The sequence below is a fragment of the Dasypus novemcinctus genome, chromosome 2, assembly GCF_030445035.2.
Source record: "Dasypus novemcinctus isolate mDasNov1 chromosome 2, mDasNov1.1.hap2, whole genome shotgun sequence".
In the NCBI taxonomy this organism is placed as follows: domain Eukaryota; kingdom Metazoa; phylum Chordata; class Mammalia; order Cingulata; family Dasypodidae; genus Dasypus; species Dasypus novemcinctus.
In genome coordinates, this window is record NC_080674.1 from 45,148,697 (window position 1) to 45,420,591 (window position 271,895).

Sequence of the window (271,895 nt, forward strand, 5' to 3'; positions counted from 1 at the left end):
TAAACAGTGGAAAAGTCTAGCTGAAATCTTTTGTTATGGTGCTAATTTGTGAATGAATTTGCTTTATACCAAATGTTAAGTGTTCTGAGGTTTGTGATGGCTGTGGGGGCAGCCGTGGTGAAAATAAATATATAAACTTGTGAGTCAGATTAGTAACCTTTGTGCTTCTGTCTGTGTCAGCTCAATGTTAGTGTTAGAGTTGTGTCCTTACATGAAGTAGAATTACAGCTGAGCTAGAGCCCTCCCTTGCCATTGGCAAGGGGGTGAAATGATTCTGGAGCAAAAGCTGAAGAGTCTAAATGTTTGTGCATGTTCTAGTGTCTTGTCTCTGGTCTGGCCCTTTGCCCCGGCTTAGAGGCCATCTGTGTCCGCGCCAAGCACCCAAGTCTGTTGGGAATGTCCCAGTCAGGGCGGCTGAGTTTCTGGGAGAGTTGCCAAATTTGAGTAAGTTCTGTCTGCCCATTTTAGCTGAAAGCTGGAAAGGGGAGAGCGGCTTGCCCCTTTCCAGTGAGTCCACCCTTCTATTCATAAGCCGCATTCCTGTTTCTTGTGCACCCAACTGCCTAGAAGGGAGGGAAGTAAAGGAGGTGAAAAGCAGAATCAGAATAAATGCAGTAAATTTCCCTCCTTAGAGTGTCAAAGCCAAAATACGTTTGCATTCTGCTCAGGTTCTTAGAAAGTATTGTAGTAACCTTAAGTGAGAAAATGTGTTCTGTGAAAGTAAAATCTGTCTTAAGGGTATAAATATAAAAGTTTTACAAAGCATTGTTTAAGGTATTTAAGTAGCTAATTGCAAAAAGTCATTATTTAACAAAACTGAATTGATAATAATAATAATAAAAGGCAATTTTATAACAAACTTATTCGGCAGCCAATATCCCCTGCCAACTTGCTTCCAAAAAAACTGTTTCTGGTATTACATGCTACTAAGTATTTAAAGTAAAAAAAAGTTCATTATTTTAACAAACTTGTTTAGTATTAATAGCAATTATATGTTGTAAGAAGTTTGCCTGGTAACTCAGTATGTGGGATATATGGAATGTGTTTTTATTGTTAAAGAAACAGAAGATGATTTTGTCCTAAGATAAAATGATTGATTATTAGAAAGAGTAGAGTGTGAGACAGAACCTGAATGAATACTGAAAGTGTAGAAAGTTTGTGGAAGAGAAATTTTTATGATTAAATTGAGTAAGATCAATATATAAAGAAAATCATTTATCAATAGCTTCTTGTGCTTTAACCTCATCATATCCTCAATGTTTGAAGAAGAGTCTTACCTCTTTTAAAAGAACATTTTATGTTCTAGAAATCAAATCCTGAAAAGTAGCCTTTTATTTCAAACTAACTGCAAGAGATTTATTCTTTCACTTTAAAAGAAAAATTAAAGTAATAGTTAAGTTCATTTAATATGTTATAAGTTGAATAAAAGGTATTTAAAGGTGTTATAAAATTAATAAGTTTTAAAAAAATTAATAAAAACTGTAACTAAGAGTTAAAATCATTTATAAATGCATTTATATTGTAAAACAGTAGAAAGACAATAACTGAGATTATAGCTGAGTAAATTTAGCCTGAAACTATTATTTAAGTGTAAATTCTACACTAACCTTTCCTTTGTTTATGGTTGCTTCAGGCCTAACCTCGCCCTTTGCCTTTGCCTGTGGTTATTTCATAATTGAGAAGAGCTGGGACATCACTGTCTCCTCTTCTGGTATTAGTAACCCTTTCTCTCATGAATTCAAGTGTAAACTAAATAAATTGCTGCCTGATAAAATAAGGTTAAATGGCCACTGGAGTTTTATTATCTCCAAAATCAAAAAGGGGGGTGGAGGGGGAGAAGTCTCCTGCCTTGACAGTCAGTGTTCCTAAGAGTGGCAATTCATGAGAGAAAGCAGTCTGTCTCCCTGAGGCTTCAAATAGCCTCAGTAAATATATATAAAACTAATCTTGTTGCTTATCCAAAATTCTGCTAATTTCAAAGTAAAATATAAAGTTCTAAAACAAAATAGTGCTAAGGCATTGAAAACATTTTAGTTATTACAATCCATTAAGTAAAAAAAAAAATTCTTGTGGTAAACTGCATAGTCATAGTGCAAATTAAGAAGAGTTTCAAAAGTCTTTGAAAAGTTTAAAAGTAACTAAAGTCATGTTGTTGTGTCAAACTATTCATGTCTGCCTATTTGCTCAAATTGTTAAAAATTAAATATGCAGTTATATTTATAAATATTCTTAAAGCCCAAATTGAACTAAGCAAGATGAAAAAGTCATAAAAATCTGATTATGGAAACAATTGAGAAAGGGCCTCCTCTTTGCAAGAGCTTTTAAGGCAAGACTAAGTGTGGCAGATTAAACCTATCTAATAGGCAAGAGAATTAAAAATCAGTTTGCCTGGTAATTTCCCAGTTTAAACCTTTGTCAGCCATAAATTAAAAAAAAAAAAAAAAAAAACAAAGATTAAGTTAATTTTCACAGAAGAAAAATGTTGATGTAACCCGGCGGCCTGCTGCCTCAGTCTCCCACTCCCGGGTTAGACAGCAGTGGAGGAGACCAGTTTAAGCCAGTCCTATGGGCAGTGGAAAGATGCCCAAGAAGGAGCTAACTAAGTCAGTGCCATTTCAGCACTAAATTCTATTCCTTATTTGACAAAGGGGGGGAGCAGGTAAAAACTAAAATAGTTAAAATGTGATAAAAAAAGCAGTTAAATCAAACTTTTGCGTAGGAAAGTTAAATCTCAGCTGTAACTTCTGAAGTATCCAATCTATAAAAAAACAAGAAGAGCTTGCATGCTAGGCTTAGGGGTATAAATTGTGTCATTTTTCTTTGTTCGGGGCACCAGCCATATCTAGCTCTGCGCCCCTTCTTGCAAGATTAAAAATAAAGTATTTTCTTCTCCACAATCTGGTGAGCCTTATTTTCTTCCAGAAGATTTCTTTCCAACAAAATAAAGTAATTAGTGGCTCTATTAACAAATTTCAGTAAGTAAAAAAAAGTCCATAAAAACTATAGAGAAATCTTTCCTAAGTTATGATTTTAAAAAATTAAGTAATTGTGTAATGTGTTTTGAAATCTAGAAGTCAGTATGCATGTGTTTTAAAACCTAGTAGTCAGTTATGCTTTTAATTTAATAATTTTAATAACTTAAAGAAAAGAAGTTTTTAGCTTCCTGTAAGGGAAAAAGAGAACATTCCTTGCATAAACTATTATGGTTTCAATTTTATTTAACTTGAGTGTAATCTCCCATAGTTAATTTATAAACTAAATTAACATATGTACAAAATCTTTACAGTAATGAAAATTGTAAGTGAAAATTGTAAGTTCACATTGGTGAAATTAAGCTAAAGGGAAAAGATTGTAGATATGCTCTCTTAAATAGAGAGTAAATTTCTTTCATTGGTAATTGTAATTTAGTAAGTTTATTTAAACATGAAGTGTCTAGTCAATGCGGTTATAGTCAATTATAAAGAGTTTGTAAAACATCTTCCAAACTGAAAATGTTTAAATAGTTCTAGTTGTAGAAGTCATTGTTAACTAAAGAAACTTAGATTGGTATTGGTAGCAGAAATAACTTCATGATAATAAACCTGTCTGAAGGCCACTGCAAAATACACATTTAAGTAAATGGTAATAAAAAGTTGTCTTGATTCTATTGGAAATATTCTGTTTTCATTCTAACAATGAAAAGTATTTTTCCTCTATTACTAAAGTAAAATACCTACTGTTATCTTCATAGTAAAATTGTGTAAGTAAATAGTCATTTGATATATGTATTGCGTTAAGTTGTTTAAAATATATATAAAACAAGGAATAAACTTTAACATTGTCAAACTCTTGTGCATTCGAACCAGGCCTTGTATACATTACAGGTGGCCTCTCCATGTGAGTTATTGGCTAGGCTGGTCACTGACCCCTCAATTAAAAATATGTGCTATATCAGTCTCTGGTTCTGCTCCTGAAGTCGATAGAAACTATATTGCAGTTTCAAGCTCCTGCAGCCAATAATGACTCGGTACAGCCAAGTGTACAATGGATATCGCCTCCAGACTGGCACTGTTCCATGGTGCCAGAGAGCGCTATGCACCGGGCTAGTAAAATACTGGAAAATCTCTCTAAGATAAAAGATGCTGCAACTTGCTCACTGCATTGAAGAACATGCTAAGTGGAGCCATGATACCAAGAGACTGTAAGTAAAACTTGAGCACAATTAGCATTATGGCCTGCTCTCATGGAGAGATAACATGTAAAGTATTACAAACCTGAAACTCAAAACTAATAATGGCAACTCTGAATCCTTATGCATTAAGTAATACATTAGTTAATATTAAGTGCTGTACTTTTATCCTGTACTAAATATATGCCTAATAATTGTAATGTTATCTTTTCTATTTTAGATCAAGTGCAAAAGTATATTAGACATGTTAAATTCCTGGTAAAATCATTTTCTAAACAGTTAATAACATGTCTATAGAATAAGGTGGCAGTCTCAGCCAGTCTCAGTTAGCAAAAGTGAGGCTTGCTTGCTGATGGTGAGTCACCTATTGAACAAGTCAAAATTGCTAGAAATTGTACAATGAAAACCAAGGTGTAAAAATCTTTATTCTGTAGTTCTGATCACTCCCACAGGTGAAAACTAAAAATATTTCCAAATTAGTGTTCTAATCCTGAGTGAAGCCAGTTGCCCAGGGAGTGCCAGTTCACCAAGAGCATCTGACAAAGCAAATGAGTGTCGATCATTGAACAGCTTGGAATGTGTCTTCAGACAAAGCTAAGTGTCTGTTGCAATTTCTCTCTAAAGATAGATAACTTAAAAAAGAGCGTATATGCTGTTCCCACCAGCTTTTGGGGAATGCCATCTTTATAGGCATCTAATCTTGTCTATCTCTGTAATCCAATGTGTCCTCTTTTAAAAACGGGTATTCCAAATTTTTAATTAAGTTTGTTTCTTTCAGAGTGAACATCTTATTAACCATATGAAAACTTCATCCAACTTCGTACAGAATGCCAGATCCATCTTCCTCCAGTTAGAATAAATTAAAGAGTTTTACACCTTATTAGGCAATGACTACAGCCCATGGCCAGCAAGAAGCAGTTACAGAAAAGAGATCGTCTCCCTTCAGCACCCCTTTTAAATTAAAGGTGTAAACTCTTTAAGAGTAAAATAAAAGTAATAGATGGATCTAGAACCTGACTAAAAATCCACGTGAGTGCCAGTGGCAACAGAATAACTGCAGGAGGCCCCTGCCCAAGATTCTGCTGTCCAGAATAAAAAGCTCTAAACTTCTAAAAACAGTCCTGATGCTGTACTAAAGACTGATAAATAATCAATCGAAACAACAAACAGCCATCCACCTCATAGCTCCAACAATAATTATGCCAAAGCTTAGCAAGTTAATCTTTGGCAGAAAGGGGAGAATGATGTGGGCTATGGGTGGAAGGCTCTTTGTCTCTTCAAAAATAACTAAGCTGTTTGACTTGTGTCTCTTCAGAAATAACTAAGTTGTTTGACTTGTGGGTGTGAAACGGTAAGAGGCTGCAGTCCTGCTCTTAGGGACCAGCAGGCTCCAGTCCCAGGAAATGTTTAACAAAGCAAAGGCTATAAACTTTAAGTATTTAAAAGAAATGCAAAAACCAAGGCTTATCTAAAATGTCTGGAGTCCTTGCTAAAAGCTTACCTAAGATGTGAAAGAAATATATGCTAATTGAAGCCTATTGAGAACTGAAACAAAAGGACCATTTGGCCTTTCCTCTCTGTATAAAAGACGTTTGAAAATCTTGTTCCGGGCTCGGGATTCAAACTGAAAGCTCCCGAGTCCGGCCGGCCGTCAATAAACCATTTTTTTCCTTCTCAAAATCATTCCTGAGTCCTGGCCTCTCTATACTCAATTAATTAAACTTCTCTTAAATTCCACAACAGTGTAGCATTGTTTATGAATTCCAAAAATAGTCACTGAATTATGTTTGTAAACTGGCCTGTCAGTATCATTTTTAATTGATTAAATTATGATTAGGACTTTGATTGGCCCATATCAGTAGGCCATTGAGTCCCTACCCCTTGGTGGGCTGGAAGCCAAAGAGAAAAGAAAGAGGAAAGGACAGAGTTGGGAGTTTTGAGCTGGAGCAGCTGAGCCTGGAGAAAATTGAGCCCTGGGGAGAGAGACAGAGCCGGTTGCCTGAGAGTCTACAGCTGACCCTGTGGAGAGAGCAGATAAGCTACGCCCAGAGAGAAACAAGCCCCAGGGAGAGAAGGACCCAGGAAGCCTGAATTCTTGGTGGTCGTCAGCAACCATCTTACTCCAACATGTGGCAATAGACTTTGGTGAGGGAAATAACTTATTCTTTATGGCCTGGTAACTGAAAGCTGCTATCCCAAATAAGTACCCTTTACAAAAGCCACAGATTTCTGGTATTTTGCATCAGTAACCTCTTTGGCTGACTAATTCAGGTGGGAATATATAATACAGAATACAGGACTGAATGACTTGCAAGGAGGTGACCTAGCATCTAAATCTAAAAATCAACCAAATATAATGTAAAAATAAAAATATTTTAAAAATGTATAAAAGATAAAATATTAAGTAAAAATAGCCAAAATCTGACATAGCCACTATTTGTTCATCTTGTGTAATGAAGGTTTTACCTATTAATACACATTGAGTTCCATTCTAGTCTACACACACCCACACATACACATACAGGTTTGATTTACCCTGATAGTCTTTGTTCTTTATTTTAACTTCTTATTGTAGTAACATATATACAACTCAAAATATCCAATTTTAACCATTTTCACTCTTAAATTCCTACATAGCATCTTGTACTTTCTGTAGACTGGATAATGATGAAGTAGAACTTTGCCCATTTCAAGAAAACTAGCCACAGATTTGCAGAAGCATTTAGGGGCAAATTTCCTTATTTGGCTTATTTTTAAAGACCTATTTATGTTTATCAGTACTGATGAACTGAGAAAGGAGAAAAAGCAAATATTGTATTTTTAAAGAGGATAATGGTGAGATAAAATAGTAAGTGGATAGCTCTCTATTTTCTTCCTTCTTTCCTTTCTCTTCCCTATTCCCTTATATTGCTATTTAACCATAAATATTGCAGTTGCTTCTTTTACCCTTAGGGGATGGGATAGCTTTTTGTTGGGGCATGAAGCTTGATCAGCCATTTTGAGAATGAAACATAAAGTCTCCAAATCATGGATTGAAAGGAGACAAGTACAGAGGGAATCAAACCACTCTACAAACACAAAATGAAAAGAAATTTGGACATAGAGCAGAAAAATAGAGTTGGGAGGAGAATGAAGGAAAGAATGAGTTGATTATCATAATGATGGAAGGGACCTCCAAAGAAACACCAGCCAGAGAGAAATTTCTGAGAGCAGGGATTGCCAGAGGACCTTTAAATATTACTAAGTAGCAATAAATTGGGAGCAAGACATGATCATGAGTTGAAAACTCCCTGAAATTTGAAGAAATCTTGGAGAGTACAATAGAATTTTCACTGGAGGTGGATAGGAGTTTAAAACAAATCTAATATAATTCCCAAGATAAAATAATATCATTATTCATGTGGGCAATATCTACAGTTTATCTACATGTACACATCTTTGTCTGTATCCAAATATATATATAAACTATGTGTGTGTTTCTTGCTTTATCGATTTAGATCATGGTTTTACAAACTTTTCAAAAAATTTGTTATTACTATATTAATCAGCTCTCAGCCATATACCTTGCAACTTGGTATAGTTCTATGCTTCTAAATGCCTACAGTTAACTCTACAGCAAATATAATTTTCCACTGTCCCACCCCATCCATATAAGCTCCTCCTCTTCCTCCCTTCCTCCCTTCCATACTTCTGTCTCTGTTATTTCCTTTTTCTAGTCTCCTAATCAACAGATCGAAGTTGTTCTTCATCTCCTCCCTTCTTCATTACATGTCTCAAACAAGCCGTTGAGTATTTCCTTTATATTATATTCTGTATATTTGTCCCAGCTTTCTGATTCTTATAACTGATAATCATAAGTTCTCATATTTTTATTCTGGGCAATTAATATATTAACTAGTCTTACTGCCTTGAGTCTCTCTTCTTCAACAGTCATCTCTGCTCTAAACCATCTATGTTGATTTTGTACTTAATTAAGTACATACCATTTCCTGCATGGTTCTGAGTTAGAGTTGGCCACTGGAGAAGTTTGTATAAGATTTGGAAAGTGGAAGTGAAGCAGCTGCCACTATATTCTAAACACTGATCTATGATGTGAAGTCCTTTGCAACTCATGAACTTTGTCATTGATCTGTTGGTTCCCCTGTTCTTGTGAGGAAGTAGCAAGTCTTGCAGGTCGTCCAGGAGCTGTTTGATTTCCTCCTTCAGTTTCTTTGGGTCCTGGGATGGGTGCATGTGTAGTTCCATGGTGATAGGTGTAAGCATCTAGAACAAGTCATGCACATCTCTGAGACTGGAGATGGTGAGAGAAAGGTGCAGATTCCAATTTGACCTTATGGGTTCCAGTTTGTTCTTGCTCTCCTGTTTCACATGCAATTTTTCTTCTTGACTGCTAGTCCTGCTGACTTACAGCTCATTAACAGATGCAGAGGTAACAGAATTCCTCAGACTTTTTCACCAGCTCCCATAATTATGTCAGTTGTTTATGTGTTTTTTTGCCAATAATATAGGACGTTTAATTGTCTCTCATGTGTCTCTCATGAGGATGGTGTGGCCTTGGACAGAGCCCTGGATGATAGAACCAATAAAGGTGCCCATCAGACAGTGCTGAGCAAGGAAGCAGCTCCAAGGTCTGGCTGGGGATAGCCAACATTGGGGCTGCTACTTAAGACAATTTCTGAGTCTACTGGATAAGGAATGTTGCCTTTGAATGGAGGGAGATTGGAAGAAAAAGGACTTGGGGGTGGTAGGGAGGCTTCAAGGTCAGAAGGTTGAGAATGAGAAGGAGTTGGTCACAACATCCTTTGTGGTGGGAGGAGAGCTGGGGGAATGTTGTGATGCAGTCCAGTGGGGAACATTGGGCCAGCTTGGCTCCAGCCAGTTTCAGGAACTCCTGCAGTGTGTTTTGTTCCACAGCCTCCACAAAGACCTCAGAGTCTCAGAGTCGTGATCCCCATTGACAATCTGGGGTGAGGTGCCCTTGGAGGCCCACCAAGGTGTACATCTCATCCTGCAGGACATTGTCCTGGGAGATATCCACTACCTGGCACTGGATGTGCTTCCTGTCTAGGATGCTGTCACTTCACTCTGCTGGAACTTGATTTCATGGGAACCAGTGACTGACCTGCTGTTGATGCACAAGCCATTCATGCTGTTGGTGGACTGACTGGCCGACGGATGGATCAGCCATAATAGCAGCTGCATGACTGGGAGATGACACTGCTGTTCTTGGGAACAGTTTCCTTCTCTACCAGTTTTAATTCATATAATAAATCCCTTATTCCTAATGCTCAGTATGGTTGTACTTTCCTAATTGATACAGAAATTGGTGCTGGAAGTGGTTCTAGGACAAAAGAGTAGGATTCTCTAATTTGGTTCTGGCTTATCTGGAATTGGTTCTCTGATTTGATTAGACAAAGATATTCATGATTGTGTTGTCCAGTGGTTAAGAGGACACTGTAGGAAGAAGTCACTCAAATTATCTGTACCTGTAAATTACCTGTACTGTATAGATATCTGTAATAAACTGCCTACAGAAAGCAAAGTTTTAGGTGACCAAGTAAGGTGCTACTCTAGAATATTTCACTGAAAATAAAGAAAAAAATAGGACTGATTGGCTGCTTTTATTTATGCTGGAGAACTTGAAGAAGGAAAATGATAGCTTTAGACTTTAAATTCGCAGATTAAAGTCCAAGTAAGGGACCAGAAAGCTCTATAACAGCCCTGAAATAAACCTTTGTTCAACAGCTGTCGGAGTCCCCACACTGGTTCCTTTAGTCCTTATAACGAGTCTTATTGTGTTAGGAAAGGCAAAGTGGAAGCCACTAGAACTGCCTCTACTTATTAAAACTAAAGAAATTCTGCATTGCTGGAGGGATTTAGATTAGGGACACTACCACAGGCTTGAATGACACAGTGATGGTAATTTGTACAATAGACCCGTTCCATTTACATTTTTGGCCTCAAAGAAAGATAGGGAATTATCATAAGCCTAATTGCAGCTGTTTTTGCAGATGTGATTTCATTGCTGGAATAAATTAATACAACCCATGGCACCTGGTACGCAGTTGTTGACCTGGCAAATGTGTTTCCACTATATCTCTTGGTAACCATCAGAAGCAGTTTTGTTTCAATTGGTAGAGCCAGCAATATAACTTTACTGTCTTACCTCAGAAGTATATCAACTCTATGTCATAATCTAGTTGGAAAGGACTTTGATCAACTCACCATCACCCAAAATATTACATTGGTCAATTACACAGATGAAAATGAGCTGATTAGACCTGTTGTAAAGGAGGTAGCAACGATTTTAGACACCGTGGTGGACACATGCTATCCCATCTTCTGCAGAGAACTTTTCTTTTGAGAAACATCTTCTGGCTAACCACTTGAGCATAGACCATCAAGTTGCAATGGTCCCTGAGCTATGTTTACCAGACTTGGCTCTGAGATAGGGTTAGCAATAAAAAAAAAATTTGCATGAGATTTAGAAGGAGAGGTTATGCACATTGTTGTTGATGTGCTGGCTCACATGTTGGTAGGATCAACAACCAGGCCTGTAGCTCCTGCACCTTCTGTCATATGTCCTCCTTTAGCTTCCCCAAGTCCTGAATCAGGTGTGCATATGAATCCAAGGTGAAGGGCACCAGCTTCTTCTACAGGTCACAAATGTGTTCAAGGTTGGAGGTGGTATGAGAGAGAGGCAGGGCTCTAATTTATCAGTATGGCTTCCAATTTATCCTCATTCTCCCCAGTTTCACATTCAGTTTTTTTCTTCACAACTGCCCACCCTGCTGGCCTAAGATACCACCAGATGTAGAGGTAATAGCATTCCATAAAATTCTTCCCCAACTTCCATAACTGTATAAGGTCTGATTCCTACAAAAATCCTTTATCTCTCATAATAGTGCCACGTCTCTGAACAAACCCAACCTTCCTGTATCCTTATATTTAGGGTGGGTATCTTGCAAGCCACATATATTGGATTCTGTACATTCAGAATCAATCTGCATCTCTAATATATTCAAGTTTAATATGAGAAATATATTCACATTTACTGTTTTACTGATGTATTTGTGTTTTTTTAATGATTTATTTATTTATTTCTCTACTCCCCTCCCCACAGTCCATTGTCTGCTCTCTGTGTCTATTTACTGTGTGTTCTTCTTTGTCCACTTCTGTTGTTGTCAGCATCACAGGAATCTGTGTTTCTTTTTGTTGCATCATCTTGTTGTGTCAGCTCTCCGTGTGTGCCATGCCATTCCTAGGCAGGCTGAACTTTCTTTCGCACTGGGTGGCTCTCCTTATGGAGGCACTCCTTGCGCATGGGGCTCCCCCACGCGGGGACAACCCTGCATGGCATGGCTCTCCTTGCGCACATCAGCACTGCGCATGGGCCAGCTCCACACGGATCAAGGAGGCCCGGGGTTTGAACCACGGACCTCCCATGTGGTAGATGGATGCCCTAACTACTGGGCCAAGTCCACTTGCCGTATTTGGGTTTAAATATGCCAGTTCCTGATTTAATTTCCATTTGTCCTGATGTTATGTAACTTTTATTCTGTAGTAATTTCTTTTAGATTGAGCTTTTTAAATTATTTCCTTTTTCTACTCCCTTAGTTTTTTATTCATTATTTTACCTGTTAGTGTGCCATAGAGATTACAACATGCATCCTTGGCTTATTAGTAGATCATATAAATTGTAACTTTTACTGTTTCCCAGACAACATAATTCTACAACTCATTAATTCCACTTATCATCCTCCCACCATTTGTGCAATTGTAGTATATTTCTATGTACATTTTAAATTTTAAATTTCACAAAACATCAATATGTTGCTGCATACACTTATCCTGTCCATTGCTCTTCATTTCTATCTGCATTTCTGTATATCTTTCTGTGATCCTTTTCCTTCTGCCTCAAAAATTCTGATATTCTTCTAATACGAGTCTGTTGGTGAATGACAAATTCTCTAATATTTTGTCTGCCTAAAGATATCTTTATTATCATTTGGTGTCTAAAGGTATTTTTAGCCATGGAAGAACTCTGAGTTGGCACGTATTTTCTTTTGGCACTTAGAGATGTCATTCCATTCTCTCCTGGCTTCCATTTTTCTGTTAAAGAGGTAGCTCTCCATTTTATTCTTTTTCTTTTAAAGATAATGTGTCATTTATTCTCTGACTGCTTCTAAGATTTCTCTGTCTTTCATTTTTAGTAATTAGCTACTGACATGCTTAGGTTTTTGTTTTTGTTTATGTTTTTAATTTTGTTTAGGTTTGCCAGAACTTCTTGAATCTGTGCTTAAGTTCTTTTGACAATCTTTAGAAATTGTTGGCCAGTATTTTACCAACTAAAGCTTTAGGCCCATTCTCTCTCTCCTCTTTTCTAACATTTTAACACAGATATTTACATTTTTTGCCATGTTCAGTATGTCTCTTATACTCTTGTCTGTGTTTTTAATCCATTTATTCTTTCTGTCCTTCAGTCAGGATATTTTATATTGACCCATCTTCTCTGTGTCATCTGCTCTTAAATTCATCTATTGAGTTCTTAATTTCAGTTTATTTTATGTTAGAATTTCCATTTGTTTTTTTTTTTTTTTCCTCCATGAATACAGTTTTTATTTAGGTCTCTTGAAATTTGTTACAGCAGCATTTTATTGTTTTTGGTGTCGTGGTCCTGCACAATCTTTTCTCAGAGTTATTCCAAAGTATTTTATACATGGTATCACAAATGATATTCTTTTCAATTTGTGAACTTTATGTTAGTATATAGAAACACAATTTGTTTTTCCCCTTAATTAGAGCAGTTGTGGGTTTACAAACAAATCGTGCATAAAATACACGATTTCCATACACCACCCCGACACCAACACCTTGCACTGGAGAACATTTATTACAATTGATAGCATATTTTTATAATTGTACTATTAATTAAAATAAATGGTTTAAGCCAGGGTTCATTGTTTGTGCAGTTCCAAGAATTTTTAAAGGATTTTTTATTTTTTTATCATACATACAATATAACAACTTCCTTTTTAATCATATTAAGATATATATTTCAATGCTGCTAATTGTGTTCAGAGTGTTGTGCTACTATCACCACCATCTGTTAGAAAAATTTTTTCCACCCTTCCAAATTGGGACCCTGTACATTTTAAGCCTTAACTTCCCATTCCCTAGCCCCATTCTCATACCTGGTACACTATATTCTAGATTCTTACTCTATGAGTTTGTTTATTCTAATTGCTTCAAATCAGTGAGATCATACAATATTTGTCCTGTTGTGCCTGGCTTATTTCACTCAACATGATGTCTTTGAGATGTGTCCACGTTGTCACATGTATCACCACTTCATTCCTTCTTATTGGTTGAATAATATTCCATTGTGTGTGTATACCACATTTTACATATCCATTTGTTGGTTGACAGCACTTCAGCTACTTCCATCCTTTGGCAATTGTGTCTAATGCTGCTATGAACATCAGTGTGTAAATATCTGTTGGAGCTTTCAATTCTTTTGGGTATAGACCTAGTAATGGGACTGCCAGTTCATAAGGGATTCTATACTTACGTTTCTGAAGAAACACCAAACTGTCTTCTACAGTGGCTGTACCATTTTACATTCTCACCAGCAATGAGTGAGTCTTCCTCTTTCTCTGCATACTCCCCATACTTGTTAGTTTTTGTTTATTTTTTTCACTTTTTTATTTTTTAAAAGATACTTCAATTACATAAATGTTACAGAGAATATATAGGGGATTCCCAAATGCTCCATTTCCCACACTTCCCACATTTTTCCACATTAGTATCATCTTTCATCAGTGTGGTGCATTCATTGCAATTGATAAACACATTTGGAGCATTGCCACTAAGCATGGAATATAGTTTACACTGTAGTTTACACTCTCTCCCTTTCAACTCATTAGGTTATGGCCAGGTATATAAGGGCCTGTATCTGGCATTGTAATGTCATTCAGGATGATTCCCAAGTCCCAAAAATGCCCCACTTTTACCCTTGTTTTTCCCTCTCCCTAACCCCAGAACATCCATGGGTCACTGCCTCCACAACAATGGTATTTCTTCCACTGCTAGAATCACAATAAGCCTATAGTAGAATACTAGTAAGTTTATTTTCGTCCACAGTTCATTTCTCAATCCTGAGGACTCTGGGATGGTGAGGCCCACCATTAATACAGGAGGGCTTCGATCCCATACATCTGGTGGATGGGGCTTTCTTGCTTGCAGTTGTAGGCACTCTTGATTCCTTGTTATGTTGTTTGTCCATCATCTCCTCCCCATTAGTTGTCCTGGGTGGGTCCATTGAACTGGAGAGTAGGTGTTGCAACTCTGTTAAGATTCAGGGCTCAGCTGCACATGGACAGCCCAAAGATTTTAGTTTCTTGGATGTACACCTACCAACTCTAGTACTAATTATAGGTTCAAATAGAAGGACAGAAGATTCATGCATAGGGAAACCACTGGTGAGTCTAACTCTGTCATAATGGAGAACATAAATACTGGATTAGGGCCCACTGGAAAGGAGCCAAATTCCTGAGCTATCTGCCCTGACTGTAGTGTCTGAATGTCTCCATATCCCTGAGAAGCATCACTATTTGGGGTAGTATCTACTTTGGCTGTCAATGTGATCCTGTTGAGATGTGCATAAGCACTATCGCTAGGATGACCTCCTGACTCACTTTGAAGTCTCTTAGTCATACAGACTCATTTCTCTTTAGCTTTTCCCCCTTTTGGTCAAGGTCTTTTTTTCCCCATTTGCATTGCTTGTTGGTACTTGGTAGCAATCCCTGGTGCTAGGGAGGGTCATCTGGGGGAGTCATGTCCCACGCTGGGGGAAGTTTATTGCTTTTATATGCGGAGTTCAGCTTAGAGAGAGGCCACATTTGAGCAACAAGGAGGCTCCCAGTAGGTAACTCATAGGCACCCTACATCACTAGGCTAAGTTTCAATTTCAAGAGGAAGGCTCATAAGTATAGTCATCCATATCAAGCATCCTTCAATGGGCCATCCTCCTTCATAAGTCATTGTCCCTATACTTGGGGCATTCTTGTTGTAACATTAGAGAATGTGGCAGAGCTCCCCCAGATGGAATGTGATATTCTTTTGGTTATTGTGTGAATCTCTACCTACCGTGACAATGTCCCATGAATATCGGAAAACTTTTATATGCCTTATATGTATACCCAGGGGAACTTCCTCCCATGTATGCCCCCTCACTGAAACCCCACATCAATGATCCTTCCTGCCACAATTGTAACCCTTCTGTGATCTAAAACCTCTTCAAAAATGAAACCAATATAATAGCCACATACAATCAATAAGAAAATGAAATAATATAGTTTTATACATAAGAAGTTAAATACAGAAAAATTACTAAAAACTAAAAATGAAATATTTTTAAAAATTTGAATTTCAAAAAATAATTTTGAAATATTTAAAGAAAACTTTTTTTTTAACATTTTGCCTTTCATCACTGTAAGACTGTTGTCCTGTATGTACAGTGATATTTTCTTCTATTTATTCCCCCAGTGTCTTACTTTTATTTTTCAGGTTTTCGTCAAAGACGTTTTAGGTCACAGTAGAGTCATATACAGAATACAGGGGATCCCCATATCCAACATCCTTCCCCTTGTCCCCTTTTCCCCATTAATAACATTTTATGTGTGGATGGTACTTTTGTTATAATTGATGCACAAATATTGAATCATAGCTACTAACCATCATCAATGGTTCACATTATGGTTTACTCCATTTGATTTTTAACATATAAATTACAGTTATTGGTGAAATGTTTCACCTCATCATCTGTTTTCTTGACTGTATAATTTTTTTTTTTAAAGTCTGTGTCTGATTATTCCAAGGTCTGGATCATCTGTGTATGAAAAAAGGGTAACAATCTGAGGTTCTTTCTGTGGTCCTTTTTAAGGAGGAGTTGTCTTTTCCTTTTTGCTGTTTAGTCGGGTTACAGGTAGATCACCTTATTTCACTTGGTGCTGGGATATTTTGAAGATGGCTTTTTGTCTTTAGGAATATTTGTCTCTTTCTGACTTGGCCTTATTTCTGAGGTGCAGCCCTTCTGTGCAACTAAATGAAAATTTGAAGTGTTTACGAGGAACTCTTCTCCTTGACTAGCCCTGATTTCTAATTTTTGTCTCCCCAATAGCTTAAGACAATTTGAGTGCTTCTAAAATCCTCTGACTTTTAGCTGGCAGTTTATATTATTTTTTCAGTCTCTTGTCCCCTATATCTTATAAACTAGCACATACGTCAAGGTGGAAAGTGCCATGGAATGTCAGGTGAAGAATATCAGACTAGCCTCAATGTGCTTTATTTTTCTTGACAAAGTTTCAGCTGTTTCATGCATGCTTTAGTGTCCATAAACAGCTATTTTTAGAAGCATTGGCTTTTTTTTCCATTTTACAAGTTTGCCATCTATGGACAATTTAATCTATGTCAGTCTATATTACTGTAAGCAGAAAATTCCCTGATAGTTTTTCATTTTGTTTTGTTTTGCTTTTTTTTTGAGGTACTGGGGCCAGGGATTGAACCTGGAACCTCATAAATGGGAAGCTAGCACTCAACCACTAAGCCACGTTGGTTCCCCTGAGTTGGTTTTTTTTGTTTGTTTGTTTGTTGCTGTTTGGTTTTATTTCGTTGTTGTTTTTTTTTAGGAGGCAATGGGAACCAAACCTGGAACCTCTCGTGTGGGAAGCAATTGCTCAACCACTTGAGCCACACCTGCTCCCCCTATTTGCTTTTTAAAGTCTAATTTTTTTCAAAGAATTATCATTTTTGCTTCATAGAAGTAGATGAACCTGAATATGTGCATAATTAGCAGTGGTACAATGCTGGTTTTCATGATTTCTCATTACAAGACCATTAACGAGCTATCACTGAGTTCTTCTACATTTTGAAATCAACAGGTATCCTTGGTGATAAATGATAACTGAAGAGACCACCATGAGAATTTATAATCATCTTTAATGGGCTCATTGTTCAGCATTTTAAATTGCCATTAATGTCACTGACAGTAATTCTTGATTTCATATGCTACACATGGCCAGGAAGAGAAGAGATAATTGAAAACCACAGATAATCTAAAACCTCTTTTTGGTCATTAATTTTAAGCTTTTTCTCCAAACTTTCTTTTTCTTAACCAGAGATTTTATTATACATCAATATCACTCATGTCCACAAAAACATAAGAAAATTTTCAAAGAAAAAAGCGGAAGCAAAAGTGGAAAAACAGAGATCTTAGAAAATCTACAAATGGAAAAATTCTTTCCAAAGTGACAGGGAAATTTTTAAGTGGCTGCTATGTACCAGACTCTTGGGATATAACTTTTGAGCTTTACAACAGCCCTATTGGAAAGGTATTACATCACTTTACATATGAGAAAATGGTGCACAAACTTGTTCAAAGTCATCCCGCTAGTGGGTGGCATTCCTATCGAAAACAAAGTAAACAGCTACTTCCTATCATTGGATAGGCTTACATCCTTTCGTTTTTAATTCCAAGAGAAAAAAGTCTGGAAGAACATTCAGTGAGATTTTTGTAACCATGTAACCACTGTTGTAGCCAGGTAGCCCATTTCCCTTGGGAAAAGTCTCTGTTTCCCTGTAAATAAAAACTGCAGATACAAGGTTTTGATTGTTAATGTTATTATGTTTTACTTCCATTCCTTTACTTGTTTTATGTTATGTCTCAACTCTGCTGCAACCTATAACTATGTTTGCCCCAGCTGGTCTTTGTCAGATCTTATAGCCCATTGGTTTATTGGTTTACATGTTACCTTATGTGGATTGACTCTTTCCTTACTTGCTGTCTTTTGTTGTACCAACAGTATGTTTCTTTTTTCCATGGTTTGGATGTACCGCAGTTTGTTTAACCATTCACCCATTGAAGGACATATGGCTTGCTTCCATTTGTTGTCTTTTATGAATAAAGCTGCCATTAACATCCATGTATAGGTTTTTTAAATGAACATTAAATGAACATTTCTCTGAGATAAATGCCCAAGAGTGCATTTGCTGGCCCATTTGGTAATTGAATGTTTAGTTTTATAAGAAACTGCCAAATACCAGAGTAGCTATAACATTTACATCCCATCAGGATTGTGTAAGTAATTTAGTCTCTTCACATCCTCATCACCCTTTGGTGTTTTGTTTTGTTTTGTTTTGTTTTGTTTGATTTTAGCCATCTGGATAGGTATTTAGTGATATCTCACTGTGGTTCTAATTTGCATTTCCCTGATAGCTAATGATGTTATATATCTGTTTTTGCTTTTTGCATTTATTTTACTCTCCTGCACATAAATTAAGATTATTAGTGGTTGGAAGAATAAAAGAAGGGTTATTTTTGAAAATCAATCTTGTATACTAACATCGAGACCATAGTTCCTCTTGACCCAATTTCTTATCCAAAATTCAAGAGACCTTCACACATTTCCTTGTTCAGAATTATAGTTATCAGAATTCCTTAGTAGATCTTGCTTTTACTCCCTTCCTTTGAAAACCCTTTTAATATGAAAAATTTCATATATACACTAAAGTGAATAATGAACTCATGCACTTATCATTTTGTTTACATAATTGTCAAAACTTTTCCATTATTTAATTTATCATTCCCCATTATTTGCCAGAATATTTTTTAAGCAAATCCTCATGTCATGTCATTTCACCCATGAATTAATTAATATCTTTCCAAAGGAGGTCAAGAGATTTTTTTTTAGCTGGAGGACCTAAGTTGGTTGTGGTGCAGAGGTTCAAAATGCTTTCTTTTCGTATCACTAAAAATAAAATCAGTGCTTGAAAACCATGATCTTTTAGGCAAGTATGCTTCCTGGAATTTTTTTTTGAACAATTTTTAACCTTCTGACCCACTTTGTGGATTAGACACCACTGTTCAATACATATGGATAGACTGATCATTTTGTGCTGTGTCTTGATAAAATGAAAAAAAGATATTTCCTTATTAAATGGAAAGTCATATGATATTAACATACATATTTCCTCTACATATAGAACAGTTATTTTCTGTCTTTAAACACATTTTTCGTCTCTACCATAATGAAGTGACTTTTAAGGTTATGCCTGAGTTAACTTGTAAGGATGTGTAGTTCTAGTACAAGTACAAATGTCCTTGGAAAATTTCAGCTTTTCTATGAGCCTATAGATGACAATGAGGTCATTTAACAACTGCTTCTTTTCTGAAAGACACAGCTGGCTCAGTTTGAGTAGCAAAATCCTCATTGCTGCATTTTCTGAGTCACCAGATTAGTTCAATTGGCTTCTTCAGAACAGATTGTATTTATGTTATATCCTTCCAAAATAAAACATCTATAAGCAAATAATTACGATAGACTTTAGGTGGTATTCCCCTTACTCTGGGCTCAGATCATTCTGTTTTATATCCTTTTAATAACTATTACAGCACTGAAATTTTTTAGGTAATTGTTTTTTCTTTATTAGAGAAATTGTGGGTTTATAGATCATGCATAAAACACAGGACTCCCATATACCACCCTATTATTAACATCTTGCATTGGTGTAGAACATTTGCTACAACTGATGAAAACACATGTTTATAATGTGCTATTAACTATATTCTGTGGTTTAATTTAGGGTTCACTGTGTAGTTCCGTGGATTAAAAAAAGTATTTAGTTACCCTATATACAACCTAATATTTCCCCTTTTAATCACATTCAAATATTTATTTTAGTGCTGCTACTTACATTCACAATGTTGTGCTACAAACACCACCATTCATTACCAAAACATTTCCATCCATCATTCCAGATATGAACCCTGTACATTTTAAGCCTTAACTTCACCTTCCCTATCCCCATCTCATATACATGGTAATCTATATTCTAAATTCTGACTCCATGAGTTTGCTTATATTAATTATTTTACATCATTGAGATCATACAATATTTTCCTTTTGAGTCTAGGTTATTTCACTCAGCATGATATCTTCAAGGTTCATCCATGCTCTCACATGTATCAGGACTTCATCCTTTATATGGCTGAATAATATTCCACTGTATGTATATGTCACATTTTATTTATCCATCCATTGGCTGATGGACACTTGTGTTGCTGCCATCATTTGGCAACTGAAACTTTTAAGTTCATATTTTCTTGTCCCAAGTACTCCTTACCAGAAGCATGGTATCGACAGTGGCAGTATTAATTTGTGATTCAGAACTAGAGTTTTATAAATTATTTGATATCCTTTTTGTTTTGTTGATTGGCAAAAGCCAGTTTATATTTTTCTTTCTATACATGCTCACCTATTTTATTGAACATTTAAGGATGTGCTGAACAGAAGCAGAATCTAATTTCAAGACCCCTCTAAGTAATCTTTCATGGTACACGTAATTTTCCTTTATAGAAAAAGAAGATGCAGCAAACAGAGTTATAAGTTTAATTGTAAGTATGATTACTTGATTAACAGCTGCTCTTCTCCACTAGACTGGCAGCTCCCTGAGGAGAGGACCATGTATGTTTTCTTACTGCTAACATCCCTAGCACCTAGCCAGTTATCCATTTATTGCTTTTAAGCTTCAAATCCATCCCTCATTGCCCATCTCTGAAATGGAGATGGGCCCTGGAAATAAAACTCTTTTTTCTATTTGGCAAGAAATTAAGCTTTGCCAATAGAAGGTGCTGAAGAGACAATGGAGAAAGAAGTTTCTCATTCTTGATTCTGGTGTGCTTCTCTTACCAGGCTTCTGCAGTTCAGTTTCTCCACTCCCCAGTTCTGCGGGACACACAGCTTCTCCAGGACCCAGCTCCTGCAGTGCAGTGGCTACTCTAGTTCCTGACTCCTATAATCATGGTGGCCAATGGAGACGAGTAGCCAGGAGCTTCTCCCAGCACTTTCTCTGGCACCTTCACTGTGGAATGCCTCTGGTGAGGCACCTCCCTATCAACAGCTTCCCTGGCATTCCACGCAGGTGTCTGTGTGGCAAGCTCTGAAGTGTGACACCTTCCTTTAGGCTATTTCCTCTTGCCCCGCAGAGGTGGGTTTCCAGCATGTTCTGCAGACATAGCACCATAGTGACCTCTCTGCCATCCAGTGAGTGTGTGCCCTCTTCATCAAGGTCTGCATTTCAGGCCTGAGGCCACTTCTTGGCTGCTCTACCGTAGCCCTAGGAGTAACAACTGCAACTCCTATGTTATTTAGTGTTCTCTTTACCTCTTATCAGCCAGTCCCTCATTACCCCAACCCCCTATTTAGCACCTATCCTCTGTTATAGTTAATAATTCTTTATATTAAACTTTCCCCATTACAATTTACCCTGTAGTTTCTGTCTCTTGATTGGACACTGACTAATAAAGTGGTTAATTAATATCTGTTGAAGGAAAATAAGAAAGGAACTAAGACTCAAAGGAGTGTATTAGTTAGGGTTCTCTAGGGAAACAGAACCTACTACATATATAAAATGAGATTTTTAAAAAAGAATTGGTTCAGGTGACTGTGGAGATGGCCAAGTCCAAATTCTGCAGGGCAGGCCACAAGCTGAGAATTCCAATGAAGGTTTTTGATGAATTCCCCGGGAGAAGCTGGCTGGCTGAATTAGAGATGGAAATTCTCTGACTGCTGAAATCATCACTTCTTCTAAGGCCTTTGACTGATTGGAAGAGTCTTCTCTCATTGTTGAAGGCAACCTCCTTAGTTGATTGTAGATGTAATCAGCTATAGGTGCAATCAACGTACTGATTATTTCAATCCATGAAATATCCCCACAGTAACAATCAGGCTAGGGCTTGCTTGACCAAACACCATAATCTGGCCAAGGTGACACATGAGGAGGGAGGGTAGGAGGGTGGAAGGGAGAGAGGGAGAGAATTCAACTCTTACTGGAGTATCCTCAATCTACTATGTGCTTCTTTGCTATTATTTTTTGGAATTAGAAATTTAAAAAGAAAAACTGATTTTTTTCTCTTGAATATGATCCTGTGCCATTGAATTATTTTTTACTAAGTCAACCACACTTTAATTCACTCACTAAAAATATATTGTGCATCTATTTTTTCCAAATACATGCTAATAGTTTCCAGGGATAGTAAGGGCATTAATGAATCTCCTAAGAGAATCCAGAGTATAAATCCAGTAGAAATTTCCTTGAACACTAGATTTCAGGAATGTAAAATTCCAGGACTGTATTTTTTTTTAAAGATTTATTTATTTATCCCCCCCCCCCCATTGTCTGTTCTCTATTTGCTGTGTCGTCTTCTTTGTCCACTTCTGTTGTTGTTGTCAGTGGCATGGGAATCTGTGTTTCTTTTTGTTGTGTCATCTTATGTCAGCTCTCCGTGTGTGCAGCGCCATTCTTGGGCAGGCTGCACTTTCTTTTGCAGTGGGCGGCTCTCCTTACGGGGCGCACTCCTTGCGCGTGGGGCTCCCCTACGCGGGGGACACCCCTGCGTGGCAGGGCACTCCTTGCACGCATCAGCACTGCGCATGGGCCAGCTGCACACAGGTCAGGGAGGCCCGGGGTTTGAACCATGGACCTCCCATGTGGTAGACAGATGCCCTAACCACTGGGCCAAGTCCGCCGCCCCCAGGACTGCGTTTAAATCACACTACACAAACTTCTCCTGTCCCTCTCCTTCCCTTAACTCCTACCAATGAATGAATGAATGAATGAATGAATGAATGAATGAATAGGTAGATAATTTAAAATTCTTGGTCTTTAAAATCTCACTGTCAGCTGTGGTGGTGGTGGGGATGTTGATGTGGGAGGAGGGGGGTGAAAGGGAATGAGGGATATATGGGAACCTCTTATATTTTTTGAGTGTAACATTAAAAAAAAAGAAAAAAAACTGTCAGGAAATGCTGCATAGTATCTATATTAAATTCCTAATCCCCTTTATATTCTTTCCTCTTCCACCGAGGGCATTCCTCACTAGTTATCTATCACAGTTCTTTAAATTCTTATTAAATCACCCCTTTAAAGTCTCTTTTGCAAGTTGAATAGCCCATTGTATTTTGTGCTTTCCCCATAGTGTTATTCTTTTTCATTCTTTCATTGTTTCCCTGGCCTTTCTCCAAGTTGAAGACATTCATTCTGAACGGCATTGTAAACCCTTGGACTATCTCATATAGAGTTGGATAACCACTGACTTAGTGGGAATACTTGCTTGAATTCTCTTGCCTTCTATGTGTTTGTTTATGTACCTGGGTATCTGTGCTATGTTTAACTTGCATATTTTAAATGTTTGCACAGATAGTGAGAATAAACTTGTGTGCACCTAAAATAAAAACAGCATGTATGGAGATGAGAGCAGTGGGGGAGGGGTGGAGATTAGGAAGGCATGGAGACCATCTGCAAGGCAAATCAGGATGGAAAGATTAGGTAATAAACACTTGGATTGCTTGGGAGAATTGCTTTTAAGCACTTCCTTACAAACACACTAATTGATTATCAACCTTTTCCTATCCATAATTTAGATCCCTAAGGGTCTTTCCTATGCAATCAGTAATGTATGTGCTTGAAAGTCATGGCAATATATTTCTTAAAAATACTCTTAAGTCAGATACTTTGTTAATTCAAAAAGACCTTAGAGGACCCCCTTCTAATTCACTGATTCTAAGACAGAAAATTTGTTTCATTTTAACATCTCTGAAAAGGGATGCTTCTCACAAATGATGGCATCCTACAAGGATGGCTACGGCAGCTTCTGTAAGCCCCACTGATCTGGGAAGAACTGAGGCAGGTACATTCTCTCCATCCCTTCTTCCCTTTTACTGTACCTTTGACCACTTGACTCCTTTTGTCTGTGAGGAGCCGCTGGATTGCAAATTCACAAATTTCAAGACAGGTGGATTTCTTTGCACCATTAAGTATTTGTGATGCCTATCAGAGGCATAACACATTCGTTAATGGCCATTTTTTGTTTTAAATGGGCAGGAAATACTTGGTGAGCTCATCTGAGACTGAGGGGAAGTCTTAAAAAAAAAAACCTTAATTTCGTATGCAATAAAATTTCTAAGTGTTAAGAAATTTTAAAAATTATAATGCCCTTTACAATTGATGGTGTCATATATTCAAAGAAATATGATCACAATACTTCAATGTTCTCATGCAATATTTGTCTTAATAAGCGCAGACTACCTACTCCCTGCATCACCACCCCCCAATAGCTCCAGAAGCTCCAATATTGTGACCAGTTTTCTTCTTTCCCTGGATTCTGCCTTTCCCAGTGGAGGGAATGTCATCAGATCTAACCAAGCCATGTTCTTTCCATGTCATCAGTAACATTTATCATCAGCATGCCACTAAAAGCCTGGAGTTCAACTTAATGAGTGTGATCCACAACTCTGACTTTGAATGTGGGTTAAGGTGTGCCATTTCAGAAAGAAGTTCAGGCACAAAGGTGAAGCAATGCTCTGCCAGCCTCTTCTGCTGGTGTCAGGCAGGCATTCTTACCTGCAGTTGTCCACAGGGTCTTTCACATGAGCAAATACGTGAGTCTTCCACAGGGACATTTTGCCTGATGGGAGGGAGGTATTATCCATTTTATTTCCACAACTACACATTTCCTATAAACTGGGTTGTGGACAAGAACTGGATGCACATGAGGAAAAAATAATGAATACTTGTTCTATTAGGTTTAAAGATTTGGACTCTGTTTTATGGCCCGCCTGAGAGCAACAAATCAAGTTCCAGCCTGGGGATTTAATGTACATCTAATGTGAATTAACAAGGATAATGTCTCCCTGGCAGGTTACCTTGAGAATCAAATAAGCTAGTTAGCATATTATACATATTCTGTAAATAATAAAGTGTTAAATGTCTCTTTATTCCTTTGTTATAGCTTCTAGAATCTACTCTTGCTTCCCTCCCTTCTTTTTTTCCCAACCTCTTCCTAATAGGTCTTACTTAAGTATTTAGCTGAAGGAATCCTCTAAGTCCAGCCTACTTTCAGTTCATGCTTTTAACTAGTAAATCAGTACAATAAATATTATTGGAAACCTACCACGGGCAAAACATAGAGTTGTTACACAAATATATGATGCTTAAAAAATGTATGCTAAATTCTGTATTGGTCTGCCAAAGGGGTTCTAATGCATAGTACCAGAAATCTATTGGCTTTTATAAAGGTTATTTATTTGGGGGTAAAAGTTTACAAGTTACAGCTGTAAGGCCCTAAGAGTCCATGTCAAGGCTGCTTTCTCACCAAAGTCAGTTACCACATGTTGAAGCAAGATGGTTGCTGATCTCTCCCCTCTGGGCTTCATCTTGCTCAGCTGCAGGCTGGCATAGGGCTTGTCTCTCCAGGCTTCCTATATCAGTCTTGGTGCTCTTCCCAAGGTCAGCTGTAAGCTATCAGACAGATAGCTCATCTCTCCCCATGGCCCAAGGATCAAAAACAACAGAGCTCTCTTTCTCTTCCTGTGTGTCTTCTTGAGTGAGTGTCCATTTACCAAGGGGCAACCTGAGTTATACGTTACAGGCTGGTTGAATCAAAGCCCTTATCTTAATAGGTAATTTAATCTGGCTGCAGGTGACTAGGTCCAGCTGAGGCAAACAGGAAAACTGGTAGGCTCATGTAGAGGCATGCTGGAGGGATATATGACCTTAGGCACATCCAGAACCAGCACCCCAGGATGCTCCCAGCTTTTACTTCCCTGTGTATTTGTATGTCTGTGTCTTTCTCTCCAACTGGAACTCGCTGGTAGGGTGTGTGTGTGTGTTATGTGTGAGGGGGAAATGGGGTGTTGGTGCCAACTCCCATTATTCTGGCTTAGTGACCAAAACGAATAAGCAAATTGCCTCCTCTTTCTTATCTACAGTTTTTAAATGGGGGAGAAATAAACTAATTGGCAAATCTTGGGCACACTCCCACCTCTTTGGCCAAGGGGAGAGACTCTCTTACTAGAGGGACAACATGGATGCTGGGCAGACTAGCACTAGAGCACTTCAAAATGCACACAAACTTCACACACCCACTGGGAAAGTACTTAATGTATATGTATCCTACAGAAAAATGTTAGACAAAACCAAAAAAAAAAAAAAATTAACTCATGAAGACTTGGATAACCAATTTTATAGACAAATATTGGCTCCAGAAAAAAGGCAAGGTTCAGAATTCATTTAGGTAAGCATTTCATTTGTTCTTTCTAGAAGGACAATACCTTTTCTTTGGTAAGCTCTAAGGAAAAGCAACAATTTGATTAGAAGTGATAAAGTGTGTTAAGCTTATTGTTGTCCATTCTAACAATCTGTTTCATTCATGCTTCACCATGCCATTCCCAAATGAGAAAAAGGACAAGCACACTGATCTATCAATTCGGAATATTTATTATATCTCTTAACACATTTCTTAACATTTATAGCACTCTTTAATCAAGAAAATAAAAGTCATCTACTTAACTTAGGTTTTTCCAGGCAAGGTTTGGAACAATCTTAAAATCGTATTATCTTAAAGAAACAGACAAGAATGATACGCAAGTGTGTATGCAGATGTAACAGCCATTAACAACATGAATTTTGTCCAAATCATAATTCTAACAAAGGGACATATTACTCTCATAGACCTGGCACCTTAAAAGAAAGGTCTTTTTCACCAGTACTGGAGAGCCAGCTTTCAACCATGCAGTCACCCAGAAAGCCTATTTGATAAATGGAGTGGGCTAATCACAAAGAAGCTTCTCTCCCCTTCCTCCAATGCCTGTACATTACTTAATTGTAACTGTCCCTGAAGATAAAGTTTCAATGACAACCATCACCTAAAAACATGCATAAATTCCTATAACTAGTGCCAGAGGAATGATGTATTACATTCTACTATGCAGACCAGCTCTCTGGCCTGCAGACTTCTCTCCCATCCAATACCAAGGATTGGTATACCCAGGATTGGATGCTTCTGTGGCCATCATTTTTGGGCAACTGTCTTGTACTGAAGATATCTCTGGGGAAAGTTCCTTATAAAACCTAATTTACCATATTTATTCCCTAGCACCAGAAGTTCACTTCAAATCCTAAATTTGCTCATCATTATTTCCTGTATTTGGATAAGGCTGAATTAAAAGTCCTTTGTTAAAGGAAGTAGCCTTGGCAGCAGAAAAATTGTTCTGTAGGAAAAAAAAATCAGCATTTAGAATCTTTTCCTTTTCTGTGTAGAAATAAGAAAGCCTGAAAAAAAATCTTTTTTTTTTTTTTTTTTTTTTTTTTGGTGACTACAAGTGTGATAAATTACCCCACAACTCACTTTGGCTTAAGAAGAGGTATTATACAATTAGCCAAAACACCTCAATAACATAGAGGAAGAATCTTAAGGATGCTTCTGGACACACAAGACTACTGTAATGTTTTACAATGAGAAAACCACCTGAGTAGATCAGCTAGGTTTCTAGTCTTCTTCTATAATAAGCCTTAGTCTTTGGCAAAGCACAATGGTTGGTTTGTTTATAGAGGCAACTTCTTGGTAGAATGTCAGCACCAACAGACCATATACCTTTCAGTCTTGCCACTAAACAGTTACTGTCCCATCCATAGATGTTCCTCAGGACATCTAGTAAGCTACAAGAACAGTACAAGGATGGGATGCTTTAGGAAAACAAGATTTAATCACAAAATCAGAGGCCTTGGTGTTGAATGCACAAATTGTAAGTGTAACTAATACCACAGAATTGTACCCTTAAAAAATGGTTAAGATGACAAATTTTATAGTACATATGGCTTCCATAATAAAATAATATTAACTTAAATTAAATCAGAGGTCACAAAAGAAACTATCAGAGGAAGTTGAAGGAAAAAAAAAAAAACCTTTAAGACAGCATTTTTTCCATCACAAATTCATGCATAGATTTGTAGCTTTCTCACAGTTCAAGTGAAATGCTGCCTCCAGGCACACTCATACTCTGGCTCATAATGTTTTTACAGGTTATGAGAAGGAAAAACTCATCAATGAAACTCTTCCTAAGGGACCATATTGCTAAAACTACATATATTTTAATAGACATACCACTGATGGTGAAGATAAATCCAAAGTGATCATCAATTGTGAAGATAGTCTTCTTAGTACTTATACTTAGTACTTAGTACTTCTTAGTACTTACAAATAAATTGTTTTCCTTTTGTTTTTCATTACAGTGTCATAGCATGCTTAAGAGAATAAAGCATATATAACTGTAAAATGCCTGATATACTAGAAGAAAAGTAGTCAAAAACTTCTATTAAAAATATAATATGACTACTGACTTCCTTCCAATGAAATCCTATGTAGTAAAATGGAAAAACGCAACCCAAGACAATGCCTATTCCACATTTCATGGTGCAATCTGCTTCAGTGGCATGAGTTTTGGTGAAACCTGGTAAAAGAAAGGAGGAAAAAAATAATCAACTTATGAAAAAGTACATGGTATAAACATCACTCTTTTAACTTTCCAAACTCAAATGATGTGGGCAACAAGCAGTCTTGCCATGGGCATCACTTGGTACTTCCTTATTATTTTTCACTCTGAATCACTGAGACAGAGAAATCCTTTTCTGTGAACATTTTGAGTATTTAGTGGTTCTCAGCCTTCTTGAGTCATACATCCCAAATTAAGGTTCACTAATAGGGCTGGAGGGGGTTGAAAGGAGTAGGAGGAGAAAAATAAAGGGTCTGTTAACCAAGTCCTGTACTAGATGGATCACTGAGCTCAGAGACACATGCCTGTGAGATTTCAACTCAAGGCAGAAACAAGCTGATACAAGGCACAGGTTTAAAAATACTGAGAATAGGTTCAGTCTATTCTCAGTTTTGTCTCTGGATTACCTGGACACACATTAATGAAGAGATATATGATCAATGACAAATTTTGTTAGAAATTTCATAATCAGAATGGAAATAATGCAAAGACAAGAAAAGGATTCCAAAGTATTATAGAAAGGAGGTAACAGTGCTTAAACATTAAATGTTGATTATAATTATATTCTATGTACAGAACAGCAGGTGTGTTCCTGGGAGTCTTGAAGTAGAGATAAACGAGAACAGATCTGCATTTAATGGTAAAGCTAGTACAAAGAGGAATCTAAATATAAGTGATCTGGCCTAATGAAACGGATATTTTGAAATGTGGTGCCCAAATCAGATTTCTTAGTTCAATTTGGCAAATATCCACTAAGTCCTAGCAAATAACAACACTGATGGAAAACACAGCAGGGAATATTAAAATGTAGGTGATTTTTTGAGTCTCTCAAGGATTCCAAGATTAAAGTGGGGGGATAAAATTAATCAACAAATCATGAGGGAATCTACTTAGAGAGTTACAGAATCTTTCTGGGGGTAGGAAAGGAAAAGATCATGCCTGCTTGAGCATTTAAGGTAGATCTTGAAGACTGAAGGATAAAGGAAAAGATCTTCAAGAAATGAGAATATCAAACATAAGCTGGAAAGGTCAGAGCGAATAGGTATTCATAAGGAAGCTGAAAGGGATCACTTAGAAGCAGGTAAAACTTTTTGGAGAGTTCCGAGTGCTGGAATGAAGAGTTAGAATCTCATGTTACAGGCCACAGAAAGTCCTTGGGAGATATTTGCGTAGAAGAATGTACTTTGGAAGATTCAGGTAGCAGTAAGATGGAATGGAAAGGAAAAAAGCAGCAAAGGAGCCTAAGTGGGAAATCACTGCACAGGTCCAGGTGGGCAGTAATGAGTGCCTGAAGAGCGCAATGGCAGAGGAAGCAAAAGGGAGAGCTTATCACGCCAGATCTACAGTATGGGGATAGTTGCCGGCAATTGGCAAGCAGGGAGGGAGGAGAGCAGAGACCCACTGGATGGATCAGACCGTAAAACATCTCTTCTGACCTCCGCATTCTCCTGGTATAGAATAACTCAGTTTACTTGTAAAGTCAGAAGGGTTGCCTAAGTGGATTTATTGGAGTTTCCTTCATCCTTCTTGCACCCTCCTTCTCACATCATATCTCAACCTTTGTCTACTTATTCATGCATGAAATCCTTTCAACGGGGGTGGGACTTGAAGGGAGGGGTGTGAAATACAATATGCAGGGGCTTACATATTGCTATAAATGAATTTCAATCTATCAACAGTAGTTCACAAGTAAATGGGGGAAAATGAAAGAGTCGCCCTAGGGGCAGGGTAAGGCTACCTCAGGAGGAGGCTTGAGATGACAGAAGAGACTTTCTCCTCATTTTACAGGTTTTCCTGTTGACTCACAGGTTTTCCTGTTGACCCGTTTAATGAGGTAGGGACCTACAGATGCTTTGCATGAAGTATTTTTGTCATGCAGCTGCAAACCCAAATGGCCCTGCTTTGCATGGCTTATTAAAACTGGTGAGCGAGGGATCGCGTGTGTATGTATATGTGTTTCTTCAACACAGCTGTTTTGAAAACTGAGTATTTGTTCATTAAGGTAGCACTGAATAGACATTCTCCCAGAGTGCCAGCTTTTCTGCCACTTCACATTTTGATAACACATTTCATAGAAGCTGACAGAAACAAAGTGACCGGGAACTCAAACATCAGCCCTCAGAATCATGAAATCCTAGAGCTTGAGGGTATTTCTAAAGCAGGGGTTCTTAACCTTTTTTTGTTCCATGGTCCCCTTTGCCAGTCAGGTGAAAACCCCTGACCCCTCACTAAGTCCACACTATACTGTGTATTATTTAATAAATATATCACACCCACGCCAACATGTCCGCACAAGAATAATGTTTTTCTGAATTTCAGTTCAAGGTCATGGACCTCTTTTAAGAACCCCTGTTCTAGATCAAACTGCCCCAAACTGAGTACTGACAAATGTTTTTGCTGAGCTCCCAAAGCAGTTTAGCAGAAGGGCAGGGACCACATTCCAGGTCTTCTGACTTCCAGTTTCAAGCTCTTTTCACTGGTTCAGATAAAATGTCTGAGGCCATGCTCCAGGAAGTAGTGACTGAGTATTTATTATGATGAAAAGGTAGAAAAAGATTAAAAGCCCAGGAGCAGGAGAATTGATAAGTGTATACAAGATAATTGTAATTGTGAAAATTATATAGCCACTTTTAAAATGCTTATGATAAAGAGATAAAAACAGATAAAGCTTTGTGACAACTCTGATTGTAATTGTGCAAGCATTATTAAACATATGAACAAAATGGAAAGGACCATTGAAAAATAAAAAAAGGCTGATTTGGAGAGATATGGGTTATAAATTAATTTACTTTCTTTTAAGTTCGCCTTTAATATAGGTATACAGAAAGATGTTGAAAACCTGTGGCTTTTGAGTCACCTAAGATCCCAGTCTCCAATTAACTCAGAAAGTTGAGAATTGCTAATATGATGAAATCATAACACCATCATGGTAAATTCAGTACAGACCATGAATAGATTGGCAGGGATGTGGTACTGTTTTGAAATTTAAAGAAGCCATAGTAGTAGTAAAAATAGTAATAATAAAATAACTCTAAAACATAAAACAATAAGCAAGCTGTTGTTTATGACTTTAAATCATTCCTTGGTTAGGAACTAAAAGATGGACATAAATCTCTTCAGGTGAAGACAACAGTATGATTAATGACTTGATAAGAATTGAAACATTTTAGAAAACCTCTTCAGGTGAAGACAACAGTATGATTAATGACTTGATAAGAATTGAAACATTTTAGCAATTGATTACATTTCCTGAAAATCAACTGTATGCAAAGGACTTTGCCATGAGTGAGTTTCAGTTTCTACTCAATGAGTGAATTTCAACAAGCCAGCAAGCATGATCATCCAATGGTTTTTTATTTTGTTCAGAAAAAAGCTTGAAGGCCTTAAAGTGGCCCATAAGTGCTACTCCATTTGGCCTCTGGTCACCCTAGAGCTCCTCCTCATTCCCATTTGCCCTCCCTCACTCTGGCCCAATCATACCAGCCATTTGCTGCTCCTCTAACACATCCATCACCTTCCTCCTCAAGGCCTGGGCATGAGCTGGCTCATCTGCCTGGAATGTTCTTCTCATGACTGGCTGCCCACCAACCCCCGCCAACCTCTGCTTGAATCTCAGCTCTTTGCTGAAATGTCACTTTTTCAATGAAGCTTCTTAACACTTCTTACCCTCTTTCCTCTTTCTTTTTATTCCCCACAGCACTTATCACTCTCTAACATACTATATTTTACTTAGTGTTTTATTGTTAATCTCTTTCTACCAGAATAAAAACTCCATGAGTGGAAGGACTTTTTTCAGTGCAAACCCACACTATCTAGAACATTCCTTAGCACATGTTGGGATCTAAGTAAATATGTCTAAGAAATATATGATTGGGAATAAACATAGGTTTCAAACCCATCTGAATTAGTTTCTTAGGGCTGCTGTAATAAATTACCACAAACTGGGTGGCTTAAAACAACAGAAAGTTTGTTTCTCACAGTTCAGAAGGCTCTCTGAAGAAGGGTACTGATAGTTGCTAGCAAACCTTGGCATTTCTTGGCTTTTAGATGCATCACTTTAATTTCTGTCTCGATCTTCATATGGTTCTTCTGTGTGACTCCGTCTTCACATGGCCTTCTTATAAGGATACCAGTTGTTGGATTTAGGCCCATACTAAGCCAGAATGATCTCATCTTAGCTTAACTAATTACATCTGAAAAGATCCTATTTCCAAATACTGTCATATTAATAGGTACTGGGTGGACATGAGTTTTCAGGGGACATGAGCTTTGAGAACACCATCCAAAGGAATTTAGTTTCTCAATTATCAAAAGGCCTATACAGGAAAATGGATGTGGCTCAACCAATTGGGCTCCTGTCTACTGTATAGGAGGTCCAGGGTTCGATGCCCAGGGCCTCCTGGTGAGGGCAAGCTGGCCCACATGGCAAGCCAGTCTACGTGGAGTGCCGGCCCATGCAGGAGTGCCCCCCTGCGTGGGAATGCCACCCAGTGTGGGAAAGCTGCCCTGCACAGGAGTGCCGGCTGATGCTGACAGCTGTTCAGCAAGATGACACAACAAGAGACACAGAGAAGAGAAAATAAGAAGATGTAGCAGAACAGGGAGTTGAGGTAGAGCAAGAGAGTAATCGCCTCTCTCCCACTCCGGAAGGTCCCAGGATTGGTTCCCGGAGTCGCCTAATAAGAATACAAGCAGACACAGAAGATACAGTGGATGGACACAGAGAGCAGACAATGGGGGGAATAGGGGGAGGGGGAATAAATAAAATAAATCTTAAAAAAAAAAAAGGCCTCTACAAATGAGGTCTTAAGGACTACATTCTATTGAGGCCTGTTTTTCTCTACGATCAATTTGCTGTTCTGAATTTCCAAAAGTCCAAGAAGTTTCAGTAACTGGGGAATTATTAGGAGCATGCTCCCTTCTAAGATTGTAAATAACCAAATCCTCAAAACAGCAAATCCTCCAGGGTCTGTTTCTTGAAATGCTGATTGATAATAGCATCGGTTAAGAAGGCTTTCTCTGAGAACCAAGAATTGTTCAAATTCATGGTCTGCAATGAAATCAGTAAAGTCTTATCATCAGCTCTCAGAATTCAATGGAAAGAGTTTATTTAGTATCCATTAGCAAAAATTTGCCCAATATTGAAAAAAAAAAGTTCTACTTCAAGACTGATGTAGTGTTACAACTGATTAAAATTCTACTCTTTGAGGGAAATCCAAGTCTTTATGTGCTAATGAGTGGACTCTGGATTGATTTGGTGTCCTCTTTAAGATACATTTGGAAAAAGTTTTTAAAGATTCTAAAAGAAGTTGAATAAATGGCTAAAGAAACAGAAATTGTAAAAAACCTGAGAGGGGCAAAAGGAAGCTGGAACATTGAATCTGATGAATAAAAATTTGATGGTATCTACCTTAAAATATTTAAAAATTCATTTTATAGGTCTGTGATGTACTGTTCTCTAAAAATGTCAATATTTAAGAACAAAAATTTTGGTATATTAATGAATGTACAAATGAATGAGTGATTAGATAAGCTCTGAAAAACTATAAGAAAGGCTCCTAATAAAGGTAAAAATAGACAGGCAATTATTATCTTTAATGAGGTTTAATATTTTTTAGTGCATTTATAAATTGTTTCTGTACTGACAGATCACAGTGAACAAAGTTGATGCTCCTTCTTCCATTTTACTACTAACGGAATAACATGAAAAGAATATAAAAGATCTACACGATTTGGTATATGGCTTAGGATAAATGAAAGCTCATTTTGTTTTGCCATTTTCAAAAGTAGAAATATACTCACTAGACAGAAGTCATAGCTCACATTTGCATAGATCTTCAGCTCTACTGAGAAGAATAAAAATCATGTAGGCTCTTAGTATTTAGACAAGAGTGTCTTAAACTGTTTTCCTTTTTTTTTTTTTAAACAACAGAACATCTATGAAATTAATTTAATGAAATAAAACTCTTCTTTTTTATAACAGATAATTTCCAATAAATGCTTTATAGCGTTTCCTTTGAAAGAAAACTAAGCACCTTAATTTTTGAAACTAAACCTCTGATTCTTTTCCTTGTCATGTCAGCTCTATTTTGAGCTCTTAATATCGTTTCTATTCTCAACATGGAAAACAAATTTTATTTCTTTTATTGAAAGGAAGAAGATGAAGTTTTATGTAGACTGGCTTGGCCTGTCTATATTAGTAATGAAAAACATCTACTAAACCACCACATCTCATTCTATTCGCTCACAGTCTCATCAACATTGTAAGCCCATACAAGCCAAGCAGATTATCCTGCCAGGGTGATCTACAGGCCAAGCACAAGACGATTTGATTTATACATGGATGATAAGCCAATGATGTGTCTCCCCAGCCCATTGACATCCCAAGAGTATACTGTTTAATTCTGGTATAATGCCAGTCCATAATAGATATTGAGAGTAAAAATTTATTCAACTTGGCAAGGAATGTCTGCAGCTAGCTTCTTTCAGATTCCTTTGCAAACATAAAAATAAACATCATCTTGTTTAATTTTTTAACACAGGTGGTTTAGATGTATTCCTCCCAGGAAAAGAAGACAACAGCCCTTGGGAACAGGAATGATACTGCTTAGTTCTATTTTGTTTACATTTCATTGCAAACTTGGGGCATACACTGCATGTTTAATAAACAATCATGAAATCATGGAAATTTATTCTACCATATGATATTTAAGTATGGTTTACATTTTTTAAATTAAAAATTAAAATCAGAAAGAACTATTCTGTTTCAAAAGCCGATTCACAGACATTTATGGCAAAAAAATACTACTTGAGATTAAGCATTCATCAGAAAAGAAGAAATGAATAATCAATTGAATTCACTACTCATTGGAAAGACATTTTGGGGATAATGGAATTTAAGCAGTGGGAATGTCATCTTTCCTTTTCCTTTCTTTCTACTTAGGAACATCAAGTAATTGGTAGCAACACACTGAGTGAAAAAGACTAGTGAAAATAATATGATGTTTTCACTTGCTTGTTAAAGCTATAAAATGAGGAAATATGTAATATCCCTTTGACTTTTTGAAAATGAATTATTACTTGATAGATGCTCAGAAGGCAGATTTAAAAACATGTGACAGCTGAAGGAGAAATACAAACTAAAGGAAGTCTTAGTCATGGAAATGCTGGGAGCTAGTAGCATAAAGGAATGACAGAAAATCATTACTGAACAGCATCACAATCAAGCATGTGTAGAGTGTGAACGTGTGTACATGGCTTTACCAATCAACAGTACTGGGGTGGAGCATTTATTCCCTACTTCTCATATTCCCTTCCATGTGGAAGGACACCTATTAGTGTAGTGTCTTGTTCTTTCTGTGTCCTCTAGTAACTGAATCATAATTCAGTCCGACTCTTTTGCTCATTGGGATAGGCCTTCAGGTACGGAGCACTGGCAGCTGTGAAAGCTCAGCCCTGTGCAGTGGGCCTGGGGTCTTCCAGTGCTGGCTATAACTGAGCGCTGAAGTCTCACAAATTCTGATATCATAAATGGACACCTAACCACATCATCTGTCCTAGCTTTATATATGTTTGCTTTATTATAAAGGTGACATTTTTACCTCTACCTGCCTTTTTCTCTCATAATAGATTCAGAACTCAGTCCTCAAGAATCATAAAAGAGAAAATCCCTTTCTTCACTACAATTTCATTTTAAAGGAGAGAGATCATATGGAACAGGATCTCTGGCCATAATGAGTTGGCTTCTCTAACTCCAGACCAGAACCTTATTTTAGGAGTACAAGTGAAGGCTCTAAAATTAGTTAATATTTGCATTTTTGTGGCAAAATTTCCACAAATATAGATGACCTTTTAGATGGTCTCCTACCAATTGAAAAGCAAGTTTTTCTTCTCTAATGAATTATGAATACAACTGTAATGGTCATTAAAAATTTTTAAATAAGATGTTTCAGATGATATTATAGGACATTTTCCTACCACATTTTATGTTGTTCTTAATAATTACATTGTTGTATATAAGGAAGAGTCAGCAATTCATTTTTTAAAAGTCCCTAAATATTTCATTATAATCATTTTTAATACCCTGAAATCATAATTTTGTCATCCTGTTGTCTGATGCTGTCATATTTTGTCTTTTTCTTTGAAGTTCTCAATATCTTCTCAATCAGCCTATAACCATATTTTGTACCTTTTGCCAATTTACTTTACTTACATGCCTATCCTTTGGTATATAGAAATTTTACCAACCCATTCTCACAGTTGTTTTTACCTAGGTTTTTACCTCTTTTTTTTCTTTATTATGCAACAACCTGTCTAACCGTTTTCTTCTAGAATATTCACTGCCATTTACAATGAAGGTTCAGAAAATGAGCCTCTTCTCAAACAGAAGTCTTGAGTAACTGGTACATAGTCATATACAGAGTCCAATGCTGCTATGAGAATGATAGTCCCATGGATTATCTTCTGTTTATCAAATAAAGAAACATTATCATCAATGTACTTTTATTATTACATGTACCTTAATGATAACTCAGCTATTAAGCATTTATTAATAAGAGCAACCTATTTCCTGCCCGTATAAGGAAACAACTTGCTATATGTGATCTCATCTATTAGGATCTAAAGGGATGCCATTTATCATCAGACCCTCAAAAGCTAGTTCCTTTGTTGAGATGGTGCAGCTGATCCCAAACCTTTTCATTTTCAGAATAACACTGACATATAAATTAGCATGTCATATCAACAGCGTCATTTGGAGGAAACAAGATTACATGTCAATGTCAAAAGAGAAGAAGGGGATGGTACTGAAATACAGGAGGGCCCACAGGGCTATTTTCAACATCTCAAGTCCTAGGGACTGGCACTTTTTTTTTTTTCCTAAAAAAAACAAATCAAAGACATGAGAAATCCATCTATTCCATTCCTGATTCTCCTATATGAATAGAAAATAAATAGATGACAATGAGGGTCTCTCTTTTTTGCAGGAGAAAAGTGAACATTACCTGATAAAGAAGAGTTTAATTCATCCACATATGTGGGAAAAAAAAACAAAAAACAAAACAAAAAAAACCCCAGCTGATTAATTAAGAAGAATTGTTGGCTTTTATCACTGGAGTAAGAAATCCTAAATAAAGTATAAAAAAATCCCATTTTCCCCCAGAGGTTATTCAAAGCTAATTAACGACATGCTTTTTGTGCAAGGTATTGCTGGGAGACTTCTTTTTTCCAAAGGGAAATTCAGGAAAGGTTAATAGACAAAGACCTTGGTGTTGTACCAGGAACAGTTAGTTATACGTGGATAATGAATTATGCAGTGAAATTGTTTCTATAGAAATTCGTTATGCACTGATAGGTACAAGTCAAGCACATAGCACATAAGGAAAAATGTATGAAATATAAGCATGACTTATTGAATATGGTCTGTTAAATTACTTTCTTCAGTCTGGGTAACTGCAACATTAACACATTTTCTTCTCTTTATAAATATATTTCATTTAAACTAACAGATAAGTTCTTAAAAATACCTGTGAGAATTAAATCCTTTTTCTTAATTTTTATAGAGGCATTGCACCTTTACTTTTGACTAATTACAAACAGACTGAAATATTCTCCCAACTACCATTAGGTAGACAATTAGTGATTTATTTATAAACAAGTACTTATATGAAAGGGCAGCTATTTATACAGCAGTATCCATCTCTATGTTTTAAAAAGGGATTTGGGCTAATATCCAGAGTATACAAAGAAATCCTAAAACTCAACAACACAAAGACAAACAAACCCACTAAAAATGGGCATAATATTTGAATAGCTATTTCTCCAAAGATATATAAGTGGTCAATAAGCACATGAAAAGACACTTAACATCATTAGGGAAAAGTGAATCAAAACCACAACGGTATCTGCTATTTTTAAAAACCCAGAAAATAACAAATTTTAAGAGGATATTGTCCTGGTTTGAGACTTTTGTGGACCCCAGAAAATTATGTTCTTACACTAAGCCATTCCTGTGCCTGTAAATCTACTTATGTGGTAAGATGTCTTGGTTAATTTTAGATAAGGGATCTTTTGATTAGGTCACTTTTGATTAGATTGCTTCCATAAAGGGCCTTTGATTAGACTGTGGAACCCTTTGATTGGACTGAATTCGGTTGGAGGCCTTTGATTAAAGTACTTCAGTGAGGCATGAGTCAGGGTGCATCTCAGCCCTCTTGGTGAGTTCTATATAAATAGGAGAAACATGCAGGGAAACAGTCAAAGATAACCCCTACTTTACCCGCCGTGTGAGAGAGGACTACAGGATCTCCTGCAGTCACAGAAGTCAGAGAAACCCCCAGAGGGTGAGGGAGAGGCCAGACATTGGAATCAGCAGAGTAGCCAAAGCTGAAGCAAGAAGGAGAGGGGAGAGACAAGCCATGTGCCTGATCTCCCACAGCTGCAACTTGGTAAGATAGCAGCTCTTGATGATGTCCTGATTTGGACATTTTCATAACCTCACAACCTTAAGCTTCTATCCTAATAAATGCCTATTGTAAAAGCCAACCCATTTGTGCAATGGCAGCCTGTGTCAAACTAAAACAGATATGGAGAAATAGGAAAACAATCATTCATTAGTGGGAATGTAAAATGGTACAGCCACTGTGCCAAACACTTAGGTGTTTCTTGAACCCTAAGTTCACAATTACCATATGATCTGGCAAGTTGACTTCTAGATATATACCCAAAAGAATTGAAAGAAGGGACTTGCATAGATATTTGCACACTGATGTTCATAGCAGCATTATTCAGAATCACCAAAAGACAGAAGCAACCCAAGTGTCCATTAACAGATGAATGGATAAACAAAATGTGTTATGCATTTATACACACACACAATGGAAGATTATTCAGCTGTAAAAAGGAATGAAGGTCTAATACATGCTACAACATGGATAAACCTTGACTTCACACTGAATGAAATAAGCAGGCACAAAAGGACAAATATTGTATGCTTTTTATATGAAATAATTGGAACATGCAAATTCATAGTCAGAATATGCGAAATCATAGAGGTAGAAACTAGAATACAGATTATCAGGGGCCTGGTTAGGGGTAGGGAATAGGGAGTTTTAATTGGAACAGAGTTTCTGTACAGGGTGATGGAAAATTTTGGTAATGGATGGTGATGATGATAGTACAACATTGTAAATATAATTAACACCACTGAACAGTATAGCTTAATGTTTAAAGGGGAAATTTCAGGTTGCATATACATTACCAGAATAAAAACTTTAAAAACCATAGACTTGTACAATCCAAAGAATAAACCCTAATGTAAATTATGAACTATAGCTAAAGGTATAATTATAATAACATTGTTTCATTAACTATAACAAAGATACCATACTACCGCAAAGTGTAAATAATATGGAAACATGAGTGTGTGTGTGTGTGTGTGAGGGGGGGGTACATGGGAACTCTGTACTTTCTTTATGATTTTTTTCTGTACACCTATAACTTTTCTCATTATAAAAGTTGGGGGTGGGGTAGATTTGGGGATTCCTTAAATAGATATTTCACTAACATATTGACTTGCTGTGTAAGTCTGAGTTTTTATATGCTATTTTTCTTCAAATGCAACATACACCTCTGTGAGAGGTGTCAGAAGACTGACATTCTAACATCTTCAAAGGATGTAATAATCAGGCAGAGAAGTTAATAAAAGAGAAAGTCACAAGTCATAAATGAATTTAAAAATCAGGAAGTATCGTTTCTCTATGTGGGGCTCTCATTTTCGAGTTAATCAAGTTTAGTCCTGACTGACATGTAAATGAAGAACAGATCTGCAAGAGGCTTTAGATAAAATAGCTTAGAGTTCAAGCTTACCTTCTCGTGTCTTTCTAGCTGTCCCTGGTGGATCCTCCCCCTCCTGCTTCTGACTCTTTAGCCAAACCCTGGCCTTGTCTCCACTCTCACCCCTGTGAGTTAGGGCAGGGCTCCTGCTCCTACCTGCTCTCATCTGGAGATACCCTTCCTTCCACTTCTGTTCACTGCAAAGGTCAACTCCAAAAATGATCACAAATTAATGGTTCATGTCCTGTAAACACCCATTAATCATGCTCGTGCTAGAGGACAAGTGGCTGGCTTTGTTCACAGAAACACTTACTGCAAAATCACAACCAGTGCTCTTCCGTATGTCATCCACCGTCAGGCCTTCCCAGAGTTCAATCAGAGTCAGCCCCTTCTTCTTGTCCACGTCAAACACCGCCTGCCAGAGTCAAGAAAATGACAATGAGAATTTCTACCACCATAATTATTTTATAGTACAAAACAGAAATAACTTCTAAAGTTCTGAAAGGAGAAACAAGACCCAGGACAAAAGACTCTGAAAATCATCAATAACAAAATGTCAACTGTAACGATTACGTTCTAGTGAGAATAAGTGCCAATTCCCTAAACAGCAATTAATCGTGGAACACTGCTGCACTAGAAAGTTAAGTGGGTGGTAAGTATTAATGGCATTTATTATTACTATAAACAGTTATAAAAAACTACCTTCCTACTTGTTAAGTTTAAAACTTTTAGTCAAAATGTCATTTAAATGATTAATAATGATTTAAAGAAAGAAAGAGAGAGAGAAAGAAGGAAGGAAGGAAGGAAAAAAGGAAGAAGGAAGGGAGGGAGCAGGGGATGGAGGGATATTTGAAAAGTGAATGCACAGAGATGAATGGGAAAAGATGGTAAATGCTGCTGGGTGAAGAAGTACAGGAAACAAAACAAGGCCCTGAAGAGGAGTAAATGTAAAAGGAAGCTATGCTGGGTCTAAAAGATGACAGGTAACTGTTTCTTTTAAATTCTGTAAAACACATAGGTCCTGAGGGGATACCACAAGGCATGCAAATCAAATGTAGGTGCCTACCTTTAGGACAAACATGAGAAGACTAAACTCACTTTAAACATTACTTTATGACTGTCTACTAGTCGGTAATACCAGGTGATGGTACTGCCTACTGAGATAGCGTCACTTCAGCAAGGAGATTTCACCTATTGCATCTGATTTCAAACATAAGCTTTCACACTTAGAAGTATAGCCTCTTGAGGGGAAGGGACATACAAAGTCATTTAATAGAACCTACCGTCCAAGAATTCTTCAAAACCACCTTCTCCAGTGGTCATTTAGGCTCTGCCTAAATACTTCCCATGGGAAAAGTCTATAGATGGGAAGCTCTAACTACAAGAACCAAAACTGGGTTTCTATGACGTACTCCTTGGTCTTGGAGTTGTTTTCCAGTGCAATGGGGAATGTTTGCTCTTTCTCAGACAAGTATTAAGCTTACCAGATCTCTCCTCTCCTCTGGATTTATCTTAAATTCAGATCTTATTTGCAGGCTTAGGATCTGCATTTTCATATAACCTTGGACTGTTAAATGGATCAAATATAATACCAAAACATCCTCCAAGCACCTAGCACAATGCCTGGTATATAGCAGAGACACAGCATAGGCTTGTCATTTCTCCTCAGAAGCTTAATTTATTGCCTCTGGCGTGTAAACCCAAGCTGGAACCCCAAGACACATATTTTTTCCAGCTGATTGGTACTTTTCCCCAGGAGCAGAAAACATCAAGGGGACCAGTGATAATTGCATTCTCTCTCTTTTTTTGACGACTTCCTGGTGACCTGGTTGATTTTATTAGAAAAGAGAACTTAAATTTAAGAGGAAATACTGCTTCAACAAACTTATTTTTGTGTATGTTTTAATTTTCCTAGAAAACCTTTCTTTCAGCAGAAATATGTGCTTGTAGAAGAAAAAAAAGGCCATTTAGGGATTTCTATATCTTCATTGGCATGCTTAATTCCAAAGTGATGATTTTTTTAAAAAACTGACATTTTTCTTTTGCAGAAAATGTGCCTGGAACACTATTTACTGATAGACGTTTCACTGGATTATGGACAACTGTATACTCACAAAACTGAAATAAATTAAAAGAAAAAATATGGATTGTATTATAAAGAACAGGCAAGGAAAAGATTTGGGGAGAAGGTAATTGTGGTCTCATGAGTTCAGTAATCAAGTATATAAACTCTGAGGTAAACTGCCTCACTATTATACTTTTAAGAAACTTTTATTAACACCTTACAAACCCTAATTAGTATCCAAGATTATATACTAGAAAATAAAAAAAAGTGAAAATTATTTCAATATTTTTTAATTTGAAAAGAAGGAAATTTACTTTTGAACTAGGAAGATTTTCATTTAGTGGTTTAAAGTGTAAACAAAAACTTAATTAAAATAGAAATTAAACCTAAAAGCTCCAATAAAATTTTCAACTACCAAGAATAATATTAAAGTTACTTTATTTTTTTTATAGAAGGATAAGTTAATTATTTTGTCACTACCATACAAGGCTACATTATAAATAAAAAGCAGTTAATCATAGCCCAGGTGCTGGTGAGGAAAGCATCTTTCAGAATCTCATTCTAGCAGCACAAAATTAGGAAATCAGGGTCATAACCTCCTCCAAAACTTCCTCCTCTTTCAAACAGCAACCTAATGGAATTTTTCTTAGTTGCTGATCATGGAATTCTAGCCCCTTATCTGCTAGTGGCAGGGTTGGGCACATTCTTTGTCCTTAAAGGAATGCATTCTCATTCACTCATTCAACAAATATTTATTGAGCTTTACTATGTATACAGCTCACCATTCCTGTCCTTGAGGTACCCCAAGTTCCACAGTTAGCCCCCCATTTCTTTATTCATGTTGACAATACATGTCAACTACTGTTAAGGCTTCAGTTATCCCCATATGCTAATGACTTCACAAGATTTGTTCCAATACTGACTTCTCTTCTGAAGTACTGATTCAAATTGTTTATTGGAGATCTCTAAGTGGATGCTCTTAAGAATATGAAAAACTTAGGAGTATGTCCAAACTGAACCTAATCACTTCCTGCCTTCCATTGTCTCTCACTCTCTTCTCTCCCTAAACTTCCTGGCTACACTAAAGATAAAAAAAAAAATCAATCATCTCCTCTAGCCATAAAACATAGGAATCACCTCTGCCTTATCAACCATGTCCAAATGATTGTCAAGTTAGATTGAGTCCATCTCCTAAATTTTTCAAATTTCTCTTTCCATCCAGCATTTTAGGATCTTGACATATTTTCTGCCTACCAAGGGGTGTTCTAATTGGACCCTCTATCTCATCTCTTCTCCCCCTACTCTACACAACACTTAGTATTCTTTCTAAAAATGAAAATCTATTGGCTAGTGTCCCCCTCCCCTCCAACTAAAAATCACTGATGGCTCCCTACTACCTTCTAGACGGAATCCAAATTCCTTAACAAGACATCTACATACCTCCATTTTTTGGCCCCTCACTATCTTTGCAACATTTGCCTTTAGAATCTGGCCATGCCCTTGCTCCATGCTGTTCCACCTGCAGGTCCATGAATAGGCCAGGTTTTCTTCATACCTCCATGGCTCTGCTTATCTTCTTCCTTTTGCCTAGAAGAGTCTGTTCTTCTTCTCACATATAAAATTCCTACTGAGCTTTCAAGACTCATCACTCTATCTATTAGTTTTATCAGCAAGAAACGTACAGTACTTTTATTCCACAAGTATTCACTGAGCATGGATCAGACACCATGTATGCTAATGGCTGGATAAACAATGGTGAGTGAGACAAAGGCAGAGCTTTGAGATTATTTCAAAACAGTGGTCAGTTGTAAGTTAGAGTAAAAACAGGGATTTAGGGAAATACCCAGCAGACTTGGGGGAGGGATAAAGGAGACTTGCCAGAGAAAGAATGATATAGACATAAAAGATGAGCAGGAATTACCTTGGTATGGATGAACAGGTGAGAAGAGTGTTCCAGAGAGAGATACAGAATGTACAAAGTCCCAGAAGTAAAAGAGAGCATGGTGCAGAGGGGAATGCAACATACTTCACGGTATTTAAGCATGGCTGGAGTGAGGAGAAGGTTAAGGCAGAAAGAGAGAAACTGAGGCTGGAGGAGAAAATGTTTGGACTGTGAAAGGTCTTGCAAAAACACTTTAAGAAGTTTCTATTTGCTACCTCCTAGAAGCTTTTCTTGATGCTACTCATCTATAGTTCTAACCCAGCATTAGTTGTGTATCTCTATCGTGGTCTTTATCTTGTTCTCCTCTAAATGGTAATGCTAGATAGTTGATGTCTTCCCCTCTTGAGTTAGTCCCTTGCATGAAGAGACTTTTTCTTCCTCCTTTCTGTAGCTACTGCTGACAACAGTCTTGTTCAGAGAAGGTGCTCACAAAATGCTGATAAAAGAAATGACTGAGGGAAGCGGACTTGGCCCAGCAGTTAGGGCGTCCATCTACCACATGGGAGGTCCGCGGTTCAAACCCCGGGCTTCCTTGACCCGTGTGGAGCTGGCCCACGGGCAGTGCTGATGTGCACAAGGAATGCCATGCCACACAGGGTGTCCCCCGCATAGGGGAGCCCCACGCACAAGGAATGTGCCCCATAAGGAGAGCTGCCCAGCGCGAAAGAAAGTTCAGCCTGCCCAGGAATGGTGCCGCACACACGGAGAGCTGACACAACAAGATGACCCAACAAAAAGAAACACAGATTGCCATGCCGCTGACAACAACAGAAGCAGACAAAGAAGAACACACAGCAAACAGACACAGAGAACAGACAACTGGGGCGGTGGCGGGGGGGAAGAGAAATAAATCTTAAAAAAAAAAAAGAAATGACTGAATGAAACAACAATGTGGATGGAGAGATAACGTATGAAAGTTTTTAAAATGGCAGTGAAGTTAAATAACAATATAAGGTATGTCCTAAGAAGAGATAAGTATTGGATGATAAGTGCCAAAATGAATGGTGGCCCACTTTAAGGATGACCTCGAGTGCTCAAATAGTTAGAAGTATCTTCAGGATGAGGATGGGAACTGCGTTAGGCTTAAAGGATGGACAGGATTTGGGAAGGTAGACAGTCAATCGGAAGTATTGCAAGTACGAGTACAGAATTTGTAAGAACAATAGCAGGGTTATTCCCCACATAGAGAGGGCTTCTTGAGAGAAGAGGAAGACTAGGGAGAAAATGTTGCCAAATGCCAGATTATGCTCCACATGCTGGAACTGTCTTTAGAAGAACTACCACTGTTAAAGACAACAGGATCTAGGACTGTCTTGCCTTTATTTTCAAACGAATGGATTCCTCTCAACAAGCCCTGTCCATAGTTTGAGAAGGTTCCGGAAAAGGTAAGGGTCAGGGAATAAATGGTGAGATGAAATATTCTGCCCTTTTTCATACTTGAACCCTTCTGTAAGTCACCTTTATGAAATTCCACATAAACAGTCCTAGCGGAAGGCACTAAGAAGACACGATTTAGGACAGAGCTTTCTTTAAAATGTGGGTTCTGCAAAGTGCTGCGAACCTGTTAACTTACTGAAAAAGGCCTGCTTAAGGTCTTTCTTACCCTACCTCGTGAAGTTTAGTGAACCAGATCAATGCAAAGACAATATGACTACGGCTTCTGGCAAAGGAAGAGCATCATTAACAGAAAAGACATAGTCTGGATCAAAGGAAAAACCCTGATGTGGATAATTCTGATTTGTGATTTCATCGAGCTGCTGAATCAAGAACACTCCACCCTCCCACTCATTCCAACATCCTAGCTTCAAATCTGGGTCAGAAAGGTGACTGTAAGTAACTGCCTATGGTGTTTCTCTATGATCTAAGTAGCTTTCAACTGTACCAATGGTCAACATTTTCCATCTAAGAAGGAAAAATCTAGAGAAGCATGAAAATGACAGGTGAGTTCCGAATTCCCATTTTTTAAAAGAAGGCTGAAAGCATGCAAGAAAAATAGAACACATTTATTGGCTTGCTTTGGGATCTGTAATTACTTGTATTTCAATTTGCAACCAAATTACTAAAACCCAATTTTGACTGAGTTTCCTAAAATGAAATGCAACAGTTTGTATTTGTGATTTGAGAAAGCAAAAAAGAAAGGCAGGAATGATATATTCTTAACTTTGTATATATCATTCAGTTTAAACATAATAGTCAAAATATAAGGATCAATATAATTTTTCTTTATTACATCATATTCTCAATGTTACCAAGGATAGTAGTTCAATTTTCATGTATATATATTTCCAGATGGTTGCACATTAAGAATTCTACATCGAGAAACATTAAATTGGTGAATTTTCCTTATTCAGTTTACCTGTGGATTACATTAATCCTATTCCTATCAACATAATACATTCAGGAGGCAAGAAATACTTCTGAAAATGCTTATAAATAAAAAAGGCAGTGGCAGACCCTGAGGAAATAAGAAAAAAAAGTCATATTACCTTCTCAGTAATGATGCGGTTGACACATTGCTTTCCAGTCAGTGGTAATGTACATTTCTCCATGATTTTATGCGCATTTCCCTGTTTCAAATATCAGAAAAAGTAGTTAGAGACCCTTCTTATTTATAATTGGCATAACAATCGGACAAACAGAAACTGTAAGAGAAATTGTCTTAAAGTACAAGTTGTTTCAAGATTCAAACTCATCCTTTTACTTTCTTTCTGGAAGCAGCTCCTTTCTCTGAAATAATTTACGGAGAATGTCAAATTAATAGCCAAAGGCATAGTGATTTAGTCAGGAAATACCCTGCCTCAGCCCTCCCTCAGCTGAAGAGAAACTTCACTTCTAATAACCTGTTTACTTTTCTCTTCCAGGGAATGACTCCCCGACAAACATAAGCTGCCGTTTGCCAAGGACAGGTAGCATACATGGAACAAAACACATAACTTCCCTTTAAAAATAATTTTAACTGTTAATAAAGTAATATATGCACAGAGAAACAGTAGTGCCCTATCATCCTTCTCACCCTCAGACCTGCTCTCAACAGAATCAACTCCAATACTTTAAACCATTTTCTTCTAACCACTGCATTTTAAAATATTACGATTACCATGTTATTTATTAGTCAATTTTAGACATTATCTACTAATTTCTTATTTTGGCAGACAGGGACATAGTTCTCTTACAACCCACCGTTCCCCCATGTTATTTATTAATCAATTTTAGACATTATCTACTAATTTCTTATTTTGGCAGATGGGGATATAGTTCTCTTACAACCCACCGTTCCCCCCCAAAAAAAAAAAAAAAAAAAAATCCCTTTCATTATCTTCAATTATCCCAGTACAGTCATGTGATAATTTATAGTTAACTTGTCAGAATTTACATCACTCTGACTAAATGATCATGTGAAACTGTTTCTTGCTGGTCCAACTAATGTATTAATAGTATACTGTGATTATATTCACTCTTACGTAGCTGTTTGCTTTTCCTGGATTTTGATTGAATCTCAGTTTTTGCATTAGTATAATAAGTGAGCTAGCCGAAATCCAAATTTTCTTTCATAGTTTCTTTTAGTCACAGTACCCTTTCTTTAAATACAAAATAAATGATGAATTAAGAGCGGAAACCAGGTGTTACCCATTAACCCACTTCCCCAGGACAAGAGTGGTTGCTGAGGCAGTTTATGAAGCACTGGTGAAAAGGTGACTCTGAAAATCTGACCCTCAGGTCATTTTCTTATGATTATGATTAAGCTCCTTTGGAAGTATCAAACACCAGGTGCCTAACCTAATATTTTTCTTAAGGCTGAAGGCTAACCTAGCACGTTCTAGATCTTTTTGTAAAAATGACAAAAGGATTCCATTGCTTCCTTTTGACCTAAAGCACCACACAGATGTTATCCTCATCTTTAGACATCTCTATGTTTTACCTGCTAAAATAGGCATCTGTTAACCTGGTGTATATCTTCTCCCAAACAGGTGTAAGACCAAGTATATGGTCAGAGGCAGGGAATTTCAGATAACTGGGTTTAATTAAGAAGATTTTACTTCTTCTCATAACCTGTCAACTCACAAATGCACCAGTAATGAAAAGGCTTTACTGTGCTTAACCCAGTGCCAGGCAAAAATGGTATTCAATAAGTAACTTGAATGAATGCATGCATGCATGAAGGAATGAATGAATGGGAGGAGAAAGGGAAGTCTATTGGGAATCTTTAAAAAAAATAGACACTATTAATTCAATCAAATGTAATTAAAAAAATAATAATAATATTAAAAAAAAACTAGTATAAATATATATAAAAGGGTTAAACATTACACTTTTAATAATAAGTTATATGCTTCTGAGTCTTCTTGTATAAGAAAATTTATGGCTTTAGAAATAAAACCTCACTTTCACTTCATTTCTAATTATCTATTTTCCTGTCGACATTCAAAGAAAGTTTTCACGTGTCACAGAAGCTAAATTAAATAGCTGACGTTAATGATGAATATTCGAACTTCTACAGTTGTCAGCTCTCCTTACACTTAATATAACCCAAATAAGGCATGTCAAATGAATTTCTGGCCTGGCTGTGAACAAAGTGAACAATCTGTACGTCTCTGAATAACATTTTCTGCAGGGAGCTCTTACTTTGTTCTCATTATTTGAGCATGATCTGCATCTGGTGTGAACACAGCCACTTGGTTTTTGATGAACAAACAACTTCGTTTTAGGAGGATTCATAAATTTCAAGTGACAGAATCAACTGTGCCGTACCAATAGTTATTTTACAGACCATTTTCAGCATAAACAGTATAGGATAGTGGGTCAGAGTGTGGGCGCTACAGCTAGACTATCTGCAACATACTCTACAAGATCCATGTACCTACATTTCCCCATCTGCCTTCCCTCAAAGCATTACTAGAAAGTTTAAATGTATCATTTCATACATATCAAGTGTCTGGCACTTAGCAATGCTCAATAAATGCCAGCTAGTATTACTTATACAACCTCTATTAAACATTTCTATAATCTACCAGGGAATTCATTAGGAACCTTTAAGTTCCTATGTGAAGTCTGACATAAAACACAATTCCCGAGACCCACAAAACTAATGAAAACATAACACACATTTGTGGGCAACCATATGGCTTGCTTAGGAAACTGGCATCCAGTGTATTCTTGCAGTTATAACAATGCTGCTAAATGACTCCATTCACATTTAGCTCCAAGATATAGCATAGATCAAAGAAAAAAAGAAAATGAGATGCAGAAAGATTAAAGAATGTCACAATTTCAATATTGAACAATAGGTTAGCTATGAAGCCAAATATGACTAACTCCCACTTTAACACTCTATTCTCACCATGCCAGGCTGAGCCTCACAATGTGGTATGGCAGCTGCATATATTAATGATTCACAAAGGAGGAACAATTGCTGAGTTTTAAGCATTTTTAAAAAATCCTAGTACAGAGATGCAGTGTAGTGTGGTAGCAAAGACCTAGTTCTGCCATTTAGTAGCCATTTGGTCACTTAAATTCTTTGTGCTACAGTTTTCTCTCCAACTGCCTTGTCCTCCTCATGTGATCATTGTTAGAATCAAATGAGATATTCTGAAAGTGAAATAAACTAGGCAGGGTTGAATCTATGTGCAAATATCTAGGTTAGTGTGATCTTGTTCATCCTTGTCATTCTGTTTCTCTCCTTTCCTCATCAACAGATGTCAGGAAAGGATACAAAACAAGGTGTTAAAATGCATCCATTAGACCTGAGGTCTCCTGATTTCTATGTGTCCTTATTTGTTAACTTCATCATAACCTTGTGAATCACTAAGTCCCTTTACTCCATCTGCTTCTCCAGTTTTTCTCTTCCTCTCCTTTTATCACTTAGAGATCTCATGAAACCTAGAGTAATTCATCATTTCTATTTACAGTGTCTTAGGGTCTTAGTACTTTCTACTACTTGCTTCGCGATGGTCTTTCATTAGGTTTAATTCTTTAAATATCTGTGTGAAATCCTGGACCTAAGTTTTTTAGTAACAACTTTGATTAAATGACAACAAATCCCTCTGTTATCATTACAATAAACTGCATGTTATCATAGTACACCTAATCCCAAATAAATTCTCTTTCTTCACAGCAGGATGACTTTGCATTTCATGTGAATATTTCATTCAGCTGAGGCAAATGAACTTTCTTGTTAAGATTTTGCTTTATATGAAACTCCATTTTAAACTCCTCTTTTCCGTAAGTGCTTAAATGTGGACGTGATATAATTCTTTCAGGTACCTTCTTTGGGTAGCTCCTTAAGAGACCAAGCTTTTAAGCCTTTGTTCATGCTACCTGGAATACTTAACTAATGCATACCCATCACGCCACATTCAAATGTAACATCCTTCTAATTTTGCAAGACTTGGCTCAGGAGTCATCTTCCCTGGGCAAACCACCTCTGACATCCCCAGCCTGGATATACCTCTTAAATGCTCCTTTGCTTCCTTCACTCACCATAAATGTCTAATTATTGACCTCCCTCCCACCCTTCACTGGACTCTGACCTCAATGAATGAGACAGTTCATTTATATCTGCAGCAGTGAGTGTAGCTGGGAATCCATAAGGATCAATAATGCTGTCTGAGTATTGTAATTCTGACTGAAGGAACACCACCAGAGTTGGAGCTATAAAATACCAACTGACTATGTGTCTATGGACCACTGGAGGCTGGTTCTAAGATATATATTTGTACATTCTCAGTATCTCTGAGCTGACCAGAGCAAACAGAGCCAGCAGAGGTGCGTGTAGGGGCTTACAACGACTTTGGAGAGACAAAGGCATGATCAAAGGAAGAAACTAAGACACTTCAGACTGTAATATGAAACATGCTAATTTATGAGTAGAGAGAGAAGAGGGAATTACTGTCATTCTACATCTTCTATCTGCTTCCATCTAAAGTTCCATTATCTACTTAAGAGAGGGGCTACAAAGGCTAAACTTGGCAAGGGAGTATTTAATACTTGCATGGGGGCACAACCCAGCCAATGGCAGGTCTCCCTGGAGCTTACCAAATTATCACAGAAAGGGCCTGGCCTCTCCCCACTGATCTCAATTCTTTTTTTTTTTTTTTTTTTTAATTTTTTTTTAATAGATTTTGTAAAAATATTACATTACAAAAAAATATATGAGGACCCCTTCAACCCCACCAACCCCACCCCACCACTCCCCGCCCCAGCAACACTCATTCCCATCATCATGACACATCCATTGCATTTGGTAAGTACGTCTCTGGGCACCTCTGCACCTCATGGTCAATGGTCCACATCATGGCCCATACTCTCCCCCATTCCATCCAGTGGGCCCTGTGAGGATTTATAATGTACAGTGATTGCCCCTGAAGCACCATCCAGGGCAGCTCCAAGTCCCTAAGACACCTCCACATATTGTCTCACATATCGTCGCCATTCCCCATACCCATTACCCACCATGTCCACTTTTCCCACTCCAATGCCACCTTTTCTCTGTGGACATTGGATTGGTTGTGTCCATTGCACCTCTATGTCAAGAGGAGGCTCAGATTCCTCATGGATACTGGATGCAATCCTCTCGCTTTCAGTTGTAGACACTCTAGGCTCCGTGGTGTGGTGGTTGTCCTTCTTCAACTCCATCTTAGCTGAGGTGATCTCAATTCTTAAGTCAAGTGAAATGTCTTCTGCACACACACACATATGCACGTGCACACACGCAGACATAAAATATGGGGAAGCATGGTATTAGAAAATACATGACTACAGAATCACTGTGATGATGGATGTGGTACACAGGAAAGAACAGGACTTGCTAAATGAAGGAAATCAAGATACACAGAATAAAAGGACAGGATGAAGTTGCTCACACTGCTTATTCTCATGAGAAATTTTTGGCCCTTACACAGCACCTATTAAGTAAGGATTCCAACAGTCCACACAGGACTGCAGTGGAAAGCTTTCAGCAGCTCTGATGTGAAGGACATTTGCCATTAAAATTATTTTTATATGTGGATGTAGTAACAGTTTGTGGTTATGGGCACATTCTCCAAGGGGATTACTAGCCAAATTAGAAAACAGACGGCAAGCCATTTCTCTATAATTAAAACCTTCAGAGCTTTGAGATCTTAGAACAGAAGGCCCCTTTTCTTCAATATAACACAAAAATCATTAGCATGACCTAACTTTTATGTTTTTCCTTTCTAAAGACTGTATCATGTGATCTCTAGTCTGAGGATGATAGAACCCAAGAATGAACAGAATTATTTTCTCTTTCCTTTCATGAACTGTTGTGGTATTTTGGAAGTTTCTCTTAGCTTTAGTTTTCCTTTTAAATAATGTGGATACTCTTGCACAGAACTTCATATTTATAGAATTGAAAGTATTTGTTTAATTAAATTCTATAAAGCTTTTAAGAGTTTTATTGGTTTTGGACTACCTTTTTTTCATTATAATATTTTTGCAGGAGTTTCTACCTTTATTGGAAAGCTAAGACAAAAATGACTAAGGATTTCTATTTTGTAAAGGTGGACACTTTTTTTCCAAACAGATGCTAACTATTAATAGTCTAATTAAGAAACTATAAAAGATTGGTAAGCTTTTATAAGTGAAAATAATCAAGTCAGTTGAATATTAATTATGGATTTTCTTGAAAAAAAGAATATTTATTTTGGAATCTGAAAATCACAAGAATCTTTCCCAGAAAAGGATATTTTTTTAAAACTTCGTATTTGTTGACTTTTCTTAAAATTTATTTTGTTGGTCCAAACTATAGGAATAATAATCTTATTTTTTATAATTCCCCATCATAAAAAGCAAAGACAAGATAAAATGGCATTTGGTTAAGCCTTGAATATCTGCAGAGTTGCAACATGTACTCTCTAGTTCACTGGACTCACCCAGAATAACAAAAGGGTGATGATGGACAACGCCCATCCCCCAAAATAGAGAGTATTTACAACTAACAAGATAGTTCCATCCATCTGCCCCATGGGATCTAAGCCCCCTCTCAATCAGAAACAAAGTGGACATCACCACCCCCAAATCCTCAAGATTGAGTAATGAACAAACATAAGGGGGGAATGCAACTATGGACTAAAGTAGACTCATTATTCTAGCAATGGAAAAACTTGTAACAGTAATATAAAGGCAGTGGCTACCAGAGGTTCTCAGGAGATGGAGAGGGAAGGAGAGGTATAAATGGGGCATTTGGGGGACATTGGAACTGTCCTGCATGACACTACAGTGATGAATACAGGCCATTATACATTTTGTCAAAACCTAAAGAATTGTGTAGTGCAAAGTGTAAACTAGAATGTAAACTATAGTTCATGGTTATATTTGTGCCCCTCAATTGTAGCAAATGAACCACACTAATGAAAGATGTTGTTAATTGGGAAAAGTGGGGGAGGGGGAGAAAGTGGGTTATATGGGAATCCTATATTTCCAATGTAACATTTATGTAATCTAGTGCTTTTTAAAACATTTTATTTAAAAAAAAAGATTAGATGGCTTCAGGAAACCTATAAGAGACATGAGCTAGCAGACCTTTATTGGACTTAATAAAAAAATTATTCACAAAGATTTATTCTAAAGTTCATAACAATATAATTATGATATTTTTATCTCTTCAGAATCCAGATCTCCTACAGTAATAAAAAATCTAAACCTGCTTTAGAAATAGAATTCTCATTTATGTTCTCTAAAATAGGTACCCAAGCTTTGCTTGCTTCCAATAAATGACAACTATGACTAAGTTTCTTTGCTTTTGTGCTCTGATGATATGCCCTTAGGAACACATTACCAGTATGCAATATTGAAAACAAAATACTTTCCTTTATATTGGTGGTGGTGGTGATACTTGCCAGACAGAAAAGTATAGGGGAAAAAAAAAAAAAAAAGAGGCTCAGAGGTTGAATACATGTATATGGATTCTGGACTTAATTTTGCTCTTAAATGCCACTTGATTTTTATCAGAATACTTAACCTCTCTGGAATGCAGTTTGTCTTTGGAAAGGAAATTATAAGACCTATCTAAAGATAGTGTTATAATGCTAAAATAGAGACAGTAGACATAAAATGGTTTTGGTAAAGATACAAGTGATCTATATGTTCAAAGTGTCAATATTATTTGAAGAATTAATTCAACAAATATTACTGAGTCCTAATGCACATTGGATATTATTACACTATTTCAGGCAGTACTTAAATAGCTACAGTCCCTGATTTCATGGAGTGGAAAAGGGGGATGAAGAGTTGTAGGAAAAAGGGGGAGTTCTATTTTATATAAGACGGGAGGCAGACAAAGCTTCCCTGGTAAGATGACTAACAGAGCCCTGAGTGAAGTTAGGGAGCAAGCCACACAGATACCTGAGGAAGAGCTGTTACAGGCAGAGAGGAGAGTAAGTACAAAAGCTCCAAGGCAGGAGGATGCTTGGAATGTTCCAAGAACCTACAGCAAGAGTGTAGGGCTAGAGCTAAGTGGGTGAAGAGAATGGTAACAGACAGAATCAGAGGGTAGTGGGGTAGAGGAGACAGACCATGGCGGGCCTTAGAGGAACTTAGAGGCAGTGATAAAGACACGGGATTTGAATTTAAATGAGATGGGAAGCCATGGACAACAAGGACCTAACTATAAATCTCTTAACAGGCACTGCCCTTCTACACCCCAGTGCCCATCCATTCTCTCAACTTTTACTTCACTGTAAATAAAGCTCTACTCTCTGGCAAATTCATCCTTATCCTCCAGCTCTCCATGCAAATGACACATTATCCCATAGGAAGCCCTCCTTGTTGCTCCCCCACAAAGGACTTGGGTGCTCTACTCTGCACAGTCTATTTTGGCAAACTCTTTAAGACTTTATTTCTATGCCTTTCTCCCCCCAAGACACTCTGAGTTGCCCGAATGAAGGACCATGTCTTTTCATTGTTTCAATCCCTGGACCCCTAGCACAGCCCCTGGCAAATAACAGGTTCTTAACAAATATTTGATGGCTGCATACACAAATAAATTGAATAGTCATATGAGGTCGTTCTACCAAATTTCAAGACAAAGAATCAAGGAATATTCATTCGGTCATTCATAATATCTGGAGGATGAAAGGTACTAAAACAAATAAATGCATAAAATAGAGATTCATTTATCTACTTTATAGAAGTAAGAGTGAGCCTGATGAAAAGGCAGAGAGAACAGAATGTGAAAACACCTAGGGACAGGAAACAACGTGACGTAAGTGGAGCTCCTAGAAGAAATGAAGCCCTGTCGGGAGAGTCAGTCACAAAAGGCTTCGAGCTAAGGTAATCTAAGCAGTGGGGACTTTAATAAAGGATTTTAAATAAGAATGACTCAATCTGGCTTCAACGTTAGACATGCCAACTCTGGCAGCAGTGTGCTTGATGACTGGGAGGGAGGGTCAGACAAGAAGGAAAAGGCCCTTGTGACAATGCAACAGTGATCCATGAAGATGTGACAGGGACCTAAACAAGAATGAGGATAGTACACTTACACAGGAAGGAGAGGATTGTGTATTATGGGCACACTATCTACAGGACTTGGTGTTGAGGAAAAGGGCAGATGGGTAGCTGGGATGTCAGTGTTGCTTTAGTTTGGCCAAAAAGGAGGAAGGATATATTTAGGGGAAATGATGATTTCACTTGTGTTATGTGTTACATTCAGGGTGGTTGAGGGACAACCAGGTGGAGTTGTCTAGCAAGTAGTTAAAAATACAGTTCTAGCTCATCAGAACATTTGGGTCTAGAGATAAGGGTAAGGGAACCATTGGGTAAAAATAGTTGGTTCCAAGAATTTAGATGGTCCCCAAGAAAAGCAGAGGTATGTGGGGAGTTCTGGCAGGAACCCACAAAAGAGAGGGAAGGTATCCATGGATCCAGGTTGCTGCCATAGCTTTGCAATCTTCAGTGAATGGTTAACAACTTTGTGTCCAAGGCTGCTACTACAGTTGAAGTTTTCTCAGATGACCAGAAGAGGAATAAAGAAATTCTAGTGAAATTGGCTTTATATTTAAGGACTTGATTCAGAAATTACAGGCATCAGAAACTGACTCAAATTTGGTTACATGGACACACGTATATTCAAGGGAGGCTTGGAAATGCAGTCAGTCACTGGGAACTATGTGCCTAGCTAAAACCTGAAGGATTTTAATACAAAAAGAAAGTGGGAGGTACAAGGGGCCAAAATTAGATACTCAGATTGTTTTAATTGCTTTTCATACATCTGCCTCACGGAAGCAAGGAGTGCTTTGACCAGGGAAATGAAAAAAAATAAGAGAAAGGGGTCATTCTGAAAGCTGAAGCTTCCAGAAAAGGGTAGGTATAGGTGGGATACTGGTGCAGAGGTACCTTTGGGGAAAAGGAAGCATGGTGTACAGTACAACAATCAATGGCACGGGAGCTGAACCAAACTGAATTAAGGTCCCGGCTTCCTGGGCAGGTTTCTTTCCTGCCTACATTGCAGAGGGTCACTGAGAAACTACTGAGATAAAGTATGCATAATGCCATGCACGGTAATACTTGGCATCTAGCAGAGACTCAAACTATTATGCCCTTCCTGCCTTTTCTTCCCATTTCTAGAGAGCACAGGAGAGAACATACTGAGAGATAAAAAAAGAGCCTAGGAAAGAAGGCAACTGGACACTGAAAAAACGTGCCTGCTTCGCAATTTTGCCTAGAATGTGACGTCTAAGCCTAAATGAAAATTGTGTTACATGACAAACTGAGCAGTCTGTGCCTGCCATACATCTCTAAAGTTGGTTTAATGGCAGAGGAGATGGATGATGATTACCCTAGAGCAGTACCAGTGGGTGGCTGGGTTGCAAAATTCTAGAAGCTGCTGGTCCCTGAACTAAGGGAAAGAGCTGTTAGCAAAGGCTGGAAAGGAAAGAGTTTCCTTGTGTGATAAAAATGCCAATAAAAACGGCATGGTTTTAAAGGGCAGGAGCTTCTGTATTTATAAACCATCAGCATCTGTAACCCTATAGACTAGAAAAGGAAGTAAAAAGATGGTTACATCTGAAAGCCAGGTGACGGTTCGACCTACTTACAGAAAAAAAAAATCAGCAGCACAAGAATCCAAGAAGATCATATATTTCTTTTCTCAGTTTTTAATCCTTCACTGCCAACTTTTCACTCCTATGTCTTACATACAAAACTCTAGGGATTAGTTCCCCAAACCGTTCAGTTAATCAGCAAGCAGCAGAAGGTATCTGGTATGTCTGAAAGAACAGATAATAACTGGAGAAGTTACCAGGAGTGAAAATCCTCTCCTCTCTATCTCCTTTCTAGCCCTTAACAATCTTGAGCCAGAGCAAAAGATGCGGGAAAGAAGGGGAGAGGCCCCTATGTTCTCTTGAGCTGGGCCAGTAACAATTAATTCCGGTGAACAATAAATAGTAATGATCACACATTCAGAACCATGGATAAAATATGAAGGTGGCAAGAAGACAAACTTCTGTTTGTTAGTTATCAAGGTTATCTAATTATTAAGTGGGAAAAAATTATTATTATTTTAATTAAAAGGACATTTGTTGTTGGTTATACACGTGAAAGTATTTGTGAAAAAAATACCCAACTTCAATCCTGATCTGAAACTCAACATCTATTTTCCCACTAAGAGAAGAAGAAGAAGAAGAAGAAGAAGAAGAAGAAGAAGAAGAAGAAGAAGAAGAAGAAGAAGAAGAAGAAAAGGTTAAAATATTATCTTGCCTCTGTGAAAAGCTTTAATAAGGGATTTCCAGTCAGAAGTTGGAGGCACCATTTATTTTCCTCCATCAGAAATTCCAACTGAGGGGAAAGAAAAGATTTCAGAAACCAATAAAAAAGAGGGAGAGAGTTTGTTAAATACAGACCTAATGTTCTGAAAATGAATGCACAAAAAATTACCCCAAATGAGTCGGACTTCAGGGCCTAAGAGTCAAAATTACAGTAACAACAAAAGGAAAGTCAGAAAAAATTTTTCTCCAAATAGACATTATGTTCAAGAAAAGATTTAGATTTGATTTGCAGGCTTGGCATCCTTTTGCCTCTGTAATGAAGTATTTTGGATACTTTTGCAAGTCATTCCTCAGAAGTCACCTGTGTTGATTTCATTTCTATTGTTCCACATTTATGCACCAGTGCTCATTTCAGTGTTTACTAAACTAAGATAACTTCATATTCATTATAGTTTTCACAACAAATTCCTTTCATGGCACTCATCATTCCGTAACAGAACTCTCCCATGGGAAACAAGTGAGATGCAAATCTTCTAACTCTATGGCTCTCCCACAGTGCTATATCACTAGATGCAAACAGGGCAAATGAACGCTATTATACTTCCACTCAAATCAGCAAATCTCAAAGTGAGGGTTTGAAAACAGAATGATGAAGAAAGAAAGAAAAAATAATGGAAGTAAGGAATAAAGATGATACCACCTAGTATCAGCTTTGTAAACCAGCAAAATCCCATGAATTCAGGTCAGGTAAGCAGTTAAGCTAAAGGTTCGAAGACACCATGTTGGGATAAGAAAGAATATTATACTGATAGCTCTATGGTTAGGGGACTGGGCTTTGGAGCCAGAAATACCCAGCCCTAACCTCAGGTGCCCAGTTATGTGACCTCAGACAAGTTACTTACCCCTCTAAAGCTCCATTTCTGGAATCACAGAAAATATCTACATCAAACTCATGAAATTATCATCAGGATTAAAATACACACATACACATACAGAGTATTTGGTTTACTGTTGACATTAGTCAACGTTCAGTAAATGGTAGCTATTATTATTTTAAGATGATAGGATGATGATGATGATGATGGTGATGAGGGAATGAAACTCCATGAGGCCAGTGGTTTTTTCTAGCTTTGGTCATTGTCAAATCCCCAGTGACGAAACATTGCCTACCACATATATTAAGAACTCAAATATTTAATGACTTGTTAACATGAAAGTATAATACTTTACAGAATAAGGACATTTGCTGTCACAAAGACCACCATTTTCTAACATCTTTCTCAAATTGACATTTGAAAGCCTTGATAAAGTGCTATGCTGTCCATATGAAAATAACTGTCATGAAAAACCTATATTCTGCTGTGCTTTCCATTTTGTACACAGATAGCAACCACTGTGATCATTTTAAAACCTGAATCAAAACGTCTGCACCAACATCTTTTCACTGTCTTTGGAGTCAGTTTTTACTTTTTATTTGCATACGACCTAACTATTTGAAGAACATCCTGGTGCTTCGCTTCACACAAAGTTCAACAATTATTTAGCTGAATAATAAGACATAACTATCTTCATTTGTAAGCTTTCTCTCTAAAATACAAATGCTATCAACAAGAATGATGCAGAAAAATGATAAAAACACAGTCATGTGACCTGGTATATGGCTTTTGGTATATTGTGAATTTCCAAACAGCAGTAATTGGGGGACAAAGCACAAATTACCTTTGCGGAATGCTCCATGGTGACCACCACTTTGGTTTTGGCACTGGACACTAAATCCATAGCACCTCCCATTCCTTTCACCATCTTCCCCTGCAAAACAGAAACAGAAGAACTAGTTCTAGCTATTTCACTTCTTCACTATACGGGAGAACAAAATTAAGTTGCAAAACTAAATTGCTGCAATAACTAATGACAAAATTTCGTTGACCTGCTTAGTACTTACAGCTTTATTAGTATAACTGCAACAATGCTGCCTGCAGAAGGCTTTCAACCTTAATATACCGTTATTCTATACTTGAAGGATAAAGTTCAGGATAAATATTACAAATGTCACTTTCATTAAATGTTGCTAAGTTGTTATTTTGTTGATGATATATTAGCAATAAGACAATCAGTGGGTAAAATAAATCTTAAGAACCTTTCCAGAATCCTGGCACATCGCTATTATTACAGAAACATTAGACTGAAATCCACATATCCCTGACATCCATTTCTGTTTTTTCTAAACACATAATCGGCACACTGAGTCTTCAATTACAGACTCTCAGATTTCCTGCAGATTAAAATGCCATTAGATAGCAAGCTGAGGTACTAATAGTGTTTCTCTAGTAATGATTAATATGAATTGTGGGCCTGTTTTTCTATGACTTGGCATTTATCTTGCTCTTAGAAAGATAAAACAAAACAAAACAAAACATATTCCTGTTAAGGAAAAACTGAACACAGGTGTAGAGTTCAGGATCCATTCATCATTATCATCCTGTTCATCCTTCATTCATTAAATATTGACCAAAAACAGTCCATATGCCACATGTGCTGAATGATTCCGACTGTCTAAGCTGTGTCTCCTGGTTTCAAAGTTCTGGAGAAAGCAAGTACTTCCAGAAAAGATGAAATAAAATCTTAAAAATTGAAGTGTATTGAAGAGAAATGTCTTCCAACATTGAAACCTCCTTAAAATGTTTTCTATCTTTTAACCCAAGTCCTCTTTTGACTTAACAGTAAACTCTAGCAGAGCTCTTGGTTCCTTTCTCACAATTTCATAGCTATCAGGAGATTCAGAAATGCATTCATAGTTGGTATTAAAACATGATCTAGAATACCCTGATTTCAGAGATATCTTAGAGGTCAATGCAACAGGACATGGGCATGAATCCGATGTAAGGTATAAAGGAGAGGAGTGAGGAGTCACTTCACTGTGGTTTGATGCCCATCACGGAATGACACAGAAGCAGCTGGCAATGGTTGGGTGTGGGGAAGGGGACAGGGGAAGGGTGAAAAATGAGTTTGTTTTCAGACTTGTTATGTTTGAAGTAAAGGAAAATATCCATGTGGAAAATGTAATTTTATACTTCTATAAGCCAAGCCTCCATCCTTAGCTGTAGTTTTAGTAAATCAGGCACCAGGTCACCCATGTTTCTCTAGAAGACACTGATACTGGTACAAAATATAGATAAGTCTCAGAAGGAAGCAATGGATGGCTGTGATGAATTCTAATACTAAAGAAGTTTGAGATTTTTAGAGCATCAAAAGTTCCTAAAGCAACTCCATTATAAATAGTCTCAACCTGCTGTGGTAAGATCATCTGACAAGTCAGCCTCCACACAGTGTCCCTGGGCAGACTCTCTAAGGGTGTATTAGAAGAAGGGAAAGAAGACTAAGCTGAAGAAAACTAGAAACAAGTAAGCATGTTAAAAATTCCTTGCATTAAAAAAAAGTCCTTGAATCATAATATGCCAAGGCCAAATTTTTCCCTTGTACACAATGATTACACAGGTAAAAAACTTATTATGACAGCCTCAGAGAGGAACCTTGTCCAATTTAGAGGAATTTGATTTTCACATTGTAAATCACTGTCAATTAATTAAGAAATAGTTCTAGAGCATGTACTGAGTACAAAATACTGGCTGGCAGGAATATAAGGAGCTATAAAATATGGTGGAAGACCTATTTCTTTGTTTCTGTTTCAAAAGAACATTCTTGCTTGACTCAATGTAAATGAATGGCTTTCATCACTCAAAGAGAGATAAAAGTAGTTTGAATTTTCAAGCTCAAGGCACATAATACAAATTTCAAAGCACTACTTTGATAGTTTAGATTATTTTTGTCTGTTTTCAAGAGTGAAAAAATCGCTAGATTAGAGACCTATTCTTTCAGCCCACTGTACAATGTTGGAAAACACAGAACCTTTTGGATAGTGAACATAAGCCAGGAATAAGAATATCTATTCCCTACCATAGAGCTGTTGTGAGCCTTCATGAGATAATGCGTGGAAAATAGGTAGTAAATTGCAAAGCACTGCATACGTAAAGTTTATAAATGTATTCACATATCTCCTATTTTCACTCATTCAATTCAATCTACTAAACAACTAGTATGAGTCAGGCTGGAGTTAGAGAAGATCAAAACAGGGTTTTTCTCCCCAGAAATATCATTGCCTTGAGTAATAAAAAAGACTCAGCTCAAACTCCCATCCTCTAAAAGAAGCATTCTTCATCTCTCTCTCAGGCCCAAGACAGAACCGGGTCCCTTTTCCCCACATCCTTGTACTATTCAGTATGTAGTACTATCACAGTACTGACCACACTGAAGTTCAACTTTGTTATTTTTTTTTTTTGGCATTATTAGTATTTGAATGAGTGAATGGATGAATGAATTAAACTAACAGGTATGGCAAGGTTCTAGCAGAACACTGAGGATGCAAATGCTAACTGTGCCTGGAATCAGGGATGGGAGGAAGAGGCTCAGAAAGATTTCAAAAAGAAGGTTTTTGCCAAAAGTAGCTTGCCAGATGGGAAAAGCAATACTGGGAAAGAGTAAAACAGTATCTCTTAATAGGAAGCATTTGTAGCAAGTTAACAGGAAAAATTTCAAATAGTTGGTTTTCCTACTTTTTCAGGATGTTTATTGGATTGCAACGGAAAGTAAGATGTTTCTCTCTGCTTCAATTTCCAAATGATTTCTGAAACAGTCATTGAAAGATTGCAATTCATTCTATCTATAACAGCAGGAATAAACAGGGTTATGTAAGACATACTGCCTGATAACCCGAGTAGGAAATTAATTATCATCCTTCAACCTAGCATAGCAGACATTCTTTTGACGCCCCACTACTTGCATTTCCCAGCTCTCCAGTCAGGGGTGGCCATGTGCCTGAGTTATAGAGAAAGGAAGAGAGGGAGGTAATTATGTGTGACTTTTGGGCTCTGGCCCAAAAAAACCTCCCACATGCAATCAATCCTTCATGCTCTAACTCCTGCAATCCCGACATTGACATCCAAGGTGACCTTGGAAGATGGCTGAGCTTCCCTCAGCTGGGTCCCTAAATGACCACGTTTAGCAGAGCCCACTTACCTGGAACCACACTCAACTGCTCAATATTAGTGAAAATAAACTTATAAGGTGCTAAGCCACTGAAATTTGGAGGTTTATTTGTTCCAACAGCTAGTGGGACTAATATAATGACATGCTGCCCAAATGAGTTGTATGGAAGGGTAAGCATTCAATGTGGAATTACAGCTCCTATAAAAGCTGCACAACAGAGAGGGGACCTGAGCAGGGTTCTTAAGGGGACTTTTTACTATTGCTCTTTGAGGGTAGGGACTGTGCCAGATTCTGTTAGGCACTGTAATTCACCTCTCTATGCCTATGTCCACCACAGTGTTCAACATTTTACAAATGCTCACTATTGCTGGGGAATGAATATGAGTGAGTGAGCAAATGAGTGGAAGGGATTTTGAGAAGGTGAAAGACAGAACTACAAGTTAAGGGAACAGCCAAAAATTATATGGATCTACCCCATCCCCACCTTCCTTCTATAAAACCAATACCCTATTCAACATACAAAACAAGAAGCTGATGAAACAGGGAGATTAAGGGACTATAAATATATCTTTAAATCACAAGATGGAAAATGACACTTGAGAAAAAAATAGGCCCATAATGAAGAAGAGATTCTGGGCATGATTAAAACACTTGGCCACAGTGACACAGAGTGTGGCTTTCTTTAAAATCTCATCAGCAAATACACATTTCTTGAATGGTGCAACTTTGGTTCTGAAATGGATTCTGACTAGCATAATGGAGAGATGATTGCTAGATGCTCATTTCATAGCCAGCTCTTCTCCTTGCAGTTAAAGACTGACCCTGATATCAAATAGGGAAAGAATAATGCAATAAAATGAGCTGGAAATGGTGCATGCTCTTTTATGACAGTTATACTACTTTTCTCTAAACATACTGACTCAAATTTATTATCTTCAATTCACAAATATTTATTCAGAGTCCATTATAAAGCAAGTACCAAGACAGAAATTAAGGAAAAAATATGAATATATGAATATGATTAACTACCCTTTTTCAGAAAATAGATTTAAATTAAAATCAACGTTTTAAATACATTTTACCTACTTTAATCCTATTTCCTAATATCAGAAGTACAAAGAAACTAAAAGATATATGGTTAATAAAGTGATAACATTAAAAAAACCCTCAATACATCAAAGTACAATATTTAAATTACATACCCAAAGAAATAGTAATTAAAATTTTTGACATGAGTTAGGGTGTTATTTTAAGGTTTTCACTGAAAGGTTAAAATGAATATATTTAAACAGTTCTGTGAGGTGCATTTAAAATAATATATAAAATATACTGTTATTCATCCTTGCCATCATCTTTATCATTAGTATATGAATAGTAATGACTTATTTTCAATTTGTTACTTCAAAATTTTCTTGTCTTAAGTGAAGAAATAGAAATAATTTTAAAACATTTTAAAGTAATGCTCTAGGGAAGCAGTCTTGGCCCAGTGGTTAGGGCATCCGTCCACCACATGGGAGGTCCACGGTTCAAACCCCGGGCCTCCTTGATCCGTGTGGAGCTGGCCCATGCGCAGCGCTGATGCGCGCAAGGAGTGCCGTGCCACACAGGGGTGTCCCCTGCGTAGGGGAGCCCCACGCACAAGAGTGCGCCCCATAAGGAGAGCCGCCCAGCGCGAAAGAAAGTGCAGCCTGCCCAGGAATGGTGCCGCACTCACGGAGAGCTGACACAACAAGACGACGCAACAAAAAGAAACACAGATACCCGTGCCGCTGACAACAACAAAAATGGACAAAGAAGACAACGCAACGAATAGACACAGAGAACAGACAACCGGGGTGGGGGGAGGGGGGAGGGAGGGAAGAGAAATAAATAAATAAATCTTTAAAGTAATGCTATATACATCACTTAATTTCCCTGTTGGAAAACATGAATTGACAAGAAGCAAAAGGTAAATAAAGCAGTGGCATAATTTATTAATAAAACTGTGGTGATAGGGGTTGTTTTTCAGTATTAAACACCAGACCATTAACTACCCACCTCAGTTCAAATATAAGTATAAATTTCTGTCTTACTTTGCATTATTAAAATTTTTTCTAGGAAAGAAACAGGCTTCTAAACATGAACCTAGTTAAAAAAATAGGAGAAGCGAAACTACAACACAGAGTAACATTTCTTTAAACACACACAAAAAACAGTTTCTAACAATTTTGGAGAAAATAAAAGATTTACAATTTGTCTGAATTTAGCAAAGTTAAATCAGAATATTTCTCTTTTCTGTAGGGAGGCAAATATGGCTCAAACAATTGGGCTCCTGTCTACCATATAGGAGGTCGAGGGTTCGATACACAGGGCCTCCTGGTGAAGGCAAGCTGCTCGTGTGGTGAGCTGACCCATGTGGAGTGCTGGCCTGTGTAGAGTGCTGGCCTGTTGCAGAGTGGTGCCCTGCATAGGAGTGCTGGCCCACATGGAGAGCTGGCACAGCAAGATGATGCAACAAAAAGAGACACAGAGGAGAGATAATAAGGGATGCAGCAGATCAGGGAGCTGAGGTAGTGCAAGGGAATGATCACCTCTTTCCCACTATGGAAGGTCCCAGAATTGGTTCCCGGAGCTGCCTAATGAGAAAACAAGCAAACACAGAAGAACGCATAGCAAATGGATTCAGAAAGCACATAACAGAGGGAGGGGGGAGAAATAAATAAATAAATCTTAAAATATATATATATATATATATATATATTTCTCTCTTCTGTGCTATACATGGCTTTTAAAACCAAAAACAATGTGATTTTTTCTTTCAAAGATTAATTTTATTTCCCAGGACAGTGAATCGATCATGTAAACCAACTAATATGGAACTAGGGATATAATTATATTTTCTACTGCTAGGTTCGTTAATAAAATTGCTTATAACAAATATCAGTTACCTATCAATCATAAAAGAGACCATGACAAAAAAGCATTTTAGTAAGTTTTTTTTGATGTGTGCTACTTCTGATTTATTTTTATTTATTTTTTTAAAGAAGCTTTAGATTACATAATTCTTACATAAAAAATATAGGGGATTCCTATATGTCCCACCCCTCCTCCTCCCACACTTTCCCCCATTAACAACATCTTTCCTTAGTGTGGTACATTTATTACAACTGATGAACACATAGTCCGCATTTAGTAGCAATTAGTAAATTCTAAACTCAAAATTTCATTTTAGTAAACTCTCTTGTTCTTGTTCTCTAGGGGACATGGTTTCATCAGTTATCCCCTCATTTCAGTTTCTCTGCCCGTCCCTTCTCTATGGCTCCTCTTTGCTTATGCCTCAGACTGCTTCTGCCCTTACTGTGCCCTTGAACTGGGAACTATATTCAGTAAGTTCTCCCATATGTAATCATCTCATTTAGTAGACACCTTGTGAGTTTATTTTGCTATATTCCTGAAGCTTTCTACTGCATTTTACACTATTTTCTACCTCTTCTTAAATCTCTCCTCTCCCTGGGCTTCCACAGCACAATAAATCCCAACTCAAGCTATCTCTCTGAGGTTTTCAGGTCTACCCAGCATCCTCCTTCCCAGGCCATCTTTGTTCTGTCCTTGGCCCACTTCTCTTGTCTCTACTTATTCTCCATGAGTGACTTGATCTACTCTCATGACATAGCCCTTCCAATTCCTGATGACATTTCCAGCTCAGCTCTTTCCTCTGAGTTTCAGAATTCAATATCCAAAAGCATCCTACGTACCTTGTGGCATAACAGGCTAGCTGATTCCCAAAATCATTTCCTATTGTTTCTGAATACAGAGGCTACATTTCCCAGCATTCCTTGAAGTTAGGGTTGGTCATGTAAGTTAAGTTCTGACCAATAAAAAGTAGATGAAAGTGATGTATAATAATTCTAGGACTGGATCATAACACCTTGGAAGCATAATCTACCATGCTTTCCCCACTCTGCAGTGACCCTGAAAACTATGTTGAAAATAGTGGTGCCATAGGATGGAAGGCTTCTCAAACTGCATGGAGGTGAACTGCCCTGCCAATCAGGGCTACTCATTTTGGTTCTATATGAGTGAGAAATAAAAAAATTCTATTATACTATGCTAACTATTATAAACCTCAGCTTAGTATGATCCAAACTAAATGAAGCATTCTTCTCAAGGCAAATGTGGTCCACCTGCAATTTTCCTATCACCGTTAGTAGCTCATTGTGATAGTTTAAGTTCATGTATCAACTTTTCAGGATTATGGTATTCAGTTGTTCGGTCAAGTAATCATTGGCCTGATTGTTAGTGCGAGGGTATTTCATAGATATATTTGCATGTATACTCAGTTGATGGCATTTACAGCTGCTCACATCCACAAATAATAAAGGAGAATGTCCTCCGCAATGATTGGAGTCCCCTCATCCAATTAGTTGTAGATCTTGAAGCCAAAACTGAGGATTTCAGAAGTCAGAGAGAAGAATTTCTGTCTCTACCAGCCAGCTTGCTTCTCCAAGGAAATTCTACTTCATCCTCATCAGAGTTTCCAAATTGCACCTTCTGGGGAATTCAACCTCACTTTCATCCAACTTGCAGCATGCCCTACAGAATTTGGACTTGCTAATCCTCATGGTCCTGTGAGCCAATTCCTACAATAACCTCTTAATATCTATATATCCTGTCAGTTTTCTCTGGAGAACCCTAATATACCCACCATTTGCCCCAAGATCCAAGTCCTTCCTTAGCTTCTTCCTCTTCCTCATTATCCTCATCTAATCAGTCACTCAATCACTAAGAATTCCAATTTCCTCAATATTACTTGAACTTGACCTTTTTCTCATCCTAGCTAAACCCTTGTGATTTCTCCCTAGAGAGTTGTGACAGCCTCCCTGCTGGTCAACCTGTATCCAGTCTTGTCCCTCTCAAATCTGCCCAGCCAATAGTCATGAAAATAATCCCTCCAAATAATGAATATCTGATTATGTCGTACCTCTGTAGTGGTATCTTAAGGCTTCAGGTTAAAGTCCAAACACCTTGGGCTGGTCATATGAGGCCTGTGGTGTCCTGACCCCTAGCCTCCTCATTTCCTCACACTCCAGTTTCCATTTTCATGTCAGGTGTAATGACTTGCTTATATGTAGCATGTGGCTTAACACTATTCCTTAAGGTCCCACATTCATTCTCTCAAGCAAACTACAGCTCACCTTTTATGTTTCAAATTATGACTGCTTCTCCCAGGATGTGTTTGTGTGCGCCACCCCATTAACAAAATTAGGCTATGGACCCCACTTTGGTGCTCTCACAGCATCCTTGCATATTCCTGCTGTATAATTTACCACATTACCTGCATTAAAGTCAGGGCTGACATTCCACTGGTAGGTAGAGACAAGGCCATACAGGGGTTTATAACTGAAATTCTTCCTTAGGAGAGCTACTCTGTCCCATCTCTCTAGCCACCTCCCCTACTCCCATCCAGCAACTTAAAGCACAACAGAGGGCTCCCCCAAACCCTATGCAGGCTATGACTAGCATCTGTTCTGATTAATTACATCTGCTCTGATTAATCAGTGCCTGTGCCTTATCACCCCTGACTAGGAAAACTGTCCAAAACATAAGGCACTGCCTTACTCCTCAACATATAAGATCCTCAAGGACAAAGTTTTACATACTTTTCCAGCCCTGTGCAGTGACTGATACATAATAGATTTTTTCAGTTTATGTTTGTTTAAATAAACTGAATTCCATCTCCAAGTAAGAGTTTTCTTTTCAAAACCATAAGATCAGACAAAAATTATAAGTTTGTAGATGCACTAGTAAGGTTAACCAAACCTTAAGGATTTACCTACAGAGAAAAGAATAGCAAGAAGGAAAAATTAAAGATTAGAACCTATGGGAAGAAATGGGAAAAGGTCAGAGAAGGATATGTAGAAGAAGTATGGAGGGCAGACTACCCATTTCCAGCTCAGGTTTTGATGGTTGGGTTAATCTCAGCATCTTCCCCATCTACTTTTGGGGCAAGTGCAAATGCCTACATCAATAATTAAAGGGAAATAAGTCTGAGAAGATGGTGGAAAAGAATAACCCAAGAGTGTTATATAGCTTAATGCTTTATAAAGGTGATGATTCAAAATATGAACACACACAAGTGACTAATTCAATTGCTATTACTTCCCACCTTGCTAGTTCATGCTTTTTTACCATGCACAACCACATGAGTCAGACTGAAGGACGAACCTAGAGTGGTTCTAGTATGGTCACCTCCACAGATGGAGCACTGCCTCTGAACACACTCAACAAATGAACCATCTCCTCCCTGAAAGGGGACTGCAATGCAACATAAAATTAAAACTTCATCCCAGAAAGTAGCAAAGTTAAAACGGTCTGTTTGACATGATCCAAGGTGAAATAGAGATTGAACCAAACAGGGACATCTACCTCTTTTATATCCTCTTCCGTGCTGAATGCTAATAATGAATTCAATACATGTCTAGGGAAGCGGACTTGGCCCAATGGATAGGGCCTCTGCCTACCACATTGGAGGTCCACGGTTCAAACCCTGGGCCTCCTTGACCCATGTGGAGCTGGTCCACACGCAGTGCTGATGCTCATAAGGAGTGCCCTGCCATGCAGAGGTGTTCTCCGAATAGGGGAGCCCCACGCACAAGGAGTGCACCCCGTAATGAGAGCCGCCCAGCGTGAAAGAAAGTGCAGCCTACTCAAGAGTGGCACTGCATACACAGAGGCTGATGCAGCAAGATGACACAACAACAACAGAAAAAGAGACAAGAGGACACAGAAGAATACATAGCGAATTGACACAGAGAACAGACAACTGGGGCGGGGATGGGGGAAGGGGAGAGAAATAAATAAAAATAAATATTTAAAAAATATATATGTCTAAAGTATGCTGAATTTCTTTGTTATTTATTTAAGTAGGTAAAAAAATCATTTATAAGAGCTCAAGGAAAAGACCTAAGAAATCTGATAGTAGAACCATTAACCATTATTAAACATTTACCTAGTAACAAATAGGTGTTCGGTGCTATTTCCTGACTATGCAACTCTACCTTTTAATAGCTCACAGTTATTGAATACCCTATTATGTTTCTAACACTGAATGAAAATAAGAATGTAAATTCTAAAATCCTAAAGCTATCACCTCTATTTGCATTCAAAGATTCACAAAGGATAAAGTCTATTTTCTCTATAAGGGCAACGCAGTCAATTCTATTATAATTACTATAGTACATATTAAAACTATAAAATATGACCCCATTAAAATTATTTAATGATAGTGATATATATTAGATTATTCAATAAATATGTAAATGGGCAGTTCAAGGTAGAATATTTGCAAATAAAAGTTTGCTCTGTACAGAAACTGTCTCTACCAGTGACCAAAAACCACATGAGTTTCTTTAAAATATTGCTTATTGTAAGTGAATCTGAAAAAACAAAAAACAAAAAAATCCTACTACGAGTGAAACTCATTTTATTACCATGATCAGAATCTTATTTTCCACCCAGAATTCATTCATTATAAAACAGTCTAGACCAATTCATTTATGCAGGTTCGAAAATGTCACAAATGTAATAGGTTTGATTCCTAAAGTAATCATTTAACTTCAAACAGAAAAAATGAGTTCTGTTCCTAACAATTAACTTTAGCGATTCTCTCATTTTGTAAAAGTGTAGATATCATTCACTGGTTATACAAGATTTCCATAGTTTACTCAAAAAACCTACAAATAAAAAAATTCTAATTCACATAAAACTGATTGTAAGTTATTAACTGTGCCTTTGTATAGGAAATTCATGAGCATTTACTAAGTGAATAGTTAGAGGTACGGAACAATGTATTTTCTTTTCCTATGGTACATTCAGGGTATGGCTAAGTTTCTTTTTGGTTATAAATGAGGCACTTTGGATAGGTTAACTTCTTTGTTCAAGGTCAGATACACTAAAGCTCTGATCTCTCTATTTGCTGGATTAATAAAAGAGATGGCCACAGAAAATTCTGTTATTCTTAGCTCCTCTTTGAAGCTCAATTTTCATAGTTTATTCATAATTCTATCTGGATGAAAACAAAACATCAAACAACCTAGCAAAGTGAATTTCACTGTGCTTTTTGGCCTCCTACAGAAGGCATCAATGGAGGCAGCTCGAGCATGTGCTTCAGGATAGACATAAGGGGATTAGCTTTTATTTAAAATGATTAAGTATTATTATACTATAAATCAATTATTTCATTGGATTTATTAAATACAACTAAGCACTGAAGCTTCTGGTCCTATGCATCACCCAGAAATAAAGCACAATATTAAATAACCCAAGGAAAATTTATTTCCTGCATCAAGAGCCTTTTCTTTCCAGGGGTTCCCAGAGAGAAATGTATTACAAGCATATGATATTGCCCTACAAACACAGCAACTTCATATGGTCTGTTCAACCTACTGTTCTAATGGTGGGGAAAAAAGATCCCATTTACTACCACACAGAATATTTAAAAACTTTATAACTTTTTTAGGGGAGCCCTGGATAATCACTACAAAATACAAATGGAAAAAGCTGAAATACAAATGGAAAGGTAAAAATAATCACTTTTATGTGCTGGCATGTAGGAAAATATATCAATCTCCTCAATAACTTATTCACATGGAAAATAACATTATTACTGTATCTTTTGGAAACAGGAAACAGTACTTTTTAGAAATTTTATTCTCCAGTTCCTCACAGGGGGCATAGGTTAGTTGGGGAGAAGGGGAAGGATGGGAGAACTAGACCCATGGGCAAGAGAACACTGGTTCTGCTACCTCTTCCCACTGTCTGCAAAACTCTAAAAAGCACAATTACAGAATTATTGTAATTACACTGCCACCTCTTACAACTAGATGGGGTGTTTTTACAGAAAGACACAGTGACTGAAAGAATATTATAAAGGAATACATAGAAATCATTACTGATGTTTTTATTCAGAGTAGAGAGGATAAAAATAATGTAGAAGATAATTTAAAAGTTTAAAAAAACACTTCAGCGCATTGTGAAACAGCATGCTATATATACTAAATGTAGGAACTCTATTAAGTATTAGATAGAGGGTTGGGTAGAACATAAAACTATTTTGATTCTATTTTAAATTAATAATAACTACTCTGTTTCCTTGGAGATGCCTCCAGATTCCGCTAATGGTCCAGTTTAATGATTAAGTACGTACTGGAAGTTAACAGCTATGAAAATTCATGACAAACTGATAATCCTTTGGTCATTGTTGAAGAGTCTTAATTTTTTTTCTTCTTGTGCAAGTCTAAATCTGAAAAATTAGAACCCAAGTGTCTCTCACAAGTGAAGACAGGGCTAACCTTTGGTTTTGCTGGGAAAGGATACCAGATTTTCAGGATTAGAAGAGTGATGGATCTTCTAGAAAATATCACTGTACAAAGACACAGAGCCTGGGACCAGTATGATGTCTGAGTTCAAGAGAAAGAAGCATATCATCTTCATAGAAATGGTCCACCTTTGGGAGCAACAGAGAATTCTAAAGCACTCTGTCACTGTGTGTGTGTGGGGGGGAGGGTCCTACATCATAGGCAATGAATATATTTAGAAATCCAAAAACATAAATTATCCTTTGAAGACCATAAACTGAGAGTGCACAGAAGGTAAAAATGGCTCCTCCTCAAACTAGGGAGAATGAGGTGGGAACAAAGACTATCCAAACACAGAAAAATATGAAATGAATCACTTTGAGAAATTTACCAAAAACTCAATAATGAAGAAAATATACGTAAGGGAAACTGAGAGAATTAATTCTACCCTGTTACCTTTTCAAGTCAACTGTGCTGCAGAAATTGTCGGATGGTTAAAACAGATGATGTTTGTGGCAGTCTGAAATTATTTTATGAATTCCAAAAAGAGAAAGATCATGTTTTTAAACTAATTCATTCCTGTGGGTGTGGTACCTACTGACTGCATGAAATTCAGTTGAGGACCCTTTGATTAGATTACTTAATAAGATCACTTTATGGCTTTTGATTGGACAATGTCATTGAGGCATGACTAAGGTTGAGTCTCCACCCCCATGCTAATTAATATAAATGGGAACACAGAGAGAGACAAAGAGAAAGCTCTGCCATGTCTGATCCTGTCATGTAAAAGAGCATGAAGCCCCAAGAAGCTGGGCCCACAGAGTAGCCCAAGAGGGTAAGCCCTTCAATATGCCTATTAGCTTACAGCTGAACTCAGAAAGAAAGGGGAATGAAATGAGACTGATATAGGAGACCTGGAAAGAGACAAGCCCTATGTCTGGTTGCCCTCAGCTGAGTTCAAACCTCCACAGAAATCAGTGGCCATCTTGCTTCACATGGCAGCTGACCTTGGTGAGAAAGCATTTCTGATGGTGCCTTGGTTTGGATTTTTCACAGCCTTGGTACTGTAAGGTTTTACCCTAAATAGATCTCCTTTATAAAAGTCAACCCATCAGTAGCTCTTTGCAAACTGAAGCAATATTAGATAAATAAATTTTTAAAAGCTATATTTAAAGAACTGTAACAAGTTTAAAAAAAAGACAGGGAAATATTTTGGTGAAGACTTTGGTAATGTAAAAATCAAACTACTGAAAAGAGAATAAAAAGAAATTTTCTCAAAGTGAAGTACAAAGGAAGATCAGAAGTGGCATAAAATTATATATAGACATATAAAGCGTATCACATTTTCTGATATGCCAGTATTTTACTACAAAGACATATTTTTTTAAAAACCCAATTTTTCTTTTTACTTTATTTTAGTTTTTCTAAACTATGTATTTTATTTCTAAGGTTTAAAGCTATCATTACTATTTCATTTTCCTATTAATTAAGTATGGCAATATATTAGGTTTCATTTTTGAAGAAGTTTTGGATCACATAGGGGTTCAACTATAGCAGGGGAGGAGCACTGGTGTGGGGTGTCATTGATGGGGGATGCATGGAAGGGAGTTTGCCTGGGCATGTATATAGGGATATAGATATGTTTGGATGTTCGTTGGGTATTGACACAGTGGGTAGAGATTTACACGACGACTGAGGGAATGCTGGGTTCCCATCCTGGGGAGTCCTGCCTCATTCCTCCATGTGTAAGGGCAATGACCAGTGACGAAGAATGGCCCAATGATGGGTCCTTGATACTAATGACTATGACTATAAGCCTGTTGCACTTGAAATTTCAACTTAGCTTAGTGTTGCAGGGTAACTAAGAGTTACCTCCTGAGAACCTCCATGTTGCTCAAATGTGGCCACTCTCTAAGTCAAACTCAGCATGTAAATGTATTACCTTCCCCCCAGCATGGGACATGACTCCCGGGGATAGGCCTCTCTGGCACTGAGGGATTACTATCACGCACTGGCTGGCAATGCAATGGAAAAAGACCTTGAGTAAAAGGGGGAAATGGTAAAGACAAATGAATTTATACGGTGAAGAGACTTCAAAATGAGTCAGGAAGTCATCAAAGGGGTCATGCTTATGCACGTCTCAGCAGGATCTCAGAGACAGCCAAAGAGGATACAACCCCAGGTAGTGGTACTCCTGAGGGTTATGGAGACACCATGGTCCTATGGTCATGGCAGATGGCTCTGGAGTTCAGTGCCTTGCAAGTGGGCCCTATATTGGAATTTGTGCTCCTGAGTATGATGGAGTTAAACTCAGATGTGACTTCTCTACACATGCCTCTTCTGTTACTTTTACTGAACCTGCGGTTGGTGCTGGGATTGGTGTATACTTAGGAGACTTGAATCTCTGGACTGTCATGTGCCAGTTGGGTCCTGAGCCTCAGCAGAGCTGCAACTCCTACTCTCCAGTTCGTTGGACTTACCCAGGTCAGCTGACAGGGATGTACAACCCCTACACCAAGGAACTGAGAGCGTCTACAGCTGTGGGCATGAGCGTCCCATTCACAAACATGTGGGATCAAAGCCCCCTCTCAATTGAGAGGTGGAGTGGGCATTGTCCTCCCAGGGTCCTCGGGATGGAGGAATAAAATATTGACCAGAGTGGACTTAATGGTATTCTGTTATAAAATTATTGTGACTCTAGCATGGAAGAAATTATATTATTGATATGGAGACAGTGGCCACTGGAGTTGCTGAAGGCAGGGAGAGGGAAAAGGAGGTGTGATGGGCATTTTTGGGACTTGGAGTTGTCTTGAATGATATTGCAGGGACAGATGCAGGACATTATACATCCTGCCATAATCCACTGTATGGACTGGGAGAGAGCCTGAAAAAGTCTCCCCAGAGATTTAGCCAAAAAAAAGAACAAATTTCACTTGCTCGAACACTGGAGGACAGTAGAGATTATAGAACAACTACAAATGCTGAACAGAAAAATCTCAAGTAGAATTCCATCCCGGACTGCTGGTCACTTTATATTTCCCCTCCCCCTTACTTGGTCCCACATGGCTTGGGATTTGAAAAGAGGCAAAACAGTCCAGCTCCCTCCAACTGTGAACAGAGACTACAGTCCCAATTATAGCAGTGAGTGCTATACACATCCAGGCACATCCAGGCACAGGGACCTAAGTCTGCAGAGACCCAGGGCAGAACACAAGCCACTGAAGAGTGCTGCATACAAAAGGGAACCCAGGAGGGGTGCAGGGAAAGAGAGACTACCATAGAAAGGCTGGTAAGAACTGTTGTGACCGTACTCAATCCAGTTTTAGTTGACTGACCACATAAAAGCAAAACAGATTTTCCTGAAGTGACCTACCTTTCTGGATTGACTCCATCTGGCTCCTAATGGCAAGGTAACCTAATGGTGAAGGAACAAGAGGGCAGGAAAATCTCGTAGGAAAAAAAAAAGGTGGGAGGTGTGTATAAACTGAACTGCTGTTAACAAAAAAAAAAGAAAAAAAAAAAAAAGAACGGGTCCAGAGAAGGAAGATGAAAGGAAACTTTCTCCTGGACATGAAATAATTACACAAAAAGTATAATCTCATATTGCAACACAGATCCAAGGAAAGACTCAGATGAAGAAGAGTAGAGAAAATGTGAACAAAAAAACACAAGCTATTCTAAAGGTCTAGAATAAGTTAGACCAAGCACCAAAGAAGATCCTTAACACAAAGCTAACCAACAATAAAACCTTAGACAAGAGGGAGAAACGGACTTTCAGAGTTAACTCATCAAGATAATCAGATGCTAAGATATAAGTAAAAAATTATAAGCCATACTAAGAAACAGAAAAATATGGCTCAGTCAAGGGAACAAATTCAAACTTCAGAGGAGACTCAGAAGTTGGAACAACTAATAAAAGATGTTCAAATAAATCTAAATCAAGTGAAATAGATGAAAGAAAATATGGATAAAGAACTAAAGGATATTAAGAAGACAATGTGGGGCAGCGGACTTGGCCCAGTGGTTAGAGCATCTGTCTACCACATGGGAGGTACCACATGGGCCTCCTTGACCTGTATGAAGCTGGTCCATGCGCAGTGCTGATGCGCGCAAGGAGTACCGTGCCACGCAGGGGTGTCCCCCGCGTAGGGGAGCCCCACGTGCAAGGAGTGCGCCCCCTAAGGAGAGCCACCCAGTGCGAAAGAAAGTGCAGCCTGCCCAGGAATGGTGCCACACACACGGAGATCTGACACACCAAGATAATGCAACAAAAAGAAAACAGATTTCCGTGCCGCTGACAACAACAGAAGTGGAAAAAGGAGAAGATGCAGCAAATAGACACAGAGAACAGACAACCAGGGAGGGGGGTGGGAGGGAGAGAAGGGGAGAGAAATGAATAAATAAATAAATCTTTAAAAAAAAAAAAAGACAATGTGTGAGCATAAAGAGAATTTGAAAGTATAAAAAGAAAACAGATATTATGGGGATGAAAGGCACAATAGTGGAGATTAAAAATGCACTAGAGACATACAATGGCAGATTTTAAAAGTCATAAGAAAGATCAACAAACTAGAAGGCAAGACAATATTGCATAGTCAGAACAGACAGAAAATAATAGAAAAAATTAAGAGGGTCTAAGGGATTTGCGTGACAGTATAAACTGCACAAACATATGTGTCACAGGTTTCTCAGAAGGATAAGAGAAAAGGGCAGAAAGAATATTTGAAGAAATAATGGCCGAAAACTTCCCAACTTTTATAAAAGACATACATGTCCTAGAAGCACAATGTACTCCAAATGGAATAACTCCTAATAGACCCACTCCAAGAAATATCCTAAACAGAATGTCAAATACCAAAGATAAGGAGATAATTCCAAAAGCAACAAGAGGAAAGAGATTCATCAGATACAAGGAATCCTCAATAAGATTAGTAATGATTTCTCATCAAAAATCACGGACGTCAGAAGGCAGTGGTATGATATATTTAAGGTTCTAAAAGAGAAAAACTGCCAGACCAAAATTCTTTATCCCACAAAACTATTATCTGTCAAAACCCAGGGGAAGTTTAAAATAGTCACAGGTAAACAACAACTGAGAGAGTATGTCAACAAGATACCTGTCCTACAAAAATTAGTAAAGGGAGGTCTGCTGGTTCAAAGACAAAGACAGGAAAGAATGGTTTGGCAATACTGTGAAAAAATAAAAGATTATCAGTAAGGGTAATTAAAAGGGAAAATGGAAAAGTCAAAAGGACTATATTTGCAATATACAATTCTACTCTTTAATTTATATAAAAATTAGAATACAATTGAACAAAAGAAAAGGCATTATTTCCTGATAACATATGTGTAAAATATAAAGTAGTAAAATGGGTCATAAACAACAAAAAGAGGGGAAACAAAGGGATATGGAAGTTAAGAAGATGTATACTTTTGAAATTGGTAGGTTATACTCATGGGTTGTGTAATAATTCCCACCTTTGGAGCAAACAGCAGTCTGTGGACAGCAGCAGCTATGGACTGCAGTAACTGTGGACTGAGGGGATTGCAGGTGTTCTCTTCCCCCTAAAATGGGAGAGAGAGGTACACAGCCTACAGTAAACTCAGACTTTGGCCATCTAACTTGGTCTGCTACATTGGAGGGGTTGTGCACTTCCAGGCCCAGTAGGCCACAATATTGTTAGCACTGATAGTTGGCCGGGAGCTAAAGATAATTTGCCTCCACAAACAACCTTCCTTGCATTGTGGGCTAGTTGCTGAGAAGGAAGAGGGAGGGAGGGTGCTGCCAGCCATGAGAGGAGAATAGCTTCTGAGAGATTGTTTGTGAGGCTTGGCCAGTCCTGAGGACTTTGCTTCTGTACCACACACCTCAGAGTTACAATGAATTCTTTTCCCCCAGCAGCTAGGGTATGAGCTGAGAAGTCTGTCAAGGAGCATCACCTGCTGGTCACACCAGAAAAGTCCACAAAAAGGGAAACTAAATAAAAGAGGCAAGCAGGTATATTTACTGCCCCCCTATCCAAGGCCCTTGGAAACTAGCCTGTACCCAATTACAGGATCCTTAGCCCTGGTTTGCGCAGTTAAACAGGGGCAATCCTAAATATTTAGAACAAGTTGAACCAAGAGGCAAAGAACAGTGGTAGCACACAGCTACATAACAGTAAATCCCTAGGCAAGAGAGAAACTAATCATCAGAGTAAACTCAGCATCAGAATCAGATGCCTAGATATCAGCAAAAAATAACAAGCCAAAGAAGATATGACTCAGGCAAAGGGAAAAATCAAAGCTCCATAGATTCATAGAAATCTCCTTAATCAAATCATGGAGTTGAAGGACAACATGGATAAAGAAATAAAAGACATTAAGAAGACATTGGTTGAATCTTGAATAGAAAAGTAACAGAGCTTATTGGAATGAAAGACATAATAAGTGAGATTAAAAATACAATAGAGGCACACAACAGCAGATCTGAAATCATGGAATAAAGAATCAGCAACATAGAGGAAAGAACTACTGAAATTGAAAAGAAAAGAACAAAGGGAGAAAAGAATGGAATAAAATGAGCAGGGGTTCAGGGAATTGAATGATAGCATGAAGTACACCAACATATGTGTTAAGGGAGCACCAGAGGGAGAAGAGAAGGGAAAAGGGGCCAAAAGAATATTTGAGGAAATAATGGCCTAACATTTCCCAACTCATGAAAGACATATATATGTCCAGGAAGCACAGGATACTCCAATGAGAATAAATCAAAATAGACCTACCGCAAGACACATGGTATTCAGAATTTCAAATGCTAAAGATAAAAAGAAAATTCTGAAAGCTGCAAGGGAAAAGTGAAACATCACATAGAAGGGATGTCCAACAAGACTTAGTGTAGATTTCTCTTCAGAAACCATGGAAGCAAGAAAACAGTGGAATGATATAATTAAGGCAGTGAAAGAGTAAAACTGCCAGTCAAGAGTTTTTATCTGGTAAAACTGTCACTCAAATATGATGGTGAATTTAAAATATTCACAGATAAACAAAAAGTAAGAGTTCATGAAAAAGAATCCAGCTCTGCAGGAAACATTAAAGGGAGTTCTGCAGCCATAAAAGAAAAGATAAGATAGAGAGGCCTGAAGAACAGTGCAGAAGTAAAGACGATCAGAAAGGATAACCAAAAGGTAAAAAGATGGACCAAAGTATGATATGATATATAAAAGTAAAGAAAAAACAAAATGGTTTAAGTAATGCCTTTACAGTAATAACACTGAATGTTAATGGGTTAAACTCTCCAATCAAAAGACAGAGGCTCACAGAATGGAAAAGAAAACATAAGCCACCCATATTTTGCCTGTAGGAGACTCACCTTAGACCCACAGATGCAAACTGACTGAAAGTGAAAGACTAGAAAAAGATATTTCATGCAAATGGTAACCAAAAGAGAACAGAGATAGTTATACTGGTCTCAGACAAAACAGAATTTTAAGCCAGATAGAAATACTACAAGAAAAGAAAATTACAAACCAAACTGTCTAATGAACAGAGATGGAAAAATTCTCAACAAAAACTTGGAAATCAAATCCAAAAATAATTAAAAGAATTATATATCACAATCAAGAGGGATTTATCCCTGGTATGCAAGGGCGGTTCGACATAAGGCAATCAATTAACATAATGCACCGCATTAACAAACCAAAGGGAAAAAAGCACATAATCATCTTGATTGATGGAGAAAAGACACTTGACAAAACCCACCATTCTTTCTTGATGAAACTCTACAAAAGACAGGTATAGAAGAAAAGTTTCTCAAAATATTAAAGGGCACATATGAAAACCCCATGGCCAACACTGTACTCAATGGGGTGAAGATGAAAGCTTTCCCTCTGAGATCAGGAACAAGACAAGGATGCCCACTGTCACTACTGTTATTCAACATTGTGCTAGAAGTTCTAGTTAGAGCAATTAGGCAAGAAAAAGAAATAAAAGGCCATCTAAATTGGGAAAGAGGAAGTTAAACACTCACTATTCATAGATGTCATAATCCTGTATTTAGAAAATTCTGAGATACCTAGAGTAAAACTATTAGAGCTAATAAATGAGTTCAGTAAAGTGGCAGGATACAAGATTAATGCAGAAAAATCAGCAGCATTTCTATACACTAGTAATGAGCAAGCTGAGGAGGAAATCAAGAAAAAAAGTCCATTTACAATAGCAACAAAGAGACTCAAATATCTAGGATTTAATATAACCAGGAATGTAGAGGAACTATATTCAGAAAACTACAAACCACTTATAAAAGAAATCAAAAGCCCTAAACAAATAGAAGGATATTCCATGTTCATGGAAAGGAAGACTAAACATCGTGAAGATGTCAATCCTACACAAACTGATTTATAGATTCAATGCAATACCAATCAAAAATCCCACACCCTACTTTACAGAAATAGAAAATTCAATTCCAAATTTATTTGGAAGGGAATGGGGGTCCCAAATAGTTAAAAACATCCTCAAAAAGAAGAGTGACATAGTGGCAACAATTAAAAACCACAGTAGGGGGGGTACTGGGTTCCCGGCCAGTGGTGCTCTGTCGTGGTCCCTAGGGGAGCAGCGACAGTCTCCCAGGTACAGTGGTGGGGACCGGGAGGGAGTGAGGGTTCAACAGTGAGCCCCTGATACTAATGACTATGCTTGTGAGCTGATAAACCCAAAATAATAACAAGGCCTAGAGCAACTTTGTGCCTGGGAATTTCCTTCTGTCAGCCTTCATGTTACTCAAATGTGGCCAGTCTCGAAGCCAAACTCAGCATGTAAATGCAATGCCTTCCCCCCAGCGTGGGACATGACACCCGGGGATGAGCCTCCCTGGCAACGAGGGACCACTATCAACTACCAACTGATGATGCAACTGGAAAATGACCTTATACGGAAGGTTCAATGCGGATCAGCAGAATATCCATGTCTACATAAAATACCATGACTTTAAAATGCTGTTTGACCTAAAGTAAGGGGGAAATGGAAAGGAGAAATGAGTTTATATGGCTACGAGTTTCTAAAAAAGAGTCTGGAGGCTGGCAGAAGGTTTGCCCTCATGCACAACTGAGCAGAGTCAGAGAGACAGATAAAGCAGATATTGGTTCCTTTGAGGGCTAAAGAGACCCATGGGAGTTATGGTCATGGCCGATGGGGTTAACTACCAGGGCAGATGGCCCCTCTTTGGAAATGGTGTTTATGTGTGATGAATCTGGACTCAGATGGGATCTCCCTTCATAAGACTTTCATGCTAATGTGCTGGAGGTGCAGTTAATGTTGGGGTTTAAGATATATTTAGGGGATTTGAATCTCTGGACTGACAATGTGATAGCCAGATCCTGAGCCTCAACAGACTCCAGCACCTACAATCTGATTTATTGGACTTACCACACTCAGCTAAGATGGAGGTGAAGAAGGACAACCACCACACCATGGAGCCTAGAGTGATTACAACTGAAAATGGGAGGATTGCATCCAGCATCCAGGTGGAATCTGAGCCTCCTCTTGACATAAAGGTGCAATGGACACAACCAATCCAGTGTCCACATAGAAGAGGTGGCATTGGATTGGGAAAAGTGGACATAATGGACAAAGGGTATGGGGAAAGGCAGGAAGAGATGAGAGGTGGAGGCGTCTTAGGGACATGGAGCTGCCCTGGATGGTGCTTCAGAGGTAATCACCGGACATTGTAAATCCTCACAGGGCCTACATGATGGAATAGAGGAGAGTATGGGCCATGATGTGAACCAATGTATATGAGGTGCAGAGGTGCCCAAAGATGTACTTACCAAATCCAATGGATGTGTCATGATGATGGGAACGAGTGTTGTTGGGGGTGGGGGGGAAGAGGGGGGGTGGGGGGGTGGGGTTGAATGGGACCTCACATATATATTTTTAATGTAATATTATTACAAAGTCAATAAAAAATAAAAAAATTAAAAAAAAAAAAAAAAAAAAAAAAAAAGAAGAGTGAAGCCAGAGGACTCATGCTTCCTGACCTTGAAGTGTACTATAAAGTTATAGTGGTCAAAATAGCATGGTATTGGCATAAAGATAGACACACTGATCAATGGAATTGAACTGAGAGTTCAGAAACAGACTCTCACCTCTACGGTCAACTGATTTTTGGTTAGCCTACCAAGTCTACTTTTCTGGGACAGAACAGTCTCTTCAACAAATGGTGCTGGAGAACTGGATATCTATAATTAAAAGAATGAATGAGGACCCTTATCTCATCCTCTGTACAAGAATCAACTCACAATGGATCAAAGATGTAAACATAAAATCCAGGACAATAAAACCTAGACCAAGCAGGGAAACATCTACAAGAGTAAAGATTAAGGGGTCTTTTAGTCTTTAACACCTAAAGCATGAGTAACAACAACAACAACAAAAAATAGATAAATGAGACCTCCTCAAGATTAAACACTTCTGAAAACCACTGGACTTGTGAAAAGCTTAAAATGGCAGCCTACTCAATGGGAGAAAATATTTGGAAATCACATATTCAGCAAGGGTCAAATATCCGTGATATAGAAAGAGATCCTACAACTCAACAATAAAATGACAAATAACCCAATTAAAAAATGGGCAAAAGACCTGAAAAGACTTTTTTTTAAAGAAAAAAATGTAAATGGCAAAAATAATACATGAAAAAAACGTTCAACATCACTATTAGGGAAATGCAAATAATACAAAAATGAGATATCATTTCACATCTACTAGAATGGCCACTACTAGTAAAACAGAAAACCACAGGTATTGAAGATGATTTGGAGAGATAGGAACACTTATTCACTCTTAGTGGGAATGTAGAATGGTATAGCCAGTGTGAAAGTCATTTAGCGGTTCCTGAGGAAGATATATATCTACCATGTGACCTGGCAATACCAGTACTAGGTAAATGCCCAGAAGAATTGATAGCTGTGACACAAACAGATATCTGCACACTGATGTTCACGGTGACATTATCCACCATTGCTAAAAGATGGAAACAATCCAGGTGTACATCAACTGATGAATGGATAAACTGTGTTATATACACATGATGGAATATCATTCAGCTGTAAGAATAAATGAAGTCATGATGCATATGACAATGTGGATGAACTTGGAGGGCATTATGCTGAGTGAAGAAAGCTAGACACAAAAAGACAAATACTATGATTTTACTATTAAGAAATAAAGCAAACTAATGGAGTTAATAGCTAGAATATAAGTTATCAGAGAATAGACTATGGTTAGAGAATGGAAAACTGGGTTTAATCTGTTCAGAAATGGTAAAAAGTTGTTTTAAATGTTTGAAAATGAATAGGGATGGTGAAAGCACATAATAGGATTTGTAATTAGTAGGCTAACATCTGGGTATGACAGTAGTTTACTTTTTGTTTTTTTCTTTGGAGTAATGAAAATGCTCTAATATTGATTGAAGTGTGAATGTGCAACCCTGAGATTCTACCAAATGCCACTGATTGTACACTTCAGATAAATTATATGATTTATGAACAAAAAAAAAAAATAATAGGGTGGGTTGGGGGGAAAATATACCAAATGTGAGATACAGACTATAGTTAGTAGTAATATTTTGGTAATGCTCTTCCATAACTTGTTACAAATGTTTCACAACCATGCAAGGTATTTGTGGTGGGGTGATGTATGGGAGCGCTGTATGATGTTATGTATGTTTGTTTTGTAAACTCACAACTTTTACTACACATTCATTGTTTATATATGTTCATGTATAAATGATATACTTCAATAATTGTTTTCATAATGGAAAAAATAAATTCAGAAATGAAAAAGTGACCAGATACTTCACAAAAGATGAACTATACAGGAAAGGAAGTTGCAATAAAGGAAAAGAGAAATCAAAAAAGATATGACATTAAAAACAAGGACAGGGAAACGGATGTGGCTCAAGCAACTGGGCTCCCATCTATCATATAGGAGGTCCAGGGTTCGATACTCAGAGCCTCCTGGTGAAGGCAAGCTGGCCTGCATGGCGAGCTAGCCCACATGGAGTGCCACCCGACACAGGAGCCCCACTCAGGGGTGCCATCCTGCACAGGAGTACCACCCCATGCAGGAGTGCCAGCTAATGTGGAGAGCTGATGCAGCAAGATGATGCAACAAAAAGAGACACAGAGGAAAGACAGTAAGAGATTTCGCATACCAGGGAGCTGAGGTGGTGCAAGAGAATAATCACCTCTCTCCCATTCTGGAAGATCCCAGGATCAGTTCCCGGAGCCACCTAATGAAAATACAAGCAGACACAGAAGAACACACAGCCAATGGACAGAGAGAGCAGACAATGGAGGGAGGGGAGAGAAATAAAAAAAAAAAATCAAGGACACAATGCCTGAAGCAAGTACTGCCTTTTCAGTAATAATACTGAATGTTACAGATTAAACTCCCCAAAAGACATGGATTAGCAGAATGGATTAAAAAAAAAGCATGATCCATCAATAGGCTGTTTACAACAGACTCACCTTAGACCCAGAGACACAAACATGTTGCAAATGAAAGGATGACAAAGGATATTTCATGAAAATTGTAACAAAAAAGAGCTGGTATAACTATACTATTAGCAGACAAAAGACTTAAAATCAAGAGCTGTCACAAGTGACAATAAGAAGCAATAAATGTTAATAAAAGGGACAACCCAGCAAGAAGAAACAACAATTATAAATATTTATGCACCTAACCATGGTGCCACAGAATACATGAGGCTAATACTGGCAAAATTGAAGGGAGAAATAGACACCTTTAAAATAATAGTTGGAGACTTTAATAAACCACTCTTACCAATAGATAGAACATCTAGATAGAAGATCAATAAGGAAACAGAGAAATTGAATAATATGATACAGGAAATACACCTAACAGACATATACAGAACAATTCACCCCCAAACAGCAGAATATACATTCCTCTCATGGTCACACAGAGCATTCTCCAGGATAGAACACATGTTGGGTCACAAAACAAGCCTCAATAAATTTAGAAAGATAGAGATCATAAAAAGCATCTTCTCTGACCATAATGGAATGAAGCTGGAAATCAATAACAGGTGGAGAATTGTAAAATCCACAAATATACAGAAATTAAATAACACTCTCTTGAACAATTAATGGGTCAAAGAAGAAATTGAATGAGAAATCAATAAATACATTGAGATGGATGAAAACAAGAATACAAAGTAATGAAAATTTATGGAAGGCAGCGAAGACAGTGCTGAGCAAAAAATTTATAACCCTAAAAAGGAAGAAAGAGCTAAAATCAAAGCTCTAACTGCACACCTGGGGGAACCTGAAAAATAACAGCAAACTGACCTCACAACAAACAGAAGGGAAGAAAGAATAAGGATTTGTGCAGAAATAAATGAAATCAAATATAAAAAATATTGAATTAACAAAACAAAGGTTTTTTGAAAAGATCAATAGAAGTGACAAACCCTTCGATAGAATGACAAAGAAAAAGAAGAGACACAAATAAATCACAAATGAGAAGGGGGAAATTACTTTTGACCCCACAGAAATAAAAAGGATCGTAAGAGGATATTATGAACAACTGTATGCCATCAAATTAGACAACCTAGATGAAATGAAAAAATTCCAAGAAACACACAAACAACCTACACAACTCTAGAAGAAATAGAAGACCTCAACAGACCAATTACAAGCAAAGAGATTGTCACACATCAAAAACCTCCCAGCTGGTCTGTGGTTTGAACCCCGGGCCTCCTTGACCCATGTGGAGCTGGCCCATGCACGGTGCTGATACGCACGGAGAGTGCAGTGCCATGCAGGGGTGTCCCCCGCGTGGGGGAGCCCCGCGGGCAAGGAGTGCGCCCCATAGGGAGAGCCGCCCAGTGCAAGGGAGGGTGCAGCCTGCCCAGGAATGGTGCTGCACACACGGAGAGCTGATGGGGCAAGATGATGCAGCAAGAGGAAGCACGGATTCCTGTGCCCCTGACAACAACAGACGCGGACAAAGACGCAGCGGATGGACACAGAGAACAGACAACCTGGGCGTGGGGTGGGGGAGGAAGGGGAGAGAAATAAATAAATAAATCTTTAAAACAAAACAAAACAAAAAAAACTCTCCAAACTAAAAAGGCCCAGGACCAAAAAAAAAAATGGCTTCACAGGTAAAGTATACCAATCATTCCAAGACTTAATACCAATCCTGTTCAAACTCTTCCATAAAATTTTGGAGGGAATATTATCTAACTCATTCTATACCAAATATCACCCTAATACCAAAGTCTGACAAAGATACTATAAGAAAAGAAAATTATAGACCAACATCTCTTATGAATATAGATGTAAAAAATCATCAAAAAATAATGGTAAAATGAATCAAAAGAATTACAAACCATGATCTAGTGAGTTTTATCCCAGGTATGCAAAGGTGGTTCAACATAAGAAAATCAATTAATGTAATAAATCACATCAACAAAATGAAGAGAAAAATCACATGATCATCTCAATTGATACAGAAAAGGCCTTTGACAAAATTCAGCATCCTTTCTTGATAAAAACACTTAAAAACAGGAATAGAAAAAGGAAACTTTTTAAAAATGACAAAGGTCACATATAAAAAACCCAAAGCTAACATCATAATCAATGGACAGTATCTGAAAGCTATCCATCTACGATCTGAAACAAGATGAGAATGGCCATGGTCACCACTGTTTTTCAGTATAGTTCTGGGCAGAACAATTAGGGAAGAAAAAGAAATAAAAGGCATCCAAATTGGAAAGGAAGAAGTAAAACTATTTGCAGATGACATAATCCTATATATAGAAAGTCCTGAAAAACCTACAAGAAAGCTAACAAACATATTCAGTAAAGTGGTGTGGTTAAAGATTAACACACAGAAACCAGTAGTGTTTCTATACACTTGTAATAACCAAGCTGTGGGGGAAATCAAGAAAAAAATTCCATTTACAATAACAACTGAAAGAATTGAATATCTAGGAATAAATTTAACCAAGCATATTGTAACAATTTAAAGTTATTTTATGAATCCCAAAAAGAAAAAGAGTATGTTTTTGAAATAATCCATTTCCTATGGGTGTGGTGCCTTTGGACTGCACGTCGTCAGTGAGGTGAGATACAGCTTGGGTTTCTAACTCCTTCTGGGTTTTATATAAATTAAGACAGAGAGGAAGAGATTCATAGGAAAAGGGAGCTTTGCCATTTTGGCCCAGCCATGTGAGAGGGAGGGTTCTAGGTTCACCTACAGCTGCAGAAAGGCAGAGAAGCCCCAAGGGGCTGAGAGAGGTTTCAAAGTCTAGAATCAACAGAACAAGGAGGCACCAAAAGAAGCCCAAGGGCCTGGACCCAAGGAGCAGCACAAGGTTAAGGAGACCAGCCGTGCTATAGGCCTGACTGCCACATGCAGCGTGTCAGGATCACCAGTAGCTGACTGGTGAGAAAGCGTATCTGCTGATGCTTTGATTTAGACATTTCACAGCCTCAGAACCATAAGTTTTTACCCCAGATAAAATTCCCATTATAAAAGTCAACCCATTTCTGGTACTTTGCATTAGCCCCGTGGCAAACTAAGACAAAAGTAAAGGATTTGTATGCAGAAAATAAATCAAAGGCCTAAATAAATGGAACAACATTCTGTGATTATGGATTGGAAGACTAAATATCATTAAGATGTTCATTCTCCCCAAAATCACTTATAGATTCAATGTAATCTTAATCAAAATACCAACAGCCTACTCTGCATAAATGGAAAAGCTGAATATCAAATTTATTTGGTAAGGTAAAGGATCTCAAATAGCTAAAAACATCTTGTAAAAGAAGAACAAAGTTGTAGGACTCACACTTCATAACTTTGAAGCATATTTCAGAGCTACAGTGGTCACAACAGCTTGGTACTGGCACAAGGATAGATATATTGACCAATGGAATCAAACCAAGTGTTCAGAAATAGACCCTCACATATATGGAAAAATGATTTTTGACAAGGCTGCCAATCCACTCAATGGGGAAAGAACAGTCTCTTCAACAAATGGTGCTGGAAGAACTCCAAACCCATATGCAACAGAACGAAAGATGACCCCTATGTCACACCATATAAAAAAATTAATTCAAAATGGATCATAGATCTAAATATAAGAGTCACAATTATAATACTCCTAGAAGAAAATATAGGGAAGCATCTTCAGGATCTTGTATTAGGCAATGGTTTCTTAGACTTTACACCTAAAGCAGAAGCAGTGAAAGGAAAAGGTTATAAATAGGACCGCCTCAAAATTAAAAAAGTTTTATGCATCAAAAGACTTTGTCACAAAAGTGAAAAGACAACCTACTCAATGGGAGAAAATATTTGGAAACCATATACTGATAAAGGCTTAATAACCAGACCATAAAAATAAATCCTAAAACTCAACAATGAAAAGACAAGCAACCCAATTATAAAAAGTGGGCAAAGGACTTGAATAGTCATTTCTCAAACAAGGATATACAAGTAGCTTTTAAGACACAGGAAAAGATGTTCAATATTATCAGCTATTAGAAAATGCAAATCAAAACCAAAATGAGATATCATTTCACACCCGCCAGAATGGCTACTATTAAAAAAAAAGAAAATTACAAGTGTTGGAGAGGATGCAGAGAAATACAAACACTCATTCATTGCTTGTAGTTATGTAAAATGTTGCAGCCACTATGGAAGGCAGTGTGGTGGTTCCACAGGGAGTGAAATATAGAATTACCATATGACTCAGCAATCCCACTACTAGGTAAATACACAGAAGAACTGAAAGCAGGGACTTGAACAGATATTTTCACATTGATGTTCACAGTGGCATTATTTGCAATTGCCAAAAGATGGATGCAATTCAAATGTCCATCAAGCAATGAACAGATAAACAAAAGGTGATAAACACATATGATGGAATATTATTCAGCTGTAAAAACGAATAAAGTCCTGATGCATGCCACAATAAGGACATTATGTCATGTGAAATAAGCCAGAAATAAAAGGGCAAATATTATATGATCTCACTAATACAAACTAATAATAAACAAACTCATAGAGTCATAATCTAGAATATAGGGATAGACTGGGAGTAGAGAATAGGGAGCAGATGTTTAATTTGTACAGAATTTCTATATAGGTTTATGTAAAGGCTTGGAAATGGGTAGTGGTGATAGCAGCACATTACCACCATCTGTGAGTGTAATTAACAGCACACTATATTGTTTTGAGTGGTTGAAAGGGAAGTTTTGGGTCATATACATTGCTATGAACAAAAGCTAGATAAAACATGGGGCTCTATAACACAATGAACCCTCTTATGGATGATGGACTGGGGATAATAATACAGGTATGAGAATGTTCTTTCATCATTTATAGCAAATCTACACAAGGTATTAATAATAGGGTAGTATATGGGAAAATATATCCAATGTAAACTATGTACTACAGTTAGTAATATTTTATTGTTTTTTCATAAGTTGTAAAAAAGTGCTTACGCAGGGCTGGGGAAGGACATAGGGACTGAGAGGTGACTGATAAGGGATTTCTTTTTGGAGTAATGAAAATGTTTTAAAATTGACTTGGCCCAGTGGTTAGGGTGTCTGTCTACCACATGGGAGGTCCGCGGTTCAAACCCTGGCCTCCTTAACCTGTGTGCAGCTGGCCCATGCGCAGTGCTGATGTGTGCAAGGAGTGCCGTGTCATGCAGGGGTGTCCCCCGCGTAGGGGTGCCCCACGTGCAAGGAGTGCGCCCCGTAAGGAGAGCTGACCAGTGCAAAAGAAAGTGCAGCCAGCCCAGGAATGGCGCCGCACACACGGAGAGCTGACACAACAAGATGACGCAATAAGAGGAAATACAGATTCCCGTGCTGCTGACAGCAACAGAAGCAGACAAAGAAGACGACGCAGCAAACAGACACAGAGAACAGACAACTGGCGTTGGGGGTGCGGGGGGGGGGGGGAGATAAATAAAAAACTTAAAAAAAAATTGACTGTGGTGATGAATGCACAATTCTGTTATTATACCAAGAGCCACTGATTATACACTTTGGATGGATTGTATTGTATGTGAATATATTTCATAAAGTGACTTAAAATCACTGTATGAGAGAAAAAAACCTTGATTATTTCAGATTTACCTAAGTTTAGGTATGTTTTTAAATCTGTTATGGTCTCAGGTGGGAAGCAGGTGCTGCACCAAGCAATCAAGGGACTATAGTGAGAACAATTTTGTTCCTTTTATTACTATAACATCATATGACAGGTAAGATTTTATTCACATTCACCTGGAAATCAATCATGGAAAGTGGGGTGTTTTTGATAAAAACTATTTTTATTTCTAAGAATGCCATTTTCTAGCCCTAGTATTAGGAAGGAAACATTCTTTTGATACAATTTTGTAATATAACTGTTCAGAAACAAGTTAACTTCTTTTGTCTACTCTCACTGAACAGGTCTAAAATGGAAAGCTGTACATTACTATTATTCAAAACAGTATGCGGAGCAGATGTAGCTCAGTGATTGAGCACCTGCTCCCATGTACGAGGTCCTGGGTTCAATCCCCAATACCTTCTAAAACAGACAAAAAAAGTATGTTCATTGGTTAGGACACATCCATATATTACCTAGCTCTGTCCACTGGGAGGGCCTAGAAGAAATGACACCCCTATAGCAACAAGCACACCCTGTGCCCAGATCTTGGTGTCTAAATACCACTCTAAAAAAAATTAACCAAAGCACCTTAGAAAATAGTTGACTCTAGGGGCAAGACATGTAAGATGAGCTTAGAGCATCTATAGTACCAGAAAGTAAGCAAGTGCTCAAAGAAAAAAGAGAGAGAGAATGGGAGTATGATGCCAGAGTCAACCTGAAAAAGCTCCCAAAAGCCAAAGCTAGTATAATTTGAGAGAAACAATAAATAGCAAAGTATTGGATTACAACCCAAATTACAAAATATATGATTCTATACTGACATAAATGATTGGATAAATATATAAATATGGAGAGGAAAAACAAATACACATTCCAGAAGAATTTCCAATAATATATGATACTTCCCCTTCCAAGATGTGGAGTTCAATTCCCATCCCATCACCACCTTTCATGGTGGGCTAGAAGTAGTTATTTGCTTTGAAAGAATAATTTAGGTAAAGAAAAATAGTGACTTTATGAAAAAATCTGGCTAATATTACTTTAAGCAAGTAAGAAATATTAGCAGCACAAGTGCTATCTTGTGGATATCATACACCCCTTGATATGAAATGAGAAGAAGGATACTTTGCATCTACAGCATTCTTTCCAAAAACCCGTAAGTTCAGGCTAATCTTAAGAAAAACACCAGACAAATTCAGACTGGGGGATATTCTTCAGGATACCTGATAAGTATTCCTTGAGGCAGACAAAGGCATGAATAAACAAGGAAAGCTGTGAAACTGTCACAGACCATAGGAGACTAGGGAGATATGACAACTACACGCAAGGTGGTACTTGGATTGGATCCTAGTACAGAAAGAGGAAAAACTGGTGAAATCCAAACACAGTGTGGAATTTAATTAATAGCAATATACTGATGTTAGTTTCATAGTTTTGAGGAATATAAGATTGTAACAATAGTGGAAATTGGGTGAGGGTCATATGAGAACTCTCTGTATTATCTCTGCAACTTTTCTGTAAGTCTAAAATCATCCCCAAAATAAAAGATTAATTTAAATCAAAATGCATTTGTGCCTGGCTCCTGTGGTTTCTTTTCATCAAAATGAAAACAGAACAGAGTTTAGTTCTCAGATTTCCCTTCTGTGGGGACTTCACCTAATAACTCTTTAAGCCCATTGCTAAAAGGTTTTGCAAAACCCAATTCTTTAAAAGTGCATTTTTAACAAAGTGAATCTGTGCTCTGTTTCCAGCATGATCTATTTTCCTGTACAAACAGACCTTTATTTCTTGGCAGCATTCAGCATTTACCAAAAGCGCATAATGGAAAAACATGAGTTAATATTTGAATAAAAGTAAGTATAAGAATAGGCGCAGAGCTGCAGGGTGCCTACAAGTTACCTCCTGAAAACCTCTGTGTTGCTCAAATGTGGCCACTCTCTAAGCCAAACTCAGCATGTAAATGCATTACTTTCCCCCAGTGTAGTATATGATTCCAGGAGATGAGCCTTCTTGGTGCTGAGGAGTTACTACTAATCACCAGCTGGTGATGCAACTGGAAAAAGACCTTGAATAAAAGGGGCAAATGGTAAAGACAAATGAGTTTACATGGTAAAGAGACTTCAAAATGAGTTGGGAGGTCATCAGAGGGTTGTGCTTACGCACAGCTTAGGATCTCAGAGACGCCCAAAGTAGATACAACTCCAGGTAGTGGTGCTCCTGAGGGTTATGGAGACACCCAGGTCCTATGGTCATGGCAGATGGCTCTAGAGTTCAGTGCTGGGCTCAACTTTGGAATTTGTGCTCCTGAGTGGGATGGACTTGGACTCAGATGTGACCTCTCACACATGCCTTTTCTGTCACTTTTACTGAACCTGTGGTTGGCGCTGGAGTTGGTGTATACTCAGGAGACTTGAATCTCTGGACTGACCATGTGCCAGCTGGGCCCTGAGCTTCAGCAGAGTTGTAACACCTACTCTCTGATTCATTGGACTTACCCCTGTCAGCTAACAGGGAGGTGAGGATAGAAAATCACCACAACAGGGAACCAAGAGTCTACAACTGCAAGTAGGAGAATCGCATCCATCAGCCATGTGGGATCTAAGCCCCCTTTTCATTTAGAGGTGGAGTAGACATTGCTATCCCAAGGTCCACAGGATGGAGGAATAAAATATGGATTAGAGTGGACTCACTGGTATTCTACTATAGAACTACTGGGACTCTAGCAATGGAAGAAACTGTATCATTGATGTGGAAACAGTGGCCACAGGAGCTGATGAGGTTAGGGAGAGAGAAGTGGTGGTGATATAGGGGCATTTTCAAGACTTGGAGTTGCCCTGAATGATATTGCAGGGCCAGATGCAGGACATTATATATCCCGCCATAACTCACTGAATGGACTGGAAGAGAGTATAAACTACAAGGTAAACTATAATCCATGCAGTGTAGCAGTGCTCCAAAACGTATTCATCAAATGTAATGAATGTGCCACACTGATGAAAGTTTGGTGATGTGGGAGGAGTGGGGGAGGGTAGCGAGTGGGGTATATGGGAACTCTTATATACATATATATATATTTTTTAAGATTTTTAAAATTTATTTCTCTCCCTCCCCCCGCCAGTTGTCTGCTCTCTGTGTCCATTTGCTATGTGTTCTGTGACCGCTTCTATCCTGATCAGCGGCACCAGGAATCTATGTTTCTTTTTTTTGCATCATCTTGTGTCAGCTTTCCGTGTGTACGGCACCATTCTTGGGCAGGCTGCACTTTCTTTCGTGCTGGGTGGCTCTCCTTACAGGGTGTACTCCTTGAGCATGGTGCTCCCCTATGCGGGGGATACCCCTGCGTGGCATGGCACTCCTTGCGCACATCAGCACTGCGCATGGGCCAACTCCACACAGGTCAAGGAGGCCCGGGGTTTGAACTGCGGACTTCCCATGTGGTAGGCGGACTTCCCATGTGGTAGGCCAAGTTCGCTTCCCTCCTTATATTTTTTAATGTAACATTTTGTGTGATCTAGTAACTTTAAAAAAGAGAATAAAAAATTTGATTTTCAAAACATAAAAGAATGATAATTCTGAAAACTACATGTTTGAGGTTTTACTTGTTCTCTGATTGTTTGCCCTATAAATAAATTTTATCATCTAAGTCATTATTATTTCAATACGCATGCCTTGATGCTAGACAGCTTAGCTTTCTGAAACAGCTTACTTTTTTCTAATCAAACATGGTTATGTGGGAGGGGGCAAGATGGTGGCTGAGTTTGGAGCTCCAAGAATCATCTCATCCTACAAGGAAGTTAGTAATCAGTTAGAGCTATCTAAATCACCTGTTTGGGGGACCTAGGAGACCAGAAGAGCATCTTGCAACATCCTTGGAAGAAAAGGAGGAGACTGCCCATCTGCAGTGAAGTCGTGAACAGAGCACTCCATGCCATGGAGGCCAGTTCCCATCCTCCACTAGTGGTACAATCTACCTTAGAAGTTATTCTCTGGCTGAAGTTGGAAGCTCCATTACTTAAAAACAGGGGAGGAAGAGCTGGCCAGGCATCAATTTCAGCTATTGATTAATAAATTTGGCAGGCCAAAGTCCAATCCTAAGAACAGTTAAAATTTGAACCTGTCCAAGTTGGAAAGAGGCCAGTAGCCTCCATTTTAACTCAGCCCTCAGCATGCAGCAAAGTGGGGCTGATTGAAAAGCACAGTGATGGTAGGGACTGGCTTCTTTCCACCCAGGTTCGATTTCAGCACTAGCCTAGGCTCCAACCCTACCTCCAACAGGGAGGAAGCTGGGGGGCCTTGCTCCAGCCTCTCCAGGCAACTGCAGGTGCTTTCAGCATGTAAGGACTAAGATAGGAGGGGACTGATGTTTCCTCAACCTCTCTAGGCAACTGTAGGTGCTTTCAGTCCACTGGGACTAGAGTGTTGGGCACTCCTGTGGATCCATCCCAGCCCATGACAGGGCAAAAGGGACAGTGTTCTCTTAGCCTCTAAGGGCAAGTACATCTGCTTTTGGACCACATGAACTAGATTATTGGAAACATCTATAGCTCCATCCCCACACCTAATAGAGGAGGAGGAGGGGCAATGCTCCCTCACCCTCTCCAGGCAACTGCAGTCACTTTTGGCCAGAACAGACTAGATTTCTGGGCACACCAGGGATCCATTCCCACCTGTGATGGTTAGGCTATTGTGTCAACTTCGTCAGGTATTTGTGCCCAGTTGTTTGGTCAAGCAAGCACTGGGCTAACTGTAATACAAGGGCATTTATGGACTTTAGTTGTCATTGATTTTTTTTTTTTTTTAATTTTTTTATTTTTTATTGACTTTGTAATAATATTACATTAAAAATATATATGTGAGGTCCCATTCAACCCCACCCCCCCACCCCATCATTGATTTTACTGCAGTGGCAAATCCTAGGTAGCTGATTGCAATTACATCAATCAGGGAGATTGCCATCAGCAGTGAGTGATGTTTTATCAAATCAGTTAATGCCTTAAAAGAGGAAGTGATTCCAGCACTAAGAGAGAATTTCCCAGCCTGTTTCTGGACAGCCAACATCTTCTAGAACGCATAAAGAACCTTCACTGGACTTTCATTGGAGCCCCTGGTTGCAGCCTGCCTGCGGAACCTGGACTTGTGCATCCCCACGGTCACATGAGAGACTCTTATAAAATCACATACTATCGACTATCAACAGGTATCTCTTGTTGATTCTGTTTCCCTAGAGAATCCTGACTAATACACCACCCCTGGCAGGGGATGAGGGAGGCTGGTGCTTTATCAGTATACTTGGGCAACTGTGGTCAATTCTGACTCATATACAGCTTAGTTTGCTGCCCGCACCACCTGCAGCTCCATTCTCACCCTGGGCAAGGGAGGAGGAGGCATGGAGCTTCATCAGTCTCTATGGGCAACTACAGATGGTCTTGGCCTGCACAGCTTGAATTACTACACATGGCTGCAGCCCTGTGCCTACTCCTGGCAGGGGAGAAAAATGGGAGAAGCTGTAATACACTGGTTCCTGGGCAACACAGGCAGCTTCACCCTCCATGACTTAAAGTACCAACTGCATCCCCAGCTCCTATTCTGCAACAATCAAGGGAGAGAGGCTAAGAAACAGGTGAAAAAGAGCTGAAAAAAATTTAGATTGACTAAATGTGAGCCACTATAAAGTTCCAAAGCAAGCTGAACATATATCAAAGAGGGGCTGAAGCACAAAGCCAATCAAACAGAAATCCCTAGACTAAAGAGAGAAACTGAGCCCAGAATAAATATACCTAGTAAGCCAGATGCCAAGACATCAACAAAAAATTACAATCCATACTAAGAAACAGGATGGTATGTCCTAGTCAAAGGAACAAACTAAGCCTCCAGATGACATAAAGGAGTTGAGATAACTAATCATAGATGTTCAAACAAATCTCCTTAATAAATTCAATGAGATGGCTAAAGAGATTAAGGATCAAGAAGATACTGGGTGAGTGCGGTCACCCCTCGGGCTGAAGTGTGGTTTGCTGGCCTGGCAGGGGAGCGGCCGCGGTAGGCCTAATTCCGCTGCCCCCATAATAGGGTGGCTGGTCGGACTCACCGCCACCCCCGAAGGAAGCTCGGCATGGGCGCAGAGTGCCCTCGGGTCTCCCCTTCTCGGCAGCCATGCTTCTGCGGCCGCCCCTCCTCCCAGATGGCGCCACCCGATGCCTGTGGGGCGGCACCCTTCTTCTTCCTTCTCCCTGCGCAGGCGCAGGGCAGAAAATTCCAGTCTGCCCTTTTCCCCTCCCCCGACAGCAGCAACAGCCAGGTGTGGGCGGAAAAATCCAGCCTGCCCTTTTCCCCTCCCCCAACAGCAGCAACAGCCAGGTGTGGGTGGAAAAATCCAGCCCGCCCTTTTCCCTTCCCCCGACAGCAACAGCCAGGCGTGGGCGGGAAACTCAAGTCTGCCCTCCACCCCAGCAACAGCAGCCACCAATCCCGAAACCCTGCCCCTTCCCCCAGCAACAGCGACAGCCAATCCCTAACCACCACCCCTCCCCCGCCCAGTACCACCCACTGACCTTTCGCCGGCAACCAATCAGAACAGGGCGTGGCTTCGACCAATCAGCCTTACCCAGCCCCTATAAAACTGTTGCCTCTCCCTCAGTAAAGTGGACTTGCGTGTTTACCTTGTCTCCGCGGTAGTTCTTCTGCCGTGCGCCCTCCAGTCCTGAGAGCCCCCGACAAGGGCCTGGCCTCCCTTGTCCCCAGTTCGTCGCCTGCTTCTCCGGGCGACCCCTTCGTCGCCTGCTTCTCCGGGCGACCCCTTCGTCGCCGGCTTCTCCGGGCGACCCCTTCGTCGCCGGCTTCGCCGAGCGACCCCGTCAGCCGAACCGCGCAACCCCTTGTGAGACCGATCCCTCGTCTGCTGCCGGACCGACCCCTCGTCCCAAGTGGGACCGACCCTTCGTCCCAAGCGGGACTGACCCCTCGTCCAGAGCTGGACCGACCCCTCGTCCGCAGCCAGACCCCACCTCTACCGACTGAGCAAGCCGCCGCAGCTGGCGCCCAACGTGGGGCAAAGCAACCCCACCACAGCACAACGTGGGGCAAGGCAACCCCACCACAGCCTCACTCCATAACCTGGCGCCCCCCCCCTCCTCTCTTCTCACCGTGGGACTTCTCTCGTGCAACATTGCTGCTACCTGAGCCTTGGCTACCTCATACGATCCACGGTGGTCTGGGAGAATCGCTGGATGGCTTTCTCCTTCCATGTCGGGGGCTTATACCGACCCGCTATGATTAAGAGGAGCCTTGGATTTCTCGGGAGCGCGCGCTTGCACGTCTGAAGTAATCCTACCACAGCCCTACCCCCTCCTCTCTTCTCACCTTGGGACTTCTCTCGTGCAACATTGCTGCTACCTGAGCCTTGGCTACCTCATATGATCCACGGCGGTCTGGGAGAATCGCTGGATGGCTTTCTCCTTCCATGTCGGGGGCTTATACCGACCCGCTATGATTAAGAGAAGCCTTGGATTTCTCGGGAGCACGCGCTTGCACGTCTGAAGTAATCCTACCACAGCCCTACCCCCTCCTCTCTTCTCACCTTGGGACTTCTCTCGTGCAACATTGCTGCTACCTGAGCCTTGGCTACCTCATACGATCCACGGCGGTCTGGGAGAATCGCTGGATGGCTTTCTCCTTCCATGTCGGGGGCTTATACCGACCCGCTATGATTAAGAGGAGCCTTGGATTTCTCGGGAGCACGCGCTTGCACGTCTGAAGTAACCCTACCACAGCCCTACGCCCTCCTCTCTTCTCACCCCTATCTTTTCGCTCTGCATTGCTGCTCCTGAACCTTGGTGACCTCATATGATCCACGGCGGTCTGGGAGAATCGCTGGATGGCTTTCTCCTTCCATGTCGGGGGCTTATACCGACCCGCTATGATTAAGAGGCGCCAATAAAACTCTCAGGAGCGCGTGCCTGAGCACCTCCACCCCTGCCTTCACCTCTGCCTCCTCCCCTCCGTGCTTGCTCCCCTTTGCCTTGCTCCACTGCTCGTCGTCCCGCCCTCCCCTCGTCGGGGCCTTCTCTTGGCCCGCGACCACCGTCGGAGCCCCACCGGCTCCGACCCCTCGTCTCACCGCGCACCTCGGCTCCCATCGCCGCGCTCTCAAGGATGCCGCTCAGCCAATCTGGGTCCCCGGGAGATACGTCAAACCCGCCACCTCAGCAGCAGATGTCCCGCAGGGCACGGCGCCAGATGCGAGTGATCCAGCACCAACTGAGCCAGCTCACCCTCCACCCCGAGAGGCAACCATCCAACCCTGAAGTCCGTTCACTGCTCGCATTCTACCGTCAGTGCAGACGCCGCAACCCTCGCCATGCTGCCGAGCCAATTAACATAGTCTCTCTCCTTCTCCTTATGCTCTCCCTCGCCACCTCTGGCCAAGCTAACCCCTCTCACCAGCCCCGCTAAACGGCCCGCAACCCGCTTTCCCCGGCCCGCAGCTTGCGGAGCTTCCTCCTGTCTCGACCTCACTCCTCTTCTCAGCCATCCAAAGCGTCCTTTCTCATCCCCCGCCCCCCTCCTTTTTTCGCTTGAACCCCTACTGCGTTGCAGATTGGGCCGCCCCATGTTGGCCCGCCCCATTAACATCGGCCTCTCTCGCGCCCGTGAAGACTTTGGCCTTCTTATTGTCCTCGCCTACGTCTCCACCACTCCCGACGCTGCCGCCACCACCATCGCTGGTGCCCTGACGCGACTTGTCCTCACCGCTGCGATCCTCCAGACCATCACACAGTCTGCCTCTACCACTCTTCGCCGCCAAGAAGAGATCAACTACCTGTAACGCGCTGTCATCCTGGACTTTTAACAAGCAGATGGACCTTATAGCCACCGAGATCAACAAGAATTGGACATTGGCCACCCTTGCTTGCAACGGCAAGATACTGCCCCCCAAATTGTACATTTGTATCCCCATCATACTCACCTCCCTCTTCAGCCCCGCTTCCCTCATTGCTTACTGCCTCTTGGGCCTCGGCTACTTGTTGCTGCTGCCATCCTGGCCCTTATTTGAAAAGAAGGGGGAAATGCGGTCACCCCTCGGGCTGAAGTGTGGTTTGCTGGCCTGGCAGGGGAGCGGCCGCGGTAGGCCTAATTCCGCTGCCCCCATAATAGGGTGGCTGGTCGGACTCACCGCCACCCCCGAAGGAAGCTCGGCATGGGCGCAGAGTGCCCTCGGGTCTCCCCTTCTCGGCAGCCATGCTTCTGCGGCCGCCCCTCCTCCCAGATGGCGCCACCCGATGCCTGTGGGGCGGCACCCTTCTTCTTCCTTCTCCCTGCGCAGGCGCAGGGCAGAAAATTCCAGTCTGCCCTTTTCCCCTCCCCCGACAGCAGCAACAGCCAGGTGTGGGCGGAAAAATCCAGCCTGCCCTTTTCCCCTCCCCCAACAGCAGCAACAGCCAGGTGTGGGTGGAAAAATCCAGCCCGCCCTTTTCCCTTCCCCCGACAGCAACAGCCAGGCGTGGGCGGGAAACTCAAGTCTGCCCTCCACCCCAGCAACAGCAGCCACCAATCCCGAAACCCTGCCCCTTCCCCCAGCAACAGCGACAGCCAATCCCTAACCACCACCCCTCCCCCGCCCAGTACCACCCACTGACCTTTCGCCGGCAACCAATCAGAACAGGGCGTGGCTTCGACCAATCAGCCTTACCCAGCCCCTATAAAACTGTTGCCTCTCCCTCAGTAAAGTGGACTTGCGTGTTTACCTTGTCTCCGCGGTAGTTCTTCTGCCGTGCGCCCTCCAGTCCTGAGAGCCCCCGACAAGGGCCTGGCCTCCCTTGTCCCCAGTTCGTCGCCTGCTTCTCCGGGCGACCCCTTCGTCGCCTGCTTCTCCGGGCGACCCCTTCGTCGCCGGCTTCTCCGGGCGACCCCTTCGTCGCCGGCTTCGCCGAGCGACCCCGTCAGCCGAACCGCGCAACCCCTTGTGAGACCGATCCCTCGTCTGCTGCCGGACCGACCCCTCGTCCCAAGTGGGACCGACCCTTCGTCCCAAGCGGGACTGACCCCTCGTCCAGAGCTGGACCGACCCCTCGTCCGCAGCCAGACCCCACCTCTACCGACTGAGCAAGCCGCCGCAGGTGAGCACAAAGAATTTGAAGGCATACATAGAAAAACAGAAGATCTTATGGGCATGAAAGGCACAATAAATGAAAATTAAAAATACACTGGAGCATGTAACAGCAGATTTGAAGATGCAGAAGGAAGAGATCATTTAGCTTGAAGACTGGGCCTCTGAATGTGAACATACAAAAGAACAGATAGAAAAAAGAAAGGAAAAATTGAACAGGGTGTCAGGGAACTAAATGATGGTAAGAGATGTGCAAACATACAAGTCATGGGTGTCCCAGAAGAAGATGAGAAGGTAAAGGGGGCAGAAGGAATATTTGAGGAAATAATAGTAGAAAATTTCCCAACTCTATTGGAGGACATAGATATCCATGTCCAAGAAGCACAATGAACTTCCATTTGAATAAATCCAAACAGACCTACACTGAGATACATACTAATCAGAATTTAACTGCCAAAGAGAGTCCTGAAAGAAGGAAAAGAAAAGGGAATCATCATGTACCAGGGATACCCAATAAGATTAAGTGCTGATTTCTCATCAAACAATGGAGACATCAGAAACCAGAAGGCAATCTCATTAGAAATTAGAAGGCAATGGTATGATATATTTAAGATACTGCAAGAGAAAAACTGCCAGCCAAGAATCTAATATTCAGCAAGATTGTCTTTCAAAAATCAGGGCAAGTTTAGAATATTCACAGATAAACAGAAACTGAGAGAATTTGTACCCAACACACCAGCTTTGCAGGAAGTACTAAAGGGAGTGCTACAGCCTAAAAACAAAAGACAGAAGAGAGATGCTTGGAAAAGAGTCTAGAAATGAAGATTATATCATTAAAAGTAACTAAGAGTTTAAAAAGAATGGTGAAAACAAGATATAACAGATAAAACCCAAAGATCAAAATGAGTGAAGAACTGTCTTTACAGTAATAACATTGAATGTTAGTGGATTAAACTCCCTAACCAAAAGACAAAGACTGGTGGAATGGATAAGAAAATACAAGCCATATATATGCTGTCTAAAAGAGACTCAGCTTAAACCTAAGGATATAAATAGACTGAAAGTAGAAGGATGGAAAAAGATATTGAACACATGCAATAATTAGGAAAAAAAAAAAAGAGCAGCTATACTTATTTTGGATGAAATAGACTTTAAAAGCAAGCTGCTATTAGAGACAAGGAAGGTCATTATGTACTAACAAAAGGCACAATGCACCAGAAGGAAATAACAATCATAAATATAAATACACCTATGATGCCCCAAATTACATGAGGCAAACACTGACAAAAATGAAGGGAGAAACAGACGTCTCTACAATAATAGTTGGAGAGTTCAATACACCACTTTCATAATTGGACAGATTATTTCAGCAGAAGATCAATAAAGAAACAGAGAGTTTGAATAATATGATAAACAAACTAAACCTAATAGACATATACAGAACACTGCATGTCCAAACTGCAGGATATACAATTCTTCTCAAGTGCTCATGGATCTTTCTCCAGTATTGACTGTATGTGGGTCTCAAAGCAGATCTCAATACATTTAAAAAGATTGATTATATAAAGCATTTTCTCTGATAATAATGGAATAAAGCTGGAAATCAACAACAGTCAAAAAAAGGGAAAATTCAAAAATATATGGAGATTAAACAACACATTATTAAATGAGTGAGTTCAAAGAAGAAATTGCAAGAGAAATCAATAAATATCTCAAAAGGAATGAAAACAAGAATACAAGATATAAGAACCTACGGGATGCAATGATACCAGTGCTGAGAGGGAAATTTATAGCCCTCAATGCTTACATTAAAAAAAGAAAAATGAGCTAAAGTCACAACCTAATTACACAGCTGGAGGAAACAGAAAAAGAACAGCAAACTATGCCCAAAGAAAGCAGAAAGAATAATATCAGAGCAGAAATAAATGAAATTGAGAAAAACGGCAACAACAAAACAGAGAATTAACAAAACCAAAAGATGGTTCTTCAAGAAAATCAACAAAATTGACAAATACTTAGCTAAATTTACAAAGAAAAAAAGAGCACAGGCAAATAAAATCAGAAATGAAAATGGAGAAATTACTACTGACCCCACAAAAATAAAAAAGATGATAAGAGGATACTATGGACAACTGTACACCAATAAACTAGACAATGTAGGTGAAACAGAAATATTCCTAGGAACATGCAAACAACCAGCACTGACCCTAGAAGAAATAGAAGACCTCAACAAACCAAACACAAGCAAACAGATTGAAATAGTCATCAAAAAACTCCCCAAAATGAAAAACCCAGGACCAGATGGCTTGACAGGAGAATTTTCAAAGAAAATTTAATGTAAGTCTTACTCAAACTCTTAAAAAAAAAAAAACTGAACAAGAAGGAACACTACCAAACCCACTCTATGAAGCTAATATCACCCTAATACCAAAGCCAGGTAAGTATATTACAAAAAAAAACCCACAAAATTATAGACACATTTCCCTAGTGACTATGGATGCAAAAATCCTCAACAAAATACTTACTAATCAAATCCAATAAGACATAAAAAGAATTACTCATCATGATCAAGTAGATTTTATCCCAGACATGCAAGAGTAGTTCAATACAAGAAAATCAATCAGTGCAACACACCACATTAATGAATCAAAGAAGAAAAATCGTATGATCATCTTTATTGATGCAGAAAAGACATTTGGAAAAATCCAGCATCCTTTCTTGATAAAAAACAGTCCAAAAGAAAGTAATTGAAGGAAACTTTCTCAACATGATAAAGGGCACATATGATAAATACTAACACTGTATTCAATGGTGAAAGATTAAAAGCTTTTCCACTGAGATCAGAAACAAGACAAGGATGCCCACTGTCAACACTGTTGTTCAAAGGTGTGCCAGAGGTTCTAGCTAGAGCAATCAGGCAGGAAAAAGAAATAAAAGGCATCCAAATCAGAAAGGAAGAAGTAAAACTTGGGAAGCAGACTTGGCCCAGTGGTTAGGGCGTCCGTCTACCACATGGGAGGTCCATGGTTCAAACCCCGGCCGTCCTTGACCTGTGTGGAGGTGGCCCAGGTGCAGTGCTGATGCGCGCAAGGAGTGCCCTGCCACGCAGGGGTGTCCCCCGCGTAGGGGAGCCTCACGTGCAAGGAGTGCGCCCCGCAAGAGGTGCGCCCTGTAAGGAGAGCCACCCAGCGTGAAAGAAAGTGCAGCCTGCCCAGGAATGGCGCCGCACACACGGAGAGCTGACACAACAAGATGATGCAACAAAAAGAAACACAGATTTCCATGCCACTGACAACAACAGAAGCAGACAAAGAAAAACACACAGCAAAATGATCACTGAGAACAGACAACTGGAGGTGGGGGAAGGGGAGAGAAATAAATAAAAATAAATCTTAAAAAAAAAAAAAAGAAGTAAAACTTTTGCTATTTGTGAATGATATCATCTTATACCTAGAAAATCCCAAAAAATCGACAGCAAAGTAATAAACAAATTCAGCAGAGTGGCAAGATACAAGGTTAATATGCAAAAATCAGTAGTATTTCCATACACTAGTAATGAGCAATCTGAGGAAGAAGTCAGGACAAAAAATCCATTTACAATAGCAATAAAAAGAATCAAATATTTAGGAATAAACTTAAGCAAGGATGTAAAGGACTTGTATTCAGAAAACTACAGGGAAGCGGACATGGCTCAACTGATAGAGCATCCGCCTACCATATAGGAGGTCCAGCATTCAGTACCCAGGGCCTCCTGGCCTGTGTAGTGAGCTGGCCCCCGCACAATGCTACTGTGAGCAAGGAGTGCCATGCCATGCAGGAGTGCCCCCTGCGTAGAGCTGCCCCATGCACAAGGAGTACACCCCACAAGGAGTACACCCCACAAGGAGAACCACCTGCACGAAAAAAAAACAAAACAGCACCCCATCCAAGAGTGGCGCCACACATAGAGAGAGCTCACTCAGCAAGATGACGCAGCAAAGACAGATTCCCCGTGCTGCCTGACAAGAATGCAAGCGGACACAGAACAACACAAAGCGAATGGACACAGAGGGCAGACAGAAAAGGGGGTGGCGGGGGGGAGGAAGAAGGGGAGAGAAATTTAAAAAAAAAAGAAAACTACAATGCATTGCTAAAAGAAATCAAAGAAAACCTAAATAAATGGAAGAACCTTCTGTGTTCATGGATGAGAAGACTAAATATCATTAAGGTGTCAATTCTACCCCAATTGGTATACAAATTCAATGCAATCCTGATAAAAATGCCTACAGCCTTTTAAAAAGAAATAGAAAAACCAATTTATCAAATTTATTTGGAAGGGTAAGGGGCCCATATCTAAAAAAAGAAGAAGGAAGTTGGAGGACTCTCACTTCCAGACTTTAAATCATATTACCTAATTACAGTGATAAAAACAGCATGTTACTGGCATAAAGATAGATTGATAGACCAATGGAACCGAACTGATGAGTCAGAAACAGACCCTAACATGGGCAATTTTTGATAAGGCTATCAAACCCACACAGCTGGGGCAGAACAATCTATTCAACAAATGGTGCTGAGAGAACAGGCTACCTATCCATATCCAAAAAAAAGAAAGAGGACATTATCCCACACCTTACACAAAAATTAACTCAAATGGACCAAAAACCAAAGTATAAAAGCTGGAACCATAAAGCTCCTAGAAGAAAATATAAAGAAACATCTTTAAGACCTGGTGGTAGTCAGTGGATTCTTAAGCCTTACACCAAAGTACGAGCAATGAAACAAAAACATGGATAAATGGTACCTCCTCAAACTTATTTTGTGTTTCAAAGGACTTTGTCAAGAAGGTGAAAAGGCACCCTACTCCATGGGAGAAAACATTTAGTAATTGCATATCCAATAAGGGTTTGATTTCTATTTTACATAGTCATACAACTCAACAATAAAAGAGCAAGCAATCCAATTTAAAAACAGGCAAACTACTTGGACATTTCTCTGAAATGGAGGGAAAAAAGCACATGAAAAAAATGTTCAATATCACAAGCTATCAGGGAAATGCAAATCAAAATGACAATGAGATATCATCACATGCTGCAAAGAAAAAACAGAAAACAGTAAGTGCTGGAGAGGATATTGAGAAATAGGAACACTCCTTCACGTAAAATGGTGCAGACTCAGTGAAAGACAGTTTAGCAGTTCCTCAGGAAGCGAAATTAAGAACTGCCTTAGGATCGAGCAATTCCTCTACAAGGAATATACCCAGAAAAACTAACATTTGCACACCTACGTTCAGAGTAGCGTTATTCACAATTGCTAAAAGATGGAAACAATCCAAGTGTCATCAGTTGAGAAATGGATAAACAAAATGTGGCATATACTTACAATGGAAGACTATTCAGCATAAAAAGAAATGAAATTGGGACAAATACGATAACATGAATGAACCTTAAGGATATTATGCTATGTGAAATAAGCCTGACACAAAAGGATAAATATTGCATGGCCTCACTATTATGAACTAAATAAGAAGAATAAATGCATGGAGTTAAAACCTAGATTATGGATTACAAAGTGACAGGATGAGGACTGAGAAGGAGTACTGATGTTTAATGTATGTAGAAGTTTTAATGAACTTGACTGTAAAAGCGTAGAAATGGACAGAATTGATGGTAACACATTAAAGTGAGTATAACTAACACAGCTTGTTCATAAATGGGATTGTGGCTGAAAGGGTAGTCAAGGGTTGTAAATGTCACTTTAAGGAAAACTAGAGAATAATCTAGGGATTGAATAACATAGTAAGCTCAGAAGTGGATGAGAATTATGGTTAATAATACAAATACAGGAACGTCCTATGAACTAGAACAAATGTATATCACTATGGCAAGATGGTAAGAATGTGGAGAAGCATGGGAAAATACAATTAATGTAACCTATGGACTAAAGTCAATAGCAGTACTGGAATATTCTTGCATCAATGCCAAAGATGTACTGTGTTAATATTTGGGAAAGTATGGAAAAAATGTATCAAATGTGTACTATATACTATAGTTAGTGGTAATAGTCTGATTATTATCTCATAATTTGTAACAAGTGTTCCACAACAATGTAGCATGTTGGTGGAGGAGTGTTGTATGGGAATTCCACAAATGTACATGATTGGTCTGTAAATTAACGACTTTAATAAAAATATGTTTTAAAAAGTAGATAAAAGACTTAAATACACATTTCTACCAAGAAGAAATGCAAATGGTGAAAAAGCACATGAAAAAATGTTCAATATCACTAGCTATTAGGAAAATGCAAATCAAAACTAAAATAAGATATTATATCACAACTCAAAGAATGACCACTATTGAAAAACAGAAAACAGTAAGTGCTGGAGAGGATGAGGAGAAATAGGAATACTTTTGCACTGTTGGTGGGAATGCAAAGTGGTGCAGCCTCTGTGGAAGACAGTATGGCGGTTCCACAGGAAGCTAAAGGTACAACTGCTGTATGTGACAGCAATCCCTCTACTAGTAATATATCCAGAAGACCTGAAAACAGTGATGCAGACAGGCATTTGCACACCAATGTTCCTAGCAGCACTATTATTAGTATTATTATTTTATTTATCCCCTCCTCCCCTTGCAGCTTGCTTGCTGTCTTCTCTCTGTGTTCATTCGCTGTGCATTCTTCTGCGTTTTTGCTTGTCTCCCTTTTTCTTGCGTCACCTTGCTGAGTTGGCTCTTCACGGTGCTTGCGGGCTGGCAGCATTCCGCTGTGCCCGGGCCTGCGGCTCTCTGCAGCATGTCTGTGAGCCTTGCCTTCACAAGGAGGACCCAGGACACGAACCCAGGGCCTCCCATATGGTAGATGGGAGCCCAATTAATTGAGCCATAGCCGCTTTCCCAGCATTATTCATAATTGCTAAAAATTGGAAACAACACAAGTGTCCATATCCACTAATGGATGGATAAGCAAAACGTAGTACATACTTACAATAGAATACTATTCAGCTGTAAGAAGAAATGAAATTGGGCCACGTATGATAACATGGATGAACCTTGAGGACATTATGTTGAATGAAATAAGCCAGACACAAATGGGCAAATATTGCATGGTCTTACTAGTATGAACTAAATAGGAAGAATAAATGCACGGATTTAAATCCTACATTATGGATTACTAGGAGACAGGATAAGGAGTCAGAAGGGGTACTGATGCATAATATATGTATAATTTTTACTTAGCTTCACCATAGAAGTGTGGAAATGGATAGAGTTGATGGTAACACATTATAGTAAGTATAACTAACGTAACGGCTGGTTTATAAATAGGATTGTGGCTTAAAAGGGTGGTCCAGGGATGTAAATGTCAACTGAAAGAAAACTAATGAATAATCTAGGGACCGAATAACATAGTGAACCCAGAGGTAGATGAGGATTGCAGTTAATAATACAAATACAAAAATGTCCTTCTATGAATTAGAACAAATGTACATTGCTATAAAAGGTGGTAAGAATATAGTGATGCATGGGAAAAATACATTTAATGTAATTTATGGACTATAGTTAACAGCAATATTATAATAATTCTCATATTAGTGTCAAAGAAGGTACTAAATCTACACTAAGTGTCAATAATAGGAAGTAGGGGATTTTTTCTTTTGGACTAAAGAAAAACGTTCAAAGGTTTACTGAGACAATAACTGCACAACTCTGTGATGAACTGAGTGTACACTTGGGATATAGTGTAAAAGGCATGGAACTGTGTAACACAGTGAACCGTGTGTTGGATGGTGGACTGTGGTTAACAATACAAATATGAGAGTGTTCTCTCATGAACAATAACAAATGCACAATACTAATACACACTGTTAATAATAAGGTTGTATAGAAAATACATACCAAGGGTACACTAAGGACCATGGTTAGTGGTAATTATCTTCTTTCATAATCTGTAACAAATGTACCACAACAATGTAAGGTTTTGGTGGAAGGATGATGTATGGGAATTCTGCATATTATGCATGATTGTTTTGTAAGCTTACAACTTCCCTAATTAAAAAAACAAAAACAAAAAACCATGGTAATGAGCACCTACTAAAACAATATTTTTTAACCATATTATTATGGGTTTGACCAATATTAGGAATACAGACTAGACCTTTGTTCTATAACAATTATATACTATTTTTATCATTATTGCATTTTTCTTGTTATGGATTACTTTTTTCGTATTAGACAACTTTAAATAAACTCTGTTTTAAAAAGATAATTCCATGTTACCTAAGCAGTTTTGAAGAAAGTAAGTAATGAACAAAGTAAAGTTAAATTATTTGAAACTATAGAACAAGTAAGCAAAAGAATTGGATGAGGTCTCTTCCCAGCTTTTGGAAAAAAGTAATTGAATCCCATAGAAATGCTTCCTATTTTAAAATGCCCATTATACTGAACTTATTGCACTATTTTTCTTTCTTATTGTTCCTAATCTGTTGAATGGGGTTAATTAATTTAGTTAAGAGCAGACGGCAAGCCTGGAGATACAGTTTCAGTTATACAATTTCTAAAAATACATTTAGTGTCTTCAGGACTAAAATTACAAAACTTTCCAAATGTGCTTATAAACAAAGCATGCATCTTTCACCAACCTGAAAGCCACAATTTAAGAAAATTAAATTTTCTCAAAACTACATGATTATCAGTGGAAGTTACATTCAGGATGGAAATATCTTAGCTGATAGAGCTTCCAAGTACCAGAGTAATAAGTTTGTTTTTCATAAAGTTCTGGCAGTAAGAAAAGATAAGAAAACTGTTATATTTCTTAAGAGAGATATTTCTGTATTATTTGTGGGTTATATTCTCAGGTCTGATTATTTAGTTATGTTTATCTGTTATCTTCATTCTAATGTGCATTTTTTATTTGTTAATTGATAATAAATACATGATCTCTACCAGAAGATGGTGATTCTAAAGAGTTAAGACCCAAATCAAAGTAACAACTCACCAACCTTATCTAGAACTGTTCACTTTCTGGGCTATAATTAAAAATTAGAAATATGCAAAATAGAGTAGCTAAAATATGTCAAAGCTTATGTACACTTTGGTTAAAACATTAGTCTCTCAAAGGATATGCTTTCAGTCCTTCATGCTGAATAATTTTTTTAATGCATATCTCCAAAAAGGTTGGTAATCTGGTTTCCCACCCAAAATTATATTTAGAAATTGGTATTTATACAGCTATATTTTAATCTGCAAAAATAATATATGTGGAGTATCATGTCCCTAGTAATTCCCTGTAAATTAAGTATTATTTACAAATACTCCACTGATCAGCTTGAGTTACCAAGTGATAATATGGGTGATGTTGAATTCACTGGGTACAACAAAATTCAAAGACTATCTGTCTCTTACTTGGGAGAATTCCAGTATGCCGGCTAGGGAGAGAAGAGAAAGGAGGGAGAAATAGAAATGAAAAGTGCTGATAATTTTGCCTGATATTCTACTCAATGAAGGTCTGAAGAGAGGACCAGATGGGAGCTGCAAATCAGATGTTCACTTGTTTCAATTTCATGTGTGTCTCATAAGGTAAATATATCAGGGTGACTCTAGGGTTTAAAGATAAATGTTGTCACATCATATGACCCCAATTACAAACCAACTTCTCTATCTGGTTCTTAACAACAAAAAACATGATCTTATCTAGGATGTTTCCTGAAGGTCTTACTGATACACAAGCCAGTGCTAATAAAATTGAGTGCTGGGAGTTCTTCAACACTGCCACTGTTCAACATGCATTACATTAATAAGGAATGTAAGCAAGCCAAAAACTGTCAATGAACTTTGGGGAAAGAAAGTGTGATAGAATTTATGAATTTCCCAATCTGTGACAAAGAAGTAAAACATACTTTTAAGTGTAACTTGATTAATGTGATGTTCACCTTAGGGCTAACTCTTAGAAGCTAGTCCTCACTAAAATAACTCTCACTGTATTTCAAAACCTTTAGATTACCAAAGGTTCAAATACTAAATGAAGATGATTTCTTGGTCTCATAGCTATTAGAAGCTTAAACTGGGTACGAAAATTTTGAAATTTTATCTACTCTCCCCTATTTCTTTTTCGAAGTATTCAAGTTTTCCATTATACCATGGGATCTTTAGAAACATGTAAATCCAAAGCTTGACAGTTAAAACAAAATTTCAGAGTTGGGGGCTTTTAGGATTTATTGAGTCTAAGAGCTCAACTTCATAGATTAGACCTGCACTGTCCAATAAGGTAGACTAGCCAATTGTGGCTATATAAATTTGAATTAAAATTAAACTCAATGATTTCTTCAGTTGCACTAGCTAAATTACAAGTGCTCGAAAGTCACATATAGCTAGTGACTACCGTATTGTGCAAAACACATATTCGACATTTCTATCATCACTTATCACAGCAGTTTTTTTTGGACAGCACTGGATTAGACCAAAGGAGAGAAAATAATTTGTATAAGATCACAATTTGTTAGTAAGAAAACTAAAACCAAAATCTATGTCTTTTAAATTCTACTCTTATTTGCTTTCTACTATATCATACTGACTCCAAGAATTAATAAGCAAAAAAAATAAAGGATTTGAATATAGTAATTAACAAACTCTATCCAATATAAAGTTATCTTATTTCCATAAAAAGTTTAGAAAAAAATCAGCCATATCCTTGGCCACAAAGAAAACCAAATAAATCCCAAAATGCGATGTAAGCGCAAAATGGATGGGGCTCAAGTAATTGGCTCCCATCTACCATATGAGAGGTCCAGGGTTCGATACCCAGGGCTTCCTGGTCTGTGTGGTGATCTGGCCCACACAGAGTGCCGCCCTGCACAAGGAGTGCTGCCCACACGGAGAGCTGACACAGCAAGATGACACAACAAAAAGAGACACGGAGAAGAGACAATAAGAGATGCAATGAACTAGGGAGCTGAGGTGGCGCAGGAGAATGATCACCTCTCTCCCATTCCAGAAGGTCCCAGGATATTGGTTCCCGGAGCTGCCTAATGGGAATACAAGCAGACACAGAAGAACACACAGCAAATGGACACAGAAAGCATACAATGGCGGGTGGGGGGGGGCGGGGAGAAACAAATAAATTAAAAAAAAAAAAAAAAGCAATGTAAGGGATAACTTCTCCAAACATTTGAAATTTTAAGACAGAACAAAAACACTTTCTAAAACATTATTGAATGAAAACAACGTCAAGATTGAAATTGCAAATTATGTAGAAATTAATGAAAATAAGAACTTTATGTCAAAGCTATGGAATGCAACTAAAATTATATGCAAGAAAAAATGGAGAAACTTAATGCTTTTATTATTAAAAGAAGAAAATTAAAAGTACAGTAAGAATTCAATTTATAAATCTAGAACTAGTAAAACAAATAAAAAGGAGGATAGACTTAATAAAAAGGATAAAATTATTAAATTAGATATTCCTTAAAGTAGACCTGATTAATTTAAAAACAGACAAATTTCTTGCAAGTCTAATGAACAGAAATGAGAGAAAATGAAAGTGTACAACATTATGAATTAAAATGTAGATGTAACAGTTACTGAGGAAATTTAAGAAATTACAAGAGAATATTACATGTTGTTTTAGACCATAAATGTGAAATGGATGATTTCTACCAAAGTGCAAATTACAGTTGCCACAAGAAATGTCAGGAAGTCTGAAGAGACCAATAACCTTAAAACAATTCTTACAGATTGTTAAAAACTAACAATTAAAATATCTGCCATGCCAAGATGGTTCTGTAATTGAGTTCTTAGTTGTGTTTAAGGAACATATAATTCCTATCTTATTCAAAATGTCCCAGAGCACAGAAAAAGGTGGAAATCATCAAAAAACCTTAGCAGAAATCTAACACCAAATGAAACCTGACAAATACAGCAAAAAAAGAAAACTATAAACCTATCTTACTTTAACATACAGCATTAAAATTCTAAACAAAATATAAGCAAATTGAATTCATTAGTTTAATATAAGAGTAATGATGATTCAACAACAATTTAAATAATGACTAACAAATTAAAGTTGAAGAAGTATAATTCAATAATGAAAACACATTGGATGAAAATAAACAGCAATTTTGGTTTAAAAACTGTATGCAAATAGACACAACCAATCCAATGTCCACATAGAAAAGGTGGCATTGGATTGAGAAGGGTGGACATGATGGCTGATGGGTGTGGGGAGGGGCGGGGGGAGAGGAGAGGTGGAGGCATCTTTGGGACGTGGAGCTGCCCTGGATGGTGCTTCAGGGGCAATCACCAGACGTTGTGAATCCTCGCAGGGCCCACTGGATGGAGTGGGGGGGAGTATGCGCCATGATGTGGACCGTTGACCATGAGGTGCAGAGGTGCCCAGAGATGTACTTGCCAAATGCAATGGATGTGTCGTGATGATGGGAGGGAGTGTTGCTGGGGGGGGAGAGGTGGGATGGGGGTGGTGGGGTTGAATGGGACCTCATATATATATTTTTTTAATGTAATATTATTACAAAGTCAATAAAAAAAATATTTTAAAAAAAACTGTATGCAAATGGACTAGAGGGAAACCTCTAAAACAGTAAAAACATGTATTAGACACACCTACAAGCATAATATTAAAAGTTAACATTCTAATTAAATTCTCATCAAAATCAAGAATGCCCTCAATCACTACCAGTTACATTGTTTTAGAGATATAAGTAAAGCCAATAAACTAAGTAGCATGAATAGGAGAAGGAACTATTATTTTCAGATAATAGAACTCCATGGAAAATCCAAGAGAATTTTTTAAAAAAATTATTCCAATGGCTTTCCTTTACATTAGTAATGACCACTTAGAAATTGAAATAAGATATTTAGCACAAAATATTGACAAAAACTATTAAGTAATTAGGAATAAATGTAATGAAGGACATAAAAATCAAATACAAAAAAATGGGGAAATATACCATTGTGAAAGGTTGAATTATGTACTCCAACAAACACAGGTGCTTAATCTTAATCAATGTACCCGTGGGTGTGAAACCACTGTAAATAGGATCTTTTGAAGATGTTATTTTAGTTAAGGTGTGGCCCAACTGAATGAGGGTGAGTGTATTAGTAAGCCAAAGGGGTGCTGATGCAAAGTACCAAAAATCTTTTGGGTTTTATACAAGGTATTTATTTGGGGTAGAAGCTTACAGCTACCAGGCCCTAAAAACTCCTACTCAAGGTACTACAAGAGGTAATTTCTCACCCAATGAAATTTGCCACGTGTTAAGCAAGATGGTGGGCAAAGTCTGTGAGGCTTCAGCCTTCTTCTTCCTCTTAAGGTACCATGGTCCCAGCTTCTTCCAATCTCAGCTGTAGGCTGTGATAAACTTCATCTCTCTCTCCCTAGGCTCGTCTCTCTGGGCTCAGCTGTTCTTTTCTCTCCACAAGGTCAGCGGTAGATTATCAGGCTCGCTCTCTCTCCCCAGGGCCTCTGACATGTTTACAAAGCCATCTCTATTTCTTTGTGTTCACCTCCTGTGTGCATCAAAACTCCAATTGCCTCCTCTGCCATGCCATTCTCTCTGTGAGTCCCTACCCACCAACCGGGTGGAAACTCAACTTCCTACTGACATGGCTGAATCAAAACCCCAATCTTGATTTAATAAAGTAAAAGTGAAACCTCTGAATCTAATGCAATCTAATACACCCAGAGAAACAGACCAGTTTACAAACATAATCCAATATCTATTTTTGGAATTCATAAATAGTACCAAACTGTCAAGTGAGTCTTAACCTGAATTACTGGAGGCCAGCAAAAGATCCAGGGAATCACAGAAGAGAAACAGGAGAGGACATATGTCAGGAAGCAGAGATAAAAGTCAGCAAGCCAGTACCAAAACACTAGTATTCAGGGAGAAAATATGGTCTAGCCAACACCTGGGTTTGGGATGATTTCTAACCTCAATACCATGAGCTAATAAAAACGGTTATTGCTTAAGCCAACCCATTGTGTACTATTTGTCATAGCAGCCTAATAAAATAAGACACTCATATTCCTAGACAAAAAGACTTACAATAGTAAAGTCATGTTATGTAAATCAGCATATTTAGTGTTTAGGGTACAATGAGTTTTGCATATAAAATTCTCCATAAGGGAGAAAACTGTATTGGCTTTTTCTCAACTTTACCCTAGTACTTACTACAATATCTAACACAAAGAACACTCATAATGAATATTTGTTGAGTGAAAGATAACCTATTCATTACATTTTAAAAATAAAGAGTCAAAGTCTAGAATGGTTAGATGACTTCAAAGAGACACAGGGGGCTTCTACATACGCTTGAAAGATTATCTTTTTATTGGGATGCTGTTCCTCATACAGCGGAAAGAGCATCTCTCTAAGACTTTGAACAGGAGAGATGAGTTCCAGTACTGGTTTAGCTAACAACTAGTTTTGTAACTTGTGTCAAGCCAATTTACTTCTCTGGTTTCATGTTCTTCTATGGTAAAATTCAGCTGATATTAAGGAATTATTGTTGGGATAACAGAACTGTGTCTTATAAAAGGAATTTTTTCTTTTATCAATAATGTTGAAATATTTATGAACAGAATGATATGATGTGTGGGATATGCTTCAAAATAACCTGAGGAAGAGGGAAAGAGGGTGAGGTATAGATGAAACAATTTTTATCATGAGTGGGTAACTGTCTACGCTGGATATATGCATTTTCCTATTCTATTATTGTACATGCTTAACATTTTTCCTAATAAAGCTTTTTTAAAATAGAAGTGTTGATCAAGACGATCTCTTAACCAAAAGAGTAAACTAAGAAGTAAATATTTCACCAACTGGAAATGCCAAATGCAGTCATTTAATTACATTTAGTCTTCAGGATTCATTAGCCTTTAGCTGCAGGGTCATGTCATCAACACTTTGGTTATTTTCCCTGCAAAGTTATAATAGCAACACCATTTTTTATGATATTATTACTAATGGATTTCTAGGTGAATGCATCCATCATTTTTAATGTTTCTTTCCCTCCCTTTAAGTGGGCTGTTTATTGAGAAAGGGTCGATGCAGTTATACAAATGCATCATTAGCCAAAAGGATTATGTTTATTTCAAATATCAAATTCCCTCATTGCTCATCCTCTTTATAATGACAAAGAGAAAGAGATGGGAGGAAAAGGGAGGGGTGGGAGGGAAGGAAGAGAGAGAGAAACACAAAGATGACCCAACTCCCCACTCCATGCAAAGAAGTCTGCCTTTTAACACCAGAGGAGTATTTGATCAAATTCTTAAAAGAGTTTTTAGGAGGCTGTGTAGCACCACAGCCTGGAATCATTCATAATTCTAGCTCACCTTTCTTTTTGATTTGAATACCACTGAGTCCCAGTGAATAGTCAAAGTTATTAGAACTAAGAAGTTGTTCACAAACACATCATATAGAACCTCAGATAGCAAGGGATATATTATCTTTCCTCCAGGACAAAAACAGATTCAGATGGTAAAAAAAATGGAAAAATCTCTTTAAAATTGCTGAAAATTGGTATTTTCCAAAAAGAAAAGCCCATATCATATTCTCGTAACCCTTTGCCTACCTAGAGGTTAACATTTGTGGGGACCTAGGCGGGGTGAGTGGCTTGTTTTTGTTCTTTTCTGATCTTAATTTCAATCTTTTTTTTTTAACTTCTACTCAGCATTCCCCCCTTTACGATGATTCTACTATTTCTACAGCTATGTTTCCCATTTAATATGTATTGAAAGTTTACTCTATAAAAATATGGGAAAAGACCTAAACTCTTCCAAAGGATTCTTTGGTAGACTATAAAACAATGACTGGGTAAATATAATGGGTAAAATACTTCACACTGGAGGCTTAGGTTGGTTATATGTGATCTGGCAGTGGAGACCCTGAGAATGGGAGAGCTTAAAGGAAATGAGAAGAAGCAGAAGAAAAAATGTGCAAATGTTTGATCCAACACCTTTCAAAAACCCCACCTTGAACTAGCATCATATACACTACATGTATCCTTCAAATTACAATAGATTTTATTCCATGCAATGAAACAATGAAATAATCATTTCTTCATCAGGTTTGCAAAAATGCTGGGAGGATATTTATTTGTTTTGCCATCTGATTGATGTTTTCTTCATCATGAAAGGTACTAGGTAAAATGCCCAAAAAGAACTTTGTGGCAGAATGTAAATTGCATGGGTTTTAGAGCAGAGGAAACTGTGATTCATATCCTGCCACTTCCTTTAGAGATAAACTTGAAGAGCTAACTCTCTTGGCCTTAGTTTCTTCATCTATAATTATAGGGATGATTATACTTAATAACTCACAGAGTTCTATGAGGATGAAATGACAATATATATTAATAATATATTAATAAATAATATAACCTGGCCTATAGCATGTACTATTTCTGTCTTTTGGCAGAAGCTCCAATATGAGTGCTATCAGCTCCCAGTGTGTGAGAAAGATGCCCAGAAGCAGAATTTACAAAAAGAAAAGGTCAAAAACAAGTCCCAAACTTTTGGAACTCTTGGCAAGATCAAGGAGTACAAGATGGCAACAGAAGAGGATTTTGCAAGAAGGGCTTATTTAAATACAAGTATGCTATGGTCGTACCGCCTCCTCCCCAGCAACCGAGGTGAGGGGTAGGGGCATCCCTTCCTTGTCCCTCACTCAACTGATGACTCAGAGAGCTGGAATCATAGTCCCTGTGGTCAGGGAATGATATGTCTGACTTCAACCTGAGAAAGCTGAAGTGGCTGTTTTAGGGGAGTAATTACACTATCACCGAAGGTGAGACAAGGAATGTGTGAGTGCCTCCCACATTTGGGCCAGGCAAGAGAGACTAGCCTGAAGATAGTTTAATATTTTCTCAACAAGAGGAAGAGAGGGTCAGAGCAGACTCAAGCAGAGTCTGTGTGTGAAGTGGACCACAGGGACAGCAGGAGCTGCTGGAGAAACTTCCAGCATCACCTGTCATGGAAACTCCTGTAGGACAGACCCAGAAGGGGAACTCCAAAGACACCCCCACCCCCACTGCACACACACAGAGGAAGGGATCAGCTTTAAACATCTTCCAAGACCAAACAGCATGGAGCCGGCTTGCAGCATATCAGTCACCAGCCATGTCAAGACTTTCCTCCTCTAAAACCCTCTGCTTTCCCTCCCGCCTGAATTTTTACCCAGGTGATCACCAACAGCAAATTGGGGGACAGGTGAATGGATAGAAAAAGCACAAAGCACCACAGAGTCTTCCCCAAATGCAGGAACCCTGCTCTGGCTATAGCTGAGGAATATTCCTGGGAGGAGGTACTTTGTTTTTGAACATAAGGAAGCACTGTACACGATTTTGAACTGGACTCTTAAATTCCTGAATCAAGTCTGAGTTTGTGAATTGAAGTTACCCAAGGACCATTCATTATCTGAAAGTGAGCTGACATATCATGTGGCCTCTGAGTAGTCATTAAGGGCAGAGGAAGAGCTTTCCTAACTGAATAAAGTTAAAGGCTCTACGGGAGATAAAAATAGTTGTGTTTTGATTTCATCCCACATGCAGCAAGTGCTTCTTCAGCACACTGGATACAGAGGGAGAAAACACACACACACTTGTTAAGTATGGCTGGTCTCTTGAAACACATTCCTTTACACAGAGAGTGGTCACCAAAAATGCTGTCTTTAAAAAAGACCAAAGATAGCAGAACTGGAACACTATTTGAAAGGAGGAAGGGCTCCAAAAGAGGGAAGGAGAGATGTAACCCATGCTGCCTTCTGGAAGAGTAAGGTACAGCCTGCCCTTTAGAAGTCCCAGGTGGCAGTACTCAAAGACATACAAAATAATATAATATTTTCCTCTTAACATTAGTGAAGAATAGAGGGAAAAAAGCTACCAGTTGTTGGCAATAAAGTAGAGAAGTTTTGAGTGTTAATATTTCTGGAGGGTGATTCAGTGATATGTATCAAAAACCCTAAAATATTAACCAAGATGTTCTGCTTCTAAAAATTTCTACTAAGAAAAATCACCCAATAAATATACAAATACTAAGTTCAAAAATACTATCATGTTAATTAAAAGATCAGACAAAACATGAAAAAATAGTTTTCAGACATTGGACAATAGGCAGTGCAGGTCTGTCATTTCTCGGAGAAGGGACGTGGAGGTGAGGTCTAAGACTACTCCAGTCTACTGGCTGAAGAGAAAGTGTAGGCTGCAGTGCAAGGAAGGAAAGCCAGGTGGAGCCCAGTTGGTCCTTCTGGGTTCAAGGAGACCAGGGCAACTAGAATGTGAGGATCAAAATACTGGAGAGGAGGATGCTGCACACAGAGAGCGCGAGCTCTGGAGATTTGCAGTGGGGTCCCCTTAAGCTTTGGCATAGTTCCGGTGTGCACATTTATGAGCAGGAAGCATTAGGAAAAACAATACCCAAGATTTACACAGGTCAGGGAACAATTTCTGTTCCTGTCAGAGGTGAAAGACCTTGCAACACATGGGGATCAGGTAGAGTCCTCAGAAGGACTAGGAAGGCCCTTAGGAGTGGGACTAAATTAGACTAAAACTGAAGTCTGCTCTCAACTAACTAACAAAGCTTAAAAGCAAATCTTAAAAGGATTAATGTAAGTAACATCTGTAAGACCAGTATTATAAGAATCGCCAAAGGATGTCCCTCAAGCAAAAGGAAAACATTAGAAAGCTACCTGGATCTATACAAAGGAAGATTATAGGAAAGAGCAAATATGTTTAAAAATATGAAAGGCATTTTTTTCTCATTTTTTAATCTCTTTAAAATACAGTTAACTGTTTAGGGCAAAAATAATAATATACCATAGGGTTTATAACATATGAAGAAATAAAATTAGACCAACAACAGCAAATAGGATGAGGTAGAGAGTAGAAGTGAACTGTTGTATGGTTCTTAAATATCTCTAACATAGTTCAATATTATTTGAAGTAGACTGTGATAAATAAAAGAGGTATATTGTAAACACTAGAACAACTATTAAAGAACACAGTAAACTAATAGTGAAGATAAAATGCAGTCTAAAAAAATACTCAACTGACCCACAAGAAGGCAGGAAAATAGGGAGGAAAACTCAATGTAAAGAACAGATCAGGTAAACAGAAAAAAAATCATATGCTGGTAGATTTCAACTGAACCATGTCAATAAATACATTATCAACATTATCAAATGTAAATTGTCTAAACCACCAATTAAAAGGCAGAGGTTATAAGATTGGATAAAAAAGCAAGACCGAACTATATGTTGACTACAATAACCCACTTAAATATAAAGACACATTTAGGTTAAAGATAAAAGGATGGGAAAAGATATACTACGAAAACACTAACATGAGAGTAGCTATATTAAGAGCAGACAAACTAGATTTCAGAATAATGAATATTATCAAAAATAGAGAGGGACATAATGATAAAGAGGGTAATCTGTTAAGCTAACAACAATCTCAGTTGTTTATGAATGCAACTAATAATAGATCTGAAATACACAAAGCAAAAATGACAGAACTGAAAGAAGAAATAGACAAATCTACAATTATAGCTGAATATTTCAGTAATCCTTTCTCAGAAATTAATAGAAACAGTCAGGACAGAGAAGACTTGAACATTACTACCTACTTGACCAAGCTGACAGTTATAGTATACTCTACACAAAAGCAAAATGCACATTCTTTTCAAATGCATATGGAACAGTCACTAAGACAATATTCTAGGCTAGAAACAAGTCTCAATAAACTTAAAAGGACTGAAATCATATAAAGTATGTTCTCTCACATCAAAATAACTAAACTAGAAATTATTAACAGAAAGCAATCTGGAAAATTGCCAATTATTTGGAAAATAAATGACACACTTCTAAATAACCAGTGGGACATAGAAGACATCATAAGGGAGATTAGAAAATATTTTGAAAAGAATGAAAATGAAAACAATATAAAATATCTGTGGGATATCAGTAATAAGTTTAGAGAAAAAAATTATAGCATTACATGTTTATATTAGAAAAGAAAGATTTCAAATTAATAATCAAAGGCAAGTATTGGTAAACTTTTTCTGTAAAGGAGCAAATGGTGAATGTTTTAGGCTTTGCATGCCATACAGTCTGTCACAATACAAATGCAGAGAATTTGGTCTGTTTTGTTAACTACTATATCCCTAAAAGTCTAAACAGTGTCTGGCCCTTAAAACATACATAATAAATGTTTGTTGAATGATTGAACTAATTTAATCCGCAGAATAACCATGAAAGCTATATTTGATTGTCAACATGCTACAGATGAGTATCCTGAGGTAAAATGATTTGCCACACTACTACTATGTGACAGAGCCAGTATTTAATCCCCATCTGTCTAGTTCCAAAGTCCTGTGCTCTCCCTACTGTACTATACTGATACAGTAGAAGCATTACTGAATAATTTTCCATATATATTCTTTTAGTTTGCCAAATGCTGCCAATGCAAAATAACAGAAATGGGTTGGCTTTTATAATGGGAATTTATTACAGCAAAATTTTACAGTTCCAAAGCTGTGAAAATGTCTAAATCAAGGCAAAATCAGAGATGCTGTCTCACTAAAGTTTGACTGTTGGCAATCCTGGACTCCTGCCACGTAGCAAGGCAAAATGGCGGCTGGTCTCTGCTTTCTCTCCCAAACCCACTTTCTCCCTCAGCTCAGGTGTAGGCAATCAGACATATGGCTTGTCTTTGGGTTGCTCCCGATTCCAGCCTCCAGCCTTTCTCTCACCCCCAGTGGGGTTTCTCTTTCTGCAGCTGTAGGCAATCCTGGTGTCTTCTCTCACAAGGTAGGATAAAAAAAATGGCAGCTCTGCTCATCTCTCCTCTGTTTACATAGGATTCCAGTAAGAGGATTGGGATCCACCCTGAGACCTAATATCTAATCAAAGGCCCTTAATTAAATGATATAATCAAAAGTTATCTAATCAAAAGGTCCCTTAACTGAATCTAACTAAAAGGTCCCCCACAGAATAGGTTTATAGGCACAGGAATGGGTTTGCCTTAAGTACAGGATTTTCTGGGGTCCACAAAATACTCAGACCAGGACACACACATTCACACCACCAGGTACATATTTTTCACCTATCCGTTTTCCTTGCTCATGATTTGCACTTTCCTGAAATTTGGGGTCAAATGAACAAGACAACAATATTTTTTAAAGTATACCTAGACCTACATGCCTATATCTTCATTCATATTTTTATCTATATTTATCTATATATTTAATATTTAGGACTAGGATGATGCAACTAACGTACCAGATTGAATTCTAAACATAAACCCCAGCCCTTTAGTTCTACAACTAGAAAGACTTAGCTTGTTTAAAATTCACATCACATCCAAAGAACCAAATTAGTTTTATGCATGCATGAGTATAATATTAATTTGTATTTATTTTTTTCAAAGACACAAAGAAATGAAAAAAAGTGAGAGAAAAACAAACACCAAAAATATCATGTTCCCCTTTGCCTTAAGAATGCCTCATTTCAATCCTCTCCATGTAGAAGGAGCTGCCCCTTGGCTGTTCTGTCCCTCATGTATAGCAGCCCTGTCCAGCAGGCCCCTGTTGTATGCAGCTCCTTAGCTGCTCATACACATCTGCTTCTCTTCACAAGTCAATAATCTATGGCAGCTGTTTTCCAAAAGTAGGCATTAGGAAGGCATCAGCAGTTCTGAATGTAGATTCAAAGGACCGCAGGCCTTTCTGCCTTCCCTTACCATCCATGACATTTTAACAGCATCCTGATAAGCAGAGAACTTGAAGGAGCCAACTACCGCTTTGTCAAATTTTTCCTATTTAGATGCTCAGGACAAATTTTTTAAAATGTGTGCTTGGGGCCAACATTGTATACTGAAGAGGCTATTAAAGTCTAAGACAAATAGCACCCACATGGTATTCCTACCTAATAGGCTTGGTGTTCATTGTAATCTGACTACAATGACTGATGGGGATGGCGTGAGGCAGCAAAACTCAAGGCTTATACAACCATTGAAGGTTTAAACTCAGAAAAAAGACAAAAGTAAGTGGTGAAAAATGATAAAATAAAGCTAACTTTTCAGCTTCTTGACTTCCAGATCTTGCAATAAAATATATCTAAATTTTATGAATCAACATAAATCTTTGGTACAAATAGAAATCAATTGTTTACTAAAACTTCATAAGAAAGGCTAGGCTATATCTTATCCACAACAAATAAGAGCAAAAAATGTGTCCTCAAAGAAGTTTAAATTTTGATACTTAAATATGAGGCTCCTGTAAAATAGTCTTGCTTATATCAGTATATTTTAAAGCAAGTATTTCCCCCTTTAATGTTAAGTAGTAGAGCACCAAAAAAGATGAAAATCTTACCAACTACTTATGGAGGGCTTACAGCACTCAGTGTTCATTGCTTCTCACCTGATCCTTATAAAAACATGTGTTGCAGATCTCATACTTTGTAAGTGGCAGTGCTGATACTCAAGGCAGATAGATGTATTCCAAACTAAAGCCCATGGTCTTTACTCTTAAGCTATCCTGTGTCCACAAGAATCAAAATATACACTGGGCACCACATACAAAGAAGACAGGAAGTAATTATCAGTTACCAACGGAACAAAAGAAATGCTAATCAGAAATGACACCTATATCCTCCATTATTAAAAGACTGGAACCAGACACAAGAACAATTTTTATGCTTTTTTCTCAACTAGATTATTGTGATGTTCTTTCGGAACTCCAGACCTCCTCATCACCATCTCCACTACATTTATTCCTTCTGGAATCTCCAAATTGTATTAGGAAAATGACAAAGTTATAAACAGTTGTTTTAATCATTCACAGGAATCTTAACAGGCTATGTAAAAATGCAATATACATTGTAAAATCTTTCCTATAAATAACAACTACATAATGCACACTTAACTACTGCAGCTTCTGGTATCACTGCACACTGAACCATAAAATAAACATATCTTATACTGAGTTTTCAAAGATGCCTAAATTCCCTGAAGGCAAGAACATGTTGAACATGCTTTTGCTCCATACCCAAGATTACTGTACAAATTGGTTTCATAAACCATTGGTCCAGAGAATTAGGCCTATTTAAAACACTGTCCACAGTAACAAACGCTCTTCCCTTCACTACCAGTTACCCCAACCTCTCCTTCTTATCAAAATAATAACCTATTTATTTAGTACATACTATGTGTCAAGCTCTGTACTATATACTTTATATGTATTATCTCTTTTAATCCTTTATATAGTCCTAAAAAGTAAGTATTATTATATTATTCCCATTTTACAGATGAGGAAAAGTAGGCAGCTACTTCCAGTCACAATTCTAGGAAGTTACAAACAATTACAAATGTCAAATGAGGGAGTGCTGAGTTCCCACCCAGGGGAGCTCTGTCACATTCTCCAATGGAAAAACAATAATCCCCCAAGTGCAATGGCAAAGATCAACAAGGAAAGGTGGCCCAATAATGAGCCCCTGATACTGATGATTATGCTGAGGAGCCTGTGTGCCTAAAATATGAACTAGGCCTAGAGCTGTAGGGTGCCTAAGAATTACCTCCTGAGAGCCTCCATGTTGCTCAAACGTAGCCACTCTCTAAGCCAAACTCAGTATGTAAATGCATTACCATCCACCCAACGTGGGACATGACTCCTGGGGATGAGCCTCCCTGGCACCGAGGAATTATTACCAATCACTAACTGGAGAAGCAACTAGAAAGAGACCTCAAATAAAAGAGTCAGCTCAGACCAGCAGAATATCTCAGCTTACATAGTTGGATCAAGTGTTAAAAACTGCTCTTTGACCTTGAATAAAAGGGGGAAATGGCAAAGACAAATGAGTTTATATGGCTAAGAGTCTTCAAAAAAGAGTCAGGAGGTCATCAGAGGGGTTGTGCTTATGCACACCTCAGCAGGATCCCAGAGACAGCCAAAGTAGATACAACCCCAGGTACTGGTGCTTCTGAGGGCTATGGGGACACACAGATTCTACGATCATGGCATTTGGCTCCAGAGTTCAGTGCCTTGTCAGTGGGCCCTACTTTGGAGTTTGTGCTCCTGAGTGTGATGGAGCTGGATTTAGATGTGACTTTTCTACACGTGCCTCTTCTGTCACTTTTACTGAACCTGTGGTTGGCGCTAGGGATGGTCCATACTCAGGAGACTTGAATCTCTGGACTGCCCATGTGCCAGCTGGGCCCTGAGCCTCAGCAGAGTAGCAACTCCTACTCTCTGGTTTGTTGGTCTTACCCAGGTCAGCTAATAGGGAGGTGAAGATGGTCAATCACCACACCAGGGAACCAAGAGTGCCTACAACTGTAAGCAGAGAAATTGCATCCATCATCCATGTGGAATCTAAGCCCCCTCTTGATTGATCTAGAGGTGGAGAGAACAGCACCATCCCAGGGTCCACAGAATGAAGGAATAAAATATGGACTAGAGTGGACTTACTGATATTCTACTATAAAACTATTGTGACCAGTAAAAGAAGAAATTTTAGCATCGAGGTGGAGAAAGGGGCCACAGTAGTGGCTGAGGACAGGGAGAGGGTAGAAGAGATGTGACGTGGGGGCATTTTTGGGATTTTGAGTTGTCCTAAATGATATTGCAGGGTCAGATGCTGGACTTTATATATCCTGCCATAACCCACTGAATGTACTGGGGGAGAGTATGAACTACAAGGTAAACTATTATCTGTGTAGTACAACAGTACCCCAAAATGTGTTCACCAAGTGCGATGAGTGTGCCACAATGATGAGGGAGGTTGTTGGTGTGGGAGGAGTGGGGTGGAGGGGTGGAGGGTATACAGGAACCTCTTATATTTTTTAATGTAACGTTTTTTGTGTGATATATAGATCTTCAAAAAAATACAATTTACAAAAATGATGTGGTGGGGGATGGGGAATGGGTTATATGGGAACCTCTTATGTTTTTTATTTTTTTATTGTAACATTTCTTGTGATCTATTAATTTTAATTAAAAAAAAATAAAGTATACCTTCAATGGAAAAAAAAATACAGTTTTAACCCAGGTCTGTCTCACTACTGGGCCCCTACTCTTAACCATTAAACAATGAAAAACAATGAGAGCCAGACAGGATCCCTGAGATCATTTCATTGCAAACCCTCATTTTATTGACGAGAACTCTTTAATACAAAGAGTTTAAGTGATATGTTCAAGGTCACACCATTGATTACTGGTAGATTCAGGATTAAAACCCAGGGCTTAGTTTTCTATGCTCCTTTGACTATCCCACATGTTCTTTTTCTAAAATCTGAAGATAGAAATGCGTTTCAATTTTCTATACAAATGAGCATTCCCATAAACTGTCAATCAGACTCACTGTAAGAAGCTCCCTAATTTCTCTGAAGCCTCTGAAGGTGCCAATCCTTATGACTATGGCTGATTTCGATTGACCAACATGCTTATAACTGAAATAACCAAGTGATCCATAATCTGTTCAAGATTACTATTAATGAATCAAAGGTATTTTCCCAATATTTTAGCATGAATTATGATCATTTCTTAATACATGTTTCTCAAACTTGGCTGCATATTAGAATCTTCACGCGAGTTTTCAAAAAAACCAATTCCCAGGCCATACACTAGATGAATTAAAATGGAATCTCTAGGGTAAGGCCTAGGCATCAGTATTCTGTAAAACTCCCAAGTGACAGACAAAGGCTTTAATAATTATTGAAACTTAAATATTTCAGGAGGCATTAAAGTAGTATTAAATAAAATAATAAGCTAATACAATCTGGAATATTCCTGTCAGCTATATTAATCCACCTTACTCAAAAATTATTACAGAAAAAATATGAGATTTCAAAAGAAAATTGCCAAACCATGGAACACCAGTTAGTTAACCAAATTTCTTTTAGCTGGGACTACAGAAAAACACATGAAAAACCTTAAAAAGATACACAAGAAGAGTAATCTGAGCTATCAAAATATGTTCACTTGAATATTAACTCATAATCATGAACACACATCCTTTTGTTGTCTGCATACATGAAATCAGAAAGCAATAACAGGCAATGTTAGGTACCACACTCATGAATTAAGTGACTGATTACAGTCCTTTCAGGAAAGCAAATTCTAAGAGGTTTCTTCCTTGATTAGGTCATTAGTAAATGAAAACTGTTTGCCTTTCACAAGCATGTTTAAACAGCAGAGGTTTTATATTCCATGGCAGAAGACAATGTGATTGACTACTTAGTGATCAGGACAGGATTTTAAATACTGTAAGAAAATAATAGAATTAACATATTAATGAACTCATTAATTGTTCTGTATAGTTATGGACCTTAGTTATGATAAATATTTGTGTTTCATATGTTCATCAAGGTATAATTAACCCATCTCCTCAATGAATTTTTTTCCTTCCCCCCAGCTCCATTTTTCTAGAAAAAAGATCCTTTGGCCCCGACCTTGCGTGTTTTCAATCCAACTACAGAGTAAACTGGCAAACCTAAATATTTTCTCAATGTTTGCTTAATTCAAATTCAATTCACAAAAGAAATACACATTATAATATTTCATTACTTTCTATAATAATTATATTGTGCTTTCATATCGTTTTAACAGGATTTTATTAATATCTCAAAAATAATTATTCTGACCCAAGCATAATTTAGAAGAAAAAAATAGCTACTTACAGGTATCATCCAGTTAGCCAGGTCACCATATTGGGAAACCTGCATTGCTCCTAGCATTGTCAGATTGACGTGCCCTCTGAGAAAAAGAGAGAAAAGAGGACTATAAGGCAACTGCACAAGCTTTATGCCACCTTTGCTTGAAATCAACAGCAAATGAAATTAATAAATGATTCTATAACCCCAAAATATATTTGCTTTCCTCCATCCCACAGCTGATTTCCAAATAGATCCACTCCAAGTTCACATTCTTATTATCTATCTTCTATATACACAGGAATAACCATTAAGAATTCTTTAAAAAATTATAGCTCGCATCATCTCCAAAAACAAATTAAAAACAGTTGCACACAGTGAGTTTGTTTCCTCCAGTGAAGGAGAATTTGACTCGATTTGAGGGCAAACACTAGCTAGAAAGTTTGAAGAAAATGTTAGGATCCTCAGAAAGAATCTTAGAAATGTTTACTTCAATATAATTGACACACATACAAATATATATATATATATATATATATACATATATTTTTTTTACTTGGAAGGTTCTTTCAATAATAGCAGACTGGATATTCCAATTCTCAACATTCAATTTGAATAATTTCACATACTGTTGCAGCCAAACAAGCCTCTGATAGTTTTATGGCTGGGAAATGTGGCTGTGTGTCGTGTTTCAGAGTCTTGCTAACACACTCGGATGATTCAGCTCACTCCATGCTGTGTGAAACATGAGGGCCTGGGTTATTACATACCCTCTAATCATTGCAAATGATTCATCGCTGGAGAAAAAAGATGCTCCTGGAAGAACAGTAACTGTTTCTTTGCCTAAACATACACACACACAAAAGCAAGGGGAAAAACAAGGAAAAGACCATTAAAAATTCCTCAGAGCATCACAGTGGGGAGAGAGGTCTGCACCTTCTCCATTTCCTGACGACCTAAGGCAAACTTTACCCAAATGCAGTGGCCTAGGGGATAGGGAGGCAAGACGGTGGGAAGTATGTACCCCTGTGATGAGACGTTGTTGAGAATTGTCCTTGCGTGGCAACAATGAAAAGCAGACCCAACTTGTAGTTTATATTATTGTTTTGAAATTCTCTACAGTCAGTGCGTTATCACTCCATCCCATTGCCTAACCCTGGGAATGCCTCCTGCCAGCCCTCATGACCTTTACAACCACTGCTAATGCTAACAGCAGTGTGAATAAAAGGAGTTCCTGGGATGGTACCTGTCAAATCCAATGCTCCTGTAAATCATTGGAGCAAATGAAAAGAGACTGTGGAACAAACTTGAATATAAGGAGAAATGCAATTTTGAAGGGAATGATACAGGAGACACCTCTCAGATATTTTAAATGTAATCAATGAATTATACAAAAAGAGAGGATCCACCTAATTTCTTAAGATAGTCAGGCCTGAGCTCTCTTTCAAATCTACCCATCCCACCTCTCTTCTCTCTCTGTGCCTTATCTTTCCTCCCTTATTCCTATAAGCTTGTATTAAAACCATTGGACTTGGGTGGAATCAAGGAATAACATTCCAAAACTGGCCAAGACATTTAATGTTAGCTTCCAAGAGGCCCTGTGGTGGTTTAAACCTGTATGTACCCCAGAAAATCATGGTCTTAAATTTAACCCATATCTGTAGGAGTGAACCCAGTGTAAGTAGGGTCTTTTGATGAGATTACTTCACTTATGGTGTGGCCCAGCCCAATCGGGATGGGTCTTAATCCTACTACTACCATCCTGTATAAGCAGAATGAAATTCAGAATGAGAAAGCCATAGAAAGCAAGAAACTGAACATCAATGGAATCTGAAAGAGAAGAGAGAAACCTGAAGATACCAACAAGTGCCTTACCATGAAACAAGCTAAGGGACAAAAATTGCCAGCAGCCAGCCCCAGAATGCCACAGAAAGCCTCACCGTGATGATGCCTTGATTTGGACTTTTTCACAGCTTCAAACCATGAGTGAATACATTCCCATTGTTTAACCTGACTCATTACATGATATTTGTTTGAGCAGCCCAGGAATTTAAAAAGGTCCTCCTGGAAGGCCCACTCCCCAAACTTCCATCATAATAAAAATTTAGAGCTGGAAAAGATCTTTGAGGTCATCTAATCCCCACACAACTAATAACATCACCTGACATATTTGAGCTGCTTCCTTCTTAGAAAATATTTCCTGTCTGTATGGGACCTTCAGGTGCCCAGGAAAAGCTTCTGGTCTTAATCACAAAAGTGCTTACTTCTTATGCAACTTTGTCAAAAATAAGTCCAGGGTCTGACAACATCTCACACATTGTCCTATGGTAAAGGGATGGACAAAAAGAAGAAGCAAAGCTGTGATTCCAAGCATGAAATTGAAACAGAGAAAATCTCCCAGACACAACAGGATGAGAAGATACAAATATCCCCTCAGCTTCTCAAGTCTTTCCTGAAGGCCAGTTTTCCTATCAATATCCCCTCTCCATTTGAGAATGAGTGTGGAGAAAGAGTAAGCCTATTTATATCATGCTGAAATATTTATTCCCCAAAGGGACAGAGTATAATTATAAATGATGAGAACATTTTCACATCTTCCAAAGCACCATAAAACTAAAAAGCTTTGGAAAACATGTTCTGGTATGGTCGATAGGGGCTTTTAAATAGCATGTAAGGGAACCAGACTTGGCCCAGTGGATAGGGCGTCCACCTACCACATGGGAGGTCCGCGGTTCAAACCCCGGGCCTCCTTGACCCGTGTGGAGCTGGCCCATGCCCAAGGAGTGCATCCCGTAAGGAGAGCTGCCCAGCATGAAAGAAAGTGCAGCCTGCCCAAGAACGGGGCCACACACACGGAGAGCTGACACAACAAGATGATGCAACAAAAAGAGATTCCCGGTGCCGCTGATAAGGATAGAAGCGGTCATAGAAGAACACACAGAGAGCAGACAACACAGAAGAACACACGGGGGGGGGGGGGGGGGGGGATATAAATAAATAAATAGCATGTAAGATTTGGAGGATTAAACTGGATAAAGTTTGTGAATCCCTACTCTAGCACCTGGCACCTAAAAAGGACTCCATAAATGTTTGTTTTTGTTATTGTCATTGTTATTACTCCTTTTGATGTGGAGTATGGGTGGAAGGCTCTTTGTCTCTTCAGAGATAACCTAAGCTGTCTGACTTGTGAGTATGGAATGGTAAGAGGCTGCAGTCCTGCCCTTAGTGACAATGGCAAAGGCTCCAGTCCCAGGAAACAGTTTAACAATGCAAGGGCTATAAACTTTAAGTATTCAGAGGAAATGCAAACCAAATATGCTAAAAGCTTATCTAGAATATCTGGAGTCCATGCTAAAAGCTTACCTAAGATGTGGAAGATATATATGCTAATTGAAGCCTATTGAGAACTGAAACAAAGGGGCCATTTGGCCTTTCCTCTCTGTATAAAAGACATTTGAAAACCTTGTTCAGGGCTCGGGATTCAAACAGAAAGCTCCCCAGTCTGGCCCGCCGTCAATAAACCATTTTTCCTTCTCAAAATCATTCCTGAGTCCTGGCCTCTCTATACACAAATAATTGAACCTCTCTCAAATTCTACAACACTTTCTTCACACTGACTTATAAAAGAGAACAGTGCCTTCAACCCTCCAGGGAAGAATGCCACAAGTGCCTCCTGCGATTATAAGCCAGCCCATGAGCTCTAAGAAGACTCAGAAAGGCATAATGCAACTAAACTTTATCTTAACATAGCTTCTATGTCCAGCAAATTCATATTCTCACCAATCCTGCAAAGTTAAGAGTCCACTCAAAGTGGATCATCGACTTAAATACAAAACACACTGGAGAAAATCTAGGTGACCTTGGGTTTGGAGATGACTTCTTAGATACAACCCCAAAAGCATGACACATGAAAGAAAAGACTGACAAGTTGGACTTAATTAAAATGAAACCAGTGTCATACACAGAACAGAAGTTTAAGAGACTTAAAAGACAAGCCATAGACTGGGAGAAAATATTTGCCGAACACATATGACATAAAGGACTTATATCCAAAACCTACAAAGTCCTCTTAAAAACTCAGCAATAAGGGAAACAGACTTGGCCCAGTGGTTAGCGTGTCCGTCTACCACATGGGAGGTCTGCGGTTCAAACCCCGGGCCTCCTTGACCCGTGTAGAACTGGCCCATGTGCAGTGCTGATGCACACAAGGAGTGCCATGCCACGCAGGTGTGTCCCCCGCGTAGGGGAGCCCTACATGCAAGGAGTGTGTCCCCTAAGGGGAGCCGCCCAGCGCAAAAGAAAGTGCAGCCTGCCTAAGAATGGCACCGCCCACATGGAGAGCTGACACAACAAGATGACGCAAAAAAAAGAGACACAGATTCCCATGCCGCTGACAACAACAGAAGCGGACAAAGGAACAAGATGCAGCAAATAAACACAGAGAACAGACAAGCGGGGAGGGGGGAGAAATAAATAAATAAATCTTAAAAAAAAAAAGAACATTATAAAAAAAACTCAGCAATAAGAAAACCAATTAAAAACGGGCAAATGTGCTTAAGAGACACCTCAGCAAAGAGGATATATTGAAGGCAAATATGCATATGAAAAGATGCTAAACACCCTATATCATTAGGGAATTGCAAATTAAAACAAGATACCACTGCAAGTCTTTTAGAATAGCTGAAATCCAAAACACTGACCATACCAAATACTGACTAGAATGTGGAGCAACAGAAACTCATTCATTGCTGGTGGGAAAAGATATGGTACAGCCATATTGGAAGACAGTTTGGTAGTTTCTTACAAAGCTACATGTGGTCTTACCATGAGACCCAGAAATTTTGCTCCTAGGCATTTACCCAAATAAGTTGAAAACTGTGTCCACATAATATACCTACAGTATGATTCCAACTATATGACATTCTGGACAAGACAAAAATTAGAAAGACAGTATAAAGATTAGTGACTGCCAAGGGTTTGGGGGAAAGGAGGGAGGGATGAATAGGTGGACCACAGGGGATTTTTAGGACAGTGAAACTTTTCTGTATGATACTGTGATGGTAGATGTACGACATTATACATTTGTCAAAACCCAAAGAATGAACCCTAATGTAAACTATGGACTTTAGTTAATAATAATCTATTAGTAGTGGTCCATCAATTGTAACAACTGTACACTAATATAAGATGTTAATAATAGGGAAAATTGTATATATAGGTAGAAAGGGAATATTTGGGAACATCTGTACTCTCTGCACAAACTTACTGTAAATCTAAAACTACTCTAACAAATAGAGAACATAAAAACCCAATTTTTTGTTCTCTGTAGGTAAAACCACAATAACTTGCAAAGGACAATCACTACTAGCTGATAGCAGATAGGGTGCACTATTTACTATTTTACAGAAAACCTGAGATCAGTGAGAAGAGCTTCAGCTCTCCCCATGTGATTTACAGAGGAAATTTTTATTAAAGAGCCCTGAAAACAACTCTCATGAAAAAAGTTATTGTCAAGATTCTGCTAATGCATTCTGGCATCCTATAAAACACATTCTTTTGAAGTGAAGTCACTGTTCAACATTTTTAAACATCCAATATCAAACAAAAATAAATATCCTCAAGTTGAGTTCATTCTTTTCAAATAAATGTTCAAATTTGGTCATGAAAAATCATATAACTATAATCAATATCACATAAAGAAAGAGCTTTCTTATTTGGCTATTTCTGATTGCTTTCTGTCTTCGACTTCTGTGTGCAACAGAGTTACTCAATTTCATAGTCACCAAGTCCTTTGACTCATGACCTAATGGATCATTCACAAAATATGAAGGAAATGTCTACAATGTGCCTTGAACAATGTGACAGATAACACAGCTGCTCTAAACCAGTGGTTCTCAATCTTTAGCATCCATTGGAATCATATATAAGGTTTATAAAAATAGACTGGAAACCCAACTGCCAGAGTCTCTAATTCAGTAGATATGTGATAGGGTCTGAGAAGTTCATATCTTACAGGTGATGCTGATGCTTTGGGTTTGAGAACAAACTTTGAGAACCACTAATCTAAGCAAAAGGAACTTACCATCCAGTGAGAGGGATAAACATACACAAATCATTACAAAGTAAACTGTGGTTCATTTTGTAACTAGACATTTGTGTTATGGGTATAGGGGAAGGATGTTTCTGAGCTGCAGAAGGATTTGGAGAAGACAAATGAGATGCAATTTGAAGGTTAGGTATAAAGCATTGCGAAAGGAAACTACTGGTGCAGAGATGGAGAGAAGACAGCAAGAGGGATGTGGCTGGTAGAATTATGAACCCCAGAAAAGAACATATTCTTAATCTTAAAACATTCTTGTTGTGAATCTGCCTTAAATGAGGCCTGCTGAAGATGTTATTTTTAGGAAATGTATGGCCCAACTGAATGAAGGTGGGCTTTAATCCTCTTACCGAAGACTTGGTGAAGATAAAGCCACATGGAGGAGAGGAAGCAGAAAGTTGGAAGCCAAGGGGGCCCGGAAGAGGAAGGAGAGGATGTCATATGTGCTTCACCAAGTAACAGAAAAACCAAGGACCCAAGGATGGCCAGCAGCCAGCCCCAGAATACCACTGTCTTCAGGGAGAAAGCATCGCCTTGCTGACATTTCTATTTTGGACTTCTCCTAACTTCAACACCACAAGCCAATAAACTCCTCTTGTCTAAGCCAATGCATTGTATGGTATTTGTTTTCTCAGCCAGGAAACTACACCAGGGGCAAACAAAAATCTTGTGGAAGGCACAGTAAGAACAAAGCCACAGAGGCAAGAAAGCTAGAATCATGATCAGAACACACTTAGCAGTGCGCTAAGAGTGGGCAAAGGCATTCTTGCAGGGCACAGTGGAAGATGAAGCTGGATCCTTTAGATCCATTAGATGGATCTTGTGCTGTGCTATTTGTACTTTTGACTGCAGGTCTGTGAGTCATCAAATGAAAATATATTTCTAGAGCAGGATTTCTTGGCACTACTGACATTTTGGACACAGTACGTCTTTCTCATGGAGGCTGTTGAGGTTATTGTAGGATATTTAGCAGCATCCCTGGCCTCTATCCATCAGATACCATTGGAACTCCTTTTAGCTGTGATGAATAGAAGTATCTCCGGGCATTGCCCAATGCCCCCAGGGCAGCAAAATTGAACACCCCCGCCTGTTGGAGAGTCACTTTTCTAAAGGTACATGGCAGGGACCAAGGATATTTGTAAGCCATGAGATTAACATGGTGACTTTTTCTAAAGCAGTTTTAATGAAAGGTGAAGTCCTTTAAAGCATTATTTATATATTAAAATAAATAAACTAAGAAAGAGAGAAGAGTGCAAAATGCACACTAATTTGAAAGCTAAAACATGAGAATTACTAGATATTTCATAATTGCATTGGGCTACTACAGGTTTGAGCCCAGATCTTTGCAAGACCTCTGATATGTTCTGAGCACTGTTTTCTATACCTCTATAAACCAATCATTTTGTCACTAGAGGTAGCACAAGGTGGGGAGAAAAAGTCAAGGGCCAGGAGCAGGAAACTGTGTGAGTCTAGAGTCTAGTAATGTGATCTTCAGCATGCCACTTCACTCTCCTGAGCCTCAATTTCCCAATCTGTTTAAAGAGATTTCTCTTGAAGCTCAAATAGTATATGTGTGCAAAAGCAGGCTGTACACCACGTAGAGCTATACAACAGTAATTCTTTTTTGTATACCCACATGAGACCATTATTTTGAAGAAAGGAGCCTTAGAAATAGTTGTATTATTATTTTAAAATCTTAATACACTGATTATACCCAGAAACATAACTCTTAGTGTTCATTCAAAGGGATTTCCATATAAATCCTTTCAAATGAACAGAAAAACAGTAGTTGATCTTCCAGGTACTTTGGGAGTTGAGGAAACCACCAATTTCTTCATCTCAAAGTATTTCCTCCCTAATTTTGACAGCTCCAAAATCAAAAGGGTCAAAAATCCTTAAAAGGAATTCAATGAAAGAGTTAATTAATATTAAACTAATTTACAGGTTAATTTTCCATAAGTAACGAATTCTTATTTTACAAATTAGTTTTAAGATTATACATGGTTTTTTGGAGGCTGAAATATGAAAGTGGTGGCTTCATTAGGACTGAGTTACTTTTAACTTTGATGGAATCATATGTGCCTATTGTCGAATAACGTCACTGGAAAGATTAACTACTTTTGCAGGGACAATGAGTTTTATGAACTCAGGCCTGAAATCAGGAGAATGGAGTTATTCATTTTGCAAATAACTTGCTAACTTTTTAAATTAATTAAACCAAGCAGCAAATATTTTCACAGATCAATGAGCTATTGCTAAAGGGTACAGCACAATTAAATTACAGCCTTGGTTAAATGTCGTTGCTTTATCACAGTAGGCCTTTCAGAGCTGAGTTGTGGTAACTAATTCAACTATTCAACCAGAAGCTGTTTTACTTCCCAAAATTCTAAGTATCAAACATCAATTCTACTTGGCAGCTGGCCTTTATGTTCAGCTCATATTACTTCTCTTCCGAAGTATATACACACTATTTTTAAATTTGAAGTAAGATAATACTTTTGTGGGGGCAGAGGGAATAAGAGTAAAAGGATGCAGAAAATCAAGCTAGAACATAAAAAATCAGCTTCTTTTGGGTAGCCTGACTCAAAGGATAATCTATAGCTCCAATGTGGGCAGCAGCACTGCCTCAAGTACAAGCAGTGGTGATGGCCAAGAGGTCTGACCTGGTCTTCTTCGCCTAGACTTCTAATATATGTCACTCTGTGCCCCAGTGTCCCAGCTGAAAATATGTTTAATAAAAGGCAAAGCATATGAGGGAACAAAAGGGAAAGACAAGGCTAGTCTATCCAATTCAAACAAATGCTGCATTGCTCACATCATTGCATACATAATATTAAGTGGCAGAGGACACTCTTAAGCACCCTTGTACTTTAGGAGGATGCTCTCCCACTTCCGTGAGGAACAACGTCACCTATGAGAAAAACCCTAGTGTGTTGATCTTTTCTTTTGGCCTCTATGAATTCACTCCCCACCATTCTCCATCCCAAGAAGACTGACCTATTTCAACTGGGGATTAGTCAATGGGAGGCACAAGAAACCCAACAGAGGAGCCTCCACTCTGGTCGCTGAGAGTTGGTGTGTCAGAGCTCCTGCAGGGAGGCCCTCTCCTGCAACTGCCCCTTTAGGCTAAGAGGTGATAATAGATCTTTTTAATATTTGATCATGCCTTCCTGATTTCCCTTAATCCTGTACCCACCCTTGTAAACCGTCCCTTCTTTTAAACTGTCTTTATTTATCACATTTGAGAGCCTGATTAGTTTACTGCCAGGATCCTGAGACTGACATACCAAACCTATTCTTACCAGCATTTTCTCCTTTATCTTAATTGGTCCTGAATGAGAGGAAACCTTCAGCAGGCAGAACTGACCGAGAGGACCTAGGAAGGCTTCTCTTCCCTCCTCAAGTAAAAATAGAATGGCTTACTCTCCAGAAATGGTATAGAATTAGGTCCAAATCTTTGCTTTCATGTAGCATAGAGCTAAAATTATAGCAAAGGAGACCATTGGGAAAATATATAATAGGTGAATTTACCTGCATTGATTAGATCTGCATCAACTTCATTTTCTAACGGATATGGACCCTGTTAAACAAAGCACATATTCAATTGGTAAAAGAAGTTTCTCAAGGAATCCTATACTAGAACTAAAATAAAAAGATTCCCTAGAAACCCAAGGAAATTATCTTCAAAAGATTTGATGTAAAGCTTTTAAAATTCATTACGAGAAACAGAGTCATGAAAACATAGTAATTATTTTTCCACACTAATAATTTTAATTGGGCAAGTAAAAAATATTTTCTAAAAATTACCAAAATATGAAAGAAATGTTAACCTATTAGAAATAAAATTCAATAAATCAAAAGCTAATTATTTTGTACCTACCAAGCAGCTACTGTTATTCATAAGCTTTCTGGTAGCACCAATGAATATATATTAAATGGCTGCATTATTTGACCAGAAGGAGCCAGGGAGGCAAAGTTTCAGCTTTCTGATGTGTAGGACCTAAAGGTCTGGATTTGGGAATCTAACCTTACCTTCCACATCATCTAATTTTTGATATCTTTATTTTCCCTTTGCCCAGTTATTTTTTGTTGGATTTTAAAATTTTGTATATATTTTTGAAAGGCATTTATAATTACTTGAATGGGGCCGGTAGTTTAATATTATATTAATCAAAAAGGGAGTAAAAAGAAAGAGACATAAAACCAAGTCAAGAATGAAGGTAGTCGGACATTGTATGTCCTCCCATGGCCCACTGGGTGGAATGTGGGAGAGTGTGGGCTATGATGTGGACCACTTACCATGAGGCACAGCAGTGTTCAGAGATGTATTCACCAAATGCAATGAATGTCTAATGATGATGGAGGAGATTGTTGTTATGAGTGGAGGAGTGGGGTAAGGGGGGGCGGTATATGGGGACCTCATATATTTTGAATGTTATATAAAAAAAATAAAGACAGAAAAAAAAAGAATGAAGATAGTATAGGAAATACTGGCGGTGAAATTTTTATATATTTTCTAAAGAGAGACCAGAGACCACAAATTTATCCTATAAATAAGTTGATTTGGCAACCACTGTTGTAAACCAGGAGTTCTTAACCAGGGGTCTATGAGCTTGAATTGAAATTCAGAAAAAAACATTATTCTTGTGGGGATGTGATGGTGCAAGTGTGATATATTTACTAAATAATACACAGTATGGTGTGGACTTAGTAAGGGGTGTGTGGTTTTCACCTGACTGGCAAAGAGGTCTGTGGAACAAAAAAGGTTAAGAACCCCTGTTTTAGACCAAATAAAATTTCCTGTAACCCTTCTCTCAGTAATTCACATAAACTTAATTTCCTTTCTGCAAAATGAAGGATTTGGTCAATCTAGATAATCTCTAAAGTATGTTAAAAATCTGAGTCTTTGATTTAAATAAGAATCTGCTTTTATCCAGACACATATCACTTTTGTGTCTTTTAAAATACTTATGATTACTGTCTCAATCAATATCAATTAAATGCCCACGATCATCACTGATATTTCAAATACTTAATCAACATCTTCCATAGGTACAGTTTTACTGCATTAACAGTTAAGCTATACTGAGAAACAATAAAAGACTAGGAATATTATAAACTGGCAAACTTTAAATAAAGTTAAATAAACAGTGTCATACAGGAAGCAAAAGTATTTCTTCTATTATAATATTGAATAAAGAGTATGCCCTATTTCTATGAGAATATCAAACTTTTTAAATTAGTCAATTGTCAAAAACGTTCTTGTCTTAAACCAGAAATCTTCCTCCTCAGTTTCTCACTCAGAGCCTTACTGATTTTTATTTAACATAGAATTGTTAACAATCTTCATTATCTTGTCCAACCACAGAAAAGTTAGAAAAAGTTAACTAAAAAGGAAATGGTGAGGTCTCTCTAAAGTGGGTACAATGATAAGAGAAAGGGACAGCTGATGCACTGATGAACTGGCAGACAGAACAGGGACAGGAGGGTGGAGAGTCAGAAAGGTCATATATTCAGGAAACTATTGTCCTCTGCATGAAATGCAATAGTACACATTCACAATAACTACCATCTTAAGGGAAAAATTAAATATTTTATTATAATGGTGAAAGAGAAAACTAAGATTGGGAATTTTAAGCTAACAACTACCTCAGTTATCAAAAGATTTCACTGTATGAAATAGCTCTTTCTGCATCAAGACTGAATAAATCAAACTTTAATTTCTATCTTACCAAACCCAGAATTCCATTTTCACTTTGCAGATGAACAGTCATATTTGGGCTGATAAAGTTGCTGGCCAAAAGAGGGATTCCTATGCCCAAATTAGCTTGGAAAAAAGATGTTAAGGTCCAGCATATGAAAGTAGAGATATGCCAAAAACTTTCTACTTATATAAATCCAAACAGAAGTCTGAATATAATAACTGAAGACAGTTTTAAATCACCCTCTGGGTACTACTTTATAATTTCAAAAAGAAAATCTCTAATGAGTTATAGCATTTTCATTAACAATAGGATTTTCCATAAGATAGCAAAACAGTAGCAAAACAATAGGCTAACCAAGAAGTCATTTTTGTTGTAGGATATTTTATTTTCTTCCCTGAGCTAATGTATTATTAAACTCGGCTTGACCTTGGTTTAAAAACTATTTTTACGGGTCAAACTCCTTCTAAAAGTAGCCATGATTTAATAATCTACAAAAAGGGCATACTATTTTTAATTTAACAAAAAGTTTTCTGACATTATCGAAGTATATCTAAAAGTGTACTGATTCCTTTGGTCACTCTGATATAGTACTTTGGTTGCCGAATCTTCTTCTAAGACTAAATAAATAAATATATAAAATTGAGGTCATATAAAAAGTAGTTTTATTGATTAAGGCATCAAATTGCTAACTGGGGGTGCTGAATCTTCTTTCCTTAGATAACCCAAGTAGGGTCAACCGTGATTTGAATGCTGTGGTGTTGGTTCAACAAAGGCAGGTTGACCAGATCAGTTTCTCACACTATCCAGTATGGCTATCCTCTGCTGTCCATACCACAGGGTACCACAGAGCTCACTAGAATTAGTGCAGAAAATTATGACACTTCGATGAGATTCTAATAATGGGGAAATCTTTATAAATCAAGGCCAAGAAAAATATAATTTGTATATTCCACCATATTATAAAATACGAAGGCCAAAAGAATGACTAAATGAGCCAGGTCACTCCTCGAGGAAAGAGTAAGTATAAGAAGTTATGGTGATAGTTACTTGGTTCCTCTCTCACCAAATCATAATCAAGGTAGTGTAATTTGTAGTTTATTTCTCATAGTAATGTACAGAACACATTGAAACATTAATTCTATTATGAGTAGGTATTTTCAGGTAGGAGCAAACCAAATTATAAGTCTTATATTGTGACTTTCTCATCATATTTTGTTATTTTCCCAGTTTTTTAATACTTTTAAATGAGTCAATATGAGGGAAAGGAAAGACTATGCATGTCAGATTAAAAAAGAATAGATGATTTTGAAAGACACATTTGCATGAACTGACTTGCAAATATATTTCATATGCAATACAATAACAGTGAATTATCAATATTGAAAAGACATTACTTAAAATTAGTTATCATACCATCAGGGCTTAATTAGCAGTGGCAAACCAACTGGCTGGCATTGATCAGAATAGCTTTCACCTGCAAAGTCAACTTAGTGGCCTCCAAGGCAATTTTATATTCTCTTCCCCTGTATGAATTCTAATCATAACACAGGCTTAAACAGAAAAATTAAGGCAAGGTGGTGGAGAGAAAAAGGAGAAAAAGAAGCTATCCCAGTCCAGACTACAGTGTGAAAGACGATATTCATGGACCATGGGATGCTCAAAGAGTGGAGATACCTGTCATGCTCTAATTCCTATTTCATAGGTCTTTTAAGTACAGCTTCACTGTATTTACTATTCAGCAAATGCTTGTTTTATCATAGACTATATTTGGATGTATTCTTTGTATTAAAAATTTCAATGTTTGATACATTCAGAATTCACAAAATGGCAGACTTACTGATATCTAAATGCATTCAGAATCCAAATACTAATTATACTGAATTATCTCTTTTCTGTCAAAGTAGCTAAAGCAGAATTTGAGTCATTCATTGAAAACCCTTATAAAACATGAGACATAAAAAGATGCATTCAAGGGATCTTTGCCAAGGGAAGGAGGGGGGTTACTAAGGAGTTGGATACTACCTTTCAATGAGTATGCAAATGTCAGAATACAGAAAAAGTGATGGTTAAAACTAGTACTTCTGAGATATGAAACCCTCATCTGGTGTAATCACCTTTCCCCAAAAACCTTTAACCAAATACCAAATTTCACTGAAATCCACTGTATATTTTAAAATAGCTCAGCTAATTATTGTCATTTTTGTTTCAATAAAGCAAACAGATTATAATTCCAGTTTCATATATCTTGATATATTTGGGTTATATGCCACATTTTGTAAAAATTGATCAATTGCTTTAAAATTTACCATGGAACAAACAGAAATGAATGACTATGCAGGAGGCCTAGTAGATTGATCCATATAGAAAAAAATGAGGGCTATGGCTTCACCTAATGCCAGAAGTATAAAGGATACCATACATGCCATCCTCAAATTCAAGAGCTGCCCGCTTTATGATACGTTCTCTTACGTTATCTCCAGGTTTACCAGATTTGGTTTTTCCTTCTTCTTTCCGAACTGATAAACGCTTTAAAGTAAACAGAAATAAATTCTGTCATGACTGAAATACAAAATTTTACTAGAAAAAAATTTCCCATTCAACGATAAGGCAAATCTACAATATAATGAAGAGTTTTAAAACAAAATAACTTGGGTAACATATGATGACAAAAATAATTCTTTAGGAAGTTTATGAAAGAGGCCAGATTTCTTTGAAGAGGAAGATATACCCATTCTGCTTCTTTGAAGCAGATAACCCCTGTCACTGCCACATTGATTGCTGCTACTGTTTGTCGTAAGACTCCTACAACTGAATTCTCCTTGAGTGCTCAGGGATTGCATCAAAACAAAGAAAAAGGTTGAGACCTTGGTAATTGATTTTTGCAGAATTTTGCCAGAATGTGTTCTCTAGGTGTTGCTGCCGCCAATCACCTATTTCTACCTGCAGAGTCTAGATGGGTCTTGCCATAAGTACAACACAGGAATCACGGAAAATCCAGAAAGCAGGCAGGAAACTATTTCTGCCACTAAATCTCCTTGACACCTACTGTGGTTCCTGTTTGCAAATGTCTTATCCTTTCTCCCTAGCCTGCTGACTCAAGTTTGGGCCTGCATAATCTCTCTCTGTTGGATGTCCACAGAAGGGCTGGTATCTCTGATTCCAGGATGTGTCCTCATAACTAAGGCTTGTCAACTCTGTTGCTGATGACTGGACACTTCTGAACCTTCATATCAACCCTGGACAGCTAGTCACTGTCTTTGGGAAACTTCCTATGCTCCTGGTACCTTGCCACAATTTCATACTCACCAGCTGCCCAAAAATACTGGGAAATGCTGTTCTTTCTGCTTTCTATTAAGATGCTAGTACCTTCAGGACAGACATTCTGAAACAATGAAACATTAAGAATCCACCAGGGGTAAAAGCCACTAAACACCTGATTATCCTTCTCTGCCTGGCTGACCCAGTCTAGAAAGTCACATGGCTTGGTGATATATACCTTATGAACACAAGGAACTGCTGCACTGGACAATAACACAGGCACAGTCCCAATTCGATAATCATGTCCCCTCACAATGGATGCATAAGAATCCCCTACTGGGATCCAAAGCAAGACTTCCTCCTCATCTCTTACGCTATACCATCTAGAATGGCCCAAAGGATACACATATCTCTGGTAATTAGACCCATAAATGCTGAAAAATAAAGTAAATCAATTACCTCAATTCTTTTTTCATACTTTTCACCCTTTATAAGTCGATGAACATAAATCTTAGGAATATGGATTTCTTCTGGGGCAAATGATCCAATATCCACAATTTCTTCGACCTAGAGAGAGAAAAAAATTTTAAAAATCAGATAATAAAGGTTAAATTGGTCATTTTCTATTTTATATTAAAAGTGGAGCATGTTCATCTTCCCTGCCAACATAGGATGGACATGCAATGTAAACATACATATATATATAGTATATTTGTGTGTGTGTGTATGAAATTTATATCATATCATTGTGGATTCAGAAAAGGAAAGAAATTCAAATACATGTCTCTGAACATAAAATATGCTATGTTCATACATAAAGCTACGGAACTTAGTCTTTGCCTAAGAATCTCAGTTATAAATTTGTCAAGTGGATTGTCAGTACAGCTGCTTGAACTTTCACAAATTGCAGCTCAACCACACAAAACTTGAAAGCACATTTCTCACACACAGATTTTCAAAATTAATGAGAAATTTATCATATCAAAGACAAAAATCTGTAACAACATCTGCTTGGTCAATTGAAGAGCTCTTTAAATATAGATACAAAAGCTATTTGTAACAGTTTTTAATTATTCCTGTTGTTAGCTTCCTAGGATCGTGACAGAACTGCAATAGCTGTAATATTTTTACTTAAAGACAGATAATTAATCTCATTACAGAAATTTCAAAAAGGAACTATTAACTAATAACTAGAAATACTCACTTTAGTTAGAATTAAAGTCATTCACAGAACATACAGGCATTTCATAGAAATACAGAATGCCCCAAGTCAGATTGCTAATTTAGGACTCATAAAATAAAATAATAATAATAACCAATTAATTGTTTTTTATATCAATGTAAAACACTCAGGATAAGGATCAAGAAAAACTTACATTTTTGTGGTCAAAGAATTAGCTTTCTAGTGCCAAAAAATATTATCTCGAAGATTATGAGTGCTTAACAGATAGCATTCCCAAAGCAAATAATTGTTTGCTTACATGACCTGACCTATAGGAGAGGTGTTTTCAACTTGTCTCCTAAACTATTAACTGAACCCACAGAAGTTTCTGAGGTTAACTTAAGTAGCCTTCCTTATGCTACTCTGCTACCTAATGGCCTCACCAGACTCTCTCTACAATGAAAGAATATCAGGGATTATAGGAGACATTTTAGTTATTGTGCAATACTCCCAAGTATTGGGAGTGGGTGAGAATATATATATATATATATATATATACATGGGATAAATACCTTCCTTGATAAAGAGAAGGATTTTGACCAAAATTCAGCAAAACCCCCCAAGGAGGAATCAATAAACTTGTGGGCATCCAAGTGGAAGTGAGTGGAGATGTGTGTCTCCATTCATCTTGGTGGGATAGGAGAGTGGAGGGGAACTCCTGAGCACTGCATTCTTCATCTTCCCTTCAAGCCTCTCTGTGCTCTGGTGTTTTCTATCTGAGGTGGTGGCCATGTGAAGAGGAGGTGGAGGTAAGGGCAGAGCAGCCAAGCACTGTTGGAACTTTCAGTCATTAGGATTCATTCACATTTTTACACTTAATGCAATTCAAGCCTTCCAAGAAGCTCCTGACTTCTTAAAAATGTGCTTATATATCAATCCACTGTCCTGAGGATACATATGAAGACTTACTGTTTATGAGAATATTAACCAGAGCATTCTTTTATAATAAGGAGAAGGTAGAAACAACCAAAGCGACCAACAATAGGGCAATGGTAAAATACATACTGTTGCACCCACAGGTTCAATCAATATCATGTTCTCATACTATTTAGTGACATTGGAAAGTACCTGTAATTTAATATTTCAGTATAATGGAAGATTTTTGTATAAAATAAATGGAGAAGTATAAATATAAACAAATATTTATAGGTATGCACTTAGGCACAATTATTTCTGTATCTAGGAAAAACTGAAAGAATATGTACTGAAACGCTAATAATTTGTATTATTATTATTAATTTACTTTTATAGTCAAGGGGGGAATACCTATAAACATTATTTTTTTAAAGATGCAATAGGCACCAAATAAATTATTTCCAAAACTAGGGAATACATAAATGGGGGATCTGATAAACTCCACAATTAGTTAGAAATGTACCAAGGGGGGAATGTTAAAAACAAAATAGTGATTCTAAGAAACACTATGATTTCTAAATCCTAAAAATTATTACAACATAATGAAATAAAATAAGAAAACCATTTGTCTATGTGCCTGAAGATAATCTGAATTGTTCTCTAGCCCTAATGCTGCTCCAAAGTTGCAGGCTTCCTATCTCTTGCTTGAATTATTATAGAAACTTCCTCACTGGGCCTTTAACCTTCAGTAAGGGGAAGAAATACGATGAAGAAAAAAGAAAAAAGAGCACTCATCACCTAAATCAGAAATGTTTATAATAAACAATCACTATTTTAGTCTGGTCCCACCAAAGAAAGTTTAAGCAAAATATACCAAACCAAGGCAAAGCTTCATTACTGAGGGCAATTATATCATAACTTCCACACATTTCACAACAAATAGAGTGAATGAATGTGTCCTGGTAAAACAACTCTGATGAAAAGCAAGAATACAGTTGAACATAATCAGTTCCATGCTTGTCATCCTAATATGAATGATTTTGGTATTATAGAAAATGCCTATGTAATATTTGTCAAAACAATATCAACACTCAAAAGTACTGAAAATTGCTATACAAAAATCAAAGCTTCCTCAAAGTTGGTTAGTAGAGATAACAGAGAGGGAAGAAAATATTTGAAGTATAAACCAAGAGAAGAAAACATATGTGTTCAGACAATCTGTGAAGACAGTTAAGAAACTGAAGAGGCAGAACTATCTTGATACTCGTCAGTGAAGGGATCTGAAGTCTTCCGTGCCAGTTTTATATATTCTAGTGAAAAAGCAGTAAGAGAGAACCAGTGAGGGGGTGGGGAGGAGTGGTGTGGAATGTCCAGTTGGATCAGGTAAAGACATAAGGTAAGAGTCCAAGGAAATCTGAAAGAAAATGATGAATAAAATGAACTTGTTAGGGAAAAAATAAAAATAAAAGATCACAAGAGAACTCAGAGTTGGAAGAATATATCTCTTGAAGTTAGAAATCGGTAAGATAGAAAACAAAGAACAAATACAAGCCTCAGTGCAAAGCCATGGACATATTTAAGGGTCCTCAGACAAGATCAAGATGAAGGAAAGGTAGCTAAAAAACAATACAGACTTCTCCCTGGCACTATGTATAGCTCTCATGCAGCACCATCTGGCACATCTAGAAATCCAGACACTTGAGGCCTCTCTAATTAGTACTTGTCTTCAGTCATTAGCAGGAAAACAGAGGCTGGGAAATGTTAATTGTTATTGATTTGAACTTTGTTTTAAAAGGTTGCTTTCTCTATCCTGCATCCTCCCTAGTTTATAATTCTGAAAAGTTTTATTTTAAAGCTCAGAGAAAGATAAAAAACTCATCCCTTACTTACTGGCAATGTTTTCGTTTTTTACTTGGCAAGCATTATTTATACCTCAGGTAAAGGAACAAAGGAGCTGCAAGGCAATAACTTTCTTATTTTTTATTTTATTTTAGTGACAACTTCAATCTCTTCTAACAACTAAAATGAGTCGGACCCTGAAAATAGTGAAAAATTCTACACATCTGCAAAAATGGGTGTGCAGTACAAAATGAGGGCTGTTGTGGGAAAAATGAGTAGAACTGTGTTCCAGATTTTTTTCCTGAATCATTTTGACTTTCCAAAAGTTTAGAGTGAGCATTCTTTTTTTATCAAGGAATAAAAAAGCAGAAAACAACAAGCAATAATGTTTAGAATCGTAAGAAACACTAAGCAATCCCAAATTAGCAAAAAGCAGTGGAAAACAAAAAAAAAGGAAAAGGAAGGCAATCAGTAATAACAGAAAAAGTTATATAAGTTAGACACAAAGGTGTTATGGATGCTATTTAAATGCAGAGGATGGGTAAGATAAAGAGAGAAGGCAGAGAAAAGAGGAGGTCAAGATGTAGGGCATCTTTCTAAGAAATTCAAAGGGGGAGAGGTGGTGAATACTTTCTTGAGTTCCATGCTAAAGGTCAGTATGACTGGTACAGAAATACAGATGAAAACGGCATGAAATATAAAGAGCCAGGAAGGAATACAATTGGACTTGGATGTCTACAGAGAAATGAACAAAGACTGAAAAGATGATTGAATATCAGTGTGAGTTTGCAACCTTAAAAAGGGTGGTAAATATGATTGCATAGTCCTTACTGGAACCTGGAAGATTGGCTCTCATGCCAGAATAAGGTAGTGTACATTCTGTAATGCCCAATGAAAATAAAGTGACAAAAGAACATGCTATGCCAAGAAAATATGCACATGCCTGGGAAGTCACAGACCTAGTGGTGAAATATGGTAAAGAATATGTAAAAGAAGTTTAAAAGGAGAAATAAAACCACATGATGACCACGTAATCTGACTTCTCCAAAGCAAAGATGCAGAGGACATATTCTTAACAGAAATGACAACATTGGCTCAGAAATAAGATAGTAATAACTAAGTTCACTTTTTTTGGAACATCTTCTGTTCATCATATTCTCCTGATAAACCTGGTATTACCTTCTGACAATTTCTATCTTTCAGAATGAAACAGTGAAGAAAACCATGATTCTGGATTTAAAAAAAATATTATAACACCTTTTATTCAAAGTTTGAAATTAGATTTATGATATACTCCACATATATGGAGTAGCATAAACATGAATGCAAGCAATAAATGACAAATAGTGTTGATTCTGGATTTTTAACCAACAAGAATAAACTGCTTGATAAAGCAGAAATGATGGAAATCTTGAAAGAAAGTGACAATATAAAATTAGCATTTGCAGTAGACCAGGAAGTGAATCTCAGGCATAGATAGAACTGTATCCTGGTCTTTCAAGAAAAACAAGTTTCAAAAAGTTGAAAGAAAAAATACGCAGAGTCAAATGGTCAGAAACAAAATGAGAGATGGGTGTATGAGGGATATGAGGCTCACAAAACCCCCCTTTTGACAGTATAAAAATAGGTCATCTTGATGATGAAGAGAATAGCAAAGAAAGAAATGTGTATAAAACATATAGCATGTATAGCTATGTGTTTACCTCAAATTTTAAAGGGGTTCATGCAAAAGAAACACACATGACCTAGAACAAATGGAAGTCACATTAAATCTTAAGAGATATATCAAAAGGTACAAATGATATGGATATGGAGATGAAGTTTGTTAAAAGTGCTAAAGATGACGAAAGGGGTTTTCTGAGATGCTTTTGTTGTAGCTGCTGGGGAATTTGGAAATGGTTATTGCCACTGCTTGCAACAGCAGACAGGAGGAAACAGAGGAGCTCCATTCCATTTGGCTCCTGACTTTCCAAGGAGCGAGAAAGAAAGGGTAGAATGAATACAGTTAAGGATACCCAGATTCTTTAATCTAATTCTAGGCTGTAGGCCCTCAAAAATTACATTCCAGAATCTTCCTATGATCACAGAATCATAGTTGAGTGAAAAATGGTAGAGGTGTCAACAGGCAGAGAGAGGCAAAAATCCTCCTTACAAAACGAGGGGGTGGGGAGCGCATTTGGCTCAACTGATAGAGCATCTGACTACCACACGGGAGGTCCAGGATTCAAACCCAGGACCTCCTCACATGTATAGTGAGCTGGCCGATGCATACTGCTGCTGATGCACGCAAGGAGTGCTGTGCCATGCAGAGGAGTCCCCCACGTAAGGGAGCCCCACGTGCAAGGAGTGCGCCCCACATGGAGAATTGCCCTGTACAAAAAAAAAAAAAAAACAGTCCAGCCTGCCCAGGAGTAGCACCGCACACAAGGAGAGCTGACTCAGCAAGATGATGCAACAAAAAGAGACACAGATTCCCAGTGCCGCTGACAAAAATGCAAGCAGACACAGAAGAACATACACCTAACGGACACAGAGAGCAGACAACTGGGGATGGGGGGTGGGAAGCAGAGAGAAATAAATGAATAATAAATCTTTAAAAAAACAAAACAAAATGAGGGGTAAGGTAGGTTATGGAAACTTCAGACCAGTATTCTAAAATGGATTATTAATAATTCAGATTATTAATAAATCTAAATGGATTGTTACTGACAGTCCATAAGGCCATAAACAGAAAAGAATATTAGACACCAGTACAAGTGTCCCCTCAAGCAACATGCAAATGAATGTCACATTGGTGGATCAGGTTATCACATAGGTAGGCCAGAAGTAAAGCAAATGGTATTTGAGTTCAAAAAGCATCTGACAAAGTCCCTCACATGAGAGTGTCATATATATAATGGAAAAAAAAAGTGACAAATTCACTCACTCTAAATCAACAAATACGTATTGCACACCCACTAGATACAGCAACCAAGAAAGCAGAGAAGATGGCTGCTTGGATGGGGTAAACTCAGAGCAGATAGGTAGCATCAACTACCTGAAGAACCACAAAAGTATGTGATAACTTGACAAAGGCTTAGATGGAAGTCTCCAGTACTATGGCCTTTTAACTTTGGAGGGAACACTTAAGACTTGCATGAAAACTGCGAAGTCAATTCATACACAAAAAATATCTTTACATATGAAATTGTTCACAGATTTAAGGGGATTAATCCATAGACATCCCTGCCCCAAACCACCATTCTCCACCCTAAAACTACATCCTAAATTAGAAGAGAAACTCCTGCTCTACTAGTGTGATCGCTTTGGTTCTATCCCATTCAACATCTTTATGGAGGCCTTAAGTGAAGATACAGCATGTCCGGAGCACGTTATGATTCAGAGGCAAGGTTCTGGGCAACCCTGGAAATTCTGAACAATGCAATCCTATCTTTGTCAGAAAAGACAATCTCAGGCTCATGACCTCCAAATACTTATCAAAACAATACACAGGGAGTCCAACTAGTCTTTTAAATGCTCCAAGAATAATATATCCCTGGAGCAAACATTTATCTTTATCCCACAGTTAACCTAGTTTGAGACAGTTTCTTTTTTGTGCAATCAAACAAGCTCTTTCTTGCCATTAAAACAACATGCTTGAGATAAAATCCTATTTGCTTTTAGTAGCAAGAATAGTTACACTTCACCCAATCATCAATTGCCTTTTAAATTATATACAGAGTTGTAGCAGTTTGCTATAACTAGTGAATTCCAAAAAGAAATATTGGATTATGCTTGTAATCTGATCTGTACCTGGGCATGACTGAGTTATGATTAGGGCATTGGGGACTCACAGGGGGTGGGGACTCACAGATAAAAGGCATGGTGATGAACAGGGTTGGGGGTTTCTGATGCTGGAGTTTTGATGTTGGAGTTTGATGCTGAAGACTTAAGCTGGAGCCCCAGGAAGTAAGCTTCCAAAGGAAAGAGAAGCCATCCCCAGGAAGAAAGGAACCTTGAACCCAGAGAAAAGTAAGCACCAGTAACATAGGAACCCAGGAAGCCTGAACCCTCGCAGACGTTGGCAACCATCTTGCTCCAAATAGACTTTGGTGAGGGAAGTAACGTATGCTTTATGGCCTGGTATCTGTAAGCAACTACCCCAAATAAATACCCTTTATAAAAACCAACCGATTTCTGGTATTTTGCATCAGCACCCCTTTGGCTGACTAACAGTTTACCATATAAATGACCACTTAATTTTTTATTTGGCATCTTGTCATTATAGTATAATTTTTAGTCCCACCCCCAGCTCTATTTTTTTTTGGTTTTGTTTTTATATTTATTTATTTATTTATTCCCAATCCTTCATTGTTTGCATTTGCTGTGTCTGTTTGTTGTGGCTGGCCTTCTTTTCTGGAGGCACCAGGAACTGAACCCAGGACTCTCACTATGTCTTTCATTATGTTTTCCTTGTGTCTTCTTGTTGCATCATCTTGTTGCATCAGCTAGTCATCTTGCTCCTCTTCTGGAGGAGGCAAAAGCTCAATCACTTGAGCCACATCCACTTCCCTTACAGCCCTACATTTAAATGATGTTATCAGGTATTTTTTCTACATATTATCGCATGTTACCTTATAACAGCTCTGCAACAAAATGGTAAAAATTAAATCATACATTTATCACATTTAAGAATGATACAAAGAATAACTAACACGATGAAGAGAGGAAATGATCTCTACTGGTTAAGAAAATAAAGTGGGTCAATATTAACTGAATGAAATTCAGCAAGGATCAAAGTTAATGCTGTAAATATGACCTGGGCTAATGTTTTTGATTAAAAACAAAAACAAAAACATAAGAGTTTAGCTAACTACCAGCACAAAGACTATGATGTGACAGATTCTCAAAAAGAATCTTCCTTTCTCTTTGCTTGCTGTCCAGTCTTAGAGGTAGAGATAATTACTTTTAACCTACTGTCTCTCATTACAAATCAAAACAGTCCTTCCTTTCCACAATGTGTTTTGCAAAAATGTGGAATGAGAAGGAAAATGGATGAATCAGGTTGAACAACTTAGAAGAAAATATTTACAGAAAATAATTTAGTTTTACTAAAACAATGACTAGCAGTCAAATTAATAGACTATATTGACCCAAATAAAGTAGGGACATTATTTTTTGGACTATCTCAACAACTTCCGTACTGTGGAAGAATTATTTTTAAACAAACTTAAAAGCAGTTTATGATAAGCATTATTTTCACTTTCATTGTCTTTAATACCAAGTTCAAACAGTTTAGTCTTGCTAATACTTATTTGATTGAAAAAGTCAATCCTCAGTAATATGTTAATAACATTCAGGCAGTATGATAAACATTCAAATTTTATTTATCATATCTTCTTCTAAAAGGGAATTTTATTAGGACTGCAGCAAATCCAGAGAAATAATTAAAATGAGTACACCTACCTAAAGAAATTAGAATACTCCTAAGAAGTTTATTCAAAGCACCAGACTTATCTATAATAGTAAAAAAATAATAACATTATCACCCTCTCCCCCAAGGAAAACAGGGAGACATGATATAATTAGCAGAATTAAACTAGGAACATTTTTCAATGAAGAGAGTTACAGAGAAACAGAGACAGAAATAAAGTTGGTGTTAGGTTTTGCACTAGAGAAAAATTACCTATTAGAGATGCCAAGTAAAACGTTAACATGTTACTCTTTAAAACTGTTTCCTTCAATTTGGCGCTATTAATCATCCTTGGAGCTTTTTATAATGCTAGAACGCAGTATTTAACACATAAACTGCAAAATAGAATTGGGTTAAACTCTAACATTTCCAGAACACAGTTAATGACTTCTACATCTAATAGAGATTGTGACTTGAATTCAGCATTGGAATCGAAAATCTCCAAATGTAAAGTAGTATAGCACATGCAGTATCATAAGAGCTTTTTACTTCATCTTTTCAATGTTCTTCCATATATTTTCATTTCTATGGAGCAGTAAGCTAAGTAGAATTCTATTTATTTCATTAAGACCATTTAAATGCCATTTTTTTCCCTAAGTTAGCATAAAATGCAAAAATAAATAAACCTCAAAACAAAAAATCTCTTTCCTCTCTCTGCAATTCAGTTTCTGAAATTAGCTCTTCTAAGTCTTGATGCAATTCAAATATATTCATCACATTCTCACCTGTATTTTTAGCCATTACGATCAAAGGCCCCTCCCTTAGTAGAAACAACAGAGACACAGTGTGTTTCACTTGCTATTTTCCCTAGGTCTGGTTTTCACAATCAGTTTTATGGTGGGCATAACTTAGTTCCAGCTTTTAAACTTTTTCTAACAACCTGAATTTCAGCATCCAGTCATCACTGGAAAAGCAGAGCCAGTCCTAACTTCTAAAGGCCTTCATTCACAGGGATGACTGAAACCTACCTTGAATAAAACTGATCAACATACTAAATCCCACATGTCTTCCCGACATGTACAGCTTTTCCCTGAAAATTAAATCTCCATTTGAAAAGCTAAGAATTACAATTGAAATAGGCACCCTGATCTCTTAGACAGAATTTCCCTCATTAAAAAAAGTGGCTATGGTGTTAGGGAACAGTAATTTATTGACACCAATATTTTATAAGAAAGAGATTTTTGTCCATATCATTCCAATACCACATATTTAACTGACTTGGATAGTTTAAAAATGAGTCAATTGAGTACTGGATTTGGAGTCAGAGGCCTAGATTCTGGTTTCACTTCCAATACCATCTAGCCCTATGTTCTTAACACACCTCACTTAAGGTCATTTCATCTCCAAAATATGAAAGTTGAACTTTAAATGATGCCTAATATTATTCCCAGTGTTTTTCATGCTGTAAGTCTGCATTGGTTTCCAAATGTTCTAAAATAAGGCCTCAAAGTAAGCACATTACCATAATGCATCTTTCTAGTTATTCTGTTTTAGCAACACTATAGATTAAGGTGTTCAATATTCTCTTTAAGGGGCATAACTTGTTAAGTCCAACACATCATTTTAATTCCATGAACTAAGTATGTCTTCAATACATTTCTGTACTCAATAAGCACTTGTTATGCCAATTCTCTCCTGGCTAGACAGGCTGTTGCATTTTAAGGACAGTTTACTACTTATCACCAATTTATAATCCTTTGCATATCTAGTTAACTACCATGTGGCTTGTCCTACATTAGCTGAGAAATAAAAGCCTACTTACTGAGTGAGATACACTCTCTGTTACAGCCAGCATTAAAAGGCATACCTTAAAATAAAATGGTCCCAGAGAAGTCAGAGGAAGCTCATCACAGTAATAAAGAAGAGAATTATAGAGCTGCTGGTGGCAGATAATCAAGTCTCTCAATACATAGGTCCCAGCAAAGTCCTCAAGTATAAAGCCATCAGGAAAAACCACTGAGCATGCCACATGTTTTGCTTTCTTAGACCAAGGCAGGATGATGTAAGTAGAATAGAAAAGGAAGAACTTTTCTAGGTTTGCAAAGTGGTGCTTTTATTTTTAACTGCTGGCTCAATGACTCAAACAACGATTAATGAGCAGCTATTTGGGGCCAGGCACTGTGCCAGGTGCTAGGAATATAGAGATGAGTAAAACAAGGTCCCACAGGTGTTCACAGTTTAATGGAAGTGGAGCAAGGTTTACAGCTAAGGACAATATAACATGATAGTAAATGAGGCAGACAACGAGCCACAAAACCAAGGCCAGGGAGGGCATTCCAGGTAGCTGGAAGGGCAAGGGCAAAGGTGTAGAGTTAGGGAAGGATGTGATCTATTTAGGATTTGTGGGGGGATGTTATCTGTGACAGGATAGGGGTACATAAAAATAGGAGTGTCCAGAAGAAGTCTGAAATTTTTCTGTTATAGAAAAAGAAAAGCTAATTTTGGAAAAGCTATCTTAAATGGCAACAGCCAAATCTGAACAAAAAAGAAAAGTGATTTCCTTTATAGCTCAAAAAACTCTCAAGAGAGCTCACCTTAACTAATGCTGCTAGGGCAGCTTCTTTTGATTACCGTGGCTTTCCTCCAGAAAGAAAAATTTAACACCTGGGCAATTACCGTCTCTCACTTTTATTAATTTTTGGTTGTGCACTTGGATTTTTTTAGAGGCCTTGTAAAAGGCCACAGGGATAGGGATATTTGAATATATTCTAATTTTAGGAGCTGCCATATGCTACATGCTCTAGCTACACACAAAAACATGCTCACAAAAAATATAACCATTAACACCAAAGGGGTCAATGAGAAATGTTTGATATTTTTCCTCTCACACGTTTCTTAACAAATCACATTTGTAAGTCATAACTTTAATATGCCTTTTTCTTTTAGCTATATTTTTGAACCAGAAAGATTTGCAGAGTAACTCCTAAAAAATAGCAGCTAATTTTTAAAATGAAACAATCTTGCATAAGCCCTAATTATCACTTCAGTATTTGTAGACTAGATCTATATTTGAGGGAGAAAAAAATAACATTTTTTGACAAGATCTCTGAGAGGAATGAGGAAAGCCACTATTATTTTAATGGGAGTGACTCTAAAATCACAAGCTACATTCTTAACACAAATAAGGAATGAATTGATAAGTAGGTCGAAAGTTGTTAAAACTAAAGGAGAAAGCAAAATTAGGAAATGGAATCTCTGTCCTTTTTTTTCCTTTTTTTAAAAAGATTTATTTATTTATCTCTCTCCCCTCTCCCCCATCCCCACCCCAGTTGTCTGTTCTCTGTGTCTATTTGCTGCATGTTCTTCTTTGTCAGCTTCTGTTGTTGTCAGCGGCACAAGAATCTGTGTTTCTTTTTGTTGCGTCATCTTGTTGTGTCAGCTCTCCGTGTGGGCGGCGCCATTCCTGGGCAGGCTGCACTTTCTTTCGCGCTGAGCGGCTCTCCTTACGGGGCGCACTCCTTGCGCATGGGGCTCCCCTATGTGGGGGACACCCCTGCGTGGCAGGGCACTCCTTGCGCACATCAGCACTGCGCATGGGCCAGCGCCACACGGGTCAAGGAAGCCCGGGGTTTGAACCCATGTGGTAGATGGACGCCCTAACCACTGGGCCAAGTCCGCCACCTCTTTGTCCTTTTCTGCTATTAGTTTATGCCAGTCACACTGTACCTTATTATTTAATAACCTTTCAGGAGATAATATCATAGGCAAAGATTCCAAAACCATTATATTATGTTAGAAATGCCCTCTGGTCCTTTCTTCCCTTCTCTTTTTGAACAGAATCTATGTCCTCATTTGTAATGAGACTATTTTGTGGGAAATTATGACCATAAGTTTTAGAGAGCGGTCTCAAAACAGCTTATCAGCAAAGCACCTGACTCACAGTTTATTATAGGCACAGCCGTCAGGCAAGATTACCTTCACCTCAGAGTTTTATCCATCTTCACTTCCATAACCGGATTACTGCCACAAGTTCAAAATGGCCATCCTTTTCCAGTCTATTAACTGTGGCAAATCACCTTCTTTCCTAGGGTTAAACTGCTGATAAGATTTTCTAAGAAGCTGAGTTCAAACCCTGAGAGCCTGGCTCCAGAGTGCACAAAACACAACACTGGGGTAGTGGATGTAGCTCAGTGGTTGAGCACCTGCTTCCTATGTACATGGTTCCAGGTTCAATCCCCAGTACCTCATAAAAAAAAAAATTGTACTTCCTCCTCTTTCCTCTTATCTAACTCCTTATCTAATGGGAGAGTCAGAAGCACTTGGAAATGAAATACCAGAGATATTCCCACTAAAATAAATAATAGTAATAACAAAAATAACAAGAATACATAAAATATATTGGTCAATAAGTACATAAAAAATGTTCAAGTACCCTTGTCAATGACTTATTAATAAAGAGTTTCTGTTTGGGATGATGGAAAAGTTTTAGTATTGGATGGTGGTGATAGTAGCACAACACTGTGAACCTAATTAACACCACTGGATTGTATCCTTGAAAGTGGTTAAAATGGGAAATTTTATGTTGTATATGTTAACAGAATAAAAAAATAAAAAATAAAACAAAAACAGAAACCATAGACAACTGGTTGGAAATGTTACTTCTATCACTGTGAGGCTGTAATTGAAACTACCTTTCTAGGAAATACTTTAACAATGCATATCAAAAGTTTTTAAAAATGCATGCAAAAAAATTCACTTCTAGGAATCTGGTCAGAGGAAATAATCAGGTGTATATAAAACAAGGATATACATAAAAGGATTATTAATAATAGCAAACAATGGAAAACAACATACATTTTAGTGTAACTATTAAAATATGTTTTTGGAGAATATTTAGAGATCTGCAAAAACATGCTTTGTTTTATATAATGAAAAATGATAAAAAATATGGTCCTAATTTTATCAAAAGAAACAGATACGTATGTACAAGAATTAAGGATTTAAATCCAAGAGACCCCCAATTTCATTTTTCCCTTTTAGACCCTGGGTTCCATGCAGAAAATGCTCCTTATCCCAATCTAGCCCATCCCCACCCAAATGCCCTTAGATCTGTGAGCCAAGAGAGAGGTTGTACCATGGCTAGAGACCCTATCCTCCCATCACAATCCACTATGGATCTGCAGAAATGCTAAAAGATAGAAAAATGTCCAATGCAATTAGTGCCACAAGCTCACAGCTCACAACCACCATCCAGGTCCTATAGCAATTGCTATCTTTATTACTAAATTTAGTACCCATTGCTCTAAATACAACTTCTAGTTTTCAGGTTAGTCCTATCTCATTAACCAGCTTGTGAGATCCTCTAGGACAAGCACTGGGTTTCACTATCATTTTCGACTTAGCCATATTTTTTTACATTTCAAGCAACTCTGAAGGTGGCAATTTGCAGTTTGGGTAAGCTGTGAACTTGAATCAGGCTTGTAGATAAAATGAACTTCTAGGCAACTGTCTACTTCCTACAGTTAAATGAAGCACTTTTTTTTTAACTACATGTGGTCATACCTGTATAAACTTTCTGAAAGAATAAAACTTTGCTTCTTTATGTGTGATGGCAGACAGTACCCAGGAAAGTGGTGGTTCTTGTATATTTGGGATAAATAGAATAAATTAAATGTCAAATTCAACAATGACTCAGATACATAGCATGAACAAGTCTACCTTATATTCTACATGGAAAAAAAAAACCAGGCAATTTATTAATCTTTCATGAAATGTTCCAGTCAGTATGATGAGATTGGGGGGAGGCTAGGAACAGCTGATCATAGAGTGAGAAAATAAAAACATTAGTGAAAACTGAAAAGATAGTTTATCTGTGATGTTGTTGAGGAATAAAAAGCATAACCTCACAAAAATATCTAACAGGCACTCCTGCCCCCACTTCTGTGGATCAGCCTGTAAGGGCTTGGCCTTGCAGGAGAATATCAAATAAATAACTCCTGTCCCTGTTTCTGTAAATCAGCCTGTGAAAACATGGCCTAGCAGGAAGATATCAAACGAGTGACTTACCCGCCCCTTCTGTAAATCAGCCTGCAATCTTGCAGCTGCATTCTGCCTCTGTAACCCCTCTGCTTGCAACATTTCACCTAGCAATGCGTTAGCCAATTAATAAAAGTTACGCTGATCCCACCAGAAATCCTATATAACCCTATGAAAACTGAAAAACGGGGCTCAGAATTTGAAGATTAACTCTCCTCTGGGCCTGAGTGTAATAAATCCGTTCCTTCACTTCTCCTGAGAGCCAGTTTTGGATCTTTCTGCGGTTCAGAACTCCTGGCTTTGCTGCAACAATGTGAGAATATACAAGGCAAACAAATATTATCAAAAGAGACCACAGAACTCATGAATGGATCAGATACAAGGTGTAAGGGAATAAGAGGAATCAGATATGACTCCTAAGTTTACAGCTTGAGCAAATGAAAGCACACATTTAATGAGATGGGGATACAAGTGTCTAACGTCAGAAATTAGCAGCTGGAGCCTTTAGCCCGAAGGTAGGTCTTTCGGGAATTATTTGAAGTAAGGCAACAGAGCACAGGGTCCAGAACAGACTACACGGTTCAAGCTTGGCTTCACTACTCACTGGAAATCAATCTTGGACAAGTTACTTAACCATTCCTTGCCTCAGTTTCCTTGTTTGTAAAATGAGGATATTAGTACCTGCCTCAAGTTACTGTGAGGCTTGGATGAGTTCATATGCATAGAGCACTTAGAAATATGCCTGACATGTAGTAAGCATCATAATAGTATTATTATTAATTTAAACGTACAATTTCATAGCCTCAACTTTAAAATATAAAAACTTTAAAAAGGTAGTTTTAACTTATTTATTGAAGTTATGAGAAGGAAACAGAGATATTTTAAGTAATAATCAGTGCTAGTATTATATTGAGTGCTAACATTTCTATCTTTAACTGCAAACTTTTATATAATACTAACTGTAACTCATTTTCTAGTCGTGGTAAAAAAAAAAAAATTCTTGCTTCCAAAGTGTGAAGGCACTCATTTTATTTTCTAAGAGATTATCCTATTTTATACATTTTAAGAGGTTAACATTGCAAAATGATTTTTTATGTTGTGTTCATGAAAATATTATCATTATCCTGGGCTACACTTAACTGAAAAATTCAACTATCTTAAAGGTCTTTGACCCTGCCAGTAAGGAGGTACTAAATTATCTGGTAAAGTGCAAAGTAAAATGCACTTTCAAAGGCACCAACCCTCCTTTGCTTAGAGTTAAGAACATAAGCTTTGGAGGCAGAACAAAGTAAGTTGAGATCTTGACTCTCCTCCCACTTAACTAGCTTTGTTATCTCAGCACATAACTTTAACCTCATTTCTCCCTTTCTAAAATAAAGATAACAGAGCCTGCCTCACTGGGATATTCTAATGGATGACTTAAAGTGAAATGCACTTAAGAGTACGTTAAAACTTGCTGCTGCTGGGGTGCTATCACTATTAGGCTGCAGCTTCTTCATCTGCTATTAGTACTATTGAAAATATTTCAATTATAGTGCCCGTTCCACTCTACAGGCCATATGTTAGCTGTAAAACTGTACCTTGGACCGTTTTAATGCCCTTCCTATTTCTTGGGAATGAATTTCATTAAGAAGAGTTTTCTATTCTATTTTCCTATCTTCTCACCAAACCTACTCCTCACCAATCCACATACAAAGTGCTACCTTAAAAATACAAACCAATAAGGAAGAAAATAAACAAAAACTTTTTGGGTGCAAATATATTTAGATGCTAAAAACCACTGGGGAAAAAAGCCTATAAATACAACAGCAGCTAAAATTCTTTTTATAGCAGGAATTCATTTCTAGAACTGCACTTAAAATTCTACTTAATACTTCATTTCCAAAGGTCTAATTTCACTTTTGAGAAACCAATTCTCAAAATAAATAAGCTCTGTAAATTCCTCAAGTTAGAATTATACCAAAACTTTCAAGTGCAACAGCCTTAATCCTGTAGCTTTTTATAGTCAACCTGTATTCATATGAGTTTGGTAATGATGCATTTTTCTTCCCTGAGTTTTGTCTGTGCCAGCAAAGCTTTCCCCAAATTTAAAATGAAATTCTAAACTGAAAAGAACTTTTTCACAGCATAAGGTAAAACTTGTATTCTTTTCACCAATTATTAAGAAAGCTAAAATAGCTTCTTAAAATGAATGACCCAGCTTCTTTCTACATAAAGCATAGAAAAGATACAAGGATTCCTCACATTCTTGCAACTCCTCCTTCCATGGGACTTGGATTTAGACGTAGTTACTCTGTGACAGAGATACTTGTGCATTAATGTTAAATTTCAAAAGCTGCATCAGAGAGAAAGTAATCTACATCCTTGGGACATGACTGGTATTGGGTTTTTCACATAATTTACCAAGGAGCAGAAAATCTTTATATTCTAACTTTTAAGTTATTCCCTTGATTTATAGTCTCATTATTTCTTCCAAATTAAACCATCTGTTTAAAACTATTTCTAGTTTTTAAAAAAACCACTTTTTCATGATTCATACAACTCAACAAGGCAAAACTTTCAAAAGGAAAGAGTGAAAACACACCTGCAGACTAACTTATTTATAGTAATAGTACGCTGCACTTTAAGAATATATAGATAACATGTATTTTTGGACACTTAGTATTTCTGATATCTGTGATGAAAGTGGTGGTGTGTCCATGGTCAAACATAAATCTTCAATGATTATCTAAAGCCCTCTTCTGTTCATTTTACTTCTCTTGCCCCCCAAAAGAATAACAAGTGTTATTTCCATTCAAAATAAGTCAAGATGGATATTTAATAAGAGTAAGCTCTATCCAGAAACAAATTTTAATTCTTATCACAAGCTAGAATAGCTGAAACTTTTGAAATAAAGTACAAAGAAAAAAATAGATCAATGACTAATGCTCCATTTAAAATATGAAGGCAGGGAGTGGTCATCAGTTTTTGGGTGTATGTACCTTAAGCTAATGAAATGACAGATTTATAAGAGTCTTCATTTCTTCACGGTATTCATGATGCTCCCCTTAAAAGTCATTATAATATTCACTTGATGTAAGGGATCAACACATGCTAGGTTTGTTTTGATGGGCTTTAAATATTAGTTCACTTTCTTGAAGATGATAGCTAACAATACTTTGTAAAACAGAAGTTTTTTGCTAACACTAAGATTTTAGGAACTGGAGGCATTATGGAATTTTCATTCTCTTGGAAGAAGACAATAAGGATGTGGAGGGTGAGCCTTACCAGCTGCTATTCTACAGTTCTATAACCATCTTCTCTGGGTCAGTGAGAACAGCAGCAGTCATCTGAGGTTTATTAACAAAAGCAGCAGGAAGGACTGGGGAAGGAACATAGAACTAAAGAACTTTAGTTCCTATCCCACTGATGCTCACAACAGACCAATGAAATAGGAAAATAAGCAGGAGATGTTGTAAAGAAGCCAGGGTTCTAAGGTTGATTGTCCAAGGTCACAAAGCCAGAGAAAGGCAATGATACAGTTCTTAGTCTCAGATACTGTCTACCAAAAAAAAAAAAAAAAAGGCGAAGAACAAATAATGAGCCTCAGTGATGTTTTCCATTTCATGACCCTAACCCAGCACAAAAAAAGATGCTGGTTATTCTCAATTTTATAACTCCCTTCCAGACCTCCCCTCTGAGCACTAGGATTACAGGTCCACCTGCACTGGCAACATCACCAGATGCCTAAAAAGCAAATCGATTGCAGAGTGGGTATAGCTCAGTGGTTGAGCACCTGCTTCACATGAGCAAGGTCCCAGGTTCAATCCCTGGTACCTCCTAATCAATTCTAGAAGTGCCTCTGGCTGCCCTTCCCAATCTCCATCCTACCTGACCTCCATAAAATCTGTTCCTCTTGGATTTCCTATTCTCAGTGAGCCACATACCATGAATAAAGCCAGGTTTAGCCATGATTTTAATTTCTTCTTTCTCTTTACCCCAGTACTCCATACCCAAAGCATCGGCATGTCTGATCAATTCTACTTCCAAAGTACTGTATAAATCAGTTTCATCACTCCTTTCCATTTATACCTCCACCATTGAAGTCCAAGCACCATCACTGCAACAGACTTAAACCATGTCTTCTTGGGATCCTATTAATTAAACCATTCAACTTGCTAGTGACCTATTCCAGGAAATTTACCCATTTCTCATTTGCATTAATACTACATATTAAAACTGCTTCTCCTCCAACCTCAACAGGCAACTAAAAGGATCAAATAAAATACATGTGAAAGTGCTTTGTAACATATAAAGCATTAATATAAACATTAAGAATTATAAAATGCATACTACTGCATGGAATTATCTGAGCCTATTTTAATAAGAAAGAGGAGCTAAGTGAATCTAGCTTTAAAAAAAAAACAAACCTGACTTTTGTCTCATCACTACAATGCATCTCAGCTAGTTCTACCTTTTTCTATAGCTTAAGAAGACTGATGCTTGACAGAACTTTCTGATTTGCCCCAGGTAACTTTCTGATTTGAGACTTTTACTTAACAAATAAGAAATAGCCAGATAAATCTTACAAATGTCATGTTTCTGACTAAAAAGAAAGCTACAGTTCTGAAAGCTGGGAAAATCAGCCTCAACATCCTCAAAGTCTTCCCTTCCCATTCTTCCTCCATCTCTACAAGATACGGAGGGTAGAGGTTCTACAGTGATAAAAAACTTGACGCTGTACGGCCCTGCCAGAGGCCAAGGGCCCAAGATGTCTCTGACCCATGGTGTTCTCACTATCTCCTGGAAACTCTCCAGAGAGCAGGAGCTGCAAGCCACAGGCTAGTCCCAGCTCATTGTCCCAGGTTGCAGACATTTATTTGGCTGTACATTTGCATACACAAGAAATTGGCCCTCAAGCATGCAATAAGCCAAAGGCAAAAAAAGGGCAAGATGCTTCTAATAAAATGCACAATTACATAATTGAATTAGTCTGCCCAAGGGCTGCTGATGCAAAGCACCAGAAATCTATTGGCTTTTATACTGGGGGTAAAAGCTTACAGTTCCAAGGCAGTAAAAAGTCCGACTCAAGGCACCGTTAGAGGTGCTTTCTCACCAAAGTTGGTTGCCGCGCGTTGAAACAAAATGGCTGCTGTTGGCTGGCTGCTCTCTGCCTTCTGCTCCCTGCTCACCCTTTCCTCTTGAGCTCCGTCATCCCAGTGATGTGGGCTATGGGTGGAAGGCTCTTTGTCTCTTCAGAGATAACCTAAACTGTCTGACTTGTGGGTGTGAGAAGGTAAGAGGCTGCAGTCCTGTCCTTAGTGACCATGGCAACGACTCCAGTCCCAGGAAACAGTTTAACAATGCAAGGTCTATAAACTTTAAGTATTCAGGGGAAATGCAAACCAAATATGCTAAAAGCTTATCTAGAATGTATGAAGTCCATGCTAAAAGCTTACCTAGGATGTGGAAGTTACATATGCTAACTCAAGCCTATTGAGAACTGAAACAAAAGGATCATTTGGCCTTTCCTCTCTGTATAAAAGGGATTCAAAAATCTTGTTCGGGGCTCGAGATTAAAACAGAAAGCTCACAAGTCTGGCCAGCCGTAGTCAATAAACCATTTTTCCTTCTCAAAATCATTCCTGAGTCCTGGCCTCTCTATACGCAAATAATTGAACCTCTCTCAAATTCTACAACACCAGCCTCTTGAGGCTTTGTGCTTAAGTGATCCTGTAGTGCTCTCTCTCTCCTGCCAAAGGGCTTGTTTCTTTCCCTGCCTTCCGGATCAGTCTCCATTGGCCTGCTCTCTTCCCAATCTCAGCTGTAAACTGTCAGGCAAAATGGCCCATCTCTCTCTGGGGCCTCAGCTATTTAAGCCTTCTCCTTTCTGTCACATATCTGGATAAAAAATGACAGAGCTTCCTCTTTCTATGTGTCCGTCTGTCTGTTTGAGTGTCTGTTTATATCACACCCAGCAAGGGGGTGGGACTCAACCTGAATCACGCCCACTGGCATAGTCAAACTAAAAGCCCAAAGCAATCTTATCAAATAATCTAATCAAAGGCCCCTCAGCTGCATTTAGTGCAATCAAAGAGGAACAGATTCATTTACAAACATAATCTTTCTCTTTCTGGGATTCAGAAAATAATCTCAAACTGCCACAATCATATTAAAGTTAGATTTAATTGCAAAGGCATTGCGAGTTTAAAGAAATTGTAACAACTGTAAACAAGTGAAATTGGGGCTGGATAATTTCCCTCTCTTCGTGGTTGCCCAAAGGTAGGCATGCCAATTGCACAGTCATATCACTGCTACTATACAAACTCCTATTATTCTATCTAATTTTTCATTGACACTCTTCAAATCAGTTATCATTACTTTATCACACATCTGCTTAACTTTATTGGTCATTTAAGAACTAATACTGATAACATTTAACTTATTTAATATATTCAGACTACACAAGTCTGAAAATTTTTTCTGTGAAGGACCAGACAGCATCTGATACTTTGGAGGTCACATACTATCTCTGTCACATATTCTTTTTTTAAACAACTTTTTAAAAATGTAAAAACCATCCTCTGCTCTTAGACTATACAAAAACAGGCCATGTGCTGTAGTTTGCTGAAAACAATAATAACTAAAAGTATATATAACAAATAGGCATATGCAACATGAATAAGCCTATCATTTAAAACAAACCACACTTGTTCAAAGGGTTTTCTTTTCCTAAAGTAGGTACTAAAACTCAGAAAATTCCCATATTAAAGAAGAATGTGATGTATCCCCTGACTCATTTTCACAGGACAAAAAATTCTGCTCAGATATTTTTTCTCTCCTCCCTAGGTGGTCAGGGGTAAAAGACATTCACTAACAACTAATGAAGCATCACTTATAACATGCACATTTATAATGAAATTTAAAAGCCTAACTTTATATGATGCAGATTGATAAAACAAATTTGTGAAGCCTCAACAATTATAAATAGATCCAAAGTTAAAAAGCCAAAAATAGCTAGAATAAAAATCACAAATCCATCAAAAAAGGGGGGATACATTATTATAATGACTTTTTCTTTCAGGATCTCTGCACTAACAATAGGAAACAGCACCAAAATTTTGTAAGGATAATGGCATACAAATGACTTGCTGCATTTGATATTTCCACCCCACAAGGCAATGAAGTCCATTGTACCTAAGATAATGGAACTCTCTCACATAGTTGCTGCATTGTTACCAAGCAACAAGAAATAAAATGTCAGGATTAGCACTTCATTTACATTTTTATCATCAATAAACGGTATTTCGATTCTGCTATTCCTCTGGATGTAATGGCCATTAAGCTAAGAATTATATTTAGTAATCTACAAGGGTAGGCAAGAAAATGCAGAAAACTGACACTGGACATTCCCAAGGGGGAAGTTGAAGCAGGTTACTATAGGGAAAAGGGAAGACCAGTCACAGCTGGGGCCCGGCAGAGATCATGGCTATGAAACCCCACCCAGAAAGCCCCTGCTACTAAAAACAAAGCCGCAAAGACTCCACCTAGACCCTGGCCACAAGGTCCCATTTGAACTCCTTCTAGGGTCAAGGCCCAAACAACAGGCCTCCCCATTGGCCCCCTGAGAGCTAACAGGTATGGCAACCAATCAGAACAGCAAACAGCTGGGACCTCTCCCCAACATTAGGAAAGGGGAGGAACAAAGGCTTTAAAAAGCCTAACCTGGGCCCCACATGCACATCTCAGCCTGTAACACACACGCAACCCACATCTCAGGTTGTGTATTTATCTCATTTCCAGTTTTCTTGTTTCTTGATAAGCTGTTTACTCCCTTGCCTACCCTACAGTGTGCCCTTAAATTCTTTTATGCAATATAGCCAAGAACTTAGAAGCCCAGAACCCAGTGCATTCCTCTAACACTACTTCCTTAGTAGAAGCAGCAAAGATTAATATGAGGGGTTATTTTGCCAAAATACTCAACTACATATATCTTCATTAAATACATTTTCATTAACATCCAAACATTTTCAAACCAATGTCGCATTTCATGAAAATTCAAGAAAGTGAATGAATTGTCTTTAAATACTTCAGTACTTTGAAACAAACAGAACCAATAAATTTATGTAGTTAATTGTGTTAGGACATTATCATCTTATTCTGTACTTGGCTAATTCTGTAGTGAAATAATTTACAGATTTCTCTTTTAAACATTTAATCAATTAAAAGTGAAATCCAAAAACAGAATAAAATCTTATAATTGAAAATCTTTAAGGAAAAGAAATTTAAATTGAAGATATTATATAATGTAACAGGTCTAAAAATCATACCTCTGGCTTTCCAAGTTCCCAAACCATCTTTCCACTGGATCCTAATGTCACAAGTATTTAAATAGGTTGTATAAAATTCGATGGTCAAATGAGTTTAAATGTCTAAAAGCAAGACACAGTACAGTGTCTCTGAAACATATCTAACTATAGAGCCTTTATTTATAATATTATCAATTTGCCTTAGAATAATGAAATACTGTTCCCAAACAAAACACAGTTTGAGAATCACTGCTGCCTTGGCCCCATTACAAAGATGTTTTATGGGTATTAACTGGAATTATAAAATACTTAATTTCAAACCATGTGATTTTGATCCTGCTATCATTTTTTTTTCTCGTAAGATTCACGTATTCCTTATGTGAAGATATTTGGTAAAATATTTACTTTGACTTTATGTCAACAATATGTGTCATGCATGTCAGTCTGCACAAATATCATGTGAGAGTGATTCACTTCAGAGCCCAACACATTTCCCCAAAACTGTACCCCATGTTAGTGTGACAAAGGAAAATTAGAAGGAAAAGTAGATATATATAGTTTTAGAGTGCATTATTTAATAGAATTAAACCCAATAATTTAAAATTTTCCCTAGTTTAGTACTACCTTAAACCTACTAAGACAAAAAGTAAGTGTTCTAGGAGTCATAATTTTTTAAGTTTTCCTGGAAAAGAATATAATAAAAAAAGGAAAGGAAAAAGGGAAGAGTTGAACTAAGATAACTGATTACCAGGATCACAATTCTTTACTAATATATATGAAAAGTACATAATTTTCCATTGAGAATAATCTAAAACAGTGGTTCCCAGACCAGAAGCATCAGCATCCTCAAGGCACTTGGCAAAAATGCAAATTTTCAGGTCCCAGGTCTAAAGAATGAGCAACTCTTGGGTGGGACCCAGTAGTCTTCATGTTTTAACAAGTCCCTACCAGTGACTGTGATGCAGGCTAACTTCTGAGAACCACTGTTCTTAACAGAAGGCAATTGTTAAGACTTTTCTTAACCTGTGTTAACACATATGCATGTGATAAATCAATACACAACAAAGCAATAAAGGTGTAAGGCCTAAGAAAATTTTAAGGCCCAAGTTCATTCATTCAACAAATATCTAAGCATAGAATAGTAGTTAAGAATATACATTTAGAAGACCAAAACCCTGCACTCAAATCCTAGTGTTACCACTCACTGGTGGTGTGACCTTGCATGGTGTGACCTGGCATTGGTTTCCTCATATTTAACAGTGCCCACCTGGATTTTTTATTTTTGGGGTGCGGTGGGTCAACAGGGGTGATTAAATGTCAAAGTCCTTAGAATAATCTGGCACAAAGTAAGTGCTCATTAATGTTAACCATTAATGTTATAGAGCAGGTGTTAGGAATACAATAGAGCAAAAGGCAGATAGCTTCTTCCTTACTGGAGTTAAGAGTCTAATCCCTTAATGCATATTAGACATAATCTTGGGCAAGTCATTTATTCTATTTATCCTCAAACTGCTTACCTAAATATGCGGAACTGACACAAGGGCCTCTTGAACTCCCAAATATCTTTTTATGTGTCACTACTGGCTTAAGGCCTCGACATGCAGAGTATGCCACAGACAGCACTGATTGGTGGTTTTCAAAAACCAGGAAGACCTCCCCACAGGTATTTGCTGTGTACTGCTAGTTTTCTCTATCACCAGCTCCACAACAAAGATTGAGTCATCAAAGAATATTGTCATCAATATTACTTCCTGCACATTTCTGCTCCCCCAATATCCCCACTTCTATCAGTCAAGGTCCCTGCAAGACACAATTCAACTCAAAAGGTTCCAATGAGGACACTGGAATGATGGGACTAGTTATATAGCAGTGGACAAAGTTAAAGGAACCAAGGAGAGATGGCAAGGCACCCAGAAACCACCACAGCTGAGAGCTGAAGGACCCAAGGAGAGAGGAGAGGAATAGAGTGACCAGAGCCCAGTGGGAATTGGAATGGTAGAGGAGGGGCCACATGTCTTAGAGGACACTGCCCGTTCCAAAGATGGCACAGGAAAATAGGAAGGGAATAGAGAAGAAAGATATTCCAACCTCCTCCCTCTTCCAATTTCCCACCATTGCCTCCTATGGGCTGAACACAGCCAGAGTCCAGAGGAGACCAGATCGCACAGCAGGATAGAGGATGAAGCATGGATCTGTTCAGTGTTGGGGTCAGCGGGGAAGAGGGCAAAAGCAGTCACTGATCAGCACACTATCTAAGAGACCCCTACCATCCTGGACCCATTTAGCCTGTTTTCTGCCATGTTTGGGCATGTTTGACGTAAGAGAAGAATCAAGCATAGCATCTGTTTGGTGCTTAGCTTATCTTGTGAGATGAGGAAACGAAGGCAAACATTTGTATATGAATGTCAAGGGTTATAATAAGAAAACAAAAGTTACGTTCATGAACTAATCAACATGTGTGACTACAAGAATACTTAAACTGCTAATGCTATTAAAATGTTGTCTCCCTATGCAAGATAATGCAGTTGAGCAAATAATAATTGGACTCCTTTTTCTGATGGGTCCCTCTCAGGTATAAATCAGTCAACTGGAAATGAGCCCCACTTCTGATGTAGCAAACCCGGGGGAGAAGAACTGGTGACAGCTCTGTATCTGATGACTAGAGCAGGGCAAGAACAACCTATAAGAAGAGCTGGTGACATATCTGAACTTCTTCAGTAACATCTTCTCCATTTGGCTGATGCCTTGAGATCTGACTCAGTTATTCAGCTGGTTCCACTGAAGAAACAACTAACATTGCTTATCATCTCCCTCCCAAAAGTTAACACTGAGAAGGCGATTGTGTTCTGCCATAGGATCAAGGTTCATGAGGAGTTGGTGAGGGGTGAGGGCCCCCTTTCTTTTTATATTGTGCAAACAAAGAGTTCTTTCCCTTTTTTATCTTAAGTACTTGAATTGCATGTTCAGCTCAAGCTGCCCATGTGGGCAGATCAGAGAGGACTGGGATAAACTGTTTCTAACTGTCCTCATTCTTCTAGCAAAGTAAGTAAAGTGGAGAACTTTACTAGGTAAATACTAAAGCACAATGAAAGGCACTTAGCATATTATGCTTCACACAATGAATGTCAAATTGGACATTTCAGTCAAGTTCTCATAAATATTAGGTCTCCACACCAATCAAGCATTTTTTGTGAGTCCAATACAGCATTAGCAGTAGTAGCTGCCTGTGTGTGTATGTGTATGCTTAAAACTAATCTGATTAATGAAGTTTCTCAAGATGGTTAGGATGTGGAGAGAGCTATAATTCTTTCCTATTTGTAAATATTTTGTTCTTTTGACTTTATCTTGTAAAAATTATGAATTTCACAGTTCTTGAAACTGTATCATAAGACATTAACAATCTAAAGATTAAAAATAAAAGAAATTTAAGAGAAAAGGAATTATGTTTATCCCCTAGGCAGTTTCATTTTCTCTAAATCAGGAAGTGAGATAACTAAAGTTACTAAAAGATTGATACATTACTCGGCTTGCTTGGTGGCAATTAAATGTTTACAGGATCCACTGACGTGACTGAGGCACCTGGGTATAATCTACTTTGTTCTCACACCTTGAAGACCTTGGTGTAAGTGTTGGATTCTTAAAGCCTACACCCAAAGCATAAGCAACAAAAGAATAAATGGATAAATTACTTAAATTCTTTTGTAATTCAAAGGACTTAATCAAGAAGGTGAAAAGACATTGCACTCAATGAGACAAAATATTGGAAAACCATATATTCAATAAAGGTTTGATTTCCAAGCAAAATAAAGAGATCCTACAACTCCACAATAAAAGCACAAGCAGTCCAATTTAAAAATGGGCAAGTGACTTAAATAGACATTTCTCTAAAGAGGAAATATAAAAGGCTAAAAAGGACATGAAAAAAAAAAGTTCACTACCACTAGCTATTAGGGAAATCCAAATCAAAACTAAAATGAGATATATCATACCTCATAGAATGGTCATTATTTTAAAAACAGAAAACAGTAAATGCTGAGGAGGATGTGGAGAAATAGGAAAACTCCCTCACTATGGTGCAGCCTCTGTGGAAGAGAGTTTGGCACATTTGCCAGGAAGGTAAATATAGAACTGCCATATGACCCAGCAATCCCTCTACTAGGAATATATCCAGAAGACCTGAAAATAGTGATGCAAACAGACATTTGTACATTGATGTTCAGAGTGACTATTCACAAATGCCAAAAGATGGAAAAACCACCCAAGCGTCCATCAAACTGATGAATGTATAAACAAAATGTGGTATATACATATGATGGAATACTATGCTTCTCTAAGAATAAATGAAATTGGACATATATGATAACATGGATGAACTTGAAGACATTATGCTGAGTGACATAAGCCAGACACAAATGGACAAATACTGTAGGTTTCACTAATACGAACTAAATACAAAAAATAAACACATGAAGTTAAAACATAGAGTATAGGTTACTAGGAGATAGGATGAGAGCTGAGAAGGGGTATTGATGCTTAGTGTATGTAGAATTTTTAATTAGCTTGACTGTAAAAGTTTGGAAATAGAGTTGATGGTAACACATTATAGTGAGTTTAACTAACACTGCTGGTTTATAAATGGGATTGTGGCTGAAAGGGGTAGTCTAGGGATGTAAATGTCAATTGAAAGAAAGGTAGAGAATAATCTAGGGACTGAATAACAGTGAACCCAGAGGTGGATGAGAATTGTGGTTAATAGGACAAATATAAGAATGTTCTTCTCTATGAACCAGAACTAATGTACATCACTATTACAAGGTTGTAAGAATACGGACATGCATGGGAAAAATACAATTAGTGTAATTTATGGACTAAAGTTAATAGCAATATTGTAATACTCTTGTATCAATGTCAAAGAAAGTACTGTTTTAATAATGGGGGGTATGGAAAAATATACCAAATACATGCTATAGACCATAAAAAATCAAGGAAAACATTCGAAAATTAACAGAGGCAATCAATGACTGTGCGACTTTGCAATGAAACAGGGACCGCCGATTGTACACTTTGGATGGATTGTACAAGGCATGGAACTATATAACACAGTAAACCTTGTATTGGATGATGGAAGTTGGTTAACAGAACAAATGAGAGCATTCTCTCATGAACTATATAACAAATGTATAATACTAATACATAGTGTTAATAAAAGGAGAGTGCATGGAAAAAATTTACCAAATATATGCTATTTTGATGATGTTCTTTCAAAATCTGTTAACAAATGTTTGACAACAATGCAAAGTGTTGGTGGAGGGGTGATATATGGGAATTCTACACATTATGCATGATTGTTCTGTAAGCTCTCAACTTCTCTAATAAAAAAATATTAACTTTGTTTCTACCTTCTATTTATTATAAGGTAAAACAACAACCAGTTTGGTCACCTCTGCTAACTTCATGAGGAATTATCAACACAAAATTCTCCAAACAGGACCAGAGAGAGTCATGGAAACCAGGATGCTCCAACTTCAAAAACACATTCTCCATTTACCTAAGAGTTTTAAAGTCTGAGTTAGGCCTACTGACCTCTTGGAAACTATTACAAAATGCACTAAAAACTGAAATTACAGTTTCACATACACACTGAAGAAGATATTGTCATTAGTCTCAGGAAAGCTACCGTCACGTAAGGCTTCCCAGCCCATGACCTTGCACTGAAGAAGCAAGTGCATATCATCCCTGTTCTTGAAACTCACCAGGAATGCTCTAGCCTCAGACCTCTCTGCTTGCTCCTCCTTTTGCCCACTCTTACCACGCCACCTCCCCACTACCTCCAGAGTGCTGCACAGCTAGCGTCCCTACTTCCTGGAGGTCTTTACTAAAAAGCAGTCTCAGTAAGGGCTTTTTCTAGGCACATTCTATATCTAAAATTTCAGTTTTTACCCCTGACATTTCATGTCCCTCCCTTCTGCTTTGTTTCTTTTCCTTAGCATTTAATCAATATCAAATACACTATATATTTTACTTATTTAACGTGTCTATTGTTTATCTTGACCATCAGAACTTAAGCTCCATGAGAGCAAGGATTTTTCTGTTTTGTTCTCTGCTGTGTCTGAGAAACCAAGAGAAATGTCCAGCACACTAGGAGCTCAATAAATATTTGTTCCTCAAGTGTGTGAATTTCTGAGCTTCAGTAAACTTTCGTTAAAATGTCATAGAGATAGAATAGCTGGAGCTTGCTTCAAAATAATATAGAAGGTAATAAAATTACCACACTAGTGAAAGATGTTGTTAATGTGGGAAAGTGTGGGAGGGGGAGGGGGTGAGGTATATGGGAATTCCCTACATTTTTTATGTAACATTTATGTAATCTAAAGCTTCTTTAAAAATAAAAATTTAAAAATATTAAAAAGAAAAGAAAAAAAATAATATAGGAGGAGGGAGAAGAAGATGGGGATGTATAAAGGGCAGGAATGCCAGTGGGTTGATAGTCTTTGGAGGTGGGTGATGGGTACAGGAGGGTTGATTATAATATTCTGTTTACTCTTATGTATGTTCAACATTCCCCACAATAAAGACTAAACACAAAAGTTTTTAATAATGTCAGTGGCACTGCAGAGCAGGCACTTTCCATACCCATTCAACACGTCTGCTTGGAAGGACAGCCGATATATCCCTAATCATTATCTCTGTTTGATCTAAGGAGAAAGGATTTGTGGCAGGCGTTGGTATAGAACATAGAAGTCATAGTTCCCAAAGCTTCGCTCATACAAACATAACAAAAAGTCTTAGGACATCACTTCAGAAAATAATTTTCCAGGTATACATACCTTATGACCCAGAGAATTGTGTTGTTTTTTTTAAAGCAAAGGACCAATAAACATAATCTTTCTGATAAGAGTTGCCTCAGTGCAGGAGTCAGATGGATGCAACTGAAACCCCTTGTGTAGGTTCACAGGTGTTCAATTTATTATTACGCTTCATAATCTACATCTGCTACAAGCATATAACATTTGTGTGCCTTGAATAGTCTGTAATATAAGTATTTCTTTCAAATGCAATGTATATTCGTGTAAACAAAATAAAAATAATTGTATTTAAGTCATGGTAGTGAATATACTCATTTTAACTAAAAGCTGAAAGTAGCTAAAATAGTTGGACAGGCCTTGTGAAAAGCTCTGCTGTCTTATAACACCATCCACGGCACAAACAAAACAAAACCAGTCCAGTTATTTCGGTCAGAAGCAGCTTCAGCAGCCTTCAGTGGCTGACTCAGACGACCTTTTCCAACAACGCATGCAGGCCAGGCTGCTTGCAGGAGACAAAGCCTCAAATGGCTCCTGAGTGAAGCACGCTCCTGTCTCTCCTCCCAGGTTTTCTATTATAAGCCCTTAAAAAAATGTTGAAATAGGCCATTTCCCAGAGAAACCCAGGATGTTGGGATACACACACAGAAGACAGGCAGAGAAGCTCACAGAGAGTAGAGGGTTTAACAAGACCATACTGAGAACGAGCCAAATGAGTTCCCTTTAGGCTCGGTAGTTCTTGCTGCTCCTCATTAGATGCACACAACAATGCCCAGGAGTCCTTCTCTGGCTTGGTTTTGCACTTAAACTTGTGAGGTTTATCAGGGAAGGCTTCACCCACTCAAAGGGAGGGAAGTCCGGAAATAATACTGTCTGGGCTAAAAAGAGAAACATTTTTCCTGCATGTGTGCCAAGATGTGTACTTGTACTATTTTTCCAAGTAGATACCCAATTCCTTAAGAGTGGGGAAAGCCAGGATTCACTACACGACAACTGTGTGGTGAAACATGCAAACGGCTGCAGGTTTTAAGAATTACACATATAATAGTCACATTGGTTTCGTTAAAGGGGATACAATTGATAACTTCTTTGGTTCCCCACAACTCATAAGTTTGTTGAGAAAACAATGGAAAGGGAAAACTTTTCCACAAATGAGTAATTTCCCCGTTAGAGAAACTAGAACTCATTCACGCCAAAGTCAAATTTGACCTTTCTCTTTTGATTTCAAGATAAATTTACTGATTTACTTCTTGAGATAACATACTTACTGTAAACTAACTATCATATAAAGAAGAAACTATAAACAAAAAGCAAGAGGCAGTTTGTATGCTCCTTTGCCACCCTGCTTCTAAGCCCACACCCCTGCAAATTTCTATATGTCTAAGAGAATCCTCGCTAATATTTTAGATACTTATACTTCTACCCTCCTTAAAATTCAAATTACAGATGTAGAGATGGAGAAAGTTTGAAAAGATGTAGCATCATGGAATGCTAAGATGCTGGGATGGAGCTTCAGAAGACAGGCTCTCACCCAGACTCAGCTACTGAAAAGTCCTCCATTTCCTTATCTATAAAAGAAAGAAAATGTAAACCATAATGTAAAACATAAGATAACTAAAAATTTAGAAAATTGTATAGTCTAAAATATAAACCATAATGTAAACCCAAATGGAACCATGTTTGATAGCTATTGTCTCAATATCTGTATATCAGCTGCAGCAAATATAATATGAACATGTAAAAAGATCATTGTTTGGGAAGGGACAAAGGGTTTGATGTTGGATATGTGGGAGTACTGGATATTGTATATTTGAATTACTGTGATCTAAAACTTATGTGAAGACAAACTTAATAATTAGAGAAAAAAAAAAGGATGTAGACACTGAAGAAGAAATGGAAGAAATTGCCTTGCCACTGCACTGTACACACAGGGCAACACCTATAGCAGTGATGAAAGGCAAAACGTCAAAAACAAAGCTTTCCATTTTTTCATTCTTTGATACCTTAATTTATTTTTACTTAATTTTTCTAAATTAGTATGTATTCTATATCTAACCTTTAATCCCATCACTATACTCCATTTTACTATTAAAGGAACCTGGCAATATATTAAGCTTCATTTTTAAAGAAGTTTTGGACTACAGAGAGGTTCAGCTATGGCAGGAGAGGAACACTGGTATAGGGTGTTATTGATAGGAGGTATATGGTTGGGAGGGAGTTCTCCAGGGAATGTATACAGGGTACATAAAAGTGTTTGGATATTTTCATAGTGGTTTCAGTTAAAAATGACAACTGAGGGAGTGCTGAGTTCCTAGCCAGGGGAGCTCTATCACATTCCCCAATGGAACAGCAACAATCCCCCAAGTGCAATGGCAAAGACCAATAAAGAAGGATTGTCTAACAATGAGCCCTCAACACTGATGGCTATGATTATGAGCCTGTGTGCCTAAAATATGAACTAGGCCTAGAGCTGCAGGGTGCCTAAGAGTTACCTCTTGAGAGCCTCCATGTTGCTCAAATATGGCCTCTCTCTTAGCCAAACTCAGCATGTAAATGTATTACCTTCCCCCGAGTGTGGGACATGACTCCCAGGGATGAGCCTCCCTGGTGCCAAGGGATTACTACCAATCACTAACTGGAGAGGAAACTAGAAAAAGACATCAAATAAAAGGGTCAACTCAGACCAGCAAAATATCTCAGCCTACATGCAACATCAGGTGTTAAAAACTGCTTTTTGACTTTGGATAAAAGGGGGAAATGGAAAGGACAAATGAGTTTATATGGCTATGAGTCTCCAAAAAAGAGTCAGGAGGTCATCAGAGGGGTAACACTTATGCACACCTCTGCAGGATACCAGAGACAGCCAAAGTAGATAGAAACCCAGGTACTGGTTCTCCTGAGGGCTACAGAGACCCACAGGTTCTATGGTCATGGCAGATGACTCTGGAGTTCAGTGCCATGTCAGTTGGCCCTACTTTGGAGTTTGTGTTCCTGAGTGTAATGGCGTTGGACTCAGATATAACCTTTCTACACATGCCTCTTCTGTCACTTTTACCGGACCTGTGATTGGTGTTCAGGTTGGTGTATACTCAAGAAACCTGAACCTCTGGACTGTCCATTTGAAAGCAAGGCCCTGAGCCTCAGCAGAATTGCAACTCCTACCCTCTGGTTTATTGGACTTACCCTGGCCAGCTAACAGGGGGGTGAAGAAGGTCAACCACCAGACCAGGGAACCAAGAGTACCTACAACTGCAAGGAGAAGAATTGTATCCATCATCCATGTGGAATCTAAGCTCCCTCTTGATGTAGAGGGAGACTGGACATAACCATCTCAGGGTCCACAAGATGGAAGAATAGAGTATGGATTAGAGTGGACTTACTGGTGTTCTGCTGGGGAACTGTGTGACTAGTAATGGAAGAAATTGTAGTATTGATTTATGTGGAGAAAGTGGCCACAGTAGCTGCTGATGGTAGAGAGAGGGAAGAAGAGAAATGATGTGGGGGCATTTTCAGGACTTGGAGTTGTCCTGGATGGTGCTGCAGGGATGGATGCTGGACATTGTGTGTCCTGCCATGGCCCACTGGGTGAACTGCGGGAGAGTGTAGACTACAGTGTAGACCACTGTCCATGTGGTGCAGCAGTGCTTCAAAATGTATTCACCAAGTGCAGTGAATGTGCCACGATGATGGAATAGATTGTTGATGTTGAAGGAGTGGGGTGAGGGGGGTGGGGGGTATATAGGGACCTCATATTTTTTTAATGTAACATTTAAAAGAAAATAAAGAAGAAAAAACAAAGAAAGAAGATGAATTGAAAGCTCTAAAAAAAAGTCTTCAATTGTTAAAGATCCCACTGCTAAAGATACTGTAGGATTAGGGAACAGATGTATCTCAAGCAGTTGAGCGCCTGCTTCCCATATGGGAAGTCCCAGGTTGTTTGCAGTGCCTCCTAAAAACAAACAACAAGCAAACAAACAAAAAAACCAACTCAGGGGAGTCAATGTGATTCAGTCCCACATACAAGGTTTTGGGTTTAAGACCCAGCAATAAAAAAGATACCATAGGATTAGAACAGACATTCCATAGTCAAGTTTAGGGTTATTTGTGAAAAGCTACACAATAAATGAACCAAAGAGTCCAAGAGAAACAAACTCCATGAATCCAGGGAGCTATTGATCACAATTTTTCAAGGTGGGGAAACGGACTTTGGCCCAGTGGTTAGGGCGTCCGTCTACCATATGGGAGGTCCGCGGTTCAAACCCCGGGCCTCCTTGACCCGTGTGGAGCTGGCCACGCGCAGTGCTGATGCGCGCAAGGAGTGCCGTGCCACGCAAGGGTGTCCCCCGCGTGGGAGAGCCCCCATGCGCAAGGAGTGCGCCCCCTGAGGAAAGCCGCCTAGCGTGAAAAGAAAGAGCAGCCTGCCCAGGAATGGCGCCGCCCACACTTCCCCTGCCGCTGACGACAACAGAAGTGGACAAAGAAACAAGACGCAGCAAATAGACACCAAGAACAGACGACGGGGGGGGGGGGAATTAAATAAATAAATCTTTAAAAAAAAAAATAAAAAAATAAAAAAATAAAAAAAATAAAAAATAAAAAAAAATTTTTCAAGGTGGGTGGTATGGGAGGGAAAGTCTATAATTGGAATAATTAGCAAGGAAGGCCTGGAATGGAGGAATAATTTGGGCAACAATCTCTCTATCTGCTTGATTCTAATCATTAGCAATGAAATAGACTACCTAAGGAGGTTTGAAATCTTTCAAGAGTTTAAAATATCATCCATTTGTGATTATTTGAGAGTATTTAACAAGAAAGTGAAAAAGAGCAGGCACCCCAGAATCAGTCTCTCCGTGGTTCTATCCTGACTCCACCTATCTGAGTGACATCAGGTATGTAACTTAACCTCTTTGTGCCTTAAAATCCTCATCAGTAAAATAAGGGAAATAGATTGCTACCTCATAGGGCTAAGGTGAAGATTAAAGGATGTAATGCACATAAAGTATATGGCAGTGACTAATACATAAGTACTTTATTAATGGTAGTTATTATTATTGTCAATATTTAGCAGGCAGGAGAATATGCAGGTAATTTTATGATCTCTGAAGATTCCCCTTAAATACTAAGAATTCAGAGTCCCACTCATAATCCCCCATCTCTCTAGGACCAGTGTAGAATACAGCAGGACAGGGCTGGAAGCGAAGGGTCGTGGTATGATAGAGGCCAATGCAGGTAGTGAAGTGCACAGAGTATAGCACAGAATCAAGAATGGGCTTGGTAAAGGTCCAAGAAACTCTCTAGACTCAAAATAGTATAGAAATCACATAGTCAAAATAGGGCTTTACATCAGAAAATGCCCAATCTAGTCACAACCCCCAATTCCAAACTATTTTCCACTTCCGAAAGCACAGTTCCCCACAATTTAACCTGTTTGCATGTAGACCCCTTCTACTCTGAGCATGCCACCTTGCAGAGGTAAGGCTAAAGGAGAAGCTAAGGGGGCTGGCTTTCAATAATTCCATCATCTAAATAGCTGGTTTGTGTATGCTCCTAAACTGGAATGACAAATAGGTTTCATCTTGATTAGTCTAATCCAGCTCTATCCAAATAATATTTCTGCAACGACGAAATGTTTCACATGGATGATGATCAACAGACTGGCATGAGCCACTTGGGGTTACTGAGCATTTGAAATGGGTCAGTGTGACTGAGGATCTGAAATTTTTCTTTGATTTGATTTTAATTAATTTAAATAACCACATGGGGCTAGAGGTTGCAGTGTTGAACAGTACAGGTGAAATTGAATGGGAGTGGCTGTTTGCAGCACCATATTAACAGGATCCCAAGGTGAGTATGGGCTCAACAGGAAAGAGTGTTGAGCTAGAACAGAAATGTCTGCTCCCCAACAAGGGAGGGCAGCCTTTATCACATCTGTAGGGTCTGTTAAAGGACCTTTTCTCCCCTACATCAATCCCTCTTTACTAACATTCACAACGATTCGCAGATACTCAAGTGTCATTTTCCACTTTTGTAAGAAATAAGATTGGCTGAAAAGATTATAATAATAGAAAAAAAAAAAAAGAACTTCACTAAGGACACTGCTCCTTGGTACTCAGAGAAGAAATACAGATTTCTGGCAGCTTTACAGAAGTACATAAAATCAATAAGGTGTTAAACAATTATTTTATGTTTTGTTATAGGACTTTCTTCAGTAATGTTGCAGAAGCGTGCCATGGACAGGTTATAAAAATGATTCAACAAATTAAAAAAAGAGATTATACAGAGACAATAAATACATCTATTTTATTTTTTTAACATCTATTTTAAATGCATAAAATATACTAATGTCACTGCAAAGGAAACGACCATCTCTGGGTTGCAAGTACCACATCCTCCAGCATTTTAAAAATAAAACATTTCACTTTCCAATGGAGAAACAAAACTCTACCATTTGATTGTTTCAAAAATAGCACTGAACAGCCTCCAAGAAACACCATCTTGGCCAGGCATATAAATGAATCAAAATATGCCACATACAACACCACTATTATGCTAAAGATCAGGATTATATATATTCTCATGTCCAGATCCCAGGAAGAGTTCCTATGAAGCCCTCCCAAGAGTACACTATCTAACACTCCCATGAAAATCTGGTTCCAAGGTGACCCTCATGGCTTCGTGTTGAGAATTATTTTGAAGACTTTTGGGGGGTTCATATATGTACAGCCAAAATGGGAGGGTATGTGTATAAGCACCTATAGCTACCCCAGAGCCTTAATCCCTGGGAAGCTCTAGAATAGTCAAGCCTCTCCCAAATCCTAAAACACCTAAAGGAAATTCAGCTGGGTTTAATTCAACTGTTCCAAACACAGTCACAGCTAAGCAATTATTAAAACTACCCTCTCTCCTTCCTTAAAGAATTCACAATATCTACTATAGTAAGACAATAAATTTTACCTGATAAATTTATTATTTTCCTGGGATTCTATATGTGAAAGTTCATCTTGGCATTTCACTCAAGAAAGTCTATTTTACTTAACTACCAAAAGGACTTTTATAAACTGGTTCCATAACTTGATTCTTAGAGACAACATTCTATTGAGGCCCTAGGTAACCCGAAAGCTGACATTACAGCAAAATTAGATGTAATTATTTGTCAACCATTATAAGTTTAAATAGAACCCCTCCATATCCAAAATAAAAAAGCTCTCATTGCTTGTTCTCCAAGAAACAAATGAACTGTTAAACTTTTTCTGAGACTAACACATAATATCAAGTTAAAAAATTAACACAAGAACAATTAGAAATAACTTTCTTCACTTACCTCTACCACTGTAGTTTCTGCAGCTTTGCACATAGGCAAGTTGAAATTCCTTGCACTTTTCCTACAGTAGGGGTGATGAAAATAAGGAAATGGGGAGAGAAGACCAAAAATAAGAAACATGTTTTTCAGCTTTTTTTTTTTAAGATTTTTTATTTTATTTCTCTCCCCTTCCCCGCCCCCCAGTTGTGTCCATTCGCTGTGCGTTCTTCTATGACCACGTCTATCCTTATCAAGGGCACCAGGAATCTGTGTTTCTTTTTGTTGCATCATCTTGTTGTGTCAGCTCTCTGTGTGTGCAGCGCCATTCTCGGACAGGTTGTACTTTCTTGCGCTGAGTGGCTCTCCTTACAGGGCGCACTCCTTGCGCCTGGGGCTTCCCTAGTGGGGGACACCCCTGCATGGCATGGCACTCCTTGTGCGCATCAGCACTGCGCATGGGCCAGCTCCACACGGGTCAAGGAGGCCTGGGGTCTGAACCGAGGACCTTCCATGTAGTAGGAGGCCCTATCCATTGAGCCAAGTCTGCTTCTTGTTTTTCAGCTTTAAAATGTTATCGATTATAAGAATTTCTATGAACTAAGAATCTATACATCTTTTTAAAAAGAATGCACTATACTTACCATTACTGAAGTTTATAACATTTTATACATAAAAACAATACTTTGACTACTTCATTCAATTTAGATAGTTTTTTAAGGAGTGGAAGGAAAGAATGACTATTTTTCATGTTTAACATAGAGCTTATACACAAAAAAGTAAAATGGATATTTAGAAATATACTCTATTTAAAATTAATCCCACCTAAAAAAACTAATTCCCCTAAATCTTTTAACTGGGATGCCACTATGTTTTTATAGTTAAATATTTCACTAAACAACTTTTTCTCACTAAATTATTAAGAAAAAACCATAATAAATTCTTCATTTGAGAAGATATAGTAATTATATTCTCTATTAAAAAGAAGCATATTGCTAAAATTAAATAAATGATACATTCATAGGTAATTTGTGAGTCACCTACAAGATCATTCTGGAGGGCCAGTTTCTAATGAAATTTTTGAAAGCCCAACACCCACATCAGACACTGAAGTGTAAAATCTGAAAGTGCCAATTTGCCAATGGTTTTGTATTCCCAAGTTCTTAAATAAGTGCACTGCTCCTAACCATAAAAACTAAAATGCAGTTTTGTTTCTGGGGATATAAGTTGATAGAAAAATTTCTTAGAGGAAAATGGAAATAAATGATAGGTATGCTTTGCTAGCTCTTTTAGCCTGCCAACGTTGCTATCGTTCAATTCAAGGCTATATAAGGATAGGTGTACCCTGGAGAGAAGAGTCCTTGCCTTCCTTCATAAGTACCTGCGTGGGATTCCACTAGCAAGCCTGGCATTGAAAGCTCCCAGAGCAGAGGGCTCAGAGGCTAAGGAATCCAGGCCTCCCCCAGTTTCCAGTGACTTAAAGAAAGTTCCAGACCAGTCATCCCATTGTACATGAAGATAGTCCTAGAGGTCAGTTTCTTAAGCCTCTGGGTCATGAAAGCCTCTGCGATCGGAGCTCTCACTTCACATTAAAGCTCAATAACCTTCAGCACAAAGTCAGTGCCTAGACGAGCTCTTGTGCAGTCTGTAGATGCATGAGCCAGGCAATGGAGCATAGGATAAACTAAAAAAAATGTTTAAAATAATTCACCTCCATTTGCTACTAGACAAATTTCATCAATCACTTCAAAAAAGCAACTTAGCATTGCAAATATTACACCAAGGCATTAATCAGTAAGGTAGATGTGAGCAAATGTCTTCTGTAATTGCCAAAATTTAGTTGCATTTTTAAAAACTGGCTTGATTCAAGAAATCTATACAGTACTAATAGCACATAAGATTTTCAAAAACGAACAAAATCAGTATGTGAGTCATTACCAAGAATTTAATTTGCATCGAAGCTGCATTTAGTAAAGACTGAGAAAACTGCTAATTAAAAGTAACAAATGACAATTATTATGAGAAAAAAAATGATTTCTGTATTCTAATACATTAAATCTTCAACACCAAACATTTTGGAATTTTATCTGTATGCTCAGAGGTAGCATAATTTTCAAAAAACCCCACAACTATATAATCTATAAATCCAAGTATTTAGTAGCCTTAGAGTAATCAAAAGATTTTTAACACACAGCCTGTGGCTAGCAAGATAATGAAAATGAAAGTCAACATTATTAAGGTTAATCAACTTTTCAGCTAGAACCTTTATAAGCATTTCCTAGGAAACATCGGTGGAACTGGAAAAGAGGTGACTTAAAAGATTTTTAGCAATATCTTTCCAGAATATCAAAGTAATGACAATACATAGAAATAGCATTATTAAAATTAAAGAAAATTGTGTGTTTTTGCCATGTTTTTAATTATGCTTCAACACTGCAACTGGTCTTGGCAACAAAAATACACAGTGGAGAATAGAATTTGTATGTGGTTATATACAGAAGTACAGAAGTACAGTTCAAATATTTAACAAACAGTTCAACACGGGCACCAATCAGAACAGACTCCCACAAACACATCATAGTAGTGAGACCACAGAATAGCAGCCATGAGTACACATATATAAACACATACATGTCATTTTTTAAATGAATTTTTAAATGACAAACTCACTGAGATATCCTTTGTATAGTCGTAATTTAGGAAATGAAAAGTTGCTAAATGTATTACACGAATATTTTTTAAAAACCATCATACTACCTGAAAATCACGTTTCCTGCTCGGTCTGCTTTCCAAGCTTTCACCAAAGCAAAATCCCCTGTAATGGCTTCCTCCAAAATAAAATGTTGACCATTAAACTCCCTCACCTGCAGAAGGCAAAAAGGGCACAGTCAGGTATTTGCACAGACTTGTTTGCTTGTGACATGCACTCTGATGGAGGCAGATAATAGGGGCACAAGTCTAGTCAGGGAAAGCTTCTCAGAGGAAGAATAGGTCCTGCAAGGATGTGCAGTGTTAGGCAACAAGGACTTCATTAAAGTGGTAAAAGGGGAACTGTAGAGAAAGCATGTGCAAAGGCCCAGCAACAAAAGACAGCTTGATGCATTGACTGCATTGGATGAACTGCAAGTTCCATGTGTTGAAGGCATAAACTTTGTGTGTTAATATTCATTTTATTATTTGCATGCATAGCTTACAGATTGAACACGAAGAACAGTCCTCTTCCTCTATCCCATAAAAGCTATATAAATTAAATGATATGGCCAAGGTACTGTTTTTGTACATAAGAGTTGTAAAACTCTATTTTTGATTGTATGATATGTGACTATATCTCAATAAAACTGCCTGGTTGGAAAAAAACCAACTATGTGTTTCTCCTATTCTATAATCACCTGTTGAGATTTTTTTTTTAAGATTTATTTATTTATTTATTTCTCTCCCCTCCCCCCCACCCCAGTTGTCTGTTCTCTGTGTCTATTTGCTGCATCTTGTTTCTTTGTCCATTTCTGTTGTTGTCAGCGGCACGGGAATCTGTGTCTCTTTTTATTGCATCATCTTGTTGTGTCATCTCTCTGGCGAGCAGCACCATTCCTGGGCAGGCTGCACTTTCTTTAGCGCCGGGCGGCTCTCCTTACGGGGTGCACTCCTTGTGCATGGGGTTCTCCTACGCGGGGGACACACCTGTGTGGCAGGGCACTCCTTGCGCGCATCAGCACTGCGTGTTGGCCAGCTTCACACGGGTCAAGGAGGCCCAGGGTTTGAGCCGCGGACCTCCCATGTGGTAGACGGACACCCTAACCACTGGGCCAAGTCCGTTTCCCACCTGTTGAGATTTTTGTGATTTTAATTGGTATTCCTAGAATTTATAGATTAATTTGGAGAGAAAATACATGCCATATCTTCCCACTCATGAGTATAATACATGCCTCCATTTTTTGAAGTCCTCTTTTACCTCCTTCAATGGTTTTATAATTTTTTCCATAAAAGCTCTGTATATTTTTCTTAGGTTTATTCATAGGTACTTTACGGTTTCTGTTGCCACTATGAATGTTATATTTCATTTGATTACATTTTCTCTTCTGTTATTACTGGTCTAATAGAATGCTACTCATTTTGTATGTTTACAGCCTTTTAATTTTATATGAATTACTGGGAGAAAAAAATAAGGTACAACAATGCGTTGGCATTAAGTACCTTTTTCCCTTTGGAGGACTTATCTCTGCGAATTAAAACAAAGAGGAAACAACCTCAACTCCCATGCTCCATCACTACACAGGACAGTAACCATTCGAAGGCAGACACCATTCTCATTCCTACCGCACCCCCTAGTGGACAGACTGCACGCATTTTATAAAAAGCTTCAGTAGAAAGTTTTGGTACATGTACTTTATGATTTACAACAGAAATTCTTTCTTAAAGAAAAATGTTCTAAAAGACATTACTAATAAATAAATAGATAAATAAATAAAAGATATTACTGGGGAGCGAATGTGGTTCAAGTGGTTGGACACCTACCTCCCACATGGGAGATCCCGAGTTCAGTTCCCAGTGCTTCCTGAAGAAGATGAGTGGACACAATGAGCAGACACAACAAACAGACAGCAAGAGAAAACAAGAAGCAGACAGACATAGGAGCCATCTCAGGAGGGGAAAAAAGTTAAAAGGAAAAAGACATTACTCCACTTACCTGCTAGAAAAGATAAACTGACTTATAGAATCTTTAATGAATGATTCATTAATATGAACTTAGGTAAATAAATTCAAGATATTCATACAATGCGTATCAATACCCAAAGTTATTACTTATTTTTTAGGATCTTATCTACTTTAAAGTCATAACTGATAGTTTAGTATGTCACATATAGATCTAGAAAACTAGACCGACTTTTTTTCTATTGCAATTATATAATTTTCTGATGAGAGGTCTACACACCAGCTGTTGCTGAGTTTAGTTATTCCAAAACTTAAAAACAGGGAAGGAACTATTTGTCAAACTAGCTATTATATTCACTCAGGTTCTAGCCCCTCATCTGCGGCTGAGCGTGAGGGTTTCGTCCTCGCTCAGGCCCAAGAGTCGGGGGGGCTTGCTCCTGCCAGGCAGCCGGCGGGGGGTGCTCCAAGATGGAGCACCGGTTCTCCAGGCGTGGGGGACGCGCGGTTGAGGAAAAACCACGGAGACCGCTTGAGCGCAAGAATAGGTCTGCTTTATTACGGAAGTACACTTAGCTATATAGGGTTGGGTAGAGGGAGGGGCGTGATGAAGGGAGGGTTGGCTAAGGGGCGGCTGTGGACAGGCTGAAGCTGATGGATAGACCTGAGGTAAGCAGTTACTGGGGAAGAGGGCAGATTGTGGGTTGGCAATATGGGCGGGACTGGCGGGAAGGACGGCGGGAGCTGGAAGGGGAGGAGGGGTGGAGAAAGGCGGCAACACTCATCTAGTCCCAAAGGCCCAATTACTATATGCTGATGCGTCCAAACTTTCTATCCCAGCTCTAGACTCTCCCAAGAGCTTACCGAATACCTCTTCTTAGAGCCTAACCTTGCACAACCTTGCACATCTCAGTGACATATTGAATTCTTCTTTCTTATACTCCCAACCAATCCATCATCAAGTCCTGTTGGATTTTTGTCAACATATATCTGAATTCCAACCACTTCTCACAACTTCCACCATTACCCATTAGTCAAACCCACCTTTCACTCCCACTTGAATTTACAAAACAGTCTCCTAATCTTGCTCCCTGCTTATTCTCTTTGCCCTCTACAAAACAAAACAAAACACAACACAACACAAAAAAACAAGTGACCACCCAACAGTCAGAGTTATCTTTACAAAATGTAACTTAGGTCATGTCAATCTGCTAATCTTACTCAAAATCCTCCTACTGGCTTCTCACCACACTCAGTAAAACACAAATTCCATGTGAGCTGGCTCCTGCTTTTAAATTCCAATCCTACCACTCTGCCTCATTTACTCTGTTCCAGCCTCTTTGCCTTGCTGTTGCACAAATTAAGCAAGCTGATAGCTGCCTTAGACTCTTGTACTTCAACTTCCTTCTGACTAGAGCATGTCGCCCTGATTTTCACCAAATAAATTTCCTACTCTATTCAGTTCTCCATCAAATATCACCTCAAAGAGACTTTCCCTGACCACTCAACCTGCAACACCAGCTCCCTGGCCAAGGATCACTCACTCTGTCCATTTTTCTTCCCAGCACTTTCACTACTTGACATTGCATGTTTGCATATTCTTGCCAGTTCTTCCATTTGCAGGGGGACTTTGTCTAGTTTATCTTTTTCTAGGGTGAGTAGGCCAATGTCTGGCAAAGGGTGGATCCTCAATTAATACTGCTAAATAAAGGAATTCATTCACATCCTATTCCTATCAAAAGCACATGATATATAGAGCAAACAAGAATCATGTCAACATTATTTGTCTTATTCTGGGGGATTCAGACAAACTTACAAAACTACTAGATTCAGTTGCTGAAGGCAGGGAGAAGGAAAAAGAGGTATAATCTGGGGGTATTTTCAGGACTTGGAGTTGTCCTGAATGATATTGCAGGGACAAATGAAGGATATTACATATATCCCGCCAAAACCCACTGAATGGACTGGGAGAGAGTGTAAACTACAATGCAAACTATAATCCAGGCTGTCTAGCAGTGCTCCAAAATGTATTCATCAAATGCAATGAATGTACCACACAAATGAAAGAAGTTGTTGATGTGGTAAAAGTGGGAAAAGTAGGGGGTATGGGGAGTGGGGCACTGGAGAATCTCCTATTTTTTTTTAAGGTAACATTTTGTGTGATCTATGTATCTTTTAAAAATAAATTTAAAATATATTAAAAAACAAAAACAAAATCTACTAGATTCATGGGCCTGACTCCAGACAGAAATAATATAAAGTGTTCAGGATAGATTCTATCCTAGTCTATGTTTTCCCAGAATAAGTTAATGCGACAACTTCTAGCAAGTTATCAAAGCATTAATCCAATCTTTCTGGGCATCTTCATTGTATGTTACCGTCATTTTAATGATTAGGTTCCTGCCTTTTTTTTTTTCCCTCTCCCCCACCCTACTGTTTTTTGCTGTCTATGTCCATTCACTGTATGATCGTCTGCATCTATTTCTCTCTTTTTCTTTTCTCCTCTCCTCTTCTTGTTTTTCTCCTCTAGGATTCACCGGGATTTGATCCTGGGGACCAGTGATGTGGAGAGAGGTACCCTGTCACTTGTACCACCTCGGTTCCTGGTTTCTGTTGTGCCTTGCCTTGACTCTCCCCTTCATCTCTCTTTTGGTGCATCATCATCTTGCTGCATGACTCACTTGGTGGGCACTGGCTCACCACATGGACACTCAGCTCGCCACACAGGCACTGGCTTGCCACGCAGCCATGCTGTTTTTTTTTTTTTTACCAGGAGGCCCCAGGGATCGAATCCAGGTCCTCCCATATGGTATGTGGAAGCCCAATCAATTGAGCCACATCCACTTCCCTCCTGCCTTTTATTTTGCCAAAAACTTTTTAAACCTAATTAGCAGTAAAGAAAGAAGCAAAATAGAATATGAAAAATATGTTAATAAAAGCTTTGATTCAGCATAGATCACTCTAAGCAGAAAGGCAAAGCACTAGATGGAGGATGACGCTGGAGAAATTGAACAGCAGGGACCATGTCCAATGACCCCCTGATCTTCCCTCCAAAGGCAGAGATGCAGAGCTAGCATCCCTACATGCATAAAGGTGATAAGGGATCCCTTGATTTACTAAGTTTTCACTTCCCTAGAGATATATACACTCAGAATATCTGAAACTGTGTTAACTCTTCTGAGCCATGTGGACAAGGAAAATGGAAAGATACTAAAAATAAAGTTAATGAAATGTTGGCTTGTGTAATTTTTTTAATTGGCTCAAATCTGGGCATCTCAAATATCTGAAGTTTTGTTCACCTCTAACACATGAGTGAAGTTGCCTCTTATAAAGATCTCTTACCCCCACCCAGCACTTTAAAGCTCAGTGATTCGGTCTAAAGCTCACATGTGTCCAGAGCTAGAGAATGAAAGGCAATGGTGATAAGCATAAACTCCCTATTTAGTCCATTATATAATTATAGCTGTGCCTACTTTTCAAAATTATAGGCAAACTTGTGATTTCCTTGTTTCCTTTCTTCTTCAGTCACATCTAGTTTATATGGTATAAAGAGTTAACACCATAGACATCTACTCTCTTTTCCATATTAGCACAATCAGCAATTATAAATTGTCCTAAGTTTGTTAAAACCTACCAAAAACCCAGTTCAGATAATGAATCTTGACTAGCATATCTTATGTTGATAACTTTCCTCTCTTCTTCTTTATTATTCTAGTTCCCTCTTTCAGATTTTTAATTATGAGCAGATGCTCAGTTTTAGCTAGAAATTTCACCTAATTTATTGACATAAATGAATGACAGTGTTTTTCATCATCCAGAGGTGATGCTATACTTTTTTACTCAATGAGTCCATCCTATGCTGAAAGAGGTATCCCATTGCTGCCTCGATAAGAGTGCTTCTTACCTCTCTTGGCTTGCTGGCAATGGCAACGCTGCCATCTTTGTTGTACTTGATCGGTGCCCCTCCTTCTTGTACCAGGGTCCCATACCCTGTGCTGGTGTAAAATGCAGGAACGCCAGCCCCACCTGCACGAATCCTCTCTGCAAGTGTGCCCTAAAAGTGAGCAACCAATACCCCATAAAAAGTTCATTAAGCACACTCTACACACGGACCCAGAAAACCTTACAGGCACAGATCCTACTCACTCAAAGCTTATAATTCTAAAAATGTATATTGGTATGTTCATACCAATATTGTGTACTGGAAGATCAATTAAAACAGTTACTGAGAGCGGATATAGCTCAAGCGGTTGTGCACCCACCTCCCACATGGGAGGTCCCAGGTTTGGTTCCCTGAAAAAAAAAAAAAACACTCCTGAAAAAACAAAACAAAACAAACAACAAGCAAAACAAACAAACAAAAGAACCAACTGTGGCTCAATGGTTGAGTGCCATCTTCCACATACAAGGCCTGGGTTCAATCCCTGACTCCTGGTACCTCAAAAAAAGGAAAAACAAAATGAAAACAACAGTTACTGCCCCTCTTGACAACAACCTCTCTATTGTTAATTTATATTCAAAATGTAGCTACTTATTTGTATAGTCAGGCTTCCAGCTCCTGTATATCTGTTTTAAACATTTTAAAATCAACTTTCAAATCTGAAATATGTAAGTTTAGCTATCTACCTTTGTAAAACATATAAAAAAATTTCATTTTACTATGTGCTATGTAGGCAATGGCCTAAATCTTATCACTAACAATAAGTCAACAATATAAAGTGTTCAAATTTATTTAGAATTTCTTTATTTTAAATTATTCTCCTCAGTATTTTATCTACTAAATTATCTACCTAAGAAAAAGTCAAAAGTTGAACAAATTGTTCAACATACAGGTTAAATGGTTGTTAAAACCCAAGGCTACTTTATGTTTTGTTTTAGCATAGAAACACAGCTGCAAGCAAGTTTGAAGTTTGTCTTCTTTTGGGCATCTTCCTTCCAATGAGCAACCCTTCCTTCTCCCAGGACCAGTTATTTCAAACTGTTTCACTAGGCGGCATGGTTCCTGCCCCTGCCCCATCCCCACTGCCTTTCCATCCAGGTTTTCCTAGAGGAACAGTCCAAACCTGCTCATTTTGAGACACCCTCCCTAACATCTAACTTTTTGGTCTTGCTACATCACAGCCCTGCCAGATAACTGACTGGCTAACCACTGGTAGTAAAAACCAATTTAGGTATTAATGACTGTGGGTTAATATTGGCCCAATTTTAAAATAGTTTCCACTTTAACTGGGGCCTTTAAATATTTAAGTCAAAGGAAGGACTAACAGTCAGGATTTCAGGCATTGAGTTATGCAAGTTGAGGGGGAGGGAGGAGAGTTTGTGGCATAAGAGAAAGCCTTCCAAACAACTGATTCTCCATCTTACCTAACAGATGGAGATAACTCTACTTTTTGTTATGGTATTTTAAAGTTAATATTCATAAAATTTAAATGATTGAAACAATCATAAAAATACACCTTACTTTAAAGTAATTTCTATTATCTACCTTCCTTCCTTCTCTCTGTCAACTTTGTAAGGGCACAAAAGTATTAATAGAATAGTTCTGCAGATACCAGCAAGCTCTGCCCCCTCCCCCAAACACCCCAAAGCAGATCCTAATCCCAACTACTTCATCAACACTTCACCCACTGGCTCTCAGGCTGCAAACAAGTTTCCAGTGCCACTGTTTCTTTATGTGCCACCAAGTTGGGAAAGGAGACTCTGACTTTGTTCAGCTTAAAAAAAGAATATAAAAGAAAATATTAAGTTCCTCTCCCATGTATACTCCTGCTGACAAAATTAGAGGTACAAAAGGTAACTGAAAGGCTAACTTTCCATAGCTCCACAACCCAAAAGATAAGGTATCTCAACCTATAATGTGAAGAGGGAAAGTATACTATTGGTTTTTTTGTTGTTTTTTGCTTGTTTGTTTTGTTTTTGAAGTACCAGGACCAGGGATTAAACCTGGGACCTCATAAGCAGAAGGTCAGCACTGAACCACTGAGCTACATCCTCTGTTTGCTCAGTTTTGCTCGTTGTTTTGCTCACTGTTTTTGCTTATTGTTTGTTTGTTTTTCTTTAGGAGGCACCAGGAACAGAACCCAGGATCTCCCATGTGGGAGCTAGGCACTCAAGTCCTTGAGCCACATCTGCTCCCTACCACTGGTTTAAAAAAAAAGAAGAAAGCCTTAAAAGGAAAATTGGATATATAGTGCAATGCTGTGATAAGCATAAGTAACAATTCTGTAGAGTGATCACGTATGAGTGTAACACTGTGAGGCCTCAGGAGGAATAGCTCTTCCATGAGTGCTCTCTCTAGATAAGCACATACCATGATTTAACTACTGAGTATATAAAAAATTCTTCTACATTATTCTATTACCAACTTGGTGAAGAGTGGTAATATTTTCTGTTGACAGAGTAAAGCAGATGGTAGGTTCAGATTCCGAGATACAGGCAGACATGTCACTCTAAAAGCTTGCTCTCCTCTAGGACAACTCTTCTATCAATCAGGAAATGATACATAGCATGAGCAGAAACTTGCTAGATCAGTGGTGGTAATTGCTTGCTTTGTAATAACATGAGTTCCCAGAACTTAGTGGTGTAAACAGTGATACTCACATGGGATTCCCTCTCCTGATGTGCAAGAGGAGGGAGCAAGACCAGATCACTAGCAAAGCACCATCCTCTGTAATTCTAGGATTCAGAGACTGACTTTTAAGACAATCCTCAAATATGTCAGCAAGTCCTTTTGTATGCTTCCAGTGCAATACACATTACAGTACCAAACTCAACATTTACCCAATAGTCTAGATATTTTTACTAGAAATACCTCCTTTTTCAGTGCAGAAATTAATCCTTTAGCAGAAATTAATCCTCTAGCAAATAAACAGGTGTGTGCCTAAAAGCAAAATTCCCAGATTTGACAAAATTAGCACCCCTTCTGCCTTACCTCTCTGGCACAAAGAAATTTCTAGGAGGAAAAGGTTAAATTTTTAAGCAAGGCAGCACTGTAAAGGACAAACAACTTTTCGAGCTTAAGGAAATCAGCTCACCTGAGGTGTCAACTCTACTTCTAATTCACCAGATAAGTACTGTCGTTCAAATTCTGCATTTTCTCCTACATAAGAAGAGATCATGCGTTTTATCTGCCTGGATTGAAGTAAAAGGCCCAAGCCAAAGTTGTCAACCCTAGAAGGAAAATGAAGGCAGTTTACAATTAAAGGTACATTTTGGACTGAACACTAGTATCACTTGCATTTTTTTTTTTAATGAGATTTTATTGATTTAGAGGAAAAGAAAACCTCTTCAGTAAGCATTTAAGTCACGTTCTCTCTCAGCCCTCCCCCATCCCCATTCCCACCCCAAAGAACGTTGTATGGTGGTTATTCTTATTTTACAGCTGAGGAAACGAAAGCTCAAAAGTTCGTCTTGTCCCAGGTCTTTGGCAGTAAATGGCACAGTATTCATGCCCACACGAAGCCTCTAATCCTACCCCAAGCCTTGGGTACTTTACTGCTCTGCAGTGACTCCAAACTAAAGGATGAGCAAAGGGATAGGTTGGTTCTTGCCCTATGCTTTGGGGACGGACAAATGCAATGGCAATCCCACTGTCTTAACCTGCAGTGACCAAAAATGGAAAGAGAGAAGGTCCTTCTGTTCTTAAAAACAGGGAGAGGGGCACTTTCATATCTTCTATTGAAACAGTGGAGGTCAGAATACCCTTGAAAAATGGAACCCTATAAGGAGCTAAGAACACTTTCCCTATATAATACATATTGTGCTTTCAAGGAAGATTTATACACTTAAATGATTTTCACGCACACACACAAATCAGCAAGTTAAATACAAACCAATGAAAAGAAGTAGCAAAAGTGACCCTGTGTCTGTTAAGTTAAATAGAATATTGTTTAATATTTCCATTATTTTAACATTAGAGTTCAATTTATTTCCAGAAATGGTGCATGTGGTGGTGTCTTTTTTTTTAATTAGGCATAGTTCTCTACATTTGTACCTTTCTTCTTTATTTCTATTACTTTTTACAAAACAAAATATACTAGAATTTCAAAAGGTCATTGTGAGAAGACAGAGTAATAACTGAATTTTCCATTGTCCATTTTCAATCATCTCATTCCTCTCTTCCACCCAAAGGTTTCAAAAATACTTTAAAACATTTAGGTTCTGAAGAAGCATTTAGATAATGTTTAGAAACATTTAGAACATTTAGGAAACACCATAAAGAAAACATTCCTAATGTAAAAAGGATTACGTTGGACTTCAGCAACATAACTATCTTTAAAAGAAATATGGCAAAAATCACAATGAGATACCGCTACAAGCTCTAAAGAATGCTTAAAAAAAAGGAGGAGGAGGAGGAAATGCCAAGTATTGGCAGGGATATGGAGCAACCAGATCTCTCAAATGCTGCTGGTAGGAACATAAACTGATACAATGGCTTTGGAAAAACCACTGGCAATATCTATTAATGTTGAACATGTTGAGGTCCCCTATGAGTCAGCAATTCTACTCTTCAGCCTACACCCAACAGAATGCACACTTATGTTCACCCACAGACATGTACAAGAATATGCATAGTGGCTCTATTCATTACAGCCCAAAACTGGAACCTTCCAAATGCCCATTAACAGTACAGTAGATAAATAAATCATATTCATATTGTGCCCATAAAATGGAATACTATTCAGCAATGAGAATGTAAGAGCTATAACCACTGGCAACCATGTGGATGAACTGCATAGACAAAATACTAAGCAGAAGAAGCCAGACACAGAAGAGTACATACTGAAGTATTCCTTAAAAATAAAGAACAAAAACAGACAAAACTAATCTATGAGGTTAGAAATGAGGATAATAGTTAAGATATTATCTATTGCAATTAAGCTTGGTAGTGAGAGAAGGAATAGTAACTGGAAGGAGACAAGGTAAGGCCTTCTGACGTGCCGGCAATGTTCTGTTTCCTCATCTGGATGGCACCTTCATAAAAATTTATCAAATTAATTTATCAAATATAACTTAGAGTTATATTCAGTTTTCTATATAAGAAGATTTTTTAAAAGGAGAGATGTTGTGATAAAGACCAGATTCTTCATTTCTGATCTCTCTGTCCTCTTAATTCCTTTGGTGCTCTGATGATACATCTCCTATTAACAGTTGTCTACATGGTTCCTTTATTCCATACTCATTTACTGAGTTCTTACTCAGGCTGTGGGGCTATCACAATGAGTAAGGCCTGGTCCTGTGCCCTGAGCAGCTCAGCTTCTACCCAAGGAGTAGACATACAAACCTATGATTATAAGAAAGAGAGAGATGTGCCAAGAGAAGTCTGCGCAAAGTGCAATGAGAACCTTGAAGATCAAGAATCCAACTGCTGGAGGGCAGAAAGGGCGAAGAAAAAAGGAGGCACCTGAATAGACTTGTAAGAAAAAACAATAGGTCTCCGGTAGGAGAATGGGGGTTGGTCGTGACAAGGACAAGAGGCAGATGGGGAGTTTTGCAAAGTTATAAAATGGTGTGATGCACTCAGGAAGTTCCACCTTGGGTGTGACCAGAATATGTACTGCAAGCAAAAGCCAAGCAGGAGAGACAGAAGGCACACCAGATTCTTGCCTGCTAAAAAGCCATACCAAGGAATTAGGATTTCATCCTGAAGAATATGGGAAACCCTGTGGATAATTTTAAGCAGAAAAGTAACAGTGTATACAAGTGATTAGAGAGGTTCGGAGATGAGAGACAAGAAGATCAACTGTTTAAGAGACTTAAAATAATACAAACAAGCAATGATGAGGGCCTGAGCTACGGCAGTGGCAATTAGAATGGAGAAAGGATAAACCAAAGGATATTTGGGGAAATTAATCCATAAGATTTGTTGCCCAACCTGACGTAAATGCAGACCTACTCCAGAATCCTGGCTTTGGCAAGGCAATATGGTAGAAGATAGACTGGGAGAAATTAATCTAGTGATCACTAGAGACGCCCACTTGTTTGACCTGAGAAAATCTCTAAGTGTCAGATATGGTACCTCATAGGACAAACCACTGCGTGACATTCCTCTTAACAATAGCCTTCATTCCCCTGCCTGCACTCTACCACCTCCCCCTTCTCAAACTCCTCATGCCCATAAGAAACTATCCCAGCTCAAATGACCTTTCCCTAATTCTCAGAATTGATCATGTCCAAGCCTGTCACTTCACCCAGACAGTCTTGACAGCCACGTACCTCAAAGCAGCCCAGGTAACACGTAAGCACATTCTTCTACCACACTTGTTTTATAGTCCTAGTTTACTAATTCTGATTCTGATAACATTTCCTACCATGAGTATAAAAGAAACTGCTGCATGATTTACTCTCACTGGTTTCAAAAGAAGACTAAACTCTAAATAACTTAAATATTTTCAAGTGTACTTTTGAGATATGGGGAGCATTCCCTGCACGCCAACTCACTTGTCCACAAGAGGTCTCCAAATCACTAAAGATTCTCTATCTTCCTAGGACTCTTTCCCATACATACAATTCCTTCTGAATTTTTTTGTTTTGTTTTTTCCATTTTACCTGCTCCTACTTAATACCTGTCCAGATCCCCAGCTCCTCAGGTTAACAATTTTATACCTCCAAACTCAATTCCACCTTCAACCCTTCCTTACAGACGCTCCATACAAAAATAGTGGAATAATCTTTAACTTCTCTCATATGCACTCCACATCAAATTTATTGGGAAATCTTTCTGATTCTATTTTCAAAATGTACCCAGACTCTGGCCATTTCCCCCCACTTCCTCTGTCTTACTGGATACTGTGGTAACTTTCCCAAAGAACAAACACATGTTCTTCATTTTAATCCATGGCCCTGTGGATATGAACCTATTGTAAGTAGAACCTCTTGAAGATGCAAGTTTTGGTTAAGGAGTGGCAAACTGAACGAAAGTGGGTCCATGATAATGAAAGAGAGCCTTATAAAATATGTCCTATCCTCTGTCCCAGCCCCTGCTTAAATCCCTGCAATGCTGATCACCTATTCAAAGTAAAAGCCTAAATCTTTAGAATTGGCCCCAGATGATCTGATGTCCTTTTATGTCTTTGACCTCGTTTCTCCCACAATCTTATCTCCTCACTTTCCTAGCTTTCCTGGCTTTCTCATTATCCCTCCAACACACCAGGCATATTTTGCCTGGGGCCTTTGCACTGCCCTTTCCCTGTCTCTGGAAACTCTTCCCCAGGTACCTGCATGGCTCATTGCCCTTTCCTTCAAGTAGCTGCTCCAATGTCACCTTAATGAGTGATCCATTTAATATAGAAAACTGTCCCTCAACTTTCATGCTTCCAAGCCTCCTTTCCAGCTCAACTTGATCTTTTTCATAGCACTCATGACCATCTCACATATTGGAAAATGTACTTATTATGCTCATTATTTATTATCTGTTCCTTCCCACCAGAATGTAATCCCCACCAAGGCAGGGATCTCGGTCTGTTTTGTTCACTGTTGCACCCCAAGCACCTGAAAGTATACATGGCATACAGGTAGGCACTTCATAACTATTTGCTGAATGAACTTACTGCTCACCTCCACTTTCTCCCTCCTCACTGGTCCCTCTTCAACAAAAATAAAAATAATCAAGTCATTTATACTGGATATTTTCTGTTTGTCCCTCAAGATCCATTCTGCAACATTTTCTAGTCTGTTCTATGCCTGGAATGGCTGAGCTGTGTAGACTGAATCATAGGGTTCCCTTGCTCTGTGGCTTCAGATTGGGTTCAGCCAGTGGGAGGCACCAAAAGAAGATTAGAGAGGAATAAGAGAATGATGTCAGGGTTTATATTCTCCTGGCTCTCTCTCCAGCTACAATATGTTGGAGTGCCCTCTCCATAAAGTTTTTTCAAGGACATGATAACAGCTTCCTCCTCCCTTCCCTACAGGCCTAGGGCAGTTGACAACAGCTCTCCTCTGCTACTAACTCTAAGCTTCTTAATTACTCATGTTACTTGCAATGTGCCCTGATTATTCCTTTAAAAAGAATCCCGTAGATAAACTTTTCTCAATTATCCAGTATGACAATACCATTTATTTCTTCTGGAGACCTGACTGATAAAGTCATAATGATAAAGTAATCCATGAAGGTGGATACAGTTCATTTCCTTTCCATAGTTTTAAGTGTCTGAAAATCCCCAACCCCAAACTCCTTCCAAGACTGCAGGTCCTTACTATATACTAGATTTAGGTGGTCATTCATTGACTTTGGAAATTTTCTAACCACTATTTAGTGGAGTTCTGTTTGGCTTTTAAACATTAAACATTTGAACTTGACTCTATTTGTAGATGATCTCCGTGTATTTGTTGATCTTGGCTCTTGGAATCATTGTGTATTTGGCTTTTGTTTTGCTTCTTGTCTAGTACCTTGGCATGGCAACCAAGTAGTACGTAGCATGTTCAGCCCAGGATCCCACCTGACCGGGTACAAAGTCAGGCTTTACAGCTAGAAAAATTCTGTAGATAGCTTATAAGAGTGTCTTTCTTGCCACATAGTCACTTTCCAAATCACAAATTCAGCAAACATGTATTTCTTACCTACTATGTCCTAGACAGTGACCATACAAAAATGAATAAAGCAATGTAATCGACACCTCTGAATTTCATATTTGAAAGTGGCAAGAATTGGGATTATTATGTTGCGGTAAATTGAATTTTGTAAATCCCCAAATACATGTTCTTAAATTTTAAATCTTAAAATTATTAATCCTTGTCCCCATGGGTGTGAACCCACTGTAAATAGAACCTCCTGAAGATGCCTTTAGTTAAGGAGTGGTAAACTGAACCAGTACGGGCTTTAACCCAGATTACTAGAGATATTATAAAAAGAACTTGGAAGTCCCAGAATCCAGAAAGGAAAGGATATCGCCTTATGACGGGACACAGAAATTCAAGCCAAGGAACCCAAGGATTGCTGACAACCAGCACCAGAATATACAAATTCCCAGAGAAAGCAAGTACTGTCAATATCTTGATTTTGGACTTCTCTTATCCTAAAAGACGTTGTTTAAATCAATCCAGTGTACGATATTTCTCAAAGCAGCTCTGGCATACTAAGACAGTTGTATATGTTACAACCATAAAACATTTTAAACAAACAAAAATGAATGCAGTAATTTCCTTCCTCTAAAGCTCATAGTATAAAGAGATAAAAAAGACATGTGCTTTTTTGCAAATGAGGAACATACCATTTCTAAAAGAAAACCTTGTATAAAAACATCTCACAGCTCTTTCATTTTGAAGATAATTCTAATGGACTTTCAAATAGATTATCTTGCTTGATTTTGGAAGCCAACATTTTTCTAACATACCTAGAGAGAGATTAGACCTTTATCCTGCAGCACAACAAACTTGGATTTCAAATATTTTAGTGGTTAAAGGAAGTCTAAAGCCAAGAATTCATTAAATATTTTAGTGGTTAAAGGAAGTCTAAAGCCAAGAATTCATTAAAGGGATATTTCAACATAAAGCAAAAAGAATATTGCATGGAAGGCATCAATGTTCTGCAAATATTTTCATTTTCTGAATCAGAAATTTCATTTTCTGAATTTGTATTTTTATGAAATCACATTAATTCACAATTCATGTCAAAATAAAACTCTAATAAAATTGAACTTGCAACCATTTATCACACCATATTTCTCATTTCTATCTCATTTAGACATATTTAAATTTCAATATACATAATTTATATTTATTATAATAATATCAGCTTTATCAAAGGTAAATGTTGTATTTGGATATAGAGGTTAATTTATGACTTAATTATATGGGACAAATGAAATTCTCTGAGTTTAACAAAGAATTTCAAGCATACATCTCAGAAAGAGGTTAGCCCTTTCCAGCTGAAATAACCAAACCTTGTGGAACTATCATAATCAGCCAAGGTTGCCTAGACCTCTCCTTTGTACTCTTTAGAGCTGTAGCTCTTTCAACAGAAAAGAAAATAAGCACAACAGAAAAGAACCATTGGGTCACTGGAACTTAACCAGAAATTTTATTTAAAGTGAGGAACTACTTATGGTGCCCTCAAAGAATTCCTATACTTGCATAGTATAGTACTTTATACAAGTAATATTGTTGTAATCACAAGCACATGAATATTATCAGATAGTACTTATTAACCTCCCACATATAAGTGGGGCTGCCCTCTGGAGTTGTCTTAATCCCTATCCTTTAAGAATTGTAGTCTAAAAATAATCCTGTCTTGAGAAAATGAGCATAACTGACATAACACACCTATCTTTCCCTTGGTTCTTAATTTAATGGGTTGATATTTAATTTAATGTGAAACTTCTGTTTAATACAGGCTTGTAACTCACCTGCCAAAGTCCTCTAAAAATCAATGAAAGGCATATTATTAATTTTTCCTACCTCCTTAATCAACCCACATCAGAGAACTAATTCAGTTAAGTGACCCTAAAGGAGGGTTTATCTTATCAAGAATAAGAATTCATATTTCATAACAAGATAGTGACATCCCATGACTATGGGTCTTATTGATAAGTAAAAAAATAAAAAATAAAAAAATAAGACAACCAGGAAGACTGAGCTTTGGAAAGACTTCCAATTCAGGCAGACCCTTCCACTGGATAGTTCTTTCTAAATAAGAAAATAGTTATTGCCTCCAAGTTCTCTCAACTTACTCAATAATTCAAATTATGTCATTGGTTCTTGAATAAAGCATCACTGGGTTTCTCTCTCGAACATGAGAGGTGTTTTTATCTGAATCTGAAGGATAGTGGATAGATGTGTTTTCCTAACTCTAAAGGTCAAAGCAAGTCCCTTATTCCTGCAGACTTCTAGGATTTAAACTCTGCTAATAAGAGACTCAGCTACCAGTGAGGATTTGCAAAATAATTTCTTGTGTGCAATGATATGTTGTCAGTACCTATAATGTACCAAGACTTCATATTAATCTGCAACATCCCTTGTAAATTCCAACAAAGAACCTAACAAAGCTCTGATAATTGGAGGTATCTTTAGTAAAGTCAGATCAAAGGGCATGCAATGTGTTAAGAAATATCAAGGGACTATGAACAAGTTACTTCTCTTGTTACAGATGAGTTTCCTCTATTATGTGAGGGAATTAGTGCAGGTATCTTCCACAATACCATCCAGCTTCAGCACACTCAGTTACTCTGAGATTCATATAAGTTAGGCACAGCAGGGAACACAAAACAAGTATAGGACATAGGATCAGGATATAATACACATCGAAGAAACACAGGCAATTAAATATATAAAGAAACACTAAAGGTCGCTGAAGGAATTCATAAAGGGGCAAGATCAATGAGGGGTAGAGAACTTCTATGGTTGGAGAAGGCTTCTTTGAGGATACAGAACCTAAGGCAAGACCTGATAAATGGGAAGGACGTGGATAGGCAGGGAAGAGGAATACGAGATGGAAATAGTGTCATAAACTCAGAAAGGAAGAAGGAGCTCAAATGTAGCATCAGTTTTGTTCCCTAAATAATCTTTTAATTCTAAGTTGCATTTATATAATAAACTAAACTGTCCATTTGGTTGATTTTTTAAAATCTAAGATCTTTAATGTCTTGCTTTTTGCTGAAAAAAAAAAAAAGCAGATGATTTACCATTCTATATGCAAATATTTGTGTTTTTACCTACATAACTAATTGGACCTTAATGTGCATCCATTATTAAAATGTTATGGTTTTATTGATTATTTTAGCAAGTGATGTTACTAAAATAATCTTAAGTGCTGACTACATATCCTTCTCTTTCTACCAAGACCAGCAACATTTTTGATTAATTGTATTCCCCTCTAGATATATCATCTAGAGTAAGGGCATAACCAAAAGAAAGGAGGTGAAACAGATTTCAAGTGGATTTCCTGGTTGCTGTACAAATAAAGAGTTAATGATTTATAATAATATACAACATAAAGGAGCACCTCTAAATTTTAAAACATAAGACTCAATTTGAAAACATAATACACTAATTTTAACAATATATTTTGAGTTTAGAAGAATTAAAGCACAGATTAAGAAGATAGAAAGTAGGGGGGTGGGAGGTATATGGGACCTCATTTTTTTTAATGTAACATTGAAAAAAAAATAAAGACAAAGAAATTTTTAAAAAAAGGAGACAGAAAGTTATGCAAGTCTGCTTTACTTAAGATTATGAAGGATGGAATAAAAATATTTGGATAAATGTAGCCTCCACTCTTGACTTTGGTAAATTCCTCTGGCTCTTTTTTTTTTTTTCTTTTTTGATGTTTGGGCATATTGCTCATGCAAATCAGAAAAAATTTCATAAATAAATAAAATTTGTTGAAATATTTAGGATTGTCATTTCTTTCAAGCCAATCATTTAAAAACGTACACTTACCCTGCATTGTTGCTGACGGCAGTTAGCCCTTTGACTCCAGTCTTTAGTAAAGCATTTATAAGGTTTTCTGGTATACCACATAACCCAAAACCTATAATGAGTCCAAAAGAGAAACAACTTGTGAAGAGAGTAATTTTCCTTCAGGGAAATGTGTGTTATTATTTTTAATATAAAAGAAAACAAAACAGGCACATTATTAGATTTTCTAAGCAAAAGTCACATCTCAGCAACTCAATAAACAGTCATACAGTTTTGCACTTATATAGCACCAGATGTCACTGTCAAACCTTAGAATCATAAATATAAAGCCAAGCACAGTTTATATGGCTACACATTGCTCATCCTGAGCTTAGCTACATAGCTATTGTTGTTTCACACTGTCATTCAACCCTTGTACAGTTACTTTTTTGAGCATGTGTATTTTACATGCTTGAGAAGATTTTTTGCAAAATTGGAAGTTGGAAAAATAAATTTCATTTTTTACATCTTCCACAATTTCTCAAATAATATTATATTTAAAATGGACATTCAATGACTAATCAGTTAAATGAAAGAAAGAATGCATGAATACTGAATAGAGAGCAACTCTGAAAATAAACCTTGAGCCCTATAAACAAAGCCAAGAAACCCAAAGAAATTTATAAAAGTCAGGCAGTAAGTTTAGGAGGTTCTAAAAGATATTCCAAACAAGAAGAAGCTATAGAACTGGGGGAACCCAAGAACAGACAGATGCTTATCTGCTCTCAGTCTCATAAAATAAGGAGTAACAAAAGGAAGCCAAAAAAGAAAGAAAAGAAGCCAGGAGTAGCGATGAGAAGTCCCAAGTATCTAGTGATTTTTCAAAGCTACAGATAAAACAATACCACAGAGAGTTTTTTTTTTTAATTTCAGCTTTACAAAATAACAGAAAAAAAAAAGTAATTACTAAAGATTTAGTAAATACTAAATCTTGCTAAACTTCAGGAAAGAGACACTGTAACAAAAAGAATTACCATTTTCAGTCTTTCAAAACTACAGTTTTGCCATTGTGGTTTCCCTGATTTGCTAAAACCTAAGGATATGATCATAAAAAAGGAAAGCAATGCTATTACTCACCACCAACCAGAATCGTTGCCCCATCAGAGATGTCTTTTACGGCATCTGTTGGATCTGTATAAAATTTGGTATGGAGACTAGTGCTGGTTGAAAAGTTGCAAACACATCCCTTTAACAATTAAAAAACATATTTAGGTGAATAATCATTTAGCGATACAGCTTTACTTTGCATATAAAGCAACTGATTAGATTTGATAAATACAAAGGATAAATTTACTATCCCACTTTAAAAAAGAGTAGAACCCTAAGTGGTTAATCCTTAAGAGTACAAAGGACATACTCTATCTGCAGATTATCACTGAAGTCCCCTTGTGATCAACATCTTCCATTAAGTGAGAGAGAGCTGTAACTGTGTCATCTATGACCATCAAAAAGGGTTAAGGATATAGCTCATATCCTGGGACTCAAATTCCCAACAATGGTATCAACAAGCATCAGTTTCTGACAGTAATCAACTTCCATTCAACAACAATTATTTCCTGAGAACCTACTATGTGCCAGCTACTGTGCTATTTATTCCAGTGCAGCAAGGACTAAGACATGACTTTGCCCTTGTGAAAATTAAATACAGTGTGACCAATATTACATAGTTGGACCCCTGCTCTAATAGGATGGGTCTGACAATGCCTTATAAAAGGACAACTAAAGAACAGTACTCAAAAAATCTCATCCTTCTGTGGGGCTTGGATTTGACAGATGCTGTAGAAAGGTAGCAAACTATTGTCTGCAAGGGAAGTGTGTCCAGCCAAACCATAGTGCAGTCTGTGTTTGGCCCAAAATGGTTATCTGGTGAGCATTCATAACAATCAGTATAAACTGTTTTTTATTTTACTCAAAACATGGACAGGAGAAAATCAAAAAGTGGATTCTGTTGCAATTGATCAATCATACTTAACTTATCTCTCCTTTAGTCTCAGTATGTATTAAACCTAAAGAGAGGGAATAGATAGCGTGGCATCTGAATCCTGATATCTTGCCACCTTATCAAGTCCATAACTATTGGAAGCTCTAACAAAGAGCTACTCTTCCAGATGGACATAACCTGATGAAGCTAGGATAATAGCAAAATTAAGTTTCTATCATTCCTCTCTTCCTGCAAATTCTCCCTTCGTAAAATGTGTAAATTAGTATAAACAACTATTTAAGAAAACTACACTGAGAGAAAATCAAATGAGATTTGCAAAGGTAGAGGTTACATAGACATTTGTTCTTCAAATTTCAACCTTGGTCAGGGGTCAAGTGAGGAGGGAAGTAAGAGTTGGAGAAGTTTTACCCTGTGCAGACCTTAGGAAATAAGTTTAGGTAGAGATAAAAAGGCAAGGGCTACAGGTGCACCAGACTTACCCCACTTTTCAATCCTCAAATAGCAAGGAGTTATTTTATTTATTTCTGTTTAAAACACCCATACACACACACAGATGTATTTTTAACCTTAGAAATTAAAAGTCTGGTAGCTTAAATAAATTAGTCAATAAAAGGATTAGTAAATAAAGTTGAGCATATCTCCCAGAAATTAGAAAAAAGGCAAAGATATCTAATTCAACCAATTCATTTTATAGGTCAAGTTTCTAAAGATTAGAAATATTGGGTAATTTACCCAAATCTGTGACAAAGCAAAACCAGAACCAAATTTTTGACTTTCTATCACAGTGGTCCTTGGACCACAATTTATGACCCTATGGTGGCTTGGAGTTAGGTACCCCCCAAAATATGATCTTTTTCTTAATCCATTCCTGTGGGTGTGAACCTATTAGAAATAGGACCTTCTGATGAGGTTACTTCAGTTAAGGCGTGTTCCAACTGAATCAGGATGGGTCTTGATCCTATTACTTATAGAAAAGGCCACAGAGAGATAAACCACAGGGAGCAGTCAGAACCTGGAAGTCAACAGAATAGGAGAAAGGGGAAACCTCCATGTGCATTGCCACATGACAGAAAAGCCAAGGAACCTGAAAGATGGAGAGTCAGAAGATACTGACCCTGGAGAAAACAAACCTAGCCTCTGAAACTGTGAGCCAATAAATTCCTACTGTTAAAGCAACCCATTGTATGGTATTTGTTATAGCAGCAAAGGAACTAAAACAACCCATTTCCATGTTTTTAAAAAGCCTTTTGCGCTTATTCTACTTCTGTTTCATTATTTACATTCAACACATCTAAATGAGTTTCCAATTTTTTACTGTATCCTTTTGCTGTCTTTATCTTCATCTAAGGAAAAGTACATTCAGAATCAGGGCTTTCCCAGGAAGGAAAAGAAAATTATAGAGAATTCATCTACCTAAGACTGGAGGATGAGGCTGCTCGGAACTATTTCTCTCTCAATTCAGAAACCCAATTCCTGTAGAGAGGAAGTCAAAAGAAAACTCATTTCCACTATTGATCCATAAAGCTTTTAAGATACATGAAGAGAAACAGCTTAGGCTCATCAGGAATGCTATTCCTGTTTCTAAATGAATTGATAGTGTTTTCATTAGAAATTACTAGGGAGCTTGCCTCTCCCCTCCCCCTCAGAAAAATCTCAGAAATATTTTAGAAAAGACATCTTTCACATTTACCCAGATTACTGTTTACTTTTTACTTACTGAAGTTAAAGGCAATAAGAGGGAATCATGTTTTCTAGAAATGTAAGGCAGACTCTAAAAAATGAAGAATTTACAGGCACTCAACTTTTGTTTCTTTCCTATTGATACATTCAGTTAACAAATATCTTCTGATATCTGTTATCTATTTGTTATACTGATATTTGATATCTGTTTATTGAGAAAAATTAAGACAGTTTTGTCTTTAGGAAATTTACCAACTAGCTTAGAAGACTATGTGGCATAATAGGGCATACTCCTGTTAGCTCGGGGCCAAAAATAGCCTAGTTTCAAATTCTAGTTCAGACAGGATTTTGCGAACCTAAGAAAAATAATTAACCTCTCTGAGACTCTTTTTGGGGGAGGGACCATGGGGGTTAGTTTTTAATTTACAAAAGGACAGTAATTGTTTTCCAGGACTGTAATGAAAATTAAATAATGAATGATGCAGAAGCCTTGCTCCTGGGCTGAGGATACCTATGGGAATGTAGGTCCCTTTCAGGAATGCAGCCTTTCTCCAGTTCCCATCAAGTAAGATACTTGGTCATTTATTGTTGTTCAGTTTTAATTTTTCACCTCTCACCCTCCCCTATACATACACAAATATTTTTAAATGCACCTTTACCCACATTTTAGAAAATTAATCCATGATGTTCATTAAGAGTTTTTAAAAACTACGTCCTGGTTTTAATATGAACTTTGACAGACTTATAGTATTTGCAGCCAGCTTACACTGTCTCAAGGTTGGCAGTCTGCACAAAAAAAAAGGGTAAGGCAGTGTAATGCCGGCAGTGGGGCAAAGAGGCTGCGAGTCAGTATGTTTGCTGGAGATCTTCCAGGCCTGAAGTCAGGCTGGACAAGTAGTGTAGCTCGTGCAAAAAGAGGTTGCAGCAGGAGGCGCTGCCTTTAAGCTTTTGTGTTTATTTTCTTAACCTGCTTCCCCCAGGCGCACAGTCTCCATATCAGGTAGTCAGGAAAATCCTGTCTGCTAACATCTATGTTTTTTTCTTGGATAACTGAATTCAAGGGGAGCTCTAAACCCCTCACAACTTGATCTATACCTTTAAAAAGACCCATGCACCATCGGCTACCTAAATAAATACATACATAAATAAATAAATAAAAACCAAACTTCAAGTTTTGTGGAGATTAAGAGAAAGGAAAGAATAACGAATTGTACAGTTTTGACATCTGCTTATTCCGGGGTAATTTTTTTCACTGAGGCCTTCCTTTATATTACACATAACGTATTTCATTTTGGTTTTTCACATTCCCACTTTCTACAGAATTTCATTTTATCGTTTCTATAAGTTTCTGATATCGCTAGTTGAGGGAGGGAAATGATAATGATTTGGTACTGAATACAAGTAATAAGCAAAAACGTACAGTGCATCGGTTTTCCAGTTAATCAATTTTCCTTTTAAAATTCTCTCTATCCTCACCCTTTGCCCTCTCCTTCAAATTCTTACACTTAACCTGTGAGGTCTTATTCCACTATTAAAACTAAATTTTATCTCATGATCTCTTATTCCAAAATCTCCTTCCTTTCTGACCATTTCTATCATTATCTTTCACCTAATTTTTTTCCTATCATTCAATAATCCAGAACTTAATGAAACGTACCTCTTTCTGAAGATCTTTCAATGAACATCCACAGAGCACACTGCTTTTTTTTTTTTTTTTTTTTTTACGGTTAAGTACATTTTATCTTAATGAAATACTGTTGTAGAATTTGAGAGGTTCAATTATTTGTATATAGAAAGGCCAGGACTCAGGAATGATTTTGAGAAGGAAAAATGGTTTATTGACAGCCGGCCTGACTCGAAAGCTTTCTGTTTCTAACCTGAGCCCTGAACAAGATTTTGGAGTTTCTTTTATACAGAGGGGAAAGGACAAATGGTTCTTTTGTTTCAGTTCTCAATAGGCTTGAATTACCATATATCTTCCACATCCTAGGTAAGCTTTTAGCATGGACTTCATACATTCTAGATAAGCTTTTAGCACATTTGGTTTGCATTTTCCCTGAATATTTAAAGTTTATAGAGTTTGCATTGATAAACTGTTTCCTGGGACTCGGGTCGTTGCCATGGTCACCAAGGGCAGGGCTGCAGCCTCTCACAGTCCCACACCCAGAGATCAGGACAGACAGTTGAGGTTAAGGTTCTCTCCCAAGAGACAAAGAGCCTCCCACCCATAGTCCACATCAATAGAACTGCACTCCCAGGTGATATTTACCTTGTCACCTTAAGGGTTAAATAAATCACGACAAAAAGGTTGATCCTGCTCCCTTCAGTATCACAGTTTGATAAACAGAAGTGGGGAGAAAAGGCTATAAGGAGAGGGGTGAAGAAGTCGATGTTAGAAGGTAAAGACAGTAATAGGCTCGTGTGCAAAAAACCCTGAAGTCTTGCAAGCAGGACTATGGTATCACCAGCCAAGAGGAGGAGGTGGCAACATATGTTGAAATGCTCCAGCTGTCCAGCAGTGGCTAATATCTACTAAAGTTCAAATGTTCATCTTGGACTAAATGCTGGTAACTATCCATTTGTGGTTTGAACAAACTTCAAGGAGCTTAAAGAGAATTACTGACACTTAAGTTACTGACACTGAGCTTCCAGGGAGCTACTGCCACAGTTCTCTATAAAACAACATGATGTGTGCAGCACTGGAGAGCTTTGTTTTTGAGGGGATAAACATGTTCCATGCCAATGCTGGGGGCATGCACAGCATTCTACAGAAGCACAGACTCAAGAGCACCAACACTGCCTGAAGGGTCAAAAACGGTGGGGAGTTTGCCAGGGGGGAAAATATTAATAAGGAGGGGGAGCAAAACAGGAATGTGAAGAGGCTCAATATGAGCATGCCCCATGCAGGGCAGTTCATCAAGATCTTGCTGGACGGGCTCCTGAGGGCTCTAGAGACACCCAGACACTATGAGGAAGGCAGACAGCTCAGAAATTCAGCACCCTGTCACTGAGCCTTACTTTGGAATTTATGCTCCCCAGTGTAACAGAGTTAGGCTCATTTATAGTTTCCCTACACATGGCTCTTCTGCCCCTTTTATTTGAACCTATAATTAGCACTATACTTGGTAAATATATGTCCCAGAGACTTAAAATCTTTGGTCCATGCACGTGCCTGTTGAGCTCTGAATCTCAGCAGAGTTGCAACACCTACTCCCCAGTTCTTTGTACTGACCCAGGACAACTAACAAGGAAATGATGATGGACAATGACCAGCCCAAGGAAAAGAGAGAGTGCAACTGCAAGCAAGATAGTTAAATCCATCTGCCCCATGGGATCTAAGACCTCTCTCAATTAGAAACAGAGTGGGCATCAACATCTCCAAATCCTCAAGATTGGGAATGAACAATGGACTAAAGTAGACTTAGCATTATTTTATTACAGGCTTATTATTATTATTGCAAGGGAAGAACTCTTATCTTTGATATAAAGGCAGTAGCCACCAGAAGTTCTGAGGGGAGGGAGAGGGAAGAATAGGTGTAATATGGGAGCATCTTTGGGACACTGGAATTATCCTGCATGACATTGCAATGAGAGTTACAGGCCATTATGTATTTTGTTATAACCTACAAAATTGTGCAGGACAGAGTGTAAACTATAGTCCACAGTTACTAGCAATGCTTTAATATGTGTTCATCAATTGTAACAAATGTACCACACTAATAATGAAGGATGTTGTTAATGTGGGAATGTGTGGGTGGGAGGGGTAGGGAGTGGGGCATATAGGAATACCCTACATATTTTATGTAACATTTATGCTATCTAAAGCTTCTTTAAAAATAAAAATAAAAAATTTTAAAAAGAGGATCTCTCTGGAGTAGACTAGGAGGTTGGCAAAGACCTTAAATACCACTTTAAAGAGTGCCAAGTTCATCCTTCCATGAGGAATGGGCACAACTTTTTACAGAGTTGTCACAAACTCTCATATGACAGACTGAACCAGGAAAATGACAGGTGGGACTCATTCATTCATTCATCCATTTGTTCAAAAATATTTCTTTTTTATCAACAATACTGAATACTGCAGATGCAAATAAAAATAAAAAATAAAATAAAAACCACAAAAACAGATGTAGTCTCCGCTGTGATGAAGCTTACAAATTAAACAGGATCCCACTAAATAATTTTTAAAAAGTAAACACATGCAATATTCAATTGGGATGCTCTAAGAGGAGAGTTGTCAGAAAAGAATGCAAAGAACAGCGCTGAGGGACATTTCGGAGGTGCACACATGTCAGTTTTGGTGAGCAACTGGAAGTCGAGGAAGGAGGAGAGCTATGGATATTTCCAAGAGTTCCAGCTGACACAGCAGGGTGGATGGTGGTGCTGTTGACTATCATGAAAAAACAAGGAAAGGAAAAGCCACTTTATGACTGGTTCAGAAAGACTTTGGGTCAGAAAGACTTTAAAGTGCTGAGTGGCATCCAGGAGCAGATGACCAATAAGCAGTTGTTAACAGAAGAACTGCAACTCAAGAGACTCTGGAGTTGGAAAGATATTTGGAAAATATAGTTTCAAGAAAGAGAGGTAGGGATGCGGACTTAGCTCAATGGATAGGCGTCCGCCTACCACATGGGATGTCCAAGGTTCAAACCCAGGGCCTCCTTGATGTGTGTGGAGCTGGCCCAAGCGCAGTGCTGATCCGCGCAAGGAATGCCCTGCCACGTAGGGGTGTGCCCCGTGTAGGGGAGCCCCACATGCAAGCAGTGCGCCCCACGAGGAAAACCACCCAGCGCAAAAGAAAGTGCAGCCTACCCAAGAATGGCACCACACACATGGAGGGCTGACACGACAAGATGACGCAACAAAAAGAAACACAGATTCCCGGTGCCGCTGATAAGGATAGAAGCAGTCACAGAAAAACACACAGAGAATGGACACAGAAAGGAGACAATTGGAGGGGGGAAAGGAAGAGAGAGGAAAAAAAAGAGGTAGATGAAGTGTTTACAGTCACTTTATGATTTCCCCTACTAATTTTCTTTAGTGAATATAAAATAATATTTAATGCCCCACCTCCTCCACAGTAATAGAGGATGATACCTTCAGGTAATCTATGCAAACCTAAATCCATGCATTAAGCTAAACCAGTGGTGCTCAAAGTGTGGTCCCCAGACCAGCCACATCAACATCACTTATGAACTTGTTCATGCGAATTACTGGGCCCCACCCCAGACTTACTAAATCAGAAAGTCTGGGTGTGGGCATAGCAAACTGTTTTTAAATGCTGTGAGCTAGAGCAGGAAAAATTACCACTGGCTCGGGAAAACAAGGGCTGGACCTATGACAAATAGGAAAAGTAAGTTCCAACCTTGACCTGAACTTGCCATGAGATATTGAAAAGCCCCCTAATGTGGTCTGGCCTTCTAAGAAGTTTGCAGGGCTTCAGAAATGCTTTAATGGAATACTCAAGGTGGGAAAGACTCCAGGTCAGGGGTTCTTAACAAGGGATCCATCAGCTTGAATTGAAATTCAAAAAAACAGTATTCTTATGGGGGCATACTGGTGTGCATATGATATATTAAATAATATACAGTCTAATGTGGACTTGGTAAGGAGTCCCTGGTTTTCACCTGACTGGCAAAGGGGTCTGTGGAACAAATAGAGTTATGAATCCCAGCTCCAGGAGAATAAATAGCACTTAGGCAAAAAGTAACTGCCAAAAGGATTGTTAATTGACCTCAGTCCTTTGATATTACCGTGAAGAGTTGTAAAAACTTCTGCAAACATAGCAATCCGACAGAAGGCCAAGTTCCCTTTTAATTTTATTCAAAACTATCTGCGATTATCAAAATGCTTCCTAAAAGGCACTGAAGAGTAATAATCCAGTTCTAAATCACTGCCTAGCAGTAACAGAAGGGGCTTGGCAGCAAAGCTGCATTCACGGCCATCTCATGCTGAATAAGAGAAATTAATGGGGCCGGGCAGGCGTTCTCCCTGAGCATGCCCTGTGTTGTGTGCAAGGCACGCTTTTAAACTCAGAACTATTATTCACTATACCACTAAGTAAAAATACGCTTTCCGTTTTCCATCCCAAGAAGGGGTCCCCGTGTTTACTAAGGCAGTGGAGGCTCCTGGATCTAACGCTCTGCTCCAGTGCTGGCTTGGATTACGGATAAAAACCTCACCGGAATTTCGCTTGCAGGCTGGGAGGGTGCCCGGTACAAAAACACACATCAACCAACAATCCGCTGCGAGGCGCCTCTTGATAACGACTCATTGAGAGTCAGGAGTAGGGCTGAACAAAGTTTTCAGAGGGATATTGAAAATGGAAAGCCCCTAACGCGGATCCGAGGGCCCATGGGAGACGCACAGACCGCGGGCAAGTCATTGCCACACCGTGGCAGTTTTGTCGGCTAGCAGATAAAACGCCCTGCGCCCTCCCTAGCACCCCCCGTCCCGGCGAGCGCTGCATTGTTTGTCCCCTTTTCCACCGCTGCCGTAGGGCACAGCCGAATAGGAGACGGATGGGTAGGGAGCGGCGTTTCACCCGCTCCTCTCTCGGAGTTTCACCCGCTCCTCTCCTCTCCTTGGTGATGAACTCGCGCAAAGCCTTTGCTAACCCGACCCCCGTTTGGGGCCTCTAGAGCGCGCCCGCCCCAAGATCCCCCATGTAAACGCAAACCTAACCCCCTACACCGCTTCCTCTCCTTCAGCCGACGCCCCGTTCTGGCCGCTAGGGCCCTCTTCTCAAGGGCGGGCGCAGCGAGGGCGCGAGACTGCCGGCGCGGCGGAGACGCGTGCCGGGCAAGACTCAGACTAGCCCCGAAAGGACGAGGCAGCGCTGCCTGGCGTCCTCCCGCCGCTTCTCAGCCTCCCCGCCCGCTTCTTTGCCTCGGCCAGTCCCATCGAGGAAGCGACTGCAGAACTAAGCAGAGGCGGTTATTCGAAGGAGCAGCGAGACAAGGAACGCCTCGGCGGGTCTCCGTGCCCCGGGCACAACGCCATAGATGCCAGTGCCCGGGCTGGAGAGGGTGGGTGTGGGCGGAGGAGAAAACCCCGACACCGCTGGGGTTTCCTCCGCGTTCTTCCAGCGCACGGCTTTCCTTTACGCCTCTGCTTTACCTTGTTCAGAGCCGGTCGGCTTTGGGCACCCCCGAAGCCGCGGGCAGAGGCGCAGAACCGAAGCCCTGAAGAGAGAAGTTTTAGGACCGCCATATTCAGGACCCCGCTGCAGGAGATGGCTGGCGGGCTGGAGTGCACGCGTGTAAGTGTACGCGGCCCGGGCCGCCGCCGCCGCGTCACTCTAGAGGGAGGGAAGGGGAAGCGCGCGGGGGGCGGGCTGGAGGCTCGACCGCGCCTGGGTGACGTCCTCCGGGCCGCTGGCGCTGCGAGCTCGCGAATGGCCGCCTGCTGCGGGCTGTTGAAGAAGTGAGGCGATATGGAGCTCTGAGCAGGGAGCTAAGGCTCTGCGCTGCGGGCATAGATCAAGAAAGGGTCCCCAGCCCCGTGGCCTCCGGTTCCTCTCCCGGCACCTTAGCCCTTGAGTTTGCGGGAGCGAGAGTCGCCGTATTCCCCAAGGTCAGAGGTTTGGCGAGCGTTCAGGCCCCACCGGCGCCGAAAGGTTGCTTTGACAAGCCACGGCCTGACGTGTGTGGGCAGTAAAGGAGCTCTCCTGGAGACTCCCTACATCTTTTACCCCTACTGGATAGCTTTTCTCTTTCTGCCATTTCTCTGTCCTTTCACACACAAACACGCACCCCTCCCCCCCCCTCGCTTCCCTGAGTTATATCGAGTAGCTTTGCTGTGAAAACCTGCTGCCAGTTGTCTACCACAAGGTGTGACCAGCTGGGCCTGCAGAAGTACAAGATTAGGACTGGACCTTTGGGACCTGATCTTTGAAAGCACACCTTCTCACCCTTTTTCCCCATCATCCAATAGCCTGCATTTCCCAGGATCTTTCTGCAACTGGAGTCCCAGAAACCCCAGAGATTACTCAACAGATGCAAACATGCAGGTTGTATCCCTTTGACTGACCTTGGGCAAATTCAATAGCTTTACTAAACCTTGGTGTTCTCATCGGCAAAATTGGACTCAATTATAATTCTCAGAACTGTTATATGGTTCAAATGAAATAATTCTTGCAGAGTCTAGTTTATTCCAGTCGTGGACTGGCATGGAACATACATACCCTGATAGTGCATCTTCTGACCAACTCCTTGAGAACAGGAACCAAGTCTTATTTCTTCAGAACCATCTAGAGTGGAAGGCCCAAGTAGAAGCTCAATAAACATTTTATTTAATTAAGGTCTGACCAAGTCCTGGGAATGTAGGTGTTAGTTTTGAACCAAAGCAAAACGTGTAAGAAGATTAAATGAGACCTTGACTTCCTTAGCAAGTACACTAAGGCAATGAATAATCACAGTCCTTTTAGCTCTGAACTTTCTTTTTCCCTATGGAGGTTATAATTAAAAATCAGTGAGGATACAGCATGCTAAATTAGACTGCCTGCGGAGAAATTAGCTTAGGAATATGCTGTATTTTCAATGGATTTTAAGATGTCAAATTGAAGGAACTCAAGTCACCTTGTATTAGGCCTAGTAAAGCACACTGCCGCTGTCGTATTGCAAACGATGGAATGTGAAAAGCTAACATTCATCATTGGTTCTGCTTTTCCACTTTTGCCCTTCCAGAGGACACGTGAAATGGAAAAACAGCATTAAGAGTTTTGCCTCACTGTGGTCATATGACTCACTCTTCTTGGCTGGTCTCCCTCTTGCTCTTGGCTGAGGAAAGGGCACCCATTTTAAGCATCATACTCTGTGACTAAGTCTCGTGAAAATAATCAGTCTCCTTACTCTGTGGTCAAAACACACCGTATTGTATTTTTGGTGGCTCTCTATATATTCATATACTTCGTAAATGAATAATGAGTATCTTCAGATTGAACGAACATTTGTCTCTACAGATTTCCTTCTACGTCCACAAAACCATTTCAGGATTTTGATCTGAAAATCAAACCTACTTTTAAAAAATATCTGACCTTTTCTGAGCTAATAGGAACAGTTCCTTCTTGCTTCAAAGAGCAGTTTGTGGAAAATATATCATATTCTGGAAACTTTTCTTTCTGAAATCTTTTAGAGTATAACTTCCACACTTAATAACTAAGAGAATTGAGTCCAAAGCCTTTAAACAAACAGTCTAATTCCAGACAGGAAATGAGGAAAGTTTATTTTGTATTATGCTTTAGTATGTGTATTTGTATGACACGTTTATAGCAAATGAGTACAGACCATGTCAGCTAGATTATAAAGTGTCATTTTCTGCTTGAGGAATTTAATTTTAAGCCTCCTCAAATATAATGCATTAGCATCTCTCATTATTGAAAGATATGTATGACATTCTACCCTCACAGTTAGCCTGTTTCTCCAAGTTGATAATCAAGGGCATTTGAAGACCTGATTTCAATTATCATTCAACTGGCTTAGCTAGTAATAAGTTTCTAACTAGATCATTTTAGTCAGTTATAAAAAATACATGCATACTTCATTTTATAGAATGGTCCCTGCATATATGGAAACACATTTCTTCAAACAAATGATTTTCTTCTAGTGGGTCCAAAAAACATCTGAAATTTTACATAAGTCTGTAAATTTAAGAACTGTTTTATAGTGTAAATCATCATCCCCTATTTTACCTATTTTGTGAGCTTGTGTTTTCATAGATTCTTGAAGCAGTGCCTAGCATTAACTAATATGTACTCAATTAAATATTTGGTAATTGAATGGATTAAAAAATGAAACAGATTTTCTTTAAAGTATAATTTTCTCTGAAAAATAATTAGTGAATGCATGAAGAGGTTGGAGAAGGCTCAATTCCTGGAATGAAAATGAATATTATATTAAGGTGCTAAGAAAACTTAAAGGGGAAGCTGATGTGGCTCTGTGGTTGTGTGCCAGCTTCCCACATACAAGGTTCTAGGTTCAATCCCAGCCCCTGGTACCTCAAAAAAAAAAAAAAAATTAAAGGAGCAAAATCTACCAAAGTGATCTTGTAAAATAAAGTCCGATCATATTCTTTCTACTAAAACCTTTCAATGGCTTTCCCTCCACTGCCTTTAGGATCCAAAGTCCAGGGTTCTTAACATGACATAGTACGAGATCCTCTCTCCTGTCTTTCTCTGCCACCTCCATCTCCTTTATATTCCAAACTATATATGTCTCTTGATTGTCACATGATGAATTTGCACAACCTCAGAACCAAGTGGCAATAGCAAAAGGGAAAAGAACTTGGACTCTGTAGCTAGGTAGCCTGGATTCAACTCTCAGCTAGCTCTTCTCTAACTGCATAACCTCCTGTGGTACTGTAGTTAAGAAGACTGCAGGATGGCAAAATTTAAGGTAATTTCTGGAACAATATACGTTTGTACTACTCAGGTGTTAAAAGATTATTATACCGGAAGGGGAGAGAAATAAATAAAATAAATCTTAAAAAAAAAAAAAGATTTTATACCTTGTGAACGTTTATTTCTCTGATGCTTACTTTTTTTTTTTTTTTCAGGTACGGGACCTGCTATGTGCGAAGCCAGTGCTCAACCACTGAGCCACATTGACTCCCCTGAGTTGGTTTTTTCATTTGTTTGCTTGTTGTTTGGGTTTTTGTTCTTTGTTTTTAGGAGACACTGGGGACCAAACCCTTGACCTCTTCATGTGGGAAGAAGGCACTCAACTGGTTGAGCCACATACACTCCCCCTTTCTATATTTTTATAAACTGGAAAACATCAAACTGGATTTAAACCCACGACTGTATGGTATTAAAGACTATACTTTCATTTTCATGCCTCCCTCTTTATAAAATGTCTTTGAAATCTGATACCAATCCCCTAAAACACTCATGCATCCTTGGCTCACAACCTGATTTTCTCTTATTTGGATTATTGCTTCCTTTCTCTCTCAAATTAAACCTATTGGTAAAATTATTATTTAAAATACATATCTGGTCTTCTCACATCGTTTACTACAATTTTTAAAGAAATCTCCTTGGTCTACAAGTTAAAGTCCAGTACCATTTCTAACTTCAGCAAACCAATATTAAGGGCTCTGCAGAGGTAACTAGGGGTTCCACTGTATTTTGACTTTAAATTTTAAATTATATTTTAACTATTCTACTGAGAAATTCTAACCAAGAAAAAATAGCATGTGTGTCCACGTAATTGTTATATACCTCTGCTTCTAACATATTAAAGATTGCCAGCTGGTGCAGTTGGCAGCAGACCTCAGAATAAAATTTCTTCACTCTCTAGGTGCCTACATTTGAACTGATAAAATATGTCAAAAATAAAGAAGTTTGTAGTTCTGTACTTATCTTTTTATCATTTACATTACATTACAATCATTACTGTACATGCTAACTCACTTAACATTTGTATAAGTATATAATACTTGTATGCCCTACTCATACATATTTACTGCCTGCCATTATTTCTTATCAGAGATAGTGAAAGCATATAAATGGTAAAAGCATATAATAAAAGCATATAAAACACTTCATGATAATGTTGCTCTATAGATAACTTTAGAGGTTATTTTCAATTTTGGCTACTTATTGTCTGAAACATATGTGAATAAGAAGTGTTTTGATATCATAAGTAATTGACCATTGAAGCAAAAATTGCCTGTTATTTTTCTTTCAAGCTTCTGATCTACTTTAATTAAAGCACATATTAAGCTTTTAGGGCAAGCCACAGTGTGAACCAGAATTTTCTGATATTGTATAGCAAAGCAGAACCAAAAAAGAAAATAACCATCAACTCTAACCCCAAACTTCATGGTTGCAAATTTTCTGTGTATCATAAAAACTTCATTATTCTTAGTCATTCGGGTAAATGTTTCACAGTTAAAATGATAAAATACATTTAGACTAGTAAAGTACCACTTTCATCTGTTTTATGTACTAGGATTCTTTTTTTTTTAAAGATTTATTTTCTGTTTATTTCTCTCCCCTTTCCCGGCCCCCCCCCCCCCCCCCCCCCAGTTGTCTGCTCTCTGTGTCCATTCGCTGTGTGTTCTTCTGTGACCAATTCCATCCTTATCAGAAGCACCAGTAATCTGTGTCTCTTTGTTGCATGGTCTTGTTGTGTCGTCTTGTGTCAGCTCTCCCTGTGTGCAGCACCATTCTTGGGCAGGCTGCACTTTCTTTCGCGCTGGGTGGCTCTCCTTAAGGGGTGCACTCCTTGTGTGTGGGGCTCCCCTACGTGGGGGACACCCCTGTGTGGCAGGGTACTCTTTGCGCACATCAGCACTGCGTGTGGGCCAGCTGCACAAGGGTCAAGGAAGCCCTGGGTTTGAACCGTGGACCTCCCATGTGGTAGGCAGACACCCTATTCATTGGGCCAAGTCTGCTTCCCTACTAGGATTCTAAATATGATTTTATTTGAAGAAATTTCCATTACTCAATAAGTTTATGAAACTATGACTTTCACTAAATCAGATTAGTTACTGCTTCCCACATATACCAAGGCCTTTCTGAGCCAGAGCCTTTGCTCCTGCCTTTCCCTTCTGTCTACCCAGGAAACTCCTGCTCATCTTTCAAGGCCCAAGTCAAATGTCACCTCTTTGAACCTGGCCAGATCACTACCCAAACTTCACCTCCTAAGAACTGTTTTCTTTTGCTCTGTGCTCTCAGAGCCCTTTATTTATTTATTTATTTTGTCTTTATTTTTTTTAATGTTACATTAAAAAAATATGAGGTCCCCATACCCCCCACCCTCCTCATCCCACTCCTCCCCCATAACAACAACCTCCTCCATCATCATGAGATATTCATTGCACTTGGTGAATACATCTCTGCACACCACTGCACCTCATGGTCAATGGTTCAGAGCCGTTTATGACATGATCACATGTTATGCCTCTAGATTTTGGGCTTCTCAAGGTCATGCTCAGTTTTCTTTGTATCCGTGTTGTCCTGTGATTAATGCTAAACATGGAGCAGATGTTTAACAAATGCCACTTGTGGTGATTTGATTTGAGTTGCCCTTTTCTCTGCCCTAAAACAAGCCATTAACTTTACTGTCAGCTCAACTCTCTAGATAGAATGCTTCCTGCCTAATCAAGAAGTGATGATAATTATTTACATTAACATTTTCTTTTACAGATTGCCTTTCTTCTCTAATACCTTCCAGGAAGGTAGTTCTGTGCCTCCAGCTGTCCTTTCCCACAGATAATCTGCTATTGAAAGAGATGAAGAGAATAGTCATAGAGGGTGAATTGTAAATTGTCATTATTCCCTTATTTTCTTCCCAATGGCTTTTCTGTTTTCTTCATTATTATTTTCTTCCCTTATGAATTTTCAACTTGGCTAAATCTTTTTCACAGTGAAGTAACCCAAACCTAATGCAGGTATTTTTTTGGTGTGTGTGTATATGTGTGTTTGGATTTTTTTGCAGCATAGTCTTACTGATTACGCTCCAAGAGAACTATTAATGCTTGCCATAGTACATTCCAAAAAATGCTGCCAAAAGATTGTGTAACCCTTTATTTCTATATCACATTCCACATTTATAATTTTAGCTGCTCTGTAGAATATAGGTAGGGAAATGATGCATTATATTATCATGCATCATCTTGAAAGACTCTTATGCCTCTATTAAAAATGAAAAAAATTAAGTATTTGTGAAAATGTTTAGGATAAGTGTAGAAACAATTCAAACTTGTATTAAATGATCACAAATGTGTATCATATTTATGTGTAAGACAAAGAACTAAAAAGAATATGCAAAAATTAAGGAAAAAATCAATGTGCTGAGGGTACTTTCATTGTTTAAAATATTGTACAATCTTTAAATTAAATTGTAAAAGCATCAGACATATAGCTTTAATATAAGATTTAAAAATAAACATTGCAAATTTGGTTAATGCTTTTGCTTTCTCCTATCTCAGCCTGAACCTAAAGAAGTGTTTCAGGAGACTAGATGTTTATGTACTTCTCTATAGGTAAATAAAGGTGCCAGCCTTTAATGCAGGGGTTCTTGACCTTTTTTGTTCTCTGGACCCCTTTGCCAGTCAGGTGAAAACCACAGACCCTTTCCCAGAATGTAGCAGCGGATAGGTTTATGACACTCAACATTGACATGTCTTTAAGTTAAATTATAGGATTATCCAAAATTATGTTTTACAACTTTCCCATGATTTTAATACCTGATAGTGTAGCATGGTTCAACATCTGTTCAAATAGTCATTTTCAGCAAACATTAGAAATTTGAGTTTTGTACAGTATCATAAAACCATTTCCACGATGTTTACCAACCTTTTTTCAGGCAATTATCCACTGTACTCAGAAAACACTACATCAAAATAAAAATCATACTAAGTCCACACTATACTGTGTATTATTTAATAAATATTTCATACCTGCACCAACACACCCCCACAAGAATAAGGTTTTTTTTTTAATTTTCTTTTCAAGTTCACGGACCTGAAATCTTGGGTCCATAGACTGCTGTTTAAGAACGCTTGCTTAAATGCAATAGCACATTAAGTGGGGAAACAAAAGAATCAAGTTAAAATTTTGCTTCTCTTATAAATCATTGATAAACCTCAGCCCATTACTAGTCATCTTGAGCTGTGATTTGGAACATTGCTCCTCTCTGGTCATATCTAAATCTGTGAGTTTTCTACGTATGCATCTTTTGCTGATATTGAACAAAACACTGATGAATGTTAAAATGATAGAATTGACTGATCTACTGACTAATCCTTGAGTGTAATCAGTCTAAAAGACTGAAATACCATTCACGGGAATGAAGCTGGAAATGTACTGGAAGAAAAGGAAGGATCACAGAATTTTAGCTAGATTTTGGTGACCAGACATAGAAGAAATGCAAAGTAAACTTTTAACAGGCAGCACTCAGGTTTCATTTCTAATTTTGGGTAAGGACTTTAGGGAAAATTGATTTTATGTCACTATCTTGTGATAAGTATGATTTTTTGTGGTCTTTATTCTCTGCATTTTCTAGAATAGTGGTCTGTAGTCTTTTACCTTGTGTGATCCACATAAATAAATTTTGAACTTGTACCCTATTTGTACATAATTCATCTATGTATACGTGGGTTTGTATTTACTTCTTTATAAATTAACTACGTTTACTAAAGTACTGATGAATTATGTACATTTTAAACACAGTTTTAAAAGATTATGTAGAAACAAATATAAGTAGAAGTTTTAGTATTTTCCTCCTGTGTAGCTCCGGGTTTTCCTGAGTATTACCTAGAGTACCTGCTGTCTACTCTGGAGACCACAGCCTACTGCTATAAGTAGTGGTGAATAGGTTAGAGATGAGGAAAATAAAGCTCTGCAGAGACCTGAGGACGGACCTGGTGCTGGAAAATCAATCTTCTCTCATGCATTATTGTGTCCTCTTCTCTACTAATGAGCATCATATATATCACCCTTCCCTTCCCTTCTATCCAGGGGTCCCATTTCTATAGATTAACATAAGAAGACACTGGAACAAATGCAAAAGAATATATAAACAAGACTGTACATCACGATGATTTTTTAACAGCAACAAAAATAACAATATAGTTAAGTGTATCAAGAGGGGATTGGTCTATAAAAGTATACCAAATCCATACTTTTCTTTAATGGACCAGGTAGCATTAAATGCCTTCCTTCCATGTGGCACTGTGATAAGTGTCAGGGATTCCATTGTGAATAAGACTGACAAACATGGTCCCTAACGTAATGGAATTTATGTGCAGGGCATTGTCAGTCAGAAGTGCAGAATGTTAAGAGATTGTCTAACAGGCTAATGGGAGTTGGGACAGTCAAGGAAGACTTACTGGCAAGAGTGTCACTTTAAATTAGAACCTAAAGCATCAGCAGAAGTCAGCTAAGTGAGGAGGGAGGGGATAGATTATAGTCAGAGGGAACAATGTAGGCAAAGCCCTGAGAATAAAGAAAGTATGGTGGATGTAAGAAATAAAACCCAGAATGAATAAAGGTAGACAGTATTTAGATTGTATAGTGCCTGATAAAGTGCTAAAAATCATGGTTCTTTTTCAAAAGGCAGACAGAAACCCCTGAAGATTTTAATCAGAGGGATAAAGTGATCAGGTTGGCATTTAGAAAAATGTTACTTTGGCTGCTGTGAGAAGATGTATAAAGTTATCAATTTGTGTGATTTTCTTCATTAACATCATTAAAATGTTGATCTATATTTACTGACAAAGAAAATTCTCTTCTACTCAATGAGTAAAAAAGTGTTACAGAACAGCATATGTGAAAGGAATCCATTTATATAAAATTGTTAAAATATGGACTTGTGTGTGTGTGTATGAGTGGAAAGATTTGAAAAGGTATGTGCATAAATGTATACATATATATGTATATATATGACTAAACAAAATGGCTATCTCTATGTAGTAGGTCACTGGGTTAATTTGCCTTCCTCTTTGTATATTTTGGAATTATTTTATAATGAACACAGTCACTTTACAAGGGCAATACGTCTATTTTTTAAAATGTTTACCATTGTCTAAACACCTCAAAAAAAAAAAGGGCTGGGACTGTTTCTGGGTCTTTATAAACCCTTCTGACCCCTAACTTAATACTTGCCAGGGAGCATATGAGCCAACTTTCAGGATAAGAAAGTAGAAATAACTTGACAGAAAAAAGAAAAAAAAAAAAAGGATTTGAGGCTGTTGTTACAAGGTGATAGATGATAGTCTAATAATTCAGGTCATTTGTTTGAATAATATGATTTTAATAACAGTAAAAATCAATTACCTCAGAAATGAGTTAATGACTTTGAATATAGGATGTCCTTAAGAATCCCCAGAACACCTACTCCAAACACAGCAAAATATAAAATAATTCTTATTCCTGTGTTCTTATATATTTTTTGTGTGTGTGGAAAATCCACGAAAGCATTTCTGGTAAAAAAAATTAGCATGTTCTATGAAAACAGTGTCATTTAAGCATTAGGAAAGTACTTACCAAATATAGTTTATAAAACAAGTGTCAGTTTTACATGCAATCATTTGTGCCTGGTGATATAGGAACAGAATTATCCAAATAGCTTAAATGCCACTATAGGCCCAGCAAAACATATAATTTCTGTGTAAGTACGGATGTAGTTGCAGTTTGAACATATATAAAAATTAACCCAAAAGGTATAAAAAATTTAAATTGTAAGGCTCTCATAAGAAAACTTAGAGGTAAATCTTCATGACTTCAGATTAGGCAATGGATTCTTTTATATGACACCAAAAGCACCCATAATTAATATCTTAATGGTGATATGGATTCTTTTCCCCTAAGGTCATAACCAAGACAAGGATGTCTGCTCTAACCATTCATACTCAACTTTGTACTGTATTTTCTATGCAGGACAAATAGACAAGGAAAAGAAATTAAAAGTTTCCAAAATGGAGGTCCGCGGTTCAAACCCCGGGCCTCCTTTTTTTTTTTTTTATTTTTATTGACTTTGTAATAATATTACATTAAAAATATATGTATATGAGGTCCCGTTGAACCCTATCACCCCCACCCCACCTCTCCCCCCCCCAGCAACACTCCCTCCCATCATCATGACACAGCCATTGCATTTGGCAAGTACATCTCTGGGCACCCCTGCACCCCATGGTCAACGGTTCACACCATGGCCCACACTCTCCCCCATTCCATCCAGTGGGCCCTGTGAGGATTTACAATGTCCAGTGATTGCCCCTGAAGCACCATCCAGGGATGGCGCGGGCCTCCTTGACCCGTGTGGAGCTGGCCCATGCGCAGCGCTGATGCGCGCAAGGAGTGCCCTGCCACGCAAGGGTGTCCCCCGCGTGGGGGAGCCCCACGCGCAAGGAGTGCGCCCGTGAGGAGAGCCGCCCAGCGTGAAAAGAAAGAGCAGCCTGCCCAGGAATGGTGCCGCCCACACTTCCCGTGCCGCTGACGACAACAGAAGCGGACAAAGAAACAAGACGCAGCAAATAGACACCAAGAACAGACAACCAGGGGAGGGGGGGAAATTAAATAAATAAATAAATCTTTAAAAAAAAAAAAAGTTTCCAAAATGGAAAGGAAGAAGTAAAACTATTCACCAATGACATAACCTTGTATCTTTAAAATCCTAAGGAATTCACAAAAAAAACTATTAGAACTAATAAACAGGTTCAGGAAGGTTACAGGATAAAATACTTAGAAATAAATTTAAGAAAAGAACTGTAAAACTTGTACCCTGAAAGCTGCAAAATATTGTTGAAAGAAATTAAAGAAGCTCTAAATAAATAGAAAAATATCCTGTATTTATCAGTCAGAAGACTTAATGCTGATAAGATGGCAATACTCCCAAAATTGAACAACATATTTCCTATCAGAATCCAGGTAGTTTCTTTGTAGAAATACACAAACCAATTCTAAAATTCATATGGGACTGCAAAGGACCCAGAGTAACCAAAACAATCTTGAAAAAGAACAAAGCCAGCATACTTGAACTTCCCAATTTCAAATCTTACTACAGAGCAACAATAATCATGACAGTGCAATACTGGCATAAGATTAGAGTCCAGAAGAAAACACATGTCTGTGGTCAACTGAATTTCAATAAGAATGCTCTTTTCATTTGCTAAAAGCTGCCAAAAGCAATATACTAGAAATGAGTTGGCTTTACAATGGGAATTAATTAGGTTGCAAGCTTACAGTTCTGACACAATGAAAAGTGTCCACATCAAGGCATCATCAGGTGATTCTTTCTTCCCAAAGACCAGCATATGGCTGCATCTGTTGGTCTCCCTCTACTCTTCCAGGTTCTATTGCTTCAGCTTCTGGCTTCCTCTCTCCCTGATTCCATTGATTGCAGCTCCTTGCTCTTGTGGCTCCTCTCTCTGCTCCAGTAGCTTTTTCTCTAAGCTTCTATGAGTTTTACTCTATCTGGTTCATCCCATTTATAAGGGACTCCAGTCAGAGGAATAAGACCTACCCTGGGTCATGCCTTACTGAAATAATCTAGTCAAAAGACTATTAACTGAAACAACCTAATCAAAAGTCCCCATCTACAATAGGTTCACACCCAAAGGAATGGATTAACTCTAAAGGCATAATTTTCTGAGATCCATCTAGCATCAAATCATTACAGGGCCAATGCCATTTAATGGGAAAAGAATAGTCTTTTCAACAAATGATGGTGGGACAACTGCATAACCACATGGAAAAGAATGAAGTTGTATCCTTATTTGACCCCATATATAAAAATTAAACCAAAAGGTATAAAAAATTTAAATTGTAAAACTCTCATAAGAAAACTTAGAGGTAAATCTTCATGACTTCAGATTAGGCAATGGATTCTTTTATATGACACCAAAAGCACAAGCAACAAAAGAAAGAACAGGTAAATTGTCCACATCAAAATTAAGAACTATTGTGCTCCAAAAGGTACTATCAAGAAAGCTTAAAGACAAACCACAGAATGGCAGAAAATATTTACAAATCCTGTATTTGATAAGTGACTTGTATCTTGAATATATAAAGAACTGTTACATCTCAATAATAATAGACATTTTTTTAAATGGGCAAAGGATCTGAATAGATATTTCTTCAAGGAAGATTTACAGACAGCCAATAAGTATATGAAAAGATGCTCAACATCATTGGTCATCAGGACAATGCAAAGCAAAACCACAGTGAGATACCTGTTCATACCCACTAGGTTGATATGAATGAAAGTAAACATACAACATATGTCAGATAATAGCTAGTATGGGTGAAGATCTAGGGAAATTGAAATCCTCTTATTCTGCTGGTGGAAATGCAAAATAATGCAGCCATTTTGGAAATCAATCTGGCAGTTCCTCAAATGATTCAACATAAATTTACCAATGCCACCCCTTAAAAATCTTGTACATGAATATTCATAGCAGCATTATTTATAAAAGCCAAAGGGTTGAAACAACAAAAAGTACATTACCTGATGAACAGATAAACATGGTGTATCCATACAACAGAACATGATTTGGCCTTATAAAAGGAATGAAGTACTGATACAAGACACAATATAGATAAACCTTGAAAACATTACGTGAACTGAAAGAAACCAGTTACCTAAGACTACATATTCTATGATTCCATTTATATAAAATGTCTAGAATAGGCAAATCTATAGAAAACATAGTGGTAGCTAGGGATGGGGTATAGGAACGGTATAGGGGACTGATAGCTAAAGGGTATGGGGTTTCTTTTTGAGGTTATGAGGTGATGAAAATGTTCTAAAATTGACTGTGGTGATAATTGCACATGTCTATGAACATACTAAACACCATTGAATTGTATGTTTTAAATAGGTGAATTTCATAGTGGGTATTTATTATATCTCAATAAAGATGCTTTTAAAAAAAAATCAATAACCAGTGTCCTTTTTAGGGGTACTGGAATCTTAGTCCATAAGAAATTCCTGCTCACTAACTTGAAGGCTGAGCTCTAACATAATATTATATAATTCTTAAAATAACCCAGTTGTGAACAGTTAAATAGCCATACCTAAATCCTACCTCCTCCTCATTTAAGATTTATTACCCGAGGCTAAACTTGGAATTTTAAGCACAAAACAGGCATACATTTTAATGAGTATCTAGTAATTTTTAGAAAATAGTGGGAATCTCTTTTGAAAACTGTATTATATTGTATTCTGGATTTAGACTGAAACCTACTGGTGGAACTGAATTTTGAAAAATGAAAATGTAGAAGTTGACAAATTTTGGAAGCTTTGGATGCCATAATAAGAGTTTGCATTGTATTCTTTAGACAGTGGAGAGACCCAGAAAGCTTTTCAGAAGGGTAATGACATAGCCAGATTTTTTTAAAGGTATACTGTAGCAGTTTGATATGGTTATGAATTCCAAAAGTAGATATTGCTTTATATTTGTAATCTGTTCTGTACCTGGGCATGACTAAATCATGATTAGGTCTTTGATAGGGCCACATCATTAGGTTGTTGAGTCCCCACCACTGGGTGGGGACTCACAGATAAAAGGCATGGCAAAGGACAGAGTTGAGGGTTTTTGATGTTGGAGTTTTGATGTTGGTGTTTGATGCTGAAGCCTTAAGTTGGAACCCCAGGAAGTAAGCTCACAGAGGAAAGAGAAGCCAGCCCCAGGAAGAGAGGAACGCTGAGCCCAGGAAGAAGCAAGCCCTGGGTATAGAGGAACCCTGAACCCAGACAGAAGCAAGACCCTGGAACGGAGGTACCCAGGAAGCCTGAACCCTTGCAGACATTGGCAGCCATCTTGCTCCAACATGTGAAAATAGACTGGCGAAGGAAGTAACTTATGCTTTATGACCTGGCAACTGTAAGCTTCTACCTCAAATACCCTTTATAAAAGCCAACAGATTTCTGGTATTTTGCATCCTTTGGCTGACTATATACCATCCCATTACAATGTTGTTTATATTAACTTTTAGAAATTAAAAACATGATTTTAATGTACTTTTGCCAGGCACAGTGTTTAGCAGTTTTAGCTTTTCTCTTCAACTTACTGAGAAGAATTAACAGGCAATACAATGCAGTATTAAGATGCTACCAATATTAAATACATTTCTATTTCCTTTACTCTATCCAAAGAGTTCCACCTTTGCTTTTATTGGCTATGATAATTAACTGCCTCTGGCAAATGCAGTTTACTTTTCCTGGCTTCCCCAAAATTTATGCCAGGGTTAAGTCTTTTGAGGTTAATAACTTCCAACCATCTTTCTTAGTCCTAGGGTCCTTGGAGCAGAGCAGCCCTCCAATCTCCAAACTGCCTTCCTGTCCTTATGACCTTACGATCCTGAACATCCTCTCTAAAGAGTCTTCTTAACAACCACATTCCCCCATCTTTTTCACTGAGCCACCTGAAATGCTTACTACAATGTTAATAAATGCCTCCATCTCCTCAAACTTTCCAAAGAACTTTTCCTCCACCTCTTTGTTTGGTGGCCAGTTGGTTATTAATCCACAGTTCATCTGCTCTGAGGTCAAACTCTAGGACCGTATCTCTCTCTCTACTGACTTCTGGATCCCTTTCTCAATTCAGTAAAGACATTAAATTTTGCTTTACATCATATAACTTCACTGACTGTAATCCAGGATTGTCCAGTATCCTGATAGACAGCAAACCATTCAATTCAGGGACCTCAGAAGTCTTAAACTCTAAACCTGCAATCTCTGACTACAATCTCCTAAATCCTCTCATGATCTCACTCACACTATAACAGAGCTATGATCTTGAAAAACACTGCAGGGACATTTTCTCCCAGACTTTTAAGTTCAGTTTCCCTCTTTCCCTCCCTTTGTAGCCTGGGCCACATGATTCATCACTAAACCAGCACTCTCATTTCCCAATTGTACAAAACCCAACCGAACTTCAATCATTGTTTTTCTGCCCTGTCATTTAGGTGGTAAGCTCTGGCAGAACAAACATGACACCTTGTAGATCAGTGTCACTATAAATTGATCTGGATCCCTCACACTTCCTGACAATTCTCTCACTTGTCCTTAGTCATCTTCCACTGGTGCCTTTTCCTCAGATAGTAAGCTCCTTGAGGACAGAGGGAGTGCTTTTGTGGATGGTTGTGTCCCTTGCATATACTACTGGCTTGCATATAGTAGATACTAAATAAATATTTATTAATTAATGAATGCACCTTTAAAAGTTTGAGTCTCTTCCGTCCCTTGTCCCTGGGTTCCTCTCTGGCTCCTTTCTGTTCTATATCCAAGTCCCAACATCCAACCTTTGCAGAAGTGTAATCTATACTTCTTGCCTCCTATCTCTACTTACTTACCCATTTCTCATTCATCAATGCATTTCAGTTTGTCTTCTCTGACCAACTTTCTGCCTAACCATTTTCCAGGAATTATTTCACTAAACATATCTGCAACATGTAACAGTGTTCATCATGTGATTATCACAGTTTTCCTCTGGAAACCCTCTGGTTTCTTGGTTCAAACACTCTATACTCTTTATTTTCATTGTTGTTTTTTGACCATTAATTTCTTTTTTGTTGTCCTTTCAAGGAATTAACTTTTTACCCTTTCATTAAATGGGAAAGTATTAATGTCAGTCTCCCATGAAAACAGACCATAAAATGGAGAGATGTGTGCTGGCAGTTTATTGGAATGCTCACAGGAAGATTACCTGTGGAAGAAGCAGGAATGGCAGGGGGAGAAGTTGAAACTGTGATGCAATTGCGTCAGAGGCTTCAATCAATTCTAAAGGAAGCTCTAGAGCTAGCATGGCCATTAAGAGAACTCACAAATTGAGACAAGGGGGCCAAGTTTTTGTGCCCCTACATGGATCAATCACTGGATGAGAGCTGCCACCAGAGAAGAGGCTCAACATAGAAAAAGGCATCTCCCTCAAATAGAGGGCAATTCCAGAAATGCGACATAGTTGTGAGCATCAGCAGGCAGCACTCCCAGCAGCTGGGGGAATGAGTGCCTTGGTTGTAAAGAGAGATCTAGGAGGTACACTGTGGTTTCCTGTACAGCGAGAAGTTCTCTCTAATTGTCTTCTCACATTCCTTCTGTTCTGCTTTATATGGTTAACTCTCAGTTTCAGTTACCACCTAAATGATAATGACTTCCAAATATTTCTCCTAACTAAATCTCTTAAGTGAACTTCAGGTTTATACAATCTTTCATAAACCTGCCAACAGGGCATTTTTCAGCTGCAGATGTTACAGGCATTTCTGATTCAACTTGTCCAAACTTGGAATCATCATTTCTGCCCACTTCTATCCTCCACCTCCTATCTGGGAATCATGCTTGGATCCTATCACTCAGCCCCATCCATTCATGACCAAGTCTTGAATATTTTGCCTCTTTCCATTTCTAGATGGAGAATTAGTGACTATCTAGGCCAAAATTTTGATTAATATCTTCAACTTTAATCAGAGAATGATTAACCAATGTGGTAGGAAGAGCAATGGCCCCACAAAGAGGTCCATGTCCTAATTACTGGAACCTATGAATACTTTACCTTGCATGTTCAAGGGGATATTAAGGTTATAAATGAATTAAGTTTGCTAATTAGCTTATCTTAAAATAGGGAGATTATCCTAGATTATCTGGGTGGGCTCATTGAAATCACAAGGGTTCTTAAAATGGAAGAGTGAGGCAGAAGAGGTCAGAGTGATGCCATATGGCATGCTATTACTGACTTTGAAGATGGAGATAGGGGTTTACAAGCCAAGGAATGTGGGTGGCATCTAGAACCTGAAAAATGCAAAGAAATTGATACTTCCTTAGAGCCTCCATGTATTACTCTCCTATTATTGCTATGGCAAATTAACACAAAATTAGTGGCTTAAACATATTCTCTTACAGTTCAGGAGGTCAGAAGTCTGAAATAAGTTTCATGGGCTAAAGTCAAGATGTCAGCAGGATCCCATTCCCTCCAGAGTCTCTTGAAAACAATCCCTTTCCTTGTGTTTTCCATTTTAGCTGCTTTCCTTGCATTCCATGGCTCATGGTGTCTTCCTCCATTTTTAAAGCCAGCAGCATTACATTTTCATATCTCTGCTTCCATTACCTCGATCTCTCCTCTCTCAAGTCAAATCTGCCTCTGCTTCCCTCTTACAAGGGTAATGTTATTATATTTACATTTCTAACAGAAAATCTAGGATAATCTACCCTTCTCAAGATCCTTAACAATCACATCTACAAAATCCCTTTTGCCTTATAAAGTAATATGCACAAGTTCCAAGGATTAGGATCTGGATTTCTTTGGAGGCCATTACTTAGCCTACCACACTCCAGAAGGAATTCAGCACTACCACCATCTTGATTTTAGCCCAGTGAGATCTCCGTTGGTCTACTAACTTACAGAACTGGAAGCTAACAAATTTATGTTGTTTTAAGCTACTAAATTGTACTTTCTCGTGGCAGCAATAGGAAACTAGCACACCCATCTTTTGTTTGATTTTATATTTATCCAGATCTACCTCTCATCAGTAACCAGAGACTTACATTCTAGATTCTTGCCTGAGAGTCTAACCTCTAATAATTTTCTGCCAATTCTTATCAAGTTGTAATTGCTAGAAACTATTCATGCCTAAAGCATAGCCAGCCTTTTCATTACTATTGGAAGACCAGTTCTGTGCAATAAGACTCTCTATGATGCTATAAATAATCTGTATTTGTGCCACCCATTACATTAGCCATTAGCTACATATATTTATTGAACACTTGAAATGTGGCAAGTGAGAGTGAGGAAATTAATTTTGAAATTTATTTAATTAATTAAAAAGTAAATATAAAGGACCACTTGTGGCTATTGAGCAATGTACCTCTAGGCATTTAGATTCTATCCCTGGGTCAGATCATTAGAGAGCATCACATAGTCCCCACAAAATTAATTATCTAGAACTAAATTTTGATAGTAAGGCACAAGTTTGCACTAAAAGTCCTAGTATAAGGAAGTGTCAAGTCGTACTCGACTGTATTTTTCTATAGAGGCTATATTATCACAATATGATAGGGTGTTTATGTAATGGATACCTGGGTTCAAATTCCAGTTCTACTATTTATTAGCTATGTAATCTCAGTCAAGTTACTCAATTTTTTGTGCTAGCGTATGTCATCTGTAAAATAGAAATAGTAAGGTTGGTGATGATATGATAACAACAGGACCTACCTCATGGAATTGGCAGAGCATTAAAATTAATAGAAGGAATAGACTCAGAACAGTTTTTGGTATACAATAGGCACTCAGTAGAATGTCTGCTTTTCTTATTGTGTGTGGTGGATTGAATGGTATACTCCAGTTTGGACATGTTCTTTGTCTTGGTTCACATTCTGATGGATGTGAACCCATTGTAAATAAGATCTCTTGAAGATGTTACTTAAGGTAAGGCCCAATTGACTTAGGTTCAACCTTAACCTGGATTACTGTAGTCTTTTATAAGCAGAGTAAAACACAATCAGAGAAAAACCACGGGAAGTAGCCAAAAGCTGGAAATCAATGGAAACTAGAAGGGAAAAGAGAAGACATGACAATGTGCACTGCCATGTAACAGAAAAGCCAAGGAACCCCAAAATTGCCAGCCAGCCAGAAGATATCAACCCTGAGAGGAAACAAACCTCCTAGCCTCTTAAACTGTGAGCCAATAAATTCCTGTTGTTAAGCCAACCCACTGTATGGTATTTGTTTAGCAACTAGGAAGCCAAAGCACTATGAGAGTATTGTACTAATTCGCTATACTTTATATCATTACAGAAGTTAGAAATGTTCTTATTTCATTTTTGTTTAATCTTTTTTCTTCTTTATTTTTCTTTGTGCTTTGGAATGTGGTAAAATCTAAATAAATACATTATTCATTCATCCTAAAATTATTCACTGTATTTCCTCTGAAAGGCACTGTATACATTTTTTGAGAATAAAAAAAGATAATCTTAGCACCAGTACCCAATATATTATAAGCCTTTAATACATATTATTTTGAGGTATCACATTATTAGTGTTCATTAAAAAATGAATAAAACACCTTATCATTTATGGCAAATTGTAGTTACTTTGTAAATCCAATTTGGAAGACTAGCTTTCAAATTTTAGATTATTATAACCATTATAGCTGGTGTTAAAATTCTATCATTTTATCCTAATGTATTTCAACACTCCGTAAAATGGTTTGCTCATTTTTAAAAACAGTTTGATTTAAGAACATAAAACAGAAAGATTTAATAAATAATTGACTCATTCTTAATTATGATATCATTGATTAAAAAGAGAGAGTTCTAATTGAATAAGTTACTAATTTGACAGAGTCTAAAACTAGAATATAGGTTACCAGGGACCAGGATTAGAGAGGGAATGGGGAGTTAATGCTTAAATTGTAGAGAATCTATTTGGGGTTGTATTAGTTTCCTTCACTCCTCAAGCAAATACCATGTAACAGGTTGACATAAACAATGGGAATTTATTAGTGCATGGATTTGAAGCTAGGGGAAGTCCAAATTAAGGCATCATCAAAGTGATGATTTCTTCTCAAAGACTGACATTCTGGGACTGACTGCTGGTAACGCTTGGTCCTTTGCTCCTCTGTTTCAAAGCAAGGGACGTGACACTCTTTCCTGGCCTCTCCCTTCTCTTCCAGGTTCCATTGATCTTCAGCTTCTTGCTTCCACTGGCTTTATCTCTGTGTTTCAGAATTTATTCTGCTTACAAAGAATCCCTGTAAAAGGATTAAGACCTGTCCTGATTGAGTTGGCCCACACCTTAACTGAAGTAACCTCATCAAAAGGTCCTACTTACAATGAGTTCACATCAGCATAAACAGATTAAATTTAAGAACAGGTTTTTCTGGGATACATAGTTCCAAATCACCATGGGGGGGGGGGGACGTTGGTTATGGATAGTGGTGATGGTAGCACAACCTAGTGACTGTAATTATCAGTACTGAATTATATATTTTAATGTGGCTAAAAAGGGAAATTTTAGGTTGTGTGTATGTTATTAGAATAATTTTTTTAGAAAACCATAGGGCTCTACAACAAAACTAGTTAATGGTATAATCATAATATCCTTTCAATAATTATAACAAATGTACATTCCCTAATGCAAGGTGTTAATAATAGGAGGGTTATATGGGAATGCTTTTTTTCTGCATGATTTTCTATAAAACTACAAGTTCTCTAATAATTTTTTTTTATAATTTCAAACTTCTTAAATTTATTGAGACTTGTCTTGTGACTCAACATATGGTCTATCTTGGAGAAGGATCCATGAGCACTTGGAAAGAATGTATATAATGCTGTTTGGGGATGCCGTGCTCTATAGATATCTACTAGGTCGAGTTCATTTATCATATTATTCAAGTTCTCTGTTTATTTATCATTTATCCAGGTGTTCTATCCAATACCAAGAGTGATGTATTGAAATCTCCAATTATTTTTGTAGAGACATTTATTTTCCCTTCAGTGTGCCTCATGTATCTTGAGGTACTCGGATTAGGTGAACAAATATTTAGTATAATTATTTCTTCTTTGTGAATTTCCCTTTTATTAATATATGATGATCTTCTTCATCCTTTATAACAGTTTTGCATTTGAAATCTTTTTTGTCCAGTATTAGTATTGCTCCTCCAGCTCTTTTTTTGGTTATTATTTGCATGGAAAATCTTTTTCAACCTTTCACTTTTAATATGGGTGCATTCTTATGTCTGAGGTGTGTCTCTTGTAGACAACATATACATAACTCCTTTTTAAAAATCCATTCTATCAGTCTATATCTTTTGATGGGGGAGTTCAAGCCATTAACATTCAATGTTATTACTATAAAGGCATTACTTACTTCATCCATTTTGTCCTTCAGCTCTCTGTTAGTATATCATTCTATGGTCTGTCTTTTTACCCTTTAATTTGCCCTTCCTAATGATCTTCATTTCTACCTTCTTCTCCAAATCTCTCATCATTGGTTTTTTCCTTTCAGGCTTCAGCACTCCCTTTAGTATCTCTTGTAATTTTGTCTTTTGGTAACATGTTCTATCAGTTTTTGTTTGTCTGTGAAGACTTTGAACTCACCCTCATTTCTGAAGGATAGTTTTTGCCAGATACAGAATTCTCGGTTGACAGTTTTTCTTTTTCAGTACCTTAAATATATTAGACTACTTTCTTCTCTCCTCCATGTTTTCTGATGAGAGGTTGGCATTTATTCTTATTGAGGTTGCCTTGTATGTGATGCTTTGTTTTTCTCTTGCTACTTTCAGAATCCTCTCTCTATCTCTGATATTTGCTATTCTGAATAGTAGGTGTCTTGGGGTAGATCTATTTGGATTTATTTTGTTTGGGGTGTGTTGTCCTTCTTCTATATTAATAGTTATGTCTTTCATAAATGTTGGGAAGCTTTTAGTCATTATTTCCTCCAATATTCTTTCTGCCCCTTTTCCATTCTTTTCTCTTTCTGGGACACTGATAATGTGTTTGTTTGTGCATTTCATGTTTTCATTCAATTTCCTGAGACCTGTTTCATTTTTTCCATCCTCTTCTATTTCTTTTCTTCTGTCTTTTCCACTTCAGATGTTTTGTCTTTGAAATCACTAATTCTGTCTTTGAGCAGTTCAAATCTCTTATGTGCCTCTAATGTGTTTTTAATCTTATCCATTTTGTCTTTCATTCCCACAAGGTCTTTTGCATTTCTTTCCAGGCTTTCAAATTGTTCTTTATGCTTATCCAGTACCTTTGATTATCCTTTATCTCTTTAGTCATATTTTCTTTAAATGATTTGAATTGATTAAGGAAAGTTGTTCGATTATCACTGATTGTCTTAAATTCTGTATCTCTTCAGGATATGTGGTTTGTTCCTTTGGCCAGACCAGCTCTTCCTGTTTCCTAGTATGGCTTGTAAATTTTTGCTGATGTCTGACATCTGAATATGTTAGTGAATTTGTTCTGATGGCCAATTTCTCTCTCTTCCCTACTGTTTGTTTTTTCACAGATCTTCTTTGATATTTGGTTCAATTTATTCTAAGTCTTTAAAATTACCCAGCTTAAGTTATCAAAATCGGGTCAGGGACTTACTAATGGGGTACAGATTTTCTCCCAGGAATTAGGATACAGAGAGAACCAAAATCAGTTTTTGTCTGTGCAGTTTCTAGGCTGGCCAGCAGATGATGCTTGTCAGTGTACCATTCCCCATTTCCACGTAGGTGTTTCTGTCTCAGCTTTCCTGTGTTCCTGTATTGAATCTCCAGAGTGGAGATTCAAAGTGGGCTCTGTTGGTTGAATTCACTAAAGAAATGATCCTCATTTCCCCTTGAAACAGCTGAAGGGAAGATGTCTGTTCCCCTCCCAGTCAGCTGCAGTGAGCCACAGGCTTTACTCCGTCTTAGTATTTTGGGGTTGGGGGTGGGGAGCTCTTCCTGGTCACTGTGGGGATTTGTTAACTCACATTTTTTGTTTGTTTGTTTTTGGGTTCTTCATCTCTCTGTCCCTAACCCTCCTGGGAATTGTGTCTTGGTCTGCTAACCCCCAAAGCAGGTCCCTTAGATAGATTTTGGTTCTTTCTCCATTGTTTTTGTGAAAGAATTAAGCCCTGCCTGCTAGTTCAACACCATCTGCCCACAATCCAAAAATTGTTTTAAAGGGTAAGCTATTAAAGTGACAAAATAAACATTTCCTGGTTTTCTGACAAAGTGTGTCAACCATGTGGAAGACAGTCTAGATCAATTGTTCATATAGTGTAAAACCAAACTCCTGTGTACCATGCATACTAAAAGGAGAAGTGTCAGAGGACTGCTTTCTTTATAAGGTAATTTAAAAGGAAAAAAGCATAATAATTAGAATTAAAACACTGTTTACTTAGAAACTGAACTAGTCTCAACATATGGAATTTTTAATTTCAGAGATAAGTTTGCCAGTTATGCAAATAGCATCTTAAAATAAGAAAACATGCTTTATCAAATAAACCAAGGTCTAACTGTAATTCATCTACATATGGCTAAAAGTTGGACAAACTGCTTTATAGCACAACTTTTAAAATTATTTATTACTATTTTTAATTGCATTATGTTTCCCAAATGTAAGGACAAACCCCAACCATAGTCTTTGCTTAGTTGGCTCTTCTGAACAACTACCCTTCTTTCTTCTTGCTCTCTGAGTCCCCATTTGACTCAGTGGTTTGTCTTGATTAAGCTAGCCAAGCATGTAAGTGTGTTTTCCTTTCCAGGAAAAACCAAGAAGGGACATGTGATCTAGTCTTGGCCAATAAAATGTTTGAAGGAGGTCTTTGGAGGAAATTCTAAAAAGGCTTCCTCACCCTTTCAGAGGAATATACATGAAGAGGGGCCATCTCTTCCCTCTGCATATTGTTCTGTCTCACTATGAAGACTGGAGTAGCCATGGCCATCATGCTAGCAATCTAAGGATAAAACCATACTCTGAGTATGGAGAAGTCATGAGAATAGCAGAGAAATGAAGTTGGAGCCCTTTTGTACCATGCTAGAGGGACTTCTTGTAATATGTGACAAATCTTTTCCAAAAAACAGGAGTTTGGTTTAAGAACATAAAAAAAAGATTTAGGAAAAATTAACTCATTCTTAATTATTTATTGACAAAAAAGGCAAGTTCTAATTGAATAAGTTACTAATTTAGGGACTTAAATGACTTTTTCCTCTTTGGAAGACCCTTATCAGAGAGTGGGACACAGGAGAACTCTGTGCCTTTTCCACTAATGTTCCATTTTTTTTTATCAAGAAGAGAATAAAAATTAAAAAAAAAAAAGAATAGAGACTAATAATTGATATAATCTGGTTTAATACAGTTACAGTTAACAATTTTTCCTAATGTCCTATCCACTGAGGGTTGGGGTATAGTAATCAGATACCCTAGACCCTTCTATGTTCTTACTCCCCTCTCAGAGCCCTTGGATAAGGATCACCCATGGAAGTTTTGTATAGCCCAAGTCTTGACTTGGTACATGTTACTTAAACCCTCACTCTGTTGCCCAAGACCTCAGCCACAAGGCAGTACCTAACTGCCAAGAAGTCTTAGAAGTAAAATAATCAGGGTGACCAGAAGGATTGGATTATGAGATTTGAATCAACATCAGAAATCTCTACCACAAGCTCTATTCCGTTTTTAATATGATTTGTCAAATACTAAATGACTAAAATATGAAAATGTTGTTTTGAGTACTCACAAAATAATTTCTTGGTAAGATTATTTTTTATCATTGCCCATAATTTTGGAATATGGGCTAAGAAAATAATTACAGGCATAACTTGTTTTATTGCACTTTGCTTTATAGTGCTTTGCAGGTAATTGTGGTTTTCTTACAAAATAAAAGTTTGCGGCAACCCTGCATTGAGCAAGTCTACTGATGTCATTTTTCCAACAGCATGTGCTTACTTTGGCTCTTTGTCAAGTTTTTGTAATTATCACAATATTTCAAACTTTTTTCCTTATTACTGGATCTTTCACATTACTATTATAAGTATTGTCTCACTATGATCTTTCACATTACTATTATAATTGCCCAGATAAGACAGTGGACATAATAATTGTTGAATGTGTTCTGACTGCTCCACTGTCCAACCATTCCCCATCTTTCTTCCTCTCCTGGGTCCTCACTGTTCCCTGAGACACAACAATATTGAAATTAGACCAGTTAATAACCCTTCACCCGTCTCTTAAGTGTTCAAGTGAAAGGAAAAGTTGCACAATTCTCACTTTAAATCAAAGGCTAGAAAAGATTAAAGGGAGACATGTTGAAAGCCAAGATAAGCCAAAACCTAAGCCAAACAGCTAACCAAGTTGTGAATGCAAAGGAAAAGTTCTTGAAGAAAATTAAAAGTGCTACTCCAGTGAGCACATGGATAATAAGAAAGGAAAACAGCCTTACTACTAATATGGAGAAAGTTTTAGTGGCCTGGATAGAAGATCAAATCGGCCACAACATTCCCTTAAGCCAAAGCCTAATCCAGGGCAAAGTAACTCTCTTCAGTTCTATGAAGGCTGAGAGAGGTGAGGAATTTACGGAAGAAATTTTAAGATAGCAGAGGCTGGTTCATGAGGCTTAAGGAAAGAAGCCATCTCTTTAACATAAAAGTACAAGCGGAAGCAGCAAGTTATCCAGATCGAAGTAAGATATTGATGAAGGTGGCCACATGGAACAACAGATTTGTGCTGAAAAGGTCCTCTTAGTTCTTTCATAGCTAGAGAAAAATAGCCAATGCCTGGCTTCAAGAGTTCAAAGAACAGGCTTTCTTGTGAGGAGTTAATGCAGCTGGTGCTTTCAGTTGAATCCAGTGCTAGTTTACCATTCTGAAAATCCTAGTGCCCTTAGTAATTATGCTAATTGTACTCTCCCTATAGATGAGACAACAAAGCCTGGATGACAGTGCATCTGTTTACAACATGATTAACTAAATATGTTTAACCCCACTATTGAGACCTACTGCTCAGAAAAGAAATTTCTATTCAAAATATTACTGCTCTTTGACAATGCACCTGTTCACCAAAGATCTCTGTTGGAGATTGTCAATGAGATGAAAATTGTTTTCCATTCTGCAGCCCAGGAATCAAGGAGTTGTTTTGACTTTTAAGTCTTATTATTTAAGAAATAAATTTCATAAGACTATAGCTCTCATAATGATTCCTTTGATGAATTTAGCGAAGTAAATTGAAAACTTTCTGGAAAGGATTCACCATTCTAGAAGCCATTAAGAACATTTTTGGAACTAATGGGGAAGGTGGTGGAGTAGGGAGTTCCAGGACTCAGTCCCTCCACCAAAACAACTATTAAATGGCAAGAACTGTCTAAAACAACTATTTTGAAACTCCAGGACCCAGAAGAACACTGCTTATCATGCAGAGAAAAGCAGGAGGAAGAAGCTGATAAAATATAGTGGAGAACTATAAATTACTCCCTCCACTCAGGGTCTACAAGTGCCCATACCCCATACTTGCAGCTGCTGTGAGATCCAGTCCCTGGTTATCAGCTGCTGACAGAAAGGACATAAAAATCTTCTTCCCCGGGAAGCAGATTTGGCCCAATGGATAGGACGTCCGCCTACCACATGGGAGGTCCGCGGTTCAAACCCCGGGCCTCCTTGACCCGTGTGGAGATGGCCCATGCCCAGTGTTGATGTGCGCAAGGAGTGTCCTGCCACGCAGGTGTGTCCCCGCGTAGGGGATCCCCATGCACAAGGAGTGCGCCTCGTAAGGAGAGCCGCCCAGCGTGAAAGAAAGTGCAGCCTGCCCAGGAATGGCGCCACACACATGGAGAGCTGACACAACAAAAGGAGACACAAATTCCTGGTGCCACTGATAAGGATAGAAGTGGACACAGAAGAACACACAGCAAATGGACACAGAGAGCAGACAACTGGAGGGGGGGGGCAAGGGGAGGCAAATTAATAAATAAATCTTAAAAAAAAAAATCTTCCCCAAGAACAAGGGTATGCAAGGTTAGTCACTGATCATGGCTTTTGATTAGTGAATTCAGAAGGCTGGGTCCCTCCTGTAGGCAGCTATTGTTTCAACCCTCCCAGAACAGGGTCTAGGGGTGATGGAGATTTAAAGATGCATTTCTTCCTTAGAGCTGCTGGGGAAAGTTAGCTGAAGGACTGCATTTGCTAGGCAGGCCACAGAAGTTCAGCTTTGAGGAGCTGTTGGAGAAGTTTCAGATGCCCTTCCTGCATTCATAGGACACACTGGAGTCAGTCTATGCCCCCTTTGTCCCTGGCCCTGTTTTGGCTGGGATTAAACAAATTGAGAAAGTCCTCCCCAGAGTGACACTAATCCCACAATTTGTCCTCCCTGCAAAATCAGCATGAAACAACAAAAGGAGTATAAAAAACTTTATAATGTAAATAAAAGAGAGGCAAATAGTCTGGGATAAAGGCCTGAAAGCTTCAGATATCTGTTAGAGGGAGTTTTGTCCCCTAGAAAGCATAGGAGATAACCAAACTCCTGCAAACAGGAATTTCATTACAATTAACAAGCAAAATCCCAGGAGAGGACAGAGGTCTATAAGACAGGGAAAACCCTACACAGTGCATTTGCCTTGAGCAGACCTTCTTGATAGGATGGATGACGCTCAAGAAAATCTGTCTTATCACAAGCTTGTTAGAAAACCAAGAAACAGACATCTGAGGGAAGAAAAACCATAATTAACATTTGAAAATATTAAAATTAACAATTTGCAACAAAAGAGTACAAGACAAACAAAGAAACAAGAAATGATGGCGCATTCAAAGGAAGAGGATAAAAATACAGAAAACACGAACAAGACAAGAATGTGGACATACAAAACAAAACCTTTTAAAAAATGTTCTTAAAAATGCTTAAAGAGATAAAGTTTCAAAAGTATAGAGAAAGAATTATAGGATATCAAGAAAACAATGAGGTGTGGAATCTAAGCCCCCTCTTGATATAGATGTGGAGTGGACACAACCATTCTAAGGTCCACAGGATGGAGGAATAGAGTATGGATTAGAGTGGACTTACTGATATTCTATTCATGAACTATTGTGATTAGTAATCGAAGAAAATGAGGCATTGGTGTGGAGAAAGTGGCCATGGTGGCTGCTGGGGGTAGGGAGTGGGAGGAAGAGATGTGATGTTCTTGTGTGGGTGTTCTTGGGACTTGGAGTTGTCCTGGGTGGTGCTGGAGGGACAGTCACCGGACATTGTATGTCCTCCCATGGCCCACTGGGTGGACTGTGGAAGAGTGTGGGCTATGATGTGGACCACTGACCATGAGGTGCAGCAGTGCTCAGAGATGTATTCACCGAATGCAATGAATGTCTCATGATGATTGAAGAAGTTGTTGTTATGGGGGGAGGAGTGGGGTGAGGTGGTGGGGGGTATATGGGGACCTCATATTTTTTTGAATGTAACATTAAAAAAATAAAGACAAAAAAAAAAAAGGAAAACAATGAGGGAAATGGACTTGGCCCAATGGATAGGGCATCCGCCTACCACATGGGATCCATGGTTCAAACCCTGGGCCTCCTTGACCCGTGTGGAGTTGGCCCATGCACAGTGCTGATGTGCACAAGGAGTGCCCTGCCATGCAGGGGTGTCCCCGTGGAGGGGAGCCACATGTGCAAGGAGTGCACCCCATAAGGAGAGCTGCCCAGCACGAAAGAAAGTACAGCGTGCCCAAGAATGGCGCTGCACACACAAAGAGCTGACACAACAAGATGACGCAACAAAGGGAAACACAGATTCCTGGTGCCACTGATAAGGATAGAAGTAGTCACAAAAGAGCACACAGCGAATGGACACAGAGAGCAGACAACTGGTGGGGGGGGGGGAAGGGAGAGAAATAAATTTTAAAAAAAAGAAAAGAAAACAATGAATGAACAATATGACTGTTTAAGAGATATAAATTTAGGGAAGCAGACTTGGCCCAGTGGTTAGGGCGTCCATCTACCACATGGGAGGTCCATGGTTCAAACCCTGGGCCTCCTTGACCTATGTGGAGCTGGCCCACATGCAGTGCTGATGCACGCAAAGAGTGCCCTGCCACGCAGGGGTGTCCCCGCATAGGGGAGCCCCATGCGCAAGGACTGCGCCCTGTAAGGAGAGCCGCCCAGCGCGAAAGAAAGTGCAGCCTGCCCAGGAACGGTGCTGCACACACGGAGAGCTGACATAACAAGATGACACAGCAAAAAGAAACACAGATTCCCATGCTGCTGACAACAACAGAAGCAGACATAGAAGAACATGCAGCAAACAGACACACAGAACAGACAACTGGGGTGGGGGAGGGGGAGGGGAGAGAAATAAAATAAGTAAATCTTTAAAAAAAAGAAAAAAGAGATATAAATTTTGAAAAGAACCCAAACAGAACTGCTGGAGTTGAACACCATAATAACTGAAATGAAAAATCCACAGGAGGGTTTCAAGAGGAGATTGGAGCTGACAGAAGAAAGAAATAGTGAACTTGAAGACAAGACACTTGAAATAAGTCAGGCTGAGGAGCAGAAAGAAAAAATAATTACTAAATGTGAAAATAACCTAAGACCACTATGGGACACCATCGAGAGCACCAGCATATGCATTATAGGAGTCCCAGAAGGAGAAGAAAGAGAAAGGGGCAGAAAGAATAGATTAAGAAATAATGAAAGAGAATTTCCCAAATGCAAAAAAATGTAACAATGCTTATCCAAGAAACTCAGAACACAAAACAAGATAAACATGAAGAAAAATGCACCCTGACATATACTGATAACACTATCAAATGAAAAGGACAAAGAGAGAGTTCCAAAAGCTGCAAGAGAAATGCAGTGTCACATACAAGGGAATCCCAATAAGAATGATTGCTGATTCTCATCATAATCTACGCAGGCAAGAAGGCAATGGGTTAAAATACTTAAAGTGCTAAAGGAAAACAACTGCAATCCAAGAATTATATATCTGGCAAGACTCTTTCAAAATTGAGGGAGAAATCAAGGCATTCTAAGATAAATAAACACTGAGGGAATACATTACCACTGGACCTACCCTACAAGCAATGCTAAGGGGATTTCCTCAGACTGAAATGAAAGCATACTAGACAGTGGTTCAAAGCATTATGAAGAAATAAAGACACAAGGAAAAGTAACCATTTGGGTAAATATAAATGCTAGATTATCAGGTGCTAAAAACGCAAATGCATAAGAAGTAATGATAAATCTAAGTTTTTGGATATACAATGTACAAAATTTTAAGTGGTAACAAGTACAAAAAAATGGTGGGGTCAGAGGGGTATAGGAAAAGTATATTTGCATGCTATTGAAGTTAAGTTAATATCAAACCAGATATAACTATTATATATTTAGTATATTAACTTTTAACCTTATGGTAACCACAAGGAAAACACATGAAAAATATATCCAGAAATAAATAGGAGGCAGTCAATATTATAGAACACAAGAAAGCAAACAAATATGAAAATAGGCTTTAATGGAGAGGAGATACCAAAAACATATAAAACTTACAAAGGTTAAATAGCAAAATGCCATAAATTATATTTAAGGCAGTAGTGACCTTAAATGTAAATGAATTAAACTTCCCAGTCAAAAGGCAGAGATTAACAGAATGGGAAAAAAGCAATCTGCAAGGGACTCACCTTATATTCAAAGATACAAGAAGTTAGGATAGTGAAAGGATATAAAAAAACATACGATGCAAGAAATAACCAAGGGAAGCAGATTTGGCCCAACAGATAGGGTGTCCACCTACCACATGGGAGGTCCACGGTTCAAACCCAGGGCCTCCTGACCCATGTGGTGAGCTAGCCCATGCACAGTGTTGATGCATGCAAGGAGTGCCGTGCCACACAGAGGTGTCCCCCATGTAGGGGAGCCCCACGTGCAGGGAGTGCACCCTGTAAGGAGAGCCACCCAGCACGAAAAAAGCTCAGCCTGCCCAGGAATGGCACCACACACATGGAGAGCTGACACAGCAAGATGATGCAACAACAACAAAAAGAGACACAGATTCTGGGTGCTGTTGACAGGAATGCAGGCTGACGCAGAAGACACACAGCAGATGGATGCAGAGAGCAGACAATGGGGGTGGGGTGGGGAGAGAAATAAAAAATAATAATAATAATAAATAAATAAATAACCAAAAGAGAGCAGAGGAGGCTATACTAATACGTGAAAAAATAGACTTTAAATCCAAAACAGTTACAAGGGACAAAGATGGTCATTACATACTGATAAAGGACAATTCAACAGGAAGATATAACAATTATAAGTATATATACACCTAACAGCAGAACCACAAAATATGTGAAGCAAACACAGAGATTTGAAGGGGAATTCACAGTTCTACATTAATAGTAGGAGACTTTAACACACCCCTCTTAATAATGGGTAGAACATCAATCCCACACAGAAGATCAATAAGGAAATATAGGACTTGAAAGATACACTAAACTAATTAGCCTCGAGAGACACTTCACCCAATAAAAACAGAATACACATTTTTCTTGAGTATGCTTGGAACATTCTCCAGGATAGACCATATATTGGTTCACAAAAAAAAAATCTCAATAAATGAAAAATTATTGAAATCATACCATGTATATTTGCTGGCCACAATCAATGAAGCTAGAAATCAATAATAGAGGAAGGGAAAATTCACAAATATTTGGAAATTAAATAACATATTCTTAAACATCCAGTGGTTACAGAGGAAATCAGATGCAAAATTAAATATCAAAATATGTTGAGGCGAATGAAAATGAAAATACAGGAGGAGCAGCAAAGGCAGTGCAAAGAGGGAAATTTATAGCTCTAAATACTTACATTAAAAAAGAAAGTCTTCAAATCAGAGATCTAACCTCAAAACTAGAATAACTAGAAAAAGAAAAGCCAACTAAACTCAAAGTCAGCAGCAGGAAGAAAAGAACAAAGACTAGAGTGGAGAAAAGTGAAACAGAAAACAAACTAAAACAATAGATGTGATGGTTAGGCTCATGTGACAACTAGGCCAGGTAATGATACCCACATGTTTGGTCAAGCAAGCCCTGGCCAAATTGTACTATGAGAAGATTTTGTGGCCTTAAATTATCAGTGAGTTGATTGTATCTATGGCTGATTACATCTACAATCCCAAATGAGGAGATTTATGTCTTGTCCCTTCTTTTGAAGACCTTAGAAGAAGTAATTTCAGCAGTCAGGAGAGAGAATTCCCTTTTATACTTCATACAGACAGCTTCTCCTGAGGAACTCATTGAGGTCATTCATTAGAGTTCCTGGCACGCAGCCTGCCCTTCAGAATTTGGTCTTGTATATCCCCCAGTTGAATGAGACAATTTATAAAACATTATAATATTTACAGATTTCTCCTATCAGTTCTATTCTCTAGAGAACCCTGACTACAATAGAGAATCAACAAAACAAAAAGTTGGTTCTTTAAAAAGATCAACAAAATTGACAAACCTTTAGCTAGACTGACACAGAAAGAAAGAGAATACAAATAATGAAAATCAGGCATGAAAAGGGGGACATACTACTGACCTCACTGAAATTAAAAGGACTGTAAGAGGATACTATGAACAATTGTATACCAGTAAATTAGATAACCTAGTTGAAATGGACAAATTCTTAGAAACACACAAATTACTTATATTGAATCAAGAAGAAATAGAAGATCTCAACAAACACTCTTTACTAGTGTAAAGAGATTGAATCTGTAATCAAAAACCTCCCCCAAAAGAAAAGCCCAGTAGCAGCCTTACATGGAAATTCTACCAGATAGTCCAAGAAGGCTTAACTCCAATTCTGCTCAAACTCTTCCAAAAAATTGAAGAAGAGAGAACACTCCCTAGTTCATTATATGAGGCCCACATCACCCTCATACCAAAGCCAGATAAAGATACCACAAGAAAACTACAAACCAATATCTCTTATGAATATAGATGCAAAAACTTCAACAAAATACTAGCAAACTAAATCCAACAGCATATTAAAAGAATTATACACCATGGTCAAATAGGATTTATGCCTGGTATACAAGGTTCATTCAAGATATGAAAATCAATTAATATAATACATTCCATTAACAGGATGAAGGGGAGAAAAAACTGCATGATTATCTCAACCTATGCAAAAAGGCATTTGACATAATACAGCACCCTTTCTTGATAAAAACACTTTGAACACTAGGAATAGAAGGAAACTTCCTTAACATGATAAAGGGCATATTTGAAAAGGCCACAGCTACCATCCTACTTGATGGAGAAAGATTGAAAGCTTTCCCTCTAAGATCAGGAAAACAAAAATGACCACTGAAACATCTGTTATTCACCATTGTACTGGATGTTCTTGCCTGAGCAGTCAGGCCAGAAAAACAAAGAAAAGGCATCCAAATTGGAAAGGAAGAAATAAAACTTTCCCTATCTGAAGATGATATGATACTATATGCAGAAAATCCTGAAAAATCCACAACAAAGCTCCAAGAGTTAATAAATGAATTCAGCAAAGTGGAAGGGTACAAGATCAACACCCAAAAATCAGTAGTCTTTCTATACACAACAAGCAATGATCAGTCAGAAGAAGAAATCAAGTTAAAAATAAAATCCATTCACAGTAGCAACTAAAAGAATAAAAAATCTGGGAATAAATCTAACCTAGGATGGAAAGAACTTGTACACAGAAAACTAGAAAACTTTGCTAAAAGTAATTAAAGACAAACTAAATAAATGAAATGATATTCCATGTTCATAGATTGCAAGGCAAATTATCATTAAGATGTTACTACTACCCAAAGTAATACATAGATTCAAGGCAATCCCAATCAAAATTCCAACAACCTTTTTTGCAGAAATGTAAAAGTCAATCCTCAAATTTATATGAAAGAGTAAGCAGCCCCAAATAGCTAAAGCCACCTTGAAGAATAAGAATGAAGTTGAAGGACTCAGACTTCCTGATCTTATACTTATTACAAACACAGTAATCAAAACAGCATGGTACCAGCATAAGGGCAGACATGTAGACCAATGGAACAGAATTGAGAGCTCGGAAACTGACCCTCACATCTGTGGCCAATTGATTTTTGACAACATGGCAAAGATTACTCAATTGGGAAAGAACAGTCTCTTTAACAAATGTTGCTGGGAAAACTGACTCTCCATCATCAAAAAAAAAAAAAAAAGAGGACCCTTACCTCACACCATATACAAAAATCAGCACAAGATGGATCAAAGACCTAAATATAAGAGGTAGAAATATAATCTCCTAGAAGAAAATGTAGGGAAACATCTTCAGCACCTTGTGTTAGGCAGTGGTTTCTTAGGTGTTACACCCAAGCATAAGCAACAAAATTTTAAAAAAAGATAAATGAGACCTCATCAAAATTAAAAACTTCTGTTACTCAAATGAGTTTATCATGAAAGTAATACAGCAGCCTCTACAATGAGAGAAAATATTTGGAAACTACATATCCAATAAAGGATTAATATCCTGTATGTATAAAGAAATCCTTTAACTTAACAACAGAAAGGCAAACAACCCAATTTAAAAATGGGCAAAAGACTTGAACAGACATTTCCCCAAAGAAGATATACCAATGGCCAGAAAGTACATGTAAAGATGCTCAACATTCTTAGCCATCAGTATACCATTTCACACCCATTAGAATGGCTGCTATTAATAAAATGGAAAATAGCAAGTGTTAGAGAGGATGCAGAGAAGTAGGAATATTCATTCCTAGCTAGTATTAATTTAAAATGGTTCAACTCTGTGGAAGAGAGTTTGGCAGGTTCTCAGAAAGCTAAGTGTAGAACTACCATATTACCTGGTAATCCCACTGCTAGATATATACCCAAAAGAATTGGAAGCATGGTCTTGAACAGATATTTGCACACTAATGTCTAGCAGCATTAGTCACAATTCCCAAAGGATGGAAGCAACCCAAATGTCCATGACCCAATGAATGGATAAGCAAAATGTGGTATTCACATGCAAAAGAATATCATTTAGCTGTAAAAAGAAATGAAGTTTTGATACATGTGACAACATGGAAGAGGTTTGAAGACATCCTGTTGAGTGAAATAAGCCATACTCAAAAGGATAAATATTGTATTATCTCACTGATTTGAAACAATTAGATAAGTAAACTCATAGAGTCAGAATATAGAATATAGATTATCAGAGAATAGGGTAGGGCTAAGGAATGGAAAGTTAAGGCTAAAATGTTCAAATTTCCTATTGGGAATGATGGGAATGTTTTGGTAATGGATGGTGGAGTTGGTAACACAACATTGCGAATACAATTAACAGTGCTGAAATATATGTGAATGTGATTAAAAGAGAAGATGTTAGATTGTATACATGTTAACAGAATAAAAAAATTTTTTTTTAAATCCAGGGAACTATACTACACAGTGAACCCTAAGTTAAACCATATGCTTTAATTAATAGTACAACTTAAAAATGTGCTATCATCAAGTGCAACAAGTGTTCCACACCAAAGCAAGTTATTGGTGGAGAGGTGGTATATGGGAAGCCTGTGTTTTATTCATGATTGTTCAGTAAGCCCACAACTTTTCTAAGAAAGGAAAGAAAAAAACTTTTGTGATTCATTGAAGGAAGTCAAAACAGGAACATTAACAAGAGTTTGAATAAGTTTATTTCAACCCTCTTAGATGACTCTGAGGCTCGAGATTTCAGTGGAGGAAGTAACTGCAGATTTGGTGGAAATAGCAAGAGTACTAGAATTAGAAGTGGAGCTTGAAGCTGTAACGGAATTGCTGCCATCTCATGATAAAACTCATGATGAGGAGTTGCTTCTTATTAATGAGCAAAGAAAGTGTTTTATTCAGCTGGAATCTACTCCTTGTGAAGATGCTGAGAACATTGTTGAAATGACAACAAAGGTTTTAGAATATTACATAAACTTAGTTGATAAAGCAGCATCAGGGTTTGAGAGGATTGACTCCAATTTTCAAGGAAGTTCTTTGGGCAAATTGCTATTAAACAGCAGCTCATGCTACAGAGAACTATTTTGTGAAAGGAAGAGTTAATCAATGAGGCAAACTTCATTGTTGTCTTATTTTATGAAATTGTCACAGCCTCCCCAATCTTCAGCAACACCACCTGATCAGACAGCAGCCATTAATATAGAAACTAGACCTTCCATCAGTTATGGTTCACTGAAGGCTTAGATGATGGTTAGCATTTTTAGCAATGAAGTATTTTTAATTAAGTTATGTACATTGCTTTTTTAGACATGATGCTATTGCGCACTTAATAGACTATGTTTAGCAGAGTACTCTGGGATCTGGACTTTTAGATTCTTGGCTGTGTTGCATAAAAAATTTAAGGTAGCCAAGGAGTAAAGAGCTTATTGAGAGCAGATGTGGCTAAAGTGGTTAAGCACCTGCTTCCCACATGGGAGGTACCTCCTAATAAACAAATGAGCAAAAATAAACAATAAGCAAACAAACAAACAAAAAACAAATCAGGGGAATCTATGTGGCTCAGTGCTTGAACGCTGGCTTCCCACTTATGAGGTCCCAGTGTTAGGCCTCAAAGCAGGGCCTTTATGAATAACCAGAGACAGCATGAAGAAAACTTCAACACGAGAGTTAGGCAGTCACATTTATTACATCTGCAGATGTAAGGAGCCAAGGTCCATCCAAAGTGACTCAGACCTGACTCCCTATGCTGTGGTTTTACTCTTGCTTAAATACCCAAGTTACTACTTAGCATTTATGTTGATTATGCATTAGCTTTTATGCATATGGATGAAAGCACATAGCTGGTTATATAATTGTATGATTAGTATGTTCAGGAAATCATGCTTGCATATACCTTGCATAATCAAAAAAGGGATGGATAACTCCACCCCTGGGTGGGAATTTTACTGTTAATTAAGCAAGTTGAAGTGAAAACAGCAAGAGGCTTCTTCTGTGAAGGTCCAGCCAAACAGTTGAAACTGGTTTTCATACTTCATTGTTTCAATACGATGTTCTTGACCACCAAAAATGGAATTTGGCACCAAGAGAGGTTCGCATCTCAAGACCTTCTAATTTACATACAATTCTTTCCTTTGTATACTAGCAACAGGTTGAGAAACAAGTTACTTAAGGTATTTGGTCATCCTATATCCATCACCGGGTTCAATCCCTTGCCTTGGCACCTCAAAAATAAATAAATAAATAAAAGTTTATTAAGAAAAAAGAGAACAGAAATGAGTTAAGTACACAACCTGAGACATGGCTTGTGGGCATGCTACAATATGAGTCATATACGTGGGGCCCCAGGTTAGACCTCTTTTAGACCTTTCCTCTTCCGCCTTCCTAATATTGGGGAGGGGCTCCAACAGTTTGTTCTTCTGATTGATCGCCCCACCTATTAGCTCTCAGGCGGCAAATGAGGAGGCCTGTTGTTTGAAGGTATCCAGGGCTTCCCCTTGACCCCAGAATGAGTTCCAGATGGACCTTATGGCCAGGGTCTTGGTGGGATCTTTCTGGCTTTGTTCTTAGTAGAAAGGTAGAGTCTCACGGCCATTTTCTCTGCCATCCATGTTCTCACTGAGTCCCAGCTATGACAGAACACCTTCCCTAACTCCCCGTACTAACCTGCCTCACTAAAGTGTAGTTCAACATAATTTTCATATGCCCTGGGAAACCAAAATATTTTTGTGGCTCACTTTATTGTGCTATTTGCTTTATTGTGGTTGTCTGAAGCTGAACCCACAGTATTTTCATAAAGCAAGCAAAAATAGAAAGGGCCAGTTTCTCACAAATACTATTTAAAAGATTTATATTACTTATATCTTCACCTAACTATAGTTAGGTGAAACTGAAAACCATCTGTAGCTCTGAGATCTACATGCAGTAGGTGTGAGTTCTGTTTTCCAAAGTTTGTCTCACGGCTGGTTGTGTGATTTTTTCTTTACAAATGTTTTGGTTTGAAAATATGGGCTAATTATCTATGATCAAGTTTTAGAAGATATTATGCAAATGATGTTTATATTGATATAGAAGAAGATGAGATAAATTAGCACCATTGAATTGAATGGAGGAGGGGTAAACCCTCCTTCCTTGGAATTTCCTGTGAAAGGAGTATTTTTTGTTATTCATGATAGGCTTCGGACCACACCTAATAGTTCACAAACTATCCTTAGCAGAGTAGGGCCAGCCACACCTGTAGTCTTAGTCTTAGGGTTTAGGCTGGCCATACCAGAAAGACCATGTGATTAGAGCGTTGGGGTTTTGAACCAGTCATGTCACTGACCTCCGCAGCCTCTGGGAGGGTGGGGGACTAGCAACTGAATTCAACCATGTAGACACTGACTTCATCAATCAGGCCTACATAACATAATCCCATATAAACTCAAACACTTGAAACTCAGGAGAGCTACCATGAATGAAAAGATACAATGGTGTGCCCGGAGGAGGATTTGTCCTGAAAACATGTGGAAAGGACACAGAAACTTGTGTATGAGACCCTCCCAGACCCCAACCTATGTGCCTATTCTTTTGGCTTCTTCTTTGTTGTATCCTTTCATATATTAAAAAAAAAGAAAAGAAAACCCAGACTGGGCCCTAATCCTTTTACTGGAGTTATATAAACTGAGGACTGAAAGCAGGGAAACACAGAGAAAGAGAGCCATTGTTTTTTACCCTGCCATGTGAGAGAGGACTCTAGGATTACCTATAGCTTCAGAAAGACAGAGAAACTCCAAGAGGCTGAGAGATAGGCAAGAGGCTGAAATCAGCAGAGCAGCCTGAAGCTGAAGAGACAAGCCTTATGTCCGATCACCCACAGCTCAGCTTGAGGAGAAAGTGAACCTGGAGGAGAAGGCAGATACCAGCTGCCATTTGCCTTGCCACACAGCAGGAGTCCAAGATCAGCAGAGCAGCCCCTGGTGATGCCTTGATTTGGACATTTTCACAGCTTTGGAACTGTAAGATTTTACCCTAATAAATTCCCATTATAAAAGTAAACCCGTTTTTGGTATTTTGCATTAGCAGCCTTTAGCAAACTAAAACACTATGTATTAATAGAAGGGTCAATCCACCAAGAAGATGTAAAAATTATCAGCACCTTTGCTTCTAACCATAGAATCCCAAAATACATGAAACGAACATTGAAAAAACTGAAGGGGGAATAGACAGAACTTCAATAATAGCTGGAGACCTCAGGACACGATTTTCATTAACAGATAGAATATCTAGACAGAAGATCAGTAAGGAAACAGAGGACTTGAATATTACTATAAATGAACCAAACCTAACTGACATATACAGAACACTCCATTCAACACAGCAGAATATACATTCTTCTAAAGTACAAATGGATTATTCTCTAGGATATTCCATATGTTAGGTCACAAAACAAGACTCGATAAATTTTAAAAGATTGAAATGATATAAAGCATCTATTCCAAGTACAATGGAATGAAGCTAGAAATTAGTGACACAAGGAAAATTGGGAAATTCACAGATCTATAGAAACTTTAAAAATCCTTTTAAATAGTCAATGGGTCAAAGGAGAAATCACAAGGCAAATTAGGAAACATGTCAAATTAAAATTAAAACAGAACATACCAAAACTATTAGAGTTCTCCAGAGGAATAGAATAGACAGGAGATGTGCGTGAGTATGTGTGTATGTGTGTGTATGGGTACGTGTATATGTATATGGGTAGGAATTTTGAAATTATTATTGGAATAGGCTCATGTAATTATGCATTTTGCATTTTCTGATGTAGGGAAGACAGTGTTCACAGGAAATTTATAGCCCTGAATGTCTATAATTTAAAAAAAGATTACAAATCAGCAACTTAACTTCATATATGGAGGAAATAGAAAAAGAAGAGCAAGCTAAATTTGAAGTTAGTAGAAGGGAAAAAATTATAACACTTGTAACCATGATATAATATTGCCTTCTTAAACTTTGGAGGCTATTCTTCTGAATATTTTCCCCAAGTGCAGAAAACGAGGTTGGGTGAATGTTAGATTGTAAATACCATGCCATGTCCTGTGTTTTTGTAGTCTTAGGTTGGTTACTATGTGTTTTATACCATTTCAGAATGTTGTTTTCTCTCATCAGGAAAGGAAGGCAATGCAAGTACTTTTTAGAAACTCCGGAGAACATCCATTCATTTATCGAATTCTATGTCATTGTTCCCCAACCAGAGTTAATGAACCCTGTTCTCTCCATTTAGAACTTGTCTCATCCTTTCTTGTATTATGGATGGTTTTTGTACATCTCTTTCTCTTCTGAGTACAAAATCCTTTATGGCACAACTCTGTTTTCTTCACCTGTGACTCTCTTCAAGCAATTTGTACTTGGTAGACTTCAATAAATCTTAAACAAAATTTTCATTTATATTTAGCATCACTGTTTCTCTGATAAGGGAAAACATTTCTAGCATTGCTATATGAGGAACTCAAAGACTAAGGCAAAAAAGTAAAATCCCACCACATTGTTTTGGGGTCTTTAGCTACCTTCAGCATCATTGGGTAGAGGCCATGGGAGTTCTACCTCCTTATTGTTCATTGGTGCAGTACAAAGTTATACTAAGTGCCCCTTATCCTTTTGGCCCAAGTCTTCCAGGAAGTCCAAATCTCCCTCAAGATGTCTGTATTCCTGGCACTTACATTCTCATAGTCAGTTTCACCTCCAAGTTCGTATCCCTGACATGATTTCACTGCCCCTTAGTTGCCCAGCTGCTCTGTGTGCTTCCTTTCCTCTGTTCCATTCCAACCCAAACATGCACTTACCTTCTCTATAATTTTCTCCAAATCAGTTCCACAAGGCTTTTGTGAGACTGCAGACTTGTTGAACATTTGCATCAACAGTGGGGTCTTACATTTCACAAGGGCAATGAAACTGAACAAAATTGGATATTATTCCTGTGATGGATTGGGGCTATATACCTCAGAAAAACATGTTCTTGATCTTAATCCATTCCTGTGGGTGTGAACCCATTTTAAATAGGACCTTTTGATGAATTTACTTCAGTGAAGGTGTGGCCCACATGAATCAGGATGGGTCTTAATCCTACTACTGAAGTCCTCTATAAACAGAAGGAAACTGAGTCACAAAGAGAGAGAGCATGGTTAGAAGTCAGAAGTTTAAGGAATCCAGAGAGAACTGGAGAGGCTGCCATGTGCTTTGACAGAAAAACAAAGGGCCAAGGATCACTGGTAGCCAGCCCCAGAAAACCACAGTTTTGTGGAAGAAAGCAAACCTTGATAACACCTTGATTTTGGGCTTCTCCTAGTCTCAAAACCATGAGTCAATAAATTCCCATTGTGTAATCCAATAAATAAATAAGATTAAAGCAGAGATAAATGAACTACAGAACAGAAAAACAATTGAGAGAATCAATGAAATCAAAAGTTAATTATTTGAAAAGATCAATAAAATTGATAAACCTTTAGGTAAACTGACAAAGAAAAAAAGAGAAGATGCAAATAATTAAAATCCAAAATGAAAAGGGGACATTACCACTGATTTTGCAGAAATTAAAAAATTTATAAGAGAATACAATGAACACTTGTATGCCAACAATTAGCAAGTGTAGAAGGAATGGACAAATTCTTAGCAAAACACAATTCACCTAAACTGACTAAGGTAGATACAGAAGATCTCAATACACCCGTAACAAATGAAGAGATTGAATCAATAATCAAAAACCTTCCAACAAGGAACAAAATTCATTCTGGCCAAATTACTACAGACTAATTTCCCTTATGAATATAGATGGAAAAATCTTCAATAAGATGCTAATAAATTGAATATAACAGCATAGTAAAAAGAATTATACACCAAGGCTAAGTGGTATTTATCTTAGTTATGCAAGGATGATTCAACATTAAAAATCAATTAATGTAATACGCTACATTAATTAATATTAATAGATGAAGGGAAAAACACATGCTTACCTCAATTGATACAGAAAACACATTTGACAAAATCCAGCATCCCTTTTGATAAAAACAGGTAGAAAACTAGGAATAGAAAAGAAATTCCTCAACAGAATAAAAGGCATATATGAAAAAAAGAGTCACTAACATGATACTCTATGGTGAACAACTCAAAGATTTCCCTCTAAGACCAGAAAAAGGCAAGGATGCCCACTGTCACCATTGTTATTCAACATTATACTGAAAGTTCTAACCAGAGAATTTCTGCAATAAAAAGGAAAAATAGGTATCCAAATTGGAAAGGAAGAAGTAAAACTTTCCCTTTTGCAGATGACATGATCCTATTTGCAGAAAGTCCCAAAATACTCATGACAAAGTACTGGAACAAATAAACTCAGCCAAGTGACAGGGTACAAGATCAGCATTTAAAAATCAGGTATGTTTCTATCTAGTAAAGAACACTATGAAGAGGAAATCAAGAAAAATTTCATTTACAATAGCAACTAAATGAATCAAATATCTAGAAATAATTCTAACCAAAGATGTAAATGACTTGTACAAAGAAAATTTTAAAACATTGCTGAAAGAAATCAAAGAAGACCTAAATAAATGAAAGGGCATTGTTCATGGATTGGAAGACTAAATATTGTGAAGATGTCAATTCCACTCAGTGATTTACTGATTAAACACAATCCAAATAAAAATTCTAACAGTCTTCTTTGCAGAAATGGAAAAGCCAATTATCAAAATTTTATGGAAGCATATGAGTAAATAGCCAAAGCTATTTCATTCTTGAAAAAGAATGAAGTTGGAGGAGTTATACTTCCTGATCTTACAACTTATTACAAAGCCACAATAATCAAAACAGCATGGTACTGGAATAAAGACAGACAAATGGAGCTGGCAAAACTGCACATCCATTTGCAAAAAAAAAAGAGGGAGGACCCCTACTTCACATCATATAAAAACATTAACTCAAAATGGATCAAAGACCTTCATATAAGAACCAGAATTATCCCATTCCTAGGAAAAAACATAGGGAAGCATCTTCAGGCCCTTGTATTAGGCAAAGGTTTTTAGACTTTACACCCAAATGATGAGCAACAAAAGAAAAAAACAAGTAGATAAATGGGACCTCATCAAAATTAAATACTTCTGGTCATCAAAGGACGCCATCCTGGAAGCAAAAAGACAACCTATAGAAAATATTTGGGAAGCACATATCTAATAAGGGTTTAAGTATAAAGAATATATAAAGAAATCTTTCAACTCAACAACAAAATACCAAACATTAAAAATGGGGAAAAAAGTTTTCAAAAAATTTTATTGAAGTATATCATTTATGCATGAACCTACATAAACAATAAATGTATAGTAAAAGTTGTGAACTTACAAAACAAACATGCATATAGCATACAGGGCTCCCATACATCACTCTGCCACCAATACCTTACACTGTTGTGAAACATTTGTTACAAACTATGAAAGAGCATTGTCAAAATAGTACTGCTAACTATGGCCTGTATCTTGCACTTGGTGTATTTTTTCCCAAACCCACATGATTTCTTTTTTTTTTAAAGATTTATTTATTTATTTATTTAATTCCTCCCCCCCCCCACCGGTTGTCTGTTCTTGGTGTCTGTTTGCTGCGTCTTGTTTCTTTGTCCGCTTCTGTTGTCATCAGCAGCACGGGAAGTGTGGGCGGCGCCATTCCTGGGCAGGCTGCTCTTTCTTTTCACACTGGGCGGCTTTCCTCACGGGCGCACTCCTTGCGCGTGGGGCTCCCCCACGCGGGGGACACCCTTGTGTGGCACGGCACTCCTTGCGCGCATCAGCGCTGCGCATGGCCAGCTCCACACGTAACCCACATGATTTTAACACTTTGTGTTAGTATTATATATTTGTTTTAGTTCATGAGTGAACATTCTCATATTTATTCTGTTAACTACAGCTCATCTTCCACTGCAGTATTCACTGTGTTATACAGTCCCATGCTCTGTACAATCCATTCAAAGTGCACACGGTGGCTCTCATTTTCATCAGAGAGCTGTGCTGTCATCACCTCAGTCAATTTTAGAAAATCCCATAACTCTGTCTTTCCCCCTATTGTTCCTTAGACTTGATAAAATATCTTCTTTGCCATTGCTATAAAAATATTACAATATTACTGTTAACTATCATCCATAAGTTACATTAGTTGTTTTCCCATTATGGTGATAAATGGGAAAACACATATTCTTTGTAAAAGAACATTCTTATTTTATGCTATTAACCACAAGCTTCATCCACCACCAAAATTACTGTTATACCTTCCCTAGATTACTCTCTAGCTTCCTTTCTATTGGCATTTATGTCCACAGACTACCTCTTTCAGCTGCAATCACATTTATAAATCTGCAGTGTTCGTTATACCCACTATAATAGGATATGATCTACTCTACTCATTTCCAAACTTTTACAACAAAAATTATTAAAAATTCTACATACCTTATGCGTCAGCTCCCATTCTCAACCCATATTCTATCTCCTAGAAACTCCAGAGCAGAGATTCTTAACCAGATTTCAGAGGGTGGGAGCTTGAATTGAAAATTTTAAAAATAAAACATTATTCTTGTGGGGACATATTGGTGCGGGTGGAATACATTTATAAAATAATACATAGTAAAGTGTGAATTTAGTAAGGGTTCCATGGTTTTCATCTGACTGGCAAAGGGGTCCAAGGAATAAAAAAGTTAAGAACCCCTGCTCTAGAGTTTCTCTCTCTGAGTTTACTCACTGTATTTAGATCATATTTGTGAGACCATACAATATTTGTCCTTTTGTGTCTAGCTTCTTTTAATCAACAAATATCCTCAAGGTTCATCCATGTTATCACATGCATCCCTTATAAGAAGAAAATTTCTTTTCTTCTTATAGGTGAATAGCATTCTATTGTATATATACACCACATTTTGTTTATCCATCCATTGGTTGATGGACACTTGTTTCCATATTTTAACGATTGTAAATAATGACATTATGAATATCTGCGTGCAAATGTCTGTTTTCATCCTTGCTTTCAGTTCTTCTGAATATATTACTAGTAATGGATTGCTCTATCATATGGGAGTTCTATATTCAGCTTCCTGAGGAACTGCCAAACTGTCTTCCACAGAGATTGCACCATTCTACCTTCCCACCAACAGTGAAGGAGTTTTCCTATTTCTCCACATCCTCTCTAGCACTTGTAGTTTTCTTTCTTTTTTTTTTAAATAGTCATTCTATAAGGTGTGAAATGGTGTGTCATTGTACTTTAGATCTGCATTCTCCTAATAGCTAGTGATGTTGAACAATTTTTCATGCGTGTTTTGGCCATTTGTAGTTCCTTTTTGGTAGTTGCCCATTTTTTAATTGGATTGCTTCTTATAGCAGTTTGATATGGCTATGAAATCCAAAAATAGATACTGGATTATGTTTGTAATCTGATCTATACCTGGGCATGACTGAATTATGATTAGGGTGTCGAGTCCCCACCCCTTGGTGCATAGGGACTCACACATAAAAGGCATGGCAAAGAACAGGGTTGGGGTTTCTGATGTCAGAGTTTTGAAGTTAGAGTTTGATGCTGAAGACTTAAGCTGGAGCCCCAGGAAGTAAGCTCACAGAGGAAAGAGAAGCCAGCCCCTGGAAAAAAGGAACCTTGAACCCAGAGAAAAACAAGCCCCAGGAATGTAGGAACCCAGGAAGCTGAAAACTGCGCAGACATTGGCAGCCATCTTGCGCCTAGACTTTGGTGAGGGAAATAACTTATGATTTATGGCCTGGTATCTGTAAGCTCCTACCCTAAATAAATACCCTTTATAAAAACCAACCAATTTCTGGTATTTCGCATCAGCACCCCTTTGGCTGACTAATACACTTGTCTTTTTATCTTTGAGTTGTATGATCTCTTTCTATAACATAGGTATCAAACCCTTACCAGATATGGGGCTTACAAATATTTTTCTCTTTGAGTAGGGTGCCTTTTTACTTCTTGACAAAGTCTTTTGAAGAACAAGAGTATTTAATTTTGAGGAGATCCCATTTACGTATTTCATTTTCTTTTATTGCTCATGCTTTGGGTATAAGTTTTAAAAAACTACTGTCTATCACAAGATCTTGAAGATGTTTTACTTCTAGGAGTTTTACAGCTGTAACTTTAATATTTAGGTCCTTTATCTTTTTTCTTTTTTTTTTTTTTTAGGTGCTTGGGCCTGGGATTGAATCCAGGACCTCATTATGGGAAGCTGGTGCCCAACTACTCCACACTGACTCCCCCTTGATGGCATTTTGAGTTAATTTTTGTATTAAGTATAAGATAAGGGTTCTAGTTCTTACTTTTGGATATGCATATTCAGTTCTCCCAGCACCACTTTTTTTAATAGACTGTTCTGGCCCAGCTGAGTGGGCTTGACAGCCTTGTCAACAATCACTTGGCTGTAGATGTGTGAGGGTCTATTTCTCTAGAATAAATTCGGTTCCATTGGTCAATATGTCTATCTTCATGCCACTACCATGCTGTTTCTGCCACTGTAGCTAAGTAATGTGCTTTAAATGCAAGAAGTGAGTGTCTTCCACCTGTGTTCTTCTTTTTTAAGATATTTTTGACTATTTGTGGCCCCTTACCCTTCCAAATAAATTTGACAATTGGGTCTTTCATTTCTGAAAAAAGGCTGTTGGAATTTTTATTGGTATTGCCTTGAATCTGTAAATCAGTTTGGGTAGAATCGACATCTTAACGATACTTAGTTCTAACCCATGTACACAGAATGTCAATCCATTTATTTAGGTCTTCCTTGATTTCTTTTAGCAATGTTTTGAAGTTTTCTGAATACAGATCGCTTATGTCCTTGGTTAAGTTTATTGCTGAATATTTGGTTCTTTTATATGCTATTAAATTTGGAATTTTTTTTCTGACTTCCTCCCTAGATTGCTTATCAGTAATATATAGAGATGCTACTAGTTTTGCATATTAATCTTTTATCCCACTACTTTGCTGAACTCATCTTTTAGTTCATATAGCTTTGCTGTGAATTTGCAGTATTTTCTAGATATAGGATCATATCAGTGAATAGCAAAAGTTTTACTTCTTCCTTTCCTATTTGGGTGCCTTTTATTTCTTTATGTAGCCTAATTGCTTTAGCTAGAACTTCTAGCACAATATTGAATTAACAGTGGTGACAATGGGCACCCTTGCCTTGTTTCCAATCTCATCAGGAAAGCTTTCAGTCCTTAACTGTTGAGTACAGTTTTAGCTGTACTTCTTTCATGTATGTGTTTTACCATGTTGAGAAAGCATTCTTCTATTCTTCTTTTAGACTGTTTTTATCCAAAAAAGATGCTGTTTTTTGTCAAATGCCCTTTATATGTCAATCAAGGAGATCATGTGATTTTTATTCTTTCATTTGTTAATGTGGTTTATTATACTAATTGATTTTCCTGTGTTGAATCTCCCTCGCATACCTGGGATAAAACTCACTTGATTGTGGTATATAATTCTTTTGATGTGCTATTGGATTAAGTTTGCAAGGATTTTGTTCATGATTTTTGCATCTATATTAAAAAAAAATTGGTCAATAATTTTCTTTTTTTGTAGTGTCTTTATCTGGTTTTGGTATTAGGGTGATGTTGGCATCATAGAATTAGTTTGATACCATTCCTTCCTGTTCATTTTTTTTGGAAGCGCTTGAACAAGATTGGTTTTAGATCATCTTTGAATGATTGGTAGAATTTACCTGTGAAGCCATCTGTTCCTGGGCTTTTCATTTTAGGGAGGTTTTTGATGACAGTTTCAATCTATTTACTTGTAATTGGTTTGTGCGGTCTTCTATTTCTTCTAGGTTAGTGTAGGTTTTTCGTATATTTCTGGGAAATAGTCCAATTCATCTATATTGTCTAGTATGTTGGTGTATAGTTGTCCATAGTATCCTCTTAGGATCTCTTATTTCTGCAGGGTCAGTTCTAATGTGAAAAGATATGTAACATCACTAGCCATTAGGGAAATACAAATCAAAACCACAATGAGCTATCATTTCACACTAGAATGTGAAATGGCAGCTAAGCAAAAAACAGAACAAAATTACAAGTATTGGAATGGATGTGGAGAAATAGGAACATTCATTCATTGTTGGTAGGAATATAAAATGGTGCAGCCCCTGGGAAAGACAGATTTGTGATTACTCAGAAAGTAGAGGATGGAGTTACCATATGATCTGGCAAGCCCATTTCTATGTATATAAACAAAGGAATTGAAAACAGGAACTCAAGCATTTGTTTACACTCCAATGTTCATAGTGGCATTATTCACAATTGCCAAAAGGTGAAAGCAACCCATATATCCACTGATGAGTGGATGAAGAAATTATGGTATATACGTACAATAGAATATTATTCAGTCATAAAACGGAATGCAGTTTTGATACATGCAGCAACATGGATGAATCTGGAAGACATTATGTTGAGTGAAATAAGGTAGACACAAACAAACAAATAATATACAATGTCACTGATATGAAATTATTAGAATAAATCAATTTATAGAGTCAGAAACTCAAGTATACATTACTGGGAGCCAGGGTTGGAGTAGGGAATAGGGAGTTCATGCTTAAATTATACGGAGTTTTACTTGAATTGATGGAAAAGTTTTGGTAATGGCTAGTGGTGATGGTAGTACACTGTTGTGAAGGTAACTAAGGGCACTGCAATATATATATTTGAATGTGGTTACAAATGTGATTTAGGTTACATGTATGTTACTAGTATAAAAAATTTTAAAAACAAAAACAGGATCGTACAACATAAACATGGAATTTAATTTAAACAAACTATAGACTATATTAATAGTATAATTATAATAACATTCTTTCATCAATTTTAATAAATGTACCACATTAATCCTGTGTTATTAATAGGGGGGCCATATAGGAACTCTGTATTTTCTGTAAACCTACAACTTCTCTAGTAAAAAAAAAATTAGGAAATTACCACTTGATCTAGTTTTAGAATACACTACAAAGAATACAATTTTATTTAAGAATATGATGCTAATTTTTCTGAATAAAAATAATTACAGTTTCAAATCCTGTTGTATTGACATCTGTAGGTAAAGTTCCCTGAATATAAAAGAGAAGAAAAACTCCTGAATGTATTGTTTTGACAGTAATGTAAGTTTAAATTCTAGACACCTAAAACAAATTTTAGAAGATGTTATTGCTTAAGGTATGGCCAGGTTGATTCAGGATGGGTCTTAATCCTTATCACTGGAGGCCCTATAAACAGAAGAAATTTGGATGCAGCCAACCAGAAGACAGAGGAGAGAGGGAGATCACCAAATGACAGAGGACTGCCTCCCCAGAATGCTACCAACCATGGGAGAAAACACAGTCTTGTCAACATCTTGGTTTTGGACTTCTCACCTTCAAAACTGAGAGACAATAAATACTTGTTATTTAAACCAAGTCATTGTGAGGTATTTATCATAGCAATTCTGGCAAACAAAGATAATATCCTCTTTAGGATTTTTGCATATATTTTCATGAAATTTGATTGTTTCTCTTTTTGTTACCATTTTGTCACACAGGTTGATGCTTATTGTAGAGAGTTCTGAAAAATATAGTCACACTTCTGACTAGAGCTAAAAGGCTTTCTAATGAGCCTGGGATATTTCTGGTCTTCAGAAAATTTGAAAGAATGCTGATGTCAGGACTGATGGGCTTTAGGTAGTTTTCATTAACCAAACAGGGCTGGCTCAGCCTGAGGCAACCAGAGTAAAAACAGCAATGCCTGGAGTGGTTGAGAGATGATGACAAAGAATTAACAACAGGAGTAGAGGTGTTTGCAGCATATTTTGGATTTTAAATTTATGTAAATTGTGTACCCAATAAAATGCATTAATAATTATGAAATTTTTGTATTGGACCACAACATAGATATGCTCTTGAATGGGGAAAGAAACACATTATAAAGGAAAGTAAGAGAATGAGTTAAAAGTGTTAAAAGCACATATGCATGTACTAAGATGTTTTTAGAATCAACATTCATGGAAAAGCAACAGGAAACAAATTGATTGTAATGAAAGAACCTCTTGTATGTTTAACTCTGAAAGTTTATTTTAATGAGAGACTCCTCCCTGACTTATATGACATCCAAATCATGGGAATAATCTCCCAGACCAAACTCTTGTGGCTAGAAAATGAATCCTGTGATAATGTAGAGTTTAAATATCTTTTTTTTTTTTTTTTTTTAAGTTTAAAGCATTAGAAAAATAGCAGAACTGAGAGCAAAATACTTTCAGGGACTTGAAGAACCTGAAGTTCCCATCTTTTTAGACTCGCATAGGGAAAAATAGTTAAAACTAACTGACTGGAAATAAGAGTAGAGCATTAATAAAGACCGTGAGAAATGGTTGGGAAGGGATTCGGGGAGAAAAGCAAGACAGGTGAGACTCCGCCTGACTGATCCCTGTTGTTAGATCTCAGTGGATCCCAGTTGGCCATCTAGACTTCCTTTGTATCTGTTGTCTAATGGCAAGATTTTTCTCTTTAGCACTGGATTGAACCCACCTAGTTCTCAGATATTATAGGCATAGTTTAGGGATTAGGCCATCCATCCTCGACATCTGTGTTTTTGCTACTCAGTAGCTTCCAGTCACCCTCTTCCTGGTAACAGTACCCACAATTTAAAAAATGAAACTGTCCTTTCCCTACTTTCAGGTCAGATGGTTTGGTGGGGTTGGTCCACCCTCACCTCTAAGGATGGCAGTTCTCTGGGGAGAGTGAGTGATAGGTTTAGGGACGAGCTACATGACCAAATCTGGGTGCATGAGGGGCAGGCATTCAGCTTTCTTTCAGACTGTTAGAGAAGAGAGGAAAAAGGAACTTCTTTTCTGTTGGATTGTGAGGTTGTGAGCCTGATGCTTCCAGCAGTCTTTTTGCCTCTTTTGGGGACAGTCTGATTGAGCAGGGCCAAAAGAGAGGCAGGAGAGGAGGTAGCTGATGAGAGAACTGTCTGAATAACTTTGGACCTCAGAGAGACCTTTCTGAATAACTTTGGACCTCAGTTTTTCAGTTATATGGGCCAATACATTATCTCTTTAGGTTAAGCCATTATGGATTAGATTTTCTCTAAGTTATAAAAAATAGAGTCCCAAATGGTTGTGGCAAAAATGGACAATATCCTTTCTCTTCTTCCAGAGTAATAGAACTATGGTAACCAACCCATCCTGGCTTGCGTGGGACTGTCCTAGTTTATTACTGAAAAGTTCCATGCCCCATAAAAATCTTAGTCCCAGGAAAACCAGAATTGTTGGTCACCCTAAACTAGAACCCCACTTTTTGCAAGGCATACAGGCTGCCTGGAAGAAAGCCTACATTTCTCAGTCTCTCTTACAGCCTGGTGTGGGCATGTGATTAAGTTCTGGCTAATGAAATGTAAGTAGAAACAGCACAGTTTCCAGGTGGTAGTCTTAAAAGGAGGGGACATGAACTCCTTTATCCTTCTACTGGCTGTATGAATATAATGGGTGAATTTCCAAAGGCCATCTCAGACCAAGAAGAAACATTGGGAATGGAACCGAGGCTGAGTTGAAGGCTTGGAGTGACACTTGTGGTTGAGCAACAAAGCAGGAGTCTGGGCTCCTGACACCATGGAGTGCTTTGCAACCCTGGACTGACAACCCCTAGGCTTTTTCAGTCTGAGAAAAAAAAGAGCTTCTATCTTGTGAAAGTCTGTCAGATTTCTTTTCTTTCTATAGCCCATATCTGAATCTAATTCTAATTCTCTGACACAATGTTTAATTAAAAGAAATCCTTTTAATGTGTGTCTGCCTCTCCAGACATTGTAACTGCTATGAATTCATTTATCAAACTCACCTCTTTGATGTGATCACATTTCTAACATGAGGAAATGCTCGTCATTGCAAATATGAATCATTAATTTAGGGGGTGCCAGTAGGAATGACAAGTAATGTGACTTATTTCTGACCCACCTTACTAGTGAATGTTTTTGCTTGCCTACTTGGCATTCACTCCCCTTTCCTCTTAACAGGATCCCAGTTTTGTACAGATTTCCATTTTCAACCTTACTTAACAGAATCCATCCAGGTTCAGGAATGGGCCTGATCAGTCTAAAAGTAATTTAAACCCCTGTATCGGTGATAATACATGACACAGTTTGAACGTATGAAATGTAAGGAAAATTTTGACCTGAATTCTGGAAAAGTTCTTCTTTATAATTCTGTGAAGGTTTTCAATAGTGACTGTCTCTCTCTTCCTTGGGACAGTAATTTCCTTAGATATAATGCCTGGAATGACCACTGTCCTTTTACTATCAGGCTAAGGATGAAGCCCACACACAAAGAAGGCAGAGTCAAGGGACTTGCAGAGAAATGGAACTAGGATCACAGGCTTAATCAGCCCTGAAGCCTGCCCTACCTCTGGGCTTTTGTTTTACAAAACATATATTTCCTTATTATTTACATTAGAGTTGGAGTTTCTGACATTTCCGGCCAAAATTATTCTACCTGATTTAATGCTTTCACTTAAGATAAGCTCTTTAGAAATTAAGAAGCTGATGTGGCTGATTTTCCTGAAATTCATGCTTTGTGTGAATATGCTTTAAAGATTTTTTTCAGTTATTAATTTCATTTAAAATTTTCCAAAATTTACACAGTATACCCACCAAGCATCAACTCCCCCTTCCCCTATTCCCATCTCCTAGTAACCTCTAATCTACTTTCTGGGTCTTCAAGGTTCATTCTTCTTTCAGCATGTTTCAGAAGTTTGTTCCTTCTTAAGGTCAAATAATATTCCATTATGTATACATACCACATTCTGTTTAATCATTAATCTGTTAGTGGACACTTGAGTTGTTTCCACCTTTCACTATTGTGAATAATGCTATGTTCATTGGTATACAAGTATCTGAGTCCCAGTTTTCAATTTTCTTGGGTAAATGTTGAGGAGTGGAATTGCTGGGTCATATGGTAAATTCTATATTTAAGTTTTTAGGAACTGCTATACTGCTTTCCACAGTAGCTGCACCATTTTATATTCCCAGGTGTAAAAATTTTTGCTAATTTATATAGAGAGATTTTTTAAAATTGGTAATATAAGTCAAAGTATAGCTTTTCGTACAAACTTTTCAAGTTATATAGCAATTTTTGTATTGTTCTCAATGTGTCCTGTTAATTGGATTAGAATTATTTTGATTCTAGTGAACTAATAACATACTCTATCTTTAAATATCATATTCCAGACAAAGTGCAGTACTTGGAAACTAGCTGATATTACAGCAATAATGCAAGCTTATTAGAAGTAATTGACTTGGCAGATATATCTTGCAGGTAATATGGATATCTTTTAAAATGGTGAAGGAAATAGTAAAAGGGCTGCCAACAAAATAGGGAAGACGATGGGTTACCTCAAAACAGGAGAAAACAGTTTCTTATGAAATAAAATAAGACCTAGAAAACCTAAACAACACCACAGCTTTCCTGCCTGTACTTGAATGAATTTAATCTAGAGCTTAAATTATGTAGTAAATTCTTATTATTCAAGACTCCTGTAATTATCATGCCTTTAATTTTTCAAGAACTTCTCACCCAGAACATCTCTTAATTACCCTTATGTCTGCAAGGGAACTCTCTCCATCTCTCTTCCTTCCTCCCTACCTCCCTCCCTCACTGTAAATGTGAAAAAAAAAAAAAGGCTTTTTAATAAAATTTTACTTTACTAGATGAATGAAACTAAAATGTTACATTGGGTAAAAGTGTTTATTTGGCATAGGTTTACATAAAGACCTCTAGATATCAATCAGTAAGACTGAATTTTTGCTCTCCCTTACCAATATGCCCCTTTAGAACTGTACGAGTCAGTAAATATCACCCCAAACAAGTAGTTCTTGTCAGAAACCTGAAGGCATCCCTGATAACTATTTCTCTTTCATCTCTCATATCCATTCCCATCACCAAGTCCTGTTGATCCTACCTCTATAGTGGATTAAATGATTCATTTATCTTCATTTGCACTGTCCCCACTCTTGTATGAATTACTTTACCCTCCAGAGAAACAAATAGCTTTCTGATTGAACTACCCACTTCTCTTTCACAGTCCTATCATTCTGTTCTCCTTGTAGCAGCCAGAGTGTGTCACTAAAATAGAATATGATCCTGTCACTCCCTTGCTTAAACAGGTTTCCTGTTGTACTTAAAATACAGTCCACAATCTTTAATATGGAATCAAAGGCCCTCTAAGATCTACCTCAACTAACCTGTATCCATACTGTATTGTTGCAAGCGACAGAAACAGACTCTGATTAGATTCAGGAGTCTCAAGGAAAAGTTGAGCAACCAAGATTTAGGGAGAAGAAACTAAGTTTTCCCCCAAAAACCTCACCAGCAGTTGGTGAATTTCTCTCTCTGGAGGGCTAACATTAATGTATTAATAACTAGCCTGGTCTTTTTGCTTTACTGTTCAGCGTTTCAAATTACTACCAGAGGGAAGCAGACTTGGCCCAATGGATAGGGCGTCTGCCTACCACATGGGAGGTCCGCAGTTCAAACCCCGGGCCTCCTTGACCCGTGTACAGCTGGCCCATGCGCAGTGCTGATGCACGCAAGGAGTGCCCTGCCACACAGGGGTGTCCCCCGCGTAGGGGAGCCCCAAGCGCAAGGAGTGCACTACGTAAGGGGAGCCACCCAGTGCGAAAGAAAGTGCAGCCTGCCCAGGAGTGGCGCCACACACACGATGAGCTGACACAGCAAGATGACACAACAAAAAGAAACACAGATTCCTGGTGCCGCTGATAAGGATAGAAGTGGTCACAGAAGAACACTCAGCAAATGGACACAGAGGGGGTGGAGTGGGAGAGAAATAAATAAATAAATAAATAAATGTTTTTTAAAAATTACTACAAGAAAGAATCTGATTGGCTTGGATTACATCCGATTTTTATATAATTTTTATGTAGGTTTAATTCTCTACTCTTGGAGCTATCTCAGTGAAGACAGACCTGCCTTGTTCATTATTGTATAACATGTGCCTGGCATATAGTAGGTGCTTATTCAATATTGAAGTAATGATAGCCTAACTGAATAGATAAATCATCCATGGCCATAAAACTCAGTCAGTTAATACAGACACAGCCAATAGAGACTAAGCCCAGGGTTTTGGGGTCCATTTCCATGTCGTGAGGCAGGCATGTACCTGAAGATATGCCCCACACACACCCCAGGTATGCTGGCTTTCTTTTATTCCTCAAAACTGCCAAGTTTTTTCTGAGCTCGTATGCTATTCACTTTGCATGATATGTTCTTCCCTACTGTGCCATTTATTAATTTATTTGTTGCAGTTCCAAATTCTTACCTTTTTTCTGTTCTTTGAAAATGGATCTGAGCCCTTTAAATATTTTTTCCCTTTGTTAGAAGTCACAATGTTAAGGTTTGTCAGTAGAGAGACCCAGAGAGATTACTGGAAGCAAAAGTCCTTTTTCCTTCCTGGTTCCAATGTCCTTGCTTGATAGGCTCCTGCAGCACCTGCAGCTTCTCTGACACCAGCCTCAGACACCATGGGCAACTTCTCTGGCTCAGGTTCCTGCAGTGCATGGTGGCCTGCAGCACTCAGTAACTAGTTGCTTCTTCTGACCCTACCTTGAGCAGTTTTTTTTTTTTTGTCTTTATTTATTTTTTAATGTTACATTCAAATAAATATCAATTCCCCATATACTCCCCACCCCCCCCACCCCACCCCTCCCACAACAACCACCTCCTCCAACATCATGGGACACTCACTGCCCTCGGTGAACACATCTCTGAGCACTGCTGCACCACATGGTCAATGGTCCACATTTAAGTTTACACTCTCCCCCAGTTCACCCAGTGGGCCATGGGCGGACACACGATGTCCAGTAACTGTCCCCACAGTACCACCCAGGACAACTCCAAATCCTGAAAATACGCCCACATCACATCTCTTCTTCCCACTCCCCACCCCCAGCAGCCATCACGGCCACTTTCTCTACCTCAACACCACATTTACTTCTATCACTAATCACAACAATTCCAGAATAGAGCATCAGCAAGTCCACTCCAATCCATACTCCACTCCTCCATGCTGTGGACCCTGGATGGCTATGTCCACTCCACCTCTGTATCAAGAGGGTGCTTAGATTCCACTTGGATGATGGATGCAGTTCTCCTGTTTGCAGCTGTAGGCACTCTTGGCTTCCTGGTGTAGTGGTTGACCTTCACCTCCCTGTTAGCTGGCTGGGGTAAGTCCAATAAACCACAGGATAGGAGTTGCAAGTCTGTTGAGGTTGAGCAGTTTTATAGCAGAATACCACCTATAAGATATCTCCTCATGTACGGCTTTCCCCACACCCTGCAGGGCGAATTTTCAGCAAGTTCCAGAGAGTGAAATTCCAGCAAATTGGCTGGTGTGGACTACAGTGACCTCTGCTGTCCAATGACCTGTGACCATGAGCTCTCCTATAAGGTCTGGATCTCAGCCCCACGGGTAATTACTGCTTCTTATACCTGCTAATCCTCTATACTTTAGAGTTTTCTTGTTTTTTATTAGCCAGTCCATTATTATACCAATCCCATTACAGTTAATAAGTCTTTATGTCAAACTTTCCCTATTTAAATTACAGTATGGTTTTTGTTTGGAGCCAGACTGATATGTCTCCATTCTTTACCTGGCTAATTTTTATTCATCCCTTAGTGCTAATGTGATTTCCTCAGAGAAGCCTTCCCTGATCCCTCAAACCAAACCATATCCCCTTTAATTTTCCTTCATAGAACTTTCCACAATTTGAAATTATGCATTCATTAGTGTGATTACCCCCACTAGATAATAAGGACAAGGAGCAAGTTTCTATTATTTACTACATATATTCCAGTGCCTATCATACAGCCTGACCCAATAACAGGTTATTAAGTGAAACGGTAAGTAAATAGTTAATGAAGTTCTACTATGTGCAAAAAAAACAGTACTAAAATTACAATAACAACTCAGTCCCTGTTCACAGGGAGTTGAAAAATTTATATGAGGAAATAAGACCCTCACAAAAAAATACAAAGCAGTAAAGTGAAGATTCCAAAGGTATGATACCAATTGTAAGTACCAGTAATTCAGGAGCAATTGAAACATTGTTTTTTAAAAAAACGCCTTTCCATTTCTTAAAATTTCACTGAGAAATTGATCTATGCTAGCTATTTAGATTTATTCTAAATCAGTGGGGAGGAAAATGATACAAGTGGGATCAATGAATTGTTTTTGAAGCTAATTTTAGTGGATTGATAGAAATGTTATCTTCTTTGAATTTTTAAATCTAGCATTATATTTTTAATTCATTCTATTCATGTGGACCTCCTAAAGTGAAAATAACTATAAAAATGGAGGAAAACTACTTTCTTTTTGAGCACAGGTTTTCTGCTTTAAGCACTTTTTCAGTGTGTGTTTGTGAGGTGTATTAGTCAGGATTCTACTGACAGTAGCTATCCCTAACTGTTATGAGATTTTATAAAATTGTCTCACTTGACTGTGGGAACACACTATGAAGATATCTGCTTTATGTACATAAGCAAACATAACAAGGAAGAAATATTCATAACCATTACAGTCCCCTTTTCTGTAACTGGTCATGTAGTCATAGTTCATATTTATAATTACCTTCTTCCATTATCCATTCTATGTCCCCTAATCCTCAGCAAGCACTTCAGCTGGCCATGGTTCTTTGCCTGGTGGAGTGATTCAAATCTTCATTTCTGAATTTCTGGGCCATTATTCATCCTGCCTGGATTAGACTGTTGCAATTTTCCATTTTCACAGGCATGGACTAAGAGATGTCATAGGGGATGTCCTGTATTCCAGGCAAACTCTTAATAACTTCTATTGTGTAGTTGCAGTCCTATTTCCCCTTGATAGTCAGGATCAATCATTCCAGCCAATACAGAAATTCACCTCTTTGCCTATTGATTCAGATGCATGAGAAGCCCAAAGTGCCCAGGTGGCAATCTTAACTTTCAGTTCAATGGAATCATTGTGTCTCTCCTGGTGGAAGCACTTCTTCTTTTGTAACTAAGACCTATAGATCAGCAGAACTTAATGTTGCAGAGGCAGGAAGCAAAAATTTTTCTAGTAGTTCATTCAGCATAATAGTGAGTGGTGCCACTCCCATTTCCACCCCTTGATTCTTGGACCTGTGAATCCTGGCTATGTAGAAACAGCACCATAGAGTGGATGCTGATTTAGAGCATACACAGCCTCCTGGAAAACATTGTTCCAGTCTTGCAAGGTATTGCCACTAAGATAGCATCCTGAGTCTTTGAAAAGGCCTTTCCACTGTTCTATCAATACAGTTGCTTCAGGATGATGGGGAACATGGTAAGACCTGTAAATTCAATGAGCATATGCCCATTTATGCACATCATTTGCTGTGAAGTGGGTTCCCTGATGATAAGCAATGCTGTATGGTATAACATGAAGATGGATAAGGCATTCTCTAAATCCACAGATGGTAGTTTTGGCAGAAGCATTATATGCAGTGAAGGCAAAATCCATATTCAGAGTATGTTTCTATACCAGTTAGAACAAATTGCTACCCCTTCCATGACGGAAGTGGTCCAATGTAATTAACCCACCTCAGGTAACAGGGTGATGCCATATTGGGGACTAAGTGTGTGTCTCTGCTGCTGGTCAACTGGCCACTCAGCAGTGGCTGTAGCCAGGTTGGCCTCTGTGAGTGGAAGTCTATGTTGCTAAGCCCATGCATAACCTCCATCCCTACTACCATGGCCACTTTGTTCATGAGCCCATTGGGCAATGACAGGAGCATCTGGGGAAAGAGGCCAAGTAGCATCCATGGAACATGTCATCTTATGTACTTGATTATTAAAATTTTCCTTTGCTGAAATCACTCTCTGGTTTTAATGTCCCCACTGCCATCATAATCAACCCATATGACCCAATTGTCATATGATCCAATTGTCAGGATCCCATTCCTATCCTCACTTTAACAGCAGAAATCCTACAAGGTTGCAAATTTCATTTACATTGTAATTCTGCCACTTGCACAGTGAGAATCTGGGACTGGTTTTCACAGAATTCAAGTCTGCGGCTACATGAAATAAGAATTTCTTTTAGGGCACACACAGAAACTTTCACGCCCTTCATGTGGTGCTTAAGTTTCAAATTTGAAACTTGCAGCTCATCCCTTTCTTTAAAACTGTATCCAGCATATTCATGAAGTACAAGCCAACATCATATCTTTTAATTCCATGAAACTCTGTTAAAGATATCAAAAACAACCTCACCCAGACAAATTGCCTCTTAAAAGCATTTGAGTACCCATATCCAGTGGTGATATTTTGCATATATCTATTGCCAACTCACAACATGGACTATCAGGGCCATCTTAATTATTGAAAATATAGTCATTAGAGCTTTAAATCTAATCAGAGTAGACAGCCAATTTTAAAACTCCAGAACCATTCAGAAATCCCATTTTTTAAGATTGTTTCTCAAGAACCACTCCCAGTACCAAAGCTGTCTTAGTCACGGTTCTCAGGAGATATCTAAATATTTTCAGATTTTATAAAATTGCCTCACACAACTCTGGGGTGCACAAGTCCAAATTTTGTAGGGCAGCTTTCAAGCTGGAAACTTTGGAGAAGCTAGCTAGCTGAAGTAGAGATGGAAATATTCTCTCTGACTGCTGAAATCATTGCTTCCCCTTTTAAGGCCTTCAACTGATTGGATGAGATATCTGTTATTGCTGAAGGCAATCTCCTATGTGTCCTCCAGGTTCTTCATCTAGAAATGAGGAGCTACACTACATGCTCTCAGATCCTGTCCACCTTTCTCTAATGATATATGCACACTGGAGTATCAATTGAGCAGTAATTCTTAAGGTTAAGTATGTTTCCTGCTGAAAGTATGTCCAAGATTTTTCAATGAATCTTTGGAATTGTAAATTTTATTTGGAGTATGTACTTAGTAAGGTCTGGAATTTGAGGGGTCATATGCCTATTAAGCGCTTTGATTTTTCAGTCTACCTTAATCCTGTCATGCAACCTTCTGGGCCTTCAGCTACCTGCTGATAAAGACAGCAATATGTTGATAAAATAACATGACATTTTAGTTTGGTTAATAAACATATTTTGAGTACTTACTATGTGCCA

General features: G+C 38.2%; 1 protein-coding gene across 1 annotated transcript; it reads right to left on the reverse strand.

Annotated features, from left to right (window-relative positions):
- Positions 1-26,485: 26,485 nt before the first annotated feature.
- Positions 26,486-212,426, reverse strand: OXCT1 (3-oxoacid CoA-transferase 1). Its single transcript, XM_004448214.5, has 17 exons — positions 211,974-212,426; positions 202,310-202,418; positions 201,215-201,305; positions 191,875-192,010; positions 188,745-188,894; positions 182,951-183,057; positions 180,218-180,278; positions 142,921-143,028; positions 141,618-141,729; positions 139,231-139,325; positions 137,030-137,078; positions 128,169-128,241; positions 127,426-127,501; positions 59,834-59,923; positions 46,883-46,963; positions 40,703-40,804; positions 26,486-28,515 (listed from the first exon to the last, which is right to left on the reverse strand). The coding sequence occupies exons 1-17, from the start codon at positions 212,064-212,066 to the stop codon at positions 28,474-28,476; spliced, it is 1,575 nt and encodes a 524-aa protein (XP_004448271.1). The 5' UTR covers positions 212,067-212,426; the 3' UTR covers positions 26,486-28,473.
- Positions 212,427-271,895: the final 59,469 nt, after the last annotated feature.

Coding starts and splice junctions, on each gene's coding strand:
- OXCT1 (XM_004448214.5), bottom strand. CDS start 212,066: ATGGCGGTCCTAAAACTTCTCTCTTCAGGGCTTCGGTTCTGCGCCTCT. Junction 202,419..211,973: donor GCCGACCGGCTCTGAACAAG/GTAAAGCAGAGG, acceptor TAATTGTTAAAG/GGATGTGTTTGCAACTTTTC. Junction 46,964..59,833: donor CCATGGAGCATTCCGCAAAG/GTAATTTGTGCT, acceptor TATTTGAAACAG/GGAAATGCGCATAAAATCAT.